The sequence below is a fragment of the Barbus barbus genome (genome assembly GCF_936440315.1).
Source record: "Barbus barbus genome assembly, chromosome: 26".
Classification (NCBI taxonomy): Eukaryota; Metazoa; Chordata; class Actinopteri; order Cypriniformes; family Cyprinidae; genus Barbus; species Barbus barbus.
In genome coordinates, this window is record NC_136754.1 from 30,174,373 (window position 1) to 30,388,867 (window position 214,495).

The 214,495-nt window shown below is 38.4% G+C and overlaps 15 protein-coding genes across 22 annotated transcripts; 6 read left to right on the forward strand and 9 right to left on the reverse strand.

Annotated features, from left to right (window-relative positions):
- Positions 1-21,797: 21,797 nt before the first annotated feature.
- Positions 21,798-33,026, reverse strand: LOC306846193 (interferon regulatory factor 4-like). The gene is made up of 9 exons (XM_079379348.1): positions 32,460-33,026; positions 31,880-32,079; positions 30,840-31,026; positions 29,346-29,437; positions 28,194-28,350; positions 27,077-27,178; positions 25,953-26,348; positions 23,283-23,395; positions 21,798-23,105 (listed from the first exon to the last, which is right to left on the reverse strand). The coding sequence occupies exons 2-9, from the start codon at positions 32,075-32,077 to the stop codon at positions 22,965-22,967; spliced, it is 1,386 nt and encodes a 461-aa protein (XP_079235474.1). The 5' UTR covers positions 32,078-32,079; positions 32,460-33,026; the 3' UTR covers positions 21,798-22,964.
- Positions 33,027-33,376: 350 nt separating this feature from the next.
- Positions 33,377-49,665, reverse strand: LOC306846221 (dual specificity protein phosphatase 22-B). The gene is made up of 7 exons (XM_079379392.1): positions 49,392-49,665; positions 44,658-44,691; positions 44,490-44,572; positions 41,234-41,283; positions 36,105-36,179; positions 34,991-35,162; positions 33,377-34,245 (listed from the first exon to the last, which is right to left on the reverse strand). The coding sequence occupies exons 1-7, from the start codon at positions 49,410-49,412 to the stop codon at positions 34,120-34,122; spliced, it is 561 nt and encodes a 186-aa protein (XP_079235518.1). The 5' UTR covers positions 49,413-49,665; the 3' UTR covers positions 33,377-34,119.
- LOC306846176 (receptor-interacting serine/threonine-protein kinase 1-like) lies at positions 49,429-66,929 on the forward strand. The gene is made up of 11 exons (XM_079379325.1): positions 49,429-50,359; positions 50,744-50,929; positions 51,059-51,215; positions 52,916-53,053; positions 54,136-54,367; positions 55,118-55,267; positions 55,718-55,794; positions 56,368-56,440; positions 59,581-60,138; positions 64,378-64,527; positions 65,154-66,929. Exons 2-11 carry the CDS (start codon positions 50,772-50,774, stop codon positions 65,450-65,452), a joined length of 1,992 nt encoding a protein of 663 aa, XP_079235451.1. The 5' UTR covers positions 49,429-50,359; positions 50,744-50,771; the 3' UTR covers positions 65,453-66,929.
- A 4,203-nt stretch (positions 66,930-71,132) lies between these two features.
- LOC306846214 (uncharacterized protein) lies at positions 71,133-74,207 on the reverse strand. Of its 2 annotated transcripts, none has more exons than XM_079379382.1 (3): positions 74,032-74,207; positions 73,240-73,420; positions 71,133-72,270 (listed from the first exon to the last, which is right to left on the reverse strand). In XM_079379382.1, exons 2-3 carry the CDS (start codon positions 73,295-73,297, stop codon positions 71,597-71,599), a joined length of 732 nt encoding a protein of 243 aa, XP_079235508.1. In that variant the 5' UTR covers positions 73,298-73,420; positions 74,032-74,207; the 3' UTR covers positions 71,133-71,596. The 2 variants fall into 2 exon arrangements, with proteins under 2 accessions (XP_079235508.1, XP_079235509.1); XM_079379383.1 differs by having other exon boundaries at positions 71,376-72,270; positions 73,917-74,204.
- On the reverse strand, positions 74,183-77,976 carry LOC306846218 (uncharacterized protein). 3 transcript variants are annotated; one of them, XM_079379388.1, is made up of 3 exons: positions 77,793-77,939; positions 77,621-77,727; positions 74,456-76,152 (listed from the first exon to the last, which is right to left on the reverse strand). In XM_079379388.1, exons 2-3 carry the CDS (start codon positions 77,697-77,699, stop codon positions 75,548-75,550), a joined length of 684 nt encoding a protein of 227 aa, XP_079235514.1. In that variant the 5' UTR covers positions 77,700-77,727; positions 77,793-77,939; the 3' UTR covers positions 74,456-75,547. The 3 variants fall into 3 exon arrangements, with proteins under 3 accessions (XP_079235513.1, XP_079235514.1, XP_079235515.1); XM_079379389.1 differs by having other exon boundaries at positions 77,621-77,730; positions 77,793-77,908; XM_079379387.1 differs by having other exon boundaries at positions 74,183-76,152; positions 77,621-77,976.
- Positions 77,977-78,295: 319 nt separating this feature from the next.
- LOC306846188 (uncharacterized protein) lies at positions 78,296-82,494 on the forward strand. Its single transcript, XM_079379343.1, has 2 exons — positions 78,296-78,627; positions 80,113-82,494. The coding sequence occupies exons 1-2, from the start codon at positions 78,516-78,518 to the stop codon at positions 81,558-81,560; spliced, it is 1,560 nt and encodes a 519-aa protein (XP_079235469.1). The 5' UTR covers positions 78,296-78,515; the 3' UTR covers positions 81,561-82,494.
- Positions 82,495-85,185: 2,691 nt separating this feature from the next.
- On the forward strand, positions 85,186-89,018 carry LOC306846204 (uncharacterized protein). The gene is made up of 2 exons (XM_079379369.1): positions 85,186-85,449; positions 86,851-89,018. The coding sequence occupies exons 1-2, from the start codon at positions 85,335-85,337 to the stop codon at positions 87,807-87,809; spliced, it is 1,074 nt and encodes a 357-aa protein (XP_079235495.1). The 5' UTR covers positions 85,186-85,334; the 3' UTR covers positions 87,810-89,018.
- A 1,609-nt stretch (positions 89,019-90,627) lies between these two features.
- LOC306846177 (uncharacterized protein) lies at positions 90,628-96,802 on the reverse strand. Its single transcript, XM_079379326.1, has 3 exons — positions 96,667-96,802; positions 96,306-96,417; positions 90,628-94,506 (listed from the first exon to the last, which is right to left on the reverse strand). Exons 2-3 carry the CDS (start codon positions 96,376-96,378, stop codon positions 92,615-92,617), a joined length of 1,965 nt encoding a protein of 654 aa, XP_079235452.1. The 5' UTR covers positions 96,379-96,417; positions 96,667-96,802; the 3' UTR covers positions 90,628-92,614.
- A 1,805-nt stretch (positions 96,803-98,607) lies between these two features.
- LOC306846179 (uncharacterized protein) lies at positions 98,608-106,118 on the reverse strand. The gene is made up of 2 exons (XM_079379328.1): positions 105,711-106,118; positions 98,608-102,150 (listed from the first exon to the last, which is right to left on the reverse strand). Exons 1-2 carry the CDS (start codon positions 105,781-105,783, stop codon positions 100,487-100,489), a joined length of 1,737 nt encoding a protein of 578 aa, XP_079235454.1. The 5' UTR covers positions 105,784-106,118; the 3' UTR covers positions 98,608-100,486.
- LOC306846197 (ranBP-type and C3HC4-type zinc finger-containing protein 1-like) lies at positions 105,353-124,097 on the forward strand. Of its 2 annotated transcripts, XM_079379355.1 has the most exons (10): positions 105,353-105,421; positions 106,490-106,763; positions 109,628-109,802; positions 113,466-113,552; positions 114,211-114,352; positions 116,491-116,581; positions 116,666-116,951; positions 121,156-121,256; positions 121,494-121,604; positions 121,687-124,097. In XM_079379355.1, exons 2-10 carry the CDS (start codon positions 106,596-106,598, stop codon positions 121,711-121,713), a joined length of 1,188 nt encoding a protein of 395 aa, XP_079235481.1. In that variant the 5' UTR covers positions 105,353-105,421; positions 106,490-106,595; the 3' UTR covers positions 121,714-124,097. The 2 variants fall into 2 exon arrangements, with proteins under 2 accessions (XP_079235481.1, XP_079235480.1); XM_079379354.1 differs by lacking the exon at positions 105,353-105,421 and having other exon boundaries at positions 109,628-109,841; positions 121,687-122,987.
- Positions 124,098-132,676: 8,579 nt separating this feature from the next.
- On the reverse strand, positions 132,677-146,812 carry LOC306846184 (E3 ubiquitin/ISG15 ligase TRIM25-like). Its single transcript, XM_079379338.1, has 6 exons — positions 146,156-146,812; positions 138,506-138,601; positions 138,192-138,425; positions 134,527-134,686; positions 133,613-133,660; positions 132,677-133,382 (listed from the first exon to the last, which is right to left on the reverse strand). Exons 1-6 carry the CDS (start codon positions 146,726-146,728, stop codon positions 132,853-132,855), a joined length of 1,641 nt encoding a protein of 546 aa, XP_079235464.1. The 5' UTR covers positions 146,729-146,812; the 3' UTR covers positions 132,677-132,852.
- An 8,509-nt stretch (positions 146,813-155,321) lies between these two features.
- LOC306846173 (ATP-dependent RNA helicase DHX30-like) lies at positions 155,322-178,780 on the reverse strand. The gene is made up of 20 exons (XM_079379321.1): positions 178,587-178,780; positions 178,390-178,517; positions 177,409-177,519; positions 176,174-176,337; positions 175,728-175,836; positions 173,643-173,792; positions 171,950-172,102; positions 170,405-170,881; positions 168,124-168,507; positions 167,127-167,199; positions 165,647-165,751; positions 163,611-163,786; positions 161,828-162,034; positions 161,644-161,725; positions 160,480-160,673; positions 160,227-160,377; positions 159,263-159,420; positions 158,129-158,232; positions 157,056-157,195; positions 155,322-156,016 (listed from the first exon to the last, which is right to left on the reverse strand). The coding sequence occupies exons 1-20, from the start codon at positions 178,759-178,761 to the stop codon at positions 155,739-155,741; spliced, it is 3,519 nt and encodes a 1,172-aa protein (XP_079235447.1). The 5' UTR covers positions 178,762-178,780; the 3' UTR covers positions 155,322-155,738.
- A 5,614-nt stretch (positions 178,781-184,394) lies between these two features.
- On the reverse strand, positions 184,395-187,835 carry LOC306846213 (uncharacterized protein). Its single transcript, XM_079379381.1, has 3 exons — positions 187,638-187,835; positions 186,803-187,147; positions 184,395-185,269 (listed from the first exon to the last, which is right to left on the reverse strand). The coding sequence occupies exons 1-3, from the start codon at positions 187,675-187,677 to the stop codon at positions 184,902-184,904; spliced, it is 753 nt and encodes a 250-aa protein (XP_079235507.1). The 5' UTR covers positions 187,678-187,835; the 3' UTR covers positions 184,395-184,901.
- A 1,465-nt stretch (positions 187,836-189,300) lies between these two features.
- Positions 189,301-200,147, forward strand: LOC306846200 (uncharacterized protein). 3 transcript variants are annotated; one of them, XM_079379359.1, is made up of 6 exons: positions 189,301-189,355; positions 189,624-189,666; positions 190,188-190,353; positions 192,627-193,597; positions 196,591-196,689; positions 197,723-200,147. In XM_079379359.1, exons 3-6 carry the CDS (start codon positions 190,269-190,271, stop codon positions 197,738-197,740), a joined length of 1,173 nt encoding a protein of 390 aa, XP_079235485.1. In that variant the 5' UTR covers positions 189,301-189,355; positions 189,624-189,666; positions 190,188-190,268; the 3' UTR covers positions 197,741-200,147. The 3 variants fall into 3 exon arrangements, with proteins under 3 accessions (XP_079235485.1, XP_079235484.1, XP_079235486.1); XM_079379358.1 differs by lacking the exon at positions 189,624-189,666 and having other exon boundaries at positions 189,303-189,355; XM_079379360.1 differs by having other exon boundaries at positions 189,309-189,666; positions 196,591-196,686; positions 197,723-197,868.
- Positions 200,148-200,393: 246 nt separating this feature from the next.
- LOC306846208 (uncharacterized protein) lies at positions 200,394-202,534 on the forward strand. Of its 2 annotated transcripts, none has more exons than XM_079379374.1 (2): positions 200,394-200,441; positions 201,166-202,534. In XM_079379374.1, the coding sequence occupies exon 2, from the start codon at positions 201,186-201,188 to the stop codon at positions 202,182-202,184; it is 999 nt and encodes a 332-aa protein (XP_079235500.1). In that variant the 5' UTR covers positions 200,394-200,441; positions 201,166-201,185; the 3' UTR covers positions 202,185-202,534. The 2 variants fall into 2 exon arrangements, with proteins under 2 accessions (XP_079235500.1, XP_079235501.1); XM_079379375.1 differs by having other exon boundaries at positions 200,428-200,679; positions 201,166-202,426.
- Positions 202,535-214,495: the final 11,961 nt, after the last annotated feature.

Genomic DNA, 214,495 nt, shown 5'->3' on the forward strand with positions numbered 1-214,495 from the left:
AAAACACTAAACTAATTATTAATGATGCTCAAGTGCAACATTACTCATTTAATAAAATTGTAATATAATGCAGTTTTGTGTCAAAACATTGTTAAAGAGGCAAAACAAATGATCGCATTAGCCTTAATATTTCTGAACATTTCTCGAGCGGTCAGTAATGAAAAGCATGTGGTTTGGACAATGACCAGAAGAGGGCAGCAGAAACATATATTCACACTCATCCTCAAACTCGAGATGGAATAGAAATCCCTAGTCAGAAATCAATATCTGCTTGTTTTTTATTCTGATGCTGCATTAAGAGATGCCTTTTGGGAAATAAATATATATATAGTTGAGAATCTTGTTTCATCTTGCGTAGATCTAAGTACATAAGCAAGTATATGTATTTATTTATTTATTTATGAGTGGATCAGATTCTGTATTCATAACATTTAGATTGACCATATAGCTCTCTCTCTCTCTCTCTTCTATATATTAAATGTTTGGTCAAAGCTCTTGATTTTTAGCATACTTTTACAATACGAGTAAAAATATGTTTTTAGACTGAACTAAATTTTCTGTCAGGATAGGATAGCTGCTTGTTTATAAAAAGAAAATGTGGATTTGAAGCTCAAATCATAGCTATTTTATGAAAACAAGTCAAATATTTGATAGTATTCTGGCACAGAATACCTGTATCTTGTAAGTTAGATATTCATGGTTGATTTGGTAATTAATGTGTGATCAGCTGAAAGTAAAATCAGTTTTCAGACGGTCTTGGTTCTCCTCAGGTAGCACTTCTGCTTACCAGGTGAGACATGATCGCAGCTCTAACCCAGCGAAAGTGACAGTCCTTTCAGGAGGTTCCTGTCCACACTTCTGCCTCCAGCTATTTTTACCTTCAAAAATAAGAAGCAGGACAGTTTGTGGCCCCTGTTCTATGGGAAACAAAACCCGATGGAAAGGCCTCCTCTTGCAGGTCATCGAAGCTGAGCTCGACCTGCGGCCCTGCTTCTCCTTAAAGTTTCCGTAAAAGTCTATTTTTAAAATTCTTCGTAAAATCATGTCATGCACTGAAGTAGATGCTGAACAAGTCAAGTGGATTTTAACATTGTCTGAAGACATTGGTTGTTTAGTATAGTTCTTGGTGTTTGCAAGGTTGTTTCTAGTTTAATGTCCTAAATAAAAAATAAAAAATAAATTCCAGCAAAGAATAAAAGAATAGTTCCCTCAAAAATAAAGATTTGCTGAAAATGTGCTCAGCCCCAGGTCATCCAAGATTAGGATGAGTTTGTTTCTTCATCAGATTTGTAGAAATGTGTGTCTGCATCAGTGCACCACTCCAGTCCATCAGTTAACATCTGGAGAAGACAAAAGCTGACACAAATTCAGCAACTCAAGACGTTTTTAACTAAAACACGAGTCCATAATCCATAATAAGTCGGGGAAGTCGTGGCCTAATGGTTAGAGAGTTGGACTCGTAATCGAAAGGTTGCGGGTTCGAGTCCCCGGCCGGCAGGGATTGTAGGTGGGGGGGAGTGAATGTCCAGCGCTCTCTCCACCCTCAATACCACGACTGAGGTGCCCTTGAGCAAGACACCGAACCCCTAACTGCTGCCCACTGCTCCGGGTGTGTGTTCACGGTGTGTGTGTGTGTGTGTGTGCATTTGTTCACTACTCACTGCTGTGTGTGTGCACTTGGATGGGTTAAACGCAGAGCACCAATTTCGAGTATGGGTCACCATACTTGACAATACGTCACGACTAATAACACTTCCTCCAGTGCAAAAGTCTCTCACATCAAAATCCAGCCACATATTTGTTTAGAGCTGTTTTGGCTTGTCAATGGTGCTTGATCTGTGCAGATTTCTCTCCTGATTCAGACCAGAACACTTTTTCATCGGAGGAAGTGTTATTATGGATTCGTATTTTAATTAAAAACATCTTAATGCTGGATTTGTCTCTTTTATCTTCTCCAGATGTTAACTAATGGACTGGAGTGGTGTGGATTATTGTGATGTTTTTATCAGCTGTTTGGACTCTCATTCTGACGGCACCCATTCACTGCAGAGCATCCATTGCTGAGACACTGATGCAGAGACACATTTCTACAAACCTGATGAAGAAACACACTCATCCTGATCTTGGATGAGCACATTTTCAGCAGAAATTAATTTCTGGGTGAACTCTTCCTTTAACACTGTGGTCTAGGGATTGAGGGTTTGAGGGACGTGAGTCTCTGTTTAGCATGTTTTTACACTCAGATACCGCTGGATGTTTTTCTGTGATATGAAGTGTCAGAATGGCTGGAGGTTCATTGACGGCACACACACACTCCCCCTCTTTCTCCAGTCCGCCCTCACGCTCACTACGCTCACAATAACACACACGATTTCAGTCCCCTGTCTCACCTCCACACCAGCGCTGGTCTATATTAACCAGGGGGATTTCTTCTTGATTTCCCAGAGACAGTGTGCGCCACACTCATATAATTTTAGCTCAGCATGTGAGGGTGTATTATTGCCTTTCTGACACAACAGTTTACTGTACATGTGCACAATTTAAAAGAACTGTGCAGCCCCCCTCGACTGAAGTGATTTACTCTTTCTGTGCCAGCAGCTTGCGTGTGTCAACCAAAGCAGAAGTGTGTGTTTGAAGGGTGATGTTACACGCAGCAGCTCGTATAGACACAAATACAAGCGTTTTTTTTCTTTTGTTTGTTTGTTTTTTGGATGGGCAGTGAAATGCTTGGTTAGAAAATATGACCTTTTCTGCTCAGAGAAGTGTTGACATCAATAGTCTGTAAAATGCTATAGAAAATAATTTTGAGTCGAATTGCATAAATGCCTGTTTTCTCTAATGGTGATATTGTATGCTGACTTCATACACCTAGATAAAAAAAAATGGTGTTTTTTTTGCTAAAAAATAAAACATAAATATTTATATACTTTGTAATATCTGTTTTGGTATCAAGTGAAAAGTCTTTGCATTAAATTATACATTGAATCTTAATTTTTTAATTTTAACCCATGTTTTAAGGACAAGCGTAATATAAGGTCGGGGCAGGTTGTCTCGTGTTTTATAAATGTTATAAATATAATAAAAACAGTATTAAAACAATATTTATTGGCTAAAATAATGGTTTTAGTTTTTTTTTACATTACCAATCTTGAATTGATTACAATTGTATACTGTAAAAAAAGTTACACTGTAATAAGTTGTGTTTTAAAAGGAAATAATATTTCAGACCTACTGTACAAAATTTCACATTTATGTAAATGTTACTAATTATTTCACATACAATTGTATTTGTGAATTTTACTACCAATATCTGAGTGTCAAAGTAAATCCTACACCTATTTTTTTCATGTATATTTATATTTCATGTAAAATATATTTTATGAAAGTTGCATCAGTTAAATGCATTATCACTGAATCAGAAATCTATAAAGAGTGCAACATACTCAATATGTGAGTACACACTTCATACTAAAGTTTCAACACACATGCAAACCTATGTGTTTTACATATTTCATCTCATGAGCTCTTACACACAGATAATATCACTGAATTTCTATTACACATGGAAATAGTTCTTTCAAATTAATTTACACAATTTCTTGTCAGTGATCAGAAGCATCCTGTGTGTGCCAGTTATGTCACATTATGACAATGAACTGAGCAGCTTCGGTTGAGAGAAAACATTCCCTGTTTTGATAATGATGATTCAATGCATTCACCAGTAGGTCATGACCTTTAGAGTGATTTTATCCCTGGGTTCTGTCCCGAATGAGTCACTTACCAAAAAGCCACATTTCTGGTAGAGCTTCAACAGTGGTTCTGGGCTGAAAATGATAAGTGGTATGAATCTGTGAAAAACATTTTCATTGTTGAGTTTTCTGAATGCTGCTTTTTAGAGCATTGCTGAACACTATAAGAACACATTACATCTGGATTTTGGCATAAAGAGCTTTTGTTCATGTTTTTTGTTCGGTCAAAAACTTTACTTTTTTTTTTTTTTTTTTTTTTTTTTTGTATGAATTTTTTGTGTGAACACAAAAATAAATTAAAAATCAAGGACATGGTTCTAAAAAGGTTAAATGGTCCAGAACAAGCAGTCAAACTTGTACTGTTTAGGGTAAAAAAAAAAGCACGGGAATGGGAAACGAGTTTAATCTAGTGGAAACATTTGGTACTGCGCCCAAGCACAATCTGAAAGCTCATATTTTGAGATATCAACCTCAAATTCGGAAACACAACTTGTTTAGATTTATGGCTTTGAATTCCTTGCTGTTTTAGAGTAAAACATGTTTTGGAAAATATATAGTTCATATAAAAAAATGTAATGTTAGTTTTGGGCATTTTTCATAATAATGAACTTTTATAACGTTTTTTTTTTTTAGATTCACTTAAACTTTTTCACTTTTTTTTTATTTCAGCAGTGATCTGCCAAGCATCTTCTTGAAAAGGAGACCAAACTTAAGTTTGACGACAGCTTCATTTTCAGGCCTATGCTCAAGTGATTAACAGATATTAAATGGATTATGTCTACTGCATAAATACAATTTAGAAGCATAAAACCCCTGAAAATACAAATATTAAATTAAAAATATTAGCAAACTAGTGCATTCATTTCATTTAAATAAATACAATTAAAAAATATTTGACGGCCACACAAACAACACCAGATGGTTTTAAGTGCTAGAATACACACAGTGAAGAATATACCCCATGTAGGACGGACAAAACATGAAGAGTAGTTCACTTCACGGATCAGTGTATTCTCATCATATTTCATATAAAATGATTCAGTGGATATTTCTTCTAAAGCTTCGCTTGTTTTCCTTCGGTGATGCTCTACAAATGCATGCATTCATCATATCATGTTTACTTCCTGTTATATCAACACTTGGGGTTGAAAAACTGGAAAATGACTAAGAAGTCCTAATAATGGAGTGGAAATCAATATCCAACGCATTCTGCAGGTTTCATTTCTTTGAAGAGAACGATAACATCGTTTGTTTACAATTGGCAGAGACAGACGGCACTTTCCCTCCAGCTCTACCCAAAACACGGGCTGACACAGTGAGTTTGCGCGAGAGAAAGCTCACGGAAAGATTTTACCCGTCACCTCGGCTTCCTGTAGGGGGAAAGCACCAGCGCGCCTCTTCCCGCTCACGCTCTTCGCCTACCATTTCAAAGAGGTCCGGCCCTGTTTGTCAATCGCTTGTTTGTGCCTTTGAGCTGGCGACGCGTTGCTGAATGAAAGGAAGGTCTGTGGTCTTCTCTCTGGCCTATGGTTGCTCTCTGAAGTGCCAGCCTACCTGCGGCTGTAGGTTAACTCTGGGCCGTGGGGGGGCCGTGTGGGGAATAACCTGAATGGATCTTCATTCATACCTATAAATAGACTTATCAGAAATTGCAAGTCAGTTACAGAATGATGCAGCCTGTTTTGGAAATCAGATCAAGCCACAAGACTCTTCTGCTGGAATGACTGACCTGTAACCGCACTGTAATTCATCAGCTCGGCCTGTGTTATTATTATACCTGTATAACACATGAACGTACGTGTAATAACTCCACAACAGATTAAAATAACTTTGAATCTACAGTCGTAGATTATACAGTTGAGGTCAAAAGTATACATCCTCCTTTCAGAATCTGCTAAATGTTAATTATTTTACCAAAATGAGAGAGATCATACAAAAATGCATGTTATTGTCTATTTAGTACTGACCTGAATAAGATATTTCACATAAAAGATGTTTACATATAGTCCACAAGATAAAATAATATAGTTGATAAAATAGTAATAGTTTAATTTATAAACAGAAAATAAAATAGTTGAAAACCCGTTCAAAAGTTCACATCCCCTTGATACTTAATACTGTGAATGATCCACAGCTGTGTTTTTCTGTTTAGTGATAGTTGTTCATGAGTCCTGCGTTGGTCCTGAGCAGTTCAACTGTCTGCTGTTCTTCAGAAAAACCCCCCAGCTCCTGCACATTCTTTGGTTTTACAGCATCTTCTGCACAATTGAACCTTTTCCAAAAATGACTGTATGATTTTGAGATGCATCTTTTCACACTGAGGACAACTGAGGGACTCATATACAACTATTACAGAAGGTTCAAACGCTCACTGATGCTCCAGAAGGAAACACCATGCATAAAGAGCCACGGGGTGAAAATTTAACTTATTTACCGGGGGTAAATTTAACTTATTTTGTCTTCTGGTAAACATGTAACTATCTTCTGTAGCCTCTGAAGGGCAGTTCTAAATGAAAAAATATGATATTTAGGCAAAATACGAAAAATGTACACATCTCCATTCTGTTCAAAAGTTTTCACGCCCCGGCTGTAATTCATCAGATTGGCCTGTGTTATTATTACACCTGTATAATACATGAATTTACATGTAATATCTCCACAACAGATTAAAAATACTTCTGAATCTACAGTCATAGATTATAAATAGATACTTCATATTTTATTCCACAAAGATTCATTACATTGATCAAAAGTTACAGTAAAGCCATTCATAAAGTTCTCATAATGATCTTTTGGACTTTCTAGTCATTTGTGAATCCTGAAAATGCATCACAGTTTCCACTGCAATATTGTGCAGCACAACTGTGTTCAACATTGATAATAATCAGAAATGTTTGTTGAGCAGTAAATCAGTATATTAGAATGATTTCTGAAGATCGTGACACTGAAGACTGGTGTAATGATGCTGAAAATACAGCTTTGATCAATGGAATAAATTACAGTTTAACAAATATTCACATAGAAAACAAATTTTTTATAATATTTCACAGTTTTACTGGTTTTTATTACAGTGTTTTTAAATCAAATTAATAAGCGACCCAAACATAATATATGTAATTTCAACTTTCATATATCACTGTATATTAATTACAATGACACAATCATCAGAGATGCACCAGTCCAATGCTATCTCACGACCAATTCGTACGTATTTTACGAGGTGGCTAATTCGTATGAATTCGTACAACCTCACTCTTATGATTTTGTACGATTTGTCTAAACCCCAGTGACGGGGAGGTTTAGGGGCAGGGTTAGCCGTAGGTCATTCGTGCAAATTCATCATAATAGTTGCATCATTTATTGTTTTAATTTATATGTTGTGGGTCACATGACGGGCCAGACTGCTGAAAAGAAATTAAAAATCAAAACAGATTTTTGTGTTATTTTATTGTGCAGTTTTCAGTCTTGTTTTTATACACCTATAGTAGCCTATACATTGTGATATACGATCCCATTTAGAACACTGTTAATCCAGATTTTATAATCTGGAAAAGACTGTATCTGGATCTAAGTGATCCAATCCAATTTGCTTTAAAAAAATTACCTGATCATGGAGAGCAAAATATGGGATTTTCATATGTGGATCATAATGATCCAAATTAAGCTTTTTAGCAACTGGGCCTGCATGGGGAATAACAGATAAACTGTATTACTGTATAAGTCACTGTATTAAACTGTATTACTGTATAAATCAAGAACTGTATAAGTCACTTTGGATAAAAGAGTGAAATGCATAAATGTTACTAGTGGATTTTTATTGAGCATTATCACTAGATTTTACACTTACAATGACTTGATCTAATCTGGTTAATTCAGTCATGTTAAATAATATTTGTGATAAAAGCAGTTAATTTTAACAACACGAGTCACACAGTCAGTATGCTAAAGAATATTTTGTGGTCTCTTGTTGTTGATAAGTAGCTGCTGTTACAGAAAAGTAAAGGCACTAATTGGTGAATGATGAATCATTTTCAGTAAATGTGAATGTGCATTTGAGAGACAGCTCATCAGTCAGACGGCTAGGCGGCTAGTAACCGGGTTATCAGTGTGTGGGTGGGGGAGGCACATGCCGTCTCAAATGTCAATAAAGCCCAGTCAACATGAATTTACACTACATTCTCCTCAATATCACAGCACTGATGAGGCATGCACAGAGACACATGAACACACACATCTGAGGAATGACTCAAAGTCTTTCCTCCAACAGTAAGGACCTTGTTTCTTAGTCAGGCTGTAGAATAATAAAAGTGAGTAAGCGCTTGTAGAAACACACACACACAGAGCGTTTGGTTTTGTCAGAGGCCAAAAGTGAAAGTTTTGTGGTTTTAACATTTGAACAATGCTGTGGACAGGAAGATGGGATGGAGAGTTCAGGTCACAGTGAAGCTTCTACTCTCGTTTTGTCAAACCAGAGAAATCTGACTTTGATTTATGACTTTCAGAAAGTTAAAATAGCATTATTTACTTAAAGGAATAGTTCACCAAAAATGAAAATGTGCTGAACATTTACTCACCCTCTGGCCATCCAAGATGTAGATGAGTTTTGTTGAAGTGCAGCACTGTTATTGTTATTTTTAATACGGTGCATGATGACTATTGATGATAACCTCAAACAAGCACTTCAATAATGTTCCAGTTCATTGCAATGTTGTATGATGACCAGTGCAGTTTGAGCCACTTTATTGCTAAAGGCTGAATCATTTCCATTCTTGATGATGCAATTTTGTTCAAAGTTCAAAATACAGACATTCTGCTAAAATCTTCTGCTAAAGCTTTGTTAATTGGAACTAAATAACAGCAAACTGACAAGTTCAAGGAGCATCAGAGCAGTGAGGCATTATTAAAGCCCTGCATGCTTCTTTTAAACTTGAGGGATAGGTGTTGGGAGATCCAAGTGATATTTTTGCAGAAACTGTTTTTGAGATCAGTGATCTGCTCTGTAGAAACTTCCCAAGAACATTCATTTGGGGTAGATCTTTGTATAATACACAACATCTGTATTTATCTGCATTTTATGTCTAAACCCCTTCAGTGACAACTCAGTTCCACAATTTTCACTCAGAAATTGCAATTAAATTTCACAAAATAGTAACACATTGAATAAAAAAAAAAATTAAAAAAAAAATTACAGTCTGAACTGAAACCAAACAGACAAGAGACGTTCGCATGGTGAGCACATCATGTTGTCGTGAAAGAAATGAAAGTCTGTTCAACAAAAAAAAAAAGAAAAGAGGAAGAAAGGTGAAGGAGGCCAGAATAATACATAACCAAATTCCTTTCTTGGAAAATCATACAGTATTAATACTCACAGATTGGGAAAATGGCTTCACTCCTTGTTTATTTCTCATGTCATCACAGCAAAGCCAAATGTAAAGGACCTGTTTATGATTGCCATTCCCTAAACTAGTGTGCTGTCATCGACCTCATCTACAGATTCAACATAATTCAACACATTTATTCAACTAAATTAATGCAGCTCTTGATGGAAATAAATGTTGTGATATTGCATTGTGATGTCAGAACAATGCCACAACAAATGCACGCTATAATCAAAGCTAAAGGCGGTCTAATTAAATATTACAATGTGCAATTTTTAAACCAGGCAGTGTATGACATAATGAGCTCACAAAATGTCTTAAACACTAAGCCCAACCTCACACTCCCTGATCTGAAACCCTTCATATGATACGCAGAAATGACTGGAGGTTTCTAATACATTCATCAAGCTTTATAGACCATCTATGGTCAGATCTTACAGTAAACAAAATTCTCTCTCTGTGTGTGTATGTGCGTGCGTGCGTGCGTGCGTGCGTGTGTGTGTGTGTGCGTGTGTGTGTGTGCGTGTGTGTGTGTGTGTGTGCGTGCGTGTGTGTGTGTAAGTGAGTGAGTGAGGACAGGTCAACACACTTTACAGTGTTGCAGTGTATGAAGTGAAACCTGGTAAAGTCACTTCTCTTAACCCTTATTAAGAATTTGATCAATCCAAAGAGTTTCAAACCACAGTTTATGTATATGATTTTTTTTGATTCCAAATTGATTCCAAAATAATCATTTTATTCATAATCTTACTTTGAACTCAAAATGTTTGGCGATTTAAATGAACGACTCAATCTATTGCTCTCTGCATCATCCAGTGACCTACTGATGCAACTAAACAAGAAAGTGGATGAAATATAGGATCGTTTGTGTGAATGCATGTCATTATATCCTGTATTCCACAACAATCTGAAGCAGTATGAGGTTCTAAAGATGGCACACAAGTGCTTCAGGTTTCTGTTGTGACTGGGGAAGTGTGTTTTGAGTAAGCAGATACCACTGAATATGGACCACAAGAGACCCATGCTTCTGCTATATTTACCAGACATTACTGACATTAAATGATTTGGGATTCTGTCAGGAATAGGTCCAGGTCATATCTCACCACAAAATTAAAAACTATCATTTAAATTAATTAAGAAAAGAATTAAGCTTATATATAAATAACTGTAAAAAAAAAAAAAAGTTTCAAAACCAATACAAATGAAGTTTGACGCACTAGTAGGTAACTAGTTATGATATAGCCGGGGGCTACTCTCAGGCGCTGCATCATATCATTGCGCCTGGTGCACCCATGGTACGGCAGCAAAGTTCCTTGATTATTACGCCGGAATGAGAGTATAGTTCCTAGCCATATCGGCCTAGAAAATCACAACTTTTCATTTTCCCCCGGTCTTCGAACACAATGTAACTACAAAAGAGTCAAGCTTTAAATAGGAAAATTATCGAAACTCTTTGGTCATTTTTGAACGAGATGCTAATGGTCTAATCCGATTCAATGATCTATGCTAAGCTAAGCTAAAAGTGCTACCGCCAGGCCCGGAGATCAGCTGAATGGATTCAAAAACAGTAAAACTCAACTAGGGGAGTTGTAAAATGAGCCTATTTCCAAAAAACGTGGAGTGTTCCTTTAAGCATGCGAACGTTTGAATGTGACTTTTTCGGTCAGCGTCAAAAATAGCTTGCTTTGATGCACAAGTTTACATAAGTTTATTGTTTATTTTCATCTGACGTCAGATTGCAACATTTAGGATTCATATAAAGAGAACTTTTAGAATCTAAAATCAGATTGGAATCATTCAGAGAGACTAAATTTAGTGCATGCCATTGAATGGAATGATTCATATCTGCCTTTTCACAGCACAAAAACTACTAATGGTCCTTGAGAAAAGTTTTCATTTACCTGACACATATCAATTTTAACTTTATAATTTGTTCAAATTTTGAGGATGAAATATGATGTGTTCTTATTTAAAACCCTTGCTGTCCTGTCTTTTTTTGGGGGGGGCGGGGGTGGTACATTCAGTCTGTTGACCACATTCATAACTTTGAAACCTCTTTATCTTCCTGACTGTGGATGTAGATCAGTAGCTCTGAACTTCAGTGATGTTGAACTGGCAGGATCTCTCATTACACAGGTATTGTTCTGAGGAGATGATGCAGGATCTCATCTTAACCTTTTACAAGCTGCATTTAACATGACAAGAGTCAACAGTGCATCCAATGGAAGAAGGTTTGTGGTGCACTGAGTCTCTATGGAGATGCAGAAAGAGGTTGTGGGAAAGTGGATGTGAAACACCTGGTAAATCAGGTTGACCAGCACAAACACGGATTGTAGTTTCACATTTACATGCTTTACCGTTAGTGAGTATTACAGATCACACTAAAGCTGTTCCTTAAAATGAATATTATTTGTTTAAAATAATGCTTGGTTGATATTGTGCACATCTACATATCTGGGGATGAAACATCATTTGGAAACCAATATTTTGCTCAGCTATGTTACTAAATCCTTGTGACGAAATCCATATTTAGGCAACATAGGCTAATTGGAAAAATTATATTTTTTGCAAAACTCCCAAAACATACCTATTCCTTCAGTTTCCAGCTCAAATAGGCTATATAATAAAGACTTATTTACAGGCAGTTCCTTGCAAAATACCTCAAAAGACCTCAAAGCACGATTAATACAGTGAATGCTTTATTAATTGATATATTTTCATGCTTGGCTTTTTTAACCTCAGTAAACGTGCTCAGAAGCTCGCCTGGTACAGTACTGCAGTTTATACCAATCCGGTGAGACACGAGACCCGATGAAAGAGCTCAAACACATGAAATGGCATGGTTGCTTTAGTAGTAATTGTGGTGGAGTTTTTGCTTTTTTTAACACAATATCGGTTAGGTTTAGTGTAGATGGCAGTTAATATCAACTCTGTTCAGTGTTAATCGTTTATCGTCACTCAGATAACATTTTATTTCCGAACTGCCGTGATACATAAAACAACCACCGTAAAACCCTGCCATCCTTTACCAAAAAGTAGAATACTTCAAGTAAAGTTTAAGTATATTTGTAAGTATACTTTATGTAGTAAGATACAAATATCAGTGTACTAGCAGTATACTTGTAAGTGTACTATTTTAATACTCCTTGGGACTAAATTGGCCCACTTTCTTGACGAGGACACGAAAGGTTCAGTAGACTGTTTGCTTTAAACGAATGGTTATCGTCATGGTGTAAAGAACAGAAACTGCTCTTTGTTAATTATTGGAATATTTTCTGGGAGAGTCCTAGGCTTTTCCGTGCTGATGGCCTGCACCCCAGCAGAGTCGGAGCAGAACTCCTGTCGGACAACATCTCCAGGACGCTACGCTCCATCTGACTAGGAAGACAATTCTCAAATAACTGCTATGATGACTTTTGTTCTACCCACTTAAAATATAGAAGTACTTGCGTTGTCCAATCTATACAGACTGTGTCTGTTCCCTGAATAGTGAGATCAAAATATAAATTCAATGCAGGATCTAGAAAAAATCTGATCGTGATTAAACCAGAAAAACGCGAAATAAATGAACAAAAACTATTTTTACAGCTTGGGCTCCTAAATATTAGATCACTCGCACCCAAAGCAGTTATTGTAAATGAAATGATCACAGATAATAATTTTGATGTACTCTGCCTGACTGAAACCTGGCTGAAACCAAATGAATATTTAGGTCTAAATGAGTCTACTCCACCGAGCTACTGTTATAAACATGAGCCCCGTCAGACTGGTCGTGGCAACAATATATAGTGATATTCTCAATGTTACTCAGAAAACAGGATACAGGAGGTTTAACTCATTCGAAATACTTCTGCTTAATGTTACACTGTTAGATATGCAGAAGAAATCTCTCTTATCTCTTGCTCTGGCTATAGACCGTCAGGGCCATATACAGATTTCCTAAAAGAATTTGCAGATTTCCTCTCAGATCTACTAGTTAATGTTGATAAAGTGCTAATTGTCGATGATTTTAACATTCACGTTGATAATACACATGATGCGTTAGGACTTGTGTTTACTTAAAAGAGTCGTGAAAGGTGCAGTTGTTTAGAAATGTTATTACAGTCACATTTGTTTTCCCAATGGCTTGCGTTAGTGATGTATGCTGACACAAGCATCGTTATTATATTGCTCATATTTAGGTTATAGAGGTTTGTTTGAATTTCTAACCTTCTGTCTGCACTTAATTTTACAGACGCTTTAATAAAACCTCAAGTCAGGCAGCTGATGAAAACTTAGGAAGCATTTTTAGATGAATAGCCTATAATCTTTAAATTATTTCCCATCATGCTTTCTCAAGAGACTCATATGTGTTTGAATCTATGTTTTATCAAGTATGCAGCATCACACACTGAATGATGGGAAACGGAGATAGAATGAAAAAATATGATATGATTTTTTAATTTTATACAGATGAGCAGTGACTTAATGCAACAACTATGGGAGTGATGATGCATTACATCCTCTGCAGAATATGTATTTTTAGCAACAAGACAACTAATTTATTGCGAAAATATATTAAATATATTTTTTCTGTAGTGCATTTCATTTGTGATCAGCCCACCAATAACATCAGAGTATCCAGCTCAGCATTTCCACAGTTCTCTACGTTTAGCAACATTCCCAAAAATAAATATAAAACTGTGTAAATTAATATTGCCATGAATATTGCTAAAATGCTTGCCTTAAAGAAACAGTTCAAGCTGAAATGACAATCCTAGTCATTTCCTTTCTTCTGAGGAACATACCGTAAAATACATTTTGAGACATGTTTCAGTTTCTTTTTGCAAATTTGTTTTTATACTAAACACAGAAAGTCTCCTTGTAGTTTTCTGCCAAAATAAAACTTAAACATATTTTTGAAAGGGAATAATTTAAGACTTATTAGGATTGTGAGTTGTTGCATAAAATAAGCCCTGTTATAACCTTGACAGAAATTTTATTTGAAAAACCAACCTATTTTGCCTTTCATTTGCATTTTTGTCTCTTGAGATTGACGCTCATGCAAAGGTTAAACATCAGGAGAGTATAAGGACACCATCAAGAACGCCTGCATGTATCTTTACAGAATTTGGGGATGTCCCAGGTGAATTATGTAATTAGCGAGAATTTGTCAGGAACAAAATCATCAACAGCTACGATAGGGTTAATCCCTGATATTTAACATTATGCCATTTCTGACCTACTCACCGTAGTGCAGCCTTAAAATCAACCCCTTCACTTCTAGATACTTGGATCTCGTTTTTGAAGACTTTGTTCTGAGAAAGACCCAAGAGTTGAGGGAATAATATTTTGTGGCGCTGATAAAGTTTCAGTGAAATGCTTTGTTTAGATTATTTGCTAATACAGGCTGCAGATGTGGGCTTCAGTTCAGTGTGTGTGGGTTGATGATGCAGACGTGAAGAACGATCATGAGTGCCGTCTCTAGTGGAACTATTCAGCTCAGTCAAGCCTGACAGAGAGAAAGAAGCAGATATAACAAGGATTCCCCCTCTGCCCTTTAACATCCTCTCAACCAATGACATTTATACCTCCCAGACATGTGAGATAAACTCGTTTAGCTCAGATAGAAGATTCAGGACTTCAAGACTTCTCTAAATTATTCAAGACTTCTCTAAATTATACTCATGATTTCTCTAAATTATATTCAAGACTTCTCTAAATTATACTCATGATTTATCCATAAAGAATCGGTTGGACTTAAGAAAGAAAGAAAAGTAAAGTCTCTGGTTGAAATAATGTGGTTGAAAGAAAGGAAAGTCTCTATTTGGTTGAGCAATAAAAGGAAAAATAAAAAGGAAAACAGTTTCAGAGGCAAACAAATTATTACAGTTGGGTAAAAGATTATGAAGACTGTGTGTGTGTGTGTGTGTGTGTGTGTGTGTGCACCTGGTATTCATCACGTCCTGGGGACCAAATGTCCCCACAAGGATAGTAATACCAGTAAATCTTAATCTTGTGGGGACATTTTTTGGTCCCCATGAGGAAACAAGCTTATAAATCATACAGCATAAAGTTTTTTGAAAATCTAAAAATGCAGCATGTTTCCTGTGAGGGCTAAGTTTAGGTGTAGGGTTGGTGTAGGGCAATAGCAAATACAGATTGTACAGTATAAAAACCATTACGCCTATGGGATGTCCCCATAAAACATGGAAACCCAACATGTGTGTGTGTGTGTGTGTGTGTGTGTGTGTGTGTGTGTGTGTGTTCCATCCAGGAAAACATCATTTTTATGCAATTCCAGCCCGATCTCACGGCAATTCGTACATGTTTTACGAGGTGGCTAATTCGTACGAAAGCGTTGGCAATTCTGTATAATTTCATAAGACATTATTTGTATGAAAATGTAAAATCTGTATGAAAAATGTAAGTATGAAAACAAACAAAAAAGTGACAATGTACTGGTAATTTCCTGCCAGTACATTATCCATTAATTTTACGGACATTTCCATTAACTGTAAAACACAATACAGTTAAGTGCAAAATTCTAAATACAGGTAAAATACCTGCAAAAAAATCAATACAGAAAATCCCTTCATTTTAATACAGTACATTGTGCCTTAGTTTTACAGATTCTTTTTTATAATCTACCCAGATAGCTGATTGTACGAATTCATTACGAACTGTGGTGAAACTGTGTTCATCATTCACAAAGAAGTCATGAGTGTATCGTAAGAAAATAAACTGGACCGGTTTCATGTTCACTTTAACACAGCAATTGTATATTTGTAAATTTGAACGGGTTGATATTTGTACAGTACACGGCTCATATCAGAAATAAAAAACCAGCAATTGAAAGCTTTAGCAAATGATGTTAATGAACGCAACAGGAAGGTGCAGATGAATTTGTGTGTTGGTGTATAATCCAGTAGAACAGATATCTGTAAATGTGCAGAGCCCCCCACCCGCTTCTCTTCGTCTCATTGTTTTTCTTGTGGGCTAGTCTTCCTGTGCACCTGTGAATCGGGCTTCCTGTGTCTTTCTCTCTGCGCTACTCACACTGTCCCCTAAAACCACTCTGCTCTCGCTCAAGCATGACTGAAAGACAGCTAGACAGCAGCACAACACGTATACACGCCTGCAATATCAAAACACAACCGTACACACTATGGTTTCTCCAAGTGTGACCTGAAAAAGTTTGTGGACGAAAATTAATTTTGTGACACAAAACGCTGTTATGCTTTAATGCACTTAATGCATGTACACAGGAAAGAAAAAAGCCAGTTACTTTTTTCTGCTGAAACATCATTTTGTGCAAACACAAAGCTAAGTTTACGAAAATGCGATTCCCTTTTGTGGATGAAATATTAAAATTAATTGACGAAATTATTATTTTGTTCCCAAAATGCATTTGGTGAAATGCTGGAAGGATTTTGTCCATAAAAGATGTTTTCTGTTATATGCAAAAATGAAACAGTTCACCATTATGTCCATGAAATGCAATGTACTTCCCTGATAGCACACATACATCACAGAGACGTCTATTTGACGTCTGAATTTACATCTGCAAGACGTATTTTTTAGAGTGTTGGCTCATCTGCAATACGTCTATAGGACGTATCCTATCAGATGTCAAATAGACATTTATTAGATGTCTTTAAGATGTTTATGATTTATGTATGACATCTGTCAGATGTTTGTACACAGCAGATGCTTTCCAGATCAAGCTATCTTTAACAGACATCTTGCAGACGTACATGTGCTATCTGGGTTGAGTTAATTTTGTGCACAAATGATAATGACTACAACCCGCATTCCGGAAATGTTGGGACGTTTTTAAATTTGAATAAAATTAAAACTAAAAGACTTTCAAATCACATGAGCCAATATTTTATTCACAATAGAACATAGATAACATAACAAATGTATAAACGGAGAAATTCTACACTTTTATCCACTAAATTAGCTCATTTCAAATTTGATGCCTGCTACAGGTCTCAAAAAAGTTGGCACGGCAACTAATTAAGTTCATTGACATCAGGTCTGTAACATGACTAGCTATAAAAGGGATGTCTTAGAGAGACAGAGTCTCTCAGAAGTAAAGATGGGCAGAGGCTCTTCAATCTGTGAAAGAGTGCGTAAAAAGATTGTGGAATACATTAAAAACAACGTTCCTCAACATCAAATTGCAAAGGCTTTGCAAATCTCATCATCTACAGTGCATAATATCATCAAAAGATTCAGAGAAACTTGAGAAATCTTTGTGCGTAAGAGACAAGGCCGAAGACCTTTGTTGGATGCCGTGGTCTTCAGGCTCTCAGACGACACTCATCAGCATGATTCTGTCATTGACATTACTAAATGGGCCCAGGAACACTTCCAGAAACCACTGTCAGTAAACACAATCTGCCGTGCCATTTGCAGATGCCAACTAAAGCTCTATCATGCAAAAAAGATGCCATATGTGAGCATGGTCCAGAAGCGCTGTCATGTCCTGTGGGCCAAGGCTCATTTAAAGTGGACTGTTTCAAAGTGGAAAAGTGTTCTATGGTCAGACGAGTCCTAATTTGACATTCTTGTTGGAAATCACGGACGCCGTTTCCTCCGGACTAAAGAGGAGGGAGATCTTCCAGCATGTTATCAGCGTTCAGTTCAAAAGCCAGCATCTCTGATGGTATGGGGGTGCATAAGTGCATACGGTATGGGCAGCTTGCATGTTGTGGAAGGCACTATGAATGCTGAAAGGTATATAAAGGTTTTAAAGCAACATATGCTCCCCTCCAGATGACGTGTATTTCAGCAGGGCAATGCAAAACCACATACTACAGCTATTACAACAGCATGGCTTTGTAGTAGAAGAGTCCGGGTGCTGAATTGGTCTGCCTGCAGTCCAGATCTTTCACCTACAGAGAACATTTGGCGCATCATTAAACAGAAAATACTTCAAAGACGACCACAAACTCTTCAGCAGCTCGAAACCTATATCAGGCAAGAATGGGACCAAATTCCAACACCAAAACTACAGAAACTCATAACCTCGATGCCCGGACGTCCAAACTGTTTTGAAAAGAAGAGGAGATGCTACACCATGAGAAACATGCCCCTGTCCCAACTATTTTGTTTATACTAAATTTTATTTATTTTTGTCTATTTTATACATATGCAAATTTCATTCTACGTATTTTAGTTTTTGACGAGTGTGAATGCGCTTTGGTGCTCCAGTACCGCGGAGGAATCCTAGAGTGATGGAAAGAAACCTGCGAAATAATGGAGAACAAAAATGGCGAAGCAGTCCTCAGATGACATGTCCATTATTTACAGCAGTACTTAGGCATTAATTTGATCTGGAACTGATTAATTAGCTTAAGCTAGCACTCCACCGCCTGCTTAATGTCAATATGGACAGTTGTAGTACTTGAGACCGGTCTACCTACATTTCACTGCTGGTTATACCCTGTATAATTGTGTATGTGACAAATAAAAACTCTTGAATCTCTTAAGAACATTTTTTTGAAGGTCTTGGTCTTGTCTCGCTCTTGACCCCATTTGTACTTTGTCTTGTCTCTCTCAGACTAAAAGGACTCTGGATTTTATTTCAAGACCAGTCAAGACCACAACTGCAGGTATGTCACCATATTGCCAGAGCACTGTCTGAATTATTTGTTATTCCTGCTTTAAATGCAATCAATAAGTTATTTCTAATTTGATGTATTTTGATAATGATGTGCCAGAATTGTGCAGAATTTAATGGGGATTTGTCAAAAAATGCACCAAAATTAATACAAGATATGTGACCCTGGAGCACAAAAGCAGTCATAAGTAGCTCAGGTATATTTGTAGCAATAGTAATAAAGATCATGTTCCATGAAGATATTTAGTGAATTTCCTACCAAAAATATATCAAAACTTAATTTTTTGATCAGTAATATGCATTGCTAAGAACTTCATTTGGAACATTTTAAAGCCGATTTTGTCAGTAATTTTTTATTTTTTATTTTTTTTGCACCCTCAGATTCCAGTGCAAAGATGAATTTTGTCGTTATTGATTTCATTTGATTGGTAACAGCTCTATATAGTGTCTTATTGACCCCAAGGATCTAGTTAATTACAGACAGATCTCAAATCTCCCTTTTCTGTCAAAGATACTAGAAAGGGTAGTATCCTCACAATTATATTCCTTCTTAGAGAAAAATGGCATCTGTGAGGAATTCCAGTCAGGATTTAGACCGTATCATAGTATTGAGACTGCTCTCATTAGGGTTACAAATGACCTGCTCTTATCATCTGATCGTGGTTGTATCTCTCTATTGGTGCTACTGGATCTTAGTGCTGCGTTCGACACTATCGACCACAAAATTCTTATCGATCACAAGTGCAGTCTGGAGTACCTCAAGGCTCAGTACTAGGGCCGTTACTTTTCACACTTTACATGTTACCCTTGGGAGATATTATCAGGAGACATGGTGTTAGCTTTCAATTTTATGCTGATGAAACTCAGCTCTATATTTCTTCACGGCCCAGTGAAACACACCAAATTGAGAAACTAATGGAATGCATAGTCAATATAAAAAACTGGATGACGAGTAATTTCTTACTGCTAGATTCTGAAAAAACAGAGGTGTAAATTATCAGACCTAAAAGCCCCACATGTAATAATCTAGAACACTATCTAACACTTGATGGGTGCTCTGTCAATTCTTCTTCATCAGTTAGGAAACTAGGTGTGCTGTTTGATAGCAATCTTTCATTTGAAAGCCACATTTCTAGCATCGGTAAAACTGTGTTTTTCCATCTCGAAAACATATCTAAATAGCGACCTATGCTCTCAATGTCAAATGCAGAAATGCTAATTCATCCATTTATGACCTCAAGGTTAGACTTACTGGGTGGTTGTTCTGCACGATTGATCAACTAACTACAGTTGATCCAAAACTAGAACCAGGAAGTATGACCATATTAGCCCGGTTCTGTCAACACTGCACTGGCTCCCTATCAAACATTGTATAGATTTTAATATCTTGTTAATTACTTATAAAGCCCTGAATGGCTTAGCTCCTCAGTACTTGAGTGAGCTCTTATCACATTATAGTCCTCCACGTCTGCTGCGTTCTCAAAACTCTGGCCGTTTGATAATACCTAGAATATCAAAATCGACTGCGGGCGGCAGATCCTTTTCCTATTTAGCACCCAAACTCTGGAACAATCTACCTAACACTGTTCGGGAAGCAGACACACTCTGTCAGTTTAAATCTAGATTAAAGACACATTTCTTTAACCTGGCTTACACATAACAAACTACTACACTTGTATTATTCAAATCCGTTAAAAGATTGTTAGGCTGCATTAATTAGATCAACCGGAACCGGGAACACTCCTCATAACACATGATGTACTCGTTACATCGTAAGAAGAATGGCATCAACGTTAATATTAGTCTGTTTCTTTCTTATTCTGTTTCTCAGTCCGTGTCCGGATCAGATGGTGGATCGGTGCCGTGAGATGATGTCTCCCTGATCGTCGGCGGAGGCCGGACACCTGGATGAGCCCCGGGGACATATCCCCAGTGAAGAACTCGACTAAAAATACAACAAAACTACAAATAAAAGAAAATAACTAAAAATAAAAATAAAAAAATACCTAACTATATAATATTATTATTGTTAGAAATTGCAACAATATAAAAATAGAAATATAATACATTTAAAATGTTAATTAAATCAATAATTAATCAAATAAATAAACAATAATATCCTGGCCAGAGGAGAACTGGTCCCCGACTGAGTCTGGTTTCTCCCAAGGTTTTTCCTCCATTCTGTCTCAGAGGGAGTTTTGGTTCCTTGCCGCTGTCGCCTCTGGCTTGCTCAGTTGGGGACACTTCATTTTTTAGCGATTATCGTCAATTTCATTTCACAGATACTATTTAAACTAAACTGAGCTAGACAATGACATCTCTGAATTCAATAATGAAATGCCTTTAACTGAAAATTTAGTTTTTAATCTTATTACTATACATTACTGACACTCTATCCTCTAATTTGATACTGTTAAGTGTTTTGACACAATCTGTACTTTTAAAAGCGCTATATAAATAAAGGTGACTTGACTTGACTTGACTTATCATTCTGATTGTATTTATTGATTAAATATTGGATTTTTTTTCAGGCAGTAAATGTGGATCTTTCAGATGAATTTCAGGAGTGCTGGTTTGGTCTCTGTCTCGGATTAGGTGTAGTCCAAAGGATGGACGCGCAACAAAAAGTTCCTATATGTGTTTTCGAGAAACAGTTGTGACTAGCTAGTTAGTTTATCCACCGATGCATCATACTGTGGTAGTAAAGCAGCGAGTGATGTTGTTGTTCATGAAACGCTCCGCTGTTTGTTTGAGCACCCTGATCACAACAACACTGACTCAACCAATGGCGTGAGATTGGGGGCGGGACCATCTGTTTGCCTGACCAATGGCAGTGGCTGGGAAACTGGTTTGAAAACAGTTATATTTGCAGTTATTTTTGGTGCCACTGATGGAGCCAAAATTACTTCTTGTTTTAACCAAATGTCCTCAAGTTGATTTAGTCATATTCCTGAATTATTCATTTATATTATATTACATTATATGACAACAGATATTACATTCTCTATTACATAGTTCTGAAAGCCAAGCAGAAACAAACAATATACAGGACAAAACCAGGATCATAAGAAAAATATCTTTATTTGACTTGAATGAAAAATGCACAGATTTGAAATAAAATAGACAAAACAACACAAAATACAATTAAAACGGTTCTGAGACAGAGTGGGAAACTAGAAATTTGAAAAGGTCTTTCTCTTCATGCCTCTTTCATTCACACATCTGACATCACAGTTTTGTGGGCAGTGACCTGCTCTAGTGTGTTCCCATCAGCACTCAACACGTGAACACACACACACACACACACAATGAGGGGAGAAGCAGATTTCGTCATGATTACATTTGCAACTTAGATCTTTACTTGTAGGCAGATAACAATCACACACACACACACACACACGCGCACACACACAACCACAAACTGTTTCTTAGTATTTAGCATTATATAACTTCTTGTCAGATGCCATTCAGAGAAATAATTACTTTGATTACATTCAAGATATCTATACAGCTGTACAGTACATTCGGCTGTGCATATAGAAACCTACATGCATACAATATAAATACTCACACGGTGCCGAGTTAAAAACAATGAGAAAAAGAGGATTGTGTTAGAAAAGCAGAGCAATGTTGACCAGTAATAGAAAATCTATTCAACTATACATTATCAAAAATATTTGTCCCACTAACAAACAATTACTATATTTTATGGGGGAAAATAGTTAGATTGTACTTTTATTTTTGGTTAGCTTCTTTCTTAAACGTCCATATGAAATATTAGGGAGTCCAAAAATCTGCGTACACTTCTGCTATGGATAATTTGTCACTACATAATGACATTATCAGCACGATTTGAGTGAAAAGTTGAATTGAAATGAACTTGACAATGTGTTAGCATGTGGTTTGTGTCAGAAAAGAAGCTGATATAAAACAAACAAAATTTTCCCATGGGTTTTCAGATTTTGAACTCATTGAGACATAATTCATGAAACTTTTTCATACAAAATGACTGCATCCAATACTGTATGGTGTCCAAAGAGCTGGATTCTCATGTTCGTAGCTTTTGGGATGTGAAAGTGGGTCAAGTAATCGCAATGCGATTTCAAGTCTTCATTAAGATGTCAATAATTCTCCATTGGCTTTCACTAGTCTCTGCTGGCTGTAGAGCAGATACAGTACGAGCGGCTGGGCTTTGCAGTATCTCAGCTCAGTTATATGTGAAGTTTGTTACTCCTGCAAGTGCTGGATGCTTCTCTGATACTCTTCTACAGGTAAAGCACCTTGACTCTGAAGCTCATATCCGCGCAAGTAGTGACCGTTGGTCTGACCCGCAAAATACAGGAGCTGCCGGGCAAACATGGGCTCCACCTACGAAAGCAGACAAACACCATCACACACGCTGTCCTTTAACTCACATTTCCCTGAAATTTCAAAGCGCTGTAGTCATGCATTATTGCATCTGAGTACAGAAATATGCATTTACTGAGTTCATGCGAGTACATTAACACTATGATGATATAAATGGTGTGGAGAGGCTGATTTTACCTGAGCTGTGATCATTTTGCTCTGCCGTTGAGGGTCTGGAAACTCGTCTCCGAAACACAGCACCACCTGAGAGCGCGGCATGGGACGGCCGTGGTGAATGAAGCCCTGCAGTTCTGCAGCCACAAACACAATACACATGAAACTCACAAAAATGTTCACCCCAAATTACAATTATCAAAAGAAGAAGAAATATATTGTGCATGAAGGAAATGAAGCTCTTTAGGATCATTGAGATTTTTTCCTCATTGTGCATAATTTTTTTAAATGACAAATGAGCACATTTTCGGCCAGAATTTTAATGCAAATACTCACTTTTTGCTATTATTTATATAAATAGTTCTCTTTACATTTTTGCTATGATAATAAATGTTAGTTTTTAGTATAAATTCAGGGTAACACTTTATTTTAAGGTTTCATTGCTACACGTTACATGTACATACTATTATGCATAATAACATGCATGTAACCCAAGCCAAACCCTAATCCTAACCCTAACCATATAGTAAGTACATGTAGTTCATTAATATTGCTCAGTACTTAAATGTATAATTACACTGTAACAAGGACACCTTAAAATAAAGTGCAACCAAATTCAGTATAAATAAAATGATGTACACCTGCAACAATCATTAGGTATAAATGCAATCCATTTAAATAATTTAATTTCAATTATACATCATTATTGTTTGATTGCATTTATGTTTGATATGATTTTGATAATTGTACTGGCAGATTTTAATTTGATTACTAATTATTTTAAATGAGACCCTCTAACACTAGTGTTCTCTATTATTTTTCTATTCTATCTACTTGTTTTCTTTTTATTTATTATAAACAATTTATTTATTAAAACTCTTTTGTTGGTTTTGTTTGCTTCTCATTTGTAAGTTGCTTTGGATAAAAGCGTCTGCTAAATGTAAGCAACTAGCTTGACAAATATAAAGTGGTACAAAAGTGTCTAAAAAGTGTCTGGCACAGGGTTTTAATGTCAAAAGCCATTCTTTACAGTCATGACTCTTCCCATCAAAGACAAAAAAACTCCTGATGAGCAATAATGCGAACACTAGACCCTCAAAGCTGATGACTAGCAGAGAGCTGAAATGCAAATGAACTTTAGCAGGTGGACGGATGGAGTGTGTGTTCATGTGTGTGTGATCAGACGCTCAGGAGCTCGCTGGAGAATCCTACAGTGCCAAACACACACAGCTTAATGAACATGCTTTCATGAGCTCACAGCTTGAATTACAGGCCTTTCCCTCATTCATCAAGAGAGCTGAGTACAGGCCAATTAAAAACACATCTACAGCTAAACAAACTGCTCTGATTGGCTGCCATCTGACAAAGATTATTTATCAAGCGAATCAAATCAAAGAGACTGTGAATCCATCATTCAAACGTTAGTTCTTGATTAAACGGTTGCATTAAACTGAATGTGTCAGCTTAGGTAAGAATCGTTTTATGAACATTTACAAAGATGAATCCCAGGAAGGATTTACACTGAAATTAATTTCATAAATGAGTCTCGATGTGTGGAAGCACCTCAAACATCTCCAGCTCTAACAAACACACACAAAGTTAATCTAACCATTATGACAAAAAATATATGTGAAACTCAATGAAATGTATTTTTGAAATTGAAAATGTATGCATTTTTAATATTCATATACCAAGATATATTTCAAAATGTATTTCAGGGGCAAGAAAATACATATATAATCTTACAGTAGCTTACATTAAAGCAAATGTAGCTAGATCAATAATTATTATATTTTTAATTATATTGTTTTTTGTTTTTTTAGTATGTTCCTTGCTGAATTTTATTCAAATGTGTTCAATATGTTCATACGTGTTATAGACAACAAATAAAGTTTTCAAATCAAAACACATGTGATATATTAATGTATTTTCTTGCACTGAAATATATGGAGGACAACATTTATTTTGAAATGCTTTTAAAATATATATATTTACACTGTATTTTTAAAATATCAATATATACAATCAATTATTGCACACCTGCAGATAATAGACAGGTGTGTAGGATAAAAAGAAAAAAACTGAATCCAGCACACTACCAATACTGGCAAAAGTACAAAAGCAAATTTTCCACAAAAAAGAAAAAAAGCTAGATTTTCTTTTTGTTTTTAAAATATATAAAAAAAATATATATATACAAAAAATGGCCAAAAAACAAACAAACAAACAATATTGCACTATAAAAAATCAAATGTTGAGAAAACTTAAAGGTTTAAGGCAACCAGCTTCAGGAGATTTTTGAGTTTTCTCAACTTGATTGTTTTCAGTTTATACAACAAAAAATAGAAAAAACTCAAAAATCTCCTACAAAAACAAACAAACAAAAGCTGAAGCTGGTTGCCTTAAACTTTTAAGTTTCTCAACTGTAGTTTTTTTTCACAGTGTGGTAGAAAATATATTTACATTAATGTATTCTGAAACATATTTCAGCAAAAACATTTTTGGCCATTTTTTGTATATTTTGAAATGTATTTGAAAATGTATCTTTCTGCTGTATTGTATTGTATAGTGGTTTAAAGGGAGTTTAATCATGTTGGACTTCAAGCTACAGACAAAACAGTCATGTGACCTTCAAAATACACCATGAGGCTGTAAAGCAGCACTTTCTGTTCCCGCCGCGGTGAGATCTCTAACCTGAGAGGAACTGCTGCGTGTCCATCAGCTTGCAGGTCTGCTCTTTCTCCAGCTTGTTGGGTTTGTCTGCGTACGGGGCCAGCGGGCCCTCCCAGTACACGCGGCCCTGGCACAGGCGCTTGGCGTAAAGCCCGTCCGGAGCCAGCCACAGCAGCACGCCGCGCTCCAGCACATTGGGCAGCTTCTCGGCCCCGCGCCGCTGTGACTGAGGGTAGGGGAAGGGGAAGAGCACAGGCTCGGCCCCACCGTACAGCCGCTCCTCGGGGCCCGGGGAGGATGGGGACGAGGGGGACCCTGGAGATGGAGAGGAGGCGATCCGACAGCCTTCAGGGCTGCTGGTGGTCATCTCCTTCACCAGAGACTCGCGGTAATACAGAGAGACGTGCAGGCGACAGTCTGCGGACCACAGGAGATAGAATTTCACATTAACCTTCATCTTCAAACCTTTCCCTCGCGCGCGGGTCAGAATGACCCGAAGGCCTAAAATGAAACTTTTTTTTTTGGGTCCAGAAAGCTTATATTGATCCATTAATTTTTTATTAATATGTGTCCCTGCAGCACAAAAGCAGTCATGAGTAACACAGGTATATTTGTAGCAATAGATAACAATACATTGTATGGATCCAAATTATACATTTCTCTTTTATGACAAAAATCATTAGGATATTAAGATCATGTTCCATGAAGATATTTTGTAAATTCCCTACTGTAAATATATAAAAAATTAATTCTGAAAAATTAATTAATTAAAATTAATTAAAAAATTAATTAATACTAATCAGAAATTATTACTAATTTCTGATTAGTAATAGATTGATTAGTAATTTATTGTTACTTGAAATAAAATAACTGAAAAAACTTTCTTTTTTTTTTTACCCCATTTTCCTTTAGTTTAAATGTAATAACTAAATCTGAAATAAAAAATTTATATAAATTAAATAGACTCATGCAACAAATGCAAAAAAATAAATATATAAATAACTAAAAATGACAAATAACACACAAGAAAATTACTAAAACTAAAATGAAAATAAATAAATCTAAATAATCCAAAAAATATATACATTTATATAAATTATAACAGTATCTCAATGATGCTAAAATAAGACTGGCAGTGTTCATACCTGAAATGGCCATGGCTTCGGCGGATCTCATATTGGGGTCCATGGCCACTGGATGGGTTTCTGTAGGTGAATATGTGTAGAAGGAGCCAGATATCTGGTATCCTGGAAAGCGTAGATGCATTCAAAATTAAAAATACATGACAAAGGTGCCTATAGTAAAATAAAATGATTGTCTTTCCGCTTTTATCATTTCAAGAGTCAGAATCGAGACCAGACCCAGACCATGACTGGACCCGCTGAAACCAGACCCCTTCAGGCCTGTTTTTGTATTGGTTAATTTAATGCAATTAACCCCAAAATAAACAATACTAAAGGGACTAAATGTCAGTATGTTCTGTGACTCAAATTCATTGCTACCGCTTGAGTTTGCCATTTTACAAAGTGAGAAGTGGCATTAATAAACAAGCATTAATACAGACAGACTGAATCATAAATGAAGGATTTCCTCTTTCTGTTTAAAGTCGGCTAATGTTGCTCGCCTTAGATAAACTCTCTTCTTAATCTTTACAGAAACAAGTGACTAAGTGGCATCTATGCCCAAGTATAGCTCTAGCTTCTCTGACATTAATATGCTAAATATGGCACACAACCTTTAAATATGGCCTGTAATCATATTGGCTTACTTAAGATCAGTGTTGAGTGTAACGCATTAAAAGTAACGCGAGGTATGTAATCCGATTACTTTTCAAGTAACTAGTAAAATAATGCATAATATCTGAATTATTTTTCAAATAAGTAACAGCAGTTACTTGTTTTCCCGTTTACTGACTGACAGCTCTCCTGTCTCCTGAGGCTTATTCATTTCACTTTAGATGTGAAAGGGCCCTTACAGTTGCCAAAAATATAGCTTTTGGGTATTTGTTATTAAAAAACAAATAAGCAAGTCCAGCCCAGGTAACAAAAGTAACGCAAAAGTAATATAATGCATTACTTTCCATAAGAAGTAACTGGGTAACACAATTAGTTACTTTTTATAGAGTAAGGCAATATTGTAATGCATTACTTTTAAAAGTTACTTTCCCAACACTGCTTAAGATACGTAGCTGTTTGCCAAATGTGAGATAATGAGATGAATTTAATGTTATGCACTCAGAACTGGACACTGTATTGTTGGTACCGTTGTCACAGGCCGATGGGTGCCAGGGTAAGGAGCGCGTCGGCGGATACGGACACTGGCCGTATGGTAACTCTGTGTGAGGAGCCTGAGGATGAGGCTGATCGCTGCTGTATTCCCTCCAGTCTCGTCTCTCCTGGGGCAGCATGTATCCCGGCATCTGCAGACAGACAGCGGACGGGTTTCTGAGACTGAACTTCATCACTGAAAAACAGCAGTGCTGCTGCTCGCCAGCATGGGATGCCAATACGCCAGAGCGCCCCTTAGAGTTCTTAACTAGCTTAACCAACTAGATTCACTTGGTTAACCTGCTTCACCAGAGAGCTTTCATAAGGCTGTGCTGGTTCACTAAACAAGCAATCAACCAGCCGGAACCAGCTGATCTTTACAGCAGGGCTGAGTATGCACTTTTAGTAAAGTTAACTAAAACTAGAACTAAAATTAAATTTATATTTAAAAAACTTTCATTAAAATAAAAAAATATATATCTCAGCTGGTTGTGGAGGCAAAATTTCTCATTTTTGTTTTATTTAACTTGATGCACTTAAAAAAAATAAAAACTATATAGGCATATTTAAAAAAAGAAAACTAATAAAAAGATAAAAACAACAAAAATACTTAAACTGAAGTAAAACAAAAAAATAAAAATGTAAACAAAAATTAATCATAGATAATAAAAAAACTATAATAGTACATCAGTGATACTAAAATAACACTGCTCTGATGTCATGATATAATTATAGTTGTGTGTGTGTGTGTGTGTGTGTGTGTGTGTGTGTGTGTGTGTGTGTGTAAAAGTTGATGCACTAAATATAACTTGCTTAACGATGTACTAAAATAAAATAATCAAAAACATAAAACTAGAAAAAAGAATAAAAACAATATTGGCATATAAAAAACCTAATAAAAATTACAAAAACAGAAAATTTAAAAATATAAACTAATTCAAAATATTAATAAAAACTATAAAAGTATCAACACTGTTTCACATTGAAAGCATCTGCTAGGAACATGCAGTAAATGCATATGTACTAGATATAGATGCAATGCTAATGGGACAGTGAATACAAAGAAAAACTCTTCACATAAGATGTCTTCCATGGAAATTAATATTTTGTTAAAAAGGTGTGACATGGCAAAGGTGATGCACCTTACCTGAGGCTGTAGAGGAGGATAAGAAGAATGCATTGGATAACTAATAGAAGTCACATGTGCTGCGCTGTCATCCATACTGCTGGACTTAGAGCCTAAAATACAAAAAAATATCTATTCATAACCTTCATATACATATGCACAACAATATTTATGAATCTCTGTCTGAAAAAAATAAATCAATAAATACATTTCAACACAAGTCGAGCATTTGGCTATAATTGTGATAACTGTGGCCAATAACTGATAATTGCACTTTCAAGCTTCTGACTTTCTTGGTTTGCTTTGAACGCGAGAACAGATTTGGAGAAGCTGCTAAAGCGCCAACTTCAGCTCATAACAAAACATGAAAACTATTTTAAGAGTTGCCGATTTTATATGAATTTGTACAATTTGATTTGTACGAGAATGCACGTTTTGTCAAAAATAAATAAATAAAAATTAAGCATGAAGGTCCAGCCCTAAACCCAAACCTCAGCATATCGTCCGAAAACATACGAACGAGATCGTACGAATTTGCCACCAATTCGCCAAGGCGTAAAACAGTTACGAATTGCCATGAGAGTGTGTTAAAAAAGCCCATGACCTGACGAGTGCAGTTTTCCTTCCTTTGCTGATGTATTTATTTAGTTAACAGAAGCTGAGGCTGGACATATCCAACAGCTCATCTTTTTGTAAATAGCCAAAAAATAGTTTACGCCACAGTCACGATTAGCTACTTGCTATTGCTATCAGAGGCAGGTGGGAGGGACATTTCCATTCTTTAGAGGATTTGATTTTGGTCAAAAGTCCGTCCAAGGTGAGCGATCAATTATTATATTTTATATTTTTGGTCCATTTTCTCTACATATTAGTGTCTACATCTGCTTTATCCTCAAAACTAAATGTTCTCTTACAGTACAGTTCTAGACTCCACTTCGCAGGTAGTTCACAAGCACTAATTATAGCAACTATATTAAGGTGTGAAACTACAATATATGCCATTTTTATAAAATTACTGAAATTCTGCAAACTCTTGAATGCTTTAGGGTCACACCAGAGGTCTTCATGGTCTTGGCCCAGCATCTCGAAGCACAAGCCTGTATTATGCAAGGACCGAGGGGTGATTTGTGTTGCTTTTGTGCTGTGCACTTGGTAACCGAAGCTCTATAAAAAGCTTGAGGGATTTTAGCACATGTAGTGGCTTCCTCTTAGCTTCCTGCTACACATACTGAGGGCAAGCAGCAATATTTAATGTGAATGCATAGCATGCCTCCACCTCTGTGTAGCAAATTAGCTCTGTTCATGGCTCTTTTGTGAGCTTACTTTTCAGTAAGAGCTGGAATGATGCAATGCATCAAACCTAGAGCAAAAACAGCACCCCTTCAAGGCGTGTATATTTGTGGATTAGAAGGCAACCAATGCACAGATCCAACAGACCTTCTACTGATGCATGTTGTGATATATTAAATGCATTTCACTCGTTGCGATTCATTACAATCCAAAAATGGAGGTTACCTCTCTTGGCTCCTTCTGGTATTATCCTGTAGACCTTGTAAGGATCTGAGATGTCCAGCTGGCTTCTCTCCACCAGTTCATCAAAGTCATTGCTTTTGTTCAGGGCACAGCGGAGCCTGGTCTTCCACGTTGGAGGGTCTGGTTTGTCCAGGCCTTCTCTGTACTTGCCTTTGAACAGGGCCCAAGCCTACAAACCACAATGCCAGTGTGAAGATGAGAAAAGATGAAGAGTGAGGGAGGAAGCAGAAGAAAATGGCCATGAAGAACTGGCTCACATCAACTCAGGCATATACTAATGCATACAATAGTTCAAATGGATGAGTAATGTTATTCTTATTAATAATATGATTATTGTTAATAAGTGTGCTATTATGTAATGAATAAAATACTGTTCAATGTGTTTGATTGACTGAATTGTCATTGCTTTTGTTTCTACTACAACAGAATGCCAATCTATTAACATGCAATGGTCTTTCTCAGCTCAATACAACACGTATGCATTTTCTCTGATAGGAAATTACTCCTAATAATTTATCCTACAGTAGCCTATATGATTACAAAAAAAGAATTGCAAAAATGTGCCTTAATAACAATAATAAATTCAAAACTATTTATAAACTAGAGGTGCTTGAACGTCATCAGATAACAAAATATCAAACCACGTGGCTGCAAACAAGCAGTTCTCGGAACAAACTGCGCTTTTCTTTATCATTTTGGCTTGATTGGGCTACTCTGAATCAGGTGGTTTTTCGGTGATTTTTAGGGGATGAGGTCAAGTTCACACAGGTGTCCAACAGAGGAACCACAAGTGTGGTACAATAACTATGGCATTATCCACTAATGCTTTGCAACCACTTCTGTCTTCTTGTTCAACACTACATCTATTGTTTGATCGGTTTCGTCAAAAGTCTAGCTTGAAAAGCATGCAGTGTTTATTTAAATAAAGCCACTTGGTTTGATAACACGAGTCCTAATGCTTTCTGGGGCCACAACAGACACTTCGAGACTGAAATCAGAGGTCCACCTTCATCCTCAATCACCTTGAAGAGCGCCGCATCCTCGTCTCGGTTGTAGTCCTGCTTTCCCGCGTGTTTCCAGGGAATCCTGAAAATGCTTTTCTCGTCATTTTCCCAAACCAAGCCGGGATACTCCCCGCTGTCAATCTGATCGATGAGCCACTGCCTAAGTTTGCCATTCCCACAACTGACTGACATGCTGCTGTCCCCATCTAAGTTCATGTCTGTGAGGGAGGGAGGCATGCGAGAGCAGGTGCACATGCAGTGAGCAGAAGAGCGATTCAGATGAGTTCATGCATGCATATTCCGCAATAATACACACATCTATAACCTCTACTGCAGGTGCTCTTAAACGACAGAAAATGTTGCATGAAAAGAATGCGTTCAAAGAACGAAGCTTCAACTTTAAAAAGTTTACGTGCAAGTCAATTTTTTTTTTTTTTTTAAAGGAACAAAATATAGATATGAGTGTGTAAGAATGCATGAAGCAAAAGCATTATTAATAAACAAGCTGCATGCTTATAATAGTTTCTTGTCTTTAACAGTCAATATTGAGCTCAGTTGTTAACTGATTGTCACACAGATCAAGCCTCTCAAATCTTACCTTTGTGAATGCAGACAGCTTCGCTTTCAAAGCCGACACTTCTCAAGTCATGTCAGAGGAAGGTGTTTCTATTCTTAAATAATGTAAAGGTGGAGAGATGGGTGGAGCGTCTTTCTCCAGCACCATTAAGAGCTGAAGACTTCAGAGAAACGCGACAGAACCGCAAGAATAAACATCCAGCATACGGGAAATCCCTCCGAGACGCACAAACACACTCGGTGGAACAAATATCTGTCGATAAAATATGGCAGAAAATCTCCCAGCGCTAGTCATCAGGTATCCTGGTGTTTGATGTGTGTTTATGTCGGTTTGATTTGAGGAAACTCTCAGCTGTGATCGCAGCGGTCACGGAACAACACGGGGTTCACTAACTTATCCTCAGACCTCGAGCGTCCCGTCAACAGAGGCGAAGGACAAACTCTTTGTGTCTTCATGTGTTTCAATTTACACACAGCCGTAAACTGAGCGGGGTCTTTTTTATGCCCCCCAAAATAATTTAAGCGGCTCATCAAGCAGCATATTTGATACAAAGTGACTTCAGATCTGTTACAAATCTCTTTCAAGTTCAACAAATGCTGCCCCCTGCTGTCCGACAGAGAAAGAACAGATACGCAGTCTGCCATATATTTGCTCCCAGGAGAGAGAAAAAGTGCATTTCCTTAATGCATTTAAAATACTCTTAATATTGCACTTAATATATTAGTACTTCTTAAAACAGACTTAAGGTCATCTAAGTGTACTCAACTGTGCTATTTTGGGACACCATGAATATATGAACTAAAATACATTTTAACATACTACTATTTTTTTTATATATATATATTTATTCACCACTTGTAGTACACTTATCCATCTTTCATTCACTCCAGTGTACTAATAATAATAATTTAATATACATTTTTTTTAAATTCAGAGATAGTATGTTAAAAGCACATTTTATTTCATATATTCATGGTGTCCCAAAATAGCACAGTTGAGTACACTTAGATGATTTTAAGAAATACTAAAGAATACATTTTAGTATATTAAGTACATTAGTGTGTGAAAATAAAGCACTTTAAGTACATTATGGAAGTGCACCTTTCGTTCACCTGGGTTCTACCTTATTTTTTATTCTTTAAACATTTCTATTCTTTTTTTATGTTTGACATTAAAACAGTTCTTCAGTTGATCCAGCAAGTCTTGAAGAAATTTCTGTCACTATTTACTAAGTTTCTTTCTCCTTTTGAACACAAAAGTAGATATTTTGAAGAATGTTGATATCTGAACATTTGCTGGTAGCCACTGACTTTTTTTTAATTTTTATAAATACTATGGCAGTCAATGGCTACCAGTAAGTGTTTGGTTACCAGCATTCTTCAGAATATTCATTTTTGGCTGAACTGTCCCTTTAAGAAAAAAATAAATAAATAGAAAGCCAGAGATTATAGTACAAATCCGTTTTTATAATATAACTGTAAAGACTGAACAACAAAATGCAAATTAGCTTTAAACGTCACATCAGTAGTAAACATTAAAACAATGCCTTATTTACAAAAAGTGTCCATAAGTTATTAAACAGTGCTGTGCCATAGCAAACACAATCGCTGTGTCGCATGATGATGTTTCTAATCCCAGATATCAGTCATAAGGACACGACAGGAATGGTCTGTGTGATCTCTCAGTTGTGCTGAAAGTCGTGGTCCTCCGGCGGCGAGGAGCTGGAGATCTGTGCCAGCAGGTTACGAACCTCCTTCTCATCACTGAAGGGGTTTTCCTTATACTCCTCCTTCAGCCACTCTCTGAACTGAACACAAATCAAACATTATGATAAAGTTGAGTGGGTCTTCAAGCAGAATTCTGATTATTAGCTGTATTCATATTTCTAGAAATAAAGTTTCATAGTCTCTAAATGAAATCTCACTATATCAGACTATATGAGCCATAAAAGCCTGACAGATCAATTATGGCACTCAACAAAAACACATATGCAAACTTTAGATTTTAAAATAATATGTTGTTTAAAAGTTTAATAAACTGAAAAAATGACTATTATTATATCTGTGACCCTGCAGCACAACAGCAGTCATGAGTAGCACAGGTATATCTGTAGCAATAGACAACAATACATTGTATGGATCAAAATTATACATTTCTCTTTTATGACAAAAACCATTAGGATATTAAGATCATGTTCCATGAAGATATTTTGTAAATTTCCTACTGTAAATATATCAAAACTTCATTTTTGATTAGTAATATGCATTGCTAAGAACTTCATTTGAACAACTTTAAAGGTGATTTTCTCAATATTTAGATTTTTTTGCTCCCTCAGATTCCAGATTTTCAAATAATTGTATCTCGGTCAAATAAACCTTACATCAATGCAAAGCTTATATATTCGGCTGTCAGGTGATGATTTTGAAAATGTGACCCTTCTGACTGGTTTTGTGGTCCAGGGTCACATATGTCATGGGTTATTCAGAAGGGCCGCTGCCAGGTTTGTGAAGATAGTGCCACACTATTTCAGTCATAAAGTGAGGAGGAATCACCTGCTGTAGCTGGCTGGTCTCAAACTCCTGCAGCTGGTTCTGGAAGCCCATGTTGGGTGAAGCACAAGGTCGGGCCACCTTCACCGCAGTCAGAGCCTCCTCCCATCCCAGAGAGGTGACGGTCATGAGGTACGCCACCACCAGAGTCACGCTGCGTGACACGCCAGCCAAACTGCAGAACACCAGACCAGAGCGTTTCATAATGCCATTCTAACATCACAGGCCAATGAGATTCGCTCATGCTGTTTGCTCATACTGTAGGTTAGTGATCAGAAAGAGCTCCTATAGTGAAAAATAAATATACTAAAATGTATTTAAAATACATTTCATGCTACAAATTCATTTACATATATTAATAAAAATATCTTGCAATTGTACTTTTTGTACACTAAACTGGTATCTGTAAAGTCTAATCAATTGGAACGACTAATTTTCTATTTAATGTACTTTAATTGTGTGGAAGTAGTGCTGAGGTTCACCTAAAGATATACTGAAGTATAGTTGATTGTGTTAAAGTGGAACTATTGCAAGTGTGCTTCAGGTATTATTCAAAGATCATACTCTCCTCATCAATACTGACATTAAAACACATTTTAGGCTTAATATTAATTGTTCACTGTGCACAAGTAGCACACAAAATCAAGTTTAATTACAATTTTTATATCAGTAAGTTTCATGTTAATAGATTTGAACTATAGTTAGTATGAGATAAAAGTATTTTAAATATTTTACTTTTTTACTAGGGTAAGCCTACGCATTCAACGAAGTCACAGGAGGAAGAACGTGAGATTTCAGAGAAATACTACAGCTCTCGTGATGTTTTTGAGAATGAAACGCTCGGCCCGCAGTGGTGTTATAGTCTCACATCAAACACAGGCTCATATTTACTGTTGTTTTGGGAAGTTCAAAAATAGCCCACCCCCTTGACACCTAGTTATCAGCTGTTCACATGATCACACTGGGCTCGATTAAGGCTGGTATCTGGGTTGAGTGCACATTTAGCTTCCTCTGAAATGTAGAGTCGTGTATCTTGGTGCATGCAATCATATTGAATACCTAACATCGGTTCATTTACAGATTCAACAGCTGGAGGACAAACGAACCCCTCACTTACCAGTGCACCAGACAGCCCTCGCCTTTCAGTCGCGACTCGTGCATGAACCGAATGCTCTTCTCAAAATGCTGAATGCTGTGGAGGGCAAAGAGACGATTATGTCAACTTCATGCATTTCTATAGAGTTTCGATGTGAAGGATGCTGTAATGAAGCATAACCAATTTTGTGTCAAATTCTGGGTATGATTTTTATATTGCGGGTCAAAATGACCATAATCGGATTCAATATAATTCACAAAAAATCATGTCAAGAAAGCACAGACACAAAAAAAATAATAAAATCAGGTAAAAACCATAAACCTTAAACATAAGTACTTCTCACACACATAATAACAAACATGAGAACATATTCTTTTTTACTTTTCCAAAAATATTAATATTATCAAAAGTATTGATTTTTTTATTTTTTTTATTTTTTATTTGCTTGAACTGATAAAAATGTATGCCTTCAGTGCAGTGGACATTTCTTCACATTAAAGGGGTCATATGATGCGATTTCAAGTTTTCCTTTCTCTTTGGAGTGTTACAAGCTGTTTGTGCATATATAAGATCCCTGAAGTTGCAAAGATTAAGGTCTCAAAACCAAAGAGATATTCTTTATAAAAGTTAAGGCACGACCACGCCCCCCTAAAACGGTATGTCTACATCACTGTGTGGGAAGATTTGCAAAATACCACCCAAATGTATTCACAATGAAAGAAGGCAGAACTATTATTCTTGCTGTAGTATTGTTCTGCACCATGTCCTGGAGACGCTGTGTTTGGTTGTGAAAGCGAAACTACTTTGTTTGGGCTTCCAAAAGAGGACACAACTAGAAATCAGTGGTTAAGTTATATTTACAACACTGTTCCAGAACAGCTCAACCCAAATATTAGAGTGTGTGCAGCGCATTTTACGGAGGACTATTTCCTGATCCTGGGAAAGCAGCCTACAATGCTGGCTGCTCAAAGGCTGTTTCTATATGTGGGGCAATTGAAACTTTGCAAGGACAGTCTGGTGCTTCTGACTCACAGCCTGTAAGTATGTTTTCTTATTTAAAGAATTTGCCACTGACGATTCAAACGCGAGTTTTGAGCAGTGTAGAGTAGTGCTTGTTGTTTGATGTTTCTCCGATCACAAATGCAGACATGGTAATATTTACGCAGCGCGATGCAACGCAACGTGTAAAAAGACATTATAAGTCATTATGATCAGTAATTATGTCCCCAATGGATGCAACAAATGCCTCGTTTATAATGGGTTTTATTGTGTTTGTGTCGTCGCGCCGGGACATGGCATCACAATACGGTAAGTGGGTGTAACATTTCCGTCAACATTTGGCCAATCACAAAACACTGGATAGCTGGCCAATCAGAGACTCCTCGCTTCTCAGAACGATGAGCTTTGTATCGATGCGTTTCAGAAAGGCGGAGCATAGAGGAGCAACAATAATGTACAGTATGTGGAAAATAATGTGTTTTTTTAACCTTAAACCTTGAAACACATTGCATTACACCAAATACACAAAATAATGTTCTTTTTAGCAACATCATATGACCCCTTTAAAGCATCTGCCAAATGCATAATTGTAAATGTCAATAGAGTAGCTAACAAAGTATACCCAAAAAAATGATAAAGAAAAAGTCTGTGCAGCTGCCGTTAACCTTCAAATTGCAGGTCAAACTGACCCACGAGCATCATAGTCATAATAAACATTTTGCATGCACATACCCACATCCCACAAAACTTTGCAGGCTTGCTCATAACCCCAAATGAGAAATAACAATAATAAAAAATCCTAGTTAAATAAAACTAAATAAAACAATTCTACTTTTTTTCCCCAACAACTCGATTTTGTACAAGGGATAATGCATGAATGTGATGGGTTTGTTTTGATATCTTGTTACCTAATGCATTGACATTCAGGCATTAAGTGTGGCTTACAAGGATAGCTCAGCCAAAAGAGAATGTCTAGAATGAACTGTTTTTGTTTTTACATTTATTCATTTAGCAGATGCTTTTATCCAAAGCGACTCACAAATGAGGAGGCAATCAAAATCAACAAAAGAGCAACAACATGCAAGTCTCTACGAACTTGTCTATAACAAGTCTCAGTTATCTTAACTGTTTTATTTTTAATTTTATAATAAATAAAAAGAAAATAAATAGATAAAATACAAAAAGAATAGAGAAGCTAGTGTTAGCTTTATTTTAAGAAAACAAGCAGTTAGTAAATGAAGAGAGTGTAAGTCTAAAAGGAGCAAGTTTTTTTATTTTTTAAGAATAGAATTAGAATAGAGAGTGCTAGAGTTAGAGGGTCAAATAAAGATGGAAGAGATTTTGCGGATTCTTGAATATGGCTAAGGACTCATTTTTAATATGAATGTCAGTGGGTTTCAAAACAACTTTCGCTGTATGGAAAAAAATATATTCAAAATGTCTTCTTTTGTGTTCCACAGAAGAGAAAAAAAGAACATCACACAGGTTTGGAACGACACAAGGGTGAGTAAACGATGACAGAATTTTCATTTCGGGGTGAATTATGCTGTTAATTGTACAAAAAAGGAGATTTGAGAGCCAGTGTAGTTGAGTTTAGGTCTTCATTCAGACTGCTGCTGACAGAGCCGTTCCTCCAGCGGTGGGAAGGTCGTAACCGGAGCAGTAAACACAGAATTACGAGACATCCTGTGTACATGATGTTTTCCAGATGCAGATTACTCCGCGGCCGGCCGCTCTACAACTCATAGCTTTTACAGCTTCACTATTTACTGCCTTCGCAGTTCCTGTCAAAAGTTTATTTAGGCTTGATGCTGATACTCAAACCAGCGCGGACTGAAATGCTCAAAATATTTCAGTGAGCTGAGCCAGTAGAACAGCGTTAAAACACTGGCTTAAATATACACTTATTAATTAGTCATTCTATCCTCTCATCTGCACACCGAATCTAATCATTAACACGTAAAGTCTGTTATTAAACATGTCTATGATTATGTTTGGGACTTGGGGGGAAGGGGTTGTTACATGAAAAATGCAAAGAAGGAAAATATAATGTTCATTGTTTTATTGTATGCTGCTATTATTCCTTCAATAATAATAATAATAATAAAAGTGTCTATGATGACTACAGTATATAAAGTACAAACATATCCTCACTCTTGTTTGGTGAACTCTTTTTTTTTTTTAGTTTATAAAGGTAAATTAAAGCCTAAATTAAATTGGTTTGTTATACAAAGTGACTGTGTCTCTTCAGAAGGCTTGGATTAAGTCACTTTACTTCAAATGGATTACTTTTACAATGTTTTTTTACTTTTTGAAACATGAACATTTTGGTTGCATGGACTTTCAATGGATGAGCAAAATTATCTTCGTTTATGTTTGAGGATGAATGAAAGTTTGATGGGTTTGGAACAACACGAGGATGAGTAAATGATGACTGAATGTTTATTTCTGGATGATGAACTATCGCTCTGACCCTTGTGTGTAAATACAGCCCTTGTGTTCTCCTTGTTTTAGTCAGGTGCTGTCCTCCTGTGTACTTTTGTGAAAATATCATTATTAAAACACTGCATTTGGATCATATTCTCCCTCATCTCTGAATTCTGTTACAGAACCAAGACCTAAACCTAGAACAAGGGGAACACAACAAACAATCAGAGGACACCGTAGTGGTTAAAGCTGATAAGGATTGCTAAGGAATGATCTAAACTACTGTTTCCAGGTTGCACAGATTTTCCCAATTTATATGTATAGGCACCAATCATGTGAAATCATAGATTTAAACTATTTTACATTTTAGACTGAAATGGTTTACATTTTAAACTATTTTAGACTGACAGGCAAGTTCGAAGATATTTTACAGCAAAGGGAAACTAGAAAATCAATCTACACTCTTAACAATAAAGGTTCTTTAATGATATGAACAACCTTTAACATCCATGCAACCAAAACATGTTCTTTATTGTGGAAAAAAAGGTTCTTTATTTCACTAAAATGTTCTTCACACTAGAGGTCTTCTTAGGTCTTCATGGGTGACTTAAAATAAATGTGCTTTTACCGAATAGACCCAATAAGATGGAATGCTTGTAAACTTGACTCGGGTCAGGAATAATGTAGGACCCAATAAGGCCTCTACTTCACACTAAGAAAAAAATGGTTCTTTTGATAACTGTTCACTGAACAGTTGTTTGAAGGACCCAGAATGTTTCTTCTATGAAAGTCCCCTTTGGTACCTGTATTGTTAAGAGTGCAGATTCACTATAGATATTTCCAGGACTTTTACAGGCTTTAAAATAACAATTGTAAAATCCCCTGATATTTACATGTTTTCCAAGGGAAAAAACATACACTACTAATCACTGACAATGTTAGGTTGACATCTGCCTGCTTAAACCTAATGGCTTGTGTGTGTGAATACATCCATACACACACACACACACACACACACACACAACTAAAATGGTTCCAAGAAATAAAACATTTTCGCATTTCTATTCCTATATTCTGCTTGCAAAAGCAAAAATACAGGTTTTTTTTACAGGTTTGAAACTGTCCAGATTGTGGCTGTCAAGAAATCCAGAAATCTGACTGTGGTTTCTTCTTAAAGCATGGCAGGTACAGCGGTGTTTCCTCCAGAACATCCATCCTTTTGACAGGACCAGGATGAGAAAGGGCTGGGCTGGTCCAGTTTGGTTAAAGAGGGTCAGTTTCACATTACGCATGGCTGGGTTTCGCAGGTTTGTAAGGGTGACAAGAGGGCTGATGGTAAAGGGGGGATAAAAATAAAGGCGTAGTGCGACCAAGCCATCACTTCAGAACCCAGCTCACGACTTCCTTCCTGCACCAAGACAGCCACAAGAGGAAGTGTGCATGCGTGTGTGTGTGTGTGTGTATGTGTGTGAATGCACGCGCGCTCAAGGGTATAACTAGATTGATACGGCATGAAAAACTAAATTCACAGAGTTAGAGTTAGAGAAGACTGAGGAAAAGGCGAGAGGGAACAGCATGCGTGAATGCAGAACTTATAAAGCGTTTGTTTATGAAAAGCCTTCACATCTTCATGTTGCCACAGTGACTCACACTGCCCACTGGCGGCCGAGAGAGATCGGATAGCTATTAGAGAACGAGCCGATCAGAAATGCATGCCTACTCACAGGTTTTGCGTGGGAGAATCTGCTGCTGGGATACAAAGATAAGTCATCTCCTGAAGAAACAGAGGAAAGACAGAGATGTGCTTTAATACGCCTCAAAATCACACGAGAGAGCAAAAAGTAAGAAACAGAGGGTAAACCTGTTGTTTCATGTCAAGACCTCATGCACACAATGTTCTGCTAAGTGTTCGTTTCATGGTAAACTCAAAACATGGCATGCATTTCCTTGTTTCATTTCATTCGTCTTCACAGGTCTTTGCACCATGCAAGAGCACAATGCATTCAGTAAATTTGTGCAGAAGGGCTCATTTTCCTGTAAGAGAAGCCCTTCGCTGAGAAAGTCTGCTTTAGTGTATCTGCAGATTCTCCTGAATCAAATTTCAGACTTTATAGGACCAACACAATTAATATTGCACGTCCACACAGAACAAATTCTTCACTTAATTAAACAGGCTGCAGCACATTCATCTGCAAAACAGTGTAATCGCAAGTTTAAAATTCTCAAGACATGTTTTATTAAATACTGTATATAATAGTAATATATCAGTACATAAGAATTAGACGTCAATCAATGCTGGATTTTGCTGATACAATGATATTTAAAGATTATTGTGCTGATTGTTGTAAAATCTATATATTGCATTTTAAATCTTGGCTTTCTGTGACAGGGACTATGCAAATTATATATATATATATATATATATATACACATATATATATATATATATATAAAGACTTTATGCATAATGTGGGGCATTTAATTATAAATAAGCCCAAAATACACAAGGACTTTTATTTTGAAATGTCTATGCTTTTCTACTTCCAGCTCCTCATTCAAACAGATGAGAGAGAAAGAATATGCACTTACCACCATCTACAATATATAAACAAAATATACTCATATATTCAATCATCTTATGACAGATTGACTGAGACGGTGAGCCTGTAGAATGCAAAACAGTGCGTTTTTGAAATGTAATAATCACATTAGGCTGTATCAAGGTTCTTCTTTTATCATCACCCAAATTTAAGACTTCTTAATATGATCATTAAGACTTTTTCTGCTGCTTCATTCATCAAAACAGAACTGAAGCCAAACCCCAAAGTGCAGCAATAAACTGCTTAAAAAAATTCACTGAACACTGTGTGTCTGTCACTGTGTTAAACTTGCAATCCTGACAAACTCTTTTTTTTACTTCATTATTTATCATGCTTCATAAAAGCCTGCACTGCAAAAAATAAATAAACAAATAAAAATAGTGTCACAAATCCGGTCTGTGGCCCTCCGCCCGATCTTCCATCGAACTCTTGCACCACACTACTGTTGCACGTCACCCACGGACTACAATTCCCATCATCTATTGCACTGACGACACACACACAGCTGACTGCACTAATCACACGCTCGCCTGAGAACTATTACACACACCATATAAAACACATTCAGTTCCTGATCTAGTTGCCGAGTATTGTTCTGCGTATAGCGCTCCCCTAGTGTTAGCTGCGATACGGAACCCATTTAGTTGTCTTTGTCTTGCCTTGCCTGTTTTCTCGTGTTTTGATTCTTGCCTGTGTTTTCTGAATAAACCCCTCGTCTTACCGTTTGGACTTTGTTTGCCCCTGCTTGGACTATTGCTCGTGTTCTCGGATTACCCCTCTTGTTTAAACCCTTTGGATATTGTTCGCTGATCGACGACCCACGCATGCCCTCGGAATACTCTTGTGTCTTGTCCTCAACATACAGTGGTGTGAAAAAGTGTTGGCCCCCTTCCTGATTTTTTATTTTTTTGCATGTTTGTCACAATTCAAAAACTGCATGTTGTGTTTACTTGTGTTTTCTTTGATTAATATTTAAATTAGTTTGATGATCTGAAACATTAAAGTGTGAAAAACATGCAAAAAAATAAAAAATCAGGAAGGGGGCCAAAACTTTTTCACACCACTGTATCTGTTAACTGATGCCTGTGTTTTGACCATGTCTGTTTAATAAAAGCTTGCACATGGATCCGTACGCCTCACGTCTCGTTGGCTCCGTTACAACTAGGCTGAAGCCTTCCACTACACAGCATAAAAGCTGTAACTTGGTACTGTTTTTTTCAATAGCTAGGACCCATTTCTCAATACTAAAGGTCACTTTTTTCAAAACTCTTCACACATTTCTCCTAACCAACTTTTAGTACAACAGGAAATATCACATTCAAAATGCACTAAAACTACCAGAACACTTCATGCCGTCTCAAATGAACTTATCTCAACACTTAATAACACCTTCTGTTAAATTTCTTCACATTATTGACACTATTTGAAGAGTTCAGATGCAAAAGCCTCTAAATGCCATCTGAAATTTTCTTCTAAAATTAGCATTTTTATCAGGCCCCTATATTTATGTTCAGTTATTTCACTTTCATTGCATAGAAAAGGAGTAAAGTTACTGAACCTAAACATAGCAGCCTGATAAAAATGATCATTTTATATGAAAATTTCAGATGGCATTTAGAGGCTTTCGCATCTGAACTCTTCAAAAAATGATCCTGAAGTTTCGCTTCTGTATATATGGGAATGAAATCTAATCTAAATGTTTTGATATTATTTCATTAGTTGGATTTGGAATATATTTCAATATGGTATTACTGTAGAAATGTTGCAAATTGCTGTCTTATTCAGTTTTGTATTATGTTAGGCTTTGAAATTAAGTTTTACAGTTTTGAAATAAATATGCAACTCTGTAGGTACATTGAGTTTTGCTTGTTTGAGTGAGAAAATAATTCATGCAATTGTAAAGATTGAATGGAATGCATTTTGTGCCAAAGCAATGTAAAATAGTCCACAGTTTAGTTGAAAAAGTGACCCAAGTATTGAGAAACTGTCTTAGAGACTATAAAAAACTGTAATATGGCAACTGAAATAATAATTGCATGTTTATTACACAGGCTAAGAACCACTCGTGTATCACTAGAAGACATGAACAGTGATTTTGGTCACTCTGCAATGCTTATCTTCACAGATTCATTGCAACATTTGCATTGCATAACAGTTTCTACAGGGAAGGTATTCAGGAGATCTGTTCACCAGCTCTTGCATGAATATCAGACAGATCAGCAAAACAAAAGCAGTCAAGCCGGCGATGCAGGGTGAGAATCATGTGCATGATATCAGTTAGTATAAAAGAGAGTAATAGAGATGAACCACTGAGAATGCATACACTGTGATCATCACATCAGAAAAGCTTCTCTATGTTGAAGAAATAATGTGTCTGTACCTGTAGAATGGGCGCAGCGGTGTCATGGATGGAGAGGATGTGTGTGATGTTGTTTCTGGCTAATTGCTCCCTGTCTCTGGCATCTGTAAGAACAAACCAACACGTTTATCATCTTACATGCACCTTATTAAAAATGGTGTTGTGGATTCTAGCGTTGGGCTTTCTTACCTTTGAAATTACCCAAGTACAGGTCTGGCAGAACCTGGAACGACACAGGCAGGCTCGTTCAGTCACAATCAAACCCAAATAACACCAAACTACAACTTAACACTCACGCAGTTTTCCTAAAATTGACAGATTTGTGCATTGCTTTCAAACATCAGTTCAAAACCGATATCATCTGAATTTGCTGCAACATCATGTTTTTGTAAAGCTGTTAAACAAGTGAATGATAAAACACACTGACATACTCTGGGACAAGAGACAGCTATACAATGAAGGCTTGAAAATGTGTTTATGCATATGGTATTTTTCATAAATGTCATGTTTGGGCACATCATCACATTTTTATTTAGACAAGTTGTCAAATAAATCTTATAAGTTTACATTCTTAATTTCTTGGCCAAACCAGTGGTTTGATATTTTTGTATGTTAGTTTTTAAACTTTTGAAGATCACTTTCCAGCAGTGCTGAGTAGTAACTGATTACATGTAATCTGGGTTGCGTTATCAAATTACTTGTAATTAGAGTATATTACATTTTGCAATGCTCGTAATTAGATTACAGTTACTTTTTTATGAATTACATGATTACATATTATTCACACCATGGCAGTAAATTATTCATAATTTATTGATTCTTCTTTTACTCTTTTACATTTTCCAAACCCGTTTGACGTTATAAATATTTACTTGAAATCTCTGAAGAAGTTAATATTTCAATAATTTAACACCCAGATGCATGTTTACAGCACAATCTTCTTGTATTTTCAGTGTGCAAGTGTTTAAATAATTAATATTATTTTACATTTTTATGATTAATTAATATTTAATTATTAGCTTTTTATCAACTCAAACACCCACTGCAGTTCTTATATTAAGGCCAGTTTGAGAAACCCTGGTGTAATGTAATGCTTAATAATGCATATTATGTTGATATAAAAAAAATTGAATGCTTTCTTTTCCTGAAACGTCGCTTTGGATAAAAGTGTCTGCTAAATTACTAAATGTAATGTTTGATGGCGAGTTTAAAACTATTTAGATTTTTTTTTTTAAAGTAATCTAAAAAGTCAGATTGCGTACCGCAAATACAGAAGCCACATCCTGCGTAAAGGAGGTACCATGTGGAGATTAGACATATGGACTGGTCAGGGGCAGTACTACATATGGAAGTCTCTGAGGTACACTCAGTCAGCGTGGAGAAACTCAGAGAAAAGAGATCCTCTGCACAGGGGAGAGTTTGCTCTTTTCCCAGTTTACCCGAAGCCCCAACCGCTGAGGTGGCTGAGCACCATGTCCCTGTGTTCGCACAACTGCGCTCGAGACTGGGCCAGTATGAGCCAGTCGTCGAGGTAGTTGAGAACGCGAATGCCTGCTTCTCTTAATGGAACAAGCGCTGCCTCCACGACCTTGGTGAAGACACGAGGCGACAGGGATAGCCTGAAGGGGAGGACCTTGTACTGATATGCTCGACCTTCGAACGCAAAACGGAGAAACGGAGGATCGAGACATGAAAGTACGCGTCCTTCAGGTCGATCGCTGCGAACCAATAGAAAGGACGGACGCATTGAAAGATGCGTTTCTGCATCAACATCCTGAACGGGAGCTTGTGAAGGGCCCGGTTCAGCCACCTGCCCTGGCGCTTCACGGGCTTGGCAGGGGTGGAGGTGGGCTAACTTGGTGGAGGCCACAGGAGGGTGCCCTCGGCGACGAGCAGACGGGGGGCTGCAGCCGGCGGTGGGGTGGAGACAGCAGCGGACCGCTGGGGCAGGATATGTCGAAACACCTATGTCTGCTTCTGTGCGGTGGAGAACTGTTGGGCAAAGCCCTCCCCAGCTTCGCCGAATAGGCCGGTCTGAGAGATCGGAGCGTCTAAGAAGCGCTGCTTGTCAGACTCCCTAATATCCGCCAAGGTCAGCCATAAGTGGTGCTCCTGGACTACGCCAACGTGGACATCGTCTGACCCAGGGCCCGCGCCGTGACTTTTGTTGCCCATAGGGCGAGGTCCGTCGCTGTGCGCAGTTCCTGCAACACCTGGGTCAGCACCACCCTCGTGCAACTGCTTTAACGCCTTGGCATGGTGGACTTGCAGGAGGGACATGGCATGCAGGGCGGAAGCGCCTGTCCAGCAGCACTGTAAGCCTTGGCTGTTAGAGCGGACGAGAACTTACAGGCCATGGACGGAAGGCGTGGATTACCCCTCCAGGCGGCAACGCAGAGCTGCATGGCAATAGCGCGCTCGACTGGGGGGATCTCCACATACCCTTGGGCCGCCCCACCATCGAGGGTGGTGAGGATGGAGGAGGCACTAGGCCTGTTTCGGGCAGAAAAAGGTGCCCTCCAAGACCTAGTCACCTCCTCATGCACCTCTGGGAAGAATGGAACCGGAGGCGGTTGCCGACTCTCGGCTTGCGCCCCCAGGAACCAAACGTCCAGCCTCGAGCATTCAGGAGAAGGAGGCCTCCAGTGCAGCCCGACGCTCTCAGCGGCCCGGGAAAGCATAGCAGTCAGTTCAGGATCTGACTCGGGCAACACCACTCTTCCTGACGGAGGCAGTGCAGCCGAATCGTCATCTCCAGAATGACATCCTGTCATCCGCTGGTGCTCCGAACAAGATGCTGGGCCCCATCCTGTCCGAGGACCCCACAAGCTCGTCTGGGAACACCAGATGGCGCGATGCGCTGGAGGAGTGAGAGGCCCGTGGAGACGAACTCAACGAGGAAGCTCTCACTGTGATCCTCAAGTCACCCTGACCATGAGCCGAAGTAGCCCTCCGAGAACCAGAGGAGCTAGAACGGGGCATGGCAAGGGGGATACCCCCCCCCGTTTGACGAGGAGCGCAGCATCGCGATGGTCATGTTCCCGCAATGAGAACATGACTTATCCATGAGTGCTGCTTCAGCGTGCTGAAAGCCCAAGCACGAGACACAGCGATCGTGACCATCAGATGAATCCAGGAAGCGACCACATCCAGAAACACACAAGCGGGAAGCCATCTTTAAAAAGATCTTTTAGATATTGCATTTTCAGAAATACTGTTTTAGAGAAGCGCTAAAGCGCCCAGGGGAGGTCACAACGCGACCGCAGAATGAAGAGCTGCAGCATGCCGTCAGAAGCAGCAGCACTGGACAGCAACCTCCACTGATGTGCCGTAACACCAACACTGTTGTTTGCTGTCTTGCAGACACTCTCGGGAGATTCGCGCTGAAGGCTTGGCTCCGAAACGAAAAGCTGATGTGCGTTTGCACGCGCTCTCCTTTTATACCCGCGCTGCGGGGCGGGGTGCGCATGGCGAAACACACGCCAACTGTCATTGGCTTGTTTTGTTAACACTCAAAGGTGATTAGGCTCTCGGGCGAGATCCCATTAGTCAGTCAAACTGACGTTACGTCGAACGTGACTGACTGCTAGGGAACCTAGATCCCGTTACTAACTACAGTCTTCATCATGTAATCTGTAATCTAACAGACTACAATTTGTAAGTAATCTACCCAGCTCTACTTTATTATCTGATTTGTGTATGTAATTACAGTAAAACTATATTAAACTCTGCTTTATCTAGTGCTACATGTTTAAATGAAGATGTTTTTCTTCTGAAATCAGTGTAAAAATACAGCAAGTTACCATTGTGACAATTTACCCCATATAATGTGATAACATGCCCTACTACAGGTATTTTTGATTGTAAACGGTGCTTAATCTCTCGTTTCAGACCAGACAACTTTTTCACTAGAAGAAGCCTTATTTTGGATTATGGATTTATATTTTACCTGAAAACAACAGTTTGAAGTTGAAAAAAAAAGCCAGCTTTGTGTCAGCTTTTGTCTTCTCCAGATGTTAACCGATGGACTGGAGTGGTGTGGATTACTGTGATGTTTTTATCAGACTCTCATTCTGACGGCACCCATTCACTGCAGAGCATCCATTGCTGAGACACTGATGCAATGCTACATTTCTCCAAATCTAAACTCATCTACAATGATAAAGTGTTTTTATGTGGTCACGTTGCTATGTACAATTGTTAGCACGTTGCTATGTGGTTGCTAGGGTATCCTATCTATGCTCTATGCAGTTGCTAAGTCAAGTCAAGTCAAGTCAAAGTTTATTTATAAAGCACTTTTTTTAAAACAACAAGTGTTTATCAAAGTGCTGTACATGCAATAAGTAATAAGAAAAATGATACAACCAGTGACACTAAAAAACACTAAAAGACAATAAAACAATAAAAAGAAGCAGCTCTCACATAGCGTTAAATGCCAAACTATAAAAATACGCTTTTAGGCTAGATTTAAAGACAACAAGTGTTTGCTAAGGCTTTCTAGTAGTTAGCACACTTCTGCATGGTTGCTATGGTTGCTTTAGGTTGTTGTCAGCGCGTTGCTAAGCTGTTCTAAGTGACTCTTAGCCGATTGCTGAGCGGTTGCTAGTGTGTTCTGCCGGTTGTTAGCGCGTTGCTATGGTGTTGTTGCTTTCTTGCCCAAATCAAACTGTTATGATGTACTTTATACACGTCTCGGGTTACTGTAAATCGATTTTATTATTACTATTATTATTATTTATTTGCTTTATCGTAATCGACAAAGACACCTGCTTTGATAAATCGCTGTCAGTTGCTCGCATTAGTTTGTTCCTGGTTAAATCAATAACCCTGAGCAGACAGCGTCGTGTTTGCTTGCGTCACATGTCCAACATCGAGATTACATTCCTCTCAAAGTTACAGTCCTAAAGCAGAAGGCCCATCTACCTTATTTATTCCGTTTCCCATGCCACACTGTTTCAGGAGTCCGCTGGAAACGAGGCTTGTATCGACAGCTTTTAATCGCTATTAGCGCTCACATCTAACTATATGTTGTCGTCCAGAGTCCACGCGCTCAGATGAATCTCTTAAAGACACAGTACACTCTATTACAGACACCATGCACTGCGCTCGTGATGCTACTGAAGTTTGAGCAAAGTACTCGCATGCTAGGAAGACTGCGTTGAATTGAACAGCTGTAATTAAGATTAAAATTAATATCAAGTCATTTTAAAAATGCACAGGCAAAACGGTTTGATCCTTTTCTGCAAAATGGGCGAATAAATGAATAAATACATTACGTTTAAACGTGGATACGATAGAGGGCATTTTTAGGATTTATAACATGTTTTCTGAATACTAGTGGACTCTCTCGCTTCATTTGGAAGACAGTTACACATTTTTGGAGCATAGTGACTAAAAGCTTGAGATTTAATGTGTAATATTTGGTAAAAGTCCAGCACTAGAGGATCGTAACATTCGATTAGGAATAGATCTTGACAAACAATCAGAAATATTAGAAGGTGTCGGGTTATGCAATGCTTTATACACTAATGTAAGAATCTTGACTATAGAACCCATAGAAGTGTCAATTTATTTATTTATTTATTTATTGCCAAGTATAATTTATTTGGGCACTTACTTATCTCTTACAACTGCCATTTACTCACAGCATTTCATTAAAATTTTCATTTTATTTTTCCTTAAACAGTGATGCAGCATTTTTAATTCGCTTTTTTTTTATGTTTATTTGTTGATGTGTTAGCTATATTATATAAATGAGCTCTAGATTGAGATGTGTTGTGTTGATCTGGTTTTCTGCTGTTGATTATGTCTGTCTTCCTGATTTTACTTTCAGTTTATAAACTAATGTCCCGGAAGAGAAGCAGAAGTGAATAAAGGCGTGATGTTACACGGTATGTGTTACTCTGCTGTACTCTGGGCTTTCTGGTCGCTTTTAAACATGCTTTTAGGACAAATCTAGTATTTGAAGTCAACTAATGAAGAAAAACTAGCGTTGTTACTGACTAGTGTATCTGTAGTGAATGAAAGCAGAAATGCCAAATACAAGCTTTCGAATACCGATCTTTATTTATTTCCCCGTTTCTAACGTGTTTCTCTGAACTGAAGTCAAACTTCATTCAAACTTTCTCCTTTGATCGTCGGGAAATATATAAAGTGTTTAGTCAGACACAATCCTTCCGCAAACTTCCGCAATCCCTCATATAGAGAGAGAGAGAGGTTGTGTTTTCATTGGGTTGATTGTGGAATGTGTCTGATTTGTGTTCATGTTGCTCCAGGGAAGTCGTCTGTAGGAATAGAGGAACTATGGCTACAGCTGAGAGCCTGAGTCTTATGAAGTCAGCAGATCTGATCAAGAAAGAGCCTTTGGATTATGGAGGGTTTGGGGAAGTTTACCTGTGTTACCACAAAACACTGGGCCAGGTGGTGCTGAAGACGGTCTACACCGGCCCGCCGCGCAATGGGTGAGTGTAAAGAACCTGCTCAACATTACAGCTTCAAATGTTGTGGAAACTGACTGAGTTTAATGTGTGTGTGTGTGTGTGTGTGTGTGTGTGTGTGTGTGTGTGTGTGTGTGTGTGTGTGTGTGTCAGCCGGCAGAAGCAGTCTCTCCTGGATGAAGGCAGTCTGATGAGCCGGTTAAACCATCAGCGAGTGGTCAAGCTGCTGGGTGTTATTCTGGATGACGGAGACTATTCTTTAGTCATGGAGCTCATTCCTAAAGGAAACCTGCTCTCCATGCTGGAGAGGGTAACAGCAGACTCTGTTTTATGCCAAAATATACATGAAGTTTCACATTTGGACCACCAAACCAGTCATAAGCATACATTTTTTGAAATTTTTAAATTGATGCATCATCTGAAAGCTGAATAAATAATCTTTCCATTGATGTTTGTTATGATAGGACAATATTTGTCTGAGATGCAACTATTTGAAAATCTGGAATCTGAGGGTGCCAAAAAATCTAAATATTGAGAAAATCTCCTTTAAAGTTGTTCAAATGAATGACTGGTTTTGTGGTCCAGGGTCACATTTCTGTTTGTCCAACACTGCATGTGACCACAGTGTCCAAAAACACACTGAACGTACCAAAACAGTATTAGCCCTTGTGCATCAATTAAAAAAGTTACACAGAGGTCCTTTGACGAAATAGTTCATGTCATCAAAATATTATAGTTTAATATGTTTTTTGGCTTTCACTGACATAGATTTATTTTTTACCAACATCAGTGCTGATCATAAAAAATTCATTTATTTTCAGGATTTTAACAATTTAAATTTGTTTACATAATGCCACTGTTGTTGTTGTTGTTTTGTGTGTGTGTGTGTGTGTGTGTGTGTGTGTGGACATAATGACACAGGTATGACACAGGTATTACAAGGTGAAGGTGACTTTTCAGGACATGTCTCCTCTTTTCAAAACGCTTATAAATCATACAGAGTGAGGTTTTTTGGGGGAAAGTAGAAATGCACAGTCTCCGGTGAGGACTAAGTGTAGGTGTAGGGCAATAGAATATAAGGTTTGTACAGTATAAAAACCATTACGCCTATGGGATGTCCCCACTTTTCACAAAAACAAACGTGTGTGTGTGTGTGTGTGTGTGTTTGAGAAATGTTCCATATATTAAGTGCTAAGCATATTTTTACAGTCCTGCATATGGCAATAATTTGCAACAACATTCATTTTGATGCATTTTTTTTTTTTTTGCAGTGTCAGATTAAAACAAAAGCTACCATTCAAACATATTTCTCAGTACACACATTTATATAATGAAAATAGTAAATTCATATTTAAATTTCGAAACCTTGGCAAAGAATGGATGTTTTTATGCTCAGTGGCACTGGGGTTAAATATTGTGGCATTGTTGTCTTTAAGGTCCTAAGTGTAACTCTTTTTTGTACCTAGTGTAAAAATATATTTATGAGAAACAATGAGGGCAAAATATTTCAATTTTTTTTGACAATTTATCCTTTTTGCATTAACACAGCCAAACTGATATTAAAAAATTTATAAATAAAAAGAGAAAGATGTGCCTAAGGACGCACAAGGGCTCATTGTTCATAAACATGAATGTGCTTACAAGTTTACAACAAAAACTATTTGAATGATCAAAATCTGTAACATTATTGGTATCTTGATGTAAATGCAGAAAAAATCAGTCTTTAATGTGCAAAATGGACATAATAAGCACTCTCTGAGGAGAATTCACAGTATTCACAGTCCTGCTGTCCTACTTAGCCCACCCTTGCATGCACTAGTATACAAATATTGTTTGGTTCATTACCTGATTTGCATAAATCCTTTATTGAATCGACAGATCCACAGACAGAGCATGCAAATAAACAGCTCCTCACTCAAAGCACTTCATTTGTAGTGAATCCCCCTTCACTTTGGAAATGTGCCACTTTTTGATCTCTTAATAATATTTTCCTCATATTTGTTGCTCCAGGTGCCTGTTCCAATATCTGTGAAAGGAAGGATCATTCTGGAGATCTTGGAGGGAATGGTTTATCTCACAGAGAACCAAGTCATTCACAAAGATCTCAAACCAGAGAACATCCTGGTGGACAAGAATTTCCATATAAAAGTATGAAACTTCTCTCTAAATTCACCACAGTACACACTTTCTAAAAAAGATAAATATTGACATTACTGAAAATATTCACCCATAGTTTAGATTATGGACTTTTCACTGGGGCGATACCTTTTCACAAGGTACTAAACTGTACCATTTAGGTACTAATATGTACTTCCAAGTATAATATGCAGCCTGTAGGGGTAAATAAGTTACAAATATGTATCATTTTCAAATGCTTTTGTAGCTTTTTTGTCTGAGAGCGCATGTAAATCTCTCAGGAAATGAATGTCTGCTTTAACTGCCTGATGATAAAATGATCAAATGTAATATGTATTGTTAAAGTTCTTTACGCATACTAAATAATTGAACGTTGTTGTGAAATGTAAACAATATCGCACAACTCTATATATAAAGTTGGATATATAGCACATATAACTTTATCCACATGCATCCAGTATAATAATTTATTGTGATATTATATAGCAAATGTTAGCTGCTTGATTGCTTGTATTGTTCCAAAATATAACCTCTATTATCGGACAGCTCTAATCTGCTAAATGCAACTGTAAGGCATTAAGATATGTGGACCACAAAACCAGTCATAAGGGTCAGTTTTTCAAAATTGAGATTTATACATCATTTATACATCTGAAAGCCGAATAAATACGCTTTCCATTGATGTATGGTTTGTTATGATAGGACAATATTTGTCTGAGATACAACTATTTGAAAATCTGGAATCTGAGGGAGCAAAAAAATCTAAATATTGAGAAAATCTCCTTTAAAGTTGTTCAAATGAAGTTCTTAGCAATGCATATTACTAATCAAAAATGAAGTTTTGATATATTTACAGTAGGAAATTTAATGATTTTTGTCATAAAAGAGAAATGTATAATTTTGACCCATACATTGTATTGTTGGCTATTGCTACAAATATACCTGTGCTACTGATGACTGCTTTTGTGCTGCAGGGACACATATTACAAACATTAGCATTAATCAAAGCTGCTTTGAAAAGCGCTATAAAAATACATCTGGCGTGAAGGATTTTCATGCACACTCTGAGCTGTGTTTTGTTTGCTCTGCATCAGATCGCAGATCTCGGTCTGGCCACGTCTCAGATGTGGAGCAAGCTGACTAAAGAGGAGTCTCGTAGACAGAGTCATACGGGCAAGAAGTTGTGTGCGCGCGCCGCAGGCACTCTGTGCTACATGGCTCCTGAGCACCTGAAGAGCATCAACAACCGCTCCACTGAGAAATCTGACGTCTACAGCTTCGCCATCGTCGTCTGGGTCGTCCTGACCGGCCGCGAGCCCTATGAGAGTGAGTCTCGCTTCACAACCGCATGATTAACTATTCCACGCTGCAATGTGACCCTGGGCGGCTGAGTTACAATACAACTCAATAATAACTAAATTATCTGTTTTGCAAATAAACACTTCATATATAGCTTTTTGTAAGGAACAGACTGAAATAATAAAATTAATTATAATATAAATATTAAAAAAAAAAAAAATATATATATATATATATATATATATTTTTTTTTTTTAAATCATTATTGCTGTCAGTTTAAACAGCACAGTTCTTCTTTCTCAATGAAGGCCCTGATATGACACATTTTAATGAGGCCACACAATTGTATTTTGATCATCATCATGATTTCTACTTCTTTTGATTATTATTAAACTGAATAATTGCAAATAGCAGCTAACTCAGTTCACGTGATGTGTGTACTGCGAAGCAGCTTTGGTTTCCTCTTTTTGTGTAATTTAGATGGAAAATGTGTGCCTTTTTATCATTTGAGTCACTTAACGAAAGTTGCTAAAAGTTGCTAAATAAATTTGTTGCTAGGTGCTTTTGGAAAGAAAAGTTGCTAAGGTAGTCTGAAAAGTTGCAAAAACATTTGATTTTATCAATTATATCGCAATAATTACCGTTTTATCACCCAGCCCTAATTGCATGCAAATGCTCTTTAATATTTGACCTAATTTCATATTTGCAGTGTATAAAACTCAAGACCAAGGTTTAGTACCCAGAAAGTGTGAATTAATATATATATATTTTTTCCAGATGCCAGGAGTGAAGATCAGATCTGCCACTGTGTGTGTCAGGGTGAGCGTCCCGACGAAGCTCTGATCCCACCAGACACCCCTCAAGACATCATAGAGCTCATGAAGACCTGCTGGAAGGAAGACCCTCGGCACCGGCCCACGTTTAAAGGTAGAAGCCTTGAAGGTTCATCCTGGATACAAAAGGAATGTTTTGTCACGCCTGCCAATGAGAACGCATCTTCCCTACCAGACGTGTTTAGCAGAGAATATTCATTTAGTTGATTATGAATGGAACAGAATGCGGTAAAATCTACTTTTACTTGACATAGCATCCTAAAAACATACTGATACAGTTTATGGGATTAATTGAGATGCATTGTTTTGAATCAGTTGAGTATATTAGTAACAGATTATGAGGCACAGAATTATTGCTCTTGGTATAAAGGGGTGTAACTTAACTTTATTTGCTTGCCAAAGCCAGGTTATTCTCTCATTTGACTATTGATTTTAGTCCTGGATTACTTTCTCTTTGGACTCATTTTTTTTTCTTTATTTGAACTACGTAAGCTACTAAACTTTTTATCTATTTGTTTATTTATTTGTTTTCTGTTTTTTACAGATAGCTTTGAAATTATCTTACCTTTTTACCAGGAGAAGCTGGCAGCAAATGTAAAAGCGGATTTGGAGAGTCTGATGGTGAGAAGTTATTTTCTTTCTCAGCTCGTGTGTCCGGTGAATCTGTAAGTGTTCGGATGTCCAAACATTGATTCACTGATTCTTAGACATGCTGCCACATTTCACATTTCATATATTGCTGTTTTTATTGGATTACATTAATTAGGTTTAACTGATTAAGCTAATTTGATCCGATTACTGTGCATGACACAAGAGGTTGTCACTGTTTTAAACTTACACTGCATCTGACATGAACAAAACAAAGCATCATTCTTCATTAATTTTCATAATCATGACAGTCCTATGTGTTCCTGCATTATAGTTTTCTTTGCCTCTTAAAGGAATAGTTCACCCAAAAATGAAAAGTGTGTCATGATTTACTCACTCTGTGTGATTTCTTACATGTATGATTTATTATGACGTGTCATGATCACTGTATATGAGGATCACAATTGAAGCTTTATTCACTTTCACAGCAAATCACTGACTGCACACATACACAATTGTTAAATAACTCTGTTATTTAACCTAGAGATTACTTGTACTTTACAGTTTTTCTAGGATTATTTCATTGCATTGTTTTCTTTTGCACAGAGAACGTATGAGGGCCCAGAGGAGCTGGTAGAAAAGATGAAGTCCCTCACAACAGACTCACTCACTGCTGAAGGTGTGCTGGTTTATCCAGTCAGGGCTCAGCATCCATTTAACATCGAGTGCCTTTTTTTGTGTATATTGTGTTATATATTTTATGTATATTTCACTTTTTATTTATTTTATTTATTTATTTAGTCATTTAGCAGACGCTTTTATCCAAAGCGACTTACAAATGAGGACATAAGAAGCAATCAAAACCAACAAAAGAGCAACAACGTGCAAGTGCTATTACAAGTCTTGGTTAGCCTAACGCAGTACAGATAATTATTATTATTATTGTTGTTATTTTTTAATAAAAAGACATAGATAAAATACAATTAGAATAGATAGTGCTAGAGTTAGAGGGTCAAGTAAAGATGGAACAGATGAGTTTTTAGCCGTTTCTTGAAGATGGGTAAGGATTCGGCTGCTCGGATCGAGTTGGGCAGGTCATTCCACCAGATGGGAACAGTTAATGAAAAAGTCCTTGAAAGTGTTTTTCTGTGTTTTTGGGATGGTACAATAATTCGTTGTTCACTTGAAGAACGCAAGCTTCTAGAGGGCACATAAGTCTGAAGTAAAGAATTTAGGTAAAGGGGTGCAGAGCCAGTGGTGGTTCTGTAGGCAAACATTAATGCCTTGAATTTAATGCGAGCAGCTATTGGTAGCCAGTGCAAATTGATGAACAGAGGCGTGACGTGCGTTCTTTTCGGCTCATTAAAGATTAATCTTGCAGCGGCATTTTGGATTAATTGTAGAGGTTTAATAGAATTGGCTGGAAGACCTGCCAAGAGAGCATTGCAATAGTCAAGTCTGGACAGAACAAGAGCCTGAACAAGGAGTTGCGTTGCATGTTCCGAGAGAAAGGGCCTGATCTTCTTAATATTATATAATGCAAATCTGCAGGACCGGGCAGTTTTAACAATGTGGTCTGAGAAATTCAGCTTATCATCAATCACAACTCCAAGGTTTCTGGCTGTTTTTGAAGGAGTTATGGTAGATGAGCCTAACTGGAAGCTGAGATTGTGATGAAGCGATGGGTTAGCTGAAATTACAAGCAGTTCTGTCTTAGCTAGGTTGAGTTGAAGGTGATGGTCCATCATCCAGCAAGAAATGTCTGATAGACACGCTGAGATGCGAGCAGCTATCGTCGGATCATCAGGATGGAATGAGAGGTAGAGTTGAGTGTCATCAGCATAGCAGTGATATGAAAAGCCATGTTTCTGAATGACAGAACCTAGTGATGCCATGTAGACAGAAAAGAGAAGTGGTCCAAGAACTGAGCCCTGAGGCACCCCAGTAGCTAGATGTTGCGACTTGGATACCTCACCTCTCCAAGATACTTTGAAGGACCTATCAGAGAGGTAAGACTCAAACCACTGGAGTGCGGTTCCTGAGAAGCCCTTTCTCAATAGGGTTGACAAGAGGATCTGATGGTTGACTGTATCAAAAGCAGCAGACAAATCTAGCAAGATGAGTAATGAAGATTTGTCAGCCGCTCTTGCAAGTCTTAGGGCTTCAACAACAGAAAGCAAGGCAGTTTCGGTCGAATGTCCACTACTGAAGCCAGATTGGTTACTGTCCAGGAGGTTGTTCTGTGTGAGAAAGACAGAGACTTGGTTGAACACAACTCGTTCAAGTGTTTTTGCAATGAAAGGAAGAAGGGAAACCGGTCTATAGTTCCCAAAAAGAGTTGGGTTAAGAGTGGGTTTTTTAAGAAGTGGAGTTATACGAGCCTGTTTAAATGCAGAGGGAAAAATTCCAGTGTGAAGGGATGTGTTAACGATGTGAGTGAGTGCAGGTACGACTGCAGGTGAAATGGCTTGAAGGAGATGAGATGGAATAGGATCAAGCGGACAGGTAGTAGGATGACTGGAAAGGATGAGTTTAGAGACTTCTGCCTCAGAGAGTGGAGAGAAGGATGTGAACGAGTGTATGTTTGCTGGTAAGATATGTTTGATAGATTGTGGTGTGGAAAATTGTGCAGTGAGGTTTGTAATTTTATTAATGAAGAATGTGGCAAAGTCATCAGCTGTTAGAGATGATGAAGGAGGGGGAGGAGGAGGACAAAGGAGGGAGGAAAATGTTTTAAATAGCATGCGAGAGTTAGGTGAGTTGTTAATTTTGTCATGATAGTATGTCCTTTTAGCAGTGGAAACATTAGCAGAGAAGTCAGAGAAGAGTGATCGATATAAATTAAGGTCAGTAGGATTTTGTGATTTGCGCCATACCCTTTCTGCAGCCCTGAGTTTAGAACGATGTTTTTGGAGAACATCAGATAGCCAAGGGGCAGAAGGGGTACTACGGGCTGGCTTGGATGAAAAGGGGCAGAAAGTATCTAAACAAGACGTCAGAGTGGAACAGAAAGTATCAGTAGCACTGTTAGCATCAAGAGAGGATAACTGTTTATGGGGAGGAAGCGAAGATGAAACCATAGCAGATAGCCGGGAGGGTGAGAGTGAACGCAAGTTACGTCGAAAATTGACATGTGGAGGGATATGTGATGTGTCAGGAATCATGTTGAGGTTAAGAGTAAGGAGGAAGTGATCTGAGGTGTGCAGTGGAGTAACCAGCACATTATCAGTGGAGCAGTGCCGTGTGTAAATAAGGTCCAGTTGGTTCCCTGATTTCACTTAAGACCACTTACTGTGCATCAAATATATACCATATTTTCTGCAATATCAGCCATGCTTTTTAATCATATGAAACATGTTGCTACTTATTTTCCAAAACCAAAGTATATAATGCAGTTAACATCAATCACCCAAAACATGTGAAAACAGTTGAATTTGTGCCGAATTAGAGAGGAAAGTTTATTTTTGAGGAAACATTCTTAGAATGTTATTTGTACTTGATGAAGATTTTAAGAAATATTTTTGTAACCTTTAGCTTTCTAAGAACCATGAGAAAACTGGTCATTTTTACATTCTTACCCCTGGTTTCACAGACAAGGCTTAAGCCTGGTCCTAGACTAAAATATAAATCTGAGCTGTTTCAACTGAAAGAAAGTTGCTGGTCTTAAAACATGTCAGTGCATTTGCTTTGACTTAAGATGCACACCAGTAATGCTTTTTTCTAGGGCATGTTTATAAAAATTACTTAAATGTCCTAATTGAACTATGGCATATCAGATGCTTGTAAATGCAATGCTGACTGTTCTTGTTGTGTCCGCAGACCCTTCGCCGTGTTCCAGAGACTCTCCAGGGCCCTTGAGGAGCTCAGACATCGGCCCGGTGGAGGCTAGCATTGAAGACCTCAGCTTCATGACCCCTGAAGAGTCTCTACTGCAGGTCGACGCCGCACCTCCCAGCTCTCCCAATCTGGAGCTCAAACTGGCTCAAGAGTACAACTACCACAAATACGGCAGTCGTATAGTGGATCAGCCGGACGCCAGCGTTTATAATCCGCTCCCGCAGCAGCCAGCCAGCAGCAGGTGGGCCGGAGAGGCTTCTTCTGTGAAGTCTTGGACTAAACCCGCCGCTAACCCAAACCCAGACGAGGAGCTCCAGCTGAGGCCTGCAGGCTCATTTGACGGATTGCACAGGCCAGAGTTGGCGAGTCAGCTCTCAATGCCTTCTTCTGACTACAACAGACTCCAGCATCCTCATCATCCGTCGTACAATCGCATCAAGTCCTGTCCAGATGGTGAATCTCGTGCAGCGGAGTCTTATATGCTGGATTCACACCCTGGCCTGCGTTTATCACCTGTCGTATGTCCTCCATCTGACTCGGGTACAGTTAACAATTCACAACTAACAAGTCATTTCTGCAGTGCTTTATACAATACAGATTGTGTCAAAGCAGCTTCACAGACAGTGATAAACAGGAAAATAGCATCAGTTTTCAACAGAATCAGCAGCTCTAAAAGGATAGTGAATAGAAAGGGCTGCACAATGAATCATATTTTAACTGTAATCACAATTTCTCAATTCATTAAGCATAATCATCTGTGATATTTGCCTGCTGGTTATTCGTCCTAATAACGTTTCATGTTAGTTTGGCATTTGCATTGTCTTGCATTGGTAGCAGGCCTCTACAAGCTTTCATGGTTGCGGTTGCCAGATTTCAATAGATAAATCCCCCAATAAGAGCTGTTTTCATTAGGGATGCACTGAATCTTCAGCAACCGAAATTATTCGGCTCAAAATAGCAAAATAATAAGCGAAAAGACCAAATAATTTGTACCGAACAATGACTCAAACAAATAGATGTGTGCACTAATGCAGCAAACGTGTCTGCGGTGTGAAAGTATTTAAAACTGTCAGAGAAAGACGCAAAAATCATTACAAGCATGAAGCACCGCCATCGAGAGACTGCTTAGAGCTGCATCTCATGTCTCCGATGAGAAGAGAGAGGGTGGTTGTTGCTGGTTACTGCCTCAAACAATTAGTAAATAAACTGTGGAACGTCATGTTTTCTAATATACGCACACATTGCATGCATTCAAATAGCGCTGCATGAGCTCGCGGCGCCAGGGTTCAAAGTCCAAAGCATGAGGAAAATCTGCGCTGAAACACTGTTACTCGTCAGTCACATTTTTATTAATTTTTTTTAAAGGCATGTGACAATGTGATACGTGCGACAAACATCTTCCCAAATTCATAATGAGAATCATTTATAAATATGTTGTCAACAAAAAGAAGCACTGATGCGGGTTTCTGCCAAAATAAAAGCTGAGAAAAAGCAGCAACTCCATCAACATTCATAAATGTTGGTATCATAATTTTACTGTTGTTCTGTAAAACAAAATAAAAAAGTAAGATAATAATAATTACAACAGCTCTATTAATACATGTATTATAACATTCACACACAGTGTTCAAATTGGGATCTGTAATATATTCTCATGTTTTATATTCTGCATTTATTTGCACAGTAAAAATATACGCCTGATTCAAGAAGGAGGTCTCAAAAATGGCCAAAAAAATATTATTTTGGCTTCCGGTTCTGGATGCGAATGGATAAACCGTTAATAAAGCGGTTCATCCGGCCCGGATCCGAACTGGATCTGTTCATTAAGTGGGTTTATACCTTATTTAAAATGGGTAATCTGGCCAAAACTAGCTATGGAAATACCTCAAACAGAGCTGACAAACATTATGTAGACTAGTTGCTCTATAAAAGCTTAAATATCCCATATGTCTCCCTTTATTAATATTAATAAACCAGAAAATCGTAAAAAAAAATCTAAACTTTTCTTGGCCAATAACAATGAAACACTATATAAAATGTAAGTATTACATGAAGATAAATAAAAAATAAAATGCAACCACAAATTGTACAAAACATTGTTTTATTTAATGAAAAACTTAAAAATAGAATTCAGTTCGATATCTTGGTAAAGTTCATCTTTACGAATGAATTAGCTCAATTCAGCTATAAGGAATTTTATAGCATACAAAAGTTTAATTATTCACTTTGTGTCAGCTTGATGTTGATTTAATACAATTAAAACATTATGAAACAAAGTCGATTCAGTAATAAAGCAGCTCTGGAGAAAACAGTGGTATCATAATCCAACAATTCAGTTCAAGTTTTATCATTATGCAATACAATGAAATCAGTATTTTATCAGTAAAATGTAGACATTTTTATAATAATGTATGTTTATATGACTCAACAGATCACGTTGGAATGATTAGCTCTTACTGTATCATTAACTGCCATAGCCCTTGACTATGTCTGCATGAAATACCTCTGCTTTTTCAGCTTTCTATCATGGATAGCATTCGGCTGTGAGAAGGGCTATGGCAATTGATGATACAGTAAGCCTTAACCACTCCAACGCAATCTTAATTAAAATAATATGAACATGAAATAACATACAACGTCTACATTCAATACTATCCAGTCTCTGCTGTAGCGCCTGTGTCCTAAATTCCCAGAATGCATTGCCATTGTGGCAACACATTCCTATTCTCTATTGATATGAATCTTTTGACATTGCACATTTATTCCATGTAAAAGCTGTAGTGTGGATCATTGTCAGTTTTTGACAAAATAGTTGGCTAAATCAAGTTCAAAACTCTATTTAATCTTACTTTTAAAGCAGAACATTGAAGGATGAAGTATGATCAAAAACCAGTCTGGAGCACTTGAATGAGCTGTAAAGAGCACACACACACACATACAGTATCTTAGTATTTATTTTTATTTTTTTCAATTTCATATAAATTATTTGAAACCACATTACAAGAGGTGGGGAATATATTTGTCAAAATATATATATATATACAAAAATATACTTGAGTTAATATTCCAGAACTAAATTTCAATGAAAAATATAGCATAATATCACCTGCAGTTATTCCTGAAGAGGGGTGAAAAATGACCCTGTCTCACAAACAGCAGATCCGTCTAAACGGGGCTGTTATTACTCAAAATCTATGATAAAGCTAATGTGCAGAAGAGCTAACGTAATTCGACCTTCCACAACGCAATTTCAGAATGAAAGCCAAAGCAGGGAGGGAAGCCGAAAGCGGTTATAGTTCGTTTTCACCGGTAAATGGCTACGGACCCTTTGGATTGTGCTTCATATAGGCCCATTTCTTTGCTTAACTGTGATGTGAAAATTTTAGCGAAGGTGCTTGCCTCAAGGCTTGAAGATGTTCTCCCTACCATCATCGCTCCTGATCAAACTGGGTTTATAAAGAATCATCAGTCTTTTTTTAATATTCACCGTTTACTTTCAGCATCAGTCCGTTCCAGAATGCGTCGTCTCTTTGGACGCAGAGAAGGCGTTCGACAGGGTGGAGTGGGAGTGTCTTTTAGTTTTGGAAAAATTTGGATTTGGTCTGGTCTTTCTCTCTTGGATTAAATTACTTTATAGCGCTCTCTCCACTGTAGTCCTGACCAATGGTCTATCTTCTCAACCTTTTAACTTGCATCGCGGAACCCGGCAGGGCTGCCCGTTGAGCCCATTATTATTGGCCCTTGCTATTGAGCCTTTAGCGATTGCTCTACGTGAGTGTCTGGAATTACACGTGGTGAGGCCGTGCATAAAGTAACTCTATATGCAGATGATCTATTGCTTTTTATTTCTAACCCGCAGACTTCTTTGCCTGCAGCTCTAACCTTACTTGAGAATTTTGGTCAGCTCTCCGGCTACAGACTTAATCTGCAAAAGAGTGATTTTTCTCCGATTAATAAAGTAGATATGCAATTACAGTACTCCAACATACCACTGAAGATAGTCAAAAATAAGTGTACTTATCTTGGTGTCTATCACTCGCCAGCATAAACATCTTTTTAAACATAATTTTGGTATTCTTCTTGAACGAATTAAGAAGGATCTTTCTAAATGGTCTCCTAATAAAAATGTATCTCATTGGACGCATTAATTCCATTAAGATGGTGGTGCTTCCTACATTTCTTTATCTTTTTCAGTGTTTACCTCTTTTTATTCTGTTTTCATTTTTTAAATCTCTGGACTCGGTTATCTCTATTATCTCTTTTATTTGGAATGGTAAACATCCTCGTGTCGTTCGCTTGTTATTGCAAACTAGTGTGTCTTACCATATTATTTGAATGTATTATCTTAATTATGAACACACTGGTTTGTAGTACAAACAGTTTTGCCATTTACTGCACTTTGTTATTCTTCTTGTTATTTCCCGACCGTAACTAATGAACCTGAAGTCTTGCACATTCACAGAAAACGATTTACTTGAAAAATAAGGTGGATACTATTATTTTTGTTAAGATCTCTTATGCTTTCAAAGCTACCCTTACTACCTTTAACAACAATCTGATCGGAGAAAGTTTTATTTGGGGGGGTATATATAGTCTATATATAGATATAGTCTATATTCATGCTATGGATATAGACTATCCATAGCATGAATAGTCTATAACTATCCATGCATCTATCTATCTATCTATCTATCTATCTATCTATCTATCTATCTATCTATCTGTGTGTGTGTGTACATAATATAACATTTTCTCCTGATTTGTTTGGTTTTCCATTAGGGTGGCCTGTGACCATCTCGAATGCCAGTGCGATTCAAATCGGGAGTTACAACACCATGAATTTGCGAGTGTCTGATAACAGCCCCTCCAGCTCGTTATCCACCGGATCCATCAGCAGAACCAGATATAATGAGCTTCTGCTGAAGTACGGTAAGACTGTCTCTGTGTCAGACCTAGTGAGCCGCTATCTAATTAAATAAGCACTAGTTTGCATACATTTCCAGAACAAAAATGTGAACACTGAATTAAGTAACTTGTTAGATTTTTTTATTTTTATGTTTTTTTTTATTTAGTTTTTTGATGTATTAAAGGTCTTCACAGAGGGGATTTTGGATTTATCTTTTTATCACTCCATTAATCAGAAAATACTCTCAACAGAAAAAAAATCACAATATTTTAGGAATAAAATGTTAATTATATATGCAAATGATTTATTATTATTATATACAAATCTCTCTCTAAAAACCTTCAGAAAATAGGAATAAACATGTAAGATTTTGTGCGTAAGTGCTGCTGAAGTAGAGACTGTAACTACAGATGCAAATAGATAAAGTGCAATTAAAGCAACACATAAAACGCTAATTTGAAACAACAGATTATGGAAAGCCAAGAGCCCAAAATCTCACAATTGACCAATGCATGTTTTTTCCCTGTAGTGCCTCGCCTTATTAAAGCCCTCATTTTATAGTAGTCCTGATTAAATGACTGAACTCTCATTGCTTTATTTGTGCCAGATGTGTTTGATTTTCTCCATTTGATTGTGTTGTGATGATCAGAGGAGCACACGGTCACTGAGATCCACCTGGATGTGGTGCGTCAGAACGTGGGTGGAAACTGGAAGCAGGTGGCTCGGAAACTGGGGCTGACCGACATAGACGTGGACACCATCGAGCACGACTATGACCGCGACGGCTTGGTAGAGAAGGTGCACCAGATGCTGGAGCGCTGGAAGATGAAGGAGGGCCTGCTGGGCATCACCGTGGGTAAACTGTGCCGTGCGCTGGAGGGCTGCATCAAATCCAACGTCCTCCTGCATCTGCTGCTGAAGTGTCAGAACACCGCTGGAGTGCCTTGAAACGCCACCTTGGGGTTGTGTCATAATTACATCTTGATTACATAATTACATTGGGTAATGGGGCATTTATACAACTCTAACAACCTTCTGAAACATTGCAAAGATGTGCAGTATTTCTGACTGCCTAACTGGCCTGCCATGGGTTTTTGGTCATTTTTGCGGATTCGTGTGAGCGTGGATCGTATTGACAACATTTTGACAACTTTTCTAAAAGGAAACCTTTTCCGTTTTTAGTGCATCATTTTCATGTAAATGTACCCTGAGTTCAGAATATGTTCCTACAAAGTGCCTTTTTCCTGATCTTGATCAGTTGAATCAATCTTTATATTTCAGAATCACTTGTCATGATTCTGAGATGCTTTGATTTTTTTTCTGTTTAGACATTTCTTTAAGAATAAATACTGGCATATAGATAATTGGCAGGAGTTAGCATGTTCTCCCAAAGTAAGTGTGTGGTTCCTCCGGGTGCTCCGGACTCCCACGGTCCAGAGACATGCAGGTTAGGTGGCCTGGATATGATAAATTAGCTGGAAGAGTGACTGTGTGTTGTGTATGAATGATACTTGTTTTCTAACCCAGTGGGGACTTAAACCTGAATGCACACTGACTCATGGGGAAACAAGCTTATAAATCATCCAGAATTAGTTTTTTGAGAATATAAAAATGCCTGTAGTTTTCTGTGAGGTGTAGGCTTGGTTTAGGGCGATAGAATATAAATCCACAGCCAAATCCAGTGAGTGGATAACTCTGCTGCGGTGACATGAGATGATGATAAAGATATGATAGTGACAAATCCAAAGAAAACCCAACATAAAGTGTATTTTATGGTGTTGAGCCACCATTTGCCACCAAACAAGCTTCAGTGCACTTTGGCATTGACTCTAATTTCTTCAAATTAAAGGTTCTTTATTGGTAACGATAGATGGATGGCTTTATTGGCATGTACAAGGATGTTTAAGAACCTTAAACATTCATAAAATCTTTCCATTGCACAAAAGTTTCTTTATAGTGAACACAAGGTTCTTCAGATTATTAAAAAGTTCTTTAAAGCAAGAAAACAATGGTTTTCTTAAGAACTGATCAGTGAAAGGTCCAGAATGTTTCTTCTGTGGCATCACTGTGGGGAAAAACCCTGTTGAAAGCTTTATTTTTCAGAGTGAGCTGAAGAGATGAATGACTTCTTCCAAGAGATATTTCCTCATTTGGTGTTTTGATGAAGATGTTGGAGAGTGCTGCTGGTTTCAGATCAGGTGACTGTGATCTGTGTGAATGGGACACAATCCCATGGATAGAAATGTTTCATCAATGCTTCATCAATCAGCTTTATATTGGTTTGCAGGGACACAAACCATGGCAGCAGAATGCTTGTCAGGCTACCCTGTGGATTGTCCATTCATTTGTCACCTGTTTGTATATCAAAAGTGTTTTAATGTCATATGACATATCATTTTTATTAAAATTACTTTTTACTGTAATGAAATAATCTTCTCTCATTTGTCTATATATGAAATAATTTTACATAGGAAGTGGGCTTCTTCAGTTGATCTAAATAGCTAGAGGTCAGTATAGTGTATATAAACCGTGTCTAACACCCTAAATCAGGACTTTATTAACATTTATATGACCTTCAAGCAGCAACCACAGTATTTGGTTTTAAAGTGACTATTACACGCCAGAATTAAAGTGTAGTGGTTTATATTTTGCAGACAGAAGTCACATACAGCGTATATTGCACTTTCATAATTGTGTGTGTGTGTGTTTTCATTAATTACATTTTTCCACATCCTGAGGATGTTGATGTGGAATTTGAATGGGAAAGACAGGAAATGGGAAATGAAGCTGAATTGCAGTTCATTGAGTTTATCACAGTCACATCAGAGTTTCATTAGTCAAACACAAGTCTAGGGGAACAAGGGAAGAAAAACCTTAAAGTTCATGAAATTTGCCTGTTTACTGATTTCAATCCAGAGTTTTTAAGCTTTTTTGAACACAAAACTAAGCAAACATTGCAAATGACATTATAAATGTAATATGCATGGCCACAAATTAAGAATTAGTTTCTGTTTTAGTAATAGCCACGTTTATATGGAGCCTGCGGCGTGACATGAAAAAAAATGTGGCCACAAATTAAAAATTATTTGCTTTAAGGGAACAAATTACTACAGCGTGGCTGTTGTGCATGCTATATATTTTGTTCTGATGCAGTAGTATCCTACTTTACTATAAAGTGTGAAAGGCTTTTAGTCCAGACTCATTCCTCAGTAACTATCCCCAAATCCTTCTCTTGTCCGTGTGTGCTAAATAAATATGAATGCATATCAACAAATATGAATAAACATTTTATTTTAATTGCAAAACATAATACAAACATAATCAGAGAAAATATGACTGTAACATCCACGCTCATCAACAAAATAAACATGGGTTAAAATGCACAGACAGAAAAAAGCATCATAATAAAGTTAACGTGTCTTTAAACACATTCTCGTTAAACATCAACAATTTTGTGCTTTTTTGTGGGTTTTTAGTCTAAGGGAATAAATTAAAGAGTTGAATTCAGCAAGGAAAAGTGGAAGACACAAAGAAGACTTGCATCAGAATAAACATTTTATTTATATTTTATTAATGCTTGAACAACATATACATAACAAAAGTGTCAAGGGTATACACAGAAAAATATAAAAAATAAAAATCAACTATACATGTAACAGTGGGGGAAAACATTATTTGATCCCCTGCTGACTTTGTACGTTTGACTACTGACAAAGAAATAATCAGTCTGTAATTTTAATGGTAGGTTTATTTTAACAGTGAGAGACAGAATAACAACAAAATCCAGAAAAACGCATTTCAAAAAAGTTATAAAGTGATTTGCATTTTAATGAGTCACATAAGTATTTGACCCCTTTGCGAAACATGACTTAGTACTTGGTGGCAAAACCCTTGTTTCTTGTAGTTGGCCAGCAGGTTTGCACAGATCTCAGGAGGGATTTGGTCCCACTCCTCTTTGCAGATCCTCTCCAAGTCATCAAGGTTTCGAGGCTGACGTTTGGCAACTCGAACCTTCAGCTCTCTCCACAGATTTTCTATGGGATTAAGGTCTGGAGACTGGCTAGGCTATCTGGCTATCTGTAAAATCAACAGATACATAAAAATAAAAAAATAATAAAAGGCCTTGCTAAATCACAGTAACGTCTTAGGTAACGTATGTAACCCCAGTTCCTCGAGGGAACGAGGCGCTGCGTCTGGAGACGCGTTGGGGACGCCTTCAGCGTAACCGGCTCTGAATACCAGTGAAATCTGTCCAAAGGATGGGCGAGACGCCACGGGCGAGGTGACGTAATGACCAGCTGGTATAAAAGCACGTGCGGTGAAACCGGCGTCAGCCTCTGGAATGAAGCCAGAAGTGTGGCCTCGCGACGCAGCGTCTCGTTCCCTCGAGGAACTGGGGTTACATACGTAACCTAAGACGTTCCTCTTCAGGAACTCGAGCTGCGTCTGGAGACGCTTTGGGGAACGAGATATCCATGCTGCCAGACTTACCAATCCCTGCCCAGTGTGTATCCATGCGGAGCACAGCTAGGGCAAGAGGACGGAAGAGCCTGGAGTGGCCCGCATGTCCAGGCCGTAGAACCTGACAAAGGTCAGGGGCGTAGACCATCCCGCAGCGTTGCAGATGTCCTGTATTGGGACACCTGCGAGGAAGGCCTTGGAGGCCGCCACACTCCTCGTGGAATGAGCCTTGACTCCCATCGGCGAGGGGAGGTCAGAGGACTCGTAGGCCATCTGAATGGCATCGACAATCCACCGACTGAGGGTCTGCTTGGACGCAGGAAGACCTCTCTTAGGGGGACCATAGCAAATCAGCAGTTGGTCCGCCCTTCTCCACAGGGCAGCTCTGTGGACGTATGCTCGCACTGGACACATACAGTTAAGCCTTTGCTGGTCAGGCTCCCGAAAGGGAGGAGGACTGAAGGCCTGCAGTACGACAGGCTGTCATATTTTCTTGAAATATGTCGGAGGAAGTTAATATTTCAATACTTTAACAACACATTTGCATGTTTATAGTTCTCTGATTTTTATTAATTACACTGACATGCAGGTAAACAAATTAAAATATTAATATTTTTTATAGTTTAAATAATTCACTTTATTTAAAATTTTTATGATTGAATTAATTATGTTTTCATCAACTCCCAAACCCTCTGCAGTTCTTACATTAAACCCAGTTTGGGAAAGCCTGGTGTAATGTAATGATTAATGCATTTGATGATGTTAATATGAAAAATATGAAAAAGCGCAATATATTTTCTTTCCCATTGCTTTTTTATATCAATATGATACATTTAATGGTACGTTTAAAACAAGTTAGATAAAAAGTCATCTAAAAGTATTCCAAAAAGTAGAAAAATGAGTAACCTAGATTACGTTAGTTTTAATAATCTGTCATCAGTAATGGACTACAATTAGTAAGTAATATACCAGCACTGCTCTTTAATGTCTTTAATGTACAAATCATTATAAACAGAGACAAAGAGTCATCGCTCAGAATGTTTGATTATTAATAATATCTATCAAAATTGATGCGCTTAATCCATTTAATCCCACTGGTCACAATAGTGAGCATAAAACACACAGTTTTCCATAAAATAAATAATTATTGATTATTTCAAGGGGTTGCTAATGACACATCATTTTGAGAGGTGGTCATCTAAACATAAGAAGTATTAAACCGAAAAGTGATCAAGTTCATCATCTCTTACTAAAACTCAAATTCAGATTTCCTTTGTTTATCAGAGACTTGGATCATGAAAATGTTTCTGCTGCAGTAGTTCAGGTGCCTGGTTGTAATGTTTTTAGAAAGGATCCCGAAGGGGTGCTGGAGTACTGATATATATAATGATATATAATGATATATATATAATGATATATATAATGATACTATTCAGTGTAATGAATCCAGTGGGTGAATTGCCATGGAATTGGAAAGCATTGGTTTAAACATGGTCTTATCTCCACAAATGCCGTTTACTCTCATTGTCATTTATCACACCCCTTCTTCTAATTGCAGTTTCTATGAAAATTTGGAGACTTTACTGAATGTAATTTTAACAAGGAGGTAATTATCATGGGTGATTTCAACATTAATTAGGAAGATAGATCTACTAGGAAAGCAGATAACTGATAGTTTTGATCTTAAACAATTAATTAGAGGACCTACTCAAATAACTAATTCTACTAAAAGTCAAATTAGTCTAATATTTACTAACAGACCTGAGCAAATGTTGAAATCCTGTAATATATTAACTGGTCTGTCTGACTATAATATGATTCTGGTAACTAGGAAACTAACTAAGAAGAGGTTTAGCTCATTAGTTAAGAAATATGAATCCTTTGGGAAACCAAAGAACCTTAAAAGTGCTATTCAGCAGATAAGAGTGGGATCATCTATTATTGGGTATTGATTATGAGGAAGATTTCAATTTTTACAAAAATATTATTACTGATTATACCTGTAAATTTAACCATGGATAAATGTAGATGTTCTGAATTTGATGAAAGAAAGGTATCGTGCTTTAAAAACCTCACTTAAAACTAAACTGAGTTATGAGAGATATTTACTATGTTAAGAAACTCTGTGGGAAAGAAATTATGAAAAGCTAAAGCAGATTTATTTTTTCCTCACTATGATAGAAAAAAAGCAAGAGGCAATCCTAGAATCAGTTAAAAAAATTAATTAATTTATATCTGCTAGCTATCCTAGTATTGTTTGTATTTTGTTTGCATTGTTTTCAATAGACTACTGTATGATTTGTATTGTGTAATTATTAAATTTTCTAGTATGTATTTTAATAATTTTCTTTAGGGTGACTTGTAACATCTTATCCAGGGAATACGGATGAAAAATAGCCTTTGGATAATTCTGGTACATTTACAGGAATGCTTTATTAATGTACAATGTCCCTAAATAAATACAATAAAAAAATATATATTTTCATGTATATTTTCAGGCATACTCATTTAACACTTTAATATGTGTAATTAGGAGCAATATAAAAATGATGTGCCCACACTGGCTATTGTAAGTGTAAGTGGAGATTATTGTGTTTCCTTCTGAATGTCTTACATGTGGTCCTGGTTTGATCAGCGTGACTTCGGACAGTGTCTCTTGACGTGGGTCAGCAGATTACTGGACTGAGTGAAGCTCCGGCCGCAGAGAGGGCAGTGGTAGGGTCTCTCTCCGGTGTGAACGCGCTCGTGTCTCTTCAGCGCTCCGGAGTGACTGAAGCTCCTGCCGCAGTGCGAGCACTTGTAGGGTTTCTCTCCGGTGTGGACGCGCTGGTGCATCTTCAGTGCATTCGCTGTGATGAAGGCGTTCCCGCACTCGGAGCAAGCGTGCGCTCTCACGCCGGTGTGGATGTTCTCGTGATCTTTGAAAGTGCAGAGGCGAGAAAAACTCTTGCCACAGATAGAGCACAGGAAAGGCTTCTCGTTTGAATGAATGGACAGGTGTGTTTTTAAGTGCGACGCCAGGATGAATTTTTTCCCGCACTGATCGCAGGTGAACGGCCTCTCGCCGGAGTGATAGCGCAGGTGACCTTTGACATCTGTGGCTCGTTTGAAGGTCTTCCCGCACTGAAGGCACGTGAACGGCCGAGCTTGGCTCGCTTTAGTTCGCTCTTGGCCGACGCTCTGTGATGAGCTCAGTGGTTTTTCTCCAGCTGTGATATGCTGAGGTTTCTGATACTGATGGTCTGATTCACAGTTCCACATCGCTTCCTTCAGTTCTGCACTTCCCTCTGTTTTTTCCGATGGGTCTAAAATGAACAAAATAAATGGTTGGTGTATATATATAAAAAAAGCAGTAAAGCATGTCAGGTAACTATTTTGATCTACTTGACTATAATAATGCATTTATCACAGCTTAAGCCTATTGTATCATATTTGATAAGCTAATTTCTCTACATTTACATTTATGCATTTAGCAGACGACTTACAATTCAAGTTACAGTTTCTACATTTTATCAGCTCTTGCTTTCCCTAGGAATCGAACCCATGATCTTGGCGTTGCTAGCGCCATGCTCTACTATTTGAGCTACAGGAAAACTCCTGCTAGTAGAGCATAAATGATCAACATGATCACCTTTAGTGTAATTATACAAGCGTCCAGCTTCAGCTGCTGCTTCAGTGTCAAATCTGGACTGATTTTGATCAAGTAAAGGTCAGAATAACTGCAGTCATATCTCCAGATGAACTCTTACTGGACTGAAGCAGCTCAGCTTTACTTGATTCTCCATCAATCATTTTCTAGAAAAATCAGTGCGTCTCAAATCTGATCATCAGGATCTTTTGAGGAGCGTTTGTTTCCAGAAGCTTTACTTTCTCTGTTCCTCAGCGGAGGAATGATCTTCATCTCACATCTTCTGAGGAGCGTTTATTTCTTCATCTCTCAATCAGCATTGCATTATATGTTTGGATCATTTCAATCTCATCTTACTGAGACATATTACTGGAGATATAGAGCGACCGCTGATATATACATCATTTTATGTCATATAAATATCTCATTGATTTATATTACAAGAATCAGAATTTCATCCTACTTTTTAGTCGTATAAATATTAGCATATCCTGTCTGAACATCATTTATTTGTAACCACGATATTTGACTTCTTCCAGTCTACCGAATGCGTTCCTCTGCAGTCATTAACAAATGAATCAATTTGATTGTTTTAAACTTTTTTTTTTTTTTAAATATCTGTTTTTGGTGAATTGTGTACACAAACCTCTTTGTTCCTTGTTTTCGTCTTCATTTGTTATTTGGGATGGTTCTGGGTCGCTCATGTCTCTTTAATAAACTCCACCTGTACAATATTATGCTATTTTTTCTCTAGTTGACCAAATGGTAGAAATATTCAGCATTTACTAATGAATTGGTGTAAATTGTGATCACTGTGGTGTTGAGACCTAAAGAAAAACACAAAAAGTTCCTTGATTTACACAAGCATACACTTATTTGCATCATTGTAATGTGGATATAGAGTCTTTATGTATTACATTTGTGACCCTATCTGTGGAAACCCAGCTAAAGTCTTTCTTTGTCATGTACTGTTTTCTACATCAAATCATCCTTCATAAGGTAAAGAACATTGTGTGAAATATGACCTTGATATCTTTAACATTGTCTGAGTACGGTCATGTCAAAGACTGAAATTCTAGTGAAATGAATGGTTGAAATCAATCTTTGAAGCTTGTTATCTCAGATTTCGAGACTAGGGTCACATTTACATTCATCCACAATTTTTTGGAACATTTATTTATTTTATCTTTACTGTGAATAGCATACTTTACGAGACACAGATAGAAAAATATTAAATATGGAGGTAAATAAAAAAAAAGTACAGAAACAGATGGTTATAAAACACCAAAATCTGTAACGTTATATGAAGAGATTTAGCTTCACCTGACAATCTGTCATTTGGATGTTTTATATTGGTTTGCAGTTTGAGTTTATTTGTATCAGATATGAGACAGAAGCAGCATCATCTGGTGATTTCTGCTGTTCTTCTGCTACTTACGAGGAGATTCTGCATCACTTTTCTTCAGAACTTACTCCAATGCAATTATTAAAACATGTTTAATGCATTAATAACCAAACTAAGCATCCGCGAGGAAAACCTCGTTCAGTATTCCCAAACTCTTCGATGGCCTTTCGTCAGATTCATGTTGTTTTGGAGGAAACTCCTGTAGTGACGAAGTCATGTGATCGATCACGTGATGTCTGTCTCTCGCGTTACTTTGCTTTTATCACAACATCTGCTCGCAGAATAACTTCATTTCATATTTTACTGCCTTTAATCATCTTGGTCAATGTTTTATATACTGATGCAGTCTGTTTAATGTGTAATGTCAGATTTGCTCGGAAGTCATGTTGGCTATTTAAGGTGCACATAGCCCTAAATCATTAAAATAATCTGAAAGAACACAAACGACGTTATGAAAGTAATACTATATTTTATTATATTTGCTCTGGGGATTTTCTGCTCCTGATTCCGCAATGAGAGTGTGTTGCTATGTAGAAAATAAAACAATAATTAAACATGACTGACATGGTGTTATTCATCTATAATAACTAATATGTCTAAAGCAGACTGCCTGTTGTAAATGAAACTGAGATGTATGCATCATCTGAAGCTGAATAATAATCTTTTCATTGATGTATGGTTTGTTATGATAGGCCAATATTTGTCTGAGATACAACTATTAGAAAATCTGGAATCTGAGGGAGCAAAAAAATCTAAATATTGAGAAAATCTCCTTTAAAGTTGTTCAAATTAAGTTCTTAGCAATGCATATTACTAATCAAAAATGAAGTTTATATATATTTACAGTAGGAAAATTTACTAAATATCTTCATGGAACATGAGCTTTACTTAATATTCTAATGATTTTTGGCATAAAAGAAAAAGCAATAATTTTGACCCATACAATGTATTTTTGGCTATTGCTACAAATATACCCCAGCGACCTAAGACTGGTTTTGTGCTCCAGGGTCACATATGTTTCTTATATATAAGAGAGCAGATCTGTAACAAAATCAGATCAATGTCTTGTGCTCTATAGTGTGTAAAGATCTATAGTGTGTGCACGGACTATCAACCCTGCAGTGCAGTCAGGCTGAATGCAATATACTCAATACACAGAATACTGGACACAGCATACACATTACACATCCTGCACACAGTATTTACAATATTCACAAAAGAACTTACTGATGATGGGATATGCAAATTGAGTAGAACGACAGAATAATAATAAATGCTCTTTGCAGTGAGAAGGATGTTGTTAGAATATATTAAACTCTTATGTAAAAATATCAATGACAATAGATTTCTCACAGTCTGATATCTGATGATAACATTTTAATATAACATGCAAAAAGATGCTTAGTACATAAAAATCACTTGTCCTGTGTGTCTCTCTCAATCACAGGCTGCTAGATATGATTTCTGAAAAGTTGGTGGGATTAAAAAATGCAGCTATTTTCTGTTTCTTGCTACGTCTAGATTTGAGATGAAATGAAGCCTCCTGTGATCAGTGGTGCAGTTTTGTTTCTGAGTGCACGGTCATATGTCTTGTGATGTTACTCAGATGTTTGAAGGTCCTGCCACACTGAGGGCAAAGGTAAGGGTTTTCTTTGGTGTGGATCCTCGTGTGCGTCTGCAGATGCTCTTTTCGAGTGAAGCTCTTCGGACACAGCTGACAGCTGTGAGGACGCTCTCCGGTGTGAATCCTTCTGTGTCTCTTCAGGTCACTTTTATGAGTGAATCTGCTCCCACACTGCGGGCAGGTGAAGGGACTCTCTCCGGTGTGAATGCCTGCGTGATCGTTAAGGCCTCTTTTATAGGTGAAGCTCATCCCGCACTGACGGCATATGAAAGGTTTCTCTCCGGTGTGAATCCGTATGTGATCCTTAAGGTTTCCTTTCTGTGTGAAGCTCTTTCCGCACTGTTGGCAGGTGAAAGGTTTCTCTCCGGTGTGAATCCTTATGTGAGCCTTGAGGTGGCTCTTTTGCGTGAAACTCTTTCCACATTGAGGGCAGGTAAGAGGAGTTCTTCTGTTATGTGATGAACTCTTTACGGTGTTTGACTCATGTCTGCTTCTCTGATACTGATGCTCCTCTCTCACCTCCATCAGCTCTGAAATGAACATGCAGACAAACATTAATAAAAACGGACAAAACCAATTATGCAGCAGTTCAGACGGGCCAGAACGATTATCTCTGTTGGGAGAAGTTGATCAAAGTGACATTAGTGTTTCTCAGATGGTGGGTTTTGACTGTGTCAGTGTCTCTAAACTACAACAGGTTAACATGCCACATTGAATCTTCATTTTGATGAACTGATACTGATTTGGTAAGATTGATCGTTTAGTCTACGCTGTTTTCAGATGAAGCATGAACAAATCTTCACTAAACATTATTAGTAATGCATCTCCCACCTAAAATGTGTTATAAAGCTTTGCTACTTTTGATATGAAACCAGTCTTAGTTGTCAAATTCTGTCAGTTTATTACACAATTCAACCAATGAATGTGTATTTGTGGCTCTTTAATGTGTGGTGACAGATGAATGAACATCACAAAAGAATGGTGTAAGAAACAGAACAGGTTTTTGTTAAATGTGCACTATATCATGCATTCATGATGTCTTTATTACTGAATGTATTTAATTAAACATTATATGACAAACGTTATAACAGCCACCATTTAAATGTTTATATTTTAACAATAAAATTGGAGTGGAATCATAATTATACTATTAAAAAGTTTATATAAAAATAAATAGACTTGATTAGTTAATTATTAAATTAACTGAAATATGAATATTAAAGTTATTTATTCAATGTAAGTTTTCACCAAACATTTAGCCATGTTTTGATGCAGTGTTTTCTTTGAACACACACACACACCCCACACACACACACACACACTCACACACACTCACACACACACACACACACACACACACACACACTCACTCACACACACACACACACTCACTCACACACACACACACACACACACACCCCACACACACACACACACTCACACACACTCACACACCCCACACACACTCACACACACACACACACACACACACACTCACACACACACACTCACACACACACACACACACACACTCACACACACTCACACACACACACTCACTCACACACACACACACTCACACACACACACACACACCCCACACACACACACACACACTCACACACACACACACTCACACACACTCACACACCCACTCACACACACACACACACACACACACACTCACACACACACACACACACACACACACACACAGACACACACACACACACACACAGACACACACGTATTAGCTCACTTACAAAACAGACCACATTTATTTTATTTTATTTATTTTCAAGAGTCTGTCAATAAAAGCAGCTTTTTTTGTTTCTAAGTCAAACACACTATCAGAGCCTCCTATTTGTTGTACACTTATAAGTGTATGCTGCTTGAGAACACGGGTATAATGTCTGTAAAGCAATCCCAGCACATACTGGGCAATTAAAGCACTTAATTCTCCAGAAGTCATTAATGATGAATCTAATGGACACCGACCTGTCTGTGGCTCCGCAGGCTTTATTTGTCTTGTTTCTACATCACTGGTGTCTTCACTCTCCTCTTTAAATAACTCCATCTGGTTCCTCAGCAATGTGATGTTATTCCTGCTTGATTCAATCTTTAATTATTTCTTTAATAAACCCCATGTTTATAATATCATGTTAAGTACCTGAAATAAATCTTTCAGCAGTAACAGCTACAGTCATTCTGCTTTCATTCCACTACTGTTGCTTTTCCCGTTTTAAAGCGCATTGTTAGTGTAATTACATTAGTAGTAGTACATCTGTAACACCTTCAATACTGACGAGTTCAGAACAACAACAAACATCGCAGCGACACACTATGATGACGCCACGACAACACGTCACAATAAAAGTCTTGTTCATTCGTCACGGGATCATTCTACTGATACTACTACTACTACTACTAATAATAATGCAATTAACAAATTATTAATTCCAATACCACAAAACGTAATTTTTAATTATACTTACATAAACAGTGTATCTATTGTGAGTGGAGTCTCGCTTGGTAGTATTTTGACATCGTTGGACGACATGTGTATTTTAATGTTCATGTCACCAGATAAAATCACCCCGTGACCTATATTTTATTATCATTGTAATATAGAAACAGCGTAGGAACAAGACTTTTATTTTGACGCGTGTAGACGTCATAATTCTGCGCCAGTGTGTTTGTTCTGGAGCTCAGAAGCTCAGAGTAATTCAATCCATCAGTATTTTAGAAGTTTAAATTGATTCAGAGCATTTTTTATGAAGTATTTCAAATTAAAGACGTTTTTTTATTTTATTTATTATTTAATTTTCCTCATCCTGAACATGGCAAAGTGTGCAAACAAGTAAAAAGCAAAAAGGCAGGTGGAAGAGCTGAGATGAGTGTGACACCTAATATTATAAAGATGGAGTTTATTAAAGAAGAGAATGAAGAAATGGGAATCCCAGATCCCTGCAGAGTGAAAGATGAAGATACGGAGGAGGAAATAGGTCGGTTTCTGTTCTCATACACAGTGTCTCCTCTGAAGAAATCAATAATGTTTCTGAACATGTTTACCGTGGTATAAACTGACATGATTGGCCTAATTAAAGTTGCCTGATGAGTTCAGTTTTGTGATTCTGTATAACCAAGATCTTTATTGAACATGGCGAGACTGGGGTGAAGGTCTGAACCTTGCTGCTCTTGTTTGGAATTGAATTTACATGGATGCATTATTGACAATGAGTTATGAGAAAAAAAAAAAAATTTTGAGACTGATCATCCTATCCTGGTCATAAACAACAACAGTAATAGTAACAATACTAATAAAACTAACTCAAATGTAACTCATGCTCATATGCCACTGGATAATATAGGCATTAGCTTAAAATCACACCCAGGGTGACCTTTAAACATGTTTGCATTTTACACAGACGATCTTTAAAAACAGGGTGACACCTAATCTGTCAAAACCTGACAATTTCAAAGTAATTTCTAGTTAATAGTCAAGCTCACAAAAGCACATGTTGTATACTTTTATACTTTTAAAGGATGTTACGTGTAGATATTGATTATATTAAATGTAAAAAATTTAATGTTTAAATGTACATGTAACAGTATTGACACTACATGATACCCCCCCCCCCCCCCCCCGTCAAGCCTCATTAATAATCAAAAACAGAGAGAAACATGCATGTTTTAATTGTTGAAATCCTGATTGAGAGATGATGTAACCTCATAGAAGTGATGTCACTTGAAAGTACATTATTTACAATGTTTTTTTGATGAGGGTAACGGCATGAGATCAGGGGACCATTTTTATTGATTTTTCAATAAAAATGACATTTTATAGAAAAAATGCATACTTGTGCCAAAAACATTGCTTAACAATGAGACTATATTTAACACAATATACACATGTGATTTTTATATTATTTTACCTTTATTTTGCAAATTAAAAAATCATAGTGAGGGACAGGCCAAAAACTTAACCCTAATCAGCATAAATGCTACTTAAATGATTTAAAATAATATTTCATTGACTTTTTTGATGTAATATTGAGGCTCCGCTCGTATGGGAGAGACATTTTTAGTTTTGATTGCATCAGCTTTGGATAAAAGTGTCTGCTAAATGACTAAATGAGCTCTGGAGCATGTGAGTTGATAGTGTTGCCATAGATGCACATAATTCAGCTTCCAGTAGAATGGCACATGTTGTCATCTTGGTAATTACGACAAGGTGTGAACGCAGCCTTATCTCTCCCCTAAAGAGCTGATGATCTCAAACAGGTGTGTTGAATAAGGGAGACATGCAAAATGTGCAGAGCAGGTGGACCCCAGGAACCACCCTTTTATATGATCATTACGTAACTACAGCAGCAGCTACCTACATTTGATGCCATTGATATCAGAATTTAATGGCTGTTGCTTTGTGGCATGATCCCCAGTTTTTTGTGTCTTAAATTATCTTTGACCATTTATTATGTTAATTTTAGACCTGATGCCGGTGAAAGAGGAAAGTCAAGAAATGAATGAAGTGGAGGGGAAACATCATGATTTCACCAGTGGAGAAAAATCCTTTAGTTGCACGGAGACAGAGAACAATTCCTCAAAAAAACAAAAAAGAACAAGATCTAAAAGCGGTTTCACTTGCTCTCAATGTGGAAAGAGTTTCTTGCGTAAAGGACACCTTCATAGTCACATGAGAATTCATACTGGCGAGAGCCCATTCACCTGCCAACAGTGCGGAAAACGGTTTAATCAAAAAGGAAACCTTAAAAGCCACATGCGAATTCACACCGGCGAGAGCCCTTTCACCTGTCAACAATGTGGAAAAAGTTTCACTCAAAAAGGAAACCTTAAAAGCCACATGAGATCTCACACCGGCGAGAGCCCTTTCACCTGCAAAATCTGTGGAAAGAGCTTCTCACTGAAAGGAAACCTTAATTACCACATGAAAATCCATTCTGGAGAGAAGCCTTTCGCATGCTCTCAGTGTGGAAAACGGTTCACACAGAAACAATCTCTTAATTGTCACATAAGAATTCACTCTAGAGATAACTGCTTTATATGCCATAAGTGCGGAATGAGTTTCTCAGACATGGAACAGCTCAACAGACACGTGATCACTCACACCGGAGAAAAGCCTTTCAAGTGCCAGCCGTGTGGAAAGAGGTTCAGATTAAATAAAAACCTGAAGAGTCACATGAGAGTTCACACCGGAGAAAAGCCGTACACGTGCCATCACTGTGGAAAGAGTTACGCTCAAAAAGGAAACCTTAATGTTCACGTTCGACTTCACACTGGAGAGCGGCCTTTCATTTGCCCTCATTGTGGAAAGGGTTTCATACATAAAGGAAATCTGAAGAGTCACATAAGACTTCACACTAGAGAGACGCCGTACACGTGTCTTCAGTGTGGAAAGAGTTTCACTTATCAGAGAGACCTGAAAACTCATTTACATATTCATTCTGAGTTCATACTGCAGTGTTCGGAGTGTGGCAAGACTTTTGAAGACAAGATCAACTTCTTAAACCACCTGCGCATTCATCCTGGAGAAGGGCTGTTTAACTGCGATCGCTGCAGTAAAAAGTTTCTATTTCCGTCTCACTTAGAGATACACATGAAAAGCCACACTGACGAGAGAACTTATTTGTGTTCTTTGTGCGGAAAGGATTTTAAATGGCTTGGCAATTTGAAATCACACCAGAAAATGCATGCTGGTGTGAATGCCTGTGTCAGAGCGAGCCACTTCAACCAGCAGCAGCAAATCCATACTGGAGAAGAAACAGACAACGATTCAAAGTCTTTGACTACTTCAGAAACTTCAAACACAGAAGGAGTGCATCCTGGAGAGAAGCTATACAGCTGCGCTTCATGTGGGATGAATTTCAGCACAAGAATTTATTTATTGGCTCATGAGAAAAGACACTGTCCAAAATAGCCATAAAGAGCAAAGCTCATCTTCAGCTGAATGGAGTAAAAATAAGAATTTCTCCCAAAAGTAATTTGATGCAAGTTCTAGGAGGAAGAGGTCAAAATATGTCTAATAAATGTTTTCTTGCTGTGCAGTACCACAGGGATGTTTTTCTATTCATTGTGGATTAGCATTTGTATGAAATTAATTAGGCAAGGTTAATTAAGTAGCACATCGTAATAGTGTGAGAAAGAAAATAAACGTAAAAATAAATAAAATTGTTTTTAAAAATGGAATTAGGTGAAATATAAAAAATATATATATATAAGTAAATAAACTGAAAGAATGCAGATTGCACAGTCCTCATTTATTCTTCTCGGAGAGTTTAGCATGGTAATATACCTGATAATGGCAATGTGTTTGGTCTTGACGGAATAGATCTGCTATACTGCTACTGCTGCAGAGCAAGTACTGAGACTTACTACTGTCAATACATCCACACATATCCACACTGTGAGCATGTGGGAAATACTGCCGCTGCACATATATATGAAAAAATCCCTGTATGTATCACCTTGTAGCAGATCTATGCAGGTGGAGCTGGGGAACGTGGAGGGTTTCTGAAGCGCGCTGCAGCTGCTACAGCAAGCACTAGCTGAGCATCTGAATGCTGAGCAGCAAGCTCATTGGCTGCTGGTGAGAAAACAAACCAATCAGCTGCGCCGTGTGAATAATGATATGATTGAGTTAGAGCCTATCTAGAGTCATCTAGAGTTTCATAGAACTCTGTATTTATCTTATTATGTTTTGTTTGTATATGTTTACAATAATACAAATAATAATAAATTCTTGTCAGTTTAATAGAGAGCATCAGTCCTTAAGTAAAAATTCCATTCATTTGATTTGATTTAATTTGAGGAAAATTGATTGTAAACAATAACTAATAAACCTCTAAAGACAGACCTGTTGTGAGCTCTGAGTTTGTTAATAGATTGTATGCTTTATTGAACCATTTTGTTGGTGTTTAATTTATTTTTAAATTAATTGTTTAATAGCAGAACTTGTGGTGAAAAACTACAGTACCCATACTGCTGCAAAGCAGTATTAATTCCACCAATCAGAGAGTTGCAGCAAGCAAAGTGCACCAAATAATAACTTATGCTCCACCCACTCTTATGAAGCCAGCAAATGTAATCAAGTTCGTCTCCCTACACTCTCAAAATGCTTACATATTTGTATATATTTGCATATTTTGCAATAAACTTATTGCAAATATGTTGGTTTTTAAACATACAACTTAAATTAAGAGTTTTATATTCCTCTGTCATTTTTAATTTGATTGTCATTTGCAATGCTTCATGGGATTGTAGTCGTTTCCCTCACTAAAGCTCACGGCCTTGTACATTTGCAAAAGACATTGGACACTGAAAGATTACCTGTTTTCCAAAAGTCATAAAGTCATATCAAGGGTGTTTCCTCCGAGGAGGCAAGGGAGGCAGTGTCTTCTCAAAAAATTGGACGAGAAAAGAATTTGTTGTACAAAAATAAAACAACGCCAATGTTACAAAATATAACATTAGAAAGTGTATAAATGACTTGTTTTTTTCTTAAAGAAACACTGTCCAACAGTGACACCAGCAGGTAAAGTTATAGCGGGAGTCCATGTCTCTCTTGCCTCCCCTGAGCCCATTGAGTTTAAACAGACCCTAAAGCATGCTCTGAGTTTGGTGGGGGGTAATTGAGAATGAACGGGGGAAAGTCACGTCAGAAGAGGCAATGCCTCTCTTTTTTTGTCTATAGTCAGATGCTTTTTATATATATATATATATACTATATATATATATATATATATATATATATATATATATATATATATATATATACTTGCATTGTTGTATGTTTATCTTATGTTTAACTAGTATGTAGCACCATGGTCCTGCGAGACACGACATTTGGTTGCACTATATGTCCAAACATGTAGCAGAATGACAATAAAGCTCAACTTGAACTTGAATTGACACTGAATGTTGACTCAACTTCAACCTCACCCTAACAAGCTAATTAAGATCAATTAAGCTAATTTGATTAAAAGTAATCAAATGTCTTGGGATGTCCAAACTTTTGCATGGTGCTCGGCTCCTTTTTTTACTAGCACAAAACTAAAATGATACACTAATCTTGCTTAAAATGTTCAAACGAATGTTTCATCTTTTAATTTATGCCTTTTGGAGATCAGTTCATAATCTACTCAACTATTTACAGTAAAATAAAATTTAACCAGAGGTGCACAAATTTTTGCATGTCACGGTATCTCATCATCACAATTAGCTGGAAGCGGGCTATTTGACTGTTTTCTATTGATTTGGTAAATAAAAATCTACCTCCTGGGCACTACGACGTATCAAACAAAGCCATTCAAACATCCCTGCTTGGTAAACATGGTAAAGCATTCAAAAGCACATTGTTAAAGTAAATATACAGTGCAAAAAATACAAAAAATCCATACTAATACGTTCATATATAACAATAGTAGTGCCTAATGACTAAATACAACTGTCAAGTGAATGTTTCAAACAGAACATTAAAGAATTTGAACTTATTCTTTGACCTGGAACTAAAATTTGATTTTGTGAATCAATGTTGCCTTAATGTAACACTTCATAATTTTGGCACCTTAGAAAAAAATAAAACATTCACAATATAACAGTATTCTAAAACTAGAAACATTTCCAACAAAGGTTGGCGGGTGACTAATTAAAACATATCGCCCAAGAATCCTGACTTTATTGTCCAAGGCAGGGGCGCCTGTCCTGCTCCCAGTACAGTATAAATTAATAAATTATTTTACCTTAAAGGTTAGCTTTTTCAGAATATTTTGAACAAAAAGTATTTTTTCACAGCTTCTGTTGCTCATTCAAGTACTTTCCGGCATACACCACACCTGTCAGGTAAGGGTACTGTTAGCAGTGGAAAAGCAAGCTGTACTGTACTGTACTGTACTGAACCTACCGCTCGGTGGAAATCAGCCATATTTAATCATTTTACATTTTCACTATTTGCATTATACTGTATTTTGATGCAGTATTTTATCTGAAAATAACATTTATGCAGTTATTATTTCTTTATACATTTATGTCTTTATAAATATGCACACATATTTTTATTTATTACGTAATTATTTATATATATATTGCATGACTTACCTGATGAGATTTGAGGCATGTTTGGGGTTTGTATGCATGCGTGAGACAAGCTAAAGGACACTGTTACAGGAAAACATGTCTCCAAATATTGTACTTATTTTAATATTCTGGTAATACATTACAGATATAATTCCTGTAGGTGAAGTTTGTCCCATATAAACATTCAATTTTAGGCTTCTTAAACATAACAATAATAATAATAATAATAATAGAGATGTCTATTATAAGTTATTCATTTCAAACTACAAAACGCAATTTTTAATTTTAGCCATAAACAACGTATGATTATTTACTGTGTGGAGCCTTGCTTGTATTTTCACATCGCTGGATGATGTGTATTTAAATGTTCATTTCACCAAATAAAATGATGCTGTCCGTATATTTGTTGAGAAAGGAGCGTATAACCCAGACTTTTATTCTGATGTGTGTAGACGTCATAACCCTGCGCCAGTGTGTGTGAGAGGTTCGGGCAGCTGAACACGTCATCCGGGATTCAGAGCGGGTTAAGGAGTCGCGTGCTGAATCTAATGTTTTATGTCAATGACGCCACATTATTGACTGTAGAAATGACGTGTTCATTATTCTCATCATCCGAAGCATGGCGAGTGTGACACATAATATTATAAAGATGGAGTTTATTAAAGAAGAGAATGAAGAAATGGGAATCCCAGATCCCTGCAGAGTGAAAGATGAAGATGCTGAGGAGGAAATAGGTCTGTTTCTGTTCTCATACACAGTTTTAATAATATTCTTGAACATGATTATAGTCATATAAACTGACATTAGATGAGGAATTGAGTCATATGATTGACCAAATTAAAGTTGATTGATGAGCTCAGTTTTTCTTTATGTGATGCATTTCCAATTAAAATGTTAAGTTAGGCTGGAACATATCTAAGAGATCATACCCTGTTGCTTTTATTAGAAAAATGCTTAATGCATTACATTTTAATTAAACCAATTCGATTTAGTCAACTAAAATTAAAACAATTCAGATGACTAAATAACATTCTCGTCAAAAGATAAAGCTAAATAAAAAACTGTCAAAAATAACACCTAGCCTCATAAGTAGAAAAACAATTATCTGAACAAGTAAATCATAAATAACATTAAAATAAGGACACATTTCTGTCTAGCAATAGTATTCAAGTACAGACATTGAATAAAGTAATCTGATATATATATAAATAAATAGTTTTCGCTGTATTAATTATTCTACAAAAGCTATTCAGTAAAGACGGGGTATCCACGGGTCCTCAGGAAGTTCTACATTTATTAACTATTACTTAACTATGATTTCAACACAAGAATTGCAATATAGCTTAACAAAGGCTTCATAAAGCAATTGTAAATGTAATCTACTGTATATGAATCGAGCGGTTTAATCTGTAATCATTTTATATGATGGACAAATTTAATTTCGTAAACTCAAGCGAGCTCATACTTGCTTGTCATACGAGAGAAAACACTCATTGGTTCTTGGGGCAGCTGATATATGCATGTGTGATGCACCAGAACAAACATGGTTGGTCTACATTTACATTTAGTCATTTAGCAGATGCTTTTATCCAAAGCAATTTACCAATGAGGACAATAGAAGCAATCAAAACCAAGAAAAGAGCAACAACATGCAAGTGCTGTGATGAGTCCCGGATTAGTCTAAGTCTCAAGCTGATGGAATAGCAAAAGAATGCTAGTGTGAGAGGTTTTTTGTTGTTTATGTGGAAACTCAAATGTGCTTCTGCAACGCATGAAAACAACATTAGAATGACAGAATAAGCCTTTCCCCTGGTTTCAAAGACAAGGCTTAAGACTAGTCCGAGACTAAAATGTAAATCTGAGCTGTTTCAACTGAAATAAACTTGCAGTGGCTTGGCTTTGTCTTAAGATGCACACCAGTTATGCTTTTCTCTAAGGCATGTTTATAAAATTGACTTAAATGTCCTGATTGAACTATGGCCTGATCCTGGTTTAGTCTAAGCCATGTCTATGAAACCCGGCCTTTAATTGTTTAATATCTGTTGGTTTGTGGCTTTAAAATGGGCATCAGCTCTATTTTTGTTTCACCTTTCTATCTTGAATTGATTTTTGACATTTCAATATGTTTATTTTAGACCTGATGCTGCAGAAAGAGGAAAGCCAAGAACCAAATGAAGTGGAGGTGAAACATCATGATTTCACAAGTGGAGAAAAATCCTTTAGTTGCAGCACAGAGACCCAAAATAATTTCACAGTAAAAAGAATTCAGAAAACAAGCTCGGAAAGTTTGTTCACTTGCCACGAATGTGGAAAGAGTTTCTCGCGTGAAAGACTCTTTCGTAGCCACATGAGAACTCATACTGGCGAGATCCCATTCACCTGCCAACAGTGCGGAAAACGTTTCCTAAAGGAAGGAGACCTTCTCATCCACACGAGAACTCACACTGGAGAGCGGCCTTTCATTTGCCCTCAGTGTGGGAAGTCTTTCTCTCACAAAGGAAATCTGAAGTGTCACATAAGGGTTCATACTGGAGAGACGCCGTACACGTGTCTTCAGTGTGGAAAGAGTTTCGCTCAACAGAGACAGCTGAAAAGTCATCTGCAACTTTACTGTGGAGACGTACTGCAGTGTTCGGAGTGTGGCAAGAGGTTTGCAAACAAGATCAACTTCTTCAACCATCTGCGCATTCATCCTGGAGAAGGGCTGTTTAACTGCAATCGCTGCAGTAAAAAGTTTCTATTTCTGTCTCACTTGGAGATACACATGAAAAGCCACACTGACGAGAGAACGTATTTGTGTTCTTTGTGCGGAGAGGGTTTTAAATGCCTCAATAATTTGAAATCACACCAGAAAATGCATGCTGGTGTGAATGCCTGTGTCAGAGCGAGCCACTTGAACCAGCAGCAACAGATCCATACTGGAGAAGAAACAGACACTGATTCCAATAGCACAGAGACTTTCACTACTTCAGAAACTTCAAAAACACAAGGGGCGCATGCTGGAGAGGAGCTGTACAGCTGCTCCTTGTGTGGGATGACTTTCAACACAGCAATTTTTCTATTGGCTCATAAAAAAAGGCACTCTCAGAAATAGCCATAAAGAGCAAAGCTCATCTTCAGGTGAATGGAGTAAAAATAAGATGCACCAAAATGTGGAATTTCTCCCACAAAACATAGAATAGCATAGAATTTGACCTCTTAAAAGAGATCAAGATATTAGTTCCATAAACTTGTATAACTTTGCAATACCACAGTGTTTGAAGGGATGTATTTTGTTCATGTTGAGTTATGGACTAGCCATAAGTAAGACATTAATTAGGCAAGGTTAATTATGCATACACAATAGTGTCATTCCGTGTCAAATCAACCAAATTTCTAAAAATTCCCTGGCTCAAATTTTTGATTTTGATAATATTATTTTCTGAACAAAGACAGACATGTATAGCAATAAAACTCAAAATATTAAATGTCATGGATGAATGTTTACGGAGTAATCCACTATTTTGTACAGGGTTTCAGAGCCAAATTACAGGGGGGTAAAAATGACTTCAGAAAGATGGCAGCATCATAATGTTATTTTTACACAGAGATTGGTAGGTCTGGCAGTAAAATCTGTTGACTTTAGCAATCCTTGTTGCATTATGTGCCAATGGTGACCATTCAAGAATGGGGAAACAGCACTTTTCAAGTTTTTTCTCCAAAGTTTGCATGCCTGTAACTCAAGAAGTATTGAAGATATCTTAATGTCCTTTTAGACGTTGGGTCTTAACAAACTTTCCTTTTGGTATCTTCATTTTTAAGACCCTATATGGTTCAGGTGCAGAGATATTGGAATTCTATTGCTTACAATTTTTAAAAAAAAATCTGGATTTGGTATAATCGTTTGGCATTTGGTAGTTTGTGGAACAAACATAGTCTCTGTGTTAAAGTAGCTAGATGATACAATCGCTATGTGTTGTCATTTAGCAGATGCTTTTATCCAAAGCGACTTACAAATGAGGACATTAGAAGCAATCAAAACCAACAAAAGAGCAACAACATGCAAGTGCTATGACAAGTCTTGGTTAGCCTAATGCTGTACACGTAGAAAGGGTTTTTGTGGTTTTTTTAAGAAATTGAGTAGATATAATATAGAAAAAAGAAACCTGTTTTTTTATTTTTTATTATTCATTTATGCCAGTCTGTCTGCTTCCAGTCACTGGCCCCAGATCAAATACTTACTCTACAAATAATCACTGGCAAAGCTTAATTACATTTGTATAGATAACTTAATCTATCACCTTATTGCCAGAAACATCACAGTAAAAAAAATATCAGAAATATTACATATCTGGCAGAAAGCAAGAAATAAGGATACTGAAATTCCTGTAAGAACAGAAATAAAACAAGTGAGAGACAGCCTCCCTCGTTGCTGAAGGAGGACAACAAAGCCATTCAAACATTCCTAAATGGTAAACATTGTTCAATTTTGAAGCACATAACACATTGTTACTATTGTTAATACTAAAGTAACTCAAATATTCACTGCAACTAGACAAAAACAATCTTTGTCTATATTACAGTAGTGCCTTATGACTAAATATGACTGTCAAGTGATTGTTTCAAACATAAAATTTAGGAATCCTGAGTTGTTCTTTGACCAATAGTTGACCTAGTAAAATCTAGATCGAAGAGTTTTTTTTATGGGTCTGTGCAGAGAGAGAGAGAGAAATTGCAAGCTCATAGACTGGCGTGAGACCGTGAGTGTGTTCACAAAAGCCCCTTTCTTGGTTGGAATTGAAGCAGCACTGCGCAGACTGATCATTGACATCAAAGCACTGCGAGAGCGACAGAGAGCAGATGGCTCCGCATGCTTTCGAATCGCTCTCGCAGTACTTCGATGCCATACGCCGATCGGTTTGCGTGGCGCTGCTTAAAATCGAATACACCTCATTCATTGTAGTCACTTGCCTCATTTCTGAATGAATTAGCCGTTTGAATGAATCCCTAATAACTCGCTCATTAAAACAGCCAGTTACCGTCATCTACTGGTGGTTTGGTTTCATATTTAAAAGTATTACATTTTTCTCAACAAAGATAAGTATGAACAGATGACAACAGAGTTGCACTGTCCAAAAGGTTTGTGGTATAAATGTGCTTTTTTTACTTGAAGCATGTTGTATTTTTCCTTTAGTGCACCAGAACACTTAATTTACATGTTAAATTCTCAAAATTTTCTTCTAACCCTAGACCCCCCTACAAGTGTCATATTTCAAACGGTCACCTTTTTGACCTCTTGTGAGTTTGCAGGTATGAATTAAAGGGTAGCATCCAAAAATCCTGACTTTTGTGCAACCGCAAGCCTAAGACAATCTCAAACTTCCTGACAACAGCAGACAGTTTTAATTTCAGCGATTTGTGTCCAAGGCAGGGGTGCCTGTCCTGCTCCCAGAGGGCCACTTACCTGCAGAGATTTGCTCCAACACACCTGCCTGCACGACTGCTCCCAAGATTCTCTGTGATGCTTGTTCTTTTGTCTCTAGGCGTGTTTGACTACTGCGTAGACTGATTAGTGTCTGACATCAAAGTACCACAAGAGCAATTAGAGAGCAGATGGTTCTGTATGCTTTCGAATCGCTCCTGTGGTACTTAAATGCCATACACCGATCAGTCTACACAGCGCTGAACACACCAATAACTCCGCCCTCACTTCTGGAGTGACTGCAGACCTGGCATTGCTGCTGTCCTTAAACTGCTGGTGCTGCAGACTATGGTTTCAGACACCACTACAAACTGCTGTATCTGTAAAGATTCTGTATGGTGGAATAATGTCAGATCACATGTATTCTCCAACTACTGTTGGAGATGTTATTTTTGACAAAGTGAGGTTGTATATTAAATTGAAGGGAGCCGATAGCTGGAGCACACATATTACACAATAAAATTTTATTATTTCAGAATATTTTTAATGAAAATTCACGAACAGCCAAGTCATTTTTCAGAGCCTGTGTTGATCGATTAACAACATTTTCCAATTAGTGGTGGGTAATGTCAATGGTAACACGTTTTTGGAGCAGGCATAAAACTCTCTTGGGGTCTTAGGGAGAATGGATTCTACAAGAGCTGATAAAATGTAAAAACTAACTTGAATGCAATGTAAGTCGCTTTGGATAAAAGCGTCTGCTAAATGCATAAATGTTAAATGTAAAGTGATAGAATCTTGCATCAAGCCAGGTATCGTTTACAAAAGCGTGCACTTTGAAACCAATTTTCCGGCCCTCTAAACATGGCTGTCGTGTAAATGAACAGCCAAAATGCATAAAATGTTTTCCATAAAGGCCCCTAACATAAGGGGTGAGAAGGAAGGCTAGGCCTCCCCTTGGCAGAGGAGTTCATGGAGGAGCTGGCAGACACATAACCCCTGATGATGAGAAAGGACTGAAGGTCCCACTGTGGAGCCCTTAGATGAGTGGACCAGGGAGGAGCCAGGGGGACTGAAGACTGAGATGGAGACAGGTGGGCCAGAAACCAAGGCAATGTAGGAATGAATGTATTGTCTTTCTCATCTGGCTCAAGCTCCAGGATAAACTCGGCTGTGTGTACTAGCTTTTAAGGTCAAACTCCCTGCTGGTAGGAGGCCCTATGCAGGCGTGGGCATTGCTTTCAGGATGGGTGTAGACTCAGGCTCAGGGTTTGAGGCAGGCATTTGCTCAGGCTCCGTGTCTGGCGTGCAAGTGGCAATCATCATCAAGGAACCTCTCCTTTTGAGCACTAGCTCAACAAAATCCTTCAACTTCCCTCGATGACCATTGACAGACAGGGGAATTATATGTTGAACATGATCATTAAGTCCAGTCAAAAAATAATGATATGCTATGTTCCAGAAACTCACTGGTGTGGTCCTCGAGGGAGTGATTATCCCGAGAGATGAGGTGGCAAACGGCTGGAAGATACATGTATCTTCTTTAGATCCTCTGTTCTGTTATGGTAAGGCAGGTGAAGGAAGATGGATCTCAAAGTCAGCCATTTAACTTAATTTATAAACATCAAGAAGGTAATCCAACATTTACTCAAACTAAGGCACAGGAGGGCAGTTTCAGCTTTACGAAGATTAGGAAAGACAATACAGGACAATGAACTGAACTAAACAGAGGGCTTAAATGCACACAGGATACTGAGAGGACAGGTCATCATAACTGGTAACCATAGGAACAAACCACACATGGAGAAAACACTAAGAAAGGAGCCTTTACACAACGCAGTTTTAACTAAACCTGAAACCTTTTTAATGTGTTTGGTCATTTATTTACATGACAACAGCATTTTGGGGGTATGAAAAGAGCAAGTTAAATACTACACCGTTATTGTCTCCATGTAAACTATAAAATGCAAATTTGCTGAAACGGTGATACACTAAGGTCATACAAATCAGTATCGCATGTTCCGTCAGTATGTGCTCAAATTTAATAAAATGAATTTAATGCAAGAAAAATGTGTCAGTTTGATTTACAGAGCTTTTCATATACAATGGTGCAAAGCTTTACAGAAAATACTGAAGAAATATCTACCATAGGTCACCACTAAGCAGTTCCATTTAGAGCTTCATAAAAAAATGTTATTGGTTATTATACCCACAGTGAGAAAGCCAAAAGCAAGTCCTTCATAAGGTGATAATAGTAAAGAAAAATGACCTGGTTTCTCCTAAGGTTGTGTGTAGTTCAAAGGGGTTTCTTTCCACATTGTGGGCATGTTTAAAGGTGCAGTAGGCACGTTTCATTACAGATTTGTGCAAAACTTTGGTCGCTAAAAAATTGTTTTGAAAAAGCATTGTTTTTCAGAGAAACAAGTATGTGAATTAGCATGTTTCCTAAATATCTGCGAACATATTATGCTATTGTTATGCTTTTACATCCAGCACCTTTAAGGACTCTCTTCAAAGTGAGTTTCTACATGACTCTGCAGGATTGCTTGACGACTGAAACTCTTTTCACACAAAGGACACGCGTAAGGCTTCTCTCCAGAGCGAATTCTTGTCGGACTCTCTACATCTACACTACTTGTAAATTTCTTCTCACTTAGGTGGCATGTGAACAGCTCCTCTTCAGTGTGAGTTCTCATGTGCCACTTAAGGCTTCCTTTATGGGTGAAACGCTTTCCACACTGTTGGCACGAGTAAGGCTTCTCTACGGTGCAAATTCCTTTCTGACTCTCAACATCTACATTTTTTGTAAACTTCTTCTCAATTTGACGGCATGTGAACAGCTCCTCTTCAGTGTGAGTTCTCATGTGCCACTTAAGGCTGCCTTTATGGGTGAAACGCTTTCCACATTGTTGGCACGCATAAGGTTTCTCTCCGGTGTGAATTCTCAGGTGATCATTAAGGTGTCCTCTATGAATGAAATTCTTTTTGCAGTGATGGCATGTGAATGGCCTGTTCACAATGTGAATTCTTATATGATCATTAAGGTGCGCTTTCTGAATTAAGCTGTGCGCGCTTTGATGGCATGCAAGGTTGATGGCAGTGTGAGCTCTCAGGTGAACGTTCAAGGGTCCTTTCTGACTGAAGCTCTCTCCACACTGATGGCACGCAAACGGCTTCTCTCCGGTGTGTATCCTTACGTGAACATTAAAGTATCCTTTATGACTAAAACTCTTTCCACAGTGAGGGCATGTGAACGGTTTCTCTCCGGTGTGAGTTCTCATGTGATCATTCAGGTGTCCTTTTTGATTGAAACACCTTCCACACTGATTGCATGAGTAAGGATTGACTTTAGAGTGAGTTTTCATGTGACACTTAAACTTTTTGTTACATGTGAATCTTTTTCCACACTGAAGGCAAGTTAAAGGGTTCTCTTCAGCGTGAATTCTTCTGTGAATCTGGAGCTCTCTTTTATATGCGAAACTCTTCCCGCACTCATTGCAAGTGAAAAGTCCTTCGGTGTGAATTCTCATATGCCACTTCAGGCTTCCTATGTGCGTGAAGCTCTCTCCACACTGATGGCACGTGAACGGCTTCTCTCCGGTGTGAATCCTTACGTGAACATTAAAGTATCCTTTATGACTAAAACTCTTTCCACAGTGAGGGCATGTGAACGGTTTCTCTCCAGTATGAACCCTTAAGTGATCATTAAGGTGTCCTTTATGAAGGAAACTCTTTCCACACTGATGGCATTTGAAAGGATTCTCTTCAGGGTGCAATCTCATGTAACGCTTAAGAGTTTCTTCCGTGTGAGTTCTCATGTGCCAGGAGAGGCTTGCTTGATGTGTGAAACACTTCTCACAGCGAGAGCATGTGAAAGGCTTCTCTCCGGTGTGAATCCTTAAGTGATCGTTAAGATGTCCTCTATGAATAAACCTCTTTCCACACTCAGGACACATGAAGGGCTTATCTCCAGTGTGACTCCTCATGTGAACATTAAGGTGTCCTTTATGATCGAAACTCTTTTCACATTGACGGCACGGGAAAGACCTCTCTCCAGAGTGAGATTTCACGTGATTCTGAAGAGTTAGTTTATCAGTGAAACTCGTTCCACACTGAAGGCATGAAAAAGGCTTCTCTCCGGTGTGTATTTTTGTGTGGACAGTAAGATGGCCCTTGTGTTTGAAGCTCTTTCCACACTGAAGGCATGTGAAAGGCCTCTTTCTGATATGATTTTTATTGCGATCTTTAAGGCATCCTGCTTGTGAAAGATTTTCAGACTGATAGTCAATTAAAGGTTTTTCTTCAGCTATAACATTTTCAGGTGTCTGGACACGGTGGTTGTCCTCAACTTCATTCAGTTCTCTGCTTTCCTCTTTCACTTCCATCAGGCCTACAATTAACAATAAATTGACAAAAATAAGAAAGAGGGAACCAAAAAATGTCAAAAAGTCAAGCCCAAATAAAAATAGATAGTAAAAGACACCAAGTAACTTGTGTGTGTGTGTTTATGTTCATTCAGTCATTATTAACACCATCGGTTCTTCTACACTACTGCTATGGTCATTTTAGATATATTTTCAAATTGTATTTTTTTTTTTCTGTCAAATTAGTAATATGGACAATAAATCAAATCACAATATTTAATAAACATGCCAAAAAAATAATACTATTTTAAAATGTATTCCTTTAATTAATTAAACTGTTTTATAAATTGATTTATCACTGTTTTTATTTAATTTGTATTTGTGAGCTACGGTGACCAGGAGGGGACATGTTTGGTTCACTTAATTTTGTCGTGACCATGACATATTAACTCGTGGGAAGGTGATATATGTCGTGGACACAAGATAATTTTGTCAAGATAACAACATCCTTATGTTGTGGCCTTAAGATAAGTAGCAGTATATTGGATCCGGGCAGCTCTTAAAGTGACAGTAGTCTAATATTCCTGCTGTCTGTCATTCATGTTAATCAAACACCTAAACAGAGTAATTCTCTTACTGCTCTTCACTAAATCACGTTTGTAATTTTAATAAGAAAAAATATGTATTTCATTAACACAGTCAAAAATATGCAGTTTTATACATTTTATGCATGTAGCATTTCTTATTTGTTTCACAGTAGTTTTGTGTCTAATTACTTGTAATTAGTATTCTTATTTAATCGCTGGCTGTTTACTTGTCTTCAGTGAGCTGGAATATATTTTGTTTTGTTTTTTATTATTATTTTTGCTAGTATTAGTGTTTTTGTGATATTGACACAAATAACTATGAAATTACTACAACAATTATGACATTATGGTATTTTTATGGTATATAACATTTTTTGATATCCTTATATAAAACAAAAATAATTATATTGTGATATATGTTGTTACTGTGAAATGAAATGATCGTGATATAAAATATTGATCATATCGCCCAACCCTATTAGAAAGTCATAGAAATATTAATATTTTGCTGTCAGGAGTGCATGAGCCTTTCTGCAATTCTCTGCTCAAATTCACAGATTTCATTGAAATCGCAAACAAATGCACATCAGATAAAATATAAAAAATATACATTGTGACAAAAATATTCATTTTCCTGAAACATTTGTTCTTGCACAATAAATGTGCCATGTGTAGAATTTTAAACCTACAAGAAAGTGTATTTTTCTGATAGCATTAACCATAAAGTGACTGTAATGGGGAAATCAATTAGCCTGTGCTTTAGTTTCTATTTTAGTTTAGTGAATTTATCTTCTGCTTTAAAATGCATTCTTTTTGTTTTTAGATTACAATAGTACAATATTAGAATATAATGTCATTTTAACCATTTTTTGCACATAATGTATAGCATAGACTACATGTTTACATTCATGTTTTTTGATCTCAGAGACTTTAATATGAGCATTGTTTCATTGGACAACATTGGGCAGGATGTAGTAGGCATTTCATTTTCATTTTCTGGCCATATATCGCTCAGCCCTAATTTAAACACATATACATATACATATATATATATATATATATACATATATATATATATATGTATATATACTGTTTTCCAAATAACCTGCAAATGCATGCATTTACTATGTTTCCTTTCATATTACATCATGCATTAAACAATCATTGCTCTTTTTCTGGCCTAAGACACATTATGAGAAATAATAACCAAACTGAATGGCATTGTTTTGAAAACCAACCTATTTGTTGCTCAATTAGTTCATCTTTGACTCTGCAGGGGTCTTCAGGCTCCTCTTTAATAATAAACTCCATCTTCTACTTTCCTCAAACACTTCTGTGTCACGTTTAAGACTGAAATAGTTCATAGAGAGAAATAAAGAGCAAAGTAAATCACTCTGAAAGGACTCGCCTTACACAATAATAAATAAATAATTAATAAATAGCCTCGCACATTCTGGCGCCATTTACACGAGACCACACAAAGCATTGCATTATCACGTGGAATACATTCATTGTACAATAACAACCAACGCTAAATTAGTACCATGTGCAATGCATTAGTTCAAAATAACTTTAGACTAAAACGGATGTTTAACACACCTTAAACACCGAATATCTCCAAACAAAACCTCTTCTCTGTCGAACAGCGGCAGAGGGAGGAGCCCGGCGCCTGCGTAATGACGTCAGAGCGCTTCCGCGAGGCAAAATAAAAGACGTCACTGTAACGTTTTCGTCTCTAAATGAAGAAAATCAGTAGTCAGTTCAACTTTTTTTTCTTTTTTTTTTTTCCCCAGTTTTTTTGTTTTAAAAAACTGAACCTGCTTTAAAATTATGTATTTTGTTACTTTTTCTGTTGTAATCATAATATAAAACACACTGGGCACTGAATTATTTTATTTGAAAATGTTTTTTTTTTTTTTATATATAAATGCACATTACAGTATACCAGAAGTACATAAATTTGATCAGTTTTTCATGACTTCACTTATTTATGACACTAATATTCACAAATGTACAAGGTTACAAAGTCAAATGTGTTAAATTGTAAGACAACATTTGTTCACACCCTCCTTTATGTTATTATTCATATTAGTAAACTATAAGAGCTTATGTATTACAAATTCTTAGAATTTATGAAAATGTATTCTTAGAATTTTCATCAATGATTGCTCATTGATTTTTTAATGCAAAAAATCATCAGTTTTCAAATATGTCATCTCGCCTAGTTTCCAGTTATGCATGTTTTGATTATAGCCTACTGTAGCACAGATTTAAAGATGCTTCATGCACTGCAGAGCTCCTCAGACTTATACCAAATAAATATGGCTGGAATCTGGATTTTGTATTTTTTTCTCTCGATATTATCACTTAGATATCCACATTTATTGACATCATCATCACCATGTGGACTAAAATGATCTAAACCGTACTCCATTTAATGAATAAACTAAACTCAAAATGTTGCAGCTGACCACTTGATCAGATTCATTTCATACCAGGTCCATGTGTAAACGCCCAAAAATACAAATCAACAAGGACAACAATGCATGGATTTCAGACATAAACATGTTTTTATGTTTATGTTTTTATTTTTCACTGTATGTAAAAAAAAAGAAAAAAAAAAAGAAATACATCAAATCCCCGCTATAACCAGTAGATGGCAGCAGAGGAGCACTTATTGGCTTATTAGTCATTCATTTATACATTATACTTTATATTTTGAAAATATAAAATCACTATTTTAAAATATCAAATCATCAATAAATCTAAGTTTGCCAAAGTTTTGCACTTTTTTGTGTATGAAGTAAGAAAAGTCACAAAATGCCTTGGAATTATTTAATTTATTTCCATTTATAATCACTGAAGCTGTTCTGTGTAATATTATAGAAGAATAATGCAACTCATTTAATAAAAGTTTAAATTTAAGAGGATAATATATACATTTCCATATGAAATTACATTTTGCACATTTAGTTTGCTTCCCAAATAAACAAGTATTATTAGTAAGTGCACTTATTAATGCAAAACAGTAGTCATTTTATGATTAAATTGTCATGAAAATCCAAATAGAACTTAGTAATAGTATATATAAACTCAAATGTTATGGGTAACACGTTACAATAAGGTGTCTTTAGTTAACATTAATGTATTAACCAACATGAACAATGCATTTATTACATCTTTGTTAATGTTAGTAAATGAAGATACAGTTGTTCATTCATGTTAGTTCACAGTGCATTAATGTTAACAAACAACCTGTGATTTTAATAATGCATTAGTAAATGCTGAAATTAACAAACTAAGATTAATAAATGCTGTAGAAGTATTGTTCATTCTTAGTTCAGATTCCACCATGTTTTAGGTCTCGCTCAGGAGCACACAGTGTAAACACACGCAAATCACCACAGAAAAAAGCCAACCGTTTACTAATAATAGTATACAGTAAGAGTAGCTAGACTATCCACACAGCTGGCTAAATATGTGAAATTATAACATGCTAATTAGTATAAAGGACCTCAAGGTAAAGCAAGCCACTGACATAAATCAAGATTAACTTTATTGTCATTCAGCAATCATAGAGGCATACAAGATCATTATTTTACTAAAGACATGCAATATTTACAAAGGAGGGAATATATGCTGCCTTCAGACTGTAATAACTACAGCTATGCGATTACAACGAGAACCGGGTTTCTGTTTCACTCAACAACGCAAGCATGTGCATCTTTAATGAGTAGCTTGCTTTTTCAATTTGCAGCAAAGCATGGAAAAGCATTAAATGGATAGTTCCCCATGAATTAAAATGTGCTGTTAATTTACTCACTCTCAGGCAATCAGATGAAGGTGACTTTTTACCTTAGCTAGAACTGTGAAGAAGATTTTTTTTAGTTAAATTAAACTTAATCACTTCACCTTTTTACATAAACAATGAGAAATCATAAAAATGTTCATTCAAGTGTTCGGTTCACGTATGCACATATCAGCGGCTCATTGGTCTGTCAGACGTCCAAAAGCAAGAACTGATTTAGTAGCAGATCTGTGCTACTTGAGCCACGAACTGTTTCAGACACTTCAGTCTGATTTCTTGATCCTGTTCATCGAGGTCATTAAAAAGAACCAGTTCAAAAGAACGATTGGTTTGTTAACTGGAAATCACTCTGGGCCATTTGCCTGAGGCTCTGGATTACAGGTAATAATGTTGTAGATAATGTTCAGTTTCTTGCACAGACTCGTCGTTTTGCTTCATAAGACCTCAATATATCATCAGGAACCTCTGCTATTCATTTTGTGCTCCTTGATATGTTTTTTCACTCTTAAAGTCAACGATAGCTGTTGACTTATATTTGATGAATCACCAAAAACCACATCTTCTTTACTGTTCTACTGAACAAACAAATCACCTTCATTTTGGAAGGTCTGGGAGTATCTAAATTAACAGCTAATTTTATTTTCATTATTGGATGAACTATGCATTTATATGTGCTGTATGTAGAATTAACTAGTGCTGTATGTAGAATTGAACTAGGTATTGCAGTCCAAATTCAAAATATCGATTTTCACCGGGCCCCTCCTACTCAGACTTGAAGCACGCGCAGGTTGCCAGATTGACGACATGCACAGAAACGAGCACACATGACGATGAATTAAATTAAATACACTGTATTTTCCACCAACTGGCAACCCAGGATGCCGAAATACAATTGGGTTAACTGGCAGTGGGCGGGTTACACAGACCAAAACAGAGACGACATTCCATCCCGGAACACACATTTTCAAAGGAGAATAACTGTGACTGTAGCATTGTTTTTCAGATAAACAAGTATATTAACTTAGCATGTTTCTTAAATATCTGCAAACCTATTATGGTATTTTGATGCTTTAGTAGAGTAAAAAACGTACATACAGCACCTTTAAATATGGGCATTAACCAGAACTGCTTGTCAGTTTTAGTACTTTTGAACTTAAGAACTGGGGTTTCAATATTTTTTCTGCTCTTTGTTCTTTTATATTTTACTAAAGCAGCAACTATATGGAATGTTAAATATTTATCATGTGTCAAAATCACAATGTTTTTCTTTAGCCAGACTGCACTGTCTTAGTGGCATAAATGGCATGTTTAGCTAGTATTTTGGCTTGCCTTACATTTGTTTGAAGAGCACAAATATCACCATTAGGTTATGTAACCCCTCTTAAATAAAAGCACCATTTTGGACAAAATTCTGCTTTTGTCTACATCTGAATCTCACACTGTTTACTCATTACCGAAGACAAACTTTGCATTGCTCTACTCTGGATAATGTGAAGCATAACTCGATGTGCTTAAAATCCATTTTCCAAATCACTTCAGGGTCACACAGTTGGGTCGAATGCCAGTCCACCAAAGAGCTACACTGAAAATCCATGGCTTGGCTTTGCATTCTTATGGTTTTAGGGTTCTTGAACTAGGGTTTTCTCCAGTGTGGGTCCGCTGGTGCCGTTTCAAGTATGTCGCTCTGGTAAAAGCCTTACCGCACTCAGGGCACACATGCGATTTCTCACTGGCGTGTATTTTCTGGTGCGATTTTAAGCTGCCAAGCAGTTTGAAACTCTCTCCGCACAAAGAGCATAAGTAGGGTCTCTCATCCGTATGAAGCTTCAGGTGTGCTTTTAATCGCGCCGCCAGAATAAACTTTTTCCCGCACTGATCGCAACTAAACGGCCGTTCTCCAGAGTGAATGAGCAAATGCGTTTTGAAAGTGTTGCTCTCTGCAAACCTCTTGCCGCACTCAGAGCACTCATGTAATTTCTCTCCCGAATGATATTTCATGTGCATGTTTAGGCTTCTTTGAACCGTGAAGCTCTTGCCGCACTCGTGGCACGTGTAAGGCTTCTCTCCGGTGTGAGTTCTTATGTGCGTCTTAAGGTGTCCTTTACATTTGAAGCTCTTTCCGCATTGAGGACACGTGTAGGGCTTTTCTCCGGTGTGGATTCTCATGTGATCCTTAAGCTGTCCTTTATGTGTGAAGCTCTTTCCGCATTGAGGACACTTGGAGGGTTTCTCTCCGGTGTGAATTCTGATGTGAATTTTAAGGTTTCCTTTATGCGTGAAACTCTTTCCGCATTGAGGGCATGTGAACGGCTTCTCTCCGGTGTGACTTCGCATGTGACGCTTGATGTACCCTTTATCTGTGAAACTCTTTCCACACTGGTTGCACATGTAAGGCTTCTCTCCGGAGTGAGTTTTTATGTGATTCTGAAGGATTATTTTCCGAGCAAAACTCTTTCCGCACTGATGACAAGTGAATGGCTTCTCTCCGGTGTGGACTCTCATGTGACATTTAAGGTTTTCTTTATGCGTGAAACACTTTCCACATTGAAGGCAAGTCAGTGGGCTCTCTTCGGTGTGAATTCTTGCGTGAATCTTAAGGTTTCCTTTATTTGTGAAGCTCTTTCCGCACTGAAGGCACATGAAGGGCTTTTCTCCAGTGTGAATTCTCATGTGACACTTGAGGCTTCCTTTACACGTTAAACCCTTTCCACACAGATGGCACGTGAAAGGCTTCCCTCCGGTGTGAATCTTTATGTGATGTTTAAGGTATTCTTGCTGTGTGAAATTCTTCCCGCACTGATTGCATGCGAAAGGCCCTTCTTCGATGTGAATTCTCATGTGACACTTAAGGCTTCCTTTATGTGAGAAGCTCTTTTCACACTGAGGGCAAGTGAAAGGCTTTTCTCCGGTGTGAATCCGCACATGACATGTAAGGCTTCCTTTACATGTGAAACTCTTTCCACACAGGTGGCATGTGAACGGTTTTTCTCCCGTGTGAATTCTCATGTGACCATTAAGGCTTCCTTTACACGTGAAGCTCTTTCCACACAGGCGGCATGCGTAAGGCTTCTCTCCAATGTGAATTTTTATGTGATCCCTAAGGTTTGCTTTATGTGTGAAGGTCTTTTCACATTGAGGGCAGGAGAAAGAATATTTGGCTTCTGTTGTTTCAGTTAAAGACGCTTCTCCAACTTTAAAATCTTCAGGCATTTCAATAAAGTAGTTCTCCTTGATGTCACTCGGTTCTTCTCTTTCCTCTTTCACCTCCATCTGGTCTAAAATCAAAATATATTAAATAGTCAAAATAAAACAGTTCAAGAAAAGTGAAAGTAGAAACACTAAAGTACATTTCAATTTAAGTGATGCTTAAAGGTAATTCTGACTAGAGGTCGACCGATGTATCGGTTTTGCCGATTAATCGGCACTTATAGTTGATGGCGTGAACTATCAGCAAAAACTCTTTCTGATTGCTCTGTTTTTTTAAACACCTAACTTCAAACTCATTTATGCCACATTGCTCATTCTTGAAGTAAACATATGTCCATTTCAGTGCTGCACGATTAATCGAATGCGATTGTCATGCACATCTCGTCAGTAAAGCTGGTTCTGTGATTAGTAGTAAATCTCCATCAGCTGCTTTCAGATGGAGCAGCATTTACTACACAGAGCCGTAATTCACTGAAAAGCTACGCAAACTCACGTTCATAATCGCAGACATTATAATCGCGCAATAATGAATTCAAAGACAGGGCTCGACAATAAGGACCTCCCGATGGCCCGGGTCCAGTGTGAAAGACGTTCGGGACAGTAGACGTATTTGTCACTTGCCCGATCGGGCCACTGCCGTGTCGTCACAAAATTGTATCATTTGCATGTTAATTAAAGCCTTGTTCATTTAAAAATCAAGCGATTAAAAAGCATTTCTGTGTGAAGACAACTCCATCCAGTAGTACTCGCTCGCTGTGTTCTGTTCTGTGTGAACAGCGCGCGCACAGACAGCCGTGTCTCTGACATGCGCGAGCCGCCCGAATGGGCAAATACATACAAAAGTATGTCAAAATACCCATCTTGGCAAGTAACTTTGTAGCTTTAACAATGATTAGTCTAATTTATACACTGGAGTACAGATGCACCGATCATATTTTGTTTTATTTCAGGCTATCTCTGTCCGGTGCTTGCACACAAATTACACTGCAATCATTTTTCCAAATGTGTGGAAATGTTACATTATTATTATAATTAGTCTGCGAACGGCCGTTAACAGAGACGCTGAAGACGAACACAAATAGGAGCAGTCAGATCATCAAGATCCCTGTTCACACGATGCACGAAATATAGGAAGAAAATCCAAATATTGAATTGTATATGCGTTTCTGGGTTTACATGGCGTTTTCTTTTCATTTTGTCTCCGTATAATGCATTTAAATTAGTGTTCAAGCGCAGCGCTGCTCTGTTTGCAGTGGAAACCAAGGAGTTGCTGTATAAGCGCCACCTGCTGGCAGAGAGTGAAATTACGTCTCATTCAGCCCGCCTGCTGTTTCTGTGTCATGCATGCAGATGTTTTATGTGGCATAATTTCACAAAGCTAAAGTCAGGTCATTCTGTTTTTGGTTCAGATTTTGAAATTATACAGTCTAATATAAATCAAACATTGCACATGTTTTGTGTGTGTGTGTGTGTGTGTGTGGATCAATTCACGATTAAAATGCAGTGGGTGCCTCTAATTTCAAATGGCTATGAAAATCAAGGTGCAACAAAGAGTGAAGAACATGCAAATGTTATTCAATATGTGATTTTTCTATGTATGTACCCGAACATCTACAAACATAAAAACCTAAAGCATCATGTCATTTCTATATTTGTGCTATAGGCCTATGATTATTTGGGCTATTACTTGTGCTATACACTTTTAATAATGTTTAAACTTTATATTTATGTTTATTTCTGGCTAGTGATTTTTGCTGTGGTATCAAAATTGAAATAAAGAATTGTAAAATTTATTTGGCATCTAAAATATTGGTGTCACATAAGCTTATTTATTATAATAGAGATCAAAAACAATGATAACAGCAACTTTTTTTGTGTGTGTGTGTGTCAGGGCCAGTGAAAATGTTGGCAGGGCAAGTAAAAATTTGAATTTCTTTGTTTTCTTGCCTTTGTGCATCTCATGAAGCTTAAAACGGCTAAGTGTATAAAGGCCTATGCTGTGACATTTTTTTTAATAACTGGCAAGACGCAGGAAAAGCTGTGTAAACAGGTTCGTCCAATCAGTGACAGTGACACCGCAAATATGCAAATAAGAACGTTAACCGAGGGTTTAGGAATGTGACCCGTCTGTTAATGAATACCCAGGATTAACAGTTAACCCCAGGTATAGTATGAGCAGTGTGAAACGTGATTACAGATAACCCGTTTATCTGGGGTTTAGGATGACTCTGGGTTAACAACTGCAAGTGTGAAAAGCCCTTATGGGTATAGACAGACAGATATTTTTATCATTGTTAGGAGAAGCGTTTCAACAGTGTGCGGTTGCCAAACTGTATTAAAGCTTTAATCGGGATAAAAACATATTAAAATCTAACATAAGCAGTAGCATTTACAAATAACTGCGTATCTAAACGTATGAGACAACAACAAAAAAAAACATACCGTGATCCTCTTCACTAATATCCTCTGCGTCTCAATCGTTCTCACATTGATAAGCAATATAGATGACGCCATTGTTTACAATACAACCAGAGCACATGCTGCTGAGCTGAGGGGCGGGACTTCAGACGCACTAGAGGCAGTTTAGCCAATCACAACTAGGGTTGATGTAATGATGGTATGACGATCCATCACAGTTTGAACGTGCACGGTTATCATACCATAAACATTTACATATCTACAGTTAAAAAAAGAATGAAAAGCACGCATGCACGGTGTTTTCAGCGTAAACATGAACCTCAACAGAGCTGCTTTGACAGAAAACTTAAATAAACATTGCCAAATACATTCTGAAACTCAAAGATCGGCTACAACTGTCAAAATAAAAGTTCAATTTAACCTGAAATTATGACAGAAATATATTTTAAGGAATATCATGTTTGTCCATAATTTAACTTTGTTAAATATTCATTTGATAACATTTTAAAACATTAATTAAAATGTTAAAGTCTGATATAAATATACATAAGGTGTATACCTTTATTTTATTTTTCTTAAATAATATTAAATGTTTTCAAAATGTTTTCAGAAGGGAGACTTCAATACTTTCATTAAAATGATTTCAAGTTTGTTGCAATAAAGGATTTGTTCACTCAAATAACTTGTTCTCATTATTTAAAGAGCCATTGTTACTGATAAGAGTTATTGTTTAATATATACCGTGATATACTCTGAGACGATTATCATACCGTGAAAATCTGATATCATTACAACCCTAATCACGACACACTGAGGCCAGCTGACCAATCAGAGGCCATCGCGCATTTCTGAGGGAGGGGCTTCACAAAACCAGGAAATCATCGGAGCTTTCATAAGAGAAGAGACGGGTGTAGAATAAAGGTAGATTATGTGAAAAATAATGCAGTTGTTTTTAAAAACGAAGCATTAACATGTTGGACAGAATATGTTTAATTATGCTGTTTGGCATCTTTTATGATTTTCAAGTCTGGAAAATTTGCTAAAGCTTTATTACTGTATTCCTTTAGTTTAGCAGAACATAGCAATGACAAGGTCATGATTCAACTCTCAAACGGATAAAGCATGTACTTCATCTCCCAAATGCATAAAATACAACAAGCTTACTTTAATGTTTGTCATCAGTCGTTAAGAATCATAAACGGACACCAACCTCTCTGTTGCTCAGTGTCTTCATCTTTCACTGGATCACTCGTGTCCACAATCTCCACTTTAATAAACTCCATCTTTACAACAGTGATGTCAGGCAGAGCTCAGGAAACTTCTCTTTGTCAGCTTAAAGATTTATTCAACACAAATCAGGGATAATAAGTGAATCCCTCTGTTCCAGGCATACATTTAGCCGCTATTTACGAGAAATAAACTAACGTTATGCTGCATTACAGACAAAGCTACAATACTCCGTTCAAAATTACCAACACAAGTGATGTCGGAAATATTACATGTTGTTCAGCACAACTTCAACACACTTATGAGCGCTTTATACACCTTAAATGCTGAGGGGCTCAAAACAGACCCTTCATCAGTCAAAATAACAACAAAACGAAAACGGCGCAGAGTGAATGACGTCACAACGCCACTGAGCGGCAAAATAAAAGACTTTTGAACTTGCCAAATAATAATAATAATAATAAAAAACACTCCATCTTTATTTGACCCTCTGACTGTAGCACTCTGTATTCTAATTCTATTTTATATATTTGTTTTATTATTTTTTTTATTAAGAAAGACAACATGAATAGGCTGCTACTACATCGACTGTATATTAATGTATTTAAAAATAAGTTGTATGTTCCAGATTTATTGCCCACAAATACTATGTGTGAAAAATATGTTTGATTTTTATTCAATTATTAAAGTTTTTATTTTTCTTGTTTTAATGGTTTTATTTGATGCGCATCCGCACATGGAACTACATGTTGACGTCATAAGGAGGGGGCAGAAAAACATCGGACGTGTTTCCTGTTTTGAGTCTGTCGCCGCTGCTCGTGAGGATGGAGATGATGTGAGTCCGCCGTGATTCGGTTCTGCGGGAGACATGTCTGCGAGCGCGGGATGCTGCACGGTGCTGATGTCGGTGCGCGTGACGGTGCGGCCGCTGTCGGTGCGCTCGGATTCACTGCGGCTTCAGCTCAACATGAACACAAACCGAGCCGGACTCTTCACTCTCACACTCAGAAACACCGACCGCGGGGGACGCAGCGTGGTACACACACACACACACACTCACTCACTCACAGACACACACACACACACACACACACAGACACACACTCACTCAACACACAGAGACACTCACTCACAGACACACACACACACACACACACACACACACACACACAGAGAGACACTCACTCACAGACGCACACAGACACACACACACACACACACACACACACAGAGAGACACACACAACACACACACACACAGAGAGACACACACAACACACACACAACACACACACAACACACACACAGAGACACTCACTCACAGACACACACACACAGACACACACTCACTCACAGACACACACACTCACACACACACAGACACACACACTCACACTCACACACACACACACACAGAGAGAGAGAGAGAGACACACACACACACACATAGAGACACACTCACACCACTGCTCGAATTGAAGGGGGGCTGGGGGGATCCGGGACCCCCCATAAGGCATTAGGGACCCCCCATAAGAAGTAAAAAATAGACTTAGGGGGGTCCCTCAGACATTTTTACTTGGAGTAAGCCATTTAAAAGAAGAATAGTAGCTTATCTCTATTTGTTATGCAACATTAAATAGTATATAGTTATGCATATTATGATCAAATATATTGTTTATTTTGTATAAATTGTATATTGCGAGACTAACCCCCACCAAAAAAAAAAAAAAGTCTGATGGTGGGGACCCCCCATAAGACTTGATTCAATTCGAGCACTGACTCACACACACACACACACACACACACAGAGAGAGAGAGACACACACACACACAGCTGTCATCAGTGCTGTTTAGCTGTCAGACTCACTATCCTCACATTCATAGTGTATCATCAGATCAGTGCTGTCTGTATATCTGTCAGTCTATGTAAACACTGTTTACCCTCATAGTCTAGTGTCATGTAGATAGATATAAAGTTCTGTAAACATCTTTATTAGGTCAAACAAATACTCAGAAATACATTTTTCAGAAAAATAGGTACAAAAGCTGTCACTGGGATTGCAGTCTTTCAAAAGAAGGTACACTTTTGGTACTAATATGTACAACCTGAATTTCGGAAATGTTGGGGCTTTTTTTTTTCATTTGAATAAAATGAAAACTAAAAGACTTTCAAATCACATGAGCCAACATTTTATTCACAATAGAACATGGATAATATAACACATTTAAATGGAGAAATTGTACACTTTTATCCACTAAATGAGCTCATTTCAAATGTGATGCCTGCTACAGGTCTCAAAAAAGTTGCCACGGGGGCACAAATGGCTGTATATAAAGGTTTTAGAGCAACATATGCTCCCCTCCAGATGACGTCTATTTCAGGGAAGGCCTCGTGTATTTCAGCAGGACAACGCAAAACCACATACTACAGCTATTACAACAGCATGGCTTCATAGTAGAAGCGTCCGGGTGCTGAATTGGCCTGCCTGCAGTCCAGATCTTTCACCTTTAGACAACATTTGGTGTATCATTAAACAAAAAATACTTCAAAGACTGCCACGAACTCTTCAGCAGCTGGAAACCTATATCAGGAAAGAATGGGACCAAATTCCAACACCAAAACTCCAGAAACTCATAACCTCGATGCCCAGACATCTTCAAACTGTTTTGAAAAGAAGAGGAGATGCTACACCAGGGGTGGGGAACCAAACGCACCTGAACCAGCTGATCAAGGTCTTCAGGATGCAATTAGGTGTTTTTCCCAGGTGTTTTCAGGGTTGGAGCTAAACTCTGCAGGAGAGGCCCTCCAGGATCAACGTTCCCCACCCCTGTGCTACACCATAGTGAACATGCCCCCGTCCCAACTATTTTGAGACCTGTAGCAGCCATCAGTTGAAATGAGCTCATTTTATGGATACAATTGTAAAAATTTCTCAGTTTAAACATGTATATTATCTATGTTCAATTGTGAATAAAATATTGGCTCATGTGATTTGAAAGTATTTTAGTTTTCATTTATTCAAATTTTTAAAAACGTACCAACATATTCCCGAAATTCGGGTTGTACTGTTCAGGAGCTAATATGCAGGTTTAGGGGTAAATAAATAGGCAGTGTTGGGGATGTAACTGGTTACATGTAATGGAGTAATTTAATTACAAAATAAATATAACCGTAATCGGTTAAAATTAGTTACTTATGAAAATGTTAATGATTAGAAAGGGGGTTACATCTGAATATATTCACACACACGGATTTAATTGATTTCTTTCCCAAATTGCATCGGCTGCTCTAAAACAGCAATGTTTCAGGAGTTTAGGACACAAAATAGGACACATGCTTATTCGATAACGGTTTTATTTCATATTTGGGTTTATGTAGGCTATATGCTTTATATTTTTAAGATAAAGCTGTTTTTTCCATGGCATTGTTAGATACCAGTGTCTACCGTCATTGCTGCACTGATTTGATTTCAAAAACAGCGTCATAGCTACTAAACTATTTCTTTTCATGATTTTAAACGCGCTTTTTAACCTCAGAATGATCTCAAAGTAAGTCTGATTTTGTGGTGTCAAATGATGGATTTTGAAAGTCCGACAGTAATTAGTGTAGAGCACTACTGTAAGGTTAACCCTGCCTGCTTTACATGTTTAAAAATGATTAACAGTTCAAAATATTAGAAATTTAGAAAAGTAATCAAACGTAATCAGTTACATGACTTTAAGTAATTGAAGTTGCTACACTTATTACATTTTAAATAGTGTAACTTGTAATCTGTAACTGTTACATTGCCAAAGTTACATTTCCTTCCTGACACTGTAAATAAGGTACAAAAGCTCCTGCCCTGGTGACAGCGGTCATACAGCAAGCTGAAGGTTTATGATGATCTGTTCTCTCTCTCAGTCTCTGGCAGAGTTTGATCTGCGCTCTGTGAAGTACGAGATCAAATCGGCTCGATGTCATGAAATGCGACTCATCAAGCCGCCCCACGACTGCCTCACGTTCACCTTCCGCAGCGAGCAGGAGGCGCAGGAGTGGGCGACTGTCATGATGTCCTCGCTCAGAGAGTCACACAGAGGTCAGAGGTCATTTAACCCTACTCTGTCATATTTGATACGTGAGTTTCTAATGCCTCAGACTCAACTTTAGTGTCCCGTTAAGGGAAAGTAAGATTGCAGCAAAGTGCCACATATCTATGCACACATAACCATTAACACCCATAAAAACATACAAATTCCCAAAACATGCATTAAAATGTATAGGGATGCACGATATTTATGCTACCATATCGGTATCGACCGATAAATGTAATTTTTATAATGCATTATTTCCTTCAGAGCCATGATGTTTTTGAAATGCTTAAAATATGATTGGAATCACTTTGAAAAGCACAATACACTTAAGTGCAACATGTGCAGGGCAAGTCATAAAGGCTACATAAAATTATAATGTGAACATAACTGTAAATAATGTTTTGGGATCTTTGTGCTCCTGTGTTTTGTGCGTGCGTTGAACGCGTCCACAACGGAGCAATACCTCCATGATAGTTAAGTTCGCTTTTGCATATGCAACCTTTTGTGCAATTGTACGTTGTAATATTGTTATTTTATGTATATCTGATTTATCTCATATATATATATATATACAGTGCCCTCCAAAAGTATTGGAACAGTAAAGACAAAATTGCTCTGTTGGCTGTGGAGTCAAGATATTTACAAATATGATTAAAAGATGAATATAATCAAGTTTCCATCCAGATTTTGCGCTGTTTTGTTATCGACAAAGAGATATGCGTTAAAAAAAACTTTGTGAAATTTGCTGTCTAGAGTCTGTTTCCATCCAACTGACCAAATTGCTTGTTATTCTCTCCAATACTTATGCTCGCATCAGATAGAGGGATGAAACTCTAAAAGTGCTGAACTTCTTACATCTATGTGTTGAATCACCCAATAATAAAATGTGACATTCTGTAGTTTTGTCTCATATTCATCTTTTAATCATATTTGTAAATGTGATTAATTGCACAACCCTAATGTGTCTGTAAAATCACCAACAACTTCCAGAAAGCTGGGTTGATGACAATCTACTGTCCTCAGGAGACTTTGACACAGAATTACAGATGCTACACAGCAAGATGCAAACCTCTGACCAGCACCAAACATAGAAAGACAAGATTAGAGTTTGCAAAAAAGGTGAGCCAGAATAGTTTTGAAAGTGTTTATGGACCGATGAGACAAAGATGAACCTTTATCTTAGTGATGGGAAAGCAAAAATGTGGAGAAAAAAAGAGAACTGCAATGATCCCAAGCATACAGCCTCATCTGTAAAGCATGGTGGAGGTGGTGTCATGGCATGGGCATGCATGGCTGTCTCTGGAACAGGCCCTCTCAACTTTACTGATGACTTAATGTATGATGACAGTAGCAGAATGAATTTGGAAGGGTACAAAACCATCTTGCCTATCAATATTCAAGAAAATGCCACCAGATTCATTGGGAAGTGCTTCATATTGCATCAGAACAATGACCCAAAACACCCTGCCAGTTCAGTCAAGGAGTTTATAAGAGCAAAGAAATGGAAAGTCTTAGATTGCCCAAGTCAATCTCCAGATTTAAATCTGATTGAACATGAATTTCACCAGCTGGAGAGGAGAGTAAAGGTTGAAAGGTAGCACTTTATTTTACAGTACGTGTACTTCCCTGATACATGGTAAATATATTGTACCTACAGGCATATGAGTGGTAACACAAGGTACTTAACTGAGGTGCATGCACATAACAAGAAACACGGCTGTACGTAACAGTCGTACATGCATGGTAATTAGTTTGTACATACAGACAAGTGTGGATAAGAACAGTCACTTACAGGTAGTTCCCGTACATGGTATCTAATTAGATACTTTACTGTACCTACTAAACTATATACATGGTAAATATGTAGTGCTTATGGACGAGTGAGTACAAATAGGCAGGTCCTTACAGTATCCGTATATGGTAACTAATAAGATACATTACTGGTAAATGTGTAGCACCTACGGAAAAATGAGCTATTATGTGGTAACAAACAAGACACATACTGTACTTGGTATACACGTGGTAAATATGTAGTACTTACAAACAAGTGTGTGTTAATGTTAAATTGCTCTCCACAACAGTGCTTACAAAGTTTGAAGTATTGGTAATTCCTGTGTAATGTTTATGTAAAACGGTGCACTTAATTTTACAGTCCTATTTCCATATACTTACTATGTACATCTACCATCAATTACTCAATAAGTACTCAATAAAGTGCTTCCGGTAGAAACTCCCCAAAGTAAGCAACAATTGGGATTGGCTGCATTAAAGGCTGTTAAGAGTATTTCAGAGGATGAGAGCAAGAGTCTGGTGATGTCTATGGGTCACAGACTCACTGCTGTGACTGTGTGCAAGGGATCTGCAACTAAATAATAGCTTTTAATCTTTTATATCTGCCTTATGTTCAACTGTCCCAATACTTATGCTCACATCAATGAGTGGGATGAACTCTAAAAGTGCTTTTTTTTTTTTATTTGGTAAAACATGTACAGTATGTGTTGAAACTGCTAATAATAAAATGTGACATTCTGTAGTTGTCTCATATTCATCTTTTGATCATATTTGCAAATGTCTTGACTCCACAGCCAACAGAGCAATTTTGTCTTTACTGTTCCAATACTTATGGAGGGCACTGTATATATACGTTTGGTTAAGTTAATAGAGCGCTTCAGTTCACTGGTGATAGGAGAGTAAAGTTACTTTTAAAACATGCACTGTTCAAATTAGGCTGCTTATGTTGAAGTGTTTGGAACGTGGCTTTTAATGATGAGACCTTCTTTTGTAATCAGGCTGTCAAAAATTAGATTAAAAAATTGGATATAGACTTATCGGCCAACATATTGGTTATCGGCTTTCAAATATAAAGAATTAGGCCAACATTTTTATATCTGCATCCCTAAATAATTTACTAGGCGCTACTCGAGTTCATAAATGTTGCAGACCAAATACATTCTCCTCCCCACCAAACTTGTTCAATGTCCACAGTAACAAATGAATCTGTAGTTCTTTCCGAACTGCATACAGGAACTCTGAAACGACGGCCTGATGGCAACATCTGAAACTCAATATGTCGTGGGTGGTCAGTAGCACAGAGAATGATCTAGGCTTTCTTAACAACAGACTTTTGGAAAGTTTCGGTAGGCCCAGCTTGATTAACACAGATAATCTTGCCACCTTCACAAGGCTACCCAGCCTATTCTTATTTGACAAACTCAAATTACCGTACCATGCCACGATGCAAAAGGAAAGGACAGATTCAATAAATTGTTTCTAAAACAGTGTCATCATAGAAGAACAAACACTAAGATTTTAATTTCTTCTGAAAAGACATGCATGTCCAGAAATGAACTCTCCACCACATAAATAAATCAATAAATACAAAAATAAATACTTTATCTGGTATACATGGAACGGCACGAGCAACAAATCACCTTCTGCCGGTCGCCTCTAGAGCAGCGCACCTGATGTTTGGATGGTATTTTCCAATGAATGATCAAAATGATTAAACCTGTTTCACACACAATCTACTGCATGTCTTCTGTTGTCTCTAACGCTAGTAAAAGCTGCTTCACCTGTCTTCTTGCTGTCAAGTCTTGACTGATGTTTATCATGTCAGATATCCTTAGCCTCTCTGATTGTTCATTGGTCACTCTTTTTTTCTGTCTCAGTTGCCAACATTTCTCATTCTTCAAATGAGGGACTGCAGAATGTAAAGTGTGGAGAGAAAAACTCTGTCTTGTCACTGTCAATGAAAGGTTTGTTTTCTAACGGGAGTGTCGACTGGGTCTAAGCTTGATTTTTATTGATCAATAATCTAGTTCCACCATTGTTTTCAGTCACAAAATAAACTTGTTATATTTAGATGCACACTTTTGTGGCTCTTATTGATGTCTGAGTAAGTAATGGTTTACAGAAAGCTGTCTGCAGTGATGTTAAACTGGCCCCATACTCTTCAACCACTTAAGATAGATAATGCAATTATTAGTCATTTTTTATATTTATAATATATAGGCTAGCAATTGATTGGTTTTGATTTGTTTTTCCCTAATAATGCTCCTTAGCTTTTATGAAATCACTCTAAATCACTGTTTCTTGGGACTTATTGCTTTATTAAACTGTTTAAAATGAACGATTACATTTATGCAGAGTTGACAGACTCACTTTGTTCTCTATTTGAAAACATTAGACTGTCAATTTGTTTTAATATTGTTGCTGCTGCTGATATTAAACAATGTTTTTGTTGTTGTGATATGAAGATGAAATGAAACAAAAACAAGTAAAACGAAATAAATATTGGTTCTACATATACAAAGAATCTGTATCGGTTATAAAAGAAAATCAGTCTCTAATACAAATCTTGTTCCCATTGAATGGAGTTGATCTCGTAAGCGTTGTGTGATTGTGTTTCTGTAGAGGAGCTGTGTCTAGAGCTTTCTCGAGCGATAGAGGCTGGAGATACTCATGCCGCTGTGCACTATGCCACAGATCTGGCCAAGCAGCAGATCGCACTGAGCATTCAACCTGCGCTGCAGGACACAGACGGCACAGAGATCAGGTCTGTTTGCCTCGTCATGCTCCAATTAGAGCAGATATGTCTTTTGCCTCATGTTTATTTTGTCTGTGGATGTTTTACGGTCTTATCTAGAGCTACATGATTCTGGAGAAACTGAGTCATAATCTTTAGTTTAATACACAGATCATGATTCTCCTACAGTTCTGAATAGACAATAACGTGATTTACTAGAGGTTCTGACAAAATGTTAATTGCTGCAGTCTCTTTTGAATGATTTTTTTTTTAAAGCTGGTTTAAATTAATTATTCAATGACTCGCTTATAAAGAATTCACTTGTTTCATTAGTGGAGGAAGTGCATTTGTGAGTGAATCTCTTGAAAGAATGATTCTGTGACTCGGTCGTAAAGACTTCACTTGTTTCAGATGAATCGCTGTTTATGAACAAATCTCTTGAAAGACTGATCGAGTGACTCATTCACAAAGACTTCACGTGCTTCATTACTGGATGAATCAGCACTTTTTAATGATTCACTTTAAAGAATGAGCCAAAGACTCACTCATAAAGATTTCAGTTTTCATTACGAGATGAATCAGCACTTTTTAATGATTCACTTTAAAGAAAGAGCCAAAGATTCACTCATAAAGATTTCAGTTTTCATTACGAGATGAATCAGCATTTTTGAATGAATCTCTTGACTCCATGATTCAATGACTCACTCATAAGACTTCACTTGTTTTATTACTTGATGAATCAGCATTTCTCTATGAATCACTTGAACAAATGATTCAACGTTCACTTATAGAGACTTAACGTGTCTAGCAAAGATGCATAACTGTTTTATTTGTATTAATGTGTTAATGACGTTCCTGTTGAAATCTTGAAAATAATAAACAATAAAATAAAGCGACATGAAACGACTATACATATAGATGCAGTACATGTATTTATACAACAGTTCTTTCAGGTCCTCGAATCTGATTGGCTGATAAGAGTGTGATATTAGAGCTCCAACAGCTATTTCAGTTTGTAATCACATCATTCCGCTTGCGGTACTTCTTACAGCGAGTGTCATGGTGACTCCCAAATCCAGTATGATTTTATAAATATTACTGTATTTGTGTCATGGAATGTAGTTTTAAGAGGTTTTCAGGCAAGAATGTAGTTGTTATAGTTCAATTATACAGTTTGTTAATAAAGAGAACATCTATTTGAAAATTGCATCAATGTTTTCGGAGCTGTGAGCTCCAGATGGTCAGGTGCCGTTCTGCGCTCATAAAGCCGCAGTGAGAGCGCCTCACCTCGGCCAGATCTTCTGGAATTTACCACTGGCTCTGATGTCTCTGTAGAGATTTAGTTCGTTTGGGGTAAATCTACCGGGCAATCTTTTCTCATTAATCTATTATTTGTTCCAGAGAAGATAGTTTTGGAAAAATCCCATGTTTATGTAAATTCAAAGCTTTATATCAGAGCTCTGCCTTTGTACATTGTTGCGCCATTAGATGCGACGAGACTGTTTTTATGAGCGAGTCAGCATTAAAGACTTTTATACTGAAAAAATAAACACAAACAAATTATTTTTAGTTTCAACAACAGCTTGACGCTGTGAACAAATGCACTGAGCAGCAAAATTACCTTTTAACAGATGAAAGGATATTAATGGTAAGACGGCTTTCCTCAGCAGATATTCAAAGGAATGATTTATTGTGAATATGAGATTGATCTGAAGAATGAATGCTGTATCAGATGCCGGTAATCACATTAGCTCAGTCCATCGCTCTCATAATACTCTATATAATACAGTAAGCTTTTAGTACAGTAATACAATAAGCTTTTAATGCACAACCCAACATTCCTTCGTTACTAGTTCTAAAGTGATATTTTGGAATTAGTAACGGGGGCTTGGGCTCAGCTCTTAAACTGCAAAACTTTGATTTGAATCCACGGCGGAAGGAAGTAGTTCTGCACAAACAAGGGCTTTTAAAGACACTCCGTTGTTATTTTGTTTATGTATTTACACACTCGTGTCATCGAACTGTTGTATAAGCGCAATATCACACTTGTAGACGTATACAGCAATATACAGCCATATCTCACGTCTACGAGTGTGGTATTGCTTATATAACTTAAAGTCCTGAGTGTGACACATTTCACAGATGTTTTTTTTTTTCTTCTTCTTCAGCTTAGCTGTGGTAATAGAAGATGCATCATCTTCCTGTTGTGTCACAGTAAAAGTCCACCCTCATGTGACTGTCGCTTCTCTGAAGCAGCAGGTAGGAAAGGTCAAAACAAACACATCTTGAAGTCAGATCTGATCTGTTGAATCGATGATCTGATGTTGTGTTTGTCTCTTGCAGATGTTTGTTGAGTATGGTTTCCACCCCAGGGTGCAGCGCTGGGTCATCGCTCAGTGTCTGTGCTCTGACAGCCGCTCTTTAGCGTCGTATGGCATCTACAGGGATGGCGACACTGCGTTTCTCTACCTGTTGTCTGCCCGTCACGCCTGCCTCGGCCGCCAGCAGGAGCAGGAGAACGGCCTGTCGATGCCACCCACAGCAGCGCCGCCGAACGCCAGCGGCCCTGTTAGCCATGACTGGAGAGGATACAGCACTTTACCGCCCCGCTTCAGCCACAGCAGCACAGGTGCGCTCGCTTCACTCACGTGTGTTTGACAGGGTCCAAACATGCTGCAATAGTCAGTGTTTATGGTGTCACTGGTGTGAACCCAGATAGCAAAATTCCTGAGGCCTAGACCAGGCACACACTTGACACGTTCATCTGGCTCACATACTGCGTGGAATGATGGCATTTGGGCGGTCCGCTCCTGTTTGCCAGATTTGGGCCACAAGCAAGCTATAGGAAGGCCGAATGTCAGCCATGAAAATAAATAAAATAAACCAGAACTGGCCCAGTCTGGGCAACATTGATTTTAATACTATCCCAGATCCGGCCCAGGTCCAACACCTTGCTCCGGCCCACATACTGTGTAGAATGATGGCATTTGGGTGGTCCACTCCTATTTGACAAATTTGGGCCACAAGCAAGCCATAGGTAGGATGCATGTCAGCCATGAAAATAAATAAAATAAACCAGAAACAAAGGGCATTAAAGTGTGCGAGACGTGAATTTAAATTGTATTTATTTAACTAAGTGTGTTAACTAAGCCAGACATGCAAAATATGCAGAGCGGGGGGAGCGAGGACTGGAATTGGGGACCGCTGGGCTACATCATGTCATTCATCGGTGAGAAAACTTTATAGCACAGTTAGTAAAAGTACTACAATACCAGGAAGGAAGGTTGGGTTGTTGATGTTTGCCATTCTCGCTCTGTCTGCACGGCGTGCGTGAACGTGCTGATGATGTATATAGCTGATGATATATGTTGACAGGCAGGTAGGAAAGCCAATTAAAACGCTCATACCGAGCGTTTGGATTGGACGAACATTTCTTGGTCCTACACCTTCCACAGAATATATAAATGCATTTAGACCACTTAACTTAATGATTGATTAATGATCAGGAAGTGAAGAGACTTTCAACTAGAATAACAAAAAAGACAATCTGAAGACAATCAACTATTGCACATTTAAGTACTCAGACCAAACAAGGATAATTAACCTGAGCAGAATAATACAATCAACACAACAAGGGAAACGGTGCAAAAGGAAAACAAAGTCCAAATTAACAGAAACCGTGACAGTAAGAGCTATCATTATAGTGCACTTTTGTTTTTATGCTGCAAAGTACACATATAAAAAAAACTGCTTTTAAAAGCATGTTTCAAAAAATAAATTGCTGGGTATGTAGCCTTCTTAGCCTGCATCAGGTAACTGTGTTGCATCCTACTAAAAGTAGCCAAATATCCAATTCAGAAAGCCAGTGTTAAGTGGCCCTCAATAGTTTTGTAATATATGGGGCATATTTGCCATGTCAAATGTGGGACAAGTTAGGCTTATACACTGATTAGACACTGATTAGCCCATGCTGAATGTGCTGTATATTTGGCAAAAGTGGCCTAAATTGTTATTAATTATTTGAGCAATATTTGTCATTGTCATTGCTCACCGCTTTTAATTTTCGTTTAAACTTTTTTTTATAGTAATAAAAATCATTGTTCAGTTAGAGGACAATTAATAATTGAATGCAGCTGCTCAATGCAGTGAGCTGAACGACCGTCGCATCACAGATCAGCAGCAGGAGAGTGAAGTGAGAGAGACTGGACGATGGCGGAACATTTAGTTACGAAACGAAATGCAAAAGCACCTGTTTGGCAATATTTTGGATTTTGAAAAGCCTATTGACTTCTGACGTTTATCAAAGGTGACTTTGGAAGTTTTGTGCATTGTATTTTGTTGTTGCTTGGAATTAAAGCAATTGACGCTGAATTACTGCTAATTTGAAAGTAAAATGCGTACGGTGCTCTTACAAGCCATTTAAAAGGAAAAGAGGGAAAACTCAAACACTCCCTCCTCCCCACTAAATACTTCCAATCAAAGCCACAGCAGAACTGTTTTGTGTCCTCGAGCAACACAGCAGTGTTTCGTTACGCAATGAATCCACGTTTTTGAACGAATCAAGTGAGTCAATGATTCAATAACCCATTCATAAAAGACGGTCACTTGCCTAATTTCTGAATGAATCATTTATTAAAATAGTCATTTGTCGTAATCTACTGGTGGTTTGGTTTCATATTTAAGTATTGCATTTTCCCCAACATTTTAAACTTGTATGTTCAAAAATATTTATAACATTAATCTTTTAAATTATATTTATATATGCATTTGAAGTTTGCAGTGTAAATGCATTTATGGCAGCTCAGCTTCATCAAACAGTCTGTTTAAATGCATCTAATGCCACTTAAGATGCAGCTTCTGTGTTTCCTCTGCAGTGGAAAGATGGAGTTGGTTGATATTGATTTAATTTGAATTGTAACAAATCTACAGCTTCTTATTCTAACAGAATTAATTGACCAAATGTGAGAATTTTATGTGAAAGATGACATTTAATAAAGTTGGGGGAAAATGGCTATTTATAAACATAATGGGAAATGACATTTGTTTTGTTATACAGTGCCTTGTGAAAGTATTCATACCCCTTCATTTTTTTTTTTTTTTTTTCACGTTTTATGTTGCTGCCTTATGTTAAACTGCTTTAAATGACTTTTTTCCACATCAATCTACACTCCATAACCTATAATGGTAAAGCAAAAAAAATTAAATAAAAAGGTTTTTAACATTTGCAAATTTATTAAAAATAAAAAAACTTAAATGATTCCATTGCATAAGTACTCATACCCTTATCTGGGACCGTTGGAATTTAGCTCCGGAGCAATCATATTGCTTGTAGGTGTTATTAGACTTTGAGCAAATTCAATTGAATGGGTATAATTTGGAAAGGCACACACGTCTTAATAAAAGGTCCAACAGTTGATGATGCATATCAGAGCAAAAACCAAGCCCTGGGGTCAAAATAACTGCCTGTAGAGCTCAGAAACAGGTTTGAGTCAAGCCACACATCTGGGGAAGAGTTCAGAAAAACATTCTGCTTCATTGAAAGGTCACAGAAGCATGTAGTCCCTGTTACTCTCAATGGAAGAAGTTTGAAACAACCAGGACTCTTCTTAGAGCTGGCCTCCTGGCCAAACTGAGCAGTTGATGGAGAAGGGCTTTGGTTAAAGTGGTGACGAAGAACCTGATGGTCACTCTAGTTGAGCTCCATGATCATATGTACAAATAGGAGAAATCTACAGAAGGACAAACACCACTGCAACACTCCTCCGATCTGGGCTTTATGGCAGTGTGGCAAGACTCAATCCTCTCTTCAGTGTAGACGCATGAAAACACACTTAGAATTTGCAAAAAAGCAAACTAAAGGACCCTCAGAATCTGAGAAATAATATTATCTGGTCTGATGAACCTCAATTCTAAGCATCATGTCTGAAGGGAACCAGCTCTGCTCATCACCTGCAGAGTACCATCCCAAAAGTAAAGTGTGCTGGTAGCAGCCTCGTGCTGTGGGGCTGTTTTTCAGCGGCAGGGACTGAGTGACTCGTCAGAGTAGAAGAAAAGCTCAATGCACCAAAATATAGAGAGAGCCTTAATGAAAACCCAGTCCAGAGCAATCAGAACCTCAGACGGGCAGAAGGCTTACCTTCCAACAGGACAATGGACCTAAACACACAGCAAGAGTGGCTTATAGACAACTCTGTGAATATCCTTGAGTGGCCCAGCCACAACCTGGGCTTGAACCCAATCAAATATTTCTGGAGAAACCTGAAAATGTGTGTTTGTCCCCATCCAACCTAACAGAGCTTGAGACGTGACGAGATGAGGAGAAGAATAGCAGATAATTGCCAAATGCTGATGAGAAAAGCTTGTCACATCAAACAAAAAAAAACGTGAGGCTGTAAAGGTGCTTCAGCTAAATATTTAGTTAAGGGTATGAATACTTATGCAATGTACTTATTTCAGGTTTTTTATTTGTAATTAATTTACAAAGTTGTGACAATTCTGTTTTTGCTTTGTCAATATGGTGTATGGAGTGTAGACTGATGTAGAATTTTTTTTTTAAAGCAGTTAACATAAGGCAGCAACATAAAACGTGAAAAAAATGCAGGGGAATGAATACTTTCGCAAGGCACTGTATACAGGCAGGTCACACTTGCAAAAAATAAATCAGAATCAGCCAAGAAAATTGCAATTGATGCATCTATTTATTTCTTTTAACCAAAAAAATCTATACTAACTCAAACCTCTGAACAGTAGTGTATGAATGATCCAGTTGCTCTTGCTCTTTTCACTGTCAGTATCACGGCTCGCATCAGTGTGTGTTTCTGATTGGTCAACAGGCAGCAGTGGGTGTGGCCCAGAGAAACACAGTGTCAGTGACATCATTAACCTTGAGATGTTGCAACTTGGCAGATCCAAACTGAAATCAAGCAACACACAGGTAATAATTACATCCACATAATCATGAACCACACACTCCCACAGACTTTATCTTTAAATATTACAAAACCTTTGAAAGAAAGAGATCACAAATGGAAAAGATTGCATAAAAACACAGCATAACGGTATATTTAAATGTGTGTCCCCTAATATAGATCTGTCTTCTAGTTTAATGTACGTAACAAGCAGATTGTTGGCTTATATAACGAATAGTTAATATTTTCATCTCTCTCTTTAGTCAGGCTGGTCCTGTCCTTCCTGTACATTCATAAATAAGTCTACGAGACCCGGCTGTGAAATCTGCAGCACAGATCGACCCAATCCTCCCAATCACAGCAGCGTTCAACAGGTGATTTCACTCACAGCTACACCTACACCTGTTCACTGTGCTGGAACACTGTGTGCTGATGTTTATTCTGGTTCTGTTTTAGGAAAAAGCAAGAAGATCTAACCAGTGAAGCTGTGCTGTAAATACACACAAACAGAGACACAAACCCTAAGATTATCTCCCATTCAAACGGCATGTGAAGACCTACAACCAGACTCCTGAGGTGTGACATGCTAGTAGTTTTTATAAGAGTTGACTTGTATACAAGGCTTCAAACTCCCACAGTGGCTATGCAGCATATTTCACCGGTGGGTTCATCTCTATTGGTTTAAAGTGCAGTTATCAGGAACTGATTTGTTGCTGGGTTCCCCTTAAAGGAGCTGTGACATGGATTTGCTTCTGAGCTTGATTAATAAATGCTTTGTTTATAATGAGGAGGATGTTTTGATCTATGAAACTTGCAGGATCAAGAAACATTTGATTTCTCATGTCACAAGTCCTTTAATGAGTGATGTAACTGTTGAACAGTATTAGGCATCAGAAGATATCCTGGTTCATTTCCATGAGCTAACAAAAACAAAGCAGAAACCTACTCATCTGAGGCTCTAGATGGTAAAAACTCAGTCTATTTACGACAAATTGCACAAGTTTTTGTTTCAAATATGACATCATAAGAATCTTTTAGCTTTGGTTGTTGGTTCAGATGCGTAATCTGAATAAGAAAACAACACTGGTGAAACTTCAGTGTAAAATATTAAACATGCAGTGTTTCAAGCTTTATTTTAATATCCTGATTTTCTAGATTTCAATGCATCTTACCCATCTGCAGACTTCTTCTTTTGCTGTTTATTCACAAACTGATCTGTTGTGTACTGTAGTTTCTGCAAGTGTTTAGGACTCTTCTTCACTCACTAAACCGTGAGCAAATCAGCGTTCGTGTCCGTTCACTGGAACTGGACAAATATTTGTTTTTAATTTGTTCATCAAGCTCTATTTTAGGGGCTGAAGTTTTACAGTAAATGTGACTGTATATCATTATGTGACGAGGCCAGTACATAGTGAGAAAAACAACTGAATGAAACCTGCATAAATGCATGTTATGTGAATTATATGGTCTAATTATTCCTTATCTAATTGACTGGGAATTCTCATTGAAGAATTTGTTCATGTTTGGAACAAACTACATTCAGACACAGGGTTATGTGAATTTATTTTTTTACATGGCGTATTTATTATAATTGCACTGAATGTGTGTGTGTTGTAAATGATTGTGTTTAAAGTCTACCTGCATCTCACCATGGCTTTGCTGTGAATAAACAATGAATTGAGAAGTTTAAGAGTAATCTTTAGCCTCTGGAAATGTGAGAGATTTTACTGTTTAGTAATAAAAACACAGCCTCTATTGTGATGTATATTCTCAATTTATTATCAAAATGGTAAATGGCTTGATAATGAACTGATATGAATTCAAACTATTGCATCTGCATTTCTTCAGCTACTGCACAGTCCTTGAGCTTTCTGTGAATGTCTGAATATGTATGAAAGCAGAAACATGGTTTTAGTTTCATCCAAGTTAGATTTAAACTGATAAAGGTGGCCACTGTATAATTTGTATTTTTAATTTGTATACAGTTTTTAATTTATACACAGATTTCAAATGAGCCATTAATTGTTTAGTTATTTATTTAAAATAATTGTCTGGGCTCAGTTGAGCTTGAGTGATGCTCTAACTATGTGTTTTAATAGACCTATTTGGTGTTTGCGAACAGTGATGACGTTTTTTTGTGGGCAGAGCCTATCTGGTGGCAGAAAATGACCGTTTTTGACCGCAGGTTTCATTCATTAGTCTGTCTGATTAAACGTCTGCATTCAGCTTCAAATGGTGTTTTTGAACAGAATTCTATAAAAATTATTTACATTCCAATTCTTACAATGATATGGTTTGTATTCAGCCACCAACCACTTCAGAAAAGTCTTAGATAAAATTATTTATTAACTTACTATAGGCATATAATATTTATTACACTGTGGCTTGGTTTCACAGACAGGGCTTAAGACTAAGCCAGGATAAGGCCTTAGACATTTAAGTAATTGTTATGAACATGCTTAGAAAAAAACATTACTAGGGTGCATCTTAAATAAAGGCACTTATATATTTTAAGATCAGTCAATGCAAGTTTATTTCAGTTGAAACAACTCAGACTTACATTTTAGTCCATAAAGACATGTCTGGATGAATCTGGTGTGGAAGAACACAGAGCCCTGACCGTAACTCCATCCTACAGCTTTGAGATGAACTGGAATAAACCTGACCTTCGCATTAAACATCAGTGCTTGACCTCACAAATGCTCTACTGGATGAATAAGCAAAGAATCCCACAGAAACGCTCCAAAACCTTGCTGGGAAATACAGGTGCATCTCAATAAATTAGAATGTTGTGGAAAAGTTCATTTATTTCAGTAATTCAACTCAAATTGTGAAACTCGTGTATTAAATAAATTCAGTGCACACAGACTGAAGTAGTTTAAGTCTTTGGTTCTTTTAATTGTGATGTTTTAGTCTCACATTTAACAAAACCCCACCAATTCACTGTCTCAACAAATTAGAATACTTCATAAGCATAAAACATTTTTAGTGAATTGTTGGCCTTCTGGAAAGTATGTTCATTTACTGTATATGTACTCAATACTTGGTAGGGGCTCCTTTTGCTTGAATTACTGGCTCAATGCGGCGTGGCATGGAGGCAATCAGTCTGTGGCACTGCTGAGGTGGTATGGAATCCCAGGCTGCTTTGATAGCGGTCTTCAGGTCATCTGCATTGTTGGGTCTGGTGTCTCTCATCTTCCTCTTGACAATACCTCATAGATTCTCTATGGGGTTCAGGTCAGGCGAGTTTGCTGGCCAATCAAGCACAGTAACACCATGGTCATTGAACCAGCTTTTGGTACCTTTGGAAGTGTGGGTAGGTGCCAAGTCCTGCTGGAAAATGAAAGCAGCATCTCCATAAAGCTTGTCAGCAGAAGGAAGCATGAAGTGCTCTAAAATCTCCTGGTAGATGGCTGCGTTGACTGTGGACTTCAGAAAACACAGTGGACCAACACCAGCAGATGACATGGCACCCCAAATCATCACTGACTGTGGAAACTTCATACTGGACTTCAAGCAACATGGATTCTGTGCCTCTCCACTCTTCCTCCAGACTCTGGGACCTTGATTTCCAAATTAAATGCAAAATTTACGTCTGAGCGTGGAGACTCTTGATGCACTGACTCCAGCTTCAGTCCACTCCTTATGAAGCTCTCACAAGTGTTTGAATCAGCTTTGCTTGACAGTATTCTCAAGCTTGCGGTCATCCCTGTTGCTTGTGCAGCTTTTCCTACCCAAATTCTTCCTTCCAGTCAACTTTGTATTTAATATGCTTTGATACAGCACTCTGTAAACAGCCACAGCTTTCAGTAATGACCCTCTGTGACTTACCCTCTTTGTGGAGGACGTCAATGTTCGTCTTCTGGATCATTGCCAAGTCAGCAGTCTTCTCCATTATTGTGGCTTCAAAGACAAGAGACACCCGGAATTTATACTGTAGGGATGGTCATTAATTGAAACTCAAATGTAAATATTCTAATATTTTGATACAGATTTTTGACTTTCATGAGCTGTAAGCAAAAAAAAAAAAAAAAAAAAACTTTTGAAGTGTTTTACTTTACGTGCAATGAATCTAAAATATATAAAATTTCACTTTTTGAAATAACTTACAAGAAAAAATTTACTGACATGCACCTGTGCTAGCTGCTGACCTGAGCAGCTAGCTGAGGTCTTCACGGACATTTTCAATCTGTCCCTGGCCCAAACATCTGTCCCCACTATCTTCAAAACCTCCACCATCGTACCAGTACCGAAACACTCCACTGCCTCGGTCCCTAACGACTTCCGTCCTGTTGCACTCACCCCCATCATTGCCAAGTGTTTTGAGAAACTGGTTGCATCCCACTTAAAATCCTGTCTCCCTGCTACACTGGACCCATTCCAATTTGCCTATCGCCACAATAGGTCAACAGAGGACGCCATCTCAACAGCACTTCACTCTGCCCTCACCCACCTGGACAGTCAAAACACACATGTGAGAATGCTGTTCATAGATTTCAGTTCTGCATTCAATACAGTAATCCCCTCCAAGCTGATCTCCAAGCTCAGCCAGCTTGGAATCAGCACACCCATCTGCAATTGGATTCTAGATTTTCTGACTAACAGACCTCAGTCTGTTAAGTTAGATAACCTCTCCTCCTCCATCATCACCCTGAACACCGGCGTGCCACAGGGCTGCGTACTGAGCCCTCTCCTGTACTGTGTTCCTGTTTATAGCTCCAACACCATAATCAAATTTGCAGACGACACCACGGTGGTAGGTCTGATCAAGGATGACGATGAGTCAGCCTACAGGGATGAGGTGCAGCACCTGGCTGTGTGGTGTGCCGCCAACAATCTAGAACTAAACACCCAGAAAACAAAGGAGATCATTGTGGACTTCAGGCGGACTAGGAGTCATGCACACACACCCATCTACATCAACGGAGCTGTAGTGGAGCGTGTGTCGAGTTTCAAGTTCCTTGGCATCCACATCTCTGATGACCTCACCTGGTCCCATAACACCTCCACTCTGGTCAAAAAGGCACAGCAGCGCCTTTACTTCTTAAGGAGCCTTAAGAAAGTTCACCTGAATCCCAGGATCCTTGTGGAATTCTACCGCTGTACCATTGAGAGCATACTCACGAACTGCATCTCAGTATGGTACAGCAATTGCTCCGCATCTGACCGCAAAGCACTCCAGCGGGTGGTGAAAACTGCTCAACGGATCACCGGCACCCAGTTAACTTCCATTGAGAACATTTATCATAAGCGCTGTCTGGGCAGGGCAAGAAACATCATCAAGGATGCCTCTCACCCTAACCATGGACTTTTCACCCTCCTTCCATCCGGCAGGCGTTACAGGTGCCTACGCTCTCGCACTAGTAGGCTCAGGAAGAGCTTCTTCCCCGAGGCTGTGACACTTCTGAACGCCACACCACTAATCTAACTCCTGCACCTGCTTATTACTGCACTGGTCACAGTACTTTACACACATGCATTTGCACTATTCATATTTTGCACAGACTGCACATTGTCAAAGTTATTACAATATAAACTGTCTAAAGTTGTTACTGTACAAAGCCCAGTAAACTATTTCTATAATATTGCACTACTGTTATTTTGCATAGAATACATTGTCCTATCAATACTTGCACACACTCATCCAGCTGTATTTATTTATTTATTACCACTGTTCTCACGTTTCTGCTGTTCATAATATGTATATATAATCCCACATTGCTCTGTTCATAATGTACATACAATCCCTACATTGCATTCCTATTTATATTCTGTATATACTCTGCTCAATACTGTATATAGCAATTCCACTGTACATTCTGTAAATCATTTACTTCATTTACTCTGCACTTATATGTATATAAAACACTATATTCTTGCACTTCTGGTTAGATGCTAACTGCATTTCATTAGCTCTGTACTTGTACTCTGCATAAATGACAATAAAGTTGAATCTAATCTAATCTAATCTAATCTATAGAGTAGAGTAGAAGCTGTTATAGCTGCAAAGAGGGACCAACTCCATATTAATGTCTATGTATTTAGAATTAGATGTCATTAAAGTCCTAGTTGGTGTTACAGTCCAGTGTTTCTTTACTTTTGTCCATATAGTGTAGTACTTACTTGCCTTTATTAGACTAATTCTATGTCCAGATGTGATGCAGTGGACTCAAAAACAAAACAAAAAAATGATGGCTTGACCCGTAGGAGTAAATGAAAGGTGACTTTTATTTACAGTGCGCCGTAAAAATATCCAGTGGTGAGAGTATTTACACAAGTGCTCAGTCAAAAAAAAAAAAAAAAAAAATAGCAAAGTACCAACAAAAAAATAAAAGAACAAAATAAACAACAAATAATATGTACAAACGAGTATCAATATACAAGAGGTCTAGTTTTGCTTACGGCACCGCAGTAGCATGTTCGCTGACTTGGTAAACAAGCACTTGATGTGAGCCTGGCCTCCCTTCTTATAGGCCAGGCTCCACCCCCTTGCCGGAGGGTACCATTAACAGGTAAGTATTTAATCTTATAATCTCATTTTTAAATCATAAACTTCATGTACAACATCAATCACATTATGAAACAAAAACTAATAAACCATTATTAACACATATTGATAACACAAATCATTAACATTTACCCTCTTTTCTCTCCACAGAAAAGACGACACAGTCCCCTCCACAAAAACAACAATGGTTTTGTCGGACTATAATCGCATCGCATTGCACCGGCGCGGCGCAGCCGTGATGTCATAAGCGGGCGCCGCTTGATCGTTTGGTTTCGCCAGCGCAACGTGGGAGTCCGACTACTTCCCACACACACACACGAGACAAAACAAACTAACAATAAAACTTCAAACTAACAACAGTGTGTCTGTGTGGTTTATCTGGGGTATGTATACTGTAAAGGGGGAGAAGAGTGTGTGAAATGTCCGTGTGCCATCGAGATGGCTAAACAGCAGGGGTTGGAATGAGGTAAGTGTGTATGTAGATGTATAATGTGTGTGCCAGTACTGCCGTTCCCAGCGGTGAAGATCAACTCTTCACATTACCTCCACCCTCTCCAAGCCGCGTACTGTCCGGGTACCGGGACAGGTAGTCAGCAATCAGGTTAAGCCTCCCAGGCCGATGTCGTACCTTGAAACTGTAAGGCTGGAGAGCTAGGTACCATCTCGTGATGCGGGCATTATGATCTTTCATCGTGAGAATCGACATCAATGCCCGAAGCTCCATCTCCAGGTCAAACTCTCCCCAAGAGGTAGTATCGGAGGGATTCCAGGGACCACTTAATTGCGAGACACTCCTTCTTGATCGTGGAATACCTGGTTTCTCTAGGCAACAGTTTCCTACTCAGGAACAGGACTGGCTTCTCCTCTCCCGCAGTCCCCTGGGCTAGTACCGCTCCAATTCCCTTCCTGAAGCGTCCACTTGCACCAGGAACCGCTGATCGAAGTTGGGGCTTTGTAGGACTGGGCCGGAGCACATCCTCTCTTTTAGGGTGTTGAACGCTTCCTCACAGGCACCAGTCCATGCCACCGGGTTCTTCCCAGTTTTGGTTAGCAAGTCCGTTAGTGATGTTGCAATGTTAGCAATGTCCGGGATGAATCTGCGGTACCAGCCCACTAGGCCCAGGAATGATCTCACCACCTTTTTGTCCTAGGTCGGGCACTGCGCTGAATTGCTTCCACCTTGCATACCTGGGGTCGCAGTTCGCCATTGCCCAGATGGTATTCCTGGTAGCTGGTCTCTTGCCTAGCCCACTCGCCACATTCAAGGACAGGCCCGCTGCTTGGATCTTCTCCAGAGTCTGTCGTAGTTGTTCCAGGTGGTCTGCCCATGTATTGCTGTAGATCACAACATCGTCCAAGTATGCAGCAGACCAACTTTCGCAGCCCTGGAGAACTTGATCCATGAGTCGCTGGAAGGTCGCAGGTGCCCCATGCAGCCCAAAGGGTAGGACTGTAAACTGGAACAGTCCCACTGGCGTCCTGAATGCTGTGTATGGTTTGGAATTCGGATCAAGGGGCACCTGCCAGTACCCCTTATACAGATCCAAGGTAGTGATGTACCGGGCCTGTCCTATCCGCTCCAGCAAGTCATCAATTCTAGGCATCGGGTAGGCATCAAACCTTGACTGGGCATTAAGCTTGAGGATGTATACACAGACACGCAAGGACACGCATCCTTCTTCGGGACGATGACGAGGGGGCTACTCCATTCGCTGTTGGATGGTTCGATTACATCCAACTCCTTCATCATCTCAATTTCCTCCTTCAATGGCTTCAGTAGTCTCTCTGGTATTTGGTACGGCTGCTGTTGTGAAGGGGTTGTATCTGTAAGGTGGATGCTGTGCTGTACCAGTTCTCTCCATCCAGGCCTCTGACGGAACAGTATGGGAAGCGGTCCAGGAGGACTTGCATTTCAGTCCTTAAGGATCATTCAGATGGCTCAAGTTCACCTTTGCAGGGTGTCCCTGAGGTCTCACCTCTGGAGCGGGCTCATCCTCTTCCTCATCATCCACCTTTCTTAACATCAACGACCTCTCTGGTGTCTTATTGGGTGTTTCTTTCCATTCCTTCAGCAGGTCTGGTGCGATTTCCTCTTGTCAGGGTGGTGAATCGCATAAGTTGCTGGTCCCATCTTCCTTACCACGGTGTATGGCCCTTGCCACTTTGCCAGGAGCTTGTTTGTGGAGGTGTGGAGATAACAGTAACAGCACCTTTTGCCCCGGATGTAGTTGACGGAATCGTGCCTGTTGATCGTACCACTTCTTTTGTGATGCTTGTGCCTGCTGTAGCCTCTCTTTAGCTTCTTCTCTGTAACACTCGAGCCGATTTCTCATTTCCAAGATGAACTTAATAATGCTCCTCTCCTCTGTCTTATCTGCTAGCGCCATCCAGGCCTTCTTCAGCAGGTCCAATGGGCCTTGGACCTGCCACCCATACAGGAGCTCGAAGGGGGAAAAGCCGGTTGAGGCTTGAGATCTAGATGAAGGGCAGCCACTTGTCCCAATCGCGTCTTGTGTCTGTGACGAACTTCTGCAGCATGCTCTTCAGTGTCTGATTGAATCTCTCCACCAGTCCGTCAGTTTGCAGGTGGTAGGGACTGGTTCTCACCGCGGTGATACCCAGTTGCTGGTGGAGCTGCTTCATCAGGCGGGAAGTTAAGTTCATACCTTGGTCGGTTAGAATCTCCTCTGGGATGCCTACCCTGGAGAACAGCTGGATGAGAGCGTGGATGACTTTCGGCGTAGTGATGGTGGGAAGGTTTTTCGGGTACCTTGTCGCGTAGTCACAGATGATGTAAGATGTCATGTCCCCCATTGCTCTTCTCAAGTGGTCCCACAATGTCCATGGCGATGCGTTGAAAGGGGGTAGATATGATGGGTAGCGGATGTAGTGGTGCACTTATCCCGCTGATGCACAGTACTGGTCTTTTGGCATATGGAACATGTAGTGCAGTATGTTTGGACATCAGTGTACATGGTTGGCCAATAGAATCGTGAACTAATGCGTGTGTATGTTTTGTTGCCCGCCCATGGAACCGTATGTGCCAGATGTAACACTAGGGGGCGACAAGACAGGGGCACAATTAAACGTAAAACATCACCCGTTTGCACATACAACACATCATTTTGCAAAACTTACTGTTCATTGCCCACATTAAGATCACTTGTACAACCAACTTTTGCAAACAACTGTTTCAAGGTTTCATCTTCCCGTTGCTGTTCACTGTTTTCTGGGACCTGCCAGCCATTAACCTCAAGACCCTCCGTGGAAGGTTTAGGGACTGGAGTACCCATGTACTTTATGAGACGCCACTGGCGGCGTGTCATTCTCGGGCCTTTAGTTCCACCATGCAGCAGACTATTGTCAAAGTCTGGCAAGGGCTGAACACCTGCCTTAGCTTAGGCGCTTGTCACAGCAGGAAAAGATTGTTCAGTGTCATTAGTGGTCACATTAACATCAGTTTCAACATTCAGGTTAACATCATGGTCAACATTCACATCAGTAATCAGCAAATCAGTCAGCACAGGCATGTCCCTTACCAAAATTGTATCAGCAGGCAGATTGTCCACTACTGCTACATTTAGCATGTACACTTGGTCCTGCACACCAACTAACACTTCTGCCCAGGGATACCTCTTCACATCCCTATGTACACATTGTACTGCCGTTGTAGAAGCATTGTTGACGTTAGAGACATGACAAGACTTAATAAGAGACAATGAACTATCAGTGTCCAGCAAAGCTTTCAGAGAGTGTCCATTAACAGAAATGTCCAAAACCATTTGACTAGTTTGTCCCTCCCCACCAAAGTCAGTGACATTGTCTTCTCTAGGGCACGCAACACGTTCAAATGCGATAAAATAAGCATCTACTTAAGCCTCTCTAAAAAGAGGGACAAGCTTAATATACCTACTCGCATCAAAATCAGAGCGTTCAGCAGGAGTTGGCTGACTTACCGACATCGTCACATCCGAATAAATTTTTGTACGAGGAACTGGAATTGGTTTACTCATTCCCCCACTCATTTGTAAATCCAATTGATGCAGTTTAACAGCGCGCTCGGTTTCCGCTTGTACGACGCGCAATTTAAATCAACAAATCCAACTCTTTCAATTTAACAGCCAACCTGGTTTCATTACTTGATTCAGAGGCATCTGCATTAAGAAAAACCTCTGAAGTCTCCACACGGGCTATGAACTCCTCCTCATCTGCTTCCGATTGACCTGGCAAAATACCAGCAGAAACCAATTCATCATAAAGCTTTCATCATAAAGCTGTTCCTTAATAACCTGCTTAGTAGACTCTTTTGGAACACTAATATTAAAGAATTCAGCTACAAGAACTAAATCCTTCTTCCTACAGCGATTATAAACTTCTATAGTAGGATTAATTAACCTCTGACACTAAGTAGAAATTAGGCAGATGGCAACATGGATAGATTGTGTGACATGCCCTCATTTCTGAAGAACTTGTCACTTTGTAGTGTTTGACTTTACTGGCATTTTTGTTCACTTTTGTATCATATTGGAATTAGATAACCAGCTGACTCTTATCTTGAATCTCATTTTTTAAGCAGTAGTCTGATTGTATGGTTACACAGGGAAACATATGATTCCTTTTGTGACTCGTCTGATTTTTTTATGTCAACTGATTTTAGGGTGAGAGAAGAAGCTATAATGAGGTGCTTGATTTGTCTTCTGGAGATCTGCACAGAGGAGGAATAAAACCCATCACCTTTGTTCGTCAAGATGGGTAGAAGAGTTATTTATATCAGCCATAGAACAGAAATAACACATTGAAAACATATAAAAAATAACTTATTAAAAATAAAAATATCAATTATTAATCATTATTATTATTAATATGATTAACTAAATGACAGATGAGAAAAGCACAAAAACACATGGTCACTCAACAGGACTCAAACACACTGATCTTACTGTCTATATGTGAAGATTTATTACATTTATTCTGATTCATGTTATTTCACTGACAGAAGTCCAGCTGTATTAATGTCATGAAGAGAAACGAAGAGATTCAATAACACTGTTACTGATTGAACATGCAGCTCAAAGCATTATGGGTAGAATCTCTCATCAGTCTATTCTGATTCATCAACACAGTTTCACTGATGATCCAGAACCAACATAAAACCCAGGATAGAGCGGCTGAGTGAATATGGTCTGGACTGTGTGGATGAGGGTCATTGTTTCAGAGACGCTGAAGAACGACAGAGTTCCTGCACTGTGATCCACATACAATCCTATTCTACTGCTGACGGGCTTCACAGAGAGATCAGTCTGTATGTTATTGTGTCTGAATGAGTATTTGGAGGGATGGCAGTACAAACTCCAGGACTGCTCATTATATCCAAACAAACACTCAAAAACCCGTCCCTTCCTCCTGCTGCTCTTATATGACACTGATATAGACACACTACTATATTTACCTCCACTCCACTCCAGCTCCCAGTAACAGCGTCCACACACACTCTCTCTACACAACACCTGAGCATAACCATCAAATCTGTCTGGATGATCAGGATACGGCTGATCTGTGCCAGTGACAGTAATCACTCTGTTTCTCTCAGACAGACGGAGGCGTTTATTCACTGTGTTCAGATCCAGAGTGAGCTGCTGGGAATCTGAAGGAGATAAAACACATCAGAATCAGGAATTATGATCCTATTTGATCTTTTCATGTAGCTGAACTCTTCATGTTCAGTGTATCATCAGTGTCTCAGTACAGATGACCAGATATCCTGTGCTAATCATCATTTACATCATCAATTACAAAACTCTTCTTTCACCTTATACAGGAAGAACATGAACACACTAGTTTTCTTGTTTTCTGCTTGTTTTCTTACTGACTTACATTGTAGGAAGTGGTTCCTGGTCCTGGGAACAATGTTGGTGAATGTGACTGTGGAAATCAACAGACATGAACAGTGTGATTCTCATGATCCTGCATCCATTCCTAACACATTTCTAATATGATGTTCTCCATGATATGAGATGATGATGATGGACTCGTTTCTGAGAGCAGATGAATCTGCAGGGCCCTCATTTATCAAGAGTGTGTACGCACAGATGTGTGTGTAATGAGTGCATAAGAACAGTTTCATGCAAAGTGTAGTATCTACTAACTTGTACTTAGACGTATGTGTGTAACCATAAGCCCAACTCTGAGCATTCTTACGCAGAGTATCTAGTGGTAGGATGGTGATACTAGAAAAAGAAAGTGCTGGCGCATGTGTCCTGTGTCCTTTAATTGCAAATACTCAATTATTAATTTCATATTTCAAGCTAAACATTTGCACAATTAGTGTGAAAAGCTATAAATGACAGTTGGGAAGTCGATTTGATAGCTATATGGTCATGGCTGATCTCGCTTTGCTGGAAGATTTGGCGAACCATGCGCTGCACAGAGAACGTGTTTTCAAAGAGTGCCCTGATCTACTTAGTGAGAGCACAGAATGGCTTCTTTCTTTCACTTTTTTTGCCATGACTTTTGTGAAGACGTATACATTCACATGATAAAGGGAGTGTTGTCACCATATATGGTTCATTGGAGACGTTTCTGAATGCAAATGACCATGAACGTGAATGAGAGCGTGGTGCTTAAGAACATGTGGGATTTATCAGCAATGATTATTACTGGTGTGCATAAGATCTGCCTGCGCATGTTTGATAAATACAGATTTGTTTGTAGTTACATTCAAAATTTTATTTGTAGGACCAAATATAGAACATTTTCTACGCACTCTTGATGAGGACCCAGGACTTTACCTCTGTCTGAGATCTTCTTGAGCTCCACTTTACAGAAATCCTCTAGTCTGTCTCTCAGCTGATGAACAGATTCTCTCAGATCATCAAAAGAGACGAGAGAACTGAAGAGATCATCATTTACGTCTGTAGATTCAGGAGGAGCTGAGAGAGACTGGAAACTCTACAGAAAACACAAATCACAACTCATCAGCTCCACACGGGGACACCGTTTATACAAGTGAAAGAAAAGTTCTGACATGAGAACCATTTGAGCCAAAAGCCATTTGTTTCTTTCAGAAGATGATGATGAGATGAGAGTCTGACTGAAGATTATATAATAAGACACTCATGAAATTACATTTCATGAGTGTCTTATTACATTACATTCCAAAATGGCGCTGGTGATGGCAGCTATTGTGCATTGCTCTTCAATGTTTGTATTGTTTTTGTTTGTTTTTCCTGTTTTTTGTTTTTCAAATAAGATCAGTTTTACCAGGGATGATCTGCTGAACATTCGGCAGAACACACCACAAAATCTTCTACCGGTTTTTTATTTTTCAGACGTTTTGCTGGACATTGTAGTTGGCGGAGCCGTAGCTCTGGTCAAAAGCTTCAGGAAGGCGCGCAGACGGGGGAAGAGAGCCGCAGCGCTCGTGAAACTTCGTCAGCGTGGATTTCGAACGGCGTTGCCTAGCATCCATCTGGCGAATCTCCGCTCTCTACCCAACAAAACGGACGAACTCCTTCTGCTCTCCTGGACAAACAAGGATTTTTCTAACTCTGCTGCTTTGTGTTTCACAGAAACCTGGTTGAATGGCGACATACCGGACAGCGCGATTCATCTGCCTAATTATCAGCTGATCAGAGCAGATCGGGACACGGAATCAACGGGGAAATCACGCGGCGGCGGGACGTGCTTCTACATCAATGAGAGGTGGTGTACAGATGTAACTGTGTTAAAGAAGATGTGCTGTTCAGATCTAGAAACGCTCTTCATTAACTGCAAGCCGTTCTATTCGCCGCGGGAGTTCTGCTCGTTCATTCTCGTAAGTGTTTACATTCCACCACAAGCGCACGTGAGCACAGCTTTACAGAAACTCGCTGATCTGATCACAGAGAGTGAGCAACATCACCCGGACTCTGTTTTAATCATTCTCGGGGACTTATATAATTAAGCAAATCTCTCCCGTGAACTGCCAAAATACAGACAGCACATCACATGTCCCACCAGAGACAGTAATATACTGGATCACTGTTACACAACAATAAAGGACGCATATCACTCTGTCCCACGAGCAGCTTTAGGACTCTCTGATCACTGTTTGGTTTATCTTATTCCGTCCTACAGGCAGAAACTTAAGTCTGCAAAGCCTGTATTAAGATCTGTTAAAAGATGGACTAACGAAACAGAGCGGGATTTACAAGCCTGTTTCTCTCTCACTGATTGGACTGTTTTTGAAGCTGCTGCAAATGATCTGGACGAGCTCACAGAGACTGTAACATCTTATATCAGTTTCTGTGAGGATATGTGCATTCCTACCAGGACTCATCTATTCTACAACAATGACAAACCATGGTTCACTGCCAAACTCAGACAGCTCCGTCAGGCCAAAGAAGATGCTCACAGAAAGGGGGATAAAGTCTTGTACAAACAGGCCAAATACACACTGGAAAAGGAGATCAGAGTGGCAAAGATGAATTATTCTGATAAGCTCAGGGAAAAATTCTCTACCAGTGATCCTGCTTCAGTGTGGATAGGAATGAAGGATATCACCAGCTACAAAGACACACCTGGCAGACGACTTAAACGAGTTCTTTTGTCGTTTTGAACGATCACCCCACACCCGCCCAGAACACCTCTTCACACAACCATTAACACCTCCAGCAACCCCTCTCTCCCCCACATCTACGATTCAAATCAGCGAAGACGATGTGTGCCAGGTCTTCAGGAAGAACAAAAGAAGGAAAGCACCTGGTCCAGATGGTGTGTCACCAGCCTGCCTAAAAATCTGTGCTGATCAGCTGGCCCCCATCTTCACACAGATCTTCAATAGATCACTGGAGCTGTGTGAAGTCCCCTCATGCTTCAAATGCTCCACCATCATCCCTGTCCCAAAGAAACCCAAAACTACTGGACTTAATGACTACAGACCTGTGGCTCTAACGTCTGTAGCCATGAAATCATTTGAAAGACTGGTTTTGGCTTATCTGAAGGACATCACCGGACCCTTACTGGACACCCTGCAGTTTGCCTACAGAGCAAACAGGTCTGTGGATGATGCTGTCAACATGGGACTGCACTTCATCCTGCAGCATCTGGACAGACCAGGGACTTATGTGAGGATCCTGTTTGTGGACTTCAGCTCCGCTTTTAACACCATTATCACGGAAACTATAAACTAACTTCAGAATAAACTAACCCAGCTCTCCGTCCCCACCTCCGTCTGCCAGTGGATCAACAGCTTCCTGACAGACAGACAGCAGTTAGTAAAGCTTGGCAAATTCACATCCAGCACTCGAACCATCAGCACTGGAGCTCCTCAGGGCTGCGTACTCTCCCCACTGCTCTTCTCCCTCTACACCAACGACTGCACATCTAAAGACCCCTCTGTCAAGCTCCTGAAGTTTGCAGATGACACCGCACTGATCGGCCTCATCCAGGACGGTGACGAGTCTGCTTACAGACAGGAGGTAAAGGAGCTGGCTGTCTGGTGTAGTCTCAACAACCTGGAGCTTAACACGCTCAAAACTGTGGAGATGATTGTGGACTTCAGGAGAAACCCCCTGCTCTCCCCCCACTCACCATCATGAACAGCACTGTGACTGCAGTGGAGTCATTCAGATTCCTGGGCACCACCATCTCTCAGGACCTGAAGTGGGACATTCACATTGAGTCCATTGTCAGGAAGGCCCAGCAGAGGTTGTACTTTCTTCGCCAGCTGAGGAAGTTCAACCTGCCACAGGACTTACTGAAACAGTTCTACTCCGCCATCATTGAATCCATCCTCTGCACCTCAATAACTGTCTGGTTCAGCTCAGCTACCAAATCTGACCTCAGAAGACTACGGAGTGTAGTCCGGACTGCTGAGCGAATCATTGGCACAACCCTCCCCACTCTCCAAGAACTGTACTCATCCAGAGTGAGCAAAAGGGCTGGTAAAATCACTCTAGACCCCTCACATCCAGCACACTCCCTCTTTGAACTGTTACCGTCTGGTCGACGCTACAGAGCTCTGAGCACCAGAACGACCAGACACAGGAACAGTTTCTTCCCTCAGGCAATGCATCTCATGAACACTCAATAATAAATGTGGAACGCACAACTAATACATTATCCATTCAACACACTCCCTTATTTTATTTTTATTTTTCTAATTTTTAATTGGCACATACTTGACCTGTACATACATAGTTGTCTATATTATATATTATATATATATTTTTTTTTTCTTTGCTGCTTTGTACATTGGTTATTGGCTATTTCTTCTTATTTTGTTTTTATTACCTGTGTCCTGTCCTGTTACTGTCTTTCTGTTGCACTGTGGACCTTCTGTCACAACAACACTACAGCCAATAAAGCTCATTCTGATTCTGATTCTGATTCTCAAATGTTTCTCTGTGAGTCTGGTGTCACAGCAGGATCTGCTCAAGTCCACTATGATGCTGTTCTTCTAGATCTGTGTTACCTGCAGGAACTGGATGTGATCCTGTGTGTGTGAAAGCTGCTCCAGCTCAGCGTCTCTCCTCCTCAGATCATTGATCTCCTGCTCCAGTCGCTCCAGTCGTCCTTCAGCTCCACTCACTGCTTGCTTTTCCTGATCTCTGATCAGCCGTATCAGCTCAGAGCGGCTTCTCTCAATGGAGCGGATGAGCTCAGTAAAGATCCTCTCACTGTCCTCCACTGCTGTCTGTGCAGAGCGCTGTTAGGACACACAGTGATTCAGGCTTCAGTGAGTCTGAACTGAGACAGAGACAAACTTCTCTTCTTCTCCAGACTCACCTTATGAGACTCCACAGCCTCTCTCAGCTGCTGGAGATCTTTCTCTCTCTGCTGGATTCTCTGCTGGAGCGTCTTCTGCATCTCCTTCATGTGTCTCTGCGGAGAAAAAAAATGCTTAATGTTAAATTACATACAATATATCACTAAATCATTACATAAAGGTTGTGTGGATCCAATATTTGTGGAGTGGATTCACAGGCTAAAAATATTTTTTTGGAATGTTAGTGGTTAAATGAAACACAAATTCAAAATGTCCTTGTTATTTGTTCATATAAGAGGTTAGTCCACAATAACATTTTGCACATTTCATATATCAAATTTAACTCCAAGTTTTTGTTTTCTACCCTTTTGAAACGCCAGGATTTGAAATGGCCCAGTTCGTGACGTCACCACTTTTCTCAACATGCCTCTGAACAGGCATAGGCCATATAAAAAAAAAGGAGATGTGCTCTTAATAACTCAGGTCTGTCACGAGTTTATATCTCAGAGTTAATATATTATAATATAATAGTTAATATAATATTACAATGTGTCAGTGTCAGTAAACAAGTTTTTAGGTGAGCCGTCTACGTATATCTGGTGATGTAAATTACAGGGCGACTACCCATTTGTACGAGCGAGCGCCACATGTTAAAGAGGTCATATGACATTGCTAAAAAGAACATTATTTTGTGTATTTGGTGTAATGCAATGTTTATGCGGTTTAAGGTGAAAATAAAACATTATTTTCCACACACTGTACATTATTGTTGCTCCTCTATGCTCTGCTTTTCTAAAAGACGTTGATTTTTACAATGCTCATCGTTCTGAGAAGCGAGGCTGTTGTGTTTGACAAGAATCACACTGACACAGCAAGTAGCATCAACTTGTTGTCTCACTTTACTTTTCTCACTCCCCGTCCCAGACCCCAGTAAACGAACATCTACATTGGTCAGGCATGACAAAATGCTTTCAGCACAATCGAACTCGATGCATCACTGAACACTAACTCAACGTCTTATCAAACAACACGTTTGAGAGAACATAACATTTCCCCCCCTCCTACAGGGTTTCACACATGAAATGTTGACACAAAGTCCTGTAAGTGCCCTGGGCGAGAACGAATGCGGACAGGCCGTGGAGAAACAAGGGGATAAGGCTGGGCAGCCTGTGATGGACAGGCACAAATCTCAGCTGGCAGGTTGATAGGCATGTCTGGAGCCTGTGCTGGAGCTATCTGAGGTGTCAGCTGAAGTGCTGGGGTGTCCTGCCAAGCTGGGGGTGTGGCTTGAGGCGTGATGCCTGTTGTATGTGCCGGGGGCGGCACTTTGCGGAGGCGGCTTGCGTGCCACCGTGTGCCATTGCTGAGCAAGAAGGTGACTGGGCCCAGCTGATGAGTAACTTGGAGAGGGGCAGACCAATATGAAGCGAGTTTGTTATCTCTGTGGGGCCTGCGAACCCTGACCCAATCTGCGGCCTTTATGTCAGGGACCTTAACACGTGCCGAGAGATCAAATTTCTGCTTCATTCTTCTCTGCTGGCGGCTGACAGAGGCCTTGACTCTCGGTAGTGGGCCCTTAGGTAGTGCGGGGCTGAGCCTGTCGAGGGGAAGGTGGAGCTCACGGCCAAGCATGAGGAAAGCTGGAGAGACACCCGTCGTAGAGTGTTGGGTGGCCCTGTAGTGCAGCAAAGTGTGATGAATGGCCCGTGAGAAGGTCCACCCCTGGAACAAGTGTGCTCTGAGACTGTTTTTCAGGGACTGATGGAAGCGTTCAACGCCACCATTAGCTTGGGGGTGATAGTAGGCCGTGCGGATGTGATGAATACCTTTGTTTTTGAGGTATGTTGTGAACTCAGCTGAGATTAACTGTGGGCCATTGTCAGTAGTGATCGTGTTTGGAAGGCCCCAGCGAGAAAACAGAGAGTCCAGGAAGTTAATTATGACCTGAGAAGTCACGGAGCCAGTGGCAATGAGCTCAGGCCATTTCGAATGCAGGTCATAGACAACCACTAGGAAGCGCTGGTGATGAGGAACTCCCTGTATCTCACCACAAATGTCCAGCTGCAGGTGGTCCCAGGGCTGCGATGGCCAAGCAAGAGGTTGTAAGGGTGGGGGAACCTGGTGACCAGTTTTACCGCTTAAGAGACAAGCCGCACAATCTTTTACCAGGGCCTCGATGTCTTTATCTATCCCTGGCCACCAAACCCGGTCTCTGCAGCGCTGCTTCAACTTCACAATACCCAGGTGGCCCTCGTGAGCCATCGCCAAGACACGTGCACGTAGGGTGCTGGGGATGACTGTGCAGAGGCCGCGTGCCACACAGGTGTCGTTCCAGCAGGACAGCTCTTGCTTTATTCTGGAAAATGCTGCCAGCCCCTCTGGTACCTCCTGAGGCCAGCCATTCAGAATATAGACTCTGAGCTGAGAAAGGACCGGGTCCTGTTCCGATGCCTCCTTCAATTCTTGTAACGATACAACGGCCTGCAGGGGTGTGTGTAACATCTGGACAATGTCCCGTTCCACCTGATCCGTGTCAGTATGTATGTGTGTGGTGGGGTGTGGCGGAGCGGAGCGGGACAGTAGATCGGCCACAACATTGTCTCTGCCCGGGGTGAACTTCAGGTCAAAGTTATACTGGCGAAGACGGTCGGACCAGCGGTGTAGCCTCAGTGGCCTGTGGCCTGTCCCAGCTGTGGAAAGTAGCGCTGTCAGGGCCTGGTGATCTGTCCTTAGGGTGAAGGCGCGGCCATAGAGATACAGATGCCACCTCTCGCAGGCCCAGATGCAGGCTAATGCTTCACGTTCCCCCACTGAGTAACGCTGCTCTGTCTGATTGAGCGCCCGTGACGCAAAGGCAATGGGCTTCTCAATGCCCTGCTGTGTTTGTGACAGCACTGCTCCTATGGCTGTAGCCGATGCATCGCAGGTCACCCAGGTGGGGCTGGAGATATCGAAGTGAGCCAACACTGGGGCTGTGGTGAGCTGCACCTTGAGCACATGCACAGCATCAGAGCATGCCTGTGACCACACCCATGGCTCATCCTTACGCAGCAGTCGCCGTAGTGGGGCAGTGGTAGCGGAATAATGTGGGAGGAACTTCAGGTAGTAGCCTGTCATGCCCAAAAAGGAGGCGACCTGCACAGCTGAGCTGGGTTCACGAATTGCCAGTATGGCATCTATATTTGATTGAAGTGGTGTGATGCCATCCGCTGACAGCCGGAAACCCACATATTCAATGGTCGGTGCAGAGAAAACACATTTTTCAACATTGAGAGTTAGTTTGTGTTTAGCTAGGGCTGTGAAGACTCTGCTGAGGCGTTCATCGTGACTCTCAAGGGTGGACCCATGGATAACCACATCATCCAGGTAAATGGCCACCCCCGGTATACCAGCCAACACCGACACCATGATTTTTTGGAAACAGCTGGGGGCGGAGCTGAGTCCAAACGGCATACGCGTGTATCGAAACACACCTGCATGGGTCACGAAGGCTGTGAGGTTTCTGCTGTTGGGGTGAAGAGGCACTTGTAGGTAGCCCTGTCTAAGATCCAGTTTAGAGAACACGGTTGAGCCATGGAACTGAGCAGTGAGCTCTTCTGAGGTAGGCAGAGGGAACCTGTCCGGGATCACTGCCTTATTCACCGCTCGCAAGTCGACACACACCCGTAGGCCACCTGATTTCTTCTGAGCCACCACCAGGTTTGAGACCCAGGGTGACGCATCCACTGGTTCAATAATGCCAATGTCCAGCAGCTGCTTGAGCTCAGCCGAGACACCATCACGGAGAGCCAAGGGAATGCGTCGGAGCGGTTGGATGACTGGTTTAATGGAGGGGTTCAGGAGAGGTTCAGGAGAGGGCAAAAGCAGTAAGGCATCCCAAACCTTCAAACAGGGAAGGCCACTTTTGCTGCCAAGGCGTAGAGACTGTCAGGATTGCAGCTCCCTTAGTGTCGACTAGAGAAAATCCCAGAGCCGAAAACAAATCCAGACCCATCAGGTTGGCCCCGCGACGGGCAACATGGAAGGTAAATTTGGGCACCATCTTGTTGCCATACCCAACGGTTAATTGCAGTGAACCCACTAAGTCAATCTTTGAGTCGCCATAGCCACAGAGTGAAGCAGAGGGTGCCGAAAGTGGCCGTGCTCCGAAAAAAGTGCTATATGTTTGCATATTCAGGAGAGACACACTGGCACCAGTGTCCAAAAGCAGTGGGATACACACATCATTTAAGCGCACTGAACATGTTTTAAATGAGACTGGTCCAGAGTAGACATTGTGAATAATAGTGGGTGCTTGGGCTGACACAGCTGGAGCAGAGCGGCAGACTGAGGCAAAATGATTGCGTTTACCACAGTTGCGGCACGTCTGGCCACGGGCTGGGCAGTTCTGTGCTCTAGACAGATGAGATGAAGATCCACAGTTATCGCAGGGCCGTGAGGTTTGTGCTTGTGGGCGTGGCTGAGACCGCTGCTGGCGCCTCAGTAGCATAACTGCCGGGGAATCTGCTGCCGCTAATGTATAGTTCTGGCTGGGTTGTGACATCAGTGGTGGCATGGGGGAGGGGGCCGGGCAGTCCGCGATTGATTGCTGTTTGGTCAGAGCCGACGCACATGCCGCTGCACTCTCTATTCTTAATGCAATCGTGATTGCCCGGGACAGTGATAAATTATCCGGTTCTAACAGCAGAGTTTCACGCACTTTTGAATCGTTGGTATGTTCAATTAACTGGTCTCGAATCATTTCGTTCTGCAACGCACCAAACTTGCATGAGCTGGCCAATCCCCGCAAGTTGGCTACGTACTGTTGTACAGACTCACCGGGCAGCTGGTGTCGTTGACGGAACAAAAACCGTCGCAAGAGAACGCTCTGTGGGGCTGCAAAATGCGCGGTCAGTAATTCCACGGCTGTGTCATAGTCACTTGCGGTGTCCGGCTCGAGCGCTCCCAGCACACGCTGACCCTCGCTTCCCAAGCAATGCAGTAACAGCGCTTTTTTGCGGGCTGCGCTCACGTCAGTCAGCCCCACTGCCAAGATGAAAGTCTCAAAGGACTGTAACCAGCGAGTCCAGGGAATCGGAGGCTCGCCGGGTAGGGCCAGGAAAGGAGCAGGGGGTGGTAGTGCGATATCAGCCATCCTCGTCGCCAAATGTTGTGTTTGACAAGAATCACACTGACACAGCAAGTAGCATCAACTTGTTGTCTCACTTTACTTTTCTCACTCCCCGTCCCAGACCCCAGTAAACGAACATCTACATTGGTCAGGCATGACAAAATGCTTTCAGCACAATCGAACTCGATGCATCACTGAACACTAACTCAACGTCTTATCAAACAACACGTTTGAGAGAACATAACAGAGGCATGCTCTGATTGGCCAGCTATCCAGTGCGTTGTGATTGGTCGAATACGTCAAGCGTGAGACGGAAATGTTATGCCCCTTACTGTATTGTGATGTTGTGTCCCAGTGAAAACATACTTACAGGCTGTGAGTCAGAAGCGTCAGACTGTCCTTGCAAAGTTGGATTTGCCCCAATTTATAGAAACAGTCTTTGAGCAGCCAGCATTGTAGGCTTCACTTCCAGGTTCAGGAAATAGTCCTCCGTAAAATGCGCTGCACACACTCTAATATTTGGGTTGAACTGTTCTGGAACAGTGTTGTAAATACAACTTAACCCCTGATTTCTAGTTGTGTCCTCTTTTGGAAGCCCAAACAAAGTACTGTCGCTTTCACAATGAAACACAGCGTCTCCAGGACATGGCGCCGGCGGCAGCAACAATACTACAGCAAGAATAATAGTTACGCCTTCTTTCATTGCGTATACATTTGGATTCCAATCTGGATTGTGTCCCCCTCCGTACAGATCGTGTTCTGCATTCAATCACTTCCGGAGGAATCCCCCTCTGTAGAAATCATGATCGCGTTCCCGGTAGAGCCCTGTACCGGCCTCAAATTTAGGCCCTAGCCCAACCCGTGTCCGACAGCTTATCAGAATTACCGGCCCGAGTCCGACCCGAGCCCGTCTTTTTCCCGCTTCTCCCAAATCAGATTATAATACTGCTTCAGCTATTAAAATAGGTCAGTTTTGTATGTAATGGCAAAGTGATTATATTTTGTTTCATTTTTTTATTAAGTTAATTTAGAAAAATGTTTGGAGCATTTTTTTGTTCGTTAAATATAAGTTTTTGTTTTTAAAGTAACAACCAAGCGGCCAGCAGCATACAAGCTGATCATAGTCTGTTTGATCAATTCTCAAATCATCACGACTTGCCTAAAATAAAATCTATAGATTTAAAACAGTTCAAGCACATAGCAATGTTTAAACGTTAAACCTAGATAAATGTGAGCTGTATCCAATAGTTTGTGTGGAGAGTGGAAGCTAAAGCACGCTTTGCAGGACACGGAGGCGCCACCGCGATCACTTGCATTTTTTTCAGTGGATAGTTACGCCATCATTCGGAACTGTAAAGGGTATTCTTTTATTTGTGTGCGCTCACAATATCGACAAAACGTTGTGCTTTTATAGAATAAAGAAAACTAACATGATGGCTTTCTGCCATCTCGTCTTGAACAGCAGCGCTTCACAAAAATGAATCAAAACTCAGCGAATACATGCCTCACAGACATGACAAATATATCTATAGAAAGTTTTAAAATACTATTTAATGAAATAAAACTAATTGAATTCAAAAACTCTTTTATTATAATCATAATCATAATCCATAAAGATACATTTCTCTCTAAAGACGAGTCAGGGTCGGACTCAGAAAACACTAGTTTATTCGTAAATTATTCAAATATCTCCTTACTATTTCCTCCGGACACGTTCATGGTAATTACTTTTGCTGGGGCTTTGTGGCACGCTTTAGCCTATTGCATGCATCAGCGATGACAGGACGCTCTCTGCTGCTGCTGGACACTAAACACCGTCCAAGCCGCTCTTGACAGTCACGGTAGCACGGTCTCGTGTTGTTTCCACCAGCGCTGCAATTATTTTTTTTCATCACTAATTGATGGATGTCTAAAATATAAAAATAAGAAGAAGCATAAAACAGGCCCGAGGCCCGGCCCGCGTCTGGACTATGATGTAGCATTGGGCAACGTGCAATAATTCCCTTTAAAGTTGATCACAGAAGTGTGCTGATTGCAGTGTATCACATGAAGGTGATTGATTAGTTTGTGGTGTGATTCCCTGCTTGTGTATTGGAGTATTGTGTGTATTGGGTATTTAAAGGGCTTCTTATGACCTACCTTGCCTGCTTGCATTCCATTATACACTTTTATTAACCTGTCCTGTGAAACATACTTCTTAGCATTTATATGTATATGCAATTGTAATAAGAAATAAATTTATACACCAGCACCTGCCTTTGTATATCTCATTGGTCTATTACATGCCATTGTCCCTGTTACTGATAGTTTAATCTGGCATTTGTCCATTTCTGTGTGCGGTAAGGCACCAGAAGGCCACAACAATAACCTTATATAAATATATATAGGCTATATATATATATATTAATTCCGTAATAGAAAAAGGGGCTTCAAGCATTTATCACTCTGTTAAGGTTTATTATTTACTATGACAATTTATTGTTGTTGAAGTCCTTATTGTTTCCTTTTAAAGAATACAACTATAAATTAAGCATAATTTTAATTTCTCATCAGTCCTCACCTGTTTCTCTGTCCTCTGTGCTGCAGCTGATACAGTGTCGTGGTTTTTATGTTCATCCACCAAACACAGCAAGCAAATACATTTCTGATCAGTGCGACAGAAAACCTCAAGGAGCTTCTCATGTTTCTGGCAGATCATCTCCTGCAGTCGTCCAGTGGCCTCGATCACTTTGTGTCGGTTACCAGGGTGAAACTCCTCATGACGCTCAAAATGAGTTTGACAGTAAGAGTTCAGACACACCAGACAGGACTTGATGGCTTTGTATTTTCTTCCAGTACAGACGTCACACTGAACATCTCCAGCTCCAGCAGGAACCACACTTTGAAGATTAGCCTTCTTCAGTTTCTCCACCATTTCAGCCAAGATGGTGTTTTTACCTAAAATGGGTCTTGGACTGAAGGTCTGTCTGCACTGAGGGCAGCTGTAGACTCTCTTCTCATCCTCCTCATTCCAGCAGTCTGTAATACAGCTCTTACAGTAACTGTGTCCACACTGGATGGTCACTGGATCCTTCAGGAGATCCAGACACACTGAACACAAGAACTGCTCCTCTGAAATACGGGCTTCTGCCATTTCCCTGCATGTGAGTGCTGATATAAAGAAGCAGGACAACAGCACTTAAGTTTCGGTTTCTCTACACCGACTCTTCCTGGTTCTGTGTTTGAGAGAAAAACAGGCGTGTCTGTAAATTCCCAGATAATAGAAATGTCCACTAGATGTCAGCCTCATACAGACACTGAACTGGGGATAAATGGACTGTGATGTATATTCACAATTTATTATCAAAATGGTAAATGGCTTGATAATGAACTGATATGAATTCAAACTATTGCATCTGCATTTCTTCAGCTACTGCACAGTCCTTGAGCTTTCTGTGAATGTCTGAATATGTATGAAAGCAGAAACATGGTTTTAGTTTCATCCAAGTTAGATTTAAAGCTGATAAATGTGGCCACTGTATAATTTATATTTTCAATTTGTATACAGTTTTTAATTTATACACAGATTCATTGTTCAAAGTTTGTGTGAAGTAAACATGCAGAAAACAGTATGGGAATTTAATTTAAACTTAAACTTGGATTGGATTGGTTTGGAGCTTTTTTAATAGCATTATGTAACATTATATACATATTTTACGCAGTGTGGAATACAGATTGAAAACTTTCCAGATATCATTGGTGCAAAAATACAACACCTGAAGCATATAGCTTACAATAGAACTACAGTAGAGAAATAATTGGATAACTGTGTTTTAATAGTTCAGTGGTCTATTAGACTCCAGACTCCAGAATCTAGACAAACATTAAGCTCCACCTCAGTTATGCTGTAAAGAGACATTTGAGTAACAAAATGATTTGGTTTGTATTCAGCCACCAACCACTTCAGAGAAGTCTTAGATAAAATTATTTATTAACTTACTATTGGGCTTATAATATTTATTATACTATATGGACAAAAGTATTGGGACACACCTCTTAATTATTGAATTCAGTTGTTTCAATCAGACTCTTTGCTACAGGTGTATTAAATCAAGCACTAGCCATGCAGTCTGCATTTACAAACATTGGTGGTAAAAATAGGTAAGCAGTATTATTAGAAAGTGAAGTGTTTAGGAACAGCAGCATGACGCGGCGATGCGTTTAGCTTTATACATAAAAATGTTGAAATTATTATTTTTTTAATTCTCAGCTGAAGATGTTAAGTCACAGAGCGGCTCACCAAGTGCACAAAAGTCACCAACGCTCTGCTGAATCTAGAGCAGAAGAGATCCAAACTTACACTGGCATTGATATCAGCACAAAAACTGTGCCGCAGGAGCTTCATGGGATGGGTTTCTGTGGCCGAGCAGCTGCATGAAGCCTCACATCAACAAATATAATCCAAGCATCATATGTAGAGTATAAAGAACACACAAATACTGGACTCTGGAGCAGTGGAAACCTGTTCTATGGAGTGATGAATCACAAAGGGAAAAAGTAATGCTTTCAACATATCAAGAAATGTTGGACAATGCTTTGCTTCCATCTTTGTGGGATCAGTGTGAGGAAGTCTCTCTTCTAGTCCAGCATGACTGTGCCTCTGTGCACAAAGCATTGTCCATAAAGACATGTCTGGATGAGTCTGGTGTGGAAGAACACAGAGCCCTGACCGTAACCACATCCAACAGCTGTGGGATGAACTGGAATAAACCTGACCTTCTCATTAAACATCAATCCCTGACCTCACAAATGCTCTACTGGATGAATCCCACAGAAACCAAAACCTTGTTGGAAAACCTTCTCAATAGAGTAGAAGCTGTTATTGCTGCAAAGAGGGACCGACTCCATATTAATGTCTATGTATTTAGAATTAGATGTCATTAAAGTCCTTGTTGGTGTTACAGTCAGGTGTTCCTTTACTTTTGTCCATATAGTATATTATTTACTTACCTGACTTATTATTAGACTAATTCTATGTCCACAATTTTAAAAAAACTGAAATGCTTATGTTAGACACTATTCCAAATGTGATGTTAATTCTGTAGATTTGATTTTCCATTCCTCTCCTGTGGTTAGAAGTAGGGCAGGGAATAGTCATCTATTTATCCCAAAATGACTTTGTTAATGTCTCAAGGAGCCTGACCCACTCTTGGGACTTTGGTCTTATAAGCAAAATCCCCACAGGACCAAAGAGTCAGGCTTAATAACTAAACACATAACTGTGAAGTCTTGAATTCAATTGGTCCAGGAATAGAAGCCATCAGATGGAGGAAAGTTGACTGAGTCAATTAGGCAACATAGAAAACACACAATTCAAAAACCTAAGACTGATAAACAACAATGTTCTTCCTGAAAGAGATCAGCCCGCTGGTGAAGAACTCTCTCTCACAGACTGATGTTTTATCAAGACGTGCGGCAGAGATCAGAGCTGAAATACAACAGGTGTGGTATTATTTTTATAATAGTCTCTCATCTTTTATTCTTTTATCACATTAATATGGTATTTTGGTGCAAACTTGTCTGACACTAAGTAGAAATTAGGCAGATGATAACATGGATAGATTGTGACGCCCTCATTTCTGAAGAACTTGTCACTTATCAGTGTTTGACATTACTGACATTTTCGTTCACTTTTGTGTCATATTGGAATTAGATAACCAGTAAGACTCCTATCTTCAATCTCATTTTTAAGCAGTAGTCTAATTTTATGGTTACACAGGGAAACATATGATTCCTTTTGTAACTTGTCTGATTTTTATGTCAACTGATTTTAGGGTGAGAGAAGAAGCTATAATGAGGAGCTTGATTTGTCTTCTGGAGATCTGCACAGAGGAGGAATAAAACCCATCACCTTTGTTCGTCAAGTGGGTAGAAGAGTTATTTATATCAGAACAGAAATTGGAAAATTGGAAAAAACATAAAAATATCAATTATTAATCATCACAACAGTAAAGTTGCAGTATTAATGGCATAAAGAGAAAATAAGACACTCAGTAATAACACTGTTACTGATTTATCCGGCAGGTCAAAGCATTATGGGTAGAATCTCTCATCAGTCTATTCTGATCATCAACACAGTTTCACTGATGATCCATAATAATAAACTCTAAACCCAGGATAGATGGTCTGAGTGAATGTGGTCTGGACTGTGTGGATGAGGCTCATTGTGTCAGAGACGCTGTAGAAGGACAGAGTTCCTGCTCTGTGATCCACAAACACTCCTATTCTCCTGATGATGGGCTTCACAGAGAGAACAGTCTCTATGTTATTGTGTCTGAATGAGTATCTGGAGGAAGAGCAGAACAAACTCCAGGACTGATCATTAGATCCAAACATACACTCATTACCCGATCCCTTCCTGCTGATGCCCTTATATGACACTGATATATATATAAAACCATATTCATCTCCACTCCAGCTCCCAGTAACAGCGTCCACACACACTCTCTCTACACAACACCTGCTCATACACATCAAATCTGTCTGGATGATCAGGATACGGCTGATCTGTGCCAGTGTATGTCACTCTGTTGCTCTCAGACAGACGGAGGCGTTTATTCACTGTGTTCAGATCCAGAGTGAACTGCTGGGAATCTGATGGGAGATAAAACACATCAGAATCAGGAATTATGAATCTGTTTGATCTTTTCATGTAGCTGAACTCTTCATGTTCAGGGTATCATCAGTGTCTCAGTACAGATGACCAGATATCCTGTGCTAATCATCATTTACATCATAAATTATAAAACTCTTCTTTCACCTTCTACAGGAAGAACATGAACACATAACGACCTTTATTTTGTGGGGTACCTCAGGGATCTACTTTGGGTCCCCTTCTGTTTACTATCTATATGTTACCCCTGGGTCAAATTATGTGTAGTTATGACATTGAGTTCCACTGCTATGCAGATGACACGCAATTGTATGTCCCTGTAAAGTCTGGTACTATTGATAGATCCCATATTATCGTGGCCTAATGGTTAGAGAGTCAGACTCGTAACCTAAAGGTTGCGAGTTCGAGTCTCGGGCCGGCAGGGATTGTAGGTGGGGGGAGTGAATGTCCAGCGCTCTCTCCACCCTCAATACCACGACTGAGGTGCCCTTGAGCAAGGCACCGAACCCCCAACTGCTCCCCGGGCGCCGCAGCATAAATGGCTGCCCACTGCTCCGGGTGTGTGTTCACGGTGTGTGTGTGCACTTTGGATGGGTTAATTGCAGAGCACAAATTCTGAGTATGGGTAACCATACTTGGCCACATGTCATGTCACTTTCATCATGTCCTGCTTCATCGAGATCAAAAATTGGATGTCGAAAATTTTCTGCAGTTGAATGTCTCCAAGTCAGAAGTGCTTATAATTACCCCGTGTGGCCCCAGTAGTGCTAGTATTAATAATCTCTCCTCGAGTCTGGGTGCCTTGTCTAATAATGTTCGAAAAGAAGCTCGCAACTTAGGTGTAATTTTTGACTCAGAACTGTCCTTTGATGTTCAAGTGACTAAAGTGGTGCAGTCTTGTTTTGCACAATTGAGGCATACGAAGATAAAGTCATTCCTTTCTTTTGCAGGTTTGGAAAAGGTCATTCATGCTTTTATCTCTTCCAGACTTGATTATTGTAATGCACTTTATTCTGGTATTATTAAGAGAAATCTCCAAAGATTGCAACTTATTCAAAATGCTGCTGCTAGGCTTTTAACACGTACTAAGAAAAGTGACCACATTACACCGATTCTTGCTGCTCTTCACTGGTTGCCTGTGAGTTTTAGAATTGATTTTAAGATTTTGTTGCTTGTTTTTAAAGCATTGAAGGGTCAGGCTCCTGCCTATATTTGTGATGTATTAACTCCTTATGAGCCTGATCGCTGCTTGAGATCCTCCAGTTTGGTCCTAATAATGGTTCCAAAATCTTGACTTGTTACCAAAGGTGACCGTGCTTTTGCTATACGTGCGCTAGACATTTTTTCGGGAATCCCGTGGGATGGGAAACAAAATCACTATTAATCACTTGATTGACTTCTCACATGCAAGGTAACAACGGCGCTGTTCGTCAAGAAAATTAACTTAAAGTTTCACTATTAGCAGAGACGTTGCTGCCGTCTTTTGAAAGATGCGCAGACTCAGAGAGGCAAGTCACAAGCTTATCTCTCTCTTTCTATCAATAACTTAGTTATTAGCTGCATTAGTCTGCTATCAATGGCTCAATCATCCGTTACTTGGTCTAAAATGACGTTTTGGAATTAGCAACAGAGGCGTTGGATGAGATGCGGAAGAAATGAATCCTACTCACAATAGGGTCTCGTTGTGATATATAAACTCAGAATTGCACGTTTAAAAAGCCCAAATTGTGAAATAAAATATCACAATTTTATTTTTTTATTTACTTACTTTATTATGTTAATGATAATTCATTCGTATTAAAGAACAAATAATGGACTTCCGGTTATGGCGAGGTGCTAAGAGGTCTCAACTTTTTAGCTCTGCTGCTAGTTTGTAATTAAGTGGAAATGAAAGTGACATGACATGTAGCCAATTATGGTAACCCATACTTGGAATTAATGCTCTGCATTTAACCCATCCAACGTGCACACACACAGCAGTGAACACACACACACACAGCAGTGAACACACACACACACACCGTGAACACACACCCGGAGCAGTGGACAGCATTTATGCTGCGGCACCCGGGGAGCAGTTGGGGGTTCGGTGTCTTGCTCAAGGGCACCTCAGTCGTGGTATTGAGGGTGGAGAGAGCGCTGGACATTCACTCCCCCCCACCTACAATCCTACAATACCAACCAGAATTGTATTTAAAGTTAAACAACACAAATATAAGAAAACAGGGAATTAAAATGTCACGCAAAGGTGGCAAAAAAGACAAGAAAAAGGCAAGAAAAGAAGATGAATATTCCTAGGGTGAAGAAATTAGCGACGCCATGGCAGCTGTGGAAGATGGCCCTGATGAAGGAGATGACGAGCTTCAGGTGGAAATTACAACCGGGATATTATGAAAGCCATAATGTCCTTGAAAAGTGGACTTTATAAGAAAATCGATGGTGTGCAAACAATTATAGAGGTAAGAAAGGAGATACGGGAATGCACAGGGCGTATAGCACAAGCGGAACAACGCATTTCTGATGCTGAAGATGTTAATGGGGTAATATCCAGAGTGAGCACGTTGGAAAATACCGTTAAAACTTTTTGAAACAAAGTTGAAGATTTGGAATGCAGACGGAACAACGTCAGACTGGTGGGTTTACCAGAGAAAGCAGAGGGCCAGGACACCGTGCATTTCTGGAGAAGTGGATGCCAGAGGCTTTAGGAAAACTTGGTAATTGAGCAGAATCGGCACACACCCGAGGACACTGAATATGAAGTTCTTGAACTTTAAAGATAAGGAGCGGGTGCTAAGGGCAGCCAGAACCAAAGGGAATGTTCTGTACAACAACAAACAGGTCAGTTTTCATACAGACCTCTCCGCTGGTATGCACAAGATGCAACGCGACTATGATGATGAGCGTAGAAGGCTGCGAGACAAGGAGATTCTTAAGCACAGAATAATCTTTCCAGCACGGCTCCTGCTGACACACAGGGAAAGATCCTACACCTTCCAAACTCCAGCTGAAGTAGACAAGTTTGTCCAGTCTCTTTGAAGGATCAAGGTGAATTTACAGATGGAAGAGACTAACTACATCAAGAAAATGTAACGGCATTATTGGTTAATTTATTTTATATAATCTTCACACAGAGAACGTGACAATTTTGTTGCTTACCGTGTAACGTAAAATATTACTACATATTGTTTTCTTTTAAGTTCTCATGGCCAAAAAAATGTTTATTTTCATGGTTACAAATAATAAAAACGGACATCGGGTGGAAGGGGAAAACACATTCATGAATCACATTCATAAGGGACGTTCAACACATAACACACTTTACATGGCCAACAGTATTATTTGATTTCTTTGATATTGTCCACCCTTCAGCTTAGAGCTCAGGTATTGGTTATTGGATATGTGCCTGATGTAGTTAACCCTTTAATGGCTATGTTTACAAATGTTGCATAGTTAACAAATTAAAGATTATTGGTAAGGTTGTACTCGGTAATAGCAGAGAGAGCTAAAGAGAAGGAAATAATTAAAAGCAAGTGCAAGTCCTTTGTTCCTGTTCCTTTATAAGCATTCAGTTTTATTCTAGCCTTCGTCGAGTCTTAAAGTTTCGTTAATGTTGTGATCTGTGAAATTTGTTTGTTACTTGAATTCCTCGTCTTGCGGTTCTCCACGTTACAGAAGACTTGACCAACACAGAAGATGAGGAGGCGGCTGATTTTGGTTCCCCGTGAGGGAGGTCGAGGGCTCATCAGCCTGCTGCTGCCCGTGGCTCTCCCAAACCCGCCGGTTCCTGCCCTGGAGCTTCTGGATACAGAGATACCTGCCTCCTGTCCTCTCCCCAGAACCCGCTCCTGTGCCCTTTATGGAAGTGTACTGAAATAGTGTATTTTTTTTTTGCACTTTTTTTCAGCTAGGTATGGTTTAACTTAATATATTTCTACATTTTTCGACGTGTGTGTTCTGAAGCGATCATAGTACACTTTTAGCACATTCACAGACTGAAGCGTTGCAATTTTGTTTTGCTCTGTCATTGTAAGAATGACAGCAGACACTGCTCTCCTGCAATTTACACAAGCATTTCAATTAAGAGTCTTCAATTATTCATTCAAAATATTTGACTTGATTACACCTGGAATTACTTTTTTCTTTTTCACTTGTAATTATTATTGCTCCCTCCTTTACGGAAATGCAATACATGTCAGAAAAGATTTTTAATCCATTACTGATTTTATAATTCAGTAGCCTGTATGACAGAGAAGTCAATTAGAGAGTTAATATCTGTCATGTTGGTAAAGAGCCTGCATTCACACCGACAGCAACGAATCAAGAAATCAGTGGCATTCTCAATGGGAGATCTTGAAAGATATCTTGTATGCACACAATGTAAAACAGAAATGAATAAAAATCTGACATGTTGACAGCTTTTATTTTGCTCATTATGTGGTCAACTGTTTGTGTGTAAAGGTGTGAAACAAGTAGTCCATACAATTAGAACAGAGACCGTGCTCCTGTACTCTGTCAGAGATTATAAAAGGTCAAAACTCAAGTGTTTTGTTGATTGTTGCATTGAAAACTGTCCACTGAAGTGCCAATGTTAAAAGACACTGTTCGCATGATTTAACGGACTAAACTGAAAATGTTCAATGCAACAAGCCAACATGTAAAACTGAGTTTTGACCTCCCAAATCTTGGACAGGGTATCTTGTCTATTCCAGCTGCTTTATATCGGCGAGGTCTTAATGCCTCTCTATACTCGGTGTGATGGCATTTCTTACTCATCTGGCTCAAACAAACTTTGTTTTGGTGGTTCAAAAAAGCTCACCAAAGAAAACACAAACTAACGTTGGTCCAGTTAATTATTTTTTTTTCCTTTTTTAATAAATGTGTGGTTGCTGTCATTATGGGGTGTAGAATAGAGACTGATGTGGGGAAAAAGTAATTTTAACCTTAAGGCTTAAAAAAAAAAAAAAAAAAAAAAAAAAAAAATGGAAACACTATGAAGGGTGTGAATACTTTCACAAGGCACCGTGTTGTCTCAAATTTAAATGTGCAGAAAATGATTACTGAAATTACACAAGGCGTGATCTGGACATCTTTATTTGGACAATAAATTAATCAAAGCGTTACATTATTGTACATGTCCCACCCTCGCAGCACACAACATACAGTAGTCAACATTTGATGTGGATCAAAAAAGTTAAAGTTGTCCTAAAACCAAAGCAATACCCGTTCTTGTCTTAGGACAACTTTTTTGATCCACTTCAAAATGTTGACTACTATAGTTTAGTATTATAGCAGTTTTCATAATCATCAGACACAATGCTGGATTTAAGTTGGATACATTATGTACACATCCTTACAGCTCGATAGTATTTCTGTCTCCCAAACTTTGTGCAAACACGCTCTGGGGTTCTACTAATGAGAAATACCACCATTCTTTTTGAATGTAAAACATTTCTCAGTGTCTCAGACGTGTGTGTGTGTGTGTGTGTGGAGATTACAGGCTGTCAGCTTTAATGTTTTCTGTTCGGATCTCATCCTGATCGCTGATAGACTCTGACTCGGTGTTATTGAGCAGCTCCACTAATAAAGCGATTAGCTCTCGGTCCTGGCGGTCGTCTGAGGAGGGCCGGCGTTGAGAGCGGTGCAGACTGCGGTGGATCATGGCCTGCAGGGAAGTGCGCAGATCCCACAGTAACTCCCAGACGTGAGGAGAAAACTCCCATCGGATGAGTGTGTGACCTGGCAACACCACCTCCACACCATCTCCAACAACTGAACCAAAATAAATCACATCTTTACTGCTTCTGCATCTACAAATCATTTCAGTGCAAACATGCATCAGTAAATCAGCTTATGACATTTTAGTATTTATACATTTAGCTTTCATTGTCCTGTGTCAAATCTCCTTTTAGTTTTATTCATGTGACCCTGGAGCACAAAATCAGTCATAAGGGGAAATTTTATGAAATTGAGATGTATGCATCATCTGAAGCTGAATAAATAAGCCATTGATGTATGGTTTGTTATGATAGCACAATATTTGTCTGAGATACAACTATTTGAAAATCTGGAATCTGAGGGAGCAAAAAAATCTAAATATTGAGAAAATCTCCTTTAAAGTTGTTCAAATGAAGTTCTTAGCAATGCATATTACTAATCAAAAATGAAGTTTTGATATATTTATGGTAGGAAATTTACTAAATATCTTCATGGAACATGATCTTAATATCTTAATGATTTCTGGCATAAAAGAGAAATGTATAATTTTGATCCATACAATGTATTGTTGGCTATTGCTACAGATATACCCATGTTACTTATGACTGCTTTTGTGCTGCAGGGACACATATTTAGGCAACCTGTACTGCAGTTTCATGTTTAAGCACAAATCAAGTGTATATCGACTCATACACATGGCTTATTTGACCTCATCTAGTTTCCCGGTTTATTATATGAGCAGAAATATAAACACACTTGCTACATTATGAAAACTGCTGAAACTCAAAAGGTTCTCTCTAAAATGAAAACAGTGACACTCCTAATATTAACTCCAAATTATTTCCACAGTCAAGATCAACTGCAAATGTTGCATACATACATTAATGGAGGTAGAGGTTTTTTTTCCCCTCTTTTAGAGAAGTTTTAGATGTAGAGATTTATAGATGAGAGTCTTTTTCATCAATGACACGGCATGTGATATAGTCGCAGTGTTCAGTGATTTCAGTATCATGAAAAAAACTATAGTTTGGGTCATAGTTTTGATGCACAAAATGAAACGAGTATAACGTGAAGTAACTAGGCATGGCATTACCTCTCTCGCTGAGATCACAGTCGGTGAGGAGCAACAGCGCCAGCGGATGAACCACTGAAGAGTCTCGGATGAAGACTTGACCGTTTGATTTGACCGCAGAGAAGAAGGTGAGCCAGCGACTCGACAGATCCTGATTTCCCCTGAATCACACACACACACACGACTTCAGATCAACACAAGAAACACTTCATGATCTAACACTGAACTCATACTCAAATGATGCACATTTAGTATTTTTGTTACTTTTTTATATATTGTATAGTCTAATCCATATTTCAATATCATTAAAGAGGACCTATTATGCTCCTTTTTACAAGATGTAAAATAAGTCTCTGATATCCCCAGAATGTGTATGTGAAGTTTTAGCTCAATATACCCCACAGATACATTTTTACAGCTTGTTAAAATTGCCACTTTTAAGGTATGAGCCAAAACGTTTTGAGTGTGTTGCTTTAAATGCAAATGAGCTGTTGCTCCCGGAGAAGAGGGCGGAGCTTCAAGAGCTGGAGCTCCAGCAGTGCTAGCCTTTGCAAAGAAACATCCCACTATTAATACAAGCCTGTTATCTTTACAGAAAACTACTCGGTTTCAAAGTCAGTCATCTGAATATACTGGGCATAATAAATTTGCGTTTATGAATTACACAGACGGGGAGCACAGCGGGATAAAAATAACAACACAGCTGGTCTCATGCGATCACAAACAAGTCCCACTTCTGATTATGAGCTCCACAACGTCAAGCGATCGACTCACATTGCTCTCATATGAAACTTAACTACATTCCTGTTCACGATCATTCTGGCAGCACTCGTTCACTGTGTTCAAACACCTTATAAAAGTGATTTTTGCATAATAGGTCCCAATATACAGGTACAATATCAAAACCAACTTAATATTGATTAAATGTCTTCAAATGGTAATTTTCCTGCAGAAATTCAGATTTTGAATTAAAGTTGTATTTAGACGGTGTATATATGCATGCTATGGCCTTGAAACAATAAACCGCAGTCAATCTACTGATCTAGTGCAGAAGTGCTGTTTATTAATAACTGTATGTCTCTATATGTATTTACCTGTTGACAGAGGAGCGGTGCAGAAGCACAGGGCCGCTTTCTGTACGGTACGAAATACTTTCCGGCCGAAATCTTCCACTTTTGGTCACTGTGCCTCTTTTCACCTGATGAAGTACAGAAATATTATAGATGTGGGTCATATAAACGCTGACATTACAAATCAACACGGTTTTGCCCATTTAAACCAGTAAAACAATTCAGGCATGTCTACATGAAATCATGCATCAAAGAACAATGGACTGTAGTGCAGTTTTAATTAATGCAATACTTTTCAAATCTGCTTGAATCCTTCAATGAAGTCTGAAATGATCAGATTACAAAATACATGTGACCCGTGCTGGCAAAATGAGTCGGAATGAGCAAATTCTCAAAAATTAGCTTTTTATTGCCACATTCTCTGTTATAATACCTTCAAAATGATATATGATTTAAAATGACTGAGTTACATCCGTTTGAAGATGATAGAGTTGATTTTGAGAAGAGTTAGTTTTCTGAAGATTCCAAAGAAAAAAAAACAAATCACCAAGAAACGTTGCATATTTTCCTCCAATTCTTTTTAGAATCTATTAAGACCTGCTGTAATGCATGGATCTAATATAATGTTACACATCAGACTTCCCCCAACCATTAATTAAACATTTATATAAAGACATAACAGTTTGTTTGACTCTTGCCAAGGCATATTTCACAATAATGTACTTTATAGGGAGATTGCGCACTCGCTTTGCAAATGTCAGCGCGTTGGTTTTGTTTTCATCATAGGTTTGAAAATCATATTTCACTGGTATGGACATATTTCACTGGTATGGACATATTTCACTGGTATGGACTCATGTCATCGAAAATTCGATATGAATATTCATAGAGCTGGAATGCTGCGCTTTGCAATAATAAACTAAGTTACTTGGTGCTTCTCTCAGAGAACGTACAAATAAATATCATTTTAGAAGTTGAATTAAGCCCTTTTTTCGAAAAAGCCACTGCTCCAAATAGTAATTAAACCATATCTGACATTTTTCACTTCTTCTGGCTGTAGCTCAAAATTCGGCCATGCACATTCTGACTCATTTTGCCACAATTCATACATGAATGATAAACGTGTGTAGACACATGCTGCAGAAAGGTGTGCCGCACCTGTATGAGGTGAGGATAGAGGCCTGCGATCAGCACGGCTTTAACCAGCTGCTCCTGCTGACTGTGCTGATTCAGACCAGACCACAGACGCAGGCAATCAGCAGAACCATCCACCAGACCCGCTTCACACAGATTCTCCCCGAACTGCTGCATGAGGCCTGGGAGACACAACAGCCAAGAGGAGTTCATTTATTTCATTAACTATGAATGAATCATAACATGAAACCGGCCGGGCATTTTATGATTAATCCTCAACCATGTCATTAAGACAAATGGCCAATATACAATTTACAAAAGCAAATGAAATGCAAATGCTTTGTCTGTATGAATGCCAGTGAAGGTTTTTACTAATCCAGCATTTACCCCTTTTTATTAATTAAAAAAAAACAACTAAGAAATTCTTTGAAACTTGATAATGATTGACTTTTTCCAATAGTGAAATCTTATTTCAATACATCACTGCATGAAATGCATGAGAACATACATATATATATATATATATATATATATTTTTTTTTTTTTTTTCCCAAAGGTTTTTATGGACACAAATTTAACTTCATAGATTTTTTTACACCTAATGGTGCTCCATACATAATTAGGTCAAAAATTACCCTCATTTTTGTAAATGGTTATATCTCTTAATAAATAATTGTAAACAAAAAAAAAAAAAAAAAAAAAAAAGAAAAAGTGTATTTTAAGGGTCATGAAGTGTTTCATTTCCTTACTGAAATATTAAAAAAATACTATGCATTTTTAATGTTTTTCTTCTGGGACCTGAATATGTTATGAGGTATAATGTTCACAAGATTTACATAAACCCAGCATGCCCATAATAATATGAGATGGCCTCAACAGTTGCATAAACTAGATTTTAATTCAGTTTTATTAGATGGCCATATAGTGTGAATAGTTTCCTATCTCAGTGATTCTCGGCTAGTTTTAGCATCAGTTGTGTGCGTCTCACCATGTATGAAGCGCAGACTGGCTCCAGACAGAGTGTATTTGTCCAGAAACTCCTGCTTGCTGTCCTTGCCTTGCTGCTCTTTCCAGCTCTGAACAACTCGACTGAAGACCAGATGATCGCTGCAGCTGGAGCCGCTCAGAGCCGCCTTGGCCTGCAGAGACCACAGGAACAAACACAAGAGCACAAAACAGTCAGCATGTGGATGAATGCTGACACAGACGGACAGAATCAGCGCTTCGAGAGGCTCTCTGACCTTGGAGACGAGGGCCCGGTTCTGCATGCTGTTATAGAAGGGGTCTCGCGTCAAACAGGCCGCCACAGACAAAACGGGAAGAACGCAGGAAAACAGAGCCGAGAGAACCAAAACCTTCCCCAGACGCGGATCACACGACATGCAGGCCACGCGCTCGCCCAGCGGCGTCAGATTCTCAGCCGCGTCCAGCACACCTGACCCACAGAGAGAAGAGCAAGAGCTGCAATATACCACACAACAGCAGCAGTGTTTTAACACCACACACACACACACACACGTGATGCTGATCAAGCCTGCTCAGATCAACATGTGTGACCCTGCAAAATTGAGATTTATGCATCATCTGAAAGCTGATCGGACAATATTTGTCTGAGATACAACTATTAGAAAATCTGGAATCTGAGGGAGCAAAAAAATCTAAATATTGAGAAAATCTCCTTTAAAGTTGTTCAAATGAAGTTCTTAGCAATGCATATTACTAATCAAAAATGAAGTTGAGATATATTTATGGTAGGAAATTCCCAAAATATCTTCATGGAACATGATCTTTAATTAATATTCTAATGATTTTTGTCATAAAAGAGAAATGTATAATTTTGACCCATACAATGTATTGTTGGCTATTGCTACAAATATACCTGTGTTACTCATGACTGCTCTTGTGCTGCAGGGACACATATTATTAATGCCAACTAATAAACCCTTTACTTAAAATAAAATAAACAAATGAAAACTTAACATAAATGAGAAATGTTTCCTTGGCAGCTATCAGAAATAAAAAATTGAAGTACTAAAACTAAGCTAAAACTTAACTATATAGATATTTATAAATAAATAAAATACAAAAATAAAAATAAAAAATACTAAAACTTTAACTAAAATAAAGAAAATAAAATTCAAATCAAAATATTCAAATCATAATCAAATCAAAACAAAAACTAAAAGTTCAATTCAAGTTTATTTGTATAGTGCTTTTCATGATACAAAGCAGCTTTACAGAAACTAAGTTTCATATTATATTTAGTAGTAGCTTATCAGTGGTGACTGTGCCAAGCTGATGTCTAATGACTGCTAGTTGACATGTAGTTGCAAAGTTACTAACTGTTAGTAGAATGTCTAAAGTGGATTAGAAATAAAGTGTTTTCCAAAAATGAAAACCCTTACCGATATCCATTAGGTTCCTCACAGCAGCTTTGACTGCTTGACTATCTGGGGAATCCAGCACTTGTGAGAGGAAGTCCACAGCCTGCATGAGGAAGAAGAAGAACAATGTTCTCTCAAGTAATCCAGTAAACGGACTCGAACTGAGCCTCTTTTCTGAATTTTAAAGCATGGTCTGCTGGCTCACTTTGCTGTCGGGACAGTGAATCTTGGCCTGTATGACGACGCTCTCCAGAGGGGTACGCAGGATCTCCGGGACGGGAAACACAGCCATGCTCTCCAGCTGTTTTCGAGGGAAGAGGTGGTATGAATGTCCGGGCTGACAGCGGCCCGCTCTTCCTCTTCGCTGAGTGATGTTTGCTTGTGAAATCCAGACCGTGTTCAGACCCGAGACCTGAGAACACAGAGCGGCCGTCAGCTTCAGACGCATTCATTTCCTGCACTGACACACTCATAACATTCATAATGCATTCAAAAACAATGCCATTTTCACATTCTGGCTCCATCATTTTATAAATTAGTCAGAGCATCAATCAGTCAACTTCTCATTAATGAGTGAATGTGAAAAAATACAAGTTTGAATGTTAGCCCATGTTTATAGTGCATTTATCCCTTTTTATAAATTAAACATTTTAGAAAAACTTTTCAAATTACACATGAACCACCAAAAAAAAAAAAAAAATTATATTTCAATATTTATGAGAAACTTTAGTTGAATACCACTACATGAAATGTATAAGAACATATAAATCTCATTTCATACAAACATACAATCCTAAAGGTGCTCCATACATACCCAGGTCTAAAATCACCAGAACACCAAATGTGTAACATTTGCATTTAAGTACTTTTAACTTTAAAAACAGATTGGGGAAAAAAAACATCTGAAAATATACGTGTATTTTGAAGGTCTTGAAGCATTTGCAAAGTTTCATTCCATTACTAAAAACTAGGGCTGTTAGTCGATTAAAATGTTTAATCTAATTAATTACAGGGTGCTGCGATTAATTAATCACCGCAAACTAAATTTGGCTGTGAAAATACATCCCCCAAAATAATGTAAAGCTATTATTGTGTTAAATATTATTGTGTCAAACGAAGTATGAAACAAGAAGATAATTTGAGAAACATCCCAGTATTTTTTGTTCATGCAATGAAAGTCATCGGTAACCAAAACAGCTTCGTTACAGCACTCTCCAAAATACCTTCTTTTATGTTGTGCAAAAGGAAAGTAATTCATTCAGGTTTGAAACAACACCAGGGTGAGTAAATGATGACAGAATTAATTTATTTTTGGTGAACTATCCCCTTTAATGTTATTTACTTTTTTTTAAATAAATGAAATGATGCTCTAAAGAAGAAACTAAAACTACCAGCAGGTGGCGGTAAATATCTTTATGAGTCGATTCGTTCAAATGACGATTCATTCCAGAATTCACAGCTCACTTTATGAACAGGCCTTTGAATCATTGATTCACACGATTCGTTTAAAACCCGGCTTTATTCAGAAACTAATAGTTCTGCGGTGGAATTATAGGTAATATTTTCGCTGGCAAAATTGAACAAAAACACACAATATTGTGTTTAAAATATATCATTAACTTCTTATTTACTGAACCGTTGTATAAAATCACATTTGCACTCGTTATAATTGTGACAAAAACAGCACTCGTGTGATATTGCTCTCGCTGCTTGTGATATCGCTTATCATGTGATATAAATATGAGACAAAAACTCATACAGGGGCATTTTTTGCACCAATATCTTGAATTTTAGGGCATATGGAGTTGTTGTCCTGCGGGCCAGTGCATTAACTGCATTAAAATATTTTAAATTGCGTTATTCTTTTCATAATTAAACGCGTTAAACTGACAGCCCTACTAAAAACTATGCATTTGCTTTAGAAATGTTTGCATATCTCTTCTCAAACAGACCCAAATGTGTTATGAGGGTTAAGGCGGGTGAAGGACCTTGGTTCTGGGGTCGTAGTTCTGCTCTTTCTGGCAGCCGGCGTCCACCACGTGAACTATATCATCTATAGTGATGGAGGTCTCTGCGATGTTTGTGGTCAGGACGATCTTCCTTTGTCCGTCTGGAGGACGCTGGAACACCGTCTGCTGGTCCGCTACGGCCATACTGGAGTGCACTGCAGCGGAGACAGAGAACACAGCCTCAAAATGACTGACATGAGTGGACAATGTAGATTAAAATACAGTACAAAGGATTTAAAGGGATAGTTCAGACAAAAATAATAAAAATTCTGTCATTAATCACTAACCCTCATTGTGGTTCCAAACCGTAAGACCTTCGTTCATCTTCGGGAACACAAATTTAAATATTTGATGAAATCCAAGAGCTCTCTGAAAGCATCACATATGTAAACAATGTATGCACGTATGTATGCGGATACATTCAGATCACAGCGTAAAGAACTTATCCGCGTACATTGTTTACGCATGTGATACTCTTCAAAATGGTGCTATAGGGTGATGCGGAGGAGATGAATTGAATAAAGTCGTTATTTTTGTTTTCTTTGCACACAAAAAGTATTCTCAGTTTCATAAAATTACGGTTGAACCCCTGATGTCACAACAAACTACAGCTGGTCCAAAATGCAGCAGCTAGAGTCCTTACTAGAACCAGGAAGTATGACCATATTAGCCCGGTTCTGTCAACACTGCACTGGCTCCCTATCAAACATCCGATAGATTTTAAAATCTTGTTAATTACTTATAAAGCCCTGAATGGCTTAGCTCCTCAGTACTTGAGCGAGCTCTTATCACATTATAGTCCTCCACGTCTGCTGCGTTCTCAAAACTCGTTTGATAATACCTAGAATATCAAAATCAACTGCGGGCAGCAGATCCTTTTCCTATTTAGCACCCAAACTCTGGAACAATCTACCTAACACTGTTCTGGAGACAGACACACTCTGTCAGTTTAAATCTACATTAAAGACACATTTCTTTAACCTGGCTTACACATAACACACTAATACACTTCTATTATTCAAATCCGTTAAAGGATTGTTAGGCTGCATTAATTAGATCAACCGGAACCGGGAACACTCCCCATAACACATGATGTACTCGTTACATCGTAAGAAGAATGGCATCTACGCTAATATTTGTCTGTTTCCTTCTTATTCTGTTTCTCAGTCTGTGTCCGGATCAGATGGTGGATCGGCGCCGGGAGATGATGTCTCCCTGATCGTCGGCGGAGGCCGGACACCTGGATGAGCCCCGGGGACATATCCCCAGTGAAGACCTCCACTAAAATACAATAAAACTACAAATAAAGCAAAATAACTAAAAATATAATAAAATACCTTACTATGTAATACTATTGTTAGAAATTGCAACAATATAAAAATAGAAATACATTTACACATTTAAAATGTTAATTAAAGCAATAAGTAAACACTAAATAAACAATAATATCCTGGCCAGAGGAGAACTGGCCCCTGACTGAGTCTGGTTTCTCCAAGGTTTTTCCTCCATTCTGTCTCAGAGGGAGTTCTGGTTCCTTGCCGCTGTCGCCTCTGGCTTGCTCAGTTGGGGACACTTCATTTCTAGCGATTATCGTCAGTTTGATTTCACAGATACTATTTAAACTAAACTGAGCTAGACAATGACATCACTGAATTCAATAATGAAATATCTTTAACTGAAAATTGAGTGTTTAATCTTATTATTATACATTACTGACACTCTATCCTCCAATCTGATACTGTTAAGTGCTTTGACACAATCTGTATTGTTAAAAGAGCTATATAAATAAGGATGACTTGACATGGATTATTTTACCGATGTCCTTGCTATGTTTCTGAGCCTTCATCGTGTTAGGATCCTTGCTGTCTATGGAGGGTCAGAGAGCTCTCAGATTTCATCAGAAATATCTTAATTTGTGTTCCGAAGATGAACGAAGGACTTATGGGTTTGAAACGACATGAGGGCGAGTAATTAATGAGAGAATTTTCAGTTTTGGGTAAAGCTGCTGTACTTACACGGTAAAATCAACTGAGAGCTGGATCTGAAAGCAGGTTTTCCTTCCAGTTTCTGTTGCACAGCTTTAATATCTTGCCATCCTGGGAGGAAACACAACACAGCGCCTGCAGCAGAGCAAACACCATCAGTCAGTATACGAGAGGAAAAAGTGTTCTGGTCTGAATCAGGAGAGAAATCTGCACAGATCAAGCAGCGCTTACAACACAAAACAGCCCTAAACACATATGTGGCTGGATTCTGATGAGAGAGACAACAGCAGAAGCACTTTTTCACTGGAGGAAGCATTATTATGGATTATGGACTCGTGTTTTAGTTAAAAACGTCTTGATGGATTTGTATCAGCTTTGTTCTTCTCCAGATGTTAACTGATGGACTGGAGTGGTGTGGATTATTGTGATGTTTTTATCAGCTGTTTGGACTCTCATTCTGACGGCACCCATTCACTGCAGAGCATCCATTGCTGAGACACTGATGCAGAGACATTTCTCTAAATTTGTTCCCATGCAGAAACTGCAGGTGTGTGTGTGTGTGTGTATAATAGCTTTCATTAGGCGTGTAATCGTACACGTATTAACATTTTCGGTACAGGTCTTTCGGTTCAGTACACATGTACCAAACAAATACAGCATCGTTTTTACCACTGTACAAGTGAAACCTCATTGGAAACTTCCAGTTTTATATATTGTTACTTTTGAAAAGAAACAAAGTCTCATCTTTAAAATTGTCAATTTTTTTCTGGAAATTCAAATCAACAAATGCCATTTTTGCGCGACAGATCGCTGTATATATGCCTCAGTTCAAACAGCAGCGCGATCATCCCCTGCACTTTACTACTAGTTTTAATGTGAAATAAACATGAATGAACATCTCATGCAATCACTCAGTTTTTTAACCGTGGAAAGACATCAATAAAACATCTTGTAAACAAAATGTGGCATTTCATTTACCTGAGCTCCACAGCTCTTTAGTTCACTAGAGAAGAGCAAGACTATATACTCAAATTTTATTTGACCTGTTAGTGAGGTCTTAATTATTTAATGTATGTTTAAATAAATCATGAAAAAATGCAAATCAAAACAAAAGTTACTTTGAAAAGCTGACTTGCTCTATTTTGATCGCTAACATAGACATCAATGTTTATATCTGAACTATAAACTTTAATCCCAGTATTTCTGTGATAATATGAATGACTGTAAGACACAAATAATACTGTGTAGTTGAAAAGACTGTTTGTGAAGCGGTTTCTTCCCTAAACATGCTAACTGTCTGCTCTCTCTGTGTCATGTAATGTTCCTGTATCAGGATGTTTTCCAAAGGTTTAACACACGGGAGAATCATCGTTTAGAAATGGGATCGCATGGATGTTTGAATCGAGATCGCAATCTTTTAACAATTAATCATGCAGCTCTAATATATAACAATGAATTTGCACAGATTAATCACATCAGCCTAAAACTTTGTGATTTTTTTCATCATTACCTGGCTCTCCGTTGCTGTGAATGTGGTCTATAACATCAGCCACTAGATCAAGATCAGGAGCGACATTTTCCTCCTTGAGACAAAGAACAGAAGGAAATCATTTAGCTGTCAGTATATTAGCGATTCTGCACTGTTATACAAGCTGTACACTCACTACTTCACATTGTAGCAAAGTGTCATTTCTTCAGTGTTGTCACATGAAAAGATATAAAAAGATTTACAAAAATGCAAGGGGTGTACAGACTTCTGAGAGATACTGTATGCATAGTTTAATACAAAGGACCAAAAACCAATCACAAAGAGTACTTTTTTCATTTAAAAACATGAGATGCAGTGGGATGCATCCGCCATAAAGTCTCAAGATGTTTTTTTAAAGTTGAACTTACATTAATATTACATGGCTTTCTAAACATGCAGCTTTCTTGTGCAAGACGCGAGCGCAACGCTGATAGATGTTTTTCTAGAAAACGTGATAAATATGTGTTCTGTGTGAACAGCTTGGTTTCAGTTTTGAAGTAAACTAGATTGAACTTCTCCACATTGATGTTCTCTTTTTCCGCAATATTTTGAATGAACAACGTAGCAGCGCTGCCTCCAGTGGGTTCAACTAAGCTACATTAAAATTAAAAGCATTAAAATGCTACATTAAAAAAACATTAAAACGCAACGAGACTTATATCGTCGTCGCATCTCGTGCACCACTGAGAAGGCTGCCTGATGCACACCTAAAATCCAAATGCAAAGTTTTTGCTTTCAAATGTGTATTTTTATTTTAAATTCGAAGAATATTCGAAATTCAAATAATTTTTTTTTTTGACAGCCCTAACGTGAACTAATGGACACACTTACACACAGCCAATTCTGAGAGAAATAAAACATGGATATTTAAACATAAAACCGAATAAAAGTAATTCAGAAGCGAGTATTGAATCGTGGATGTCGTACTGAACGGTTTGAGATTATATTGAGAACTGTGACACCTGTAATCTGAACGCACCTCTCCGGCTCTCTTCCCCAGGCTTGTCAGCGGTACCGGTCGACCCATCTCGGTCATCACCTCCTCCAGGAAGCGGGCCTGCACCGGATGCATGAATCCCGGCACATGCACCACCGGGCATCCGCCGAAATACTGCGAGAGCCGCTGTGTGTCGCCGGTGGCGCTCATGAGCACCACGCGCAGGCCCGGATTCTCCTTCATGGAGGAGAGCAGCAGCGCCAGCAGCAGGTCCGTGTTGACATCTCTCTCGTGCACCTCGTCTACGATCACATGACTGATGCCCCGCAGACCTGGGTTGGACTGCAGTTTGCGCAGGAGAACGCCGACCGTCAGGAAGAGCAGAGCGCCACCGCTGCGCTCCGGGGGACGCGACTCCAGACGCACCTGAGAGAGACAGCTGTTACACTCCAGAACACCTTCAGGGACAGGCGACTATTTCTATCCTAAACACAATTAATACTAATAAAATTATATGCTCTGAGGTTATTACAGTGCCTTTGCTACTTAAAATGAAATAAACTTGAACTCAAATAAATAAAAACGTTTTTTATTAAAAATTTTACTTTAGCTAGTCGCAGTATTTCTTATTTCCATTTAGCTTAAAAATACTAAAATATGTAATAAAATTAAAACTGAAATAATGAATAAAAAAACTATACAGACTATATATGAAAACAAAACTAATTAAAAAAAGACAACAATAAAATTACATTAAAATTAAAACAAAAACAGAGCTAAAAACTATTTCAAAATATTATAATAGTATCTCAACAATACTAAATAACTCAGGTGGTGCAATTTTTAAAAGTTTTTCAAATAAAGAAAAAGATGGTATTGAAGTACATACAGAACATAACCGCAATGCACTCTTAAAGGGGTCATCGGATGCCCATTTTCCACAAGTTAGATTCTTTAGGGTCTTAATAATAATAATAATAATAATTCATTACATTTATATAGCGCTTTTCTGCTTTTCTAAGCACTCAAAGCGCTCTACATTGTGAGGGGTGGTGTCTCCTCGTCCACCACCAGTGTGCAGCATCCACCTGGATGATGCGACGGCAGCCATAGTGCGCCAGAACGCCCACCACACACCAGCTTACTGGTGGAGAGGAGACAGAGTGATGAAGCCAATCAGTGTAAGGGGATGATTAGGAGGCCATGATGGTCAGAGACCAATGGGGAAATTTGGCCAGGATGCCGAGGTCACACCTCTACTCTTTTCGAAAGACATCCTGGGATTTTTAATGACCACAGAGAGTCAGGACCTCGGTTTAACGTCTCATCCGAAAGACGGTGCTTTTTGACAGTATAGTGTCCCCGTCACTATACTGGGGCATTAGGACCCACACAGACCGCAGGGATAAGAAGTCCATAACATAATTTGGTTAAAATTTCTCAATGGCAGTGTAAAACAACACCCTTTTTACCCTGTCAAAATCAGCTCTGTTCACAGCGACCCGTTTCAGTGCTTGTCCCTTTAAATGCTAATGAGCTCTGCTGACTCCGCCCCTCTCTTCAGTGGGCTGACGAGCCATTCTCATGAGAGACTCTTAACTTTATCTGCATTCATCATGAAACTCATTTATGTAGATTAGGTCAGTAATAATAATAATTTAAGTAAATAATGAAGCAAAATAATGAGTCCAACATATTCATGTACCATATAACATGCCTTTAGAAAATAGAGAGGGTGAATTTTCATTTCATGTTAACTTAAAGGGATAGTTCACCCAAAAATGAAAATTATTTCAGATATTTTGATGAATGTGGGTAACCAAACAGTTGTTGGTCCCCTTTGACTTCCACAGTATGGAAGAAAAAATATAATTTTAATTGTTGGGTGAACTGTGCCTTTAAGCAAAAGAGCACATCTGTGTCCTTGCAGCACAAAAGCAGTCATGAGTAACACAGGTATATCTGTAGCAATAGCCAACACTACATTGTATGGATCAAAATTATACATTTCTCTTTTATGCCAGAAATCATTAGGATATTATATATCAAAACTTCATTTTTGGTTAGTAACATGCATTAAGGACTTCATTTGAACAACTTTAAAGGCAGTTTTCTCAATATTTAGATTTTTCTGCACCCTCAGATTCCAGATTTTCAAATAGTTGGCCAAATATTGTCCTATCCTAACAAACCATACATCAATGGATTTATTCAGATTTCAGATGATGTATAAATCTTCATTTTAAAAAATTGACCCTTATGGCGGGTTTTGTGGTCCAGGGTCACATATCTGAACAGATTGACATGTCTTGTGTGTTCTTGCCTGGTATCCCACGCAGTGGCGGAGAGCAGGTCCCATCTCCTGCGCTACTCGGTGCGCCACAGACACGGCGCTGATCCGGCGAGGCTGTGTGACCAGGACATTGCACTCAGCCCCCTCTCCTCTCCTGACCTGCCCCTCCAACAAGAAGCGTGGGATCCGTGTGGTTTTCCCACACCCCGTCTCTCCGGCGATCACAACCACCTGTGAGGACCTCACCGCGTCCAGCACGCTCTCTTTATAGGAGTCAGCGGGAAGCTCCGCCCCTCGGCCAGGCCCCGCCCTCATCCACAGGCTGAGCAGGTCATCGCTGAGACTCTCCGCCTCCTCCGGGCGTAAAGCGCGGTACGGCTTACCGGTGATAGCATCTGTGATGAAGTCTTCATCATCATCTTCATCTGAGCTGGCGGATGACTCCTGCTGAACTGACAGCTGCTCCTCTTCATCCCACAGTTTCTGAACCTCAGCCTCCACTGGATACTAAACAAACACATATCAAGCAGTCATGACACGACAAAACTACTTAAATAAATATAAAAGCGTATTTTGTTCTTTAGCACTGCTGGATTTTTTTCTCTTGTTTATTAGCAAGGTGTCCTTTTCATTCTAAACATTTCCGTCAGGGGTGCGATATTTATTGTCTATGACAATATCGTAATTGTTGTTTTAACAATGTGTGTGCTGACATTAATCAAGTATTTATGAGTACATGCAACAAAAAAAACATCTTGAAAGTCCAAAAGCACTGACTGCGTGATAAAGCCTATTTGAACGCAGTTAAATTGCCCATAACTCAAGTTATGAAAGCAAAAAATATGGGTTTTTGTTTTTTTATACGATATCACAAGAGTGCTGTTTTCCTGAATATTAGTGCTCGAGCTTGATTGCAAATGTGACATTGATATTGATTTTATACAACAGTTCAACAATTAGTTAACATTGAATGAGTTTAGACACAATATTATCAAAAAGAGTTCAAAATAAAGCAGGATCAGAACATTTGTGCATCTCAGATCAATAACGCAGTGTCTTATTGCAGAATGAATCTGTTTTTGAACAAATCTTTTTTTCTGAGTCAATGATTCAAATATCCATTCGCTTGCATTGTTTCTAAATGAATCAGTCATTGTGAAGAATTGTCTGAATGAATGATTCGAATCAGTCACTAAAGCAGGCACTTGCTGCCACCTACTGGCAGTTTTAATGTAATTTATTCATCCATAACAGGCCTAAACCAGCCAAGGAAACAGCACAAAAACACACTCAGCAGAATATTGTTTAATTATCGTTATTGAAAAAAAAATCCCCTTAAAATATTGAGCTAATTATTTGGCAATATTGCAGACCCCTAGTTTCTGCTTAACTAAACATTTTTACATTATTCTCAATTTTTCAGTTCAGTGCAAGAGTTCATCCACTAGCCGAATAAAAATCATGTGAGTGCATCTATATTCTAATACACAATCATTTATGAATTATCCATTGTTTACATGGTGAAATCCTGACTGGCCAAAGCATGGGTCCAGAGAGAGCTTGTGTGTGCTTCACCTGTGTGAGGTACTCCTGAACCCTCTGCTCTAGATCTGTGGGTATTTCGATACGGCAGGGGCGTCTGTGTCTCTCTCCAGATTCACGCACCTCCTGCTGATGGTACCTGGCGTGAGTCAGAGGACTGTTCTGCTCGTCCAGAAGCTTCAGCTCCTGTGGACAGGATCAAAGCAGTCAAGTAGTGAACATCAGCACTGGTGCTAGATGACTTTAACTGAAAAAGCTGGACAAGCACAGCACTTCCTATTTAAAAGGGTTATTAATAGAGTCAGTTACTTTAATCAGATTTTTAAACTGTTTGACACACTAGTTAAACTATTAATTTCTTTATGAAATTGCATGAATTTTTCTCATTTAGTGTCATGAATGTGGAGGGATTTCGAGACATGGCCAAAATGTTGGTTGCATCGTTTGTGTTGGGATCAAATTGAAGCCCATTGGTTTCCACACGATTTGCCAAAAGTCAACACAATAAAAAATAAGAAAAGAGTCAGTTAGCAAAACATGAAAAACTTTAATGTAAATTGTCAAACTCAAAAATTTTTAATTTGAATTTATGAAATTGAGATTTGTCTTTTGAATCATTCAAGGAAAATTTGCCATTTCTTCATCTATCAGAGTTTCACAACGGATGTTTTAGGTTACTAGTCCGAAGCTGAGCGAATACATGCCTCACAGACATGATAAATATATCTATAGAAAGCTTTAAATTATTACTTAACGAAATAAAACAATGGAAAACAAAAACTCTTTTATTATAATCTTAATCATAATCAATAAAGATGCATTTCTCTCTAAAGGCGCGTCTAATGAGGAGATGGCGAGTCAGGATCAGCAGCTTCATCCTTGCGACACGGACTCAGAAAACATTAGTTTATTAGTAAATAATTAAAATATCTCCTTACTATTTCCTGCAGACACATTCATGGTTATGTTTGCTGGGGTTTTGCAGCAAGCTTTAGTCTATTGTGTGCATTTGAACGCAGAACTCTTCATCTGCTGCGGGACACTAAACACCATCGAGCTGCTCTCAGTCGCGGCACGGTCTCCTGTTGTTTCCTCCAGCGCGGCAATTTTTTTCATCACTAATCGATGGATCTTTACAATTTAAAATAAGGAGAAACCCAAAACAGGCCCGATGCCCGGCCCGCGTCTGAACTATGACGTGGAAATTGGCCCGAAGCCCGGCCCTAGAGGCGTAAAAAAGACGGGGCCCGTCTGGTCCGGGCCAAAATGCAGGGCTCTAGTTTGCAGGTTTTCTGTCAAACTGCATGGAAACCAATTTGACCCCAACACAGAGAGAGTACCGAGTAACTGCTCATCAGAAATAGGTTGTTTTTAACCACAGGGACACTCAAGAGCAGTGCTTTCCAAATTATGGTTTGCAGAGTGAAAATAACAGGTTTTCAAAAAGTGTGACAATACTGCATTAATTTTACATCTCAGAAATGAATAAGTTCTTAAATTCAATAAATAAGTTTGTTTGTGCACGTAACTTGTGCATTTTGTCAGAAATATATTAATACATCAAGTACGGCCAGATTACAGTTGTGTTTCCTACAGGGACAACATGCAAAAATAAACATAGCATGACCCGTGTTGTCTAATTCATAAACAAATGACTCTCATGAGCGGGTTCCCTAAAGTACGTGTATGTTTACACATGTGTAAAAGAGTATGTTTCCTGCCCAACCTTAAACCTGAGACAAGCCAGTGCTGCTGCGTTTGACTCCGCTTCCAGTCTGCGACGGCCATCAGCGGTAAAGGTCATCTTCTCCGGCCAGCGTACGGTCAACTGGCACGTCTTCACCTTCCCACCGGTAGTTCTGTACTGAAGCAGCTCCTACACACGGGAGGATGAAGAAACAAACAGTGCACAGAGGTTGAAAATCGTGAAAACAATGTGCCAAAAATTCAATATTATCTGAATATTATATTATCTGTTAGCTTGTTGTTAGTGATGTTGTAAGCAAAATGTATGTGATTAATAGGTCCTATTGATTTTTGTGTATTTTAAAAAGTAGAGGGGATGGAGCAGCGAGCCCTGAGGTACCCCATTTGTTAACTGATGTGACTTAGTAGTAGTAGTAGTAGTAGCCCTTTATTGTCACTAGTCACAAGTACCAGCGAAATTAGCCATCCACCTGTCCATACATACACAAACATACATACAATACAATATGACAAGGGGGTGGAGAGGACAGGAAGACAGGGAATTAAGGAAGAAATACAGCTTAAACATGAGGAAGGAGGGGAGAAAAAAAATAACCCCCAGACTATGCTCCTATGGGAGTACAGTGTGAGAACAGGAAAAACACCCCAGCAACAAAAGCACATAATCAATACACCATAGACACACGACTTGCAACAGGTGGGGGGTAATGCAGCTCCTACAAACAGCCATCCAGTCCAGCAGCTATTCTCAGCGCCGGTCACAGGCGGAACAAAGCGGCGAAGGCGAGGGATCAGGGGGGGGGGGGGTGAATGGAATGTCTGTATATATGGGTTTGTGTGTGAGTATGTATGGGAGTTCGTGTATTTGTAAGCCTGGAGATTCTGGTATTCAAATCAAGTTGTCTCAGTCCGCAGATTGTGATTGCGACACAGCAATTGCCATGGAAACAGCCTTGATCGGGACCCAGACGGAGTCAACAATCAGCAGGTGTCTGTGCAATGGGGGAGGAATGCAAGAGCGTCTCACTGCAGCGCTCTTCCGGGGGGTTGTTTTGGGAAGCCCAAAGAAGATAAGATTGTGAATTGTTTGGTCTTGGGGCGAGTAGCTGCATACCAATTTCACAGCTACTCTTTGTCCATTTCTGGTCTCCAAATCCATAAATTTTTCTCAGCAAAGCCGTGAGCTTCTCCGTGATAGAATCCATATTGCGGTTGATAGTCTCAGTGCTGACCGCTCTGCCCACTGCTTCAGTCATGACGGGCAGCCTTGTGAGGCTTTGGACAGCTGTTCCCGTCTTCTGAATTCTCCGATAACCCAGGGCAAAGCCTAATCCAATCAGCAGAAACCCCGTTATCATGGTTCCGAATAGGTAGATGTCTTCAATGTCCTCCACGGAAAGAGCCGCCAGACACACGACCCGCCATCTCTCCCATGCATCCATCGTGTAGCCAGTAGCGAACGTTCCAGCAGGACAGCCAGGTTCCCCGAACTCAAAAATGGGGTCAATTGCGTTGGGAGACCAGTTGATCAAATCCATGATTTTTCAGTTTAGAGAGCAGTGCAGAGAGAGTATTTACAGTATTAGACAGTAGACGAGACGAGACGAGAGAGCAAAGCAGGGAGGGTAAGGGTAGGAGAGGAAAGAAAAATGCGTCCGCCTTCGTTGAGAGCCAAAGTAGAAGGAGGAGCCATATTTGGACAGTAATTGTTTCACATGGGAATATAAGGCGTTTTTAGTATTTACAGGGAATATTCAGTGATTTTATTGCCCTCTGAATCAAGAATGGCTGTGTTTTTCATCCCACCAACCACGTAAAAATTCCCAGCCGATTTACCTACTGTTTGTTTGTCACACTAAGGTCTTGTGGTAATTTAATTGCCATCTGAATCCACTTCCAGTGTACAAGAAGGGATCAATCAAAATGTTTTTGACCAGTAAATGGTAACTGTTGTGCTTTGTTATAATGAGCATGCATTTTAAATATTGATACTTATTACTGAAATGCTGGAAACGTTTTAAAAACATATGCCTCTACTATGTGTTTATAGGAAAAAGAAAAACAGAGGAATGTGTGTGCTGATCAGTAATGGTTTATAACTTACTCTGACTCTGTTGGATGACGTGGCCACCTGAATGACAGTACCAAGAAGAGCCTTGGGCTTTGGAAATATGGAGAGCGCCTCAGCCACTGCTGGGTCCTCTTCTATTGGCCTGTAACATATCAAATATCAGATACAGATGCAGATCATGCCAAATGCACAAACATGTACAACTAGATCTCAAATAGCATTTCATATTTATACAAAAGTATGATACTGAATCATACTATCGCATCTCATTTACCACTTTGTCTAGGCAGGACATCAATTTCCAAAATATATCTACACTAGATGATGCATGTAATAATGCTGTGTAGTAGACAATAAGGTTTTTTTCCTTTACCACAAGGAAGCATCAAGTTGAAGCACAGAAAGAGCACATGGAGAGATGGAATAAATAAATAAATACGCATGGCTCCTCTGTGTATTTATGATGAGTGTTATACTACCCTTGGGCTCTTTCCTTCCGTGGTTTCTTCTGAAAAAGCCTAGATTCAGGACGATCACAGATAGGCACATCCTCTTCATCTTCCCAGACAGACGTCTGCCTCTCTTTCTGTCTCGTCATTCCTGTTACGGATGATTGCTTTCCTTGACTGAGGACCCCTAGCTCCTAAAAACACAATGCACAATTTTCAAATAGTCTTCTAATCATATATCATATTTTGTAAACAGCACAGAAAACAAACCTTATTTTTGAAATTACTTTCACATTTGAATGATTAGGTGAATCAGAACATGGCTTTAAAAGACCTGGAATATAGCATACAAGTAGTATGGTCAAATTTTATAAAACGTTTGTGGAGCTTTTGTGTCTCCATTCATGGTTATTATTGCACGGAAAAGGCAGAAAAGCATGCTCTTCAGAATTTCTTCTTTAGTGTTCCTAGGGAGGTTATATCGGGCCATATTTCAGGACAACATTGGAGTAAGTAAATCATTTTCAATTTCAGGTAAAATACTAAACTGTAGTTCAGCCACCAAATAGTTCACCAAGAGGTGAGTCACATTAAATGCAATGGGAACAGATCTGGAGAAATGTGTCTCTGCATCAGTGTCTCAGCAGTGGATGCTCTGCAGTGAATGGGTGCCGTCAGAATGAGAGTCCAAACAGCTGATAAAAACATCACAATAATCCACACCACTCCAGTCCATCAGTTAACATCTGGAGAAGACCAAAGCTGAAACAAATCCACCAAGACGTCTTTAACTAAAAAAAGTCCATAATCCATAACTCTTCCTCAAAACTCAAAAAGTGTTCTGGTGTGAATCAGGAGAGAAATCTGCACAGATCAAGCAAGCAGCGTTTAAAACAGTCCAGAACAGCTCTAAACAAATATGTGGCTGGATTTTGATGTGACAGACAACACCAGACACACTTTTTCACTGAAGGAAGCATTATTATGAATTATGGACATTATGTATTTTAGTTAAAAACATTTTGATGGATTTCTTGTGGATTATTGTGATGTTTTTATCAGCTGTTTGGACTCTCATTCTGACGGCACCCATTCACTGCAGAGCATCCATTGCTGAGACACTGATGCAGAGACACATTTCTACAAACCTGATGAAGAAACAAACTCATCCTGATCTTGGATGACCTGAGAGTGTGCATGTATTAATCAAAAGTTGATTTGTGTGTGAACTGTTCCTTCAAGCATATTCCACACAACACACTCACTCTGAGTTTACAGAGAGCCGCGGCTGCTGCTTGTCGTTCTGCCTCCACCTTACGAGACCCGAAGCCCTCGGTCTCGATCCTCACGGGCCAGTGAAGGGTGACCGTCGCTCTCTAATAAACCACACGGAGCATTTAGAATATCATACAGGTTTAGAATAGAATACAGAACAGGGGTTTAATTAACTGAAACTGGTTACAAAGTGAACTGTAAATGCAAATTTACCTGTCATTTCACTTCATTAAGTGACAATGAATTAAAAAAAAATAATAATAATGTGTGTCCCTGCAGCACAAAAGCAGTCATCAGTAACACAGGTATATTTGTAGAAATAGCCAACAATACATTGTATGGATCAAAATGATTGATTTTTCTTTTATGCCAAAAATCATTAGGATATTAAGATCATGTTCCATGAAGATATTTTGTAAATTTCCTACCATAACTATGTCAACACTTAATTTTTGATTAGTAATATGCATTTCTAAGAACTTAATTTGGACAACTTTAAAGGAGATTCTCAAAAAAAAAAAAACTAAATAAATAAAAAAACAAATATATATATATATATATATATATATATATATATATATATATATATATATATATATATATAATGTTTTTTTTATTTTGTGCACCCTCAGATTCCAGATTTTCAAATAGCTGTATGTCGTATTTCAGATGATGCATAAATCTCTTTTTTTTTTAAAAAAGGAGTCTTGTGACTGGTTTTGTGGTCCAGGGTCACGTTTATTTAAAAATGCAGTTTATAATGGAAACAGACTGAATGGTAAATGAATCTGCGTCACGTATAAACGCCAAATACAAGAGAAATAAATCAGTAAAGTTTGCAGCAGCTACAGAATGATCAGATGATGGAGAGAATGATCAGATGATGGAGAGAGAGACAGAAGGCCACCGGAAGTATGTGGACAGATGAGATTGCTCCGGAGGGCTGTCCTGTTTCATTCAGACAGTCTCACCTTGACCTCTCCATCAGTGCAGCTGTACTGGATATACTGGGACAGATCCGACACACCCAGAGATCTGGACAGCGTGGCGTACAGGAGGTTCTTCGGCTGAGGAAACTCTGGAAGGAGATCAGGAGCCCCTGTGTGATAATAACACGCTTAGATTGACATTCACGAGTCTCTTACATCATGTGTCTCACATGTCTTACCTTTAGCAACTGCTTCCGGCGGAGAAAGCCTGTGTTTATGTATGACACCGGGTTTACTCCTATAATGACATACAGACGTCCAGTTTGACCAGATATCTTTATTAATTTCAAGAGCTTTTCTCCTTAAAGTGACCAGTGCGCGAACCGGCACGAGCGCCGCACAGGACAGCGCCATGTCTGATGACTTCTTCGCCGCTTTTGACAGGAAACCCGCTGGCGCTCGCGCCGCCTACCGGAATGCGTCACAAATACATACACGTGACCCTGGAGCACAAAACCAGTCAATTTAGTGAAATTGAGATTCATGCATCATCTGAGAGCTGAATAAATAATCTTTCCATTGATGTATGGTTTGTTAGGATAGGACAATATTTGTCTGAGATACAACTATTAGAAAATCTGGAATCTGAGGGAGCAAAAAAATCTAAATATTGAGAAAATCTCCTTTAAAGTTGTTCAAATGAAGTTCTTAGCAATGCATATTACTAATCAAAAATGAAGTTTAGATATATTTACAGTAGGAAATTTACAAAATATCTTGATGGAACATGATCTTAATATCCTAATGATTTCTGGCATAAAAGAGAAATGTATAATTTTGAGCCATACAATGTATTGTTGGCTATTGCTACAAATAATTACCAAATAATCATTTGAAGTGTATATTGTTGCAGCTTAGGTCGCCTGATCCTTTTTTCTCTTCTTGTCCAAGTCTACAATTATGTTAAATAACGTTTTGATGTTAAAAGGCAAGGAACCTGAAGATTAGGCCTACTTTGATATTCTGTAATAATTTAACTATTAATCTGATTGAGTTGCAAGAGTGCAGTGATTAATCCTAATATAATACAGAACAGGGGTGTAATTAACTGAAACTGGTTACACAGTGAACCGGAAATGCTAATTTACCTGTTATTTCACTTCATTAAATGAGTCAATTTAAAAAATAATTTATTTAAAATAAATCCAAGAATACAAAGGAAATATAGACTGAGAATGAAAGTTATCAGACAAATGTTTTTCCTTCAGAGCAAAAGCTGCAGGCCATCAGCTACTGATGCAATCTTAATATGAATAAAATACAATTAAAACATCTTCACACAAGCTTCACTTCACAACAGTGTTCCAGTATCATCATACAAGAGAAACCACACCGCTTCGATTCAGAGGACATCATTTCAGATCGACCGAAGGGTCATTCTCATCATGTCTGGATGGACATTCTGATAGTGACAAAACACACAATAAATATTACATTAAAACAGAGTTGTGAATGAGTTTCTCTGGTGAACAGTGCAATGATGGTCTCTTCATCCTCTCTGGAGGTTTGTGTTTTCTGCATCGTCACAGTTCTCTACAGCGTCAGCAGCTTTCATCAGCTGCTAAAAACAAGCACCACCTTAAAAGAAAACATTTGAGCAAAGCATTTTAAGAATGTTTTTCCCCATTATTTTATCCTTGATAAGCTGAAGAGTTAGCAACCCCAAGCCTGTGAGCAGTAGTGTGAACGCTGTGTAAAGTAATGGTGTGTGATACTCACTCTCTCGTTCTGCTTTCCTCTGTTTTCTGCAGACACAGAGTAAGACAGCCATCACTGTGACAGGAATCAGCAGCAGCAGCAGCAGACAGAAGAGCAGAGACTTGTCTGAAACCAGAAACACATGCAAACAGCTTGATGTTAAGCACAATAACAGAACCAGGGGATATAGGAATTAACTCAAAGCATTGCTCCATGCAATTAGTCCCTCAAATTAAAATTGTGTTCCTTTTCTAACCCTCATGTCAGTCCAGACTTGTGTGATTTTCCTTCTTCAGTGAAACACAAAAGATATTTGCAACGTTTAAAAAAAAATTCTGAAGAAAAACAAACATGTATAGTGATGAAAGCCCAAATATTAAATGTCATGATGAATATTTACTGAGTAGTGCTCTGTTTTCTAGAGCAGGGACCATAATGAGCATTTTCACCTGAGATTCAGAGCCAAATTACAGGAGGGTAAAAATGACTACAGAAAGATGGCAGCAGCATCGTGTTATTTTTACACAGATTTGTAGCTCTGTTAGAAACATCTGATGACTTTAGCTATCTTTACTGGAAAAAAATTAATCCGTAAAATAACAGAAAAATTACACATTATCCATTAATTTTACTGATATTTCTGTTAACTCTAAAACACAATGCAATGAAGTGTACAATTCTAAATACTGCTAAAACACCTGTAACAAAATAAATACGGAAAAATTCCTTCCAATTATACACTATATTGTGCTCTATTTTTACAGATTTTATTAGATTGTTTTTTGCATTATATGATAATGATGACAGTTCAGAAATAGAAAACTGATGTTTTTCTGATGTTTGCATGCCTGTAAGTCAAAAAGTATTCAAGATCATTTCAAATCCTTTTAGATTTTGGTTCTTAAACTTTTCTTTTGGGATCTTAGTTTTTTCCGTTTCCAAAGATATATGTATTTCAGTGAGTAAATTGTTAAATTGTACAGATTTTCAGCTTCTAGTTTCACCTGCTGCACAATTATGCTGCTCAATATTGCAAACTGGGATTATTGCAAACTATCATACTAATTTAATTCATTATCATAATCGTAAACACACTGGTTTGTATCACAAATAATTTTCCCGTTAACTGCACGTTGTTATTCTTTGGTCTCACATATTCAAAGAAGAAAAGCAGGATTGTTCAGTCAGCAGCTGAAATATTCTTCAGATATCTTCTTATGGGTTTTGGACAAAAGCGTCTGCTAAATGACAAAAGTAAAAAAGTAAAGAGTGTAAAGACCATCGACTCTACCGTGCGACTCCACCGGGCAGGGACACCGGCAAGGGATAGTAGTAGCTTTTTATTTAATTTTTTCATTGATATGTTTATTATTGAAATGTTGTTGTTATATGCATGTGTTAATTTTATTTAATTTCTTTATTTTCTTAAATATGTGGGTAGATAGTATTTATAGAGTTGTAACTTTTTAGTTTTAGTTACTTTTTCTTATTTGTAAGTCGCTTTGGACAAAAGCGTCTGCTAAATGACAAAAGTAAAAAGTAAAAGTAAGTAAAGTTTCGAGAGACATAAGGGTGAGGAAAAGCTGACAGTTTTCATATTTGGGTGAATTATGCCTTTGAATGTCAAGCACAACAGCACCAATACCCAAACGTTCAATTACAACACAGTCCAGTCTCGTCTGGAAGAGTCAGTGGTGTAAAAAGGAAAGGAGCAGAATAAACCTGAGGCAGCTGGAGGCGGCTGGCAGAGACGGGTGGTGTTGAAGAGCGTGGTGTGGTTGCTGATGGAGTTATTGACCACACAGCTGTAGGTGTTTTCATCGTGAGCCTCCACATCCAGAGGCAGAGAGAGAGAGCTGCTGAAGTCAGAGCCGCTGACGCTGGACACTAAATCACTGCCCTTAAAGAAGGACAGAGTGACCCGGGACGCATTGGTCACTGAACACATCAGAACACATGCTGGACCTGCAGATCTGTGTGAGTTCTGTGAGGAGTCTGCGCTGATGACGGGGACCGGGAGAGGAGCTGGAGAACAAATATAACAATCAGAAAACACATCCATAAGAGACTCACACATCCCATGAGCTGCAACAAGACTGAGATGTTAGCAGACAGCTGGGTAGATGACTTACAAGCTGTAGTCTGGCACTGATTACAGACTGCATGATGAAAACTGTAGCTGGGAATGTAATCTCGGTTGCTCATTTTAGGTAATGTAGGCCTATTCCGACTGCTTTTTATCTAACATATTTTAAACTTACCATTAAACATACCATATTGATATAAAAATGCAAACAGAAAGAAAATATATTTTATTCTTTGTTACCAACATTATGAAGTGCATTAAAAATTATATATGTGACCCTGGAGCACAAAAGCAGCCATGAGTAACACAGGTATATCTGTAGCAATAGCCAACAATACATTGTATGGATCACAATTATACATTTCTATTTTATGACAAAAATCATTAGGATATTAAGATCATGTTCCATGAAGATATTTTGTAATTTTTTTATCGTAAATATATCAAAACTTAATTTTTGATTAGTAATATGCATTGCTAAGAACTTCATTTGAACAACTTTAAAGGAGATTTTCTCAATATTTAGATTTTTTTGCTCCCTCAGATTCCAGATTTTCAAATATTATCCTATCCTAACAAACCATACATCAATGGAAAGAGTCGACTCTGAATCATCGAAACGCGTTGTTTTTTAAATTAATCCCAAGCCGTCTCATGTTGACGTCAACATGAAATATTTTTGATCTTGCATGCATGTCAACCTGTTGTTGGGGACTCCTAAAACCAAAATATGAACCTTTCATAACCCATAATTGGGGCATTTTAAGCAATTGAGGTGTTTAGTTGTTGGATGTAATAATGAATATAGCAGTCGTCGTTTACTCCTGACATCTGAGCCGCTGAAGATGCAGAGGATTAATGTTACTTTTGTTTTGAAGTGAACACACCGATCCCGATCTGCCTAAATGCATCTATATTCACACGAATCATCCGTGATCCAGCTTCATCTACAGAAGAAGTGAGTATAAGGCTGCATTTACACTGAATGTCTTAATGCACAGATCCGATCTTTTGACCAAATCAGATTTTTTGGCCCGTCTGTTTAGATTCACTTTAGACACGACTGGTATCTGATATCTGTGTTTACATTAATTCCCACCCAAAAGGATTGCCTGCAGTGATCGCTTATGCACATGGTAGACCATCAGGTTTTAAATGGCCGTGCTATTAAAATTATTTATATAATTCACGTCGAATGGCTATTATTATTTGCCAGCATGGACAACGGCTGTCATGGATGTTTTGCAGCACAAAATCTGACTGAACGGATAAAGACCGGAAAATAACGGTCATTTTAATTTTTTAGACTATTTTATCTACAGCTGAGGTAGAATTCTTTAGTGAAATAAAGCTGATATTTATTGAAATTAATTTGAATGAATTAACGAGAGAGAGAGAGAGAGAGAGAGAACGCATGCACTGACGTGCGAGGGACCGAGTGATTGTGAAGCATTGCAAAAAAGCGTTGGTTTAATTACAAAAACTGCCAAGTTATCATGCAATCTGATATGAATCTGATTCAAAACCACATTTGGAAACGGCTCAGATCGGATACGAAAAAAATCAGATCTCGTACGGATTTTTGTGTTTTACACGCGTGCATCAAATTCCGATCTGTGTCAGATGTGGGAAAAAGATGGGATTTTTTCTGCCAGTGTAAACGCAGCCTAAGGTTTTTTCTGAATCTTTGAAAATGGCCTTTCCTAATAATGTGCTAGTTAGCCAGTTTCGCAGCTGAAGGTTACAGTCTGCTCCTCACTCCACGGAAGAGAGGGGCGGGGTCAGCAGAGCTCATTAGCATTTAAAGCAACATGCACTAGAACAGCGTGCTGAAAACAGAACTGATTTTAACAGGGTAAAGAAGGTGTTTTTTACACTACCATTGAGAAATTTTAACCAAAGTATGTTATAGACTTTTCACTAAGACCCTAAAGAATCATATCAACTTGTGGAAAATAGGTATCCGATGACCCCTTTAAAGCATTGCTCCATGCAATTAGTCCCGCAAATTAAAATTCAGTTTTTCTTTTCTAACCCTCATGTCAGTCCAAACTTGTATAATTTAGTGCTCTGTTTTGTAAAGCAGGGACCATAATGACCATTTTCACCTGAGATTCAGAGCCAAATTACAGGAGGGTAAAAATGACTACAGAAAGATGGCAGCAGCATCGTGTTATTTTTACACAGATTTGTAGCTCTATTAGAAACATCTGATGACTTCAGCTATCTTTACTGGAAAAAAATTAATCCGTAAAATAACAGAAAAATTACACAACATTATCCATTAATTTTACTGATATTTCTGTTAACTCTAAAACACAATGCAATGAAGTGTACAATTCTAAATACTGCTAAAACACCTGTAACAAAATAAATACGGAAAAATTCCTTCCAATTATACACTATATTGTGCTCTATTTTTTAGAGTGTTTTTTTGCATTATATGATAATGGGGATAGTTCAGAAATAGAAAACAAAATAAAAAAAAAACTTTTTTCTGATGTTTGCATGCCTGTAACTTGTTATTCTTTGGTCTCACATATTCAAAGAAGAAAAGCAGGATTGTTCAGACAGCAGCTGAAATATTCTTCAGATATCTTCTTATGGGTTTCGAGAGACATAAGGGTGAGGAAAAGCTGACAGTTTTCATATTTGGGTGAATTATGCCTTTGAATGTCAAGCACAACAGCACCAATACCCAAACGTTCAATTACAACACAGTCCAGTCTCGTCTGGAAGAGTCAGTGGTGTAAAAAGGAAAGGAGCAGAATAAACCTGAGGCAGCTGGAGGCGGCTGGCAGAGACGGGTGGTGTTGAAGAGCGTGGTGTGGTTGCTGATGGAGTTATTGACCACACAGCTGTAGGTGTTTTCATCGTGAGCCTCCACATCCAGAGGCAGAGAGAGAGAGCTGCTGAAGTCAGAGCCGCTGACGCTGGACACTAAATCACTGCCCTTAAAGAAGGACAGAGTGACCCGGGACGCATTGGTCACTGAACACATCAGAACACATGCTGGACCTGCAGATCTGTGTGAGTTCTGAGAGGAGTCTGCGCTGATGACGGGGACCGGGAGAGGAGCTGGAGAACAAATATAACAATCAGAAAACAAATCCATAAGAGACTCACACATCCCATGAGCTGTAACAAGACTGAGATGTTAGCAGACAGCTGGGTAGATGACTTACAAGCTGTAGTCTGGCACTGATTACAGACTGCATGATGAAAACTGTAGCTGGGAATGTAATCTCGGTTGCTCATTTTAGGTAATGTATTCTGACTACTTATTTTAAACGTACCATATTGATATAAAGTGCAAAGAGTAAGAAAATATATTTCATTCTTTGTTACCAACATTATGAAGTGAATTAAACATTACATTTATTAATTTAGCAGATGCTTTTATTCAAAGCGACTTACAAATGAAGACAACAGAAGCAATCAGAACCAACAAAAGATCAGTAATATGTAAGTGCTGTACACGTCTCGGTTAGCCCAACACAGTACATGTAGCATTTTATTATAAATAAAAAGTAGAATGGAAAAAGATATCTTTAGTGTTAGAGGATAATTTTTATAATAAATAAAAAGAAACCAAGTAGATAGAATAGAAATAGAATAAAGAGTGCAAGCGTTAAAGGCTCAAGTGTTTGTTTTTTTGTAGTTTTTTTTAATGTGACCCTGCAGCACAAAACCAGTCATAAGGGTCAATTTTTGACATCGAGATTGATGTATGGTTTGTTATGATAGGACAATATTTGTCTGAGATACAACTATTTGAAAATCTGGAATCTGAGGGAGCAAAAAAATCTAAATATTGAGAAAATCTCCTTTAAAGTTGTTCAAATGAAGTTCTTAGCAATGCATATTACTAATCAAAAATGAAGTTTTGATATATTTACGGTAGGAAATTTACTAAATATCTTCATGGAACATGATCTTAATATCCTAATGATTTTTGTCATAAAAGAGAAATGTATAATTTTGATCCATACAATGTATTGTTGTCTATTGCTACAAATATACCTGTGTTACTGATGACTGTTAGTTTCCCAAACTAGGCTTAATGTAAGAAGTGCAGTGGGTGTTTGAGTAGATAAAAAGCAAATAATTAATCAAAACATAAAATATCTAAAGTAAATTACATAAACACTTGAACACTAAAAATATAAATAATTAGTTTGCCTGTTTATCATGTCAATGTGACTTAAGCATCATCAGAGAACAGAAAACATGCAAAACAAAATGATTAAAACATGAACTTCCTCAGAGATATTTCAAGTAAATATTTCATGTCAAATGGGTTTGTCTGAGAAAACATTGGAAACATTAATAAACATGAAAACAACAACATTACATGCTCAAAGTCTTCCAGAATCAATAAATTATTAATAACTTACTAGCATTCTGTGAATAATATGCTATCAGGTAATCAATAAAGAAATAACTGCAATCTGATTACAAGCTGTATAAAATGTAAAATAGGTATTATATATAAAAAGTAATAATTAATTATGAGTACTTGGTTTTTGGAGTCTAACTACATAATCCATATTACATGTAATCTGAACGATAATCATAGCAGATCTAAAATATATTGAGAACACTTCTTACCGTAGACTTTAACGTCAAACGTCTTTCGGGAAGTCCTTCTGTTGTGGATGATGGTTAGTCTATAAAGTCCAGAGTGTTGAGGTGTGGTGTTATTAACGGTCAGCGATCCCGTCCGATGGTCCAGCTGCAGTGAGTCTCTGAAGGGCATCTGTCCACTCACAAACACAGAGAGCATGTAGGACCATTTCATGAGCTCGGCTATCCGGCTGTCTGGACTGTCAGGCCCAAACCTCCAGATGATGTGATGGTCTCTCCGAACCGAGCCGATGCCGGTGTGCAGGGTGACCCAATCTCCCAGCATCACCCACACGCTTTCAGTGTCACCTGTGTCTGCTCCAAACACACCTGAGAAACACAACAAACCAGATTCTTTTGAAATCACCGCATGCACCGACTCTTAACTCAATCCTAGCTGAGGATATGTGCTTTTAAGTAAGAACTTTATTGACTAGTCTGTGAAAACTAGGGGATGTGTTTGTGCGAAAAATGCAGACATTATTTGCAATTAAGTGACAAGTGCTGAGATAGTAGCCTATAGTTAACATCTTGACCATGATAAATAAATACTTTAAACTAGGTCTTGCTCAAACTTTCTACTAAGGTTCCATTCATACAGCCTATTACTGGCTTAAAATCATTTGGTGGAGTATGACAGTCTGATTAAATTATATTTGATGTCATTAAATAAAAAACAGTGTCTCATAGTAACAAACACAGGCCACATGCACATGGAAAGACAACTTTTTAAATCAGTTATCTATATTGCTCCAAAAATGAACACTAAACAATGTAAAAACTAGATCAGATGCTATTACAAATAATAAAAAGCACTTACCGCCCAGGAAACAAAGTAGGAAAGCAGATTTAAGATGCATTGTGCTCCACAGAGTGTGTGATCATGTGTGAGTTCAGAAGCACTGCTGCACACTCATGCAAACTCGTCAATCTGTCTGAGTGTGAACGCGAGGCTCCTCTATCGCGCGAGGATAAGAGCAGGACAGCACTGGCGCGCGCTGAACATACACGTGTTTGTGCTCGTGCACCGCTAGATGGCGAATCTTTCTAACTTCAGAGGTGTATGAGAGATGCCTGTCTTCCTCCAGAGAAATGAGCAAGAAGAATCTATTTCACAGTTATTCTGTTATTACTCTAACCCATTCTGGCTTCAGATATCATCTTGTGTTCCACCAGCTCTGTAGTATTTCCATCAATAAGCTTCTATTCCATTCTGATGTTTCTGACTATTAGGAATCAGATGATGTATTAAACTGATGGGTAAACACCAGACTTAACAGTTGCTTAACATATCAGTTCATATATGCTTTCTTTATATAGTTGGCCTTTGGGGGTCGGGGGGTGTTTTGTTCACTTGTTCACACAAACACTTCAAAATAAACATTACAAGTGTCATATGAGCTACTTTCACTTGCATTTAGCTTTGGATTGATATACAAATATTGCAAACCATAACGATGCACCTAACCTAGTTATAGTCAGTTAATATAGCAGCTTAAATCAGTTTATTTTAACAGTAAATTGACAATATTGTCTTTAGTGTGCCATAGCAACACCATAAATGTATTTCATTAAACAGAAAGTTGAATGAATATTTAATTAAACAATGCAATTAAAAATGAACTGATATGTTGTATAGATGTGTGTTTCTGTGCACTGGTGTCGTTTGTGTGCATGTGTGTGTGTATGCTTGTATTTCTTTTAAAGACTGTTAAGATTTTGTATGGATACATATCCAGGCCTATAAACCTATTTTCACCCTCAATTTCTGTCTAAAAGTGTGGCCCATTTTAGCTTAACCAGCCATTTCTACCTAAAATGACCTTTTTCACAAAAATCAAAGTTTATTTTATAAATTAAACTTTTTTATTTGAAAGAGCATGTCAAAACATTGTTCATAAACCTTTGCTTTGTTGGTAAGCTTATAATTGCTTTAGTACCCTTATTAGTGATTAATGACATTTGTATTAATTCCCTTACAGTTTCTTTGACAAGCTTCATAAAACTCAGACCAATAAAAATTATTCTTACATGTCAATAAGTGTTGAAGCAACAATGCAAGATCAGTTATTGTGATTTTCTGTAAAAAATTAAAGAGATATGATGCTACAACCTTATTTGGCCCATTTTACCTGATAGCCCATTTTAGCTGACTTCACCCTAGGTTATGTAGTTGACAAAACTTTTACAGACATGATCGAAATAAAATATTTTCTTAAACGTAAAATAAAAAAAATTTAAAAAAAACTTCAGTATGGAACTAAGGCTTTAATGTAATACATATGATTACAGACATGTCAAAAAAGAGACTTTTATTTTATTCACAAACACAGTAAATATGATTTTTGTATTGTTGTGCATAAGCCTAAAGGATTAAATCAGTGATCTGAACTGAAGAAGAAATAATGGAAGACATAATGAAGATTTAAACAATTTTTTGTTTACGCGAGAGAGACTTTTATTGTGCTCCGCCGAACGGCGTCATGACGTCACATGGAGAAAGAGTGACGCAGGCAGCAGTGCGTCCTCTGAGGAAAGGTTTGTGTTTCCAGCTCTTCAGTGTTTAGTGTTTAAAGCGATATGAAACGATAAAGATGCTCAGAAGACTGATAACAACACGGGAATATTCATGAAGCCATTGTGCCTCAGTAATGAGAAGTGAATGCAGTTTAATGCGGTGCTGTAGTGTTTTGAGGCCTGTTCCCATCAAGAGTGAAGCAAAAACGAACAAAATAAGAATGTTAAATATATTTATTCTTGCTCTGCATTTCTCCATTTATTACTGAAGCTGATCTTTTCCCATCAGCACCCTTTATAGTCCTTCAGAATCAGAAAGAGCTTTATAACAGGTATGTTTCTATGTTACTCAGGTGTTTGTTTTGATGACAGAAGCTACAGACAGAACGATAATGACACAGAATATAAGGAAATAACAAAAGACAAAAGTTGTTTTTAAAAACACATGGTGTTTGTATGTACAGGTATGTTATGTAATGCAAGGAAATGTAAATAAGAAGTCTGTGTGTTATTTCATGTTCATCACTGAAAGCTAGTCTTCGTTATTTAGTGTGTTTTTTATTTATTTAGTGTCATCGGCTCATGCTGTACCCCATAATGAAGAAATAAATATTCAATTCTGAATTATATATTCAAAATAATCATTTTTAGAACCAGTAACAGTTTTTGCATTGTGATATTATTTTCAATATCTGTCCAACCCAGCGTTTATTATTTTAATTACAATGCATTTCCAATAAAAAGACATAAGTAGATGTTTAACACAGTTAAAACTCAATGCATTGCAGTATTACTGGAAAACATACAGATTTGTTCATTATTCTAATGGATAATTATTCTAATTGATCTTTAGTGAAGCGTCTGGGAGCGAGTCGGTCTTCTCACAGACGAGACGACGAGGCCAACAAGCAGGAATTACTGCTGGCGTCTAACGATGGAGTTCGTCCGAGTGGTGATTGGGGACGTGAGCGATCCTGAACCATTCAGGATATTACAGGATGACCCTGAGGAGCACAGAGGTCGGTCCACAGTCAGTCAACTTATAATTATTGCTGAAGCTACTCATTTATATAAATCATATATGATATTATATGTGACCCTGGAGCACAAAACCAGCCATGAGGCTCATTTTTTCAAAATTGAGATTTATACATCATCTGAAAGCTGAATATTTATATATATAATAATCTTTCCATTGATGTATGGTTTGTTAGGATCGGACAATATTTGGCTGGAATCTGAGGGAGCAAAAAAAATCTAAATATTGAGAAAATCTCCTTTAAAGTCCAAATGATGTACTGAACACTATGCACCTTAGTATGCACTATGTAGTCAACCAGCTAGTGTAGGACATTTAAAAGGTTATTTTGTCATCCAGCATCCCTTTGGCTCTACAAGGAAAGTGCATGTGATGTGCATGAAGTGTCCAACATTTCATTCTTCATTTCAGTGAAGGCGAGACACTGCAGGTGAAAAGGTCAAATAAAATGAAGTAATAGTTTGGCATTACTTACCCAGCTGATTTATTACACTGATAATTGCAAACAATTTCTGTATTACAAGATTTCTAAAATGTTAGGTTTAAATATGCAAATAAGGCATTATTTAAAGAAATATGCACTAATTTGTATAATTTTTTAGTACAAAAATCTGAACACTGGATGAAGTCCGTTTCAAAATTCTTGTTTAATTTTTATTTTTTTACATATTAGAGTCAAATGTTTTTACAAAGGGTCTCTCATTTTTGTCAGTCCATAATTCAGAAAATACTTAGAACGGACAGAAAACAATAGCCTATATCTTCACAATTTTGGGGGGAATAAAATGTATATAATCAAGCAAATTATATGTGAACAAATCCCTCTGTAAAAACCTCCAGGATACAGACGGGGATAAAGATGTAACGTTTGGTGTGTGTGAGTGCTACTGAAGTGGAGATTTATGGCTCAGTGTAGGAGAAAAAACTCATTTTGAGAAAACGGCCTTTAAAAATATGAAATCTAGTGACACAAATAGATAAAGTGCTATAAAAGAAACACTTAACAGTGTCTGTAGGATGTGTCTTTTCTCACCTTAATTAACCCTAAAAGAGGGCGATGTATCCTGAGGGATAGAAACATTTGAGAAGCAGTGATAGTGTAGGTCTTATGTCTTCATGATGAAAGGGGGTTTGTTGTCAATCTTTAGATGAGGTGCCTTTGGTCATTCATTCTTTGTTTAGCTCACGGGCAGCGTTTAAATCAGCATGGCCGGCTGTTGTGGGAAATCTACTCATCCTCCGATAAAAGTTCACATTTACACATGTTGGAGGAGACTTACCTGTTTAAACAGCTGTTCAGCATTAGCTTATTAGGTTTACATTGAAATGTATTGAATTAAATGCTTACATTTTTGTTTTCTGTCTCTAAATATCTGTATCTCTGGGATACATCGCCTTTTTAGGGATATAAATCAAGATATAAAAACGTATATCTGTATATATATATAGATAGGTCTGACAGTTAAGGCTCCATATTTGGTGACTGTTTTGAAATACAAGTGATATTGTGACAGAAAATGAATGATTTGTGACAGAAAACTGTTTGTGTGAGTTTGTGTGTAACCCAGTGGTTATTCTTGGTATAGTGCCCAAACAAAACCTCACAGGAACCACTATTGTTGTGAAATCAACTTCAAATCTGGAACATAGCTTGGTTAGACATATGGCTTTGATTTCATGGAAATATTAGAGTGCAACATATTTTATAAAATATTTATTTTATATCAAATATAATAAAAATAGTATACTGCATTACCATTACAGTAAACTTGAACTTTTATTACTTTTTTACACTTATTTTGAAATGCTTTCACTTCAGCAATAATCTGCTATGTGTCTTCTTTTAAAAAGAGACCAATAGGTCTGTATTCTAGTGTTCAGGAATTACAGCCATATTGTAACAAGCATTGATAAACACGTGTTGTGTTTTCAGTCAATTTATCAGACATTATTAAAAAAAAATTCATGAAATTTTATTATTTGAGTCCCAATTAGATGGAAAATAGCAATAAATACATTTTCTGATGTCTCTTTATGGTTTTAGGGTTAAGTGCATCATACAGGTTTTTAAAGAGCACTTTTTTTGGTAAAAATTGAAACTCACCGGATGCACTATTTATACTATAAAATGGTATAGAATAGTGCATAAGTACGTGAATTAAGATGTACCTGAAGGTTTCGAGGTAAAAAAAGCAGACAAAAGTGCATTGTTGCTGCATTGCTTGCTAATTTCAGATCTTCTGTTCATTTCAGACCTGGTGGAGGTGAAGGAGGAAAGTCAAGAGCTGAACGAGGCGGAGGAGAAACATCTGTTCAAGGAACCTCACACAATCATAACCAGTGAGAAATCATCGAGTCGCTCACAGACTGAAAACAAAAGCATGCAGAAAACAGCGCTCGTCTGCCCTCACTGTGGAAAGACCTTTAAACAGAGAGGACACCTTGACGATCACATAAGGACTCACACCGGAGAGAAGCCTTACGCGTGCCTCCAGTGCGGAAAGAGCTTCACACACAAAGGAAACCTGAAGGATCACATGAGGATTCACTCCGGAGAGAGACGGTTCGCCTGTCAGCAGTGCGGGAAGAGATTCACGCATAAAGCCAACCTCACGGATCACATCAGGATCCACACGGGAGAGAAGCCGTTCGGCTGCGACCAGTGCGGGAAGAGCTTCACACACGCCACCAGTCTCAAGACTCACCTGCTGTCTCACTCCGGAGAGCGGCCCTTTAACTGCGATCAGTGCGGACAGAAATTCATTCTAGCAGCGCACTTGAAGAGACACCTGAGGATCCACACCAACGAGAGACCCCATGTGTGCTCCTTCTGCGGGAAGAGCTTCTTGTGGCTCTGCTATTTCAAAGACCACCAGAAGAAGCACACGGGCGTGAAAGCACATGTGTGCTCCGAGTGTGGCAGCGCCTTCACCAGAGCCAGCGAACTGAAGATGCACCAGAGGACCCACACCGGAGAGAAACCCTACAGCTGCTCGCACTGCGGCAAGAGCTTCGCCGAGTCTGGAAACCTGAAGAAACACGAGCGGGTTCACACCGGGGAGAAGCCCTACCAGTGTCCCTCGTGCGGAGGCAGTTTCAGCCAGTTCAGCCATTTGCTGAGACATTTAAAGCAGCAGAGCTGTCCGAAGCTGACGCAGTTCATCTTCAGGCCTCCGGATGAGCAAAGCTCGTCTTCAGGTGCAACGCTGGCGATTGAATCAAAGGTAGAATTCCTGCCAAAATAGCAGTTCGGACTGTGATATTTATTGAGAAAGGTGTATGCTGCTGACAAAGTTGGTCTAGGATCACCTCAAAGAATTTTATTAAAAATAAAACGTCAGTCATTTACTGTATCTGTTATGATATATCTGACCCTGCAGCACAAAAGCAGTCATGAGTAACACAGGTATATTTGTAGCAATAGCCAACAATACATTGTATGGATCAAAATTATACATTTCTCTTTTATGACAAAAATCATTAGGATATTAAGATCATGTTCCATGAAGATATTTAGTACATTTCCTATCGTAAATATATAAAAACTTCATTTTTGATTAGTAATATGCATTGCTAAGAACTTCATTTGAACAACTTTAAAGGAGATTTTCTCAATATTTAGATTTTGTTGCTCCCTCAGATTCCAGATTTTCATATAGTTGTATCTCAGACAAATATTGTCCTACACTGTACACAATCAAAAGGTTAAGGCAACCAGCTTCAGGAGATTTTTAAGTTTTCTCAACTTTTGATTTTTTACAGTGGATCCTAGCAAACCATACATCAATGGAAAGATTATTCATTCAGCTTTCAGATCATGCATAAATCTCAATTTTGAAAAATTGACCTTTATGACTGGTTTTGAGCTCCAGGGTCACATCATGTTTTATCTAAGCTGGATTTTGTAATGGAAATATCCACAGAAGCTGACATGGCAAACATCATCTGAGAGCGTAATGTCTTTAATGCATTGCTTTGAGTGATGATGTTTAGGGGATGAACATGAATAGATCAGAGTAGTAGGTTGCTGTGAAGTGCCATGTTTTAGAGGTGTTTCTCGTATGTTGAAGTAGCAGTGGTACAAAAGATACGTTGATGTGGGATGGTTCACTCAGAAATGAAACTTCTGTCATCTCTCACATGTTTCTCCAAACCTGTATGCTTTCTTTCTTTCTGCTGAACAAAAGGAGATATTTAAGCCTTATATCCAAGCCACTCTTTTCCACACATTAGCTATGTTTCCATCTAAAGTCACTTCCTGATAAACCAGCACTAAATATCACTGAGATAGGAAAAGCCTAAATATAATAATTCTCATATATTATAAATTACTTGTGCCTCAGAGCGAGCAGACGAAGCACAATAAATGCAATGGATGCCTGCTGTTTTGGGGACGCAGTCGTGTAAGACAATTATACAGAAATACTGTGATGACAGACTTTGCTTGGGCCTAGATTTCAGATGCTGTGCAACAAGATCGTTCCGCTGTTAGTCAAGTTATCCCGTCCCATAGTGCAACGTCACGTCACATTTTTGATGCACATGGAGCGATTTATTCACAAAATGCTTCTCTGTCTCCCATTATTCGCATTAATTCTTTGTAGCACAAGTCAAAAATCACCTCCAATGAGCATAAAAACTTTTTTTTTGAATTAAAGAGATTTTCTTTTTTCAAAATTTGGCGTTTACATCACTCGTTTCTGATGCAATACCTCAAAACATAGATGGAAACATAGCTATTCAAACAGAATGGTGATTCTGACTGGCAAGCTTTACAAAGGACAAGAAAGTACAGTAAGTGAAGATTTACTTTCCAAAACCCCTTTTGTTTTCTGTGCTAGAAGGAAAAGTTTGGAGAAACATTGGACATTAGATTGTGACAAATACTCATTTTAAAGTGACCTGTGCCTTTTAGTCAGTCACAATGCAGAACTGAAGAGCAATGAGATGGGTCAGATGTAGGTGATGAACTCTTAACCGGTCATCAGATCACGAGACCATCAGTGCCAAACTCATGAGTGAACACAGCTGTTGACTGAACGTATGACTTCAGTGCATTCTGTACATTGCTCTGGACAAGTGTCTTCAGACTTAATAAATGTTTAATGCTTGTTCACCTTTACAAACTCTCAGGATAAAGTTACTTTGTCATTTTTGTGTACATGTTTGCAAACATCAGTCAAGCTTTGCATTGCTAGCTTTCTCTTATAATCAGATAATATACAGAATTGTCAGTATTCTTAGAGTTCACATTTCTATACACTTCACATTCTATATTTAATAAAGATATCCCTTTAAATCATATCCTGCCACAATATACAGTTTGCTTTTATTAAATGTCAGTGTTTTTGCATACATACAAACCATATATGATCTCTCTTGTCACTTTTAAAGATCATTTTTCCACAAGGGAAACTTGTAAACACCATGCATGATGATTCAGATAAATGCAATATTAGCTTCATCTCTAATTCATTCATCGTTACCCTTCTCATCACAGAAAAGACGGACCTACCACTGATGTAAGGAGCTTTATACGCCATTGTTTGGGGTCGGATGCTGATAGACCAGTGGCTTTAATGCCTTTCCACGAGCTTGGGGTTAACTCTTACTAACAGCCTGGGCTTTGTTTTTGTTTTTTAACTCCAAATGAGTTGAAAATTAAAATCAAACACACAAATATACTACAGCAACAACACTGGTTTGTCATAATCAACAAGTGAAAATTGATAAGAAAGCCTAAGAAAATGAAAATGTAGACAAAAGTACAAATAATGTGTATGTGAATGAGGAACCCAGCTTTCATTAATTCTTTCTTTCCTTTCTTTGTTTAACAAAACAGATAATTTTGTGGAGAACTGTCAGTGTATGATATGTTGTGATGTGTTATTCTTACTTATATCTCACAATTTATCATGCAAAGTGTTTTAAATAATGATAGATAGCCTACACTAGCTAAAACAGGCTTTCTGCGTGAGTGTATCCACAACACATTCTTCCTCTCGGGCTTTATAATGTAGGTAAATAGACTTGATGTTGCATTTTCACATTCTTTTAATTAAACTAGTTACGTTTAATGTAGTTAATAAAACACCAACTACTGAGATGTTCCTAGCAAATGTCAAACTAGTTCCCAACTGCAGCATCAAACACGCTTTAATTATTATATTCATTAACCTGAGACTGTTTTAATGTGATATTCTCTATTATTCTCCAGTCCAGCAGGTGGTTTCTTTGCTCTCCGCCAATAACAACACAATCCACCGAAGAAGAAGAAGAACAGCAGGAGCTCATTCCTCTCTGGTCGTGTTCTGTTGTGTTTGGTGAGTGCTGCTTTCAGTTTAATCTTTCTTCTCTTTAGATGTTTCAGTAATATTGATATCTAGCAGTTGTCTCTCAGTAACTCAAATATCAGAAGGCATTTGGTGGCATTTAAAGATTTATTTTCATTGCAAAATGCCTTCACTCCGTATTTAAATCAGGTTTGCTTTGGAGCTGAATTAACTATTTGATTTTAATTATACCTTAATGCTGTAAATTAGCCATACGCTTAATGTGCTATTAGAAACTTTGCCTATTATCTATGCTGATTAGATGGCTATCTGAAATGATTCAACATTAAGGTAATTCGCCAGTAATTTTTAACTGGCTAATTGACTAAAATCAGATATAAATGTATTTGGATGCGTGAGAGTTTGCAAACCTGTTTAAATGCAGTTTTCACTCCTGAAACTTTGCAGTTGCTCTTCTAGCGTCATTAAAAATAAGATTTTAATTCAGTAAATACTAGATTATATACGGAAGCGAACACACACAGTAGATTCAGTTAGAAGAATAAAATAAAACATGTCTGTTAAAAGTCAAATGAAATCTGTATGAACAAACTCCATCTCTGCTTCATGAAACTTGTCTTTGCTCAGATAAATCAACTTTCACTAGTGTAAGGTAATGGTGTTAAAAAGAAAATTAAACATTTTAAATAAAACCTTTATTAAACCTTTATTTATCATTACAATAGCTCTGCTTGTATGCGGTATCAGGTCTCATTGAAGACATTTCGTTTGTTGAATTGTTCAATAATGTTGAAGTTGCATGGAGTTAATTAATTGCATGGAGAAGGGCTGCAACAAACAATTATTTCAGTTTTTGCAGTTATTTACAATATTGAGTTATATTCTAACTAATAAATAAAACAAGGAAATTACTTCAGCTTTTTTTTTGCCAGATCTTCATATAAAAAAAACATCAAACAAGTACAAAAAACACTAAAACACCAAAATGCTGTAATATTGACTAATCATTTCAGCCCTAATATGGAGTCATGTATAGCTTAATTACCTGTTTTTCAGATCTGGTCCTCCACATAGCAATGAGCTGTGACGAAGTGAAGGTGGAGTGTATTAAAGAGGAGAACGATAATACATGCCATCATTGTGGAAAGAGCTTCTCAAGTAAAGGAAACCTCGAAGAACATGTGAGAATTCACACTGGAGAGAAACCGTTCACATGTCCTCAGTGTGGAAAGAGTTTTTCACGTAAAAGATGCTTTGTGCTTCACATAAGGATTCACACCGGAGTGAAGCCGTTTGCGTGTCAGCAGTGTGGAAAGAGTTTCACGTGTCGAGGATCCCTCAAGTCTCATTTAAGGTTTCACAGTAATGAGAAACCGTTCAAGTGTCCTCAGTGTGAAAAGAGTTTTTTAATTAAAAGAGTCCTTGAGGATCACATACGAATTCACACCGGAGAGAAGCCGTTCACATGTGATCAGTGCGGAAAGAGTTATAAATGGTCAAATAGTCTCAGAGTTCATAAACTCCTTCACTCCGGAGAAAAGCCAGTGAAGTGTGATCAGTGCGATAGGAGGTTTGTTCTGGACAAAGAACTCAAGGCCCACATGAAAACTCACACTAAAGAGAAGCCTTACTTGTGTTCTGTTTGTGGAAAGAGGTTTTCATGGCTGGGCCGTTTTAAAGAACATCTGAAAATACACTCTGGTGTGAAAGATTATTTGTGCTCAGACTGTGGTAAAGCCTTTACTGCAGCCACTCAGCTGAAAGTGCACCGCAGGATCCATACCGGAGAAAAACCTTACAAGTGCTCACATTGTGACAAGAGTTTTGGACAATCAGGAGCCCTGCAAAACCATGAGAGGATCCACACTGGAGAGAAACCGTTCCAGTGCCATCAGTGCGGCAAGAGATTTGGACATTCTGGAACTGCACAGACTCACATAAAGAAGCACTGCCCAAAATTAAAGTCAATATGACTGAAGAAACAAGCTCTTAAGAGCTCAAGAAATTAAAAAGTGCTACCTTTTTTATGATTATTGTTTCACTCTATCCTGTTATCCTGGTTCTCTTTCTATCTTACAGATAGACAATACTACATTGCTAAAAAAATATATAACTCGTCCACTGCTTTACTTAGACAGGGTAATTATTTTAAATAATTTATATAATTATATCCTGTAACTCATGGTACCATCATGGTACAGGCTCAGGGTGTTCCCCAGGGCTCTGTTCTCGGCCCATTACTGTTTATTATTTACATTATGCCCCTTGCACATTCATCATTATGGTTTACATTATCACTGTTGTGCTGATGATATTCAGATATACTGTATACCGCTTGCCATTTGGATTCTATCCACCAGACCACATCACTATGTGTGTTAATGAGTTAAAGATATGGCTAAATTCCAATTTTCTAAGTTTTAGCTTGAGCAAGACAGGAATTTTAACTGCTGGCTCCCAACTCTAACTAAAAAATATAACTAATATTCCCAGCTTTAACCTTGATGCTACAACAATTTTTCCATCTGCCACCATTAGAAATTTGGGCATTGCTGTTGATCCTTCACTGACCCTGGATGTTTACATCAATAAACTTTTTAAAGTTGCATTTCGTCAGCTTCACCGTATAGCCCAACTAGATTTTGTCTGTATGCAATGGGCAGCAGGTCATTTTCTGTCATGGCTCCTAAGCTATGGAACTCGCTGGCACTGAGGACAACAACCTCACCGTCTGAATTTAAATCACAACTTAAAGCCTAATTGTTTACCCAAAACTACCCGTCATGATTCTGTTTCTTTAGACCCTTTCCAACTCCTGTTCTACCAATTGTAATGCTTTCTCATTGTCACGTGTATCTGCCTTGCATTTACTGCTCTTTATTTTTGTTTGTCATTATTATACATTTTTTTGTTTTTAATCAAATCTATGCTATGTGTCTTTGCTTTTATTATGATATGCAACTGTAGTCGTTTATTAAATTGCTTATGTTTCTCACAGTCCACTGCTGCTTTGACGTTCATCAGGTCAGTGAAGTCACTGTTAAAACATCTGCTGGCAGAGATTAATTTTTTTTATGAAAAGAAATATTACACCATGAGCGCTGAATTCGAGTCATTATTAATAACCATATGGTCTGGGGAGGGGGCTATCTTCAGAAAATGATCTGTGGCATTTACGTTCCATCATAGCTCCATAAAATGGGTAATAATGTAGTGTTATACACTTGTTTGTTTGGGTACAGCCTATTTTTGGGGTGTTTTTTTTTCAGAATGGGAAATTACAATCAGACACAGCTTTACTACAGCAATAACACTGGCCACGGTCATGATCAAAAAGTGAAAACTGATCAAGTAAAAGCAGGGCAGTGGAACGGAAACACGTTTTTTCTCTCAGGTTTTATAATGGTTATCATTTTGGCAAACAAATGTATTTTGTTGCATTTTTACAATCTTTTAATTAAATCAGTTACTTTTAAAACCTAACTACTGAGATGTTCCTAAGTGTCAAACTAGTTCCCAACTGCAGCGTAAAACAATTCTATTTATTCACTTGAGACTGTTTTAATGTAATATGCACTATTACACCCATTCAGACACGAGCAGGCTTCCTTCACTTCATCTGTAGGTCAGTGATAGCAACTGAGCTCTTTTCCTGCGCATAGAAGCACCAGCCTCCAGTCCAGCAGGGGGCAGTAGTTCATAAGGGTCTGCGCTTACCCTCAATAACAACACAATCCATAGAAGAACAACTCGAAGTCTCCAGTCCTCTGATCTTGTGAGTAATTTTAATGTCTAGCAGTTGTCTCTCTGTAACTAAAATAAGCTCAGTGCTGGAAACTGCTGAGGTTCATCGAGGGAACATTACTGCGCGTGTTAGAGGGCATTTCTGTTCATCATATATATATATATATTACGTTTTCCCTGTAATTCGGATTGACTCTGTATGAATCAGGTTTGCTTTGTTTTCCAGGCTGGAGCTGAATCAACCACATGCCCTGTTTGAGTCTAACAATGTATTTATTTTATAAGTCTAAATACTTACAATTAAAAGCAAACTGTTAGATCCAAATACATATCTTAGAACTTAGGCTAGTAATTGATGTATTAATAGATTGTGTTGTTTTTATATATTCTATGTTTTCTACACAGCACTTTGGTCTGCAGGTGCAGTTGTAAATTCAAAGTCTGTTTTTTAAGAGCCACTTCTTTTGAGTGAAGCACTGAGGCAGTTTTAATGATACAATATTGTATTAGATTAGAAAACTGGTGAGAAACCCTGTGTTACAATACATTTCACTACATGTCGTACTACGTATGTATATGTATGTGACAAATAAAATTTGAATTTGAATTTGTTTGGAGTCACTTTACAGTAGCTCTGCTTTTTACCCAGTTTCAGACACAGTGGTCATTTAAGTTTTAAAATGCATTTCATTTATATTGAATTGTTCAATAAAGTAGAAGTGGAATTAATTGTCTAAAATAATCTCTTTTTTCAGATCTGGTCCTCCACATAGCAATGAGCTGTGACGTAGTGAAGGTGGAGTGTATTAAAGAGGAGAACGATAATACATGCCATCATTGTGGAAAGAGCTTCTCAAGCAAAGGAAACCTCAAAGAACACATGAGAGTTCACACTGGAGAGAAACCGTTCACATGTCCTCAGTGTGGAAAGAGTTTCTTACGTAAAGGAGGCTTTAAGATTCACATAAGGATCCACACCGGAGAGAGGCCGTTTGCGTGTCAGCAGTGTGGAAAGAGCTTTATAAGTCAAGGAGCTCTTAGCACTCACTTAAGGGCTCACAGTAATGAGAAACCGTTCAAGTGCCCCGAGTGTGAAAAGAGTTTCAGACGTAAAGACCTCTTCCGTCGTCACATGAGAATTCACGCTGGAGAAAAGCCTTTCTCGTGTCCTCATTGTGAGAAGTGTTTTTCAACCAAATTCCACCTTCATACTCACTCCCGAATTCACACCGGAGAGAAGCCGTTCACATGTGATCAGTGCGGAAAGAGTTTCAAATGGACAAATAGTCTCAGAGTTCATAAACTCTTTCACTCCGGAGAAAAGCCATTTAAGTGTGATCAGTGCGATAAGAGCTTTGTTCAGGAATCAGACCTAAAGGCCCACATGAAAAAAACTCACACTAAAGAGAAGCCTTACTTGTGTTCTGTTTGTGGAAAGAGTTTTTCATGGCTTATCCGCTTTAAAGACCATCTGAAAATACACTCTGGTGTGAAAGAGTTTTTGTGCTCAGACTGTGGTAAAGCCTTTATTACAGCCACTCAGCTGAAAGTGCACCGCAGGATCCATACCGGAGAAAAACCTTACAAGTGCTCACATTGTGACAAGAGTTTTGGACAATCAGGAGGCCTGCAAAACCATGAGAGGATCCACACTGGAGAGAAACCGTTCCAGTGCCATCAGTGCGGCAAGAGATCTGGATATTATAGAGCTGCACAGATGCACAGAAACAATTGCCCAAAATTAAATTCAACGACTGGAGAAACAAGAACTTAAGAGCTCAATTAATTAGTGCTGAATTACTGCCCTTGTTTTACTGTTATTTTAAATTTGAAAAATGTCCAAGTTGTTTGTAGAATGAAAATAACATGTTAAGTATTTATTGTTCATCCACTTGTAATTATCTGAATGTTTAATTTTTTTACAGTTCACTGCAGCTTTGAAGTTAATCAGGTTATAACTGATAAGGTTTCAAATAAAATAAAAGTCATTCACTGACTGGAAGAAACTGACTCCTCAGAAAAGAGTTGATTGCATTTTATTTTCATCATAAAACACTGTTAAGAACATTAATGTTGACAAATACATAATTACAATAAAATATAGAAAAATGAATGAACACCGTTCATCCGTTCAAAATTGCTTTCTTATATTAAGCGATCCCTGTGTGTTTTTGATGACGAGAAACGAGGAGAAAAATGGCACTCCAGGATTATTAATAATGTCATTAATGCTCGTGAAAAATAAAAGAACGAACCAACCAACAAGTGCTTTGCCAGCTGGTTAATAAACTCAACTAGACACATTCAAGCCTGTAAGATTAATCAGATACAACATAAACTTAAATATGACATATTTTAATATATGTCAGAGCAAGCTATTTTCAGCTGAGACCGCTCAAACATGCTTTTTAGTCTGGGACTAGCTTAAGCCTCGTCTGTGAAACCAGGGGTGAATGAAGTTTCTTTCTGAGTTGGTTTTGGGCTGGTGATATGAAAGTAAACACAGTCTCTAACGAGCATATTCTTTAAAGATGTATCATCCAGTCATGAATTGACATTGTTTCACATTTTAATCTTTAAGACCAGAGGCAGATGAATATTGTTCAACTAAATCCAAAGCTTTGAATAATTGCCTCTTATTCTCTAAAGAACACATGGTGTCATTAGCTGCTCAGTTTGAACTCCTCTTTTGACAACTGCTGAGATATCCCAGTTCTGCAGCGTCAAACCAGCACCTCTTTTGACTGATTTAATGTAGTTCCCTATATTCACGTGGAATATCATCCATTCTTCATTTCCTTCCACCATTCATGAGCCGATACCTATAACAAACTTATTATTATTTCTTCCTTGTTGATGTGAAGTCTGAAGAAAAGGTTAAGAGAATCTTGTCTTGCTATAATTTCCTGTTAAGTAGACTAAGTGTATTGGAATCTAAAAAGAATCTGAAGATTACCGTATTCAAGGGATGAATCTTTGCCAACGGTTTACTAAATCGAATAGAGAATATTCTACACTCATATTTGAACAACTCCCAATTAGAAGATATTGAAACTGATGGTTTTCCTTTAAATTCTTCAATAATATTCTTAATACCTGAACAATAAGAGGAAAGTCCTAATAAAGAACAATTTAGTTTCCAGTATCCAGGATGTCTATGACAGGGATCAGATGAAATAAGATCGATAAGAGCATGATCTGTGAGAGGAGCAGAACAGATATCACTGGATTTAATAAAAGGAGACATGAAATCAGATATAAGCCAATAATCTATACGCAATTTTTTAAAGAGATCTGCACTAAACCAAGAATATGAACAAGCATCAGCATGCATAAACCTGTAAGCATCCAATAGAGAGAGGAAGTTACAAAAATCATTAATAATGGTATGACCTCTGCGTGATTCTTGTGTGAACATCCGCTAAACTTGGGGACACCTGAAGAAAAATGTCCATTATGACCATTTTAACATTCTCCCCATCGACTTCCGGAGCACCTGCGATCCTTAAATTCCATCGTCTCTTACAGGCGTCCAGCTCATCCACTTTATCCCATAGCCGTTTATTTTCTGCAGCCGAAGTAGACATCTGAGAGTCCAGTTTATCAGATTTAGCAGCTGTATCCTCGGACGTTTTAGCAACAACGTCGACCCTCGCTGCAAGGTCAGAGATAAGGATAGAATTGGACGCGACAGATTTCTCGATCTCCAAAAGTGTCTCCATGAAGTCATCCTGCTTCTTACCCCGTCTCTCTGTTGCTTCAAGCAGGACCGCATTTGAAGGATCTGAGGCTGGGCGCCGCATTTTCTGTGAAGGGCTTGCTCCGGGAGACTCTGGAAAGCACGTGTCCAGTGAGTCCAGAACATTAGCAGATTTGGCATAAGTATGCATACGTTTAACACTCTCGGATCTCAAGCTGTCATCCACCTCCATTATGACGCCACACCGCAATTCCCGAATCCAAACACGTGCTAGTCATTGCCGAAAAGAGGAAAAAGCTCTCAAAAATATACAAACTCACTAATCGCAGTACGTTAAATATATGGAGAGCATAAAGTGTATAAACTCAAGTCTTGCAAAAATCAAGTTTTGCACAAAATACAAGTAAGCTCAAAGATAAACGCGACCTACTCCGACGCCATCTTGAAGCGCCTCCTCTGCATTCACAAGTGCACAAGTCAGGTTTGCAACAGGAATATCGCAGTAGTAGCAAAAGTCAAAGCGCTAGGATTTGAACGTGTTCTGCCAGATCTGAGAGGTTCTAAGCGAAACTGAAGGAAAGTGCAAAAGTAATTATGTCTCCACATTTGTGTGTGTCACTTTATGTGAATGCCATTTTACACATGTGTAACTATTAATCTGCAACTTGTCCTTCGAAACACGGGTGTTTTGATTATTGTCTGTGTGCGCAAATCGAAAGATTCAGCTTTTCACATCAGGGCTCTGAGTGTTATTTCCATTTACAAATACAAATATTAATGTGACATGTTCTCACATTCAAACCAGCAACCTCTCGAGTTTTGCTACTGGTTTACCTTCATATACTTTTTTGTTTTTCTTTTTTCAGATCTGGTCCTCCATGCCACATTAAAGTGAGCTTTGATGTTGTAAACATAGAGTTTAATAAAGAGAAGAATGAGGATTTTACATGCCATCAGTGTGGAAGGAGTTTCACATGGAAACAAGGCTTAGTCTTTATCTTTGATGATTGTATTCAGCACCTTAGGCTTTAGACTGATTTAATGAAATATGCTGTATTCACAGACATGAAATATCATCCATTCTTCATTTCCTTCCACCGCTTCGTGATGCCCATATAAGAAGTTATTATTATCCCTTCCCAGTTAATATAACCCGTATAATAATAAAATGTCTTGTCACAATGAAGATTTATCATTCAGTAAATTTCAGAGGAACAGAAACTGAATCTGAGCAGATATGACCATATTTAAGGGATGAGTCCCTTTCACCCAAAATTAACTGCTAAACTAAAGGGACTTTGGTAATAATAAAGTGAAGTATACTTTGGGCTTTTGGCAGTATTTCATCAAGCCTTTCATCTGGAAAGAAAATGAACAACACCTTACCGTATATTTCAATACTACGGTGCCCGGGAGGGGTCGTCTTCAGTTCACTTAGTTTTGTCGTGGCCATGAGATATTAATTCATGGGAGCGTGATATTATGTCATGGCCTCGAGATGCTATGTTGAGAGAACGACATACATGTCTCGTGGCCATGAGTTTAATGTGTAAACAAACCTGCGTGACCATAGCAACCCGGGATTTTATTATTATTAGGTTATATTAACTTGTTAGGGCTATATTTTGATATTCATTGTTGGATATCAGAGACCGAATCAGACAAATTTAAGATGTGATCAGAACATAGAAACATGAGGAGCGCCACTAGTCTGAAGCAAGCGAACTAACCAACTCTTTCACAAAACAGCTTGCAGCATTGAGACACAAGAACACATTGATAATTCCAGTTCAGGAAGGAGACCGTCAAATTTGGGGGCAAGTAATCAAGACTGATAGTCAAAGAGATGGGCATCACATGAGCTCCACGCTGGAAGTCACAAGCTTCTTTAGACTGACTTCACCCCACAGAAGACAGACCAAACCCAGATTCCTTTCTCTGAAGAACATGCCTTCGTTCTCCATTGAGCTACACAAAGACTTTCTTTTCATATGCACATAAAATCATCCTAAAAGGACATTTCTATGCAGAACCCCATATTATGTTTGTAACATATTAGTCCACATATTAGACTATCATATTATGTATGTATTTTTAATCACTATTGAATAGCTGAGGGATTCAGATGCGTGTTTGGTATGTATGAGTTAGAAAAATCGTGCTTTAAATGTTTCTTCCAGTCAATTCTTTGTCAAATGTATCATAGTCTTGTTATAGAAATCATGTTCAAAAGTATACTTTGCAAGAGCCTGTAAAGTTCAGATAACATGATTTATTGATTGGGTGGAGGAACAGAGCAACACCCCTAGCTAAGATCATTTCTAATTGGTTAAGACAAGCATTGGGATGTGTCCAGAATCCGAGCTTAAAAACTCAGGACGCCATCAAACTCTCGGTTCTCTCCCTTTTTGCTTCTCTTTTGCCAGCGTGTTTTGACGCTGCTCTTTGAGCGTGCCCTGGCCTACATGCCAGCTGCTACCACGATGAGAAGAAACCCCACCTAGCCTCTTTACATCCCTTTATTCTTTTACTTTCATTTCTTTTCTTTTCCGTTGTGAGTTTTGTGTACTCAGTTAAGTTTTGCCGCCACGTCTCGTCTCCGAGTTCAACTGGAGTCTGTGACCGCCTCAAAACTTCTACCAGCCACAACTCCTCATCTTCAGCCAACGCCCAACCGTTGGCTTCCCAAGACGTCACTTCACGAGGAATCCCTTGGCAAAGCAAGCAAGTACCTCGGGTTCTAACTGAATTGGTGCATTTAATACAACTTTTAGCCTCATTGAGAAACTCAAAGCGAGGGTTTATGGTGGTTAAGGTCTATGCAATAGCACATATTGCTGTAAACTTGGGATGTCACATTTTCATTCTCTTAAACTCATCCTTTCCTCGCTTTCCTGTGAATGTTTGTGTTCATGTGTTAGATTAGTTTACATGTCTTAGGTTTATCAAATAAAATCTGATTTATATTGAAAAGAGAAGTATCTAGTGTTGTGTGATTATAAGTTAATGTGTTAATCTGCCGGTCTTGTTACTGTGCTATTAAAGTGTTTTCACTATATGTTGGATTGTAATATCCAGTGCAGAGTTGATGTTATATGGTTAGGTCAATGAATCGCTGCCGCCTCAGTGATCAGCTGTAAAACAGGGATTCTGTTCAAATTCCCTATAAAATCATAAATGAGTCCCTTTGAGCTTAATTAAACTGTTTCCCTTTAAATTACATATTACGTTTTACTTTACATCATTTCATATAAATATAATATTTTATTATTTCCCCTTTCAATTCGTGTATCGCTTTACCTAATTAACGTTCTGTATAATTATGCTATTTGCTATCATATATTTTGCAAATACTGTAAACGCCTGACAATTATGCCATTATTGTAGGCTATTTATGCCAATGCATGATGATAAATGAGCGTGTGGATGATTCATTCCTCAATGAAACACTATAAGGCTGTAGGCTATAATATTAATAATTTTTAATTCACAGAAAAAAAGAAGAAAATAAATATATGTTAAATTCAACTTTTAAGCTGCATTTCCAATAGGTTATATATTCCAGTCAAGTAATCAAAGCTTTATGTCGCCACCTACCGGTTTAGAGAGGACCAGCGAAGATGGATGACCATCAGAGAGTGAGTATCAAATGTGAATCAGTTTTTATTGGTTTAACATTCAAAACAATTGTGATGCATTTCATTGGAAAGTTAACGTAGCCGAAGTGATCGTGATTTGCTAAATAGTCTTGAATGCATCATATATTAGCCTCTAATGCTGAATTGTTAGCACGTTCATTTAACAAAACTGTTGCGTGATAAGCCTGTCTTGATTTATTGACAGCAGTGCATTTTTCAAGAAACACATAACAATCCAATTTGCCCGTAGGACGTACTCAACGGGAAGACGTCAACGTGGTATCCTCCGAAGTCCTTTCACCTGTCTACCTTGAGAGGGAAGAACAGCAGGACAACCTTTGTGCTTTTCTGAAGTCAGGACTACATGAAACAGCTACGCAACTGAGCTTCACGCAGGAAGTGTGGTTAATCTGTGGTGTTCTGTTTCCAGAGGTATGTATAACAATATAATGTATTGTGCATGTGTCTGCCCTTTCAAACCTTACTGTATATTATACCTTATGCTGCTTATGTGCAGACCTGTGTATATTTCAATTCACAATTTTCTTCTGATAGGCCATCATATATGGCCTGGCTGGGCTTCAGAACTGGTCTCTGCAGGATGCTGAGCAGGCCTTCCTCTCTGGTCCTGATTATCATCACTGGTAAGAGTAGAAAATGGAATTATTTTTACACAATGTCCAGTGTATCTTTGTTTAAGCGTCAACAGTATTTCTGTTAACCTAGCAGTGATTATGTTCTCCATTTATTATTTCAGTGAAGTGGAAGAGTTTAATAGAGTGAAGAGAGCCTCATGCATGCATCACAATGTGTGCTTTAAACACTGAAAGGTCAGGAAAGGTCATGTCAATTATATGTTATTTCTATTCAGATTGCTTGCATTTCTCATTATTGATTTATTTTTATTTATTATTTATTTCTATTATTTATTTTCTCAGTTCAGATGGGCTTTACTGACATGAATGTTTCAAGAACCTTTGTTCCCACAACATCAAAATAATATTTTTCTTTCAACAGTATGCAATAATATTATTTGGAACATTAACTGGTATAAAATATCCACAATCTTAAATCTACCCCCAGAGTCATCCTTGTGTCTTCCCTCTGTGCTTGAAAATGTGTTTGATCTACTGACTGAAAAGACTATACCATGATTCCTTGTTTATTTGACTTGAGCTATTATATTATGCTACTTAGACCCAATAATTATTAGCATCGAAACTCCTCCAGTCCAGCAGGTGGCGGTAATTCCTCTTAAACGTCTTTGCTCTCCGCCAATAACAGCAACAGCAGAAGAAGAAGAATAAGAGCGGGACGTGTTCTGTTGTGTTTGGTGAGTGCTGCTTTCAGTTTAATCTTTCTTCTCATGCTTCAGATGTTTCAGTAATATATTGATATCTAGCAGTTGTCTCTCAGTAACTCAAATATCAGAAGGCATTTGGTGGCATTTAAAGATTTATTGTCATCTCAAAATGTCTTTATTCATTGTCGGAGTTTAGTGGATTCACTCCGTATTTAAATCAGGTTTATCAACTTTATTTACCAGAGGAATCATCTGTACTCCTCAGTTTGGATTTAACTGTTTATTTATCATTTTTGGTAGTTTTGACCTTAATGCTGTAAACTACCCATACAAACAGTCCTTATATTAACTATTCACTGCTCCTAAAATGTATAATTGCAGAAAAAATAGACATACATTACATATTGAACATTAATGGAGCAACAGATTCTGTGTGAAAATATATCAATCAAGTGGTTTTTGTTTAAAAATCTTAAAAACCCCTTAATGCAAATACTTCTTCAGCTAAAATACAGTTTTTCTTGTTTTTTATAAATAATGTCTAAGTTAATACTTGTTCAAAACAATCACTCTAGGCAAAGTTTGTACTATTTTCTGCTTATTTTGAAAAATAAAAAATAATTATTTTTGTTCAACAAATATCCTGTCATTAAAATGTTAATATAAAAAATATTTTAAAATACAGAAACAAAATCATTTTAATAAGTAAAGATGCTGTAAATATTTAAATATTGAAGGAGAGCCAATAAAAATGTAATACAGTAGTAACAACAAATGATATTTTATTATATGATATGATTAATATCATGTTTTTAAAAATGATGGTTTCATTCTAAACATGGTGATTATCTCTAATATGGATGGACACCCAACATAATATATGATATTTACCATCTGAATCTAACCTTGTCATGTTAACAAATGGAAAAGTCAGCCATTTATTAATTATCATGTTAATTACTGCGCTTTTAGCCCCAACAGCAGGGACGCTGTTTACCCCAAATACAATACATATTCTTAAGTTATTTAAAAACAGCTGCTTTGATTATTTTAAGCAAAACTGAAAATCATAAAGAAGACCTTTGTCTCAAAATATATGCATTAATTTTAGCGATTCTCATTTGCTATTTAAATCTACAACATTTAAAAATAAGTAAGCACAGAATCGTCTTCAAGGATCAGCCAAATATACACCTGCATCTTGAAAAGAGGATGTTTTGGAAAGTGCTGCACCACTTGTTTGTGCCATCTAGCGGTAGATGAAATAATATCTAAGGCACCTTTTACACCGTTGTACCCGATTTCCTACTATACTGATTAGATGGCTACCTAGAATTACCTACAAGATTTAGCTAATTTACCAGCAATTCAGTTTTTACTGGTTTATTTAATAAAATATTCATATAAAATCAAATATAAATTTAGTTGGGTCGCATGAGACTTGCAAACCTGTTTAAATGCAGTTATTAGCTGACAACATGCATGTAAACAAATGATGTAAATATTGGTGTGAGTTAAGCCAGGCTCACACTACAGGATTTTGCTGTCGAGGACAGATTTCCACAGTCTGCAACAAAACCCCTGGATCATGACCAATTCGGTGCTTGTTGCGTTCACCGAAGCTCGTTAAGGATGAGCAGGTCGATCTGAACCTGTCTTGAGCTATCACAGACGCTACGACATTTTCAAACCTGTTTGATATTATTGCCGCTGATCTCGTAATGTGAGCGACACAATGACAAAGTGGAACTAATCCAGCCAATTGGAGATGGTATAAACAGTCTTATCATGCATGTTTTTGAATAGAGTACACCCTTAAAGTATGTACTCTTTTGGTGAAGAAAAAGTACACACTTTTGAGTGTAGGCAAGCTTTTGCCAAAGCTCAATGCATTGTGGGCAACATAAACCAGTGTGCATGGATCCAGACTTCAAAAATCTACCTGAAATAGTAGACCATCCAGGGACTTTTTGCATGCTCTTTTCAACATACTATGCTTTGGGACACTTATTCTAATCTCGCATACTATTTAGGATGGATCGTATGACCATTGGGACGCAGGAACTGTCTTTATGGTCGGCTCACTGAATCATTGACAGTAAACTGCTGACCCGTTCTATTTATGATGTACGGACACAAAGTTCAAATGATTTACGATGTTTTGTCGCGTCCAGTGTAGATACTATGTGACAGCAAAAACATGGCAAGTGTGAAGTAAAGAAAAGTGGACATGGACGATAGATGTTTCAAATGTGAATGGACTGAACAGTTTTGATTCAAGATTCAAGATTTTTATTCGTCACATACACAATTATGCAGAGTATAACCAGCAGTGAAATGAGTGAGTGATGCTATCTTTATGGATGTGGGTTTGCAGTGAGTTCACAGTTTAAACTACGTTTCCTTTAACTTTCAGGATCCGAGGTAAAATATCTATTGTTGCTTTCACTCACAATAGACACTTTTAACATTGAATAAAGCACATAATCATTACCTGAGATTATGATTGTCATATGTATGTTGTTCCTGCCGTGACGTCGCAGAAAATAAAAAACATTTCTAAAATAGAAATCTGTGTCTCTTAATGTCTTGTGTCGCTGTCGCGGGTGGTTAGGACGAAAATTAAATGGAAAATATACTTTTTATCGCGTCGCGTCTGGTTGGGACTAGTTTGATTCCCCCCCAAAAAAATCTAACTGTAAAAATATTAATGCTGACAGATCTAATAATTGAATTTGCAATTAGGGAAAGTGGCGAGAAGAGATCCAGTCTGGACATGAGCAGGAACAGTTAATTTGCATGGCAGACATGGAGATCCAGATTTTTTGTTTGTTCATTTGTTTTTAATATATAAGAGGCAAAGTTCTTCTGAATGCAATAATATTCATAATTGTTTGAATAAAACAGACTAACAGACTACTATTATACTGACCTATAATATATATATATATATTATAGGTCAGTGGCCCTTGGATTGGTATTGTTGGCAGAATTCGGCCCTCGGCAAAAGCTAATTGAGGAACCCTGCCCTATAGCATCCTATTCAATGGCTCTGGTAATGTTAGTATAGGAGGGCTGAATTACAGTCTTGCATTATTGCAGCCCCTTGCATTCTGTCATATGAGATCAAAAGACTTTGTGTTGAGAATTGTTTATTGTCTGTAATGTTGACTAATTGTTTCAGTCCTAGTTTATGGAGTAATGTTGTGTAATTACTTTTTATTTCAGATAAGGTCATCCATACCGCAAAAGAATGAGCTGTGATGTAAAGATGGAGTTTGTTGAAGAGGAGAATGATGATGATCCATGCCATCAGTGTGGAAAGATCTTCACAAGTAAAAGAAACCTCAAAGAACACATGAAAACTCACACCGGAGAGAAACCGTTTGCGTGTCAGCAGTGTGAAAAGAGTTTTACAAGTCGAGGAAGTCTTAACATTCACTTGAGGGTTCACAATATTGAGAAACCATTCAAGTGCCCTGAGTGTGAAAAGAGTTTCGGACGTAAAGACCACTTCAGTCGTCACATGAGAATTCACGCTGGAGAAAATCCATTCTCATGTCCTCATTGTGAGAAGTGTTTTTTAACTAAAACCCACCTTGAGAGTCACATTCGAATTCACACCGGAGAGAAGCCGTTCACATGTGATCAGTGCGGAAAGAGTTATAAATGGTCAAATAGTCTCCGAATTCATAAACTCTTTCACTCCGGAGAAAAGCCATTTAAGTGTGATCAGTGCGATAAGAGCTTTGTTCTGGAATCAGACCTAAAGGCCCACATGAAAACTCACACTAAAGAGAAGCCTTACTTGTGTTCTGTTTGTGGAAAGAGTTTTTCATGGCTTATCCGCTTTAAAGACCATCTGAAAATACACTCTGGTGTGAAAGATTATTCGTGCTCAGACTGTGGTAAAGCCTTTACTGCAGCCACTCAGCTGAAAGTGCACCGCAGGATCCATACCGGAGAAAAACCTTACAAGTGCTCACATTGTGACAAGAGTTTCAAACAGTCAGGAGCCCTAAAAGACCATGAGAGGATCCACACCGGAGAGAAACCGTTCCAGTGCCTTCCATGTGGCAGGAGATTCACCCATTCCAAAACTGCAATGATGCATAGAAAGAAGCATTGTCCAAAATTGAAGTCAATATGACTGGAGCTCAACAGTTAATGAGTGCTGAATTATTGCCCTTGTTTTACTCTATTTGGGATTCAAAATGTGAAATGTTCAAACACACCTTACTGAGCATGCTGTCATTCACCTAATGTAAATAATCTGTAGTAAAGTTATAAATCTTCATTATTTTATGACTGTTCCTGCACTTGCATTACTGTAATTGTTTCTTGGAATTTACTGCTGCTGCTGAAAACGAACAAAATGAGATCCAGTGTCTGTTTTGTATTTTTAGACATGGACTTTTATTAAAACAAATATTCCACCATCAGCACTGAACCCGAGTCATTCTTCACATCCTTGCGTGCAAATTTGAAGTTTACTGGCTTTACATAATTGCAACCCTGAAGGGAACTATCTTCTGAAGTGTTTTCTTTTGGAATTTTCTTTTCAGTTACCGTCACTGAATGAATTTACTAATTTACTTACAAAATTACCACACTAATAACACAGGCTATAGTTATAATCAAAAGTAAAAATAAATAATCATAAGAACACACAGAAATAAATATTTAGACGTGAAATAATCTTCTATTCTTCATTTCCTTCCATCCAATTGTGAGCTGATACCCAACATAAATATTTACTCCTTCCCTATTGATGTACCTTGCATAAATTCTATAAAATAATAGAATGCCACATCTTGATGAAGATTTACCATTCAGTGAGTTTTAGAGAAACAGAAAAGGAATCTGTGCAGATCAGCATATTAAGGGATACTTTTTTTCACACAAAATAAACTGCAATAATTTCTGCTGTATAAACGGATAAATGATTTGATGTCCTTTCCACTAACATATTAATTCAGCTCAGTTTAGGCCCAGTTTAGACATTTTTTTTAACAAGCCGCCATTGAATCCAAGAACTGTCAAAAAACTCTCCCGTTACTAATGTAACCTTGATTCCCTGAGATAACAGGAATGAGCACTGCATTTACCATGCTATGGGGAACATATTTTCTCCAAATACTAAAGCCTGATTCGCTGCCCGTTGTGTAGCTGCATGAATAAATGGCATTGCATTCCTAGGGCGCTCAAAGGGAGGACCCTATTAGCATGGGCCAATGAAGCCGCCCACTGCAGGATCAAATAGCCCCGTGGGGAATACCGACGAGTGGAGGAGCCCTGTCTTATCAGCGTCCTTGATCTCTGTTAAATTTATGGTGGTGGTGCTCAAGAACCTCCTGAGCATGCTTTTTCCGTTTTCTGTCAAGTGCAAAATTTTAAGATTTATTCTATCAGTTTATTCTATCTAAAAAAATGTACTTTCTTGC

Bases quoted from the DNA above. Each gene is read 5' to 3' on its own strand.
- LOC306846221 (XM_079379392.1), bottom strand. From the start codon at position 49,412: ATGGGAAACGGAATAAATAAG. The intron at 44,573-44,657 runs GTAAGAAAGCCC...TTGTTCTTACAG, and splicing joins GTACTTGGGTAATTTCAAAG to ATGCCAGAGACAGGGAGCAA. The intron at 36,180-41,233 runs GTGAGTAGGCAT...TGCCCTCCACAG, and splicing joins GATTCTCCCACGCAAAACCT to CATTCAGCATTTTGAGAAGA.
- LOC306846214 (XM_079379382.1), bottom strand. From the start codon at position 73,297: ATGAGCGACCCAGAACCATCCCAAATAACAAATGAAGACGAAAACAAG. The intron at 72,271-73,239 runs GTTTGTGTACAC...TGTTCATTTTAG, and splicing joins CGAAAACAAGGAACAAAGAG to ACCCATCGGAAAAAACAGAG.
- LOC306846177 (XM_079379326.1), bottom strand. From the start codon at position 96,378: ATGGAGTTTATTATTAAAGAGGAGCCTGAAGACCCCTGCAGAGTCAAA. The intron at 94,507-96,305 runs GTTGGTTTTCAA...TGTTAATTGTAG, and splicing joins ACTAATTGAGCAACAAATAG to GCCTGATGGAAGTGAAAGAG.
- LOC306846188 (XM_079379343.1), top strand. From the start codon at position 78,516: ATGAGTGTGACACCTAATATTATAAAGATGGAGTTTATTAAAGAAGAG. The intron at 78,628-80,112 runs GTCGGTTTCTGT...TGTTAATTTTAG, and splicing joins AGATACGGAGGAGGAAATAG to ACCTGATGCCGGTGAAAGAG.
- LOC306846204 (XM_079379369.1), top strand. From the start codon at position 85,335: ATGGCGAGTGTGACACATAATATTATAAAGATGGAGTTTATTAAAGAA. The intron at 85,450-86,850 runs GTCTGTTTCTGT...TGTTTATTTTAG, and splicing joins AGATGCTGAGGAGGAAATAG to ACCTGATGCTGCAGAAAGAG.
- LOC306846213 (XM_079379381.1), bottom strand. From the start codon at position 187,677: ATGCATCTTAAATCTGCTTTCCTACTTTGTTTCCTGGGCG. The intron at 187,148-187,637 runs GTAAGTGCTTTT...TGTGTTTCTCAG, and splicing joins CCTACTTTGTTTCCTGGGCG to GTGTGTTTGGAGCAGACACA. The intron at 185,270-186,802 runs GTAAGAAGTGTT...TTTGTTCTCCAG, and splicing joins GTTTGACGTTAAAGTCTACG to CTCCTCTCCCGGTCCCCGTC.
- LOC306846173 (XM_079379321.1), bottom strand. From the start codon at position 178,761: ATGGCGCTGTCCTGTGCGGCGCTCGTGCCGGTTCGCGCACTGGTCACT. The intron at 163,787-165,646 runs GTAAGTACAGCA...TCTCCGCTGCAG, and splicing joins CTCTCAGTTGATTTTACCGT to TGCACTCCAGTATGGCCGTA. The intron at 162,035-163,610 runs GTCCTTCACCCG...CTGTGTTCTCAG, and splicing joins ACTACGACCCCAGAACCAAG to GTCTCGGGTCTGAACACGGT.
- LOC306846193 (XM_079379348.1), bottom strand. From the start codon at position 32,077: ATGAACTTAGATGGGGACAGCAGCATGTCAGTCAGTTGTGGGAATGGC. The intron at 27,179-28,193 runs GTACCAACAATA...TACGCTTTCCAG, and splicing joins CCCATCGGCCTGTGACAACG to GATACCAGATATCTGGCTCC. The intron at 26,349-27,076 runs GTATGAACACTG...TGTGGTCCGCAG, and splicing joins CGAAGCCATGGCCATTTCAG to ACTGTCGCCTGCACGTCTCT.
- LOC306846184 (XM_079379338.1), bottom strand. From the start codon at position 146,728: ATGGCAGAAGCCCGTATTTCAGAGGAGCAGTTCTTGTGTTCAGTGTGT. The intron at 138,426-138,505 runs GTGAGTCTGGAG...GTGTCCTAACAG, and splicing joins AGGCTGTGGAGTCTCATAAG to CGCTCTGCACAGACAGCAGT. The intron at 133,383-133,612 runs GTAAGTCAGTAA...TATCTCCTTCAG, and splicing joins CAGGAACCACTTCCTACAAT to ATTCCCAGCAGCTCACTCTG.
- LOC306846179 (XM_079379328.1), bottom strand. From the start codon at position 105,783: ATGGAGTTTATTAAAGTGGAGATTGTGGACACGAGTGATCCAGTGAAA. The intron at 102,151-105,710 runs GTTGGTGTCCGT...TTTTGATTTTAG, and splicing joins AGACACTGAGCAACAGAGAG to ACCAGATGGAGGTGAAAGAG.
- LOC306846218 (XM_079379387.1), bottom strand. From the start codon at position 77,699: ATGGAGTTATTTAAAGAGGAGAGTGAAGACACCAGTGATGTAGAAACA. The intron at 76,153-77,620 runs GTCGGTGTCCAT...TGTTCATTTCAG, and splicing joins GCCTGCGGAGCCACAGACAG to AGCTGATGGAGGTGAGAGAG.
- LOC306846200 (XM_079379359.1), top strand. From the start codon at position 190,269: ATGGAGTTCGTCCGAGTGGTGATTGGGGACGTGAGCGATCCTGAACCA. The intron at 190,354-192,626 runs GTCGGTCCACAG...TGTTCATTTCAG, and splicing joins TGACCCTGAGGAGCACAGAG to ACCTGGTGGAGGTGAAGGAG. The intron at 193,598-196,590 runs GTAGAATTCCTG...ATTATTCTCCAG, and splicing joins CGCTGGCGATTGAATCAAAG to TCCAGCAGGTGGTTTCTTTG.
- LOC306846208 (XM_079379374.1), top strand. From the start codon at position 201,186: ATGAGCTGTGACGTAGTGAAGGTGGAGTGTATTAAAGAGGAGAACGAT.
- LOC306846176 (XM_079379325.1), top strand. From the start codon at position 50,772: ATGGCTACAGCTGAGAGCCTGAGTCTTATGAAGTCAGCAGATCTGATC. The intron at 51,216-52,915 runs GTAACAGCAGAC...TTGTTGCTCCAG, and splicing joins TGCTCTCCATGCTGGAGAGG to GTGCCTGTTCCAATATCTGT. The intron at 64,528-65,153 runs GTAAGACTGTCT...TGTGATGATCAG, and splicing joins TGAGCTTCTGCTGAAGTACG to AGGAGCACACGGTCACTGAG.
- LOC306846197 (XM_079379354.1), top strand. From the start codon at position 106,596: ATGTCTGCGAGCGCGGGATGCTGCACGGTGCTGATGTCGGTGCGCGTG. The intron at 114,353-116,490 runs GTCTGTTTGCCT...CTTCTTCTTCAG, and splicing joins ACAGACGGCACAGAGATCAG to CTTAGCTGTGGTAATAGAAG. The intron at 121,605-121,686 runs GTGATTTCACTC...GTTCTGTTTTAG, and splicing joins ATCACAGCAGCGTTCAACAG to GAAAAAGCAAGAAGATCTAA.